Source organism: Gymnoscopelus braueri (genome assembly GCF_963280865.1).
Source record: "Gymnoscopelus braueri genome assembly, chromosome: 21".
Taxonomy (NCBI): domain Eukaryota; kingdom Metazoa; phylum Chordata; class Actinopteri; order Myctophiformes; family Myctophidae; genus Gymnoscopelus; species Gymnoscopelus braueri.
The window spans coordinates 43597357-43827308 of NC_137623.1; the positions used below are offsets into that span (position 1 = coordinate 43597357).

The window sequence follows — 229952 nt, forward strand, 5'->3', positions numbered from 1 at the left end:
CTGTAATGGGCTCTATTAGGTTGTACGGGGCAATACTGCACTATAGCCTAGAAATGTTCATGTAAAACTATTGCCGGTGGACACAAACTCATGTAAAACTATTGCCCGTGGACACATTGGTTAATCTCTAGTGCAAAGGGGCTACAGGGCTGACAAGAGCCTAGTACAGCCTAATAGAGCCTGTTAGAGTCTAGTAAGGCATAGAACACCCTAGTTTAGCCTATTCCAGCTGGACCCAGCCCTGTATAGCCTAGTACAGTCATCTAACTACCCCCATACCCTATGCTATTCTCCCACTGGGCTGAACTTGGGTGTGCTGGAATGTGTTGGGCTTTGCTGGGCTCTGGTGGGCTTTAATGGGCTCTGGTGGGCTGTGCTGGGCTCTGTTAGGTTGTACGGGGCAGTACTGCACTATAGCTTAAACATTTTCATGTAAAACTATTGCCGGTGGACACAAACTCATGTAAAACTATTGCCCGTGGACACATTGGTTAATCTCAAGTGCAAAGGGGCTACAGGGCTGACAAGAGCCTAGTACAGCCTAATAGAGCCTGTTAGAGTCTAGTAAGGCATAGAACACCCTAGTTTAGCCTATTCCAGCCGGACCCAGCCCTGTATACCCTAGTACAGTCATCTAACTACCCACATACCCTATAGGCTATTCTCCCACTGGGCTGGACTTGGGTGTTGTGGAATGTGCTGGGCTGTGCTGGGCTTTGGTGGAATTTAATGGGCTCTGGTGGGCTGTGCTGGGCTCTGTTAGGTTGTACGGGGCAGTACTGCACTATAGCCTAGAAATGTTATTGTAAAACTATTGCCGGTGGACACAAACTCATGTAAAACTATTGCCCGTGGACACAGTGGTTAATCTCAAGTGCAAAGGGGCTACAGCGCTGACATGAGCCTAGGACAGCCTAATAGAGCCTATTAGACTCTAGTATGGCATAGAACATTCTATTCTAGCCTATTCCAGCTGGACCCAGCCCTTTATAGCCTAGTACAGTCGTATAACTACCCCCATAACCTAGGCTATTCTCCCACTGGGCTGGTCTTGGGTGTGCTGGAATGTGCTGGGCTGTGCTGGGCGCTGATGGACTATAATGGGCTCTGGTGGGCTGTGCTGGGCTCTGTTAGGCTGTACGAGGCAGTACTGCACTATAGCCTAGACATGTTCATGTAAAAATATTGGCCGTGGACACAGACTCATGTAAAACTATTGCCCGTGTACACAGTGGTTAATCTCAAATGCAAAGGGGCTACAGGGCTGACAAGAGCCTAGTACAGCCTAATAGAGCCTATTAGAGTCTAGTAAGGCATAGAACACCCTAGTTTAGCCTATTCCAGCCGGACCCAGCCCTGTATAGCTTAGTACAGTCATCTAACTACCCACATACCCTATAGGCTATTCTCCCACTGGGCTGGACTTGGGTGTGCTGGGCTGTGCTGGGCTCTGGTGGGCTGTGCTGGGCTCTGGTGGGCTTTTACATGAACATTTCTACTCTATAGTGCAGCACTGCCCCGTACAGCCTAACAGAGCCCAGCACAGCCCACCAGGGCCCAATACAGCCCACCAGAGCACAGCATTCCCCAGCACACCCAAGTCCAGCCCAGTCTAGCCTTCCCAACTGGGAATAGAAAAGGAGAGGGGGTAGTTGGATGGCTGTACTAGGCTATACAAGGCTGGATCTGGCTGGAATAGGCTAGACAAGGGTGCACCAGGCTGCAATAGGCTCCACCAGAATCCAGGGTCTATTACTGCGCTCTTACACTATTACACATATTACACTATTACACTATTATACTATTACACTTAATGCAATATCACAATATGACACTATTACACATATTTCACTGTTACACTTTTACACCTATCACATTTATTGTGCTATTATACTATTACAATTTAAGTGCAAAGGGGCTACAGCGCTGACATGAGCCTAGGACAGCCTAATAGAGCCTATTAGACTCTAGTATGGCATAGAACATTCTATTCTAGCCTATTCCAGCTGGACCCAGCCCTTTATAGCCTAGTACAGTCGTATAACTACCCCCATAACCTAGGCTATTCTCCCACTGGGCTGGTCTTGGGTGTGCTGGAATGTGCTGGGCTGTGCTGGGCGCTGATGGACTATAATGGGCTCTGGTGGGCTGTGCTGGGCTCTGTTAGGCTGTACGAGGCAGTACTGCACTATAGCCTAGACATGTTCATGTAAAAATATTGGCCGTGGACACAGACTCATGTAAAACTATTGCCCGTGTACACAGTGGTTAATCTCAAATGCAAAGGGGCTACAGGGCTGACAAGAGCCTAGTACAGCCTAATAGAGCCTATTAGAGTCTAGTAAGGCATAGAACACCCTAGTTTAGCCTATTCCAGCCGGACCCAGCCCTGTATAGCTTAGTACAGTCATCTAACTACCCACATACCCTATAGGCTATTCTCCCACTGGGCTGGACTTGGGTGTGCTGGGCTGTGCTGGGCTCTGGTGGGCTGTGCTGGGCTCTGGTGGGCTGTGATGGGCTCTGTTAGGTTGTACGGGGCAATACTGCACTATAGCTTAGAAATGTTCATGTAAAACTATTGCCGGTGGACACAAACTCATGTAAAACTATTGCCCGTGGACACATTGGTTAATCTCAAGTGCAAAGGGTCTACAGGGCTGACAAGAGCCTAGTACAGCCTAATAGAGCCTGTTAGAGTCTAGTAAGGCATTTTCTGAATATTAGATCATTGTTCATTATTGAACATAAAATAAAAATAATTATTGTCCTGCCTCAAACAATGTTTTGTAGCCATTTACAAAATATAGCAGAGACTGTATTAGGAATTGAATTATTCTATTATCAAATGGTTTATTCTTATTGGCACTTCTTAAACAAATAGCTTCTCTCATACAAAATTTCTTGAAGGCTGCAATACCAATAATGAAAGTAGCTATTTTACATGATAGTACTAGTAATAAAGGATAAAGAAATACAATGTGTTTCATTTTCTACCTCACTCAAATCAAAGTATTCACATAATTATGTCTTCCTCTGCTAGCCCCCTGTATCTCTTTTTCATTAGTGGCAGAATGCCACATCATATTTGTGCACAACGTGACCTCTGACTTTTAGATAAATTATATATATATATATATATATATATATATATATATATATATATATATATATATATATATATATATATATATATATAATATATATATATAACCACTGTGTCCACGGGCAATAGTTTTACATGAGTTTGTGTCCACCGCCAATAATTTTACATGAACATTTCTAGGCTATAGTGCAGTACTGCCCCGTACAGCCTAACAGAGCCCAGCACAGCCCACCAGAGCCCAATACAGCCCACCAGAGCCCAGCAGTTCATTACATTCCAGTACACCCAAGTCCAGCCCAGTGGGAGAATAGCCTATAGGGCAGTGTTTCCTAACCTTTTTGGTGCCAAGGTACACCTGGCATAGCCAAAAGATCCCAGGGCACACCTACCGAGAGAGAGAGAGAGAGAGAGAGAGAGAGAGAGAGAGAGAGAGAGAGAGAGAGAGAGAGAGAGAGAGAGAGAGAGAGAGAGAGAGAGAGAGAGAGAGAGAGAGAGAGAGAGAGAGAGAGAGATCATAGGGCAGGTATAAAGAAACCTTGACCATTACAAAATGTCTTTGGCCTACAAATATATAAACTTGGGTCAGTGCAATGAATGGAGGAGTCTGATTTCACCTTCCCAGAGTAAAACTTCTTTGGAACTAAACCCAATATACTTATAATTATAAAATTACAAAATATAAACTCATATCTGATAATAATATCAAATTATCTGATCCTGATAGCATTATTGCGAACGCATGCGCAGTTGCCCACTACAGACGAAAACCAAAACTCTCGCCCCAAAACAGTCACCCCAGGAAATCCGATAAACGTAACCTCATTAAACTATGCCTAAAACCTAACCTTATTCCTAAACGTAACCTCAGTAAAACTAATAATATGGCTAACCCTAAACTTATTTCTAACCTTATCCTCAGTAAAAACAAATACAGTGTCAGGAATACAAGAACCGCTGGTCCGCTGCGGCAGCAACGTGGCTTGCGAGAGATTTTCTCTGTGGATTAATTAAACACCACAAACAACACGGTTGTTGTCGACACAAACAAACTGGAGCGACTTAGAAGCACTTTATAAGAAAACTAACACTTATGTTGATTTAAAGTTAGGCCTACATGTGTTTGAATGTTGACATGCGTTCATGGCAGATTATAATATGGGCATTTGACAGCCTCTCTGTTCCTGGTACAGTGGACTTGCCCTGACACTTTTAACAAGTTTAATGTAATCATCATGGTACAGTCTGGCTGTGGCTTTCTTTTTACATTAGGGTATGGGGGTAGTAAGATGACTGTACTAGGTTATACAGGGCTGGGTCTGGCTGGAATAGGCTAAACTAGGGTGTTCTAGGACTTACTAGACTCTAATAGGCTCTATTAGGCTGTACTAGGCTCTTTTCAGCCCTGTAGCCCCTTTGCACTTGAGATTAACCACTGTGTCCACGGGCAATAGTTTTACATGAGTTTGTGTCCACGGCCAATAGTTTTACATGAACATTTCTACTCTATAGTGCAGCACTGCCCCGTACAGCCTAACAGAGCCCAGCACAGCCCACCAGGGCCCAATACAGCCCACCAGAGCACAGCATTCCCCAGCACACCCAAGTCCAGCCCAGTCTAGCCTTCCCAACTGGGAATAGAAAAGGAGAGGGGGTAGTTGGATGGCTGTACTAGGCTATACAAGGCTGGATCTGGCTGGAATAGGCTAGACAAGGGTGCACCAGGCTGCAATAGGCTCCACCAGAATCCAGGGTCTATTACTGCGCTCTTACACTATTACACATATTACACTATTACACTATTATACTATTACACTTAATGCAATATCACAATATGACACTATTACACATATTTCACTGTTACACTTTTACACCTATCACATTTATTGTGCTATTATACTATTACACTTATTACACAATTACACTATCACACTATCACACCTATTACACTTATTGTGCTATGATACTATTACACTTATTACACTATTACACTATCACAACTATTACACTATTACACCTATTGCGCTATTAAACTATTACACCTCTTACAATATTACACTTATTACACTATTACACTTATGGTGAACCAGCCATGGACCCCCTAGAAGCCCCGGTGGTCCCCAAACCACACTTTCGGAGCCAGCCATGGACCCCCTTGGAAACCCCTCAGGGACCCCCAGAGGTCCCCGAACCACATTTTGGGAACCAGCCATGGCTGCTCTATGTTGTTGCGAACTAGTCATGGATCCCCTGGAAACCCCGGGGGTCCCCAAACCACACTTTGGGAACCAGCCATGGACCCCCTTGGAAACCCCTCAGGGACCCCCAGAGGTCCCTGAACCACACTTTGGGAACCAACCATGGCAGTACAAGGCTGTTTGAAGCTCAACCAGGCTGTAGTAGGCGAGACCATGGCTCTCTGCTGCCCCCCATTGAGAAAATGTAGTCGTTACAGAGACTTAGTGTCCACGCTCCATAGCCAATATGGGAAATGGACCGTGCCGAGTCCACCGGCAGTATGTTGTCCACGGGCCATAGGATTTTCTATTGGGACTCCCTGAAATGGACACCACTTTTATTAATACCCTTATCATTATTATTATTATTATTATTATTATATATTACAAATTGCATTGTTTGTTTTTAATGTCAATAATTAAAGTAGCTATTCTTCTTAATACATTTTTTAAAAAAGTGATATGCATAGTTAGTAGCAGTGTCTGAGTGCGTGTGAGCGCGCATGTGCGTCCGCAACTGGTTCCGGCCCCCATCAAGTCACCATTTGACCAATCTGGCCCTCACCCCAAAATGAGTTTGACACCCCTGGTGTAGTCCCTTTAAAAGTTATTAGTTTGCCCCTAACACATACATGCAGACTCACATTTGTTTGAAACTTTGCAGTAATGTAGAGGGTCATTCCAAGTATCACTGAAACCAATCTCACTCCAATTAGTCAAAGGGGGGCGCTATAGCAATTTTTTGAAAATGCAAACTTTAAACAGGCAAAAGTCATGCCTCGTTTGGCCGACAGCCGTGAAACTTGCTTACACATGTGCCTTGACTAATGAGGACCACATCTATCACTTTGACCAGTAAGCTCCGCCCTTAGATTTTCCGCCATATTGAGCAGTGATGGCTGATTGGTAAACCATATGCCTTGCAACCACAGGGTCGCCGGTTCGAGTCTCACCTCATGCAGACTTCATCTCAATTACATTGCACACAACATGACTGTATCAATGAATAAATGTGCAATTGTTAAATGTAACATGAAATTGTAAATTTGAGAGTAGTTATTTTCAATGTATGATGTACTTCATTCCCCCTTTTGTTTTGTTTTGTTGGATTCTCCTTTTTCACTGACTAAGGCTGTGGATTGAATAGCTCAATCAGTAAGTGTTAGCCTCTTGTTCCGAAGGTCCCTGGTTTAAACCCCACTCATTACAGTTTACATTCATATTGCATTGTACAAAACATGACCCTGTTAATTCAGACATGTGCAATTTTTAAAAAATTACATGAAATGCTTTTTTGAGAGTAGTTGTTTTTTATGTATGACATACTTTCTTGTGAAAATAGCCGATCTACAATCTCACAACTTTTCAGATAGCAACGCGTCGTGAGCTTGTAGATCGACTATTTTCACTAGATTCCATTCCGAGGAGACAAAAAAAAAACTTTATTGGTAAATGTTTTGTGAACCAGTGATCTAGAGTAGTTAGTGAAACAGAGGCTTGGTTCATAACGGACGGGAAAACCTATAGATATCAACAGACACCATCAGGGAGGCCATATCTCTAGCTCAATGAGAAGAGAGGCAGCCTGTGAATTCATAGGTCGCTGGTTCGATCCCTGTCCTCAACAATGTGTTGAGGTGATCATCATTTGAATAAATTAGGTTAAGTCGTTGTTTTACTGAGGTTAAGGTTAGTGAGGGTGGGTGTAGAAAAGAGTCATCTAGTCAGCAACCTTCCCCCTATTCCCATGGATTGGATCCACCCCTCTCACCTGCTCTCACTCACCACCAATCACAACTGTCACAACTCATTAGTGGCCTGGTGTCTTTTTCTTTGAAATAATGTGTTTTTTTTTATATTTAACTTTAAGCGCCCAATGCCACATTATTGTAGCCTGGTATCCAGCCTGCTTCGCTACGTTCGGCTGACTTTTTTTTCTCTCTTCGCTTCTCAGTCTGGAAAGCCTCCTATCTCCAAGGGAGGCGGGACATGCCAAAAGCTTCGAAACCTAACGTGGCTTCTGATTGGTCTGTGGTGCGGGGCGGGACCAAAAAAACAGTGTGATCGTTGTGATTCGTCATTCGTTTGAACAACATCCAATCAGCAACGACGTTGCCCAACATAACATACGACGTTGCCCAACGTAACATATGTAGTTCCAGTGTAGTTCTGCAAAACCTTCCAATGGGAGGCTTTCCAGACTGAGAAGCGAAGAGAGAAAAAAAAGTCAGCCGAACGTAGCGAAGCAGGCTGGATACCAGGCTAACATTATTGGCCATGGCCATTTTAAGGGTAGCAACATTAACAAACAAATGAGTCTATACCTGTAATGCTCTACACCAGGGAACGAGATTACTCATATACTGTGTTGCTTTTGCCAGGATTCGATCCCATGACCTTGCGGTTCAGAGTCAATAGCTCTTCCAACTGAGCTACCCAGACACAAGAAACAATATACATTGACATTTGATGAACTTGCAACTTTTACACTACAGATCACACTCCTATTTAATCAAAAAATCTAAGCTGTGTGATATATACATTTTGAGTTAAGACCATTAATATCAACCCATGTCCCTCTGCACTCTAGCAATCAGTGCACCTGGTGATACCTAGCCTGTCAGTGATTGGCTCCTCAATGGTGCTGAAAAGTAACTATGTACATTTACTCAAGTACCAATACAAGTGCTTACAATGCACAGTACAATTTTGAGGTACTTTTACTTTACTTTCCATTTTTGGGCGGTGAAACCGCCCCTATATGTGAGGTTTGGATATTTGCACCCCCCCAATCCTGCGCTGTGATTGGCCACCAGTGTACCCGCCTAACCCTGCACCGTGATTGGCCAATCACAGTCTATTCAGGACTGTGATTGGCTAGTGAAACATGACACATGTGCATAGCCCTATAAATAGGACTATGCACTTAAAAAAAACACATTTATGGTTTCTTTTAAGTTAGGGGTGTACAATGGTTGGTCCACAATATTACTTTTCTTTAAGTGAACTTCCATCACTGTGATGACCACTGTGACCACACCGCCCACTTCACACTGGGTGTGATTTCTGTTACTTATACTCTACTACAATTACAGCATATGACAGCTTCAGTTACTTGTTACTTTGCAGGTTTAATTATTAATACAACACCTACAGTAACCACATACAGCCGATCTACAATGTGACGCGTTATGAGCTTGTAGATATATAATAAGCAATCCATGCTGTATGATAACTTACCACACATGAAATCCAATTCTGTCTATCCAATGGCTCAGTCAGTATACCAGCAAGTCTGTAGGTCCCTGGTTAAAACCCTAATTTAACCAGTCCAAATATAATTTACTGAACAAAAATCATGACTTTGTTAATTAATGCATGGTTCACCTCTCTCTCCCTCCCCCCCTCTCTCTCTCTCTCTCTCTCTCTCTCTCTCTGCCTGCCTCTTCCTTCCTCTGCCTTATCCCTCGAACCCGCTTATTGCTGCTTGTAGCTATATTTTATCTTGTTTTGTTTTTTTACCTCAGCCTCATTCCCCTCTACCCAGCTGGCACGCGACGTCATTTGACGTTGGTATTTAGTTGAATTTAGGTTGCGACGTTGGTCAACCAAAATCCAACGTCGGAACGACGTACTGATATTGACGTCATATTAACGTATTTATTTGACGTCAACTGACGTTGATATCTGGTTGATTTTAGGTTGTGTTGGTAAGTAACCAATTCTCAACGTCTGTTCAACGTATCATGCTAACGTCACACTGACGTAGAATACTGACATGCTGTTGTCGGGTATATATAACCGATATATCGGTTTTGCTACAGGCCCGGTAACACTGGCATGAGCAATGGATCACTTCTAAACCATACATACAGGCAGTGGTGGAAAAAAAGTACTCAAATATAAAGTAAAACTATCAATACTGCAGTGCGGAATTCAAATTTTACTTGAGTCAAAGTACAAAAGTGTTGGTATCAAAATGTACCTAAAAATGACCAAAAGTAGAAAGTACTCATTATGCAGAATGTCCCGTTTCACAAGTTTTCAAATGTATAAAAATCTTTTGATAATAGCAGATCTACAAGTGTACCAGTGTTACACATCCTTCACAGATTGAAAATATAATAGATTAAATATATGAACCATCAACTGACGGTGAAAAAACGCTAATGTTACTTCCGACAAATTAGTTAAGACTGTTTCAAATATGAGTGACTGACTATCATAAACGATACAGAGCCTCCTCCCTGACAATATCACCGAGACAGTTTGTTTATTTTTGGACCACAATTCTTATATGAGACGATTCTAAGATGACCCAATGTTATTCTCCATAGCGAAATTACTTTACGAACCAGGGGATGGATGAGTGACGTCAGGACTTCAGTACTCTATAATGCAGTGGTAACCAACCTTTTCAAGCCCAAGAGCACATTTTATTTCCAATTGTAAGCCGTGATCTACCACAAAAATATGTTTAAAAAAAACACTTGTCACGATTGCAATTTCTGACAGGCTCAATGCATGTGCATACATCCACACAAAGACTAGTAGTTTAAATAAGAATAAAGATGATAGTTATATAATAAATGCCTAAATATTAAGAAAAACGTATTAGAAATATAAATATTAGGACAAAAATACAAATACACTTATTTGTTGAGTTATTTTTAAATAAAACAAAACACAAAGGACATGAAATAAATTGCTTTTACAGATTTCTTCTCTTCAATGCACAATATTTAGTTTCTCAGTTCTCAATTTCTCAGAATTTTCACATTTACAGATATTCTGTTCAAATGACAAAAATGCATCCATGACCATATATTTGCATGATATGGTGACAGATACAATACTCTCAGGATCAGCCCACCTTTAATGAGACTTCTGTGACTGCACATTATCTGCAAGCCTTTTGAAATCTGGTTGATACTTAGTGAATGCCAGTCTGAGGCAGTCATTAAGATGTGAGTCAGTCATACGAGTTCTAAACTTGGATTTTATTATTTTCAAGTAGGCATGCAGCTTAAGTGCACAAGACACAATCAGGGGATACTTCACAAGTGACCAGGTTTCTAGCTCTGCCCTCCAGTTGGTAGTCAGTTAGTAGTTCAAAAATCTCCATTTCAACACCTGTAGTTAATGCAAACACATCCTGCATTTTAACTGACAGCTGTTCAATGTCAATACTGAGGAAAGGGTTTGATACAAAAGCAGCTACTTAACTCATGCCTTGTACCTCAACAAATCTACGGCCAAATTCTGATTTCAGTTTGTTCAATTGGGCACAGAATTGTTCGGGATGAAAAGCAGTTGTCTGTGAGGTTGTCTGTGACACCTTCTCAAGATTTGCGAAGTGTGTCAGCCTTGCACATTTTATCTGAGAGCTCCACCAATCGAGCATCCTTTTGAATCCGTTGACTGAACTGATCATTTGACCAATGCCTCTGTCCTTCCCTTGCAATTCTCGGTTAATGTTGTTTAGTTTTGCTGTCAGGTCCGTAAGAAAACCTAAGTCCAATAACCAAGCATCGTCACACATCAATGATCTGCTCATACTCCTCGTCCCTCGACTTCAGAAAAATGATGATCTCTGGCAGTAAATCCAGAAAACGCTGCAGCACGTTGCCCCGACTGAGCCACCAAACGTCTGCATGAAGTACGCGGCGTGATGCGACGCGTTGTGAGCTTGTAGATCTGCTATATTCAAACATTTTAGTACTTTTGGTACTGTAAGTACATTTTCATACCAACACTTTTGTACTTTTGCTAAAGTCAATTTTGAATTCCGGACTTTAACTTGTAACAGAGTACTTCTACATTGCAGTATTGATACTTTTACTTAAGTAAAAAGCTCACTTTCCCATGCATGTGCAGTGTGCACCTAATAAACACAGAATATTTTACATACAGTTTCTTACTCAGTGGGGGCTTTGAGTTCATTTCCTTGTTAATGGCCTGGTAATATCACAACAGAAGAGCATGTAGGGCACTGAGTACAGAACATCCATATCTAATCTCTAGTCTCAAGTATTTTGAGGAAATCAGGGTGTCTGTCCTTCCTTGTTGGACGAAAACCAGAGAGAAACGTCAGCTAAAATTCTATAAGCAAAAGCCGCTCCCTTCTTCTTTTTGTCAAGTGTATTGACCCTGCACTTTCACAGATTCATTTATTCGGCTTAAATAGAAGTGGCAATTATACATTCAATAAATCATGGCCTGCAGCTCCTTGCTTCAGCGAATGAATAGAAAGAAGATTGCCTAACGTTCTTCTTATAGGAGGGTCAAGAGAAATGGCTTCACTTGCTCGTTTAGGACACAGTGCACACACGCACACGCGCACACACACACACACACACACACACACACACACACACACACACACACACACACACACACACACACACACAGCAAGCAGGAAAGGTTACTTAGCAACGGCAGTGGTTGAAAAAGTACTACATTGTTTTTACTTCAGTGAAAGTATCAATACTGCAATGTAGAAACACTCTGTTACAAGTAAAAGTCCGGTAATAAGAATTTACTTGAGTAAAAGTACAAAAGTATTTGCAGAAAAATATACTTAAAGTACCAAAAGTAAAAAGTACTCATTATTCAGAAGTTCACAAGTATAAAATGTATTAACATCTTTTGAAAATAGCAGATCTACAAGCTCGCATCGCGGCGCGTTGTGAGCTTGTGGATCGGCTATTTTCAAATAGCCAAATTTGAAATAAGGCTGAAGTGGTTAATGTATGTTTTTTAATAATAATTCAAATCTACAAAGTAACACGTAACAAAAGTTTTCAAATAATTGTAGTGGAGTAAAAAGTACAATATTTGCCTCTGAGATGTAGTGGAGTAGAAGTAAAAGTATTGAAATTTGCAAATACTCCAATAAAGTAAAAACAAATACCTCAACATTGAACTTAAGTACAGTACTTGAGTACATGTACTTAGTTACTTTCCACCACTGAGCAACGGTGTAACTTCAAAGGGTTTTGTGAAGAAACAGAAGCCCAATAGGAGTCAGTAGACATTGATAGGGGAGGCCTGCCTCGGTCTGTCTCTACATCTATGCCCAGGCAGCAATTACTGGAGTGTGAACACTGAGGTCAATTCATTACTACTGGTTTTAATGTCATGAGGAGAAACCCTCCATGTCGCTTCATCAACCCCTCAGCTATTCTCTGCTCTGCAGTAAAAACAAGGATTAGAGTCCAGAAGTAGAGACTGAGAGAACCGTTTATTTCCCTTTCTTTTGTTTTTAGTAGAAATTCCATTAGGCCTATACAAATTCTGATGTTTAACCCATTAAAACCAGGAAAGCATCTGTGTCATTTTAGAATTTTGCGTTGGCTATTCAAAAATATCAGATCTACAAGCAAGATCTCACAGTAGCTTGTACATCTGCTATTTTTGAACAAATTGAACTAATTAATTTGAATTAATTAATAAAATAATGTAGTTTTTTTCACACAAATCTTCTCTTCTGGGGGTCCCTGGCACAAAACATTTTCAGATGGGGGTGCGGGGGGGGCAATGTATATAATTTTGGGGGTCCTTGTGGCATGAAAAAGTTTGAAAACTACTGATTTAGAAGGCATTTGTAGAATCGGCCTCAGGTTTAGAAACTTTGATTGATTGATTGATTGATTGATTGATTGAATACTTTGGCAGTAGAAGATCAATGCAGAAATTCCTGTTGCTTGTCACAGGAAACATCTCTCACTCTCTCATAGTGTTGCATTTTTTTAAAGATGTCTCGTACTAAATATGTGGATATTAAAACAAATATAATATCTGAGCGCTTACTCACATGTCATGCTATGATGACACTGCTGTTGGTTATCTGCATTGGTCAGGAGGTACACAGCCCCATCTAGTGGACACACTGACATGTAAGTATTGCAATTTGAAGGAGACTTGGGGGATGAAATATATATATATACAGTATAACACTGGCAATAAAGTGTATTATTATGCTATACTTGTCATAGTTGGGTAGTTGTTGAAGTGCAGCAGTGGATAACATCAAAGAAGATATGATTAGTTGAGCTGCAATGTCATTGCAAAACTATTGTGGTGGAAAGTAACTAGGTAGGCCTACATGTACTCAAGTACTGTACTTTAGAACAATGTTGAGGTATTTTTTCTTTACTGGACAATTTTCTATACTTTTACTTCTACTCCACTACATTTCAGACGCAAATATTGTACTTTTTACTCTACTACAATTATTTGAAAACTTTAGTTACTTTGTAGATTATTACAAAACATAATTAATATTAAATTGGCATTTTTTTCCAAAATGTTAAAAAATGTTTTTAAGTAAAGTAAAGAAGCCTCCGCTAATACATGATTAGAATACGCTTACACATTCAACAATTAAGGTCTAATATTTATACACTTGCTACAAATCGCTACAAAACCTGTATATCCAGTCATTTTGGGCATAAACAAGAAGTCGAAGGATAAAATGAAGTCTGATAATGATGTACCATTAAATATTACAAGATTTTAATGAATTAAGTAAATTTAAGTACTACCAGGACTCTCTATCAGGTAAACGGAAATGTTCTCGAACTCAACTGATGGCCATGTCTGAGGGTTATTAGTTCAGACATTCTTTACATCCACAAAGTGTAAATCCTATAACGTGCTGGTGCACGTATTAGCTAACCCAAGTAGCCTATTACTTGGCTGAAGTCTGCAAATCTAGTTGGCTGACAAAAATAATTATCCACATAATAAACACAATGTCCAAGAAAGGAGCACAAGTTGACCCGGCATCATGGTGGATGAACGATAACGTAATAGAATATATCCAATTATTAGTACTTCTACTCCACTACATCTCACAGGCAAATATTGTATTTTTACTCCACAAAAAATAATTGAAAACTTTAGTTACTAGTTACTTTGTAGATTTTGATTATCATTACTAAACATACATTAATCACTTCAGCATACATACATTTCGGCCATTTGAAAATAGCAGATCTACAAGATTGTAGCTTGTAGATCTGCTATTTTCAAAAGATTTGTATACATTTTATACATTTGAAAACGTGAAATGATGCATAATGAGTGCTTTTACTTTTGGTACTTTAAGTACATTTTGATGCTTTGAGGATTCTTACAGGGGCCCTCATCCAAGGTCACTTCGACTATGCATGCTCCTCATGGTACCACAACACCACTAAGGCCTTAAAAACAAGGCTCCAGACATCCCAAAACAAACTGGTAAGGCTACTTCTTGGATTTAAACATACAACTCATCTAACCCCAGCTAATTTTGCTAGGGTCAGATGGCTCAGGGTTGAGGACAGAGTACAGCAACTTGCAATGGGCTTGAAGTCCACAATCACAACACCAGAGTTAGCTCCACTGATCACGTCCAACCCAGATTTGGCACAAACAAGGGGTTGAATTCGTTCTCCTGCTCTGCAACAAAAATGTGGAATGCCCTACCAAAAGTAGTGAAGGAGTGTAAAGCCCTACTCTCTTTCAAAACTGCCCTAAAGGAACACCTTCAGGAGGCTACAGTACTGTCCCCTGTAAAAGTCATTGCCTAGTGCCCCCCCCCCCCCCCTCGAACTGTTTACTGTACATAGTGTTTAGTTTTTCTTACTTTTAAACTGTTTATATGATGTTCTGCATAGTAGTGTTTATCTGTCTGTCATTTAATGTCTCCATGAATTGAGTACGTGATGACCCCATTTGAAACAAGCCATTGCGGCTTTTCTGGTTATTTTTTAATCCTATTTACAGTAGTTGACCTTGTATTGTGAACTGCACTTCCATCATGTGCTTTTTCTCTGCAAACTTCTAAATAAAGTATTAAATCAATAAAATAAAAAAACTTGTTCCCTGCGTTCCACGTTTTTTCCAAGACCCAGGGGATGAGCGAGTGACGTCAGGACATCTGTACTCTCAATTTTACAGTGAAAGGCATGACTAGTAGGTGAAAGGTCGTATCCTCAGTCCTCACTCAACCGCAACATTTATTTATTTATTTAAATCAGAGGCTCTCCGATGATGATATCAGGAAGTCAAGCGTCAAGTCATGTGTTTTCTCCAACTGTTGTTATCGAGGTAAGACGTGTATCAGATAGCTCCTCATTCTTTTAGGTGAGCATCATAACTTATTGTCGGCATGGCGAGAGAGTATGTTTTCGCCCCTGTCCGTCCGTCCGTCCGTGTGTCCGTCCGTCCGTCCGTGTGTCCTGTCTGTGTGTTAGCACCAAATCTCCGGCACCGTTGGCCCGGTCGCTGCGAAACTGTGCACACACACTCCCTGGATGCCAATTCAGAACCTCTGCCTCAAATTTTTCACATGGGCCTGTTATAGCGCCACCAGGAGGCCGATTTGTGCAAAACCCATTTTTTCCCATTACTCGTACAGTTTTTAACCAAACCTCATGCAAATCGGTACACAGTATCTCTATAGTCATGTGATCAACCCTGATCTGTCCGATTTCCCATATTCCATCCTCATTGGCTAAGGTTACCATCCAAAGTTTGCAGGATTGGTCCGTTTTGAACAAACTGCCTCAAATCATGAACGCAGCTTGCTATTTCCATAAAATTGCACACGCACATTCCCACTAGGCCGAGGAAGAAATGGCACTTAAAACTTTTCACATCAGCCTCATGGTGGCGCTATAACAGGCCGATTTGCATTTTTAACTATAACTGCACCGATCTGCGTGAAACTTTGCACGCCTACTCCCTAGAGGCCAAGGAAAAACATCTGCACTGCATTTTTCACATCTGCTTTTTACAGCGCCACCAGGAGGCCGACTTATGTCAAATACATTTTTGGATATTAATCCTTCAGATTTTATCCAAACATCACGCAAATCGGTACACAGTATCTCTATAGTCATGTGATCAAGACGCATCTGTCCGATATTTCATATTCCATCCTGATTGACTAAGGTTGACTTCCAAAGTTTGCAGGATTGGTCAGTTTTGAACAAAATGTCTGAAATCATGAACGCGCTGTGCGATTTCCGTGAAAATTTGCACGCACATTCCCACTAGGCCGAGGAAGAAATGCCACCCTTTTCACATTGGCCTATTATAGCGCCACCAGGAGGCCACAATAACTTACCTGACCTGGCGGAGACCTGTGCTCCGAGGAGCACTTTTTCTAGTTTAATCTCAGATACCTTGAACGTACGCTGTGTTGTAACCGGGTGTGTAGCAATGCATTAGTAAGCTCCTCTTGCTGTGTCAGAGTACAACCTTGTAAGGGGGGAGAAGACGACAGCCTCCACGCGGCCTCCCCTGCAAGTAACAAGAAATGGTGCAAGACCAGCTTGTGAAACGAATGTCGACAACCAATCACCCAGCTGGAAGACCGAGGCGTAAGAAGCCGGGGAGATGCAGGTCCACGCCAGGACGGGCGTCCATCCCGACTGTCGAGCACCAAGGTCTTTCAGTGCTCCAACTCAATATAGAGGGCCTTACCACCGCCAAATTGGAGGTCGTACACCAACTGGCCGAGTCCAATAAAATAGCCGCTGTCCTTCTTCAGGAGACCCACTGTATGGATGAGGAAAAGCTCAGGCTGCCCGGGTTCCATCTCGCTGGGTCCATCTACAGTAGACGGCATGGTCTGGCAACCTTTGTGAGGGCTGACATCAGCTGGACGGACGGTGGCCGGTCCTCGCCTGACTCCAGTGTCGAGTGGCTGGTTACCAAAATCCAGGAAACATCCGTGGTCAACGTTTACAAGCCTCCACCAACACCGTTGACCGCGTCGGCACTCCCGCTGGTCCTGGCACCCGCCATCTACGCCGGGGACTTCAACTGCCAGCATACTGACTGGGGATACAGCCACACATCGGCAGATGGGGAGGCGCTGAGTGAATGGGCCTCCAACGCAGATGCCCTGCTCCTGTACGACCCTAAAGAACACCCAAGCTTCCATTCTTCCAGATGGAACACCCACACCAACCCCGACTTGGCCTTCGCTATGTGTCGCAGTACTGACCCCACACCAGAGAGGCGCGTTATTGACCGGTTCCCCAGATCCCACCACCGACCGTCCATCATCCAGGTCCCTTCACTGGTGCAGCCAGTAGCGGGAAAACCGGTCAGGAGATGGAATTTTAGGAAGGCCAACTGGCGGTCATTCACAGCAGAGACCGAAAAAAGAACAGTCGGTCTCCTGGACCCGGATTTTCCTGATGTGGATGGTGCGTACACTGCCTACTGCAATGTCCTACTGAGGGCAGCAAAGAAAACCATCCCACGAGGATTCAACGAGAGCTATATCCCGGGTTGGGATGAAGAATGCTGCCACCTCCTGCTCGATCATCAGCAGGCTAGCTCGAGGGAAGAGGTGGATGTGACGGCATCGGCACTTCTCCAGAAGCTGGACGCCACCCGTAAGGCTAGATGGACTGAAACCATCGAGTCAGTCGATTTCACCCACTCCAGCCGCAAAGCGTGGCAGACCATCAACCAGCTGACCGGTAGAAAAACAACTCCCCCCACATGTCCGGTGACGGCAGATGCCATCGCGTCTCAGCTCCTCAAGAACGGCCAGTTCCCTGGAGCAGACAAGAACTTTGCCCGCCTGACATCACGAGAGGTTTCTTCCCTTTCCAGGGCGGCTAGTGCCAATGCGAACCTTTCAGGAGACTTCATAACAGCTGAGCTCAGAGAGGCCATTAGCAAACTGAAGCAAGGCAAGTCACCAGGACATGATAACATCCACCCAGAGTTTGTGATCCACCAGTGCAACTACATCTGCCTGGCTCTGTGCGTTCCTCTCGTCTTGCTTCCGGAGGTCCAAGCTCCCCAAGACCTGGCGTCGTGCGTCTGTCATAGCCCTGCTGAAGCCTAACAAACCTGCAGAAGACCCCAAGGCCTACAGACCCATCTCGCTGCTCTGCGTCCCATTTCAAATCCTGGAGAGGATGATCCACAGCCGCATTGAGTCAGTGGTGGACCCACAACTCCCGAGGGAACAGGCTGGTTTCCGTCGGGGCAGGTCGACAGTGGACCAGGTGACTCTGCTCACGCAGGACATTGAAGACAGCTTCCAGGCCAACGATAAAGCTGGGGTTGTGCTACTGGACCTGACAGCCGCGTATGACACCGTCTGGCACCGTGGACTCCACCTAAAGCTTCTGAGGACAATTCCAGATCGCCAAATGGTGAACTTCATTATGGAGATGCTGTCAAACCGCAGCTTCATCCTACGGACCAGCGATGGTCAGCGAAGCAGGCTCAGAAGGTTGAGAAATGGCGTCCCTCAGGGCTCTGTCCTTGCCCCGATGCTGTTTAACATATACATCTACGACCTACCGGAGACAACATCGGGGAAGTATGGGTATGCAGATGACCTGGCCATTATGCTACGACGACCAACCTGGAAGGCAATGGAAGATGGTCTCAACCAGGACATGGGCATCTTGGTTGCCTACCTCCGCAGGTGGCGCCTACAGCTCAGCACAGGCAAGACGGTGTCGGCGGCATACCACCTCAACAACAGGGAAGCCAAAAGGGAAATTAACGTGTTTGTCGACAACAAGCGCCTAGAGTGCCAACAAGCCCCAAAATACCTCGGGGTACGTCTGGATAGAACACTGTCCTTTAATCAACATCTAGAAGACGTGAGGGCCAAGGTAACATCAAGGGTCTCACTCATCCGACGTCTCGCTGGTACGACCTGGGGAGCTTCCGTCAATACGCTAAGAATTTCCACCCAAGCCCTGGTCTTCTCGGTAGCTGAATACTGTGCCCCAGCCTGGTGTAGGAGTCCACATGTCAAAAAGGTAGACACCATAATCAACACCTCCCTCCGAATCATAACAGGCTGCCTGAAGCCCACTCCTGTGTCCTATCTGCCAGTCCTTGCAGGAATTGCTCCGGCCGGCCTCCGACGAGAGGCTGCAACCATTAAGCTAGCAAGGAAAGCCCAAATACATGACTGGCACATCCTGCACAACACTACTGTGGAAATAGAGCCTCCAAACAGACTCAAGTCCCGCCACCCTTACAACAAGGCGGCACAAGAGATGCTCCGCTCCATCCCGGAGGACTTGTCCACAAATGCATGGATGGCAGCATCCTGGAGGCTGGAGTGGGAGTCTGCTGGGCCCTCCCGTATCCACAGTTACATCTGGGACCCGGGAGGTGGTGTTGAAGGAGCGGACCTACCACGCCGGCAATGGACCCTACTGAACCGCCTACGCACTGGAGTCGGCTGCTTCAAATCAGCTATGAAGAAGTGGGGCTTGACAGACAGTGCAGCATGCGAGTGTGGCGAGCCTGAGCAGTCTGCCGAACACATTATTAACACCTGCCCCCTGTATCGACCACCTTCGGAGGCTGGCCTCTTCCAACTGGGACCAGAGACAAGGGCGTGGCTACTCGTTACTGAGTTGGACATTTGAGGATGATACACGAAAGAAGAAGACAACCTTGTAAAAACGAAAACGTTACAGATAAATATGTTAGTGTCAACATTAATCGCATACTTTTACCAACTTCCAACACCTCTCATCATCTTTGATGTCTACAGATATTTATTAATTCTTAATTCTAGACTTTTACTTGTAACAGAGTATTTCTATATTGCAGTATTGGTACTTTTACTTAAAGGAGAATGTTGGACTAAGGTTTTCTTACCTTTTCTATGACGTTATATCTTAGGATGAATGTTACAGTAGAAAAATGTCATAACTCCATCCCGGGTCCGCCACAGCTTAAAACGTGCGCCAATAGGCGCTATAGATCGCGTATTTTAATAGCTTTTTTTTTTATGAGATCTGACGTTCATAGTGACAGAACATGGTAAAAAAAAATAAAAAAAACAGAAGTCTCGCTAGACGAGATCGAAATCTCGAGATTTCAATCTCGTCTAGCGAGACTTAGTTTTTGTTTGCATAGTGCTCTGTCACTATGAACGTCAGATCTCACAAAAAGAAAGCTATTAAAATACGCGATCTAGCGCAAGGCCTATTGGCGCACGTTTTAAGCTGTGGCGGACCCGGGATGGAGTTATGACATTTTTCTAGTGTACCATTCATCCTAAGATATCATAACGTCATACTGTAGAAAAGGTAAGAAAACCTTAGTCCAAAATTCTACTTTAAGTAAAGAATTTGAGTACTTTTTCCACCACTGGGCACTGGTTGGGTCCTATGTGCATGTCCCCAACTCTAGCCCCAGTCACACTGCCTCATCTACCATTGTAACTTGATGCAGTGGAGTGACGTTCAGTTAACTTCAGTTCAATTTGAGCTATCTAGTAATCATGTAGTTATTGTGATAGGTCTATTTGTAGTCAATAGCTACTTTACAAGCCTCTCATCCTTGATGTCTAAAGATATTTATGTCCTGCCAGACATGACAAATACGGTGGGACAGAGGAATGGAGACGGAGGACAGAGGGGGGACACCGAGGAGAGGGTGGTCATCCCTGTACTGTCTGTAGGAAAGACCAAGGGTGAGTTTGATAAGGTTGTCAAGGTGTTTTCTCTTTTTCAAAGTGGTACAAAAACAATGCATTGTCTTTCCTTCAGGAAAATATTTTGATTTCAAGTGTAACAAGTGTACAAAGAATTATTGCTTTGATGTGTTAAAGTATTGTTTTTGAGGGAATGTTCAAAGTAGGATATATTTTACATATTTTTTACAGCATATGTTTGCAAACACAGTTCAAAGCACTGTGGCCTGCAGGTGTAGCTAGCGGGGATTTTAGACTCCTCTTGTTTTTCTCTCAGTCACTACACACCTAGTAGCTGTACTTTACGTTACAGGACAGTGCTCTAAAATGCTAAAAAGAGTTGCTGCTGCTGCTGCTGTGTGTGCGGGATGTTTCTGCTGGTTGGGGTGGCTATCATCACAGCCATTAAAAGTGAGTATTCCATGGCACAGAAGAACTATCACATCGTGTAACAGTCTGCTCCTCTGACCACATTCCCCAGCCCTCGGACATTCATTCCTGGATATTTATTCCCCTGATCTCTTGCTTTGCTCTCTCTTTGCTTCTCTCTCAAGTCAATTTCATCTTCATATAATTGGTCCTCACTAATGCTCATTATAATATGGTACCATTGTTGGATACTTGGATACTAAGTTTTCCTCTATTTTCCATAATCTTCCATTATACAGTAGCATGCAAACTTTCCAGAAATAGAAAGCCTGCCGTTTCTATTAGCTTGGATTCCCCATCGACGATGTCACGAAAATGAGTTGTGATTATTTCACATCAAACTTCTATTTTGCTGATGCCTCCATTTAAGCAGGTTGATGATTTTACGTGTTACGTAAAAAAGATAAAAATAACGACTTCGCTTCATAGGCTTGTTATAATCCCGCTCAGTGTGCATGTACTCATAACACAAACAGCAGTTTAAATTAATCGAACAAAATAAAACGCTCCCCGTTTGTGAGCCTCCAACCCGCCAGGCCACTACCTACCCGTTGTGTTCCCTGAATCCTTCTGGTCTGACTATGCCTATTTGAAAGGTCTTGTTTTTGGTCTTGCTCGACATAGATGCTTGAGCTAACAATGGCGCTTATCATCAACATTATATGAGCATTTTTGCCTTTTGCAGATTCTCCAGATTCTCTAGTCAAGAACAACCTGACCTTGTCAGAGACCAACAACAACCTCACCCTGGAGAGAGAGAGTCAAGCAAACCAGCTTAAAAGTGAGAATTAATTTGTGTATTATTGATATTTTAATTATTGTAAGGGATATACAGTAGTGGTAAAAACTACATCATTGCTGGTTTATGATGTCATAGGACCATAATGTGAGAAGGACATATTTTTGTTTTGGCAGTAAAATGGCAGTTTTCTGTAATGTAGACATACATTAAATATACCTGCTATTACAACTCTCTCTCTCTCTCTCCCTCTCTCTCTCTTTCTCTATTTATCTAACATATAAAAGTTTAATGTTTTAAAGATGGAGTCTTTATCGTAGGGTTCTTAGACAAGTTTTATATTTTACTGCTATTATAACTATTTGTTGTGTTGAAATTTAATCAGTGCAATGAAAATCCATCACTGCAACTGTTTAGACAAATCGTGTCCCAGTGGATGGAAGCAGTTTGGAGACAGCTGTTATAACAAATCTACTGAACAAAACAGTTGGGAGAAGAGTAGAGAACGATGTCTGGAGACAGAAGCCGATCTGGTGGTTATCAGCAATAAAGAAGAACAGGTTAGTGGTGTGTGTGGGGGTGTGGGTGTGGGTGCGTGTGTAGGTGTCCATTAACCACTTAAACCCTCTATACCTTTTAAACTAATACTTAGTTGATCAGGGTCGGCTCTGTACTTGGTCAGCTCTTTTTCCCCCTTCACAAAAAATTGCCGATAATGCAAGCTTACAACGTATTCTAGCCGATCTACAAGCTCACAACGCGTTGCATCGCGTTGAGTTTGCAGATCTGCTATTTTCAGGTCATCTTCCCCCCAGGATAGGGATGCCAGGGTTCAAGTGGTTAATCACATGAGATGAAAGTCTATGATTATACACCAGACCGGCAACACGGTCACCGCCAATGACGTGACGTCGGAGAAGAGATACGCTGTAGTTTAAAGTAAGCTCTCGTTCTTAAATTATACTAATTGAAAAAGAATATAAACTTATAGTATGTACTTAAAGTATGGAAATGCTCTGAATATTGCCAGGTTGTTGGAAAGATAACCAAAATTGTTTTTGGATAGTACTGTTAAAACATATAAGCAAATTTATGTCTACTAGCATTGGGTTACAATGAGGAGGATGTATGGAGATAGATATGTTGCAAAATTCACGAGCAAATACATTTGATTTGAGCACTCGTAATATGCGATCTGAACAGTTGTAGGTTGATCTGAGTGCTTACTCACATGTCATGCTACGATGACACTGCTGTTGGCTATCTGCTTTGGTCAAGAGGTACACTGCTCCATCTAGTGGCTATTTTTTTTTTTTTTTTTTTATGTTTTTATTTCATTTTTAAAGACAATACAGTGTTAGACAAAACAAAAAACACCACGAAAAATAACAAAATAAAATATTACAATAAACGAAAAAAAACAAAAAACAAAACAAAACAAACAAAAACACATTGCTAGGTTTGCTGATGCAGCTGTCTTTCCAGACACCCTCCAGGGTCTAGTTCTTACATCAGCCCATCTGAGAATATGAATGGGGTCCATATTTTATCATATATGTCCAACTTTCCTTTAATTTTGTAGTGTAAGTAATCTAGCGGTATATAACTTGATATTTCTGTCTTCCATTGGGCTAGTGTTGGGGGGGAAGGGGCTTTCCAATTTACAGCAATACATTTTTTGGCAGCAATGAATGCCAGGTTGCTCAATTTTCTTTGGAAACTGTCACCCTGTTTGAAACTACCTATCAAGCAGAGGCGAGGGGAGGGCATCAGCCTAAGGTCAAGACAAGAGGACATAAAGGAACATATATCTTCCCAAAACGGGACAAGTTTTTGGCAGGACCATAACATATGTAGAAAATAACCTTTTTTTTTCTTACATCTCCAGCATAGAAAGGACATTTCTGGATGCATAGCGTTCAATTTCACTGGAGTATAATATGTTCTATGTGCGATCTTAAATTGTAAAAGTTTATGTCTCCAATTATATGATTCGGAATGTATGCTTGACCACATCTGTACCCACTCTTCCTCACTGATGCCCTCTCTCACATCTGTCTCCCATTTTGTTTTTGTAGCCAAAGTATTAGCTGGAAAAGCCTCTATCAGCCCATGGTATAATTTAGACAATAATTTTACTGGTTTTTCTGTTTGTCTCAGGATCCTCTCCATTGTAGAGGGTTCTGGTTCGTCAAGTGTATGTTGTGTGGACTGAATAAAACTTCTTATTTGTAAAAAACAAAAAAAATGTGAATTAGGTATACCAAATTTTTCTTGGATTTCTCTAAAAGAAAGCAAAATTCCATTTTTGTATACATTTATAAAAGTTGAAATACCTTTGTCCACCAGTTGCTTAAATATACTACCATTGAAGATAAAAGGTAATGTGGGGTTTTTCCAAATGGGAGCATAGGGTGATAGAGGTCTTCTCCAGTTCAAAAACTTATGGACAGAATCCCATATGTTCACAGAGTGGAGTATACACGGGTTATTTGTTATTTTCTTTAGATTTTTCATTCCACAATACAAAGCATAATTTAAATCCAGCGGTAACATATCATGATTTTCTATTCTGACCCATGCACATGGTTCACTAAACCATTGTTTTAATGGCTTTAGTTGTGCTGCCCAATAATACAATTTCATATTTGGAACCCCGAGTCCACCCAACTCCAAAGGGAGGTACAATACATTTAAACGAACTCTAGAAACTTTACCACTCCAAATAAAAGACGAAAATAAAGATTGAATTTTCTTAAACACATATTCTGGGACCATTATAGGGAGCATTTGAAATAAGTATAATAGTCTAGGTAAGACATTCATTTTTAGAACATTTACACGGCCTAAAATAGATATTGGAAGCGTCTGCCATCGTTTCAGGTCTGCCTCTATGGATTCAAGTATTGGGACATAATTTATTTTGAACAATTCTTCCAAGTTATCTATAATCTTTACCCCCAAATACTTTATATGGTTCTGAGTCCATTTCCACTGAAACCGGTTCTGTAAGGAGCTACTATCAAAATTGGAAATGGGCATTATTTCCGTCTTTTCCCAGTTGACTTTGAAGCCAGATACTATTCCATAATTTTCTAACAATTCTAATAAAGCTGGTAATGAGTGTTCTGGTTTCGATATATATAATAGGATATCATCTGCGTATGAAGACATGACGTGGTATTCTGCTCCAATACCTATTCCTACTATCCTGTTGTGAGACCTGATCTTAATTGCTAATGGTTCGACAGCGAGCGCATATAGGTAGCCCGAAATCGGACACCCTTGTCTTGTTCCTCTTCCTAGATAGAATGGTTCAGAAATCTGACTGTTGGTCTTTACAGATGCCTTCGGTGACTGATAAAGTAATTTAATCCAAGATATAAAAACTGGGCCAAAATTAAAATATTTTAATACCTCCACTAAGTACCTCCACTCTACTCTATCATACGCTTTTTCTGCGTCTATCGATACTACCACCATGGGGGATTTATCCTTACGAGTATGAGATATCACGTTACAAAATCTTCGAATATTATCTGATGAAAATCTACCTCTCATAAAACCTGTCTGATCCGGATGGATAAGACTTTGTATGACTGTCTCCAGACGTATAGCCAACATCATAGTGATTATCTTATAGTCAACATTTAGTAATGACACAGGTCTCATAGATGAACAAAGGAGTGGATCTTTATCCTTTTTCTTTAAAAGAGTAATAATAGCTAGCTTCAGAGACTCAGGTAATTCTTTTTTTTTTAACGCTGTTTCTATCATATTCAAGAGTGGATTCAAGATCTTTGTCTGAAAGCATCTGTAAAACTCAACAGGCAAACCGTCACTTCCGGGAGATTTTCCATTTTTCATTTTATCAATTGCTTTTGTAATCTCAACCTGAGAAATATTTTTATCTAATTCTGTCTTTTCTATTGTGGATATAGTAGGGGAAACCATTCCATCCAGGAAGCACTGTATGTCCTCCACAGAACCATTATTTTCAGACCTATAGAGTTCTTGATAGAAAGATCTAAATGTTCCATTTATAATCAAAGGATCTCTTGTAATGCTTCCATCGGGGCAGGTTATACTATAAATAGCTCTTTCCTCCTCTGCTTTTTTAATTTGCCATGCAAGTAATTTGCCTGCGCTTTCCCCATGTTCAACATGGTTCTGTTTGGCTTTTAAAATAGATATTTCAGCTGCTGTAGTGTCTAAAGTACAAAATTTTAATTTTGCTTGATTTAATTGTTGTAAGGTGGTTTCATTCTTATCATTACTATGTCTTATTTCCAATTCTTTAATTTCTTTTTCTAAGACAAGCGTCTCTTTTTTAATTTTCTTTTTTAAGGAGGAGGAGTAAGAAATGGTACAGCCCCGACAAAAAGCCTTAAAAGTTTCCCAGATTAATATGGGACAAGTGTCCTGTATCTGGTTAGCTTCCATAAAAATATCTATTTGATTATTCATGAATTCTATAAAATTTGTATCTGTTAGTAATGTAATATTGAAACGCCATGTTCTAGTTGGTTTTATTGCAGTATTGAGTTGAATATTAATCAGCAAGGGAGAATGGTCAGATATAATTAGATACTAGATAGATACTTACATTCTGAAGTACAATTTATAAGAGTGTTACTTATCATAAAAAAATCGATTCTTGAGTATGAATCATGTACTTGAGAATAATACGAATATTCTTTCTTGGTAGGATATAATGTTCTCCATATTTCGCATAAACCTATATCTTTTAAATTCTCACTTAGCACTTTGGACACGTTGGAGACAGGATGTCTCCGACAGGATGTAGTATCAAACTGATGAAAAATACAGTTAAAGTCCCCACCCCAAATAATAGGTTCTCGATAAGAAGACAATTTCAAGGTCAAATCATTTATAAATTTGGGGTCGTCATAATTAGGACAGTAACAATTTAGGAGAACAATTTCTACATAATCGAGAAAGCCTTTAACCAAAACATACCGACCACATGGGTCGATCACACTTTCTACTAATTGAAAGTTTACCCCTTTTTTCATTAAGATTGCTACCCCTCTGGATCTAGAATTGAAAGTAGAGGAAAAAAACATCCCTTCCCATTTGCGCTTGAATTTGTTGCTCTCGGTTATTGAAAGATGTGTCTCCTGCAAAAACAAAATATCTATTTTATGTTCGTTTGCATGTGATAAAACACGATTTCTTTTTACTTGCTGATTAATCCCTCGAACATTCCATGTTGCAAATTTAATATTCGTCATTAAATCGTTTTAATCCTGCCAGGATCGAATGGTGAACATAATGGCGCTTTACAAGGAATGGCCGAAAAAAAAGGGGGATTCTTAAATGTAACAAAAACTCTCTTAGAAACTACATATTTTAAGAGAGACAGGACTCTGGATGTGGTTAGTTTTAGCAAACTGCAGTTGGGCCTAGCAAAACACATAACACTTAACACATAACATATACCCACCCACCCCCATCCCTTTAACCCTTTTAATATTTCCCGCATGAAAAAGAAAACACCTGTACCTTTGTACAGGTGGGAGCTATCTACTGTGCCCGTGGCCTTTCATAATTAAGTCATTTTTTTACTTTTACCTTAAACTTGTAATCCTCAGGTAATAATAAGAATGATGATACAGATTCAATAATAGCTAACATAATAATGGCAACAAAAAAGAAAAAAGAAAAAGAAAAGAAAAGAAATACATATATGAACATAATGATAATAATAATAATAATAAAAAAACTAAATCATACATACATATGTATGCATATCTTCCGATTTTATCTATTTACATTTAAATCAGTTTGTTAGGCTTCTGTGAAAAACAAAACGAAAAGTCATGCCTTACTGTACAAAATAAATTACAGAGTGGTTGAGGGAGGGAGAGACATCTAGTGGCTATTAAGCTGTGTTGTAACCAGGGGTGTGTTTTAAAGGAACTATTAATTGAAAATGAAAAAATCCTAGATGACTGTCTCCCAGTCAAATTTGGTCACATTTATCAAATTTGCCATGTCCTTTCAACACCTAGCCATGGATCCAAAATGGTCATATGTCATGGATGAACTTCAACTGTGACAACTTGTCAAAATACTCCAGCTCCACGAATCATGTTCAACCCAGATTTGGCTCAACAAAGGAAGGAGTAAAGGAGTGTAAAACCCTACTCACTTTCAAAACTGCCCTTAAGATACACCTTCAGGAGGCTGCAATTCGAAAATGGCCCCTGTCAAAGTCTTAACCTACCCCCCCCCCCACCCCCACCCCCACCTCCCCGAATTTTTCTTCTCTTGAACATATTATTCATTTTTCATACCAGTAACCTGTAAGCTGATTGTATGACTCTCTGTATAGTAGTGTGTATATCTGTCTGTCTCTTATATGTCATCATGATTTGTGTGCGTGGGGATCTCATTTTAAACAAGCTCAGTGCTTAATGAGTCTTCCAGTTTAGTAGACCTTGTATTGTGAATTTGTACTTCCATGTACTGTTGTTCTCATGTCTTACTAAATAAAGTACATCAATCAATCAATCAAACAAGATGTGAGCTTATAGATCTGCTAGTATATTCTGCAATATTAGCTTACCTAATGTGGTATATAAGACTGTATCCCTTTAGAACTGTCTCAGCCCTGCAGAGGGCGAGAAGAGATATTTATTTGGCTGAAAGTTACACTGTAAACCAGTGGTTCTCAACCAGTGGTCCGGGGACCCCCTGGTACCACTGGTGGACCACTGGTGGACCACTGGTGGACCACTGGTGGATCAGCAAAATTAGTATAGCGTCACAATCATTTTAACCACTAGCTTTGGCTTTGGCTTTGGCTATTAAAAAATAGCAGATCTACAAGCTCATAGCGCGGCACCGAGTGCTGCGCTATGAGCTTGTAGATCTGCTTTTGAAAATTCTTGAATATGTGTGCATATCTTTGAATATATATATTTTTTTTTAAAGCAAAGTTTTTTAACTCAAATCTTTGCTTCTGGGGGTCCCTGGAACAACATATTTTCAGATGGGGGTCCGCGGCCAAATGTGATCAATTTAGGGGGCAAAAGGTTGAAAACCACTGCTGTAAACAATGGTTAACACAGTATCATGGTATATACTGACCCCTGCTGGTGCTGTGGGGTAAGAACAGGACTGAGAGCCTCCAGTAGCTTCTCCAGGTTGAACAGTCCAACGTTAGCCTGAGCCCCCATTCTGTACCTCCCCTCATCGTCAGATGTGTTCGGGACGAAATCTGCAAAGAATGTCACAAAGACACAGTGCCCTCAACACCCTCATACATGTCAAACTACTTCTCCAAAGTGAGTGAAGCCCACAACACCAGAGGGAGCGACTTATGATCTGGTATCACCAATATTTAGAACAAACATGGGAAAAATCTCATTCTACTGCTCTGCCACCAACATGTGGAATGCCATCCATTAAAGCATTGGTTGATTTGGTTCTCAAAGTGGGGTCCGGGGACCCCCAGGGGTCCTTGGGGTGGTACCACACGACCAAATCTCTGTTTCATGGTTGTTTGTGCAGTCTGTGTGTTGTTTATGTCTCAAGGTGGACCACAATGGAAACAAGTTTCGGCTTTTTTGTACAGTTCACGTTGGCGTTTTATTAATGAATGACACTGTTGTGACTTTTTTTTTAAACTGCCAATAAAGTATCCTACCAGGGGGTCCCCAGCTAAATGTGTTAATATAGCTTCACAATCATTTTAACCACTTTAACCATATTTTATACTTTGACTATTCAAAAATAGAGAACATTTGTGCAAATCTTTGAATATATATATTTTTCAAGCAAGCATTTGTAACTCAAACCTTTGCTTCTGGGGGGTCCCTGGAACAAAATGTTTTGAGATGGGGGTCCGCAGCCAAATATATATCATTTTGGGAGTCCTTGACACGATGAAAAGGTTTAGTTTGAGAACCACTTCATTAAAGGATGTGTAACACTGGTTTCAAAATTTGCCTGAAAAAACATCTATCAGGAAACCACAAGGTACATAATGGTGTTTGTATTTGCTGATGACATGAATTATTGTGTTAATTTTGTATGCTATGTTGATGAATTGAATACATAGGACCACAATGGAAACAAGTCCCCAGGACTTTTTTGGGTTATCCTTTTAGCCTAAACATCTGACTGTACCACACGCTGTTCACATTTCTGACTAATAAAGTATTCAATCAATCAATCAAAGCTTTGACAGCACCGTTGCTTAAATCTGCTAATATAATATCACAGGCAGGCTCTGGTTTAAATGCTCTTTACCACCCATGATGTACTGTACCAAAAAAATATGTATTAATATGCTTTTGCTTTTTTATGTTGCTTCACAACATTATTACATAAAGGTTGCCTTATAGTCACAAAATGTGACAATGTTATAAACTCACCTTAGAAAGTGCTACCAGTCTCAGCGGGCCTTTCAGAGAGGTTGGCATGGATCTGGAGAAAATGTAGCCCTAGAATGTTTGTGATCTTACATACATTTCATGTAATTCCAAATACACAGTCATAGATCACCCTAGTCGACGCGCTGTGCAGTGACGATCTGCGCGGCCGTAAAAGTGCTCTAAACTCCGTCTGTACTCACCCAATAATTAATTCCTAAGACTTGGAGTCATATTTTGTCCTCTATCCATTTGAAAGTTCTGCCAGAAAACGTGTGTTTAGTGAAATATCTCCACTTTTCCACGAGCTGCACACGGACGACTTTCTGTACGGGCGAGGAGCCCGGAATGAGTGCAGGACTGTATATATCTAAACTTCCTTTGGGAAGCACAAATGTTTGGGGCACACAATTGGCAGATGGAGTGACTCATTACCCTGCACCAATCACAAGCACCTGTCAATTGTGTACCCCATTCGTTTGTGCTTCCCTGTGTCAATTTGTTATGAAGTTTGTGATGACAAGAGGATGTTTGGGTAAATTCGGTCCTTCACTCAAGTCGTGCCCCTCGCGCATACAGAAAGTCGTCCGTGTGCAGCTTGTGGAAAAGTGGAGATATTTCACTAAACACACGTTTTCTGGCAGAACTTTCAAATGGATATGAAACTAGAGGACAAAATATGACTCCAAGTCTTAGGAATTAATTTCTTGGGTGAGTACAGACGGAGTTTAGAGCACTTTTACGGCCGCGCAGATCGTCACTACACAGCGCGTCGACGAGGGTGATCTATGACTGTGTATTTGGAATACATGAAATGTATGTAAGATCACAGACATTCTAGGGCTAGAGAAAATGCAGTTCTTCACAGAGCGAACAAAGTTACCGGGAACCTCATCAAGTTGGAAGGCTTCTGCAGAGGAATGAAAGTAGTCGACCTTATTATATACCACACCTTGTATATCAGAATGGTAACAGGAAAAGTGGGCACCTCGATGTAAAATTGGCTATTTGGTCGAAAATGTAAAAAGAAAAAAATATATATACATATATATTTTTTAATATATATATATATGTATTTTTTATTTTTGGAAAAGGGTCTTAAGCAATGTAAGCTATAAATGATTAGAGAATATGACTGAACATTTGACCATTAGATCCTGGCAACTATAGGCCTGTTTCCATCCTTTGTTCCATCTCAAAGGTTATAGAGCGATCAATCCAAGAACAAATCAACAGCTACCTCAGTGAGCGCAAACTGTTGTTTGAATTCCAATCGGGCTTCAGAACATCCCACTCCACTGACACATGCCTACTATATTTGACCGACTACATCAAACGTGAGGTAGACTCGGGCAAATACTGTGGCATGGTCATGCTGGACCTCCAAAAGGCGTTTGACACTGTAAACCACGCAATTCTACTTGATAAGCTGAGGGCGATTGGTTTTGATTGCACATCACTAAATTGGATGAGATCTTACTTGGAGGATAGAGAACAAGTGGTTGACATCAACGGAACCATGTCCTCATCCCTCCCGGTGAGCTGCGGGGTTCCTCAAGGCAGCATTCTAGGGCCGTTACTGTTCCTTCTATACATTAACGACATGAATGCTGCCTGTAACTGCAAACTGTTCCTGTTCGCTGATGACTCTGCACTCCTGATCTCGGGTGAGGACAAGTTGCAAGTTGAGGAAGCTCTCAGCTCTGAACTCTCAAAAATCCGTACCTGGCTTACCGATAACAAACTGTCACTACACCTTGGGAAAACTGAATCCATCCTATTTGGGACTAAACATTCCCTCAGTAAAATGAAGGTAGATGACTTCAAGGTCATAGTCGATGACACAATCATCACTAGCAAAGAAGAGATTACCTATTTGGGATGTATTCTTGACAAATACCTGTCAGGTGAAAGCATGGCAACAAAGGTGGTCAAAGGAGTAAACCAGAGAACCAGATTTATGGGCAGAGTTTCCTCTTTTGTCAACCCTCAGGCCCTCAGGACCCTCTCGGGGGCCCTGATTCAGCCCCTTTTTGACTATGCTAGCTCCTCTTGGTACTCTAACACCTCAGTGTCACTGCAGACTAAGCTTCAAACCTCCCAAAACAAACTGATCCGACTACTTCTCGGACTGGGGCCCATGACCCACCTCTCTCCCACTCACTTTGCCAGCCTAGGCTGGCTCAGGGTGGAAGACAGGGTTAAACAACTAAAAATGGGTCTGGTCTTCAAAATTGTAAATGCAGATTTGCCCGAAATGCCCCCTATACCCGCATATCTGTATAAATACCTCGAAAAAGTTAGTGACACCCACAGCCACGAAACTAGAGGGAGCGTAAACAACAATCTGGTACCACCCACCCATAAAACAAACATGGGCAAATTCTCCTTCTATAGCACAGCCACCAAGGAATGGAATAGTCTAACCCCATCCCTCAAAAAATGCAGTTCGCTGGGCTCATTCAAAACAGCCCTAAAAACTCATCTTTCTGGAGGCCGAAAGAGGAGATAGTACCAGTTTCCCTGTAGACAGACGACCCCCCCCCCTCCTCTTTTTTGTACATATTTTGTATTTCCTCATGCATTTTTTGTATATAATCGTTATTTTTCCATGCTTCACCCCCCCCCCTTTTTTTGTACATTTATTTTTTATTTTAATTTTTTTCATGCTTTTTTTTTTTTTTTTTTTTTTTTTTTTGGTACATAGTTGTATTTTTTTCTGTATTATCTGTATTTTCATGTTGATTTTTGAACTGTTTGGTTGCTACTATATATGTCTATGAAATTAATTCAAGGACCCCAACAGAAACAAGTCCGCAAGGACTTTTTTGGCCGGACCTTTTAGTCAAAAGCATTATAAATGTAACTGTGTTGTTTTACATTCTTTTGCCTAATACAAATTTCAATCAATCAATCAAACCATTAAGGTCTAATATTTCTACAATTGCTAAATTGCTACAAAACCTGTAATTCCAATCATTTTGGGCATAAACAAGAAGTTGAAGGGTACATTTAAGTGTGATTATGATGTACCGTGCATGTTCAAATATGTACACTTTACTTTTTTTTTTACATTTTGTACAAAATAGCAAATTTGACACCAAGGTGCCCACTCTTCCTTAGTGCCCACTCTTCCTTAGTGCCCACTCTTCCTTAGTGCCCACTCTTCCTTAGTGCACACTCTTCCTTAGTGCCCACTCTTCCTTAGTGCCCACTCTTCCTTAGTGCACACTCTTCCTTAGTGCCCACTCCTCCTTAGTGCCCACTCTTCCTTAGTGCACACTCTTCCTTAGTGCACACTCTTCCTTAGTGCACACTCTTCCTTAGTGCCCACTCTTCTTGTATCTATCAAAATAACATTAGCCTACTGTGCTCTAAATATTGTATTTTTTTTTAACTGTAAACCCATAACATTGAAACATATTTTACCTATGAGCTTCTTACATGACACTTCAAAGTCATGTATGTGTGTGTGTGTCTGAACTCCTGTTCACATAGAGAGAGTGTGGAGATGTCTGGATGTCTGGATGATCAGAGCTGTCATCATAGCTGAGACAACCGGGGTTCTTCACACTTTGACAGAAATTCTCCTCAAGGCAAACAGCAGGCTTCACCATGTTAATGCTAGTCAGTACAGCTCCCATGGCACAGATTATACCAAACATTGTCACAGTTCTTGATTCAAAAAGTATCTCTAGCTTGAAAACCTGTAATGATGTAATAATCACTTATCAAAGTGGTTTGATAACAGAACTATAACTGCCTCTGCTGTTCAAAACTAACTAAAACAAACTCGCCAGACTCCTAAAATATACTTTAACTTTCGAAGTTGTATAGTTAGAAGTTGTACTAAACAGACTGCTCCCGTATCCGCTCTAGACCGGATATGCAAAGTACAAAGTGAATTGAGCCCAGTGTGTAACAATGAATACATTTATATTATACTGTATACATATAACTGAGTATATAGATAAATACATCTATATGAATACATTTATATACATATATACATATAAATGACTATATAGATAAATACATCTATATGAATACATTTTATAAACGTGACATCATGTGTGCTGATGTGTTTTGTATCTGCTGAACATCCATTTATTTAAAGTTACTTTTCCATTTGGTACATTTGTGCACAGTCGTACGACGGTGTCGAGCGCCCAAAATAGCAGATCTACAAGCCCACAATGCTTTGCGGATGCGACTCGTTGTGGGCAGTGGTGGAAAGTAAATAAGTACATTTACTTAAGTACTGTACTTAAAGGGATACTTCACTTTCACATAAAATAAACATTTAAAAAATATATTAAAAATAAATGAAAAAAGTAATGGAAAATTCATGGCCCCCTCACGCATTAGAGTGTCCTACTAATGTGTGAGGGGGCCTTTATTTTGCCATAACTTCTTTCATTTTTTTTAAATATTTTTTTTTAATGTTTATTTTATGTGAAAGTGAAGTATCCCTTTTTGAGGTAAGTACAATTTTGAGGTATTTGTACTTTACTTGAGTATTTCCAATTTCCAATACTTTTACCTCTACTCCACTACATCTCAGAGGCAAATATTGTACTTTTACTCCACTACAATTATTTGAAAACTTTAGTTACTAGTTACTTTGCAGATATAAATTATTACATTATAAAACATACATTAACCACTTTAGCCCTATTTTATACATAGGCTGTTTGAAAATAGCAGATCTACAAGCTCACAAATGTAGCTTGTAGATCTGTATTTTCAAACATTTTAGTACTTTTACTTTTGGTACTTTAAGTACATTTTGATACCAATACTTTTGTACTTTTACTCAAGTAAATTCTGAATTCCGGACTTTAACTTGTAACGGAGTACTTCTACATTGCAGTATTGATACTTTTACTTAAGTAAAATATCTGAGTACTTCTTCCACCACTGGTTGTGGGCTTGTAGATCTGCTATTATTTTCATCAGAAAGCTCCATAGGAAAGCTCCTGCTGGTGTCTCCTTCTTCGACACTTAGAAAGAACAAACGGCTCAGTGTCGCCCTCCTGTGGTTCATCGTTGCCTCCACACTCTGTGCTTTGAGTCGCATTGTGACAAGTACTCTATGCAAGTACCCCTCAGTCAAGCTGGCCTCAGGGGCTTCTCAGTGCGACTGTCTCTCTCTGAAGTGCGGCTGGCGTGACCCCAGTCAACCGATAGGGTAGCGTGGTTGAAAGCATATGGTAAAAGTAGGGAGAAAATGGCCATCAATCGGATGAAAATTATTTTCATTGAACAATAAGGAAGATACAGGTACTTTTGAGGGCCCGTACATAATTTTAACATCCGTTGCCATGAAGTAAGCACTTTAAATTTAAAATTTGAACGTTTATGAAGATGTACGGCCGTAAATGGAGAAAGTGCAAACACCAGGTTGAAGTTCATCCATGACGGCATGATATGACAGACAGTCATGTATCAGGGCTTGTCTAATATACAACTTTTTGCATCATTCCGCTGTTTATTTATTTAGCCTACTGTTTTTTTCTCCTTCTTATTTTAAGCCACCACTGTTTCTATTTGTTCCACCATTGCAGTAAAGGGTCAGGTCACCATCGTTGTTGTCATGACTTGTGTCAACATAAGGATGGATCATCATGGGAGACATGGCTGCCAGGGTCAGGTGACTCAGTTCACCATGGTTGTCATGACAACATGTCAACATAAGGATGAATCATGGGAGACACCATGGCTGCCAGGTGTGATCTCTGAGCCAATCCGCTAATAAGCTGATAAATGAACTCACAATGGCATTTCTTCTGAAAGAGTACAACACAACAGTGCAGGTAATTAACAGCCCACGTTCAGTGGTGTAAAGTAACTAAGTACATTTACTCAAGTTCTGTACTTAAGTACAATTTTGAGGATGTTTTACTTTAGTGGAGTATTTCCAATTTTCAATACTTTACTTCTACTCCACTACATCTCAGACTCAGAGGCAAATAGGCCTATTGTACTTTTACTCCTCTACATTAATTTGAAAACTTTACTAGTTCCTTACAAAACATACATTAACCACTTCAGCCCTATTTTCAAGGGATTTTCGTACATTTAAAAAACGACAAACGTATGTTTTCTCATGCCAGTAAAGCGCCTTTGAATTGAATTGAAAAATGATTACAGTATTATGTTGCCTGTAATGTTTTTTGCAGAAAGAAGCGCTATGAAGGCTGGTGGGAACAGAGTGAGCGTCTTTGTGCGCACAAGACCAACCGCACATTTTGCCCAAGATCTCATTGAATACCTACCTGATGGACAGGTGAGATCAAATGGCTTACCCCTATTTGGTTTTATACGGATTCAGAAGATAACATGAAAAAAAAAAGTTTTGTCAGTCAGACAAAGCAATAATTGAAAACGTTAAAAATGATTGGATCTTTAATCACTCATGGCCTATTTTAACAAAACGTAATTTTTCCCATTTACCAATCCTGCCACTGACGTTTTTTTTGTTTTAGTTTTTGTTTCAAATTTGACCCAAAGACCAAGGAGATATGATTGTTTAAAGATCTAGACTCCCATCCACTTCCTTGTTAACTTAAAACTTAAAAATTCTGTATCTCGGCTCCTGAGTACTTTTTTTTTTTGATGAAAAATCTCTGGCAGTGGGCAAACGCGGCCAGCAATAATTGTGGCAGTGAATGAGTTAAAACCGGGAAAGCATCTGTGTCATTTTAGATTTTAGCTATATATATATAGCACATTGGTTGGCTATTAAAAAATAGCAGATATACAAGCTCACAGCGCGTTACTTCGTGCCGTGCTGCGAGCTTGCAGATCTGCTATTTTTGAAAAATCATGAACATTTGTACAAATCTTTGAATAAATATTTTTAAAGCGAACATTTTTAACTAAAATCTTTGCTTCTGGGGGTCCCTGGAACAAAAATATTTTGAGATGGGGGTCCGCGGCCAATTACATATAATTTTGGGGGTCCTTGACATGAAAATGTTTGAGAACCACTGTTATAGAAACAATAGTTTTTCAGAAAACTGTTGTTGTGAAAATCTTAGTTTGCATTATTGGAAAGACAGGAATGGACTGGACCCCTGTCAGCCAACTGCTCTTTGAAATGAGTGTTGCTATTCATTGTTTTCTTGTCATTTCTTCTGTCAGACATTACATGTCTATCAGAAGAAAGGCTCCAGCAGAACGATGGTGGTGAACAACCAGCTAAGTTCTCGGTCCTTCCGGTTGGACGGTGTCCTGCACGATGTGTCCCAGGAGGAGGTGTACGCCCGTGTGGGTCGAGGTGTCGTGCTGGGAGCACTAGATGGCTACAACGGTACTGTATGTCTGTCTGTGGTTTGAATACCTCCAATCAATAGTAGAGTAGCTACCTCAGGCAATGGTGTAAAGTAACTAAGTACATTTTACTTAAGTACTACTTAACTTAAGTACACTTTTCACATTGTCAATACTTTTACTTCTTCTCCACTACATCTCAGAGGCAAATATTGTACTTTTACTCCACTGCAATTATTTGACAGCTTTAGTTACTAGTTACTTTGTAGATTTAGATTATTATTACAAAACACACATTAACCACTTCAGTCCTATAACCACCTCAGTCCTATATATTTTTCAGCCATTTGAAAATAGCCGATCTACAAGCTCGTAGAGCTTGTAGATCTGCTATTTTCAAAGGATTTTTATGAATTTGAAAACTTGTGAAACGGGACATTCTGCGTAACGAGTATTTTTTCATGGTCCACCATGGGTCTATTAAAGTGAAATTGCGTTTGGCTCTGCTTTGCGATAAAAAATTGGGCTCGGTCATGATAGTTTGATATTTCATTTTTTTTTGTAACATAACCGCATATTTTTGGGCATTAATTATAGGCAATCGCTATGGGATATCAAAACTCTTCATCATGCATGTTAATCACATGACTCCAGAGATAATGTGCAGCGGTTTGTTTGAGTTTTGGACAAAATCTGTTGGAGCAGTATAGCAAAAAGTGTGGTTTGGGGAAAATGCTAAATTTGTCCTGTATCTCCGTAGGTACTGTGATGTGCTTTGGGCAGACAGGTTCCGGGAAGACCTACACCATGACAGGAGCCACAGAATCCTACAAGCACAGAGGCATCATTCCACGGGCCCTTCAGGAGGTATCTGAGGCCCTGTTCATCCTGGCAGCCTTAGTCTGAACAGGGCCTTAGACAATGAAATGTACACTATTCTGTCCTCTATTCTAGAGCCCAACTGAAATGTAGATCTGGCCAATATATCTGCCATTATTTTTACTTTTTTTTTTTTACAATATCGGTATCGGCTTTAACAACTTTCAACCTGGTGTTCCTATTTTGGCCATTTCATACTATCCTGTCCTCTATTCTGATGCCCTTGAGAAATGCTCTTCATTGTTTATTGTCACATTGAGACGAAACCCCACTGGTGATGACACTGTGGAGGTGCACATGTCCAGAGAGAGGGGTCTTAATCACGACTACACCATCAGAAGGCCACCCATTTCGGATGCTGTCAATACACTGAATGGGACATTATCACGTTTAATCAGACTATTGATTTAAGTAGGTGAGATACTGACCTACCCGCGTTTAATCAGACTATTGATTGGTCTAAGTATAGGTGAGATACTGACCTACCCACAGGGCTCAGTAGGTGTTTTGTATAAAGTATAGTTTTGGACCGCGACGGAGGTGCGCCGTCTCAACTGAACTTGAGCCACGAGAGGCACCACCTAGCGAGCTAAAGCGAGTAGCTTATTTGAGCCCACTCAGCTCCATCCGAGTTATGTACCGATAGGCACAGAATCGTAAATCATGTTTTGGGGTGAGCGTCTGCCCCAACTTTCATCAACCCACAGAATAAAGACAAAACACCTACTGAGCCCGTCGGTGGGTCAGTATCTCACCTACTTAGACCAATCAATAGTCTGATTAAACGTGATAATGTCCCATTCAGTGCATTGACAGCACCCGAAGCCGGTGGCGAGGCACACAATATGTTCTCTCATGTGATTTAATCCGTCCTCCATTTTATAATAAATGCTTCTATATCTCTTGACCTTCTGTCCCATGCTGCTGCGTTCAAGGTGTTCCAGGAGGTGCAGAGGCGGTCGGACCACGCCTTCTCTGTGCGTCTCTCCTTCCTGGAGATCTACAACGAGACCCTGGTGGACCTGCTGTCCTCCTCGGCGGTACGGGGTCGCCCAGGCCCGGCCGCAGGGGCACCAGCACCACTGGCGGTGGTGGAGGAACCGAGCGGGGGAGGAGGGGTCTCCATCAGAGGACTGTCTCTGCACCCTGTCCACTCTGAAGAGGAGGCCTTCAACCTGCTGTTTGAGGTCTTGTGTGTTGTGTGCTGTGTGTTGTACAGTGGTGTAAAAAGTACTCAGATATTTTACCTAAGTAAATGTAGCAATACCACAATGTAGAAATGCTCTGTTACGTTAAGTAAAATGCCTGTGTTCAAAATGTTACTTGAGTAAAGGTACAAAAGTGTTGCCGTCAAAATATACTTAAAGTACCCAAAAGTAAAAGTGCAAAAATGTTTGAAAATAGCCGATCTACAAGCTCACAACGCGTGAGTGTCAAAATGAGTAAATGACTGTTATTATGTTCTCACTCAGGGAGAGATGAACCGCATCATCGGAGCTCATGCCCTGAACAAGAATTCCTCCAGGTCTCACTGCATCTTCACTGTACATATTGAGGTAATTAATTTATTGGCACTGGTAATTAATTTATCAGCACTTGATTTATGAATATTGAATTATAATATTGAATTGAATATCGTTGCTGTCGGGCAGAAACCTCTTATCTCCATATGCTAACATTTCTGTTTTTGGACATATGATGTTTCCACCTAACAGAGACGATATAGTTAATGGAACTATATGTTTCCATGTTCCACAGTCTCGCTCCCACATTCTGTCCGATGCCAAGTACGTCTCCTCTAAGCTGAATCTGGTGGACTTGGCAGGTTCTGAAAGGCTGGGTAAGACTGGGGTAAGGTTATTTTTTATTGTTTTCTATATATTTGTATATATATATTTGTGTATATATATATATATATAGTGTTGAGTGTCTGTGCAAAACTTTTTTGCAAAAAAAGGTTTTTGTTAAAAATGTCACTTCAAATTAAAAGTTAGATTTACCAAATCAAAGTGATTTTGTTTGATTGATTGATAGATTGATTGATTGAATACTTTATTAACAGTTTGCAAAGACAAGCACAGGGAAGTACAGTTCAAGCAGTGTCCCTTCTCTTCTCTCTTTCCAGTCTGAGGGTCAGGTGGTCAGGGAGGCCATGTACATCAACAGGTCTCTGTCCTTCCTGGAGCAGACCATCCTGGCCCTGGCAGACCAGCACAGAGACCACGTTCCTTTCAGACAGAGCAAGCTCACACACGCCCTCAAAGACTCACTGGGTAAGACTGGCGGAAGCTTCACCACATTCTCCACTGACAATGAATGGGAGAATATTGTCCTTGGGCAGGGGTCTTCAACGTTTTCAGGCCAAGGACCCCCTAGCTGAGAGAGAGATGAAGCAGGGACCCCCTCTATATTGTATAAAATTGTGTTTCAGATTCAACTTTTTTTTATTTACTTTGTCTGCTCTTTTTTCCCCTCTACACCTACACCTCTTTGCCAAAAATAGCCGATCTACAAGCTCTCAACGCCTCGCGCTGCGAGGTGTTGAGAGCTTGTAGATCGGCTATTTTCGGCCAATGTTCCCCTCAGAAAAGGAATTCTAGGGTTCAAGTGTTAAATGTGAAAAAAAACTAAATCCTATCACACAGATTTGGTGGACCCCCTGTAGTAACTCTGAGGACCCCCTAGGGGTCCCGGACCCCCTGCTGAAGACCTGAGTCCTTGAGTCTTTATCACCAGCTTTTAATTCTACCATAGTGAGGCCGAAAGCAAACTTGGTTTTGCGTAAATAATCTTCTGTTGTGTTCTATTCAGACCCGAATTTACAACAACAATACTAGACACAATTCTAGTTAGCCGAGGTTAATTCTCATTAAAGCTGCACTATGTAACTTTCCTCTTCTACCCCGGATTCAAACCCGGTTTCCTGTGCAAGTCCTGACATTTTTACCAGCATTTAATAATTGACACTTTTTACACAAATTCGTGTCAGATCCTGTGTCTAGGTGAGACATGACCTTTGACACGATCTAAATGTCCCAATAGAAGAGCAGGGAGACAAAATACAACCACCCCAATTGTATAAGTTATATTGTATTAACATACTCTACCATACAGATTGGACAAAATTAAATTGTATTCATTAAATAAAAGTGACATAGTGCCGCTTTAACAGCTCTACAGTTTATTACATGCATGACACACTATTTATTGTGTCTTTCTCTGTAGGTGGGAACTGCAACACTGTACTTGTGGCCAATATCTACGGGGAAGCAGCACAGATTGAAGAGACAGTAAGTAACTGTAATGTAAGTTAAACAGATCAAGAAGATGCAAGTAGTCGGAGTAGTGGGATGTCGGAATTATGAGCGCAAACCAAACCCATGATTAGGAGGGATCAATCCATTCTGTATTTGTAGTCATCATCAGGTCACAGAGAAGCAGCATGCCTCCCACCCAGGTTCCACCATTCAAGTGTATCCTAGATCTTTTATACCCTCTCAAAAGTCAACACAACCAGCTGGTCAACCCTCCCAGCACACCCATAATCGGCACTTTAGAAATAGACTAGATTCATGTGAAATCAGCTGTTGATGGTCAGTCCCCACCAGTGTTGATTTCATCGACTAAAACGACGGAAAATGTTCGTCGACTATACCTTTTTTTCACTGACGAAAACAAAATAAAAACTAAGCTATGGCGATATGACTAAATATATGAACAATTTCGTCAACAAATAAAAACTAGACTAAAATGTCAGGGAGGGACTAGTGGAGAAGAGATCCAGTAGAACTAAAAGACAAGTCATTTTATGTTTGGTTGCGCTCGGGTGTTGCGCTCTGAAAATAGCCGATCTACAAGCTCACCGCGACGCGTTGTGAGCTTGTAGATCTGCTATTTTCAGCATGCAACCAAGTGTAAAATCAGCCATTACGACACCATCAAGGCACCGGCAAAATACATTTTAGTCGACTAAATTAACTGTAGATTTAGTCGACTAAAATCACATGATATGTAGTCGACTAAAACTAGACAAAAACTAAAAGATTTCAGATGACCAAAACTAAATGGAATTTTATTCAAAAGATATGACTAAAACTAAATCAAAAATTGCTGTCAAAATCAACACTGGTCCTCACATAGACCCATGAACAAAAGGGTTTACACTCAGCCTGGGATAGGCCTACATGTAAATAGGTTGGTGTGACAACAGCTGTTGTCAGGGAGCTAGGCTCTGCGGGAATCACCTGTCTGTCAGGGGCCCAAGACATCATCCCCCCAGCAGAGAGTATAGGCTGCTACTCAACTTGTACTTTGTACATTAAATTAATCCATACCATAATGATTGTTATATGAATTCTGTCCACCACAATACTAAATCATGATGGTGGTGGTCATGAATATGCTCTTTGCAGCTTTCCACTCTGCATTTCGCCAGCAGAATGAAGCGCGTCCAGAGTGACCCAGCTGTTAACGAACACACAGACCCAGCGGTGAGGACTATTTAACCTTCCCCCACATGTCATCAATTAATGAGTACTGTTTGTGCCAAGTGTTCAGTCGACATTTGTGTTGTACATCAGAGATCAAATGTGTGCCATGTACATAGGCTTAGGGGACATACAGTATCAACATGAAAACGTAAACGTTTTTTTGTGTGTGTGTTTAGCTTCAGATCAAGAAACTTCAGAAGGAGGTTGAAGTGCTGAAACAGAAGCTGTCTATACAGAATACCCTGGTGAGTATTGCTTATACGCTAAACGGATAGTTCACCCAAAAAACTATTTTTCTATTCTATATTAGACTTTTATTGGCTTAGGAATGCGACAAAAACAAAAAAATATGGGGTGACTAATCGATAGAAAGAAAATACATTTTGGGGGTGAACTATACCTTTAACTCAAACATTTTAGTTAATTGAATGATTTGAAATGCTGACATTCCGAGTGTGAACCCTTCTTCACCATGCAGGCCAACCAACCTGGCAACCCTTACGACACGCTGTCCGAGGCCCAGGTCGCCGAGATCCGCTGTCAGGTGCAGAGGTACCTGGAGGAGGGAAGCCTGGAGGAGATCAGTGTGAGAGAGAGAGCAGACATGACATCCACCCTCTGTCACATCATTGTCTCATATCTCTGTTGTCGGGCAGAAAACAACTACAGTATGTCCCAAAATATAAACTTTTCAGGAAATTGAAAAAAAAAAAGTTTTGAATCCATTAAGGGAAAGCACCGGGAAAGCATCATTTTTAGATTTATTTGTCTATTAAAAAAATAGCAGATATACAAGCTCATAGCGCGGCACCGAGTGCCGCGCTATGAGCTTGTATATCTGCTATTTTGGAAAAATCGTGAACATTTGTGCAAATCTTTGAATATATATTTTAAAGTTAATATTTGTAACTCAAGTTAAGAGATTGGAGTTAAGAGGTTTGAACGACAGTTTGAGGATCCAATGGAGTTGAGGTTTAGTCAGAAGCGCTTTTTAATACCTTTCATTGGTTAAATATTTGTAAAACCCACACACAGACGTAAAGAGTGTTCAATAGCACTGATTTATTAAAGAAAATAAAAAAGTAGAAAAACAGAGATGGTTGGTTTCTGCCCGACAGCGACGATATACTTAATAATATATGTCTGTGTCTTTACTGTCTTCACATCTTTTCAATGTCCATTTGTTTCTTTCTCTTTCCATGGAATTACAGATTATAAGTGTCAGACAGCTCCATGAAGTGTTTGCCCACTTCAGACTCGCTGTGCAGTGAGTGTTGTGCTCCCAACAAACAGTTCACACTTCACATTCATAAACTCACATTCAGAATTGTGGGCAAAAACTCTTTGGCCAATAGAGAAAGTGGCGTGTGTGCGTGCGTGCGTGCGTGTGCGCCAAAGGTTATTATAGTTAACGAAAACTAACAAAATAACGAAAACAACATTTTTAAAAACATTTTCGTTAACTGAACTGGATGGTTGGTGGTTCATCTATAACAATTTCTTTTATAAAAAAAAAATTTAAATGCCATCTTTTCTTAAGTTTTTATTACACAATACTTACCTTTTCAATCCTGCACCTGACAAATAACCCAAAGTATGAAAAAGAACTAAAACTAATAAAAAACTAACTAAAACTATAAGCATTTTCAAAAATCAAAACTAATAAAAACTAGCAAATCCGCTCTAAAAAACGAATTAAAAACAAAGAAAAACTAAACTAAAATGAAAAATCCCAAACTATTATAACCTTGGTGTGTGTGTGTGTGTGTGTGTGTGTGTGTGTGTGTGTGTGTGTGTGTGTGTGTGTGTGTGTGTGTGTGTGTGTGTGTGTGTGTGTGTGTGTGTGTGTGTGTGAGAACAGGGAACACGAGCAGAGAGCGAGAGATCTGCTGCATCAATCCCACAGCTTGGTGGACGATCGCGAGAGCGCAGTTGCTGCTGACAACAAGGTCAGTCAATGTTCAATTCAACGATAAGGATAATGGGTGGTTAACATCCCCATTGCATTGTTCTATTCATTGAGACAGAACAGAATAGAAGGAAAGGTGAGAGGGAGACAGCAATAGCCAGGAGAGGCCCATATACAGTATGTGAGCCCAGAGGGCCCCCCCTATTGAATTAGCATGAATGTGTCCCATTTTATTCTATTCAATGACAGGCTGACTATACTTTGTAGTGAAGCGTCACATTTGATAGACGTTTGACTGGATCAGTGTTCATTTTGACAGCACATTTGGATTTAGTTTAGTCATAGTTTTATGACTAACATATAATTTAGTTTTGGTCCTATTTTAGTCATCTGAAAAGTTTTAGTTTTAGTCTAGTTTTTGTCGACTAAATATAAGATTTTGATTTTGATTTCACAGTTAATTTTGTCGACAAAAAAATATTTTGCCGGTGCCTTGATGGCGTCGTAATAGTGGGGCAGTTAAGCAAACCAATTGTGCATTTTATGATAAAAGCATGAAACTTTCAGGATATCATCTACATACCCCAAGGTTTGATTTCAGACGTGGAAGCACTTTCAGATTGACCTCTGGTGACCTTGAGCGGTCATTGACCTCAGAATTGCATTTTTGCCCCATTATTCTCCATTATAATAAAATATATGCCTGTTAAAATGACGGTTTTGTTCTAATAAATGAAAAATGAAACCTAATAGTCACTCTACAGAAATGGTGATTATTACTATTATGATAGTTCTGTTATGACATTGTTATTATGACATTAAAAACATCTAGGAGAGAGAGAGAGCAGCTGTAAAATAAAGAAAAACAACATTGGTAAGAAAGTGCTAATGCATTCAAAGTGCAATATTGGTACAATACTATTCAAAGGTGCTATTCATCTCATGTTGGCTTTGGTTTTGGGGGCAGTATATGGTGAGCGTAGTGGGCAGATAAGCCCATATATGGAAGGTATTGTGCATTTTATGAAAGAAGCATGAAACTTCCTACAGTGTTTCTATATATCATGAAGTTTGTTTTCAGACGTGGAAGCATTTCTGAATTGACCTTTGAAACTTGTCAGAGGCTGTACACATTTTGGGCTGTCAAACCATGTTTGAAACACCCATAAGGCCCATGTTAAACCCAGAAATGTTGTTTCCTGTAAACCTTTATGATTAAAATGTCATCTATAGGCTTAGCAGATTTAGTTTAAGCTTGATTCCTAAAAGTTGCATATTGGGCAATTTCTGTAATAAGCAGAATCAGCAAATTAATCGCTTAATGAGCAAATTGCCTGGAAATGACTAACATTTTGCGTTCAGTTAACTTAGAAAGGTGACTTAAGAGTCAAAGTCCATGTTTGTGATGTCCAGAAATGCATCTATTATCATGGTGAAGTCATGCAACCTTACCTCATTTGCACAATTTGCATAAAGTATGCAATAATTAGGCCATGTTTTAGCTTGTAGCCAATTTAGAAAGAGACTAAGTCTATTTTTGAATGTCCAGAAATGAATCTCTTGCCAAAACATTTTTTTTTATCTTGATGCATGTCCATGTATTGATTCTCCACCTTCTCACCTTCTCACCTACCTACTCCCAATGAGCAGGTAGGGGTATTGTATGTTTCCTCTACCATCGGTGTGTGAATGTATGGGTGAATGTGAAGTACATTGTAAAGTGCTTTGAAGAGTCAGGAAGACTAGTAAGGTGCTATTTAAATGCAGTCCATATACCATCATCCATCCCAGCATGATGCCCACTGGCACTCTGATGACATTCCTTAGTTGCAGTGGAACATTGATGAACATTTCTGGGATAAAAGCATTTCTTGCGGTGGCATCGCCTTCATTCTCAATGGTAAATCCTGGACAAAATACACTGTGCTTATCGGATGCTTGTGGTTGTCCTCCTCCAAGAACCTGTTAGGATGTGATACTGTCTCCTACCCTGTGAGAAGGGCAAGGTATGTGCTTAAAGTACTCGTAGAAAGTACCATGACTAGTCTCAATACAGTGCTTGGGGAACTTGATGCCACGCACAGTGACCTAAAAGATACCGATGCAGAGTTCTTCTTCGCATTGTATTGACAGACAAATATGATTCTGCACACAGTATACTGCAAGTTCATCTGCAGGTCATGTTGTGGAAGGCTGCAGATCAGAGCGAGCCACCTGCAGAGGAAAGAGACGCTGTTTACTCCCAGGCAATGGCTCCATCTGCAGCTGCAGAGCATTGAAGGCATGCAGCGAAATTAACTGCAGACACCATTCTGTAAGACTATGTAAGTGTGAAGGAGGTGAGGTCCACTACAACCCATTCACAAGAAGGGGGGCCATAGCTGAATGAGTAGAGAGGCCACCTGGGAAACAGAAGGTCCCAGGTTCGATTCCCAGCCCTGACAATGTGTCGGGGTGTACATAAGCAAGACCCTTAATCCCTAACGTCTGATTTCATGTCTGACCACTTGAGCAGCAATAACCTTACTGAAGCAGAAGTCTGAGAGGAGGGCTGTGGACAGTTGCCTACCAGTGACATCATCAGTAGGCAGGTTTGGTCATTTCAAACAAGATTTAAGTGTTTTCATTTTATTTTTGGGCGCTGTAGCCGCCCCTATAAGTGGGGTTGGGACACCTCATTAGTACACCCTTCGCTGTACTGTGATTGGCTCATAATTAGTACACCCCTAGCATTAGTACACCCCTAGCTGTACTGTGATTGGCTGACTCTATTGGCTGACTCTATTCAGCACTGTGATTGGCTAGCGAGACACATGATGACATTAATAACCTAGAAATACGACTATGCACTTAAAAAAAAAAGTGAGCTTCCATAACTGTGATGACCACTATGATGACCACACCGCCCACTTCACGCTGGGTGGGATTTTTTTATTAATGCGAGAACAATGGCTTCTATTATAGCATGCAAACTTTCCAGGAATAGAAAGCCTGCAGTTTATATTAGCTTGGATTCCCCATTGATGTCATTGGTAGACAGGCTTCTGACAGAAATTGTACCATATTATCTCAAACCATATCCTTGAGCTCCTGCCATCTGGTAGGAGGTTTAAGAGCATCAGGAGTCGGGACAAGCACCAGCATGCGGTCCAACAGTTTCTTCCCCCAAACCATCAGAACCCTAGCCTCGGAAACCCATGCCTTTTTTTTTGTTTCAAAAGAAAAAAAGGCTGGGCGAACCATGCAGGAACGCTGGTCTTAGGACCTTGTTATCTCCTAACCAATCAGAGTGCAGAGGGGCGTCGCTCTACATTTTGTGACGTCAGCGTGCTCCGTGCACAGGCCGGGGGGGGGGGAGGGAAGGGGGGAGGGGAGGGGGGAGGGGAGGGGAGGTGGGGACATAGATTGGTGAAGCAATAGGAAGCGCCGCAGGAATCCCTGCGGCTGGGTTTGGATCCGCCCTTCAAGACCATCGATTGGGCTCGTTCTTTCAGTCTATCAGAACCCTGAACGCTCACTGCCCCCAAAACCAAAACCAACATCATGAGATGAATAGCACCTTTGAATAGCATTGTACCTATATTGCACTTTGAATGCATTAGCAATTTCTTACCAATGTTGTTTTTCTTTATTTTACTGCTGCTCTCTCTCTCCTAGATGTTTTTAATGTCATAACAATGTCATAACAGAACTATCATAATAGTAATAATCACCATTTCTGTAGAGTGATTATTAGGTTTCATTTTTCATTCATTAGAACAAGACAGTAATTTTAAAAAGCATATATATTATTATAATGGAGAATAATGGGGCAAAAAGTGGGAAAAATGCAATTCTGAGGTCAATGACCGCTCAAGGTCACCAGAGGTCAATCTGAAAGTGCTTCCACGTCTGAAATCAAACCTTGGGGTATGTAGATGATATCTTGAAAGTTTCATGCTTCTATCATAAAATGCACAATACCTTCCATATAATGAGCTTAACAGCTGTACTATAATGGCTGATTTTACACTTGGTTGCATGCTGAAAATAGCAGAGAGAGAGGCTATTTTCAGAGCGCAACACCCGAGCGCAACCAAGCACAACATGACTTGTCTTTTAGTTCTAGTGGATCTCTTCTCCACTCGTCCCTCACTAACATTTTAGTCTCGTTTTTATTTGTTGACGAAATTGTCAATATATTTAGTCTTAGTTTTAGTCATCATAGCTTAGTTTTTATTTAGTTTTTGTCAGTGAAAAAAGGTAGTCGACGAACATTTTTCGTCATAGTTTTAGTCGATGAAATTAACACTGGACTGGATGCCATCGCATAATAAACCTTTTCCAGCCACGGGAGTCCCAAGGCAGTGTGGGGAAGCTGGAGAGCAGTGGCTTTGGGGTCGGGGTGGCGGCTCCATCAGAGAGACACGTTCGCCCCCCGTCTGTGAGCAAGGTCAAAGCCAAGAAGACCAAAGATGCAACAGCAGCAACGACAAGGTGATTAACAGGTTGGAGAATCTAAGAGAGGAAAGAAATGTAGTGGCAACACTCTAGTAGTATAACGTAACACCTAATTCAGTGGTTCTCAAAGTGGGGGTCGTTGAGGGGGTTCCGGGGGTCCCCTGCCAAATGATCGATACTAGGAACCAAATGGTCAACTATGTGTCTGTAACTCTGAGAGTGTTAACTCTCAGAGTTACATTAACACTGATTACAGTGTTGATTTGGGGGGGTCCCAGAGATACAAATGTTATCAAATGAGGGTCATTTAACCTGTTAAGACCGGGAAAGCATCTGTCATTTTAGATTTGAACACATTGAGTGCCAGGTACTATGCATCCAAATCATCAGAGTGCCAGTGTTTTTAATCGTGTTTTGACGATCTTGTACCGCTTTGGAATGTACCCTAAAAACAACAGTGATCAGATGGAAGTGCACATCTTTAACACAGTGTCCTTACGCTGGATGAAGTTCCCCCAGTGACAACTGGGAGAGGACGACCTCTCCTCGAGGTTCCTTGCATGCACTCCGGCCACACAGCTGTGCTGATAGAAGATATCATCTACATCTGGGGAGATGATATCTATGCCTTCGATGTCGACACCCACCGATTCATGCCCACGGTTTCTGGGACTGTTCCAGAGGGGAGGCGGGCCCACTCAGCCTGTGTCTTGGGGAAGGTCATGTATATCCATGGAGGATTCAAACCACTGACTGGAAGCACTAATGACATCTACAAGTTGGACACCGCCACAATGGTCTGGTCTCTAATTAACTCCAGAGGCACTCCACCACCTGCTACATCATACCACTCCACCGCCATCATCGGGACAAAGATGTTTTTATTTGGGGGGCTATGGGCCCCAGCCGTGTGTCTACAACAACAACATCAGAGTGTTTGACACAGAGACCAACTGCTGGCTGAGCACACCCTCTGCACAGCTTCTTCCAAAAGCGCGTTTGGGTCATTCAGCCTTTGCCTACAATGGAGAGCTGTACATATTTGGTGGCCGCCACATTATACAGAGCTTCAATGATCTATGAAAATTCAATCCAGAGACCCTCTCCTGGAGGAAGGTTGAGCCCAAGGGGAAAGGCCCGTGTTCAGGGATGTCTTGGATGTGCTGTTGCATGGTGGGAGATCGTGTCATCCTCTTTGGAGGAGAGATGGAGGAGGATTCAGATGACCTCTATATCTTAGACTTGAGTCCTAGTCTGAACTAGCGGTTATTCAGTATGGTCTGGAGCAGTCTGAACTCCCACATAACATCAGGTGGGAACTGGCAGCCATAACTACCAACAGCCACTGATGATGATGATGGCAGAGAACATGTTCCAGACAGTAGAACATAAGAAAGAAAGGAAGATTACTGCAAAGACTGTGTGTGTGTGTGTGTGTGTGTGTGTGTGTGTGTGTGTGTGTGTGTGTGTGTGTGTGTGTGTGTGTGTGTGTGTGTGTGTGTGTGTGTGTGTGTGTGTGTGTGTGTGTGTGTGTGTGTGTACTTGTCTTGCTATACGTGCAAGTAGGGGTGGGACGATACGAGTAACTCACGATTCTTTACTCTGACGATATTTAGCCCTCGATAACGATGGTATGATTTCTTTGATAATTGATATGTTGTAAGAAATTTCACCTACGACACATAACTATATCTGTAAATGAAGAAGCGAAAATTACCATTAAAAAAGTCTAAAATCTGGAATTGTGCATTTATTACCAAAGCTTAGAAGATTCCCATCACTAAAATCTCTTGTGCAAATTACTTTTACACGACAAAATATATACCGTATATAAAGCTGGACACTGGACACTTCAAGTCTACTTCAATACAACAAAATGTAAATTTTTGGCATCAGGTCTAAATGTGTTTTTTTTTTAAAGGGTTATAAATCCTTCTTAGAATCTCCCTTCTTTTGTGACTGTTTTGATTGTCCTAGCCAAAGCAAGAAACAGGCAGCAGAGGGAGGAGGCCCTGTGTTGGAACAGCCAGTGGAGACCATGCAGAATCCTGCCCACTCACACACACATGAGAAGGAACAGCAGAGCCATGAAGCTGACACAGAGAGCCAGGACACACAGGAACCACAGACCACCAGGCCTGAGTATAGGAGCCATTGTTCATTTCATCGACTAAAACTATGACGAAAAATGTTGATCGACTACCTTTTTTTACTGACGAAAACTAAATAAAAATAAAAAGACTAAATATATTGACAATTTCGTCAACAACTAGACTAAAATGTAAAAAAGGACGGACTAGAGGAGAAGAGATCCAGTAGAACTCATTTTTTGTTTGGTTGCGCTCGGGTGTTGCGCTCTATAGCTGATCTACAAGCTCACAACGCGTCACAGTGCGACGCGTTGTGGGCTTGTAGATCTGCTATTTTCAGCATACAACCAAGTATAAAATCAGCCTTTACGACGCCATCACGGCACCGCCAAAATACATTTTAGTCGACTAAATCAACTGTAGATTTAGTCGACTAAAATCTTATGATATTTAGTCGACTAAAACTAGACTAAAACTAAAACTTTCAGATGAGTAAAATATGACTAAAACTAAACAAAATTTCTATGACTAAACTAAATCAACATTTGCTGTAAAAATGTACACTGATCCCAAGCCTGTATAATCTGCTGTCTCCTCCTCTCAGCTCCCCTCCACCCAAAGCGGAGGCCTTTGAGGACTTCAAGGTGGAGCAGGGCAGTGAGCTCAACCGACTCCTGAAGGAGAACAAGGCCAGGCTGGTGGAGCGGCGCGCCCGCCTGCGACAGCTCACTGACGAGGTCAACGCAGCCAAGAGAGAGATCGACCGCACGACGCTGTCCATTCGACAATACAACGACTGGAGAGCGTCTCAAAGTACTTTTCCGATTCTACAAATGCCTTCAATGTTTTCATGCCAAGGACCCCCAAAATGATATGTATTTGGCCGTGGACCCCCCATCTGAAAATGTTTTTCAAGATATTTGAAAAATGTTCAAATATTGCAGATGTACAAGCTCGAATTGACGCGCTGTGAGCTTGTAGATCTGCTATTTTTGAGAACCACTGTTCTAAATCATAAGAGTTTTCAGAAAAAAACGTATGTTGCTATATATATATATATACTGTACATATAGCTAAAATCTAAAATGACACAGATGCTCTCCCGGGTTTTAATGGGTTAACCACTGTTATTGTGATTAAGAGGAATTTGCAGGGAGGCAATCAAAAGTAATTTCCTATCTACAATGAGGATTTGTAATCATGCTTATTAGATTTACAGTACATCACTAGACGTTTCCCCATTACCCCCCGTTCCCTGTTACCCCTGTGTGTGTGTGTGTGTGTGTGTGTGTGTGTGTGTGTGTGTGTGTGTGTGTGTGTGTGTGTGTGTGTGTGTGTGCGTGTGCGTGTGCGTGCGTGCGTGCGCTGTAGGTCAGTTTGTGAGTGAGGAAGGGGACCTGGTGCTGGACGAGCCAGAGGTCACCCTGATGCTGCGTCTCAGAGAGCTGAAGGCTGAGTACCGTCAGAGGTTCGAGGAGCTGAGCTCCACCAGGACGGAGGTCAACTACTGCAAGCATCTGGTGGAGCAGTGCAGGGTGCGCCTCCTTGCCGGTCAGTTCTACTCAATGGAAACAAGGACCCCGTAGCTGAGAGAGAGATGAAGCAGGGACAGCCCCCCCCCCACTACATATGTATAACATTGTGTTGCAGATTAAACCTTTTCATAGAGTTCATAGAGAGCTTCATAGACTATCAGTGTTGTGTGACTGTGAATTAATTTTATTTCACTTACTGTAAACCCTCAATACTTACTTAGTAATCTTGACCGTTGACTCTGTACTTGGTCTGCTCTTTTTTCCCTCTGCAGTGCACCAAACCTCTTTGCCAAAAAAATAGCCGATCTACAAGCTCACAACGCCTCGCAGAGCGAGGTGTTGTGAGCTTGTAGATCTGCTATTTTTGGCGAATGTTCCCCTCAGAATAAGTGATTCTGGGGTTGAAGTGGTTGATGTAAAAAAGAAAATCACACAAAGATTTGGCGGCCCCCCTGTAGTAACTCTGACGACCCCCTAGGGGTCACGGACCCCCTGTTGAAGACCCCTGAGGGTTTACCCCCCCCAAAAGAAATGTGCCTATGATCCATATTTGCTCTTTTTGAGATGACATTCTATACTACCTTCTCCCACATGTGTTCCAGACTTTGAGAGTTGGTACAATGAATGTTTCCTGCTGTCTGAGGGGGTTCAGGCCGTGCTGAGGACAGGAGGAGGGCCCATCCAGCCTGGACTCATACCTGTGGACAGAGCCCTGGCCCTGGTGAGTCTGCTTCAGTGATGGAACTACTTTGGAACTCCTGGTATGAACAATAAATGAAACACACAGTGGTCATCAACAGCGCAGCAGCAGCAGCAGCATAGAGAAAATAATTCATATAAAACACAAAAAATATATTTATCCTTTACAAGGGAGCTCTCATACACCTACTGAATGCATTATACTAACTGTAAAGCAGTGGCGAGGGTGTCTTGAGTGACCTGGAAACTCAGGCGCCACTTGCAAAATGAATAATTCACTGAGGTAATCCTGTGTTCTCAGGAGGAGGACGACCACGATCATTTCGTGCGGCTGCAGTGTGAGGTGATGGCAGACAGTCCTAGCGCCGTGTCCTTCTATAACGCACACCACAAGACTGTGCAAAGGGTGGGTGGGTTGCCTCCTTCTCAGGTTATACTGTACCTGTAATATACTGAATGATTCATGTCATAGACCACAATAGTGGTCCAGTGGTGACTGAGAACTTTAATCCATGTTAATGTCTTATCTCTACAGCGATACAACAGAGCCTTATCTCAGTCTCCAGTACTAAGGAGCTCCTCCAGGGGTCCCGGACAGAAAAGACTGCCTCCGATTCTCCCTGTCACTTAAAGAGAGGTCTGTGTGTGTGTGTGTGTGTGTGTGTGTGCAGCAGGCAGACGGCAATAAAAGGTCCCTAAATGATGGACCCATTTTGTTTTCATACCTTTTCATCAGATTCTGGATTGACATTATGCAAATGTAATCATTATATGTGCATGTGTGTACTACTTATTCTCTATAAGAATTTCAAAATGATGGTTATTTGTTGACATTTTATTTTTAATAATCTGCATCCCCAAAAAAAAATTGAACTGAGAGATTTTTGTAAATGCAGATTTTTTTTAATGCTGTTAAATGCTGTTAAATCAGTACACAATATTGTGTACTGATCACAACATGTAAAGTGATCAAGTACAAAAGACAAAATGCATTATTTGAAAACTTTAGTTACTAGTTACTTTGTAGATTTAGATTATTATTACAAACCATACATTAACCACTTCAACCCTATATACATTGCGGCCATTTGAAAATAGCCGATCTACAAGCTCACAATTATTTTCCAAAGATCATATGAATGGGACATTCTGCATAATGAGTACTTTTACTTTCGGCACTTTAAGTACATTTTGATGCCAACGCTTTTGTTGTTTTACTCAAGTACATTTTTAATTCCGGAATTTTACTTGTAACAGAGTATTTCTACATTGCAGTATTGATACTTTTACTTAAGTACAAAATGTACTACTTTACTTTTTCCACCACTGGATGGGAACAAACCAGAGGAAGAAGCTACAGATGGAGATGCTGTCACTCCAACACATCACTGTACAACCAGCCAGCCAATCACAGCAGAGCCGGCTTTTACCGGCAGGAAAAGACACCATTTTTTACCGCAGTACCAGGAGGAAGGGCGGGGCCAGCTTTAGCGACCGCCCTTATTGACAGTGTTGCCATGTCCGCTTATTATAAGCGACTTTGGACTTATTTTTCTGTGAAGTTGCTTGTTTTTGATTGACTGATTGATTGAATACTTTATTAACAGCTTGCAGAAAAAGCACAGAAAGTACAGTTCAATGCAAAAGAATGCTAAAAGGATTAAAACCCAAGACAGTACTATGGTTAGTTTCCAGTTTCCATTGGGGTCCTGTGTATTCAATTCATCGAAACATTTAATGACAGACAATAATATGCAAAAACATCATATAAACGAGACGAGTAGCAATTAGAAATACAAATAAAGTACTGTAAATAGTTCAGGGGGGGGGGGGGTCATTTCCGGTGATAAGCTTGGACTTTTTACAGGGGCCAGTTACAAAAAGCAGTTGCTTTTTTAGAGTGGTTAAACCCTACTCACTTTCAAAACTGCCCTAAAGAATCACCTTCAGGCTGGAATTCCAAATTGGCCCCTGTCAAAGTCTTAAACTACCCCCCCCCCCCCTCCCCTCCTCCTAAAACTGTCTATTGTACCCCCCCCCCTCCTCCTAAAACTGTCTATTGCTATTAGTTCTTGTTTTTCATACCAGTAACCTGTAAACTGATTGCATGACGTTCTGCATAGTAGTGTATATTTGTATGTCTTCTTAAATGTCATCATGATTTGAGTGCACGGGATCTAATTTTAAATAAGCCAAGTGCTTTTATGAGCCTTCCAGTTTAGAGAACCTTGTATTGTGAATTGTACTTCCATGTACTTTTACCATGTCTTTCTAAATAAAGTATTCAATCAATAAAAGAAGTTTTGAAGGATTCACACTTTTTAATGACTGTTGGTAGGGCATTCCACATTTTGGTGGCATAGCAGTAAAACGAATTTAATCCATTGATTGTGGTATTTTAAGTTTTAAGCATAATGATTATCATGATAATTTCATATCGTCCCATTAAAGTGCTCATGTGGCCTAGTCGCTTCTATTGGTCTTGTTTTCCTAGACCCTTATTTATCTCACACGATCTGGCAACACCCCTTAATAACCATATATGGCCTGTCTGGCGCCCTGGAGAGAGACATGCGTCAAGCAGCCGGCGATTCATCGTTCCTAAGAACAGTACAGTAGTGTGGAGCAGACACGAGACACATCATCCCGGTACAAACTCTCTGATCCTCCAGGTAAGGACCACTAAGGTTAAATAACCTCCATAGTGTCATTATGAGTCACATTGATGTGTCTTTGAGTCGAGCTTTTGTTCACATCTCGGTCGGTAAAGAGATGAAAAGAGATCGACCAACCGGCTTCTTCTTCAAAGAGCCGGTTTGTCCGTTAGCCGGGCCCTAAGTCAAGCTAATGCTAGCATAATGCTAGCGTCAAGCTAATGCTAATGGTAGCATTGACTCATACTATACTAAAGGCCTGTTAGCTTGGATTGGACAACTCGGCCCGCCGGGGAGTAGATGGAAAACTGGCGAAATTAAGTATTTAACCAAAATATTTAACCGTACGTATCGATGTAGGTATAGATATATCGATCAGAACTGAAGTGGGGTTAGTTCTAGCTATTGTCATCCGCTCTTATGTTAAATTAAACATGGGGGGCTCAAATTAGGGCTAATGTTGGCTTAGCCGGGGATCCAATACCATTTTCGGGTTTCTGATCCGGTCCGGAGCGGAAATGACTTTACGTAATCGGGTGGCCGCGGGAACCCATGACCGGAACCTCCCGGCGCCGTGCACCTCCGAGTCCGTAATGATTCCTCTAGTTTAAAATGTATGGTTAAGTTGTGTGTAATCGTTTCGTTTGGTTTAATAATGGTTTGGTATGTCCATCTTTTATTCTAAATCGTAGTGCGAGTAGCGAGACTAAACTTATTGAATCGCATTATGTGTGGAACAAAAACAATGCGACGCTAACCGGAACCCACCATGTTCTAAACCGGATCCCACGGCTCAGTTTAGAACTAACACCAGTCTTTCCTCCTGGTGGAAAAGCCTGGTGACGCGAGGTTAGTGTTGGCCTACTATGGTGTTAGGTAGCTAAGCTAAGCTAGCCACTTAGAACACAACGTGTTGGTTAGCAGCAGGTGAAAGAAACCATCAGTGAACGTTATCTTCAACCATATGTTGTATAGTAGCTGTATTCTATTCGTATTCTAGTAATTCTAAGAAATAAATGGTCAAAGTGGTTTAGTAAAGCTGTTAATCAGGGGGGGGAACCAAATGCCGGTAAAAAATTGCGACACAATTTTTCCTGGTAATTGAATACACCGAAAAACGCCATTTTAAATATGAATATGCTTTTTGATTTAGTTATATCTGATCTTAAAATCGTATTGGCTGCTGTATTTTGTGATTGTACCGGCTCTATTGTCAGTGAGTTCAGCGGTGATGATGGAAAAACACATAATACTGGGTAATGTTAGTGGTCAGATGTCTCGTCATCATCCTGATTGGATGATCTTTAACCACTTAAACCCCATGTGGGTATCCTGGAGTCCCTCGGGGCTCAATACTAGTGTATTTTCTGTTCTGTTATTGTGGGTAAAGCTTTAGCTGTAGTAGATCGACTAGCTCACAATTGAGATTGTCGATCTGCTATTTTCAGCGAAAGCTTTCCCCACCATACCGATGCTGGGGGTTTAAGTGGTTTAAATGAATAACTCTGATGTACATTATGGTCCCACAGGTGTTAATATAATAACATTCTAAACAAACACAACCATGCCATCCGACCTGGCCAAGAAGAAGGCAGCGAAGAAGAAGGAGGCAGCCAAGGCCCGCCAGAGGACCAAGAAGACGGATGACAATGGAGAGGAAGAACAAGACACCCAGCAGGAGGAGATACAGGAGAACGGGGCACAGAGCAATGGTAATATATATATATATATATATATATATATATATATATATATATATATATATATATATATATATAAAAACCAAACAAACATTTATATGACTTGTTTTAATTCTGTAGCCCATTGTTTCCCAGTTGATTTAGCTTAATGTGCAACATTGTTTTCTCACTACAACGGTAAACAAACCGACATACCTAACATCATAATTTAAGGACTTTTAAGACCTTTTTAATATCCACATTGTCAAAGATTACGTAAGAATTGATTGATTCAATTCAACCATATTAACAGTTTGCAAAGACAAGCACAGGGAAGTACAGTTCAATACAAGGTCCGTTAAGAGGATTTTAAACCCAAGAAAGCACTATGATGGCTTCTTTTCATTGGGGTCCTTAGTACTCAATTTATCGAAGAAAGAGGGGGAAAAAAATGCCGATCTACAACCTCACAGCTTTTTTCAGTAGCTGACAATGTGTCACCAACTTCACAACATCTTATCTATATATATATATATATACAGCAGTTAAGGTAGGAACAGTTCAAGCATATTAAAGTGCAAGAAAAGGACAGTAGCCCCCCGCTCTGTTCTTTTCTTGCCCTTTAAGGTGGGGGGAAGGGAGGTTAGCACTTCCTTTTGTCCTGGTTAATTTTTGTTCTTGTCAGATCGTTACTGTCTGAGTACAATGGCCAGATTCACAGTGCCAAAATATCGACACATTAGGGTTGATGTACATAACGACACGTTGCATCTCGTCTCAAACAATGTCAGTATTATTCACTTTCTCATAAAAGTTTTTATTTCCAGCTGAAAAGACAAATGTTGGTTCTTTGTAAACAGGAATCGAAAGCTTGACCAAGGAGATTGATAAGTTTGAGCTGGAGAAGACAGAGGCCCGTGCGGTGACCGGTGTGCTGGCCTCCCACCCCAACAGCACCGACGTCCACATCGCCAGCCTCTCGCTCACCTTCCACGGCCAGGAGCTGCTGGCCGACACCAGCCTGGAGCTCAACTCGGGCCGACGCTACGGCCTCCTCGGCATTAATGGCTCAGGTAAGAGACTGCTAGCCCCCCTTACAACTTAGTTTTCTCACTCAACAGTAAACAAACCAACATGCTGTATAAGTGTATACAGCAGTGGTTCTCAAACCTTTTCATGTCGAGGACCCCCAAAATTATATGTATTTGGCCGTGGACCCCCATCTCAAAATATATTTGTTCCATGGACCCTAAGAAGCAAAGATTTGAGATGCAAATGTACGCTTTAAAAAATAATATATAACCAAAGATTGGCACAAATTATCAGTTTTTCAAAAATAGCAGATCTACAAGGTCATAGCGCGGCTTCGGTGCCACGCGATGAGCTTGTTGATCTGCTATTTTTTAATAGCCAAAATGATTGTAACGCTTTATTAACAAATTTTGCTGGGGTCCCCGGACCCCACTTTGAGAACCAATGGTATACAGGGTGTCATCACATTTCTAAAGTTACAATTTAAGGACTTTTTTAAGACCTTTTTAATGCCAAATTGTCAAATGTTACGCAAGAAGGAGGCAAACATTGTGAAAATAGCCGATCTACAAGCTCACAACGCCTCGCAGTTCCAAGTATGATTATTTCGGGTGTCACGGCCTGAAAGGTTTGGGAACCCTTGCCTTTTACACAAGACAGTGTATATAAAGCTTATATCGGCTTATCATGCGTGTGAAATCAATGAAACGTAATTCTGTATTAATGAATGTCATTGTTTTGGTAGGAAAGTCCATGCTGCTGTGTGCTATCGGCCACCGTGAGATCCCCATCCCCGACCACATAGACATCTACCACCTGACACGAGAGATGCCCCCCAGTGAGAAGACTGCTCTGGAGTGTGTGATGGAGGTGGACGAGCAGAGGATCATGCTGGAGAAGGAGGCGGAGAGACTCGGTGCCGAGGACTGTAAGTTCTGCTCATTTAATCCATGAAGACCTGAGACCGATTCTACAAAATGTCTTCTAAATCGTTGCTGTCAGTGGTTCTCAAAAGATTTCATGTCAAGGACCCCCAAAATTATATGTATTTGGCTGCGGACCCCCATCTCCAAGTTAAACTTTTTCGCTTACATTTTTTTTTGTTTATAGATTCTCAGGATTTTTCAAAAATGGCAGATATACAAGCTCAGCGTGGCACTCAACAATTTCGTCAACAAAAAAAAAATAGACTAAGATGTTAGGGAGGGACTAGTGGAGAAGAGATCCAGTGGAACTAAAAGACAAGTCATTTTATGCTTGGTTGCGCTCGGGTGTTGTGCTGCGACGCGTGGGCTTGTAGATTGGCTATATTCAGCATGGAACCAAGTGTAAAATCAGCCATTACGACGCCATCAAGGCACTGCCACAATCCATTTTAGTCGACTAAATCAACTGTAGATTTAGTCGACGATAATCTTATATTTAGTCGACTAAAACTAGACAAAAACTAAAACATTTCAGACGACTAAAATATGACTGAAACTAAATGGAATCTTATTTAAAAGACTAAAACGAATTCAAAAAGTTGCTCAAAATCAACACTGATGTATGCTCAACGTAATCCTTTTCCGTCTCCTCCTCCTGTCTTAACACAGCGGACTGTGCAAAGCTGATGGAGCTGTACGAGCGCCTGGAGGAGCTGGATGCCGACAAGGCGGAGGTTCGGGCCTCTCGCATCCTGCACGGCCTGGGGTTCGATGCCGCCATGCAGAGGAAGCAGCTCAAGGACTTCAGCGGAGGCTGGAGGATGCGTGTCGCTCTGGCCAGGTGAGGGAACATCCAATTAGAGGTTTTTCTGAATACCAGAATTGGAAAAGCTGTCGATACTGCCACCGTTTTATACTTACAAGTTACTTTACTATTTACATTATTATTTTACTAACTTGTAGCTGCACCCCATAACCCCATGTTGTTCTGTTTTTACCCAGAGCCCTGTTCATCAAGCCCTTCATGTTACTGCTGGATGAGCCCACCAACCACTTGGATCTGGATGCCTGTGTGTGGTTGGAGGAAGAGCTCAAACAGTAAGTCAGCCCCCCCCCACACACACACCCCTAGGGAGGGGTTCTATTTTATTATAATTAATCTCCAAGTCTAACAAATCCACTTTATTTTCTAATTTCTTTAATCCATTAAGACCGGGAACGCATCTGTCATTTTAAGATTTCTTTGGCTATTCAAAAATAGCAGATATACAATTACAAGCTCATAGAGTGCCGCGCTATGAGCTTGTAGAATTTGCTATGTTTTGAAAGTTTGTGCAAATCTTTGAATATATATATTATTTTCTAAAGCAAACATTTGTAAAATATGTTGTTCCAGGGACAACCCCAGAAGCAAAGATTTGAGTTACAAATGTTCACTTTAAAAAATATATATTCAAAGATTTGCACATTTTCACGATAAAAAAAAAATTGCAGATCTAAAAGCTCAGTGTGACACTCGGTGCCACACTATGAGCTTGTATATCTGCTGTTTTTGAATAGCCAAAGAAATCTAAAAATGTTAAGACCGCTCCCGGTCTGAATGTATTTAAACTCCTGTCTTTAAATGATGATCTAATGTGTGCGTACTTAACTAAATTCAGCTAAATGAATGATAAAATGCAGTATTTGCCAAGTATTGGGGTACAAGCCCCCATTTGCACTATGTTGACACGCAGCATCAAACAAACTTAGATCCCTCCTTTTAATCTGCAGATGATACAAAGATGTGTATTAGGATGTGATAAAATGCTTTTAAAAACTCAACCCCCCACCACCAATCACACTACAATAAAAAACCCAGAATGTTTTTATTGCACAAAAAAAAACCACTTTGTGCTTCTTTCTCGTCAGGTTCAAGCGAATCCTCGTGCTCATTTCACACTCGCAAGACTTCCTCAACGGAGTGTGCACGAACATCATCCACCTGCATCAGAGGGGCCTGAAGTACTATACGGTAAGAACACATCTCCCCTAATGCACTGGTTCCATAACTGGGGGTCCCCAAATTATTTTGTGGGGGGGTAGTTCTCAAATTATACCCGACCTGACGTTTTCGGGCCGGCCCAAAATCTATGCTAATTAGTCGGTCAAAAAAATAAATAATCTATTACCCCAAAAAAGAAATGTCAACTGCCCCTAACGGTAAGGCCGACTCAGGTATCTAGTTTGTCGCCGCCCGACCTTCCTAGCCCTTGTTATTAACCCATTAACTGATTCACTGCCAATCACGTAGATCTACGCGAACCTATTTAAAGCCGCCACGTGCCAATCAAGTAGATCTACGTGAAGTGAAGAAAAAAAAAAACAAGGAGATATGATTAGTCAAAGACCCTGGATGATTAGCTTAATGTGCAACATTGTTTTCTCACTCAACAGTAAACAAACCAACACACAGTATAAGTGTATACAGGGTATGTCTGCACTCTAAAGTGTTCAAATGTGATTATTTTGGGCGGTTGCGTCCTGAAAAGGTTGAGAACCACTGTCCTAATGCACCAGTGATCTCTATTGAAGCTAGATATGGAGTTTAATAAAGACAGGCAGGATATTGGCCTGCTTAAACAGCATCAGCAGCCCTGAGTCGGCAGAGCCTTTACAGTGCTTTTTATGGACTCTGCCACCAGCTGTGATCTCATAAAGCCCTATATGGAAGGTGGGGGGGTTGCAATGTGTTACCAAGAGTGTGTGTGTGTGTGTGTGTGAGCCTGTGCGGACGGATGGCACGGTGTGTCTCTAGTAGGTTTGTGCTGCCCAGTGTGGGATGACCATGCAACATCTATTTTTATTCCTGAAGGGCAACTACGACCAGTATATGAAGACGAGGGACGAGTTGGAGGAGAACCAGATGAAGCGCTTCAACTGGGAGCAAGATCAAATAGCACACATGAAGGTAAACGGGGACACCGTGTGGTGGATTGGGGGTACTACTCCACTGAAGGGGTGGTGGGAGACTGAACGCTGCATAACGTTGCTGTCGGGCAGAAATCTCTTATCTCCATTTTTCACTTTTTTTGTAAATGAATGCCCTACTTGATCATGCTACTGTCACTCAGAAGTAGCAGATATACAGACTCGAAACGTGTAGTTTTGGATATATATGAGGTTTCCACCCGACGGAGACGATATGTAAATGCTCACTCTTCTATACATGTATGCAGTGGTGGAAAGTAACTGAGTACATGTACTCAAGTACTGTACTTAAGTAAAAAAATTTGGTATTTGTACTTTACTTGAGTATTTCCAATTTTCAATACTTCTACTCCACTACATCTCAGATTCAAATATTGTACTTTTACTCCACTACAATTATTTGAAATGTTAAGTTACTAGTTACTTTGTAGATTTTGATTATTACAAAACATACATTAACCACTTCAGCCCTATATACATTTCAGCCATTTGAAAATAATGCTCACAATGCGTCGCGATGCAACGCATTGTGAGCTTGTAGATCGGCTATTTTCAACACATTCTGCATAATGAGTACTTTTACTTTTGGTACTTTAAGTACATTTTGATGCCAATACTTCTACATTTTGATTGCCAATACTTATATACTTTTACTCGAGTACATTTTTGAATTCCGAACTTTTACTTGTAACATTGCAGTATTGATTGAGTATTGGTAAAACATTTGAGTACTTTTTCCGCCACTGCATGTATGGCTTTCTTGCAAAGAAAACGTGTCTTTCTTGGGTTTAAAAAAAATCTAAAGCCTGACTTTTCCTCCTCCTCTCCTCCAGAATTACATAGCCCGGTTCGGTCACGGCTCTGCTAAGCTGGCACGACAGGCTCAGAGCAAAGAGAAGACTCTACAGAAGATGGTGGCCTCGGGCTTGACTGAAAAAGTTTCCAATGACAAGGTAAAGAGCGCGTGCTGTGCTCCCCAGGGTGGTGTAACGTGTAAACCGTTGACACGAGTGCTACAGTTAAATAGGCTTTTTACATTGACCGACATAAAACTCAGAACTCGGAAGAAAAAAAAAGTTACCACCGCTCGCTCTGGTGCGATATCCTCTTAGATCGACATTTATAAAAGTAATGGTTCACACTTAGAGTGGCAAGAGTGAGTTTAGTCTTTTATTTTTTCTGACATTCTACATAATGAGTACTTTATACTTTTAAGTACATTTTGATACCAGTACTTTTACTCAAGTACACTTTGAATTCTGGACTAAGGCCTGGCTCTCTCGTGTTCTCTCTCTCCACAGACCCTGACATTTTGTTTTCCTCCCTGTGGGAAGATCCCTCCCCCTGTTATCATGGTTCAGAATGTGAGCTTTAGATACAGCGACGACACAGTGAGTATTATAGCGTGTGTGTGTGTACAGCATAAGTACGTTATTTGTTCTATGTAGTTGATATTTTCCAATATAATTTTTCCAAACTATTATAAAAAAATAAATGAATAAAGTAATAGAAAAAAAGTGTCTCCTTTTCACGGTCTCCATTTATATAATATATATCCGGTTGGCAACCCCTCATTCTTCTGCTCTGGTTTGCATTTTAGCCCCACATATATAAAGACCTGGAGTTTGGAATTGACCTGGATACTCGAGTGGCTCTGGTCGGACCCAATGGAGCCGGAAAGTCCACGCTGCTAAAACTTCTGATGGGAGAGGTAGGTTGGGGTGATTTATGTACCGTATCATTTTTTCCCTTCCAGAATCGATCCAAACATAACAACATTTTCTTATTCATTTCCCCCCTGTAGCTGCTCCCTAGCGATGGCATGATCCGCAAGCATTCTCATGTCAAGATTGGCAGATATCACCAGGTAAGATGCTGAACCGGTCAGGAAGAATGTGGCTCTAATGACAATTCCAATTTTATAATTAATTGATAGGCTCTGCATGACTGTAGTCCCAGATTTCCAGAAGGTGGCACTAGCTCAGACAAATGAGTTGAACACAGATTCAGATCTTCAAATACTAGTATTTTATATATACATAACTAGTATTTTATATATATACACATAACAGTCAGAACTATGTCAGAAATGTGAAATTAATGCATAAATATGAAGTCAGGTTACTGTCTATTTCACAGGGATCACGTCAGCTGATCACATTATAGATTTTAGCGTTGGCTATGCAAAAATAGCAGATATACAAGCTCACAGTGAGTCACTTCGTGCAGCACTGCGAGCTTGTACATCTATTTTTTAACATTTCTGAAAAATCTTAACTCTTTGACTGCCAGAGTATTTTCATAAAGTACTCCCCCAGTGCCAGCAATGTTCGTGTTTTTTTATTTTTATATTTTGAATTTGTCATGAAAATAATTTAAGGACACATAATTTAAAGACCCAGCACAAATCCGCCACTAGAGAGCAGCACATGACAGCTTGATCATGTCGTTGGGTCTCTCTCACCCTTCTTGATAGATTAGACAAGGAAAAACATGAGAACGGATGTGACGTCGTCCCAGATTGTTTTGATCGGCGAAAATTACGATGTGATACACGACGGCGATGACTGATCGTCACCCAGACCATAGATTATAGAAGAGAACCTGTCCGTTATACCGTGTGAAAACCCGTTTATTTACCTATTTTGGACGAAAATGACTGGGGGAAAAAAATCAAAAACCGGAAACGGAATCCAGGTCATGGAACCGGATGCAGATGTCCGTGAAGTAAGTGGAACTCGAGAATAACATTGAATATTAAGCAGCATAGCGCAATCAGAGATTAAACAATGAACGCGCGGCAAGCGCGTCGAACGCGTCGACGGCCAACTGGACAAAGTAGCACTTGACGCGTTAACGCGTCGTCCGCAGTCAAAGAGTTAATAAGTATGAGAACTACCATTTTAGAAGGCATTTGTATTTATTGCAGGTCTTAATGGGTTAATTGTATGCACGCTCCAGTTAAACGTGGATATGAATTTGTTTTGTGTTCCAGCATCTGACGGAGCAGCTGGAGCTAGACCTGTCTCCTCTGGACTACATGATGAAGTGCTACCCTGCGATCAAAGAGAGGGAGGAGATGAGGAAGATCATTGGACGCTACGGCCTGACAGGCAAACAACAGGTGAGAAGAAGGAGACAACCTACTTGAACCCTCTATTCTCTATGCGCCGTCCCAGTTGGAGACAATCCTAAGTGGGCGCCGGCGTCTGACGACAGATCTCGCGAACGTCCTATGTTTACTGGTGCTAGATCCCGCGAGAGTGTGTTGCTGGGACAGAGAAAGGTTGATAATAAAGTAGATATTCTCCTGATTCGTGTCTCTGGAAAAAAGCCATTTTACTATGAAAATCTTGGGGAGATTCTGTGGCTGGTGATGATAAAGTCCAATATTTAGTTCAGTGACCATGAAGCTAAATGGTTCAGAAGCTGTGCTCATGTTCACTCCTCCATGGGAATTAATTGACTCCAACCTGCGTCCGGTCTCCTAAAAAGGTGGTCGCCTACTATTTTGTTTTTGTCTTGGGTAAAACAGACCTACAGTAAGTTTCAACTGTACTTGGTTCGCTATTTCTTTTCACTCTACACCAAATCTCTTCACCAAAAATAGCCGGGCGTTAGTGAGCTTGTAGATTGGCAATTTTTGGCCCCCCAGAATAGGGATGCTTGGTGTTCAGGTGGTTAGGGAGGCCTTAGCTGAGAAATCTTTTGTCTTTTCTAATATGATTGATCCTCCTTCAGGTCAGTCCAATCAGGAACCTGTCGGACGGTCAGAAGTGCAGGGTGTGCTTCGCCTGGCTGGCCTGGCAGAACCCGCACCTGCTGTTCCTTGACGAGCCCACCAATCACTTGGACATCGAGACCATCGACGCCCTGGCCGAGGCCATTAACGAGTTTGACGGTGGAGTGATGCTGGTTAGCCACGACTTCAGACTCATTCAGCAGGTACATATAAAATCACACTGTTAACGTCCCGTAAAGATCAGAGATGTAACCATGCCATTTCTTTTCTTATACCAATTCCGATACCATTGACTTGTGTATCAGTCGATACAGAGTACCAATCCGATATCAGTGTGTAATTTTAAAAGAACCTAGGACAGTGGCTCTCAAAGTTGGGTTCAGGGACTCCTTGAGGGGGTTCCAAATGGACCCTTACAGGTCTCTAACTCAGAGTTGTGAGTCTATGAAATCAAGTTTTGAGAACTACTCATCTAGGAGTAAATCAAAATTCCATACATTTTTGTTAAAGTGCAGCTACAAGTTGGTAAAATAATAATAATGTAAGAGTATAAAACAGTAGTGCAACATCAACGGAAGCATTGAGAATATGACATGTGATAAATGACGTATCGGAATGGCATAGACTGGCATACCAGCACTTTAACTTTGTCACATCACAAGAGTAGATTACCGTAAATATATATATTTTTGTACAAGCTACCCACGAATTCCAATAGGTAGTAAGAATAGAGGAAGAAAAATGTGAGTCCCTCGTCAAAATAAGATGATGTAGCAGCACATAATCAGATGTGTATCATCTGCTCTACACACCACCATTATTAAGCCTCCCTATCTCTTTTCATTTTAACCAGGTGGCACAGGAGATCTGGGTGTGCGAGAAGCAGACCATCACCAAGTGGAACCGCGGCATCCTGGCTTATAAGGAGCATTTGAAAAACAAGATCGACAGGGCAGCTGCACACGACCTCTAAAAACAACCACAACAACAACAGTACTGCTAACAACACAACCTTGAACCGCTCAATTTTATCATGCATCGTGGATTTGACCCTCGAGCTTCCCTGCAAGGGATGAGATTGGGTTTGCATTTCAGGAAACTAAAAACCTGAACAGAACTAGTCTCTTTATGCATCTTTGTATTTAGGGACCTGTCTGTTGTTACCTGATATTTCCATTTAAGTTTGACAACGATGTACCCTAACACCCCCCCCCCCCCCCCCCCTTACCCCCCCCCGCTCTCAACCTGACCCAATCCCCCTGCTCCCCTTCACCTCAGGCTGCACTCTGATTGGCTGATTTCAACAGAAGCATCTCAGTGCATTTTGGAATGCATTCCATTGTGCTGTCAACATAGAAAAGTTTATTATTTTGTTTTCCAAATGTGATGTTTTACCATGTATGCAGCAGCTTATAGGGTCATATTTTCAGATATTTAATCTGTTTCTTTTTTTTTCTTGTGTAAAAAAAAAACAGCGCAGCAATGCCTTATTTAACAAATGTAAATGCAATAATGTTTGTCGAAAAATAATTTACTTAAGTTACAAGCAGACATATTCATGGGCCCTTAAATAAATAAACGGCAGAAAAAAAATCAAGAACATTTTTATTATGCATATTGAATGCAGTGCACTTATCCAAAACCATTATTAGCATTTTGGGAAAATAAATGTTGTCTGTAAACAAAAACAGTATCTCTCCCCCCCCAAACCACTTTGGATTGTTGCTTTATGAGCGTCACTTCAATATACAACCTGGACCACGGTCGGCTGAAATAAATCTAACGGATTCATTACACAGCCACGAGCAGCTTCAAAGTTCACTGGAGGAAGTCACTAGAATCAACCCAAAAAATAAGCATGGAAATCAAACCATGATGCATTACTAAATCATACCGTCACCTTCTAAAAATGTCAAGTTTTTCAGAAAAGGGGAAAAAAACTAATTTCTTTGCACCTAAAAGGTTTAGAACAATATGACTACGCTGTCAATGATTTAGGCCAATTTATGGATTAACTGACTTACTCCAGAATTTGTTTGGCTTAAGTCACAAGACAATGTGACATAGGCCATTATACTGGGGCAGGAACATCAGATCTTTTCATTAAGGACATAAGCGATTTTACCAGAGGTGGCCAGTGTCGTGAAGAACTGATTTAGGCGAAAATATATAATTTTCCTCGAAAGATTACGTGGGCCATTTTAAGGTGACTATACTAAAAAAAACAATCAATTTAAAAGGAGCTCTATTTAGCTCACAACCATTTTACAAGAGTTTTACATAAAATGTACACCTGTTGCTCTATTTTTGGGTTGGTAGGGCATTTCTATTGCTTCACTACAGGGTAGATTGACAAGAAACAAAAGGAGGGGGAGACATGCAAAACTAGACGACACTGGGAGTCAAACTTGAATCCGGGTCCCCGAAACACAAAAGGGAGAACATCGCTGTTGTCGGGCAGAAACTTATCTCCATATCATGCCCTAATTGATCATACTACAGCATCACTCAAAAGTAGCAGATCCACAAGCTCGAAACGCGGATCTGCTACTTGAGCTATTTTTTTATTTGAATCCTGAAATCAACCGTTTTGGACTGAGGTTTGTTTCCACCCGACAGACGACATGGTCAGTGCACTAACAAGCTGAGCCACCAGGCACATTCTAGTTCAACTTAACTACAGCAATAAATGAATGCAGATGCTATTCCCATATGATGTGTTGCCTTCTAAGACAAGGGTTCCTAAACCATATGTGGTGCTCTCTAAGACCGGCTCTCTAAGACGGGTTCCTAAACCATATGATGTGGTGCCTTCTAAGACAAGGGATTCTAAACCATATGTGGTGCCCTCTAAGACAAGGGATTCTAAACCATATGATGTGGTGCCCTCTAAGACCGGGGTTCCTAAACCACATGTGGTGCCCTAAGACTGGAGGTTCCTAAACCTTTCCATGCCAAATACCCCTAAATAGCCATACCCTCAGGCTGCAGGCCTCTAATGTGAAATGGCTTAGAATTAGACAAGAAATGGCAGATCTACCAGCTCACAATGCGTTGTGAGTCATTTCTGCTATAAAAAAAAAGTATTGTGCCCAAAATAGGGTTGCCAGGTTGAAAGTTTTTAAACTGGTACCACTTTATTAATTGAAATAAAATAAAATAAATCAATTGACACTCCTGAGTGGCCCCCACTTTGAAAGCCTGTGTCCTAAAATACAAAACCAAATTGTTAACCAAATGGCATTTTGAAGTCCTACTTCTTATTCGGATGTTTTTCTTTTGACTTATTGATACATCAGGTTTGTTAGTCTAAAACACATGCTATATTATATTAGGTATTACATTTGCATTCGATTTATAGCATATTTATTTATGCATAAGGGCATGAGTTCCCACTAGTCTCCATCTGGGGCAGAATAGGAAAGCCACATCCACTTTCAAACCTGTGACACACTAAAGCTACAGTAGATGACCGTTAGCTGTTGTCTTGCCAGACAAAAGAGGGGGGGGGGACCTATATTGGACTAAACAGTTTTTCATATAAAGCTTGGCCATGGCAAGGCATGCAGCCTAGCCTACCTAGCACCACTGACATCCACCTCCACCTAGCTCTGGTCCATAGCGTCATATGACAATGCTAGGTGACTCTTTGAGCGTTTGATTCATATCGCCGATAGCGCTGTCTCTCGACTTAGTCAAATATAAATAATACACTTTTGCTACTCACCAAAACAAAGACGGGTTTAATGTGTTGAAGGCCTACTCTCCTCGGTGGAAAGACACTCAGCCCCCCACCTTCCGTGTAAAATACACTTTTTGAACGGAAAAGAGACTATTCCACCCGACAGAATTTGTTTTAGTTACTCCAGTGCGCCACCTACAGATCTTGTCAATGGAATGTTTCCAATAGAACAAATTTATTTTCTCTCCACAGGCACACTGTTGAATGCAATTTAGTTTCATTTCCAACTTAGATCTATACATTTGTAAATAGAAAATAAATAAATCACACATTGGGGTTCCCCCAGAACAGAACAATGGGGTGCTAGGGTTAAGGGGTGAAGAGCAGCGGTAGGGGGCGCTATGCCATGTCTGGCTCTGTCTAAGCCACCTACAAGATCTGTAGGTGGCGAGGAGAGTAGGCTTTCAACACATTAAAACAGTCTTTGTTTTGGTGAGTAGCAAAAGTGTAAGTGTATTTTGACTAAAGTCGAGAGACAAACAAATGCCCCGATGAGTCACATAGTGTTAAGGAAGAACTCCTAACGCTATATGGACCAGAGCTAACCTCCAACCTACAACATGGCATAAACATGTTACAGAATCATCAACAGCTCTGGGGATTGCGAGTAAATATGGGGTGGATCTACATTATCTTATATAGAGGGCCTGATTCAGAAAAACACAATGCTCCTTTCTAAATTAGATTTCAACTTCAGCAGTAGACATGTGATTGAGAGATTAGCGCCACTGGCTGCAGTCGAAGCAGTGCAATCATCGGGAGAATGCGTGTTTTGGGCGGCTGTGACGCTGTGCCGAGCCGACTATCCAGCCCGTCAGCAGGTACAGCTGTGCTTAGGCATGCGGGCACGGCACAGGTGGGCACGGCACTTCTTCAGTGGGCTCCTTCCCCGTCGTCATCGGACACGTCGTCGTGGGGGATGGAACGCGTGTGGCTGGCTCGGATGCTGCTGATGTTGGTGAAAGAGAGGAGGCTGGCGATGCCGGTGAGCGTCACGCCGGTTCCGTCCAGGTTCACCTGCGCCAGATACATGTGCTTCAGAAATTTTAGACCTATAGGGAAAAAAAGATATGAACGATTCATGAATCAGCACTTTGATTTCCCCAGTCATAATAAGCCCCTCCTCCTCCTGACTGGCCAGGGTGTTAACCCATTAATCTAAGTAACCACTTAAACCATTATTTTATACTTTGGCTATTCAAAAATAGTGAATTATCATTCTGAAAATATTTTATCATTTTTTGGTGAGCTACTCCTTTAAAATAACTAATAGCCGTAAATATCCGATCTACAAGCTCACAACACGCCACAGTGCTATTTTCGGTGCACGACATACTTTCAAAGAAGACATGCTGGCTTGTACGGAATCCAAATGACTGAAATCAGTCGTGACGACTGAGATCTTTTATCTATGCAGCTGTCATTTGGAGGACCTATTCTCAGCGCTTAATTTGTAAATGATTAGATGCCAGAGCTCATGAACCCGTCAGTCTTGCCACCCCCCCACGCATGCCTGATAAAATGGCTGCATTAGCACGTTGATCTCACCGTGATCTGTGATGCGTGTCCTGCTCAGGTTGAGCTTCAGCAGCTGAGGACAGTGGATCAGACCCCTCCTCACTACGTTGTCTCCCACCTGTGTGCTGGCCAAGCCCAACACCTGGGAAGCAGTGGATTAAAAAAGCACAATTTAATAATGATGATGCTTTTGTCTCAGATTTATTTCATAACTTTCCAATGTACTTTTATAACTTTTTCTATCTATATGTTGAAGCACTTTCTTATCTAACAAGGGAATAAGCCAGCGGCGCTCTAAACAACCTGGAGGTAGGGATGAGACGATATGAAAATTATTACGATAATCAAAATATTCTTATAACTTAAAATGCCACTTTTGTTAACCACTTGAACCCCCCAGCATCCCTATTCTGGGGGTATGCGTTAGCCAAAAATAGCCGATCTACAAGCTCACAACGCGTTGTGTTGCGTTGCAACGTGTTCCGAGCTTGTAGATCGGCTATTTTTGCCGAATCGATTTGTGTAGAGTGAAATAAGAACGTAACAAATGTGCTCTTTAGAGGTCAGTTTTGTGTGGTACTGAATTTGCAGCTCAACAAAAGCTAGTTCATCCTAGTGTATGACGGAGGACAATTTCACAATAAACTAAAATCTCCACGATACGATCATAGCGAGCGTTTTAATCATCATGATAAATGATGACGAAATGATGGTCTCGTCCGTACCTGGAGGTGTGGCAGACGGGTGATGAGCGCGGCCACGCCCCGGCTGGTGACGGCGGTGCGGTCCAGACAGAGGTCCTGCAGCTCCTGAAGGCTGCACAGTGCAGGGAGCCCAGTGTCAGTCACCTGGGTGTTACTGAGAGAGAGACGCACCAGCCTGCAACAAGACCACATTGGAAACAAGTGTTTCATTACGCTTTAATGTGTTATCCTGGGTTTAAGTTATATTGTGATTTTACTTGTATATCTTTTACCCAAATCAAATCAAATCAAACAGAGGACACCACAGTAATACTGTCACTGTACTTCTATAATAGAACGACGAAATATTGAATATCGTTACTGTCGGGTAGAAACCTCTCATCTCTAGATTTTATTTTGTGTTTTTTTGTAAATTAGTGCCCTACTTGATCATCCTACAGCGTCACACAAAAGCATCAAAAGTAGCAGATCTACCAGCTCGAAACACAGCGCAAAGCAATGCAAACAACTTGTGTACTAGTGTGAACGGGTGGGAAGAGAGGAGCTCCGAGGCGCCAGTGTTATATGGTTAAGTTATAGAATGAACTGAGTGTAAACTGCAGCCAAAAGTTACGCGCTGTCGAGCCCAGCGGAGGACGGATGGAACGGCCGTGTTGCGACGCTGTGGTGATGCCAGCCAGGATTTATGAATGAACCGCCGGTCGCCGAGAGGATTCCGACGGAGCCGCGGGTGAGATAAATCCATAGCTTCTTTTCCGGTGGATTACAAACTTAAGGGGTACCCCGAACATTGCTTTATTATTTGGAACGCGATTGCGGAAGACCATTTGCGGTTCGTTTTGGTTCAAAGGACTTAATAGACATTCTCAAGAAGCCGTTCGGGCCGTAACGTGGGACTGTTTATTGTTGTTATGTAAAGCGAGTAAACGTCTGACTGCGGTTGTGTATTCTACCTTGTTATGTGACCCTGTTTATGTTAATGTTTGAACGTGTGAATTCACTGAATTGAGGGTTGTAAAGGACTTGGGAATTGTTTGGGTTGGGAGGGACTTGTGAAGTTATTATTGATTATTGAATTGTTTGTTTATTTCTTTTGTTTGTTAGGGACAGAGGTAGGGACAGAAGTCATTTAGAACCGAGAAGTGTATTATTATTTACCATTTTGCCTTGTCAATTATTATTTGTGTGGCTTGAGTATTAAAGCAATCAGCTAAACACCTGCCGATCCCGTTGTTTTTCCTTTTAGTTAATAGTTAACCTTTCAGAGAAAAAAGCAGATTGTTACAAGGTTTCCACCCGACAGAGACGATACTGTATAACGTAAAGTAAATGTAAAGTAATATAACATATTGACAAATGTTAGCCGACACTCTGTGTCTCTTGTCCATAGAGGCTTTACAACTGCTTCAGTTTACTACATCATTGATGTTACAACAAGTGCAACCGACAGACAGTATTAATTATTATCTTGAACTATCCTGCAGGTTTCTACCTGGTCATGGATGAAAGCAGGCTGACTCCTTGGTCTGTGACTTGCGTGTAGTCAGTCAGGTCCAGCTCTGTGAGCTGACTAAGTCTGCAGAGGAAGGACAACCCAGTGTCCGTCACAGAGTGGCGTCCAGGGAGGGTCAGGTGGGTCAGCCTGAGACCTGGGAGGCAAACCAAGGAGACATTTAAGTATTGCTAGTAGTAGTAGTAGTAGTAGTAGTCATTGTAGATCTTAGCTGTAACCATTATTTTTATACTTTGGCTATTCAAAAATAGCAGATCTACAAGCTTGTAGATCTGCTATTTTTGAAAAATCTTGAACATTTGTGCAAATCTTTGAATACATATGTTTTTTTGAAACATTTGTAACTCAAATCTTTGCTTCTGGGGGTCCCTGGAACAACATATTTTGATGGGGGTCGGCGGCCAAAAACATATAATCTTGGGGGTCCTTGAGAAGAAAAGGTTTGAGCACGCAACGATAGCTTTTCAGAAAAATGTAGAAATTTGTTGAGACATTTGACAGTTACAAATGTTTGCTTTAAATATATATATATTCAAAGATTTGCAAGATTAAAAAAATATAGCAGATCTACAAACTCATAGCACGGCACTCGGTGCCGCGCTATGAGCTTGTATATCTGCTATTTTTGAATAGCCAAAGAAATCCAAAATAACACAGATGCGTTCCCGAATTGAATGGGTTCAAATGTTCACTCAGACTTATAGAATTAATGGGCTGTTATTTAATGGACTGTTATCCTCTTGCATATAATGCTGAAGTCACCGCCCTTAAACACACACCTGAGATGATCTGCAGGGCGTGGCTTCCGTCTGCTACGGGTATCCCTGCCAGGCTGAGGGCAGACAGGGTGGGGTGGTCAGCTAGTTGCTCCAGGGAGCCCTCGGTCACTCCTGTGCCATCCAGGTTCAGAGTCTGTAGGCTGGACAGCTCTGCCAAGGCCGACACGTCACTGACCTGAGGGAGGAACAACGACAAGAAGGTACGGCCATGTTTTGAGACCTAATAGAAATGAGAGCACTGGAGAAAATGCTACAGAAGAATTCTATTATTATTAGCCAGGAAGTGGTACTGTCTGTACAATCTACAGCAAAGATCACGTCTCATTATTATCAATGGATACTTGCTAATAATATGTACACTTTGTTGTCTTATAGTTAGTTAACTCTTTGTCTGCCAATGATAGATTTCTCGTCATATTTTGCCAAGGCTCACGCCGCCAATGACGAGAATGACACGATTTTGTGTTTTCAGTGGTTTATGATAAGAGTACACCCAGAAATCACGTGATCACAACAAAATGAAGCTGGTTTCGTTCAGTACTATAGGATTTATAAAAATCCATTTTACTCTGTTGCTTTTTGGCGAAAACAAACTACATTCAACTGCCCAACTGCGGATCCAGCTACCTGCCTCGCTGGATCCGTGGCAGTATGCATACCGCAAAAACAGATCCACCGACGACGCTATTGCCATGGCTCTCCACACCGTCCTATCGCACATGGACAACAAGCTGCTGAAGGACAAATATGTACGTATGCTGTTCGTGGACTACAGCTCAGCATTCAACACCATTGTCCCAGCAATACTTGACAAAAAGCTCAGACACCTAGGGCTACACCCAAGCATGTGCGACTGGATACAGGACTTCTTGTCCAACCGACATCAGGTGGTGAGAATGGGCAGCATCACATCCGACCCCCTGACCCTCAACACCGGAGCACCCCAGGGATGCGTGCTGAGCCCTCTCCTCTACTCCCTGTACACGTATGACTGCATAGCCACACATGTCTCCAACACCATCATAAAGTACGCGGACGACACGACAGTGATAGGCCGAATCGTCAACAACGACGAGTCTGACTACAGAGAGGAGATCAAATCACTGGCACACTGGTGCCGCGAGAACAACCTCTCTCTTAACGTCGACAAGACCAAAGAACTGATCGTGGACTTCAGGAGGCCGCGGAGAGACCATGCGCCCATCCTCATCGATGGTGCTGCAGTGGAAAGGGTCAGCGAGTTCAAGTTCCTCGGAGTACACATCGAGGAGGACCTCAAATGGGAGACGCACTCCACACACGTGAGGAAAAAGGCTCAGCAGCGACTGTACTGGCTCCGCCGCCTGAAGAAGCTCGGAGTAGGACGTCGCATCCTTAGGCTGTACTACAACAGTTCTGTTGAAGGCATCCTAACAGGCTGTGTCACGGCCTGGTACGGGAACTGCACTGCCCGAGAAAAGGTCAGCCTACAACGAGTAGTGCGATCGGCAGAGCGGATAATGGGAATCGAGCTCCCAGCGCTCCAGGAACTGTACAAAAAGCGGTGCGTGGTCAAAGCCAAGCGCATCATCAAGGACAAGCACCACCCAAGTCACAGACTGTTCAACCCCCTACAACGACCGCGACCGGGCAAGGGGCTCTACCGCAGTATCAAGAGTTCCACCACCAGGTTTTGGTGTAGTTTCAATCCAGCTGCTGTCAGAATGCTGAATGGGGCATAAGCCTGGATGAGTTCAGCAGCCTGACAGCAGGCGGCGCAGACTTTTCTGGCTCTTCCTGAACACACCTGTGGATTATACCAGGGACAATGACTTGGACTTTAGCCCCCCCTCGGACACACCTGTGGACTACACCAGGTACAAATGACTTTTGTTGCACTCCCTCATGGAGCTACATGCGGATTATACTAGGGTCAGTCCACTCTAGGTGGACACGCACTGACCTTTTGCACCTTAATCCCTTGTATAACGCACTGACTTTTTTGGGTCTTTTTTTATTGTGCTCCTTTTCCTCTAAGCACCTTAACGTCCATTGTCTATCATGCACAGTATAGTATAACATGCACAGTATACAATACATTGCTGCTATGCTCAGGCACCTTAGTTTAGTTTTTTTTTGGTTTTTTTTTATTATCTCAGGTAATTTGTAAATATGTAGATAACTTGTCTGGCCTTCTGTTGCTCTCTTGTTTTGATCTCCTTCCCACCTGCCCCCCACCCTCTTCTTCTCCCCCCCCCCCCCTCTTCTTTCTATGGAAACTAACGTTGCGATGGGAACGATGTACAAAAAAGAATTTCACCCACTTTTTTATCTTGTAAACCTGTGATGTGACAATAAAACTGATTCTGATTCTGATTCTGATTCTGATTCCATAACTATGGAACCGGACAATTTTCCCCCCCCGATTCTCCCATACGTGTAATGAGGCGATCGCCGTGTAGACGGCGATCACGGAAAACATTCCATGATTTTAGGTTAGCAAAAACGCTCGGAATAGCTGGCTGTGGCTTGAAACTATGGCAGAGTTAATGTACCGTACATGTTGGGACAGAAACACAGTACCTTGGTCTGCTTGATGCTGAGTAGTCGTAGCTGTGGCGTACAGCGGGACAGGGCGGTCAGGGTGGCCTCCGTCACGGCCGTCTGGTTGAGGCTGAGCTGGGTGAGGCAGGAGGGAGCAGACTGGAGGTACATCACCATCCCCGTATCACTGACCTTGGTGTGGTCCAGAGACAGGTAACACAAGCTCTTCAGCCCTTGGAAGAAAAAAAGGTAATAATATGGTTCAAATAAGAAGACCATCTTGTAAAGTAGCTCTCCACCAAACAGATTACTACAGACTGGCAGTCGAATGAAGTCAGGAGATCAGTCGGTTGGAAGGTGTGAAAAAAAGTTGCTGAATGCACCTGAGAACCGACAGACGGCTACTATGGTGCTCGAAATAGCCTGTGGCTTGATGTCTTTTTCAACAACAAGCCCGCTGCTATCCGGTTTTCGACGCTTCCCTACAACTTGCGACCCGACGCGACAGTGTACCCACCCCCCATTCAACAGCAGATTTTCAGCAACAGGCACTTTCCAACACTTAACCGCTGCCAACGTTGGTGCGGTGGAGAGCTACCGTTAGCCTTTATTTTACTCAGACAGTGGTTGATTCAGCGAGTGTGTTGTTTTTGGCAGCAACCTGCTTCAGACTCAGGGCTGCATTCATGCACACCTTTCGAACATGCTACTCTGCAAAGTAACCCGACATCAGTTCTCAAAGTAGATCGTTTATATTGATTATATTAGCGGGTCCGCAGCGCACCCAGCGGCCTGTATTTCCTTATGTTTCAGTCTAGAATACAATAACACCGTCTACGCGCAATGACTGAATTGACCGAAACACAACGGCAGTGGCCGGTAGAGCGGCCGGATGGAACCGCAAGGTTCCCAGTTCGATCCCGGGCTCCCCCAGAGTTAGTTTCGAAGTGTCCTTGAGCAAGACGCTGAACCCCTAATTGCTCCCGATGAGCAGGTTGGTGCCTTGCATGGTTTCCTCCGCCATCGGTGTATGAATGTGTGTGTGTGTGTGAATAGGTGAATGTAAAGCACTCATGTAAAGCAATCTATGTAAAGCACTTTGGATAAACGCGCTATATAAATGCACCATTTACCATTTTATAAAGTTGTCCTTGTGTAGACGATGGGCGGGTCATTTTATTGTATTCTAGACGTCTGATCCCTGCCTACGCACCCGTCTGTCTCTGAGCTGATCAGGTGTGCATAAGACTTTTCTTTTTTTCTTACGTTTCAGCCTGAAACCATGTTTCACAGAACAGCTTATGTTGGGGGTTGTGGTGTTCTTGCACGTAGCACTTGGGGAGAGAGGGGAGGAGGGAGTTCTTACATAATAGATACAATTTATTCATGAGCCCCTTATTATGCAGACTCTCTGGGCCTCACTCGCAAGACTGTGTAGACGTAGTAAAAAGGACATTTTACCTGTGATGTGCTGAAGACAGAGGTCAGTCAGTTTGCAGCAGGAGGCCAGGTTGAGATACTGGAGTTTGACCAGACTTGACAAGACTGACAGGCCAGAGTCTGGATGATATGAGAACAAAAAGAGGATTATGCAATATTATATAAACAGGGTTCCCTTCCACACATTTTTAACAATGAATTTTCAAAACCTTTCCATAACTTTCCAAAGTATTTTACCCCATTTCCAGGCCAATAGCAATCATACAGTGCAATAATGAGACTCTTAAACCAGTGTGCTATCAATAGACCAAGACAGACCCGAGCGAAGGTGTCATGTGACAAAAAGAACATATCTATAAGCTAACAACGTATCACGTAGCACTACATTTTACCATGTTTCACGTAATGTTGGACAAAAAAATATTTTTTGTTGCTGTCGGAAACCTCTTATCTCCATATTTGTTTTTTTGTAAATTAACGCCCTACTTGATCATACTACAGTGTCACACAAAAGTATCAAAAGTAGCAGATCTGCAAGCTCGAAACGTGGCGCGAAGCGACGCGTTTTGAGTTTGTTGATCTGCTACTTTAGACTTTGAATCCTGAAAAATAACAGTTTTGGACATACAGTATGAGGTTTCCACCTGACGATATTCAAACATTTTCCAAAACATTTGATTAATTCCAAACCTTTTCCAGGCCTGGAAAACTGTTTTTCTAATTTCAAAATATTTCCAGGAATTTAATGACAGTGAGAGCCCTGTATAAATATCATTTTGTTTAATAGAATATATGACATTGGAGAATTAAACAATGCCCGGCTCTACATCTAGGTCACTCAAAATTGTTAATAATTAGAATGTGAATTTGAATAGACTTAATGCGTGAATGTATATACATACCAGTGATGAGAGGCGAGTTGACCAGGCTCAGGTGCTTCAGAGCAGTGAAGGCCCGGAGCTGCCGCAGCAGTTCATTGGTGGAGTACGGGTAGCAGTTGAGGATGAACTTCTGCAGCGGGCAGCCGAAGAACAGCTCCAGGGTGCGCGGACGCAGCAGCCTCTCGCCAGACATGTGGTTGAGCAGGATGTCGGCCAGCTCTGGCGTCAGACACGACAGACTGCTGATGTACTGCATGCTGGGAGCTATGTGACAGTGGAGAGGAATGCTCATGATGAGTGGTTGAAGTGGAACACGATTTCATACACTTTGTCCCCCTTGATGATTTGTTCATTCTTGTTGGACCTCAAAATTATACAGGGGTGGAGCCTGGTGTCTCAGCATCAAATAGTTTTTTTTTTCTTTTCTGCCTATATTTGATAGAATACAGTAGACTGACAGGAAATGGGGAGAGAGAGAGAGATGGGGGAGTGAAACGCAGCAAAGGTCGTCGGGAACGGGATTCTAACCTGTGACACGCTGTCACGGTGCCCGGCCCGGACCGCTACGCCAGCCGTCCGAGCCTGTATCAAATACTTTATATATATATTTATTTTTTATTGAGGGGAACAGAAAATGCTGTTTTGATACTTTGGATATACGCACTTGTCTCTCACCCGTCTCCCCATTTTTCAGGAATATTTGTCATCGAAGAGCATTAAGTCTAACCTCTATATCCATAAATAAGAAATAAATGTCATAATCATTTTAGTGTTTTGTGTGTGGTCTGGTCTCTGACCTGTCATGAGCTGGACAGTGGCCCGGGTAGAGAGGACACACAGGGAGGGGATGCTGGGCGTTCTGAAGGGTCTCTTGGGAGGTGACGGGTGTCCCTGGGCGTTCTGAGGGTCGTCCTGGTGTTCTGCTGCTCTCTGAAGACGCTCCACCGCCGCCAGGCCCGCAGCCGCCCGACCGCCAGAGTTATCCCGCTCTGCAGGGTGGTCCTCCACCGGTGGTGCCTCCCCCCTGACACACAGAGAAGAGGAGGTGTAGGGTGATCTAATTGTTAGATTGACCATTTAGTGTCTAAAAGATAACAGGTTCAATCCCTTTTAAGTAATTTTTTGTGTTTTTTTGTTGTTGCTTGTAACTAATTTCAAAACAGTACATTATGGAAGAAAATCCTACAAATACATCTTTAATTGCCAAAAGACCCTTTTCTCCCCAGTTTAGTCGTTTTTTGCTAATTGATTCCTCCCCATTCAAATTTTGTGAGTGTTGTCACTGCTGTTGTATCCTATTGACACCTGCTAGTAGGAGGAGCCACCACCGGGAGGACGTAGAGCCTTCGTCCTACTCCTCCTGCCCAACACTCCCTGCTGACAGGTGCCGCCCCAGTCCGTAGGAATACATGCAGTGATATTACCTTTCCCGCCCAGCTTCCCTCCCCCGAACACGGGCCAATTGTGTTCACGTAGACGCTCGACAAAGCCGGATGCAACATGGTGGATTCGAACCCACAACCTCCGGACTTTAGCACTGTGCCACCCGAGTGCTTGATAACATTAATGCTATAAAGATCATTTACAGAATTATACTGCACAGTCAGAGTATAGCATTACTCTGTTGTTATATTTCTGTCAGCCGTGAATCCCGTGAAAACCCCTCGTCACCTACCGGAGGCGGTTTCCTTGCTCTGGCCAGTGGTGTCTTGGCTCAAATCCTCCTCGAACCCTGTTATCCGGGAAGAAGGGAAGCCTCGGCATTCCTGCAACAGTTTCCATATTAGTGATGACAATATGCGTGTACGTTAAAACATAAAAGACTCATTGTCAAAACTTTCAACCCACAACGTTTGTAGTCTCCAAGCATATAGTTGCTGTCGGACAGAAACCAGAAATCTCCATATTCTAATGTTTCGTGTTTTTTCGTGAATTAACGCCCTACTTGATCATACTACAGTGTCACACAAAAGCATCAAAAGTAGCAGATCCACAAGCTCGAAAGCTGTGACCGACTCGACGCCGGGATTGTAAACTCCCTCGGGTCATCTGTGACGCCCGCCGAGTCTGAAGTCGAACTACAGATGTACATACGTACATACATCATACATACATATATACATACAGAGATGTTGTGCATTTATTGTAAGATAATAAGGAATGGTTTTGAACATATGAGGTTCCCACCTGACAGTGACGATATGTAGGACAGACATAGTAATCCCAGTGTGAAGCTAGTTACTCACAGTAAGTTGACCATGTGACACACATTACTGGTACATTAAAAGGTTAGTGTTCTTTGTTCAGATGGTGGGAGTCAATCGCTTTCTGTACAGCAGCTGTCTGCTTAATATATAAGCCCATCATGGTTACTTATTAAGTACATTAGCATAGTATATATAAGCATAGTGGGTAAGAGAGGCTGCCTGGTAATCAGAAGGCCACCATTTCACCTCCTAGAGGTCCTGGTCTATTTACTCTGGGAAAGACATTTAATTTAACCCATTAAGGCCTGAGGTTCCGATTCTACAAAATGTCTTCTAAATCCTAGTTTTTTTTTGGAAAAACGTATGTTACTACTATATCAGTGGTTCTCAAACTTTTTCATGTCAAGGACCATCCAAATTATTTGAATTTTGGAGTGAATTTGGAGTGAATTTTTCCGACCCCATCTGAAAATATTTTGTTCCAGGGACCCCCCAGAAGAAAAGATTTGAGGTATAAATGTTTGCTTTAAAAATACGTAAATTGAAAGATTTGCACAAATGTTCATGAATTTTCAAAATTAGCAGATCTACAAGATAATTTACGGGGGGGAAAAGTAACACAAAAAGTTAAAATAGGGAGATAAGAGGTTTCTGTCCCGACAGCAAACGATTTCTTAAGTTACTCTCAAAGCAGTGAGTTACAGGTCAGGGTTTTCAGTTTCTCTCACCAGTGAGAACAGAAAGTTCTGCCAGGATACAAAAAGACAAAGAAAGAAAAAAACCTGACTCAGAGACACATGGAACCAAGAGTTGTGTGGAAGAGACAGAGACAGAGACAGAGAGACAGACAGACAGACAGACAGACAGAAGTGGAGCGAGTGAAGTGAGAAGGAGGGGAGGGAGCATGGGACAACTCGGCCTATCACAAATATTACATAATCGCCAAATCGCAATCACTTCATGACGCGTTGTAAGCTTGTAGATCAGCTATTTCCAACTCTTTTTTTTATTTTTTTTGGAAAGTATAAAATGATTAAATATGTCAGCAATTTCTTTGTATAATATGCAAGTTATTTGTCGTATCTTCCCTGTGCAATTTTTGATTATGAAAGCCTAAAAGGCCAAACAGAAATAAATGTTTCATTCATATTCATATGTTCCATTTTTGAATTTGTATGACAATTAATCGTCAATTTTCCCGCCCCTAAGGAGGGGAGGGATCAAGGTACAACTCCAATCACAAAGCACAGAGAGGCAGTACCGTACCTTCGAGCATGTGAGGCGGCTCGCCCTCTGCCTCCAGCCCCTCCTCCTCCTCGCGATCAGCGACATCCTCATCCTCCTCCTCGTCATCCTCGCTGGCCGCCTCCCCTGCGTCTGCGGGAGCCAGTTTATGACCCCGCCCTGCATAGCAGCAACAGCATGAGGAATGTGTTTTAGCAGACGGCCCAGCCAACCACTTAGCTCTATCTATCTGGAAATCTCAGCCTCTCACATTGCTGCTGAGTGATTGATTACAGTCAAACAGCCTCCTAGTAGCACAGCTAATATACTTAGTTTAGTCATGTTTATTTCGAATATGATAATAAAAACAGGGGGGGGGGGGGATTTGCACGTTCATCGAAATCACATAGAAAAACACTTAAAACTGAATATCAAGGGGGAAAAAAATAAACATACAGTATTTGAAAAGGAGTTAGATGAAGTAGAACTTATAAACTCCCACCCCTTTTATCCGTAATTAACTCATTCACTGCCACAATTATTGCTGGCCGCGTTTGCCCACTGCCAGAGATTTTTCATTTAAAAAAAAAAGTACTCAGGAGCCGAGATACAGAATTTTTAAGTTTTAAGTTAACAAGGAAGTGGATGGGAGTGTAGATCTTTAAACAATCATATCTCCTTGGTCTTTGGGTCAAATTTGAAAAAAAAAAAAAAAAAAAAAAAAAAAAAAAAAAAAAAAAATTACGTTTTTTACGTCAGTGGCAGGATTGGTAAACGGGACAAATTACGTTTTTTACGTCAGTGGCAGTGAATGAGTTAAATGAATGGAGTACATGGGGACCCCATTTGAAACAAGCATTAGGCTTTCATGGGCTTTTCAATCCTATTTAGTTGACCTTGTATTTAAACTGTACTTTCATGTGCTTTCTTTCTGCAAACTTCTAAATAAAGTATTCAATCAATCAAAAATAATTACCCGCTGACTTCCGTGCTTCAAACTATACTACTCTATGAAAATATACTCTTCAAATGTATATAACAAAATATCGGACTGTCTTTTGTGAGAGAAAACAAGAAAATACATTTATGACATTCAGTAAAAAAGACCTCCACTATCTCCACTGTAGTGGAGGTTGGCTTATTAAAGCCAGCCATCACACTGCTTGTTGTGATGGCGTCCTTCTGGACGTATTTATGTGAAATTATGTGTATAGTCTGTCTATTTATTGTATTGCAGAGAATTGTATGCCTGTACTGAATGTGAAGTCCTGTTGTCAGTATGCTACTGGTGTACCAATGTCATCAATACCAATTGCCTGTTCTACACCCTGTTCGTCAAAACAAATGATTTTTGTATAGATTTTCAACTATGATTGAACTTTCATGAGTTTCACTTCACCAGGCATTTCACTGTTGTTTAGGCATTTATCGCTGGTGGTTCCTTTTCATGATGTCATGCATGTAGCGGCAACAGCTGTGATTGGTCTAACGTTTGAGAGAACAGACGTACAGTACATACATACACACAGAAATACAGACAAACCCTGTCCTAGGAGACATGGCCTTTCAGCCACACCATTTAACCCATTAAGACCTGAGGCCGATTCTACAAAATGTCTCCTAAATCCTTTTTTTGGAAAAACGTATGTTACTATGGTGGCAGTGGTTCTTTTCATGTCAAGGACCCCCAAAATGATATGTATTTGGCCGCGGACCCCCATCTCAAAATATGTTGTTCCGGGGACCCCCCAGAAGCAAAGATTTGAGTTACAAATGTTCGCTTTAAAAATATATATATAAAGATTTGCACACATTTTCATGATTTAAAAAAAATAGCAGATCTACAAGCTCATAGCGCGGCACTCGGTGCCGCGCTATGAGCTTGTATATATGCTATTTTTGAATAGCCAAAGTGTAAAATAATGCTTTTTAGCTCAAATCAAAAAATGACACAGATGCGTTCCAGGTCTTAATGGGTTAAAGAAAAAGTTGAATTCTGATATGTTGCTGTAAATCTTACCCCAGAAGTGAGAGCGTCCAGCCACAGACAGCGGGGGAACCACACCGGGGATCCCTGCGTAGCCCACCGCCTCTTCCCACAGTTGCTGGGGTAGGGGCGGGGGCTGACCGCGCACATCCACCCCGGCCTCATCCTGAACGGGGACCTGTGGCTGTGGCTGTGGTGGTGGTGGAGTTGGAGGAACGGCACACAGCGTCTGGTCCTCCTGGGACTCAGCTGGGAGTTGTTGTGTTACCGCCGGGCTGGGTGGTGGTGGGGGGTGGTCCTGGGGCGTCTCTGGAGGGGTGGTCTGGATGCAGAGGGCGGCGCTGGGCGTGAGGCCCAGGGAGCGCAGGGAGCAGGCCAGCTCCGCCTCGCCGAAGCGCTTCCGCGGGAAGCCCTGCAGCAGGGAGAAGGAGTGCAGGGACGGGTGGCGCCCGGCGATGTGCTCCACCACGTTGCGCAGGGGGGCGTCGGCCGGGAAACGCTCGCGCATGGACTCTCCGGAGGGCAGACGAATCTGCAGGAATGCACCGACACAAAGTGAAATCCATTAAAAGATGTGAATCACTGAATCACTGGTTTCTTTCAAAACTGGCCTGAAAAATCATCTACCAGGAGACCACAAGGGGAGGTAAATGCTAATTCTCCACAGAAAGGAGGTGACATTCACTGCTGCCGTTTCTCCTTTTTCTCCTTTGTAACATAATGTGTTTTGTATTTGTTGATGACATGCATTATTGTGTTATTTTCTGTTAAGCTATGTTGATGAATTGAATACATAGGACCACAATGGAAAGAAGTACCCAGGACTTGTTTGTGTTATCCTTTTAGCCTTAATGTCTGACTGTACCACGTGCTGTTTACATTTCTGACTGATAAAGTATTCAATAAATCAATCAAAATCCAAACCCTCTGTTCCTGCTTAGAATTTGTCCCCACACACACACACACACACACACACACACACACACACACACACACACACACACACACACACACACACACACACACACACACACACACACACACACACACACACACACACACACACACACACACACACACACACACACACACAGAGCGAAGTTGAGATTGAATAGCCTCACCATGAGTATACAGTTGTTATCCTCGTTTGTCTGAACCTTCCCCCCTAGCCTCTGGCCTTGGTCACTGGAAGGAGAAGTCTCACTCTCAGCAGTCGCACTGGTCTGGGTCTTCCTCTGCAAGCTCTTTCGGTCCTCAGCAATCCGCTTCAGCACCAATTCACGCTCCTGGTTAAGACCAGAAGAAACACGGAAAGATGAGTTATTCAATGTTTGAATGGAGAGAGACACTACTACCATCTAAGAGCCTTGCAACTAAGACTTGAAGAATCTACTTTGCTTCTGTGTGTATGCTTAAAGATGGAAGTTTAAAGGGTTTTGTCAGAGTAAATGCAGAGAGTGCTTGTTGTTGATTATTTGAGCCTTTTCTTAACTGCACTTCAATTTACAATTTAGACATTTAGCAGACGCTCAGAGTGATTTACAGTAAGCAAGGTAAACACGAGATAATACATCAAATGCATTGAAATTGTAATCTAGGATCATAGGTAAACCAAGAACCTATCATCAGTATTAACAGTAGAATATCAAAATAATTATCTGTACATTGAAACTATACACACTATAGGATGCCAGGTCTACAAATGAACCTGGCATCTGTCTACATAACATGCTATCTAAATTACATTTTCGCCTTTGCATAATCCTGCAAGGTCGTCAAGGCTAGGGCAAGTGCTACGGCAAGTGCTACGGGCTCAAGTGGAGACGGGTGAGTCTTGAGATTATGGCGGAAGATTGGGAGTGAGTCTTCAGACCTGTTTCTTCTGTCTCCTCTCTGCCTTGGCCTCCTGAGCCACACGGTGTCTCTGCTGCTCCTGGAAGTCACTCTTGTCCTGTTTGATCCTGGACTCTACAGGCGGTGGCTCTGTGGACGTGGTGGACGACTGCTGCGGCAAGTTCAGGGCCAAAGACGGGCATGCTGTGGAAAAATGCAGAATCCAAACGACATTTAGTCAACACTGACATATTGATAAGCTTTAGAAAGATGAATTTCTTCATGTAAAGCACCCACATTGGTATGTACCGTATATGGCCGGCGGAAACCCATCTGAAGAGAAGATTTATGTAACTAAAAGTTTTCCAAACATTTTCGATAGAGCCCCCCCACCCCAAAGGAGCCCCACCCCAAAGGAGCCCCCCCCCCCCCAAAGGATGCCTGGGACCCCACTTTGAGATCCAATGTCCTAAAATATCCATTGCAAATAATTAAAGCTACAATCCGGGACTTAATAAAACCTTCTCTCTCTCCCGCCGGGAGAGGACATGATGAAACCTACGGATTGTAGCTTTAAGACCATGTTGCGATAATACTATTGTAATTACATAATTATGTAATTATATTTAATGGTTCTTAGAAAGTAGGAAATAGACATCAACTTCCACATGGCCTACAATTTTGCTTATCAGGAGCTACAATGAATACAAACTCGGCCACAGGCAAAGACCAAATTGCTCCATATTTAGCATAACCTATCCAAACAATGGTATAATAGCTCAGTTATCCCGTTAAAACCGGGAAAGCATCCGTGTCATTTTAGATTTTTGCGTTGGCTATTCAAAAATAGCAGATGCACAAGCTCTCAGCGTGGCACGAAGTGACGCGCTGTGAGCTTGTACATCTGTTATTTTTGAAAATTGTTTTTTTAATCTTGAAAGTGTGAGAACTACTGCGTTTTGTAGAATGGGCCTGAGGTCTGAATGGGTTATACCTTGATTATCAGAAGACCCTGCATGTGACTCTTTGGGAGGGTTGAACGCAGCGAACGCCGTCTCACTGGGCTGAGCGGGCTGCTTCATCAATCTGTGCCGCACATTCTGGTCTTGCAAGAGCCTGTGTGAATAGATAGATGAACGGGTGACATTATGAAAACAGTCTGATGACAGACAGATAACTGCCTTCTCTGAGCAAAGGATTTAGATAAATAAGACAACTAACTAACTCACCACTCTGCTGCAGCTGGGACAGAGAAATGGCCCGCCTGAACAGCTGCCTGGATCTGCTGCTCAGTGAAGCCCATCTCCGTCAGGGTGCGGAACAGCTCTCCAATCGTCTGCAACAACAACCCAATACCACATCATCCAGGTCAGTGGTTCACAAACGTTTTTATTTCAAGGACCCCCCCCCAATTTCATATATTTGGCCACGGAAGGGTCACCCCCATAACTCTTGCAAGGGTCCATGTTGCCCTAGGGTTGGGATCTGGAACCGGGGGAACCAGATCCAGCATTGATGGAACAGGAATCCGTTCCAAGGGGGACAACGACCATCACAAGTTGATGATGTCATTTGTCCATGTGTGGTCCAGCGGCGAGCCCTATGGAACGTTATTAGTATTAAGTTGTCCAAATAAAAACAACTTAATACTTCCTACGGTTGATATGAGCATAAAAACAATATTTTAAATATGTTTTATTAGCACATGCATCCTATATTACATTTGGGAGTGGCGCGCATGCGTGGCTGTTCCTTCGCCGGCCGGCCGTGTGTCTGCCTGCCTGTCGTTCAGCACAGTTGTTCATACGGGTCCTACCGAGCCGGGTGCAGCCGACCAGAGCCGAGCGAAAACGAAGCGGCGGACATTGAAATGTGTCCGTCTCTCAGTTTGCTTTCGCTTTCGGTTTGCGTCTCGACTCTCGAAACAAACACTGCTGTTGCTCTCGCTTTTGGTTTGCGTGTCGAAACGTCTACAGCCTACTACACGAGAGCCTCGCGCCAGCGACTAGACGGAAGGGTCGCGTAGCGACCCGCACCTATAGTTCCATACATTCCATAGGGCTGGACCACACATGGACAAATGACATCATCAACCTGAGACGGGTGTTGTCGTCCCCTTCAGTGAGACATGAACTATTTCTAAAATATTTAAGGTGTTTTTAATTTTAAATGTTAGTTATAGAGGGCAATTACGATGTATTAAGGCATATTTGGCTTAATAGCCAGGGATCTTTTTAAGGAACAGGAATCGTTAAAATCCTAAAGGATCCCAACCCTATGTAGCATGGCTGTGATATTACATACATTTCATGTATTCCAGATACATATGAAATGTATGTAATAATATATCACAGCCATTAGGGCTAGGGTCCATGTACACTCTCAGAGTCACAGACCTGTAAGGGCCCATTCATTGTTCCTAAACTATCAATAATTTAGCCCACACATTGAGAACCACTGATCCAGGTCATTTAACAATCTGCTTCCTTAGACAAAGTAGGTAAGTGTTTTCCAATTGTGCCATTTATTTTTGGATCAGTCAGTGAGTCAGCTGGCTTTCACTGCAAGTTAATCAATAAAAGGACGAGTTACAGAGGCGGCTACTGTAGGCTTTGAATACTTTATTAAGTATTCAAATAAATACTTAATAAAAACAGGCCTTTTTTATCTCAAAATGCAAATCATCATAAATATGAACAATGAAACTCATTATACACATGGTTTGTGATGATGACCCCTTTCTGCCTGCCAGAGGACAAACTGATCTCAGTTACTGAGTGAAATGCTCTCCATTTCAAACCATTTCTTACACTGTTGTTGCCTTAAAATATTATTAGTATGAAAATCAGTAGCGACTCTTTTGTCTTTCATTGTCAGCAGATGGTTAGCAGCCAGGGAGCTGTGTGTGTGTGTGTGTGTGTGTGTGGTTAGCATTAAAATTAGAACTAAAACAATGTCAATAACAGCAGATGTTATTGCAGCCAGAGAGCTGTGTGTGTGTGTGTGTGTGTGTGTGTGTGTGTGTGTGTGTGTGTGTGTGTGTGTGTGTGTGTGTGTGTGTGTGTGTGTGTGTGTGTGTTGTGTTGTTATGTGTTGTGTAGCATTAAAACTAGCCCAAGTTAACAAATACCTCCATGGGAAACCATGGAAAAACACTTTCATTCTTCTGTGAAAGTTATATGGCATCTAAAATAGTGTAAGCTAGCCTTAGATCAAGACTATCGTAGATTATTTTATCAATTTTGACATTTTTATATCTTCGAGAGTCTTAGCGACCAGTAAAGCCCGTATTTCTCGTACAATGTACAAATGCAAAATATAAAGTGCTTGCCCCAAATGTTAACTCGGTGTCCGGAGTATTTGTTCAATGTATTAGTCCATATTTTTCAATAAATAAGGGTTTTAATCCCGTCTGTGGCCGAACGCCATCCCCCCCTTCGTTTACTTCCCGTTTACATTGAGAGTAATTCCGGTTTTCACCGGATACGCTCCGTCACTACCGCACATTGGGAACTTCGGATAGAATCGGCTACAGACGGGATTAAAACACTTCTTTATTGAAAGATATGGACTAATACATTGCACAAATACTCCGGACACCTAGTTAACCTTTGGGGCAAGCGGGTAAGCACCTTATATTTGCATTTGTACATATTTGGAGATATACGGGCTTTACTGGTGAAATTTCAGGGCAAACTGGGGGGGGTGGTAGCTATGACTCGTAGATACGAAAGTAAAAGTCAAGACTCGATAAAAAAAATGTAATACATCTACGAGTCTTGATCTAAGGCTACTAAAATAATCTAAGCTGTTTCTCACTTAGCTTAGCGTCGGCTAACCAATTATGTCCAAATAATGTCTACGTCCAGTATGTAGACAGTGTTAGCATGACAACTAAAGTTGGCTAACTTAGCTAACAGTTAGCTAGTGGTGTGTGGAGGACAACAACAAACAGTAGCTACAGTGTAAGCTATCAGTATCAGTTTATAGATCGTTTTACCGGAGAGGCAGCAGAATCCATGTCTCAGCTGTTTTATGGTGTTTATATCTCCGCACTTCTCTTCTCTATCCTCTTCTCTTCTTGTGTTATTATTGTTGTTGTTCAATGTACGCCTGCTGTGTTGTTAGCACTAGCAGACTGACTGACCTCCCCCTCTGTAGACTTGTTGAGTGATTGGCCTATCCGTCCAAGACGGTCATCTCGTCATGAGAGTCATGGATGAACTTTAACCTGGTGTTTGCGTTGTCTCCCTTTTTGGCCCGTACATCTACATAAAAGTTCACATTTCAAATATAAAGAGCTGACCTTGTGGCCACGGATGTTACAATTATGTACGGGTTCTCAGAAGTACCCGTATTTTCCTTATCATTCGATACAAAGTATTTTAATCCGACTGGTGGCTATTTTTGTATAGAGTTATAATGTATCAGAGTGCAATACACCTCCCAACCGATAGGGTCGCGTAGTTGAAAGCCTATGGTGAAAGTACAAAAGAATGGCCACCAATCGGATTAAAATGTTTTTTTATTGAACAATACGGAAGATAAGGCTACTTTTGAGGACCCGAACATAATTGTAACATTTGTGGCCATAAGGTTAGCACTTTATATTTGAAATATGAACGTTTATGTAGATGTGCGGGTCAAACAAGGAGAAAGTGCAAACACTATGTTGAAGATCATCCATGACTGTCATATAATATATGGCAGTCATGTATCAGGGCTAGTGATTGGCCTATCCTATCCTGTGCCGTCATCATCTTATCGAGTACCACCTTAGTAAGCATGTAACTACCGGTCGGTGGACTTCAAATTAAGAGTAAGCAACATTGACTTATAATAATTACAGTTTTTATATTATAATGAAAAAGCAGTAGCACCAGTGGTGGAAGAAGTACTGAAAGTATTGCAAAGCGAAGCGCTGTGATCTTGTAGATCGGCTATTTTCAAGTAGTACTGTAGAACTCTTAATATGTGGTAATGTACACAATAACAATAATGAAAACAATACAGATTACTTTATTAGCTAACCCTCAAGTTCTAGCAAACTGGCTGACCTTGGTTTGAACCCTGCAATATTCAAGGTCACATTTTTTCTTGTGTAGCTACCAGTAGAACATAAGAGTAAAGGTTACTTTAGTTTTGCTCTTCTGACATTGTAGCAACATGGTGGCAAGGGGCAATTGTAACAAGGGGTAATTGCTTTTACCCCTTGTTACAATTCAGAAATGCTTTTTTTGGGGGCAAGACTACTTTTTGAGGCATTAAAGTAGAACATGTTTATCTGCAGTATTGTTCTCATAAAATGTCTATGAATTCAAGTTGGAAACAGTTAGTTTTGATGACCATTTTGATTGATTGATTGAATACTTTATTAGCAGTCTGCAAAAAAAAAGCACAGGAAAGTGCAGTTCAATACAAGGTCTGCTAAAAGGATTTTAAACCCAAGAAAGCCTATGACTTGTTTCCATTGGGGTCCTTTGTACTCAATTCATTGAAATATTAATTGAGTATAAAGGACCTATTGTCCAACATTTGATATAGGTCAGCAGGGTGGCTATGATGGTCTGTGGTCTAATACAGGGGTTGTCAAAGTGGGGTCCGGGGACTTGACATTCTTGGAAAAAGTATGAATATTTTTGACATTTTTAACACCACAAATCTTGTACGGGGGTCCTTGGCACAAAATCTTTTCGGGTAGGGGTCTGTTGCCAAAGAAATACACATCCATTTAGGGGTCCTTGACATGAAAAGGTTTGAGAACCACTGCTCTACGCGGTATCAAGAAGACTCACTCCAAAACCAACTCACCCCATTGCTAGGAAAACTCACTCCGGAAAACTCACCCCACAGGGTAGGAAAACTCACCCCCAAGATTTTCGGGGGTAGGAAAACTCACCCCAGGACCTGAGAAAACTCACTCCGGAAAACTCACCCCAATGGTTTTTAACTTTGTGGAAAACTCACCCCAATGGTTTTTAACTTTGTGAGCTTTCCATTTTCACAGAATGCTTTCATAATGTGATGGTGAAAAATGGTTTTAAAAAAAAAGAAAAAAGAAAAAATCTTTCTTTGAAGGTATAGAATTACCAAATTATGTTGTTCAATTATATTTAGCTAATTAAAGTGCTTTAAATACAAGGTAGATTTCATCAGAAAAGTGAACATTCCAATGTGTTTATAATCACACTGCAACTTTTTTACTATTTTTGACAAGCTTTTTTTCCTCTATTATTTTAACAGCTCAGATAGGCACTTTTGGCCATTTTCTTCTATGCAGTTATGTCGTAGTAACTGTGTTCTGACCTGTTGTTTTACACTGCCTCTTTTGTCAAATAAACTGATCTATTCCTACATTTGACCTCTTGTGTTGTGTTATGGTGAACAGCAACGTGTAGCTTATGTGTAAACCTGATATTTAGAGCAGTGTTTCTACAAGTTTTGGGCTTTTCTGCTGAAATCAATATAATCTTGCCTCCTGTCTACATGGACAATGATGACAATATTTTAAACACAAAAATATCATTGAACGACATAATTTGGTAATTCTATACCTTCAAAGAAAGTCTCATTATGAAAGCATTCTGTGAAAAAAGGAAAGCTCACAAGCCGGTAGATGTGCCTTTTTTAAACATACAGACTTGGTGTAGAGGGGAAAAGTTAAACCCACCCACAAAACAAAAACTCACTGTACTTTACACCATTGAGTTTTTCTGGGGTGAGTTTTCCTACCCCCGGGGTGAGTTTTCCTACCCCCGGGGTGAGTGTTCCGGAGTGAGTTTTCTCAGGTCCTGGGGTGAGTTTACCCACCCCCCGGGGTGAGTGTTCCTAGCTCCGGGGTGAGTTTTCCTTTTTGAGTTGGGGTGAGTTGGTTTTGGAGTGAGTCTTCTTGTATTCCTCTACGCTCCTCTTGAGGAATGGGTAAGGATAAGGATAAGGGTGAGAAGCTTCAAGTACATCAGTGTGCACATCACCAACAAGGGCCTGACCTGGACTTTTGGTTTGATTGATTGAATACTGGCTAAAAGGATAACACAAAACAAAAGCCCTGGGGAGTTTCCATTATGGCATATCAGCAACATATAGAATAATAGACCACACCTGTATCTCCTTAGCTAAGGAAATTCAAGGTCTCATGACTCATGCTGCGTTCACAGTCGGGCAGATACAAAGATACACAGATGCACAGCATATTTGTTGCTCTGTTGTTTTGTATCTGTGTTGCTCAACATGGTCATTGTATCTTTGTATCTTTCGTAGCAGCTACAATTAAACGTCGGCTGTTGCTTTGTATCTTCATGTCGCCACTGGCTTCCATTGAAAATGAATGGTAGCAAGTAGCATGTATCTTTGTATCTGGCCCGTGTGAACGCAGCATCCTTTTACTCTGCTCCCCCCAGTCCCCAGAGCATCCTGACAGGGACTATATATATCACTGTCTGGTATGGCAGTGGTTCTCAACCTGTGGGTCAAAATCATTTTTATACTTTCACGTGGAATTAAACGTACACAATTTTACTCTTTCTACTATAACATCAAAATGTATCTAATGTTTCAACTTAGTACTCCTATAAGCGTTTTGACTTTTGCCAATAACATGTATTGAATTAACTAGAAAAAAAGTACCCTTCCTCAGGCGTTTGGCCCCTTCCTACCTGTAAGCCCCCATAAGCCCCCCTACACTGTAGACGAAGACTCCTTGGTATAGCACAGTATAAGGACGGGTGTACCTTTGCTGTGTTGGCACCGAAGTTGTGGAACAAACTCCCTTTGAAGATCAAAGCTGCCCCCACCCTATAGGGACTTCTAAAAACATGCTTAGTGTGACCGAGTGCTTGTTGTCCTAGTCTTCTTTGTCTTGTCCTTTGTTTTTCCTCTTGTCTCTTTCTTTTCTCCTTCTGTGTGCCCCGGGCCAGTGTAATAACTGGAAGAGGGGCGCACTACAAATCCTGAACCTATGACCCTAACCCTAACCACATACCATCCTCTGCCTACCTAAGCCCCCCCCCATAACCCCCTCTGCACCCCTAACCCTACCGCATACCATCCTCTGCCTACCTAAGCCCCCCATAACCCCCTCTGCACCCCTAACCCTAACCACATACTGTCCCATCCTCTGCCTATACCTGTAACCCCCCCAGGGTATATCTGGGGGGATATAAGCAATATCTATACGCGAGGAGGATGCTGGGACAAATAATGCTATGGGCGGATTTCTTTTGTGCCCCGTTTTAATGCTCAGAAAGCTAATGCCCCCTTTATGCCTCAAATATATGTATGTCTGACAGCTTCTAAGCCATGATTTAAGTCCATTCATTCTTAGACTTGGAGCTCAGGCTTCAGTATTGTTTGCCAGCAGTGCCATCTAGTGTTCTATTATTTTTTCTCAATTTAACATTAATCTAACCCCCCCATGTAGAAACGCCTAATGGGAGGGGGAAATAAATACATGAATACATAAACAAACAAACAAACAAATAAATACATAATAATAATAACAAAAAGATTGTTAAAGCCCAAGTGTGAATGTGGAAATGCTCTGAAAACACGTTTGAAGGTTTTTTGTTTAGTTTTTGATAATAATTTGCAGTATAGGCCTAGGCCTAGCCCTGGTTCAGAGCGTAACGCTCTGAACCAGGGCTAGCCTAGGCCTATATAATAATTAAGGCATTTTGTTGCCTGTGTTTATTCCACGGTTTAAAAAAAAAAGGGGGAAAATGGAAATTGTATGGAAATTAATGATTCGTGTTTTGCCCGTAATCTTCTTTTTGTTTTACACAGGAAATAGTTATAATACTTACACACGCTCCCTCCATTCTTTAATGACAAACCCTGAATTTACAGTTATTATACCACGTGTTTACAGTCGATGTCTTTTGTGTTTATGTTTAGGAGGAGGATTATGGTCCTTATGGACATGCTTAGGGACCAGTCGAAATTTACATAAGGGGGGGCATGGAGGAAATGTATGTGCCCTGATCTAAAATGCCATGACCCTCCCTTTGACAAAAAAAAAAATCAATGACCCTCCCCAAGTGATTACAAAAAAAAGAGTAACCCTCCCCGCCTAGAAGTGTCACGATATATTGTGTCACGATATAGCCTATCGTGGTATTAAAATGTGATGATAGGTATTGTCATGATGTCATACTGTATCGTAATATTTTTTTAATTGTTTTTTTAATACAAAAAAAAACACTTTCTTTTTTTTTGCCGGTGAAAGTTAGGAGTTTTTACTGTATGATATGAAATGTAAAGCTTATCATAATCATAGTAATTATTAATCATGTCCTCCATCATATTCAAGGTATTTTGGAGAGAAATGAAACAGACTCCAGTCAGTCACTTTCAGTTTAAAGCACTGCAGAGGGGAGGTGTTGTGTGTCAGCTGATGCTCGTTGACGCTCGTTAATGTGACATGCATCTGCACTCTCAAATAGGCCTACATCTAATCTAAGATTGTATTATACTGTATCTGGTATTATAGATGTTTTTTAGCTGTTGGAAATAACTACGCTGCACTTGGTTGGTAAAGTCCAGATGACAAAAATATGAGGTTTGTGGAATTTATAGTTATGCAGTCTTATATTATATTATATTTGTTATATTAGTGTCTATCTGTCCTCTGAAACAATGGGTTTATAGTTAGTGAGAACTTCACTTCTCCATTAAGCTTGCACAAATGTATTTATTTGTGTGTACAAAGCACTTTGTAATTGTTTCTAACTTGCTTTATAACGTTATTTATAAGATGATGGCCAATGTTGATGATACATGAGAAAAGAACATTAATAATATATCATATCGATACCATGCCCAACATCATGTATCGTATTGTGAAATTCTTGACACCCCTAACCCTCCCCATCAAATACAACATGACATTTAAAACTGATATGTCCAATGTTTTGCTTTCCACATTGATTAGAACATTGCTGTAGTGTAGTCAGTCTTGTTAAATGCACAGTGTATCTGTAGTAGTGGTAGCAGAATGGATAGTGTTCTCATCTTACATGTGGGAAACCCATTGAATCCTGGTCAGATTGAAGAAAGTTGAATATTTGGTAACCAGTAGTTTAAAACTTTTGTCACTCTGCCCTTTTAATTATCAACTACAGTGACTACAACTACACTGTTGCCTACATAAAACAAATTAGGCTATCAATTATGGCCTGATGCTTCTGGTTTTACTTGTGGAGCTAGGCATCTATACACAACTGTCCATATAGATCCACATTAATCACATGCACAGAATTACTTCAAATGATTATGAATATCCAGTTATAGTAGGCCTATTTATAATGCATCTCTCCAATAACGCCTGTTGAAGTTTTGCTTAATTGTTCAACCACCATCGTTAAGACGCTGAATAGATTTGACTGGGTCGTTCACACTCGCTGTGCGTTGATGGCTTGTTAACGACCGTCATTGATTCTAAATAGACAAGGTGTTACTTGATTTGAATTCTTTGTATCCTTTGAAATGGAGAGGGGTCATTGACCACTGTTCTGCTGTACTAAAAAGGTATATAAAAAACGGACTATTTTATCAATTCAAAATTGCATGACCCTCCCTTGGATTCAAAGTAAAATTAGCTGACCCTCCCTTGGACCAAAATTAGAAAGGCATGACCCTCCCCTATTTTCCTCCATACCCCCCCTTATGTAAATTTCGACTGGTCCCTTAGAGAAACAAACAACATTTCATGGACTTGAACATTTTTCACAGGAATGAGGAGGAGGAGGTAGACCCTCTCCATCAGAAATATGAATCATCATCATCGCCATCATCATCATCACGAGCGACGCAGGCGCAACAACTGTAGGAAGCAGCCTTCAGCGGACATACAGCAGCGGTGTGGCAGAGCGAGCAGACCAGAGAGCAGAGAGAGAGAGAGAGCAGACAGTCATTCAGGGAGAAGACAGAGAAGCAGCAGGTCACTGCATGAGGCTCCGGGTAAGTGTCTATAAATGAATGCTATTAACTTTCCCCAGTGTTTTGCGTTTAAAAGAGTGTTTGGCGTTCCAGAAATGGCGTTTTGTTTCACTCACACTCCTGTCATTTTCCAAGCACGTTTTGTAGTCTTATTATTATTTGACTGGTTTATTCCCCCCCCCCCCTCAAGCAGCGGCACTCGAGTTGTCATTGCTATACAGTTACATTATGGCATGATGATGCATGGAATTTTAGCTCTGGTCCATAGCGTTAGAAGGAGTAATCCTTATAACGCTATGTTACTTTTTGAGCAGTTTGCCTGAACAGCCCCCAGTAGCGCAGCCTCTCGTCTCTAGTAAATAATTAAAAAAATACACTTTTTGGCCATAAAAAAAAAGAAAAGGAAGGAATGTTTTTTTTAAATACTCCACTGCGCCCCCTACAGATCTTCTCGATTGAAAAAATCCCATTGACCAGATCTGTAGGGAGCGCAGTGGAGCAAAAAAAACATATTTCCATCCGGTGAAATATTTCCTTTTCTGGCCTAAAAGTTTATTTTAGACGTGAGGTGGGGGGCTCCGAGTGTACCCACTAAGGAAAGTAGGCTTTCCACATCGTAAAACCGTATTTGTTTTGGTAAGTAGCGAAAGTGTAATGTGTATTTCTTACTACAGACGAAAGGCTGCGCAGCCTGCGCTACCGGCGGTGTGCGGGGCCTTCCGGAGCAAACGGCTCGAACGTAACATAGCGTTAAGGAGCGTTGACTCCTAACGCTGTGGACCTGAGCTAGCATGGAATTATACGTGTTGAATCAATGACATCGCTTTATTGTTGGCTTGCCTTGTTTGTTTCCCAGGTGACAGCAGAGAAAATAGGCTTATGATGATGACTGGAAAAACGACGTTGATAGCCTTGGATCAAGAAGACGTTTAGCAAAAGTCAAGACTCGATCAAATACATCTATGACAGTCTTCTTGATCCAAGGCTACGACGATGACCGTGAGACTGACAGACATGAATGACATTGGCAGCTCTCTCGCTCTCTCTCTAGCTGGGGGTTAAAAGTTTGCTGGAAAGGCTAAGTTGTCATTAGAGTTGATATGAACTGTATGATGAAATATTACTCCTCCACAGTCACACTATAGTGACAGTGTTGAGTTAGATTGAATAGAACAGCCACTGGTTCAGACTCTCAAGTGACGATCTGATTTAAGTAGCCACCGACACTGGTCCTTTCTCATGTAATCAGATAGAACAGCTACAGCTGGTTCAGTCTCATGCGTTTGTGAATGACTTTGTGAAGTGATGATGGTCAGATTGAACAAAACAGCCACTGGTTCAGTCTCAAGAATGTGATCTGAATGATGATCTGAATGTGATTTTAATAGCCACTGGTCCAATGATCTCATGTGATCAGATTGAACAGCTACAGCTGGTTCAGTCTCATGTGTTTGTGAAGTAATCAGATGATTGAACTGACACTGCAGATTCAGTCTAATATGGCTATAGTTGCCAACTTGCCATAGCTGTATGATGAAATATTACACCTTCACACTATACTATAGTGGCAGCGTTGAGTCTCTAATGTGATGGTCAGATTGAACAGAACACAGCCACTGGTTCAGTCTCTCAGGTGATGATCTGATTTAAATAGCCACACTGGTCCTTTCTCATGTAATCATATTGAACAGCTACAGCTGGTTCAGTCTCATGTGTTTGTGAAGTGATGATGGTCAGATTGAACAGACTCTGGTTCAGTCCAATATAAGGCTATAGTTGCCATAGAGTTGAGCTGTAGTATGATGAAACATTACTCCGACCTCCACAGTGACAGTGTTGAGTCTCATCATGTGATGATCAGATTGAACAACCTACAGCTGGTTGAGTCTCATGTAAAGTGATGGTGATCAGATTGAACTGCCACTGGTCCAGTCTCATGTGATGATCACATTGAATGGTAACCGGGACAGTGGGCCCCTGAGAACACTAGGCACAATTTAAAATATATATTTAGCATTTTATTTTATTTATACAAACGAGGGGCCATAATATTTCTACCATTGCTACAAAACCTGTGATGGCCAGTAATTTGGGGGATAAACAAGAAGTTGAAGGGTACATTTTGGTCTGATGATGATGTATTGTTATTGTATTGTGCATGTTAAAACCATTTACCAAGTATACATTTATTTTTTATTTATTTTACATTTTGGAGAAAATTATACCGTTTAAACATAAGACATAGATACATGGATATAGCAACAACTAATGTGACAAAGATGCTGTACCGGCTTGAAAGGTACAACAACGTATACCTATATAGGTGTAACAGGTGCGTGAGGTTCTCACAAGATCAGATCAGATTGAACAGCCACACTGGTACTGCATACAGGGAGGCTTGGCGCAAACAAGCTCAGTTCTGTGTAATTTGTATGTTGAATAAATGGCCATCTTGATGTCGGGGCGTCAGGCACTCATTGATTAATCTCTGGCATGACTACAGTGTTGTGTCAAATTTGTTTGAACACAACGAAGCAAAACAAGCTTTTGTATAACGACACACTCTGGAAAAACCCAGTTTGTTTAATCATCGCAGTGTGTGTGTTATACATAAGACATGTTTTGCTTTTGTTGCTTTCAAACAAATTAGACACCCTCAGGGAATTCTGTTTATTCCACTGTGCATTAACATGGATATAGTAGTCCTGTGCTGTTGATATCCGGGCGAATTCCCAGGATTACCATGCCTCTCCTGTGGATAATGGATCTCCGGAGACGGTTATGGTGGGAGGATGAATGTAGGATGTGCCTTCTACAGACAGACAGACAGACAGACAGACAAGCCCTGAGCTTTGTGGAGAAAAAAAAGTATGTGATGATCACTATAATAATGAAATCAAAATATTTCAGTATTGTCAGATTCCGTGATGAATTGTGGAAACACAATTATGTAATCCTTAAAAAACATCCAAACTGCAATTCCAAACTTGCCTGGCTGCAGGTGTCAGTAAAGTGAGATTATGTACACACACATCAGCATGGCTTAGGCCTTATCTCATCTTTATCATCTCAATCACCACTTGGTGTTTGTTTTCAGTCGCTTCACTGGAGGGCTTAATAACTATTGTGAACTGATCTCTATAAAGCAGGTGTCTTCAGCGTTTTTCAGGCCAAGGACCCCTTAGCTGAGAGAGAGATGAAGCAGGGACCCCCACTACATATTAATGGATTCATGTTAAATGTGTGTTTTCAGATATTTAACGACTTAAACCCTGAATACTTTGTAAACTTGACCTTTGGCTCTGTACTTGGTCTGCTCTTTATTTCCCTGTACACCAAACCTCTTCGCCGAAAATAGCCGACGTACAAGCTCACAACGCGGAGCAGACTCGTTGTAAGCTTGTCGATCTGCTATTTTCGGCTAATGTTCCCACGAGAATAGGGTTTCAAGTGATTATGTAAAAATAAAGTCCCTATCACACAAATATTTGGCGGCCTCCCTGCAGTATCTCTGAGGACCCCCCAGGGGTCCTGGACCCCCGTTGAAGACCCCTGCTATAAAGACATCTTGGTAAAAATGAATAAATAGATGTATCTCAATGCGCTATAAACAGCTGAATAGACTGGCTCAGGTTGTCATCCTGAAGTGCAGAACAAGGCAAAGGAAGGACAAGAGGAAGATAACGGCCCCCCGTTTAAGCTTTCTTATCTGGGCCTTTTGTAACTCTGTTTATTTTACCTTGCAGTTTCCCTCTGCAAATGCATAGAGTCAGCATTGTATCCATCATCATGACAAACCTTTTACTTTGCAAGAAAAAAGCAAAGGTTCAAGGTTTTTTTACGTGCATAGCATGCATGATATGTTGAAACAGAGTAAAAATTAATCAAAGTTGCACACTTCTTCTGTCAGGCATTTTGTCATGTAAGGACACCCTTTTCAATTAAGCTAAGGGTCTAATTTGTGTTAGACTTTAAGATTTATTGTGTGCAAGTGGAAATGTTGTTCATAGTAGTGGTGCTAGAAGAAAGGCTATGGTTGTCACCAAAATCAGTAGGGTTCATCCTCCAGGAAGCACAGCGAATTCTATGGCAATCCAGACAGTGGTAAATAAGTAAGCCTTGCTGAGCCATGTGGCCCATAGGGCCTATCTCCTGTTTCTGTAGCGTGAGGCAGCTTGATGTACTAGTACACCCCCTGGCCTGGACATGACACATGAGGTAGAAGTACACCCCCTGGCCTAGACATGAGGTAGAAGTACACCCCCTGGCCTAGACATGAGGTAGAAGTACACCCCCTGGCCTAGACATGATGTAGATAGAAGTACATCCCTGGACATGATGCTAGTATGTCACAGGGACTTTTCCCCCCAATCCAACCCTTGATGCCGAGTGCCAAGCAGGGAGGCATTGGCTCCCATTTTTATAGTCTTTGGTACGACTTGGCTGAAGCCAGTAGGTTTCAGGATATTTTCTTTGGAACCAAAATATTGGACGGACAAATCGTCTGAACCATAGACATATAAAGGTAGACGCCTCCTCTGGCTCTGAAGCGTCTGTATGGCGGGCGCGCTTCCGCTTCCCAAGCTTCCTTGGGGGGGCAGCTGGAAATTTCCGCGTGCGTCACAGAAGGGGGCGTTCAGTAGGCCAATGAGAGGCAGGTGGGGGCGGGACAACTAGATTAAGTCCTGGAAAAGACGCGCTGTGATTGGCCAGTGCCCGTTCCCCCCATTTCCGGGGGGAACGGGCACTGGCCAATCACAGCGCGTATGGCGGCCACCATACGATACAGGTCGCTCCAACGAACTGCAGAGGCCAATGAGGTATCTAGGTTTCTATATCTATGGTCTGAACAACATTGGCATTTGGCACCCTTAGAGCTACCCTGTTAAATGCTAACTGGTCAAATGTCGTATGTACCAGCAGCAACTGTTGTCAAAAGTGTTAAGTTTCCTCCCCCACTACTACTACGCCGCCTCAGCAAATGATTCCGTAGAGATGTATCTCATTGTCCCCCTTCTGCAGTGTTTGATGGGTTTGCTGTAACCTAGAAAGGCAGAGCCATTAGCCAGCTAAGTGGTGTTTAATTACCGTAAGCACTCTGTCAGAAGTAGAACACATTGCATGACCCACTGCTCAGGCTACGATTGTCACACACTAAAACCCCATTAAACTGCGTACATGCGTTCTGATTGGTACATCTAATTATACTGACCCACACAAGTGCATTGTTGGTTGTACCAGCTGACCTCTCTCTCCATCTCCCCCCCCCTCCTTGTTTTATAGCCCCCCCCCCCCCCCCCCCGAGGGCAACACTTCCCTCTTTTCCTTTTCACATTCTGTGAATGCTGATAAAACTGGACTGGGCTTATTTAGGCCTAAATCACGTTCCACAGTCCAAGGCCATCTCACTTCTCTCTGCACCCATTGTGTTTCTCATCTGTCTTGAAGATCAGTGTTACTTGGAACAAAATATGGAAGGTTCAGTGTTCAGTCACATTCATGTAAGAAAAGAAAAAATGCTACATTTCAACATTGCAAATCTAAGCTCTGGAAAAGAGACTGTGCATGCTTGGCCTGTCGACTGTTTTCCTGCAAATTTAATTTGAAATTCATGGGAGATTTAACCCATTCAATCCGGGAAAGCATCTGTCATTTTACGATTTCTTTGGCTGTTGAAAAACAGCAGATATACAAGCTCATAGCGCGGCTTGATCTATTGCGGCTTGATCTATTTTTGAAAAATGTGTTTAAATCTTTGAATATATATATATGTTTTAAAGCACATTTTTAACTTCCATCTGTGCTTTGGGGGGTCCCTGGAACAACATATTTTTAGATGGGTGTCCCTGGCACCACTGATATAGCAACATACTGTTAGGATTTAGAAAACATTTTTAGATATGTATTTGGCCCCCATCTCAAAACATTTAGTTTCAGTGCCCCCCCCCCCCCATGAAGCAAAGATTTGAGTTACAAATGTTCGCTTTAAATATATATTCAAAGATTTGCAAAAATGTTCATGATTTTTCAAAAATAGCAGATCTACAAGCTCATAGCGCCATGAGCTTGTAGATCTGCTATTTTTGGATAGTCAAAGAAATCTTAATATGACACGTGCGACCGGGAACGATGCGTACCCGGTCTTAATGGATCAATTCATACATTTTCCTCCTCATTGATGGAATGACATTGAGCTTTTTCCCTAAGGTAGGGCACAGTCAACCGCGCCGCACAATGACGGTGCATTATTTGCAAGGAAATGGATAAATGACCCGTTTGTATTTGAGGCCTGGTGTTGGATTTCAGGCCTATTGTGCATGTTCTGAGGGACCCAGGGTATAATTGGGATGTTTCTTTTTTTCCCACCCTCGTCTAGACTTCTTCTCACTGGACCAAACGCTTCGTATTTACCATATTTTTTGTGAGAGTTTGCTCGTACCCTTTGTGCTGCCGGTGCAACCTAAGATGCCTGGGCTGTAGTGTTGACCAAAAGTAACACGCCTTACTTGTTCTCACGCAGGATACAGGTAAATGGACCACACATTTTTGCCTCCAAGCTACAGTAGTCTTATTATCCTGTTTTTTAACAACTTTAAGCCTGTCATCCCTATTTTAGGCATGTCATTGTAGGCAAACGGTATTTTTTTTGAAAAATCTAAATCATAAAAAAAAACTACAAGCTTGTAGATAAGCTATATATATATATATTTGTTTGGGGCTTTATAGATCACAGTAGAGACACGCAGCAAAGATCGTCTGTATCGGGATTCGAACCTGCGGTCCGGGCCGATAAGCTATTTTTTATTGTATATATTTTTTTAATGGTGCCTAAGTGGTTAAAGAATCCATCGTCTCTGTCTGATGGAAACCTCTTATGTCCAAAACCGTTACTTTTCAGGATTCAAAAAAGGAAAAAAGCAGATCAACGAGCTCAAAACCTGCCGTGTTGTGGCGCATTTTGAGCTTGTAGATCTGCTATTTTGGATACTTTAGTGTTTAGTGTGACGCTGCTGTAGTATGATTAAGTATGGCATTAATTTATGAAATAACACGAAAAGTTTAAATATGGAGATGGGAGGTTTTTGCCTGACAACAACGATATATTTGAGAGGTGTGTTCATGCTGCCATACTGTAGTTGTAGTGAAGAGAGTTACAGTATGTGAACTGCACAGGCAAAATGTCTGTTAATTTTACATGATGACACAATAATCAGCTGAGGAGATTATGTAATGTGTGACGATGAGTAATCTGCTTGAAACGGGCCATGAAAGACCGATGTCGTTTCACTGCTACAGGTGGCCTGGACTTCTGTTTGATAGATGATTGTTCCAGACCATTTGGGTATTAACTGAAAAGCCTTTGGCCTGCACCAGAATTGAGTTAAAATGATTGTAATCTGTTATTCTTGTAAGGCCTGTGGATTGTGGTCTTATAAACAAACAAACAAACAAACCAATGGCAACTTAAGGCAGGCAAGCATTTACTTTTGTGTCCTAACCAGAGCCTCAGTGAATGCCAGGATTAAGACAGAACGCAGACAGTGAGCCAATGTTTTTTAAAGCTTATTAAATTGCCTACTGTAGACACTATACAAACATGTCTATGATGACTAAATATTTTATTTCTAGACTTATTTTCCTGAAGTAGTAGAAGGGTTGGAGGTAGTCATTATGAAAATATAGCCTATTTTGCGAATGATGTTTAACAGTTGTCCTTTCCTCGATACATGCAAAATTGCCAAGCACATGGTCTCTAGTCTAGACCATTTGAGAATGCTTTTCTCAAATATGCATTTTATATTCTGAAGCTTTAATTCAGCCTTGTAGTACATTTCTGTATTTAGAACATTTTATTCATTGTTTACATTGAATAAATAACTACCCCCCCCCCCCCCCCCCCACCAAAATAGCTTTTCCTTGTAAATCTACACAGCAGGAATCTACCATTCAATGCTGTCGGGCTGCGCAAACTTTTCAATAGTCTTTCTTCTTTGCCTCTGTGGTATAGAAGGCCAGAGTGGTGATTGCGTTTGCCTTTTCTGGATGAGAGGAACAATGGGCAAGCATTATTTAAGCTGCCAGGACTTCCATGGTCCTCGGTTGCCCTTTATATCCCTCTGTACCCCCAAAAAACAGGTGCTGCCCTAATAGCTAACACAACCAGAATGGAATAACCGCTGCTGTCCGACGCCTTCAAGGACGCAAGAGATGGATGAATACATGGAAAGAGAGCGAGAGAGGGAGGGAGGGATGTGCATATCTACATTGACTGCAGCTGTTGGCTTCTTTGTGATGCTGGAAGCGTTCCAGTAACTATGTGTACAAAACTTAACACAGTCATGCTGAAGTCCTGGTCCTAGGCCAACCGCCCCTTCCCCTAATAGTGAATAGCTGTGAAGAGACGAGGCCCCTCCTCGCCTCTTGCTGCACAGACGACGTCTCTGCACGCTGAATGGTTCAGGTCTGGACCTGGCAACCGAAACTGGCACCGGGCAAGTTCCAAAACTATAGGGCTACTTCTGACCAAAGAAAGAGCTGTCAGCAACGAGAGACAGAACTATCAACACACACCACAGCCAGATATCCATAGAGATCAGCTGCTCGTAGCTAGATCTACACACACGCTGATCAAGCCTCAGGAGACGCCGGTGGGGGCAAGTTCACTGATCAAGGCTGTGTGGTGAGTTTCTGACATCTGAGTGCTTGGCAGAGTGTGGAATGTTGGTATGCTAGCAATGCAGCAACAATTGTGGCTTAAATAATATTACAAATGTGATTTGATCTTTATTTATGAATGTATTCAGTTATTTATCTGAATAATGGAACAAAATATATTTTTTTATAGCACTGTCATCTTTTGTTACTGCTATATCAGCCGTAGTCATTTAATTGTTAGACATAAAAGAGATATGCGAGCGCTGCGTGGGTCCTTATTATAGCAGAGATCAGGTGCTCTTTTGGAGAGGTTTATCAAATGGCAAACAGATTTTAAGTTCCTTTCCTTGTGTAGGTAGGAAATTCGGGTGAGCTTAAAAAGAGTCCAAGGGTGCACAGTTAAGTTGAAGCAGTTTAATCCATTAAGACCGGAAACGCATCTGTGTCATTTTAGATGTCTTGGCTATTCAAAAAAAGCAGATATACAAGCTCTCCAAAATAATGGGCCGGGCCGAGCCTCAGGAAGAAAAGAAAATCTATTACCCCCTAAAAATAAATTTCATAAATTTCAACTGCCCCTAGCGGCCTAACGGTAAGGCCGACGGGAATGGCAGTGGATGTGGCTCAAAATGAACTTTACTCGGGTATCTAGTTTGTCGCGTCCGACCTTCCTAGCCCGTGTTATTAAAGAAAAATGGACAACAATGGCCAAAACTTCGATCGAAAGTGGCCATTTTCACGATGTTTTGGCCATCATCTCTGGAACGGAAGGTCCAATCTGCTCAGTTCAAAGCTTGTTGGATGCGTGACTTTGAGGACAGCACATACTGACACCTTTTTCGGGCCTAAAAGTATGGTAATTGTTCGGGCCGAGCCTCGGGCCGGCCCAGTAGGGCCCAGTTATGGCCGGGCCTTAATTCTCAGGCCCGTTGAGAACTCTAGCTCACAGAGCCTTCATCAGGGTCCACTGAAGATTGAAATGTATTAGATGCATTGATGCATTGTGGCAATATTAAAGTATTTTATCATTGCAGAACCGAAAAGCACTCTGTTTCTCTGTGTTTGTGTCAGGTGACTGTATTTTCCTTGCTGTTGACTAAATACATTTGTCCAAGAAGATCTAGAAGACTTGTTTTTAGAAGGATGAGCAAATAGGGCGTCAACAAAAGGATGAGCAAATGGGGTGTAAAAAAAAAAGGATGAGCAATTAGGGCGTAAAAAGAAGGATGGGTAAATAGGCTGTCAAAAAACACTTGACACTTAAAATAGAAGTGTGATTTCTAGACAGAAGGTGTTATTTTTTAAAACAAACCTACTGTTAAGTTTTAAATGATTTATTCACTTTCTTTTCCATCTATATATTGTGAAAATGAACAGTATTTTGAACTGTATGCTTATGTTAGTCTGGATTGAATGCAGAGGATACTTCAGTTACACCCCCCTACAGAAAAAGGAATTCCACATGCAAACACAGGCAAGTGCTGCTAGCCTGGAAGTGACCGGGCTCTGACTCTCTGACCTAATTTAATTAGAGACAGTGCACAATAGAGGAAAGATTTGCAGTGGTGGAAAAAGTACTACATTTTGTTACTGAGTAAAAGTATCAATACCACAATGTAGAAATACTTTGTCACAAGTGAAAGTCCGGTATCTTACTTGAGTTAAAGTACTTTACTTGAGTAAAAGTACAAACATATTGGCATTCAAATCTACTTAAAGTACTCATTATGCAGAATGTCCCATTTCACAAGTTTTCAAATGTATAAAATGTATACAAAGTAAATGCAGGTCTACAAGAACTTGTAGATCTGCTATTTTCAAATAGACAAAGTTTAAATGGGGCTGAAGTGGTTAATGTATGTTTTGTAACGATAATCAAAAGCGTTCAAATAATTGCAGTGGCGTAAAAGTACAATATTTGCCTCTGAGATGTAGTGGAGTAAAAGTATTAAAAATTGGAAAATACTCAAGTACAATTGTTTTTGGTACTTTACTTAAGTACAGTACTTGTCAGTACATATACTTAGTTACTTTCCACCACTGAAGATGAGCAAACGTTTCCATATTGTGCGGGTGAAGCTATAATATGCAATAGTCGTGCTGTCTGTTGGTCATAGTTAAAAAAAGGAAATAACTCTGAAGATCCCCCTCTGCCCTGTTAATTCTTTTTATAGTAGAGCACCCTGGGTGGGTGGGGTGCATGGGTATTTCTATTATCAGAGCATACTAGTTGTGTGTGTGCATGGATATTGATGTTATCAGAACAACATTGGCACGGAGGAAAACCCCCAAAGCTTTGTAGTGGGATACAGTTTTAGCTCCTTGTGGCTTTGGCCGTGTGTCTATTACCCCGCAAGACTTGCATGTGACTCTGTCGTGTGCACGCACACCCCCAGTGACAAACAACACACATGCACACACACACACCCCTCACCACAGTCATTTCTTTAGCTGTAAAGAATGCCATAAGCTGATTTGGAATGTTTGATTATTTGGCCAACTGGTAAGCAACACATTTTGGATCACGGGACTTGCTTTTTTGTTTGAGCGAAAACACAATTAATCCGAGGGCTTTGATGACTTTGTGTTGGTGCTGAACCATTCTGATCCCTGTGCATGACTGATAAGATTTCCAAGTGTTGACGTGATTCGGCATGGTCAAAGAGACAAGGACACCATGCCAGTTCATCTTTTTAAAGAAAATATGAAATAAAATAAATGTGTTTAAAGGGCAGTGGTTCTCAACCTTTTCAGGCCTCAGCCCCCCCCCCCAAATCATATTTGAACTGGGGACCCCTCAAAATAATCACTTTTGACTGGGGACCCCCCACCCTGACAAGCACTTGGATATGTCAGAGTTGATGCATTCAGTGACTCTAAATATTGCGAAAATAGCAGAATCTTATCCAAAGAATATCACTTAACCCTACCTTAAGTGTGACTTCAAGATGTATTGTCATGGTTCATTCGGAATGCAGTGATAAAATTAGGTTAAAGCAACCATGCAAGGTGGCACCGCACCTGCTAATCGGATGGGTTCTGTGTCTTGCTTAACACATTGAATGCCAAAAACGGTCCGGACCGTTTTTGAGGATCCAAACGAGAAGTGCCGAAAACGGTCCGGACCGTTTTTGACCCAATTCTATTTTTATACATGTGGGCCACGTGGGGCGCTAAAACGAAACTTTGACATCACCCAAGCAGTTTCTGAGAAGAAGAGGCTGGATCTGGCTCCATGTCAAAAATCCTTCCGGTCGGCGTTTTCAATGTTATCTCCTTGACTAAAAGCTTAATATCTCCATTTCTTTTTAATCTGGTGGAAACGAGCCGTTTTCGATCGGCGATCACGCTGCAATGGAGGATCGCGTTAGAAATATTATTGTTCCAGGCGTTAGTCGGGACCATCCGCCGTCTCGCACGCACGCTTTGTTTACATGCACTTCCGCGTCGGGGCTTCCACAGCACGAAACGTATAACGCAAGTGGATGGAAGAAATGCAGGCACTCAACGTATAATATTTTAATAAACCTCTGGCACCCAATGTGTTAAGGACACTTCGGACTCAGGAGGAGTCGGGGGGGATCAAACCAGCTGCTGTACTGTACCTCTGATGCACTGCCGTTACAGTTGAGGCCACATTTACTAATTTGTTTGCTGCTCATGTCATGCTGCTGTGATTACAGATTAGCAACAGTTCAGGTGCTGCACACACATCCAAGAATTGCGGCGATGGTTGCTGGATAAAAAGTAGCACATGTAGAGGAGAGAGAAGTCCGCAAACCATCTTAAATGCTCCCATATATTTATTCAAGGCAGACGCTACACAGATTTCACAGATTGTATTGAAGGGATAGCCCATTTGAGATGCAGCATCTAATTTTCGAGAGGGTTCATAAAAACATGAATAACTAGAAAAAGTGCTCCTCGGAGCACAGGTCTCCGCCAGGTCAGGTAGGTTATTGTGGGGCAGCAATGTTCGGAATTAGCCAATCAGGATGGAATATGAAAAATCGGACGGAACCATCTTGATCACTTGACTATATGTGTACCGATTTGCATGATGTTTGAATTTGTAGGAGTAATATAAAAGAGAAAAGTGTTGCAAAATTGGCCTCCTGGTGGCGCTATAATAGGGCAATGTTAAAAGGGTGGCATTTGTTCTTCAATGTAGTGCGAATCTGCGTGCAAAGTGTCACCGCAATCGGACGCTGCATTCATGATTTGTGGCATTTTGTTCAAAACGGGCCACTCCTGCAAACTTTAGATGTCAATGTTAGCCAATCAGGATGTAATATGAAAATTTTAAAAGATCCATCGTGATCACATGACTATAGAGATCATGTGTACCGATGTGCGTGAAATTTGGATAAATTCTGAAGGCTTAATATAAAAAAATGAGTTTTACATAAGTCGGCCTCCTGGTGGCGCTATGAAAGGCAAATGTGAAAAATGCAGGGCAGTTGTTTTTCCTTGACCTCTAGGGAGTGTGCGTGCAAAGTTTCATGCAGATCGGTGCAGTTATAGTTAAAAACACAAATCGTCCATTTATAGCGCCACCATGAGGCTGATTTGAACATTTTCAAGTGGCATTTCTTCCTCGGCCTAGTGGGAATGTGCGTGTGAAATCTCATGGAAATCGCAAGCTGCGTTCATGATTTGAGGCATTTTGTTGAAAACGGAGCAATCCTGCAAACTTTGGAAGCCAACCTTAGCCAATCAGGATGAAATATGGAAAATTGGACAGATCCGTGTTGATCACATGACTATAGAAATACTGTGTACTGATTTGCGTGATGTTTGGATAAAATCTGTAGGAGTACTGTCAAGAAATGTGTTTTGCAAAAAGCGGCCTCCTGGTGGCGCTATAAAAGGCTAATTTGAAAAATTTGGGGCAGAGGTTCTGCTTTGGCATCCAGGGAGTGTGTGTGCACAGTTTCACTGCGATCAAGCCAACGGTGCCAGAGATTAGCTGTACACAAAATGACAGAATGACGGACGGACGGACGGACGGACACACACACGGACAGGGGGAAAAACATACTCTCTCGCCATGCCTTTCGGCCTGGCGGAGACAATAATAAACATTATTTGTGTAGCACCTTTCATGACATCAAATGCAGGCCAAAGTGCTTTACATTTAAAAAAAAACATCACTACATCACTAGAAGGATTACAGACTCTAAACCTATCTCTCTGTCTTAGGCCTATCTACAGGGAACCACACAGAGTACCTCTCACCTACAGACTCTACCTATTGAAAGATATACTAAATCTACTTTTACAGGGAACCACAGACTGTTAAATCTATAGGGAGCCACAGAGGCTCGAACTTAAACCGGAGCCGCAAGGCTCAACCATAAACCTATAGACGAATCCACAGACGCGCTGCCTGTAGGCAGCCATAGTGCGGTGTCAACGCTCCACACCGCAGCAATGGCCACCTACAGGCAGCGCGTCTGTGGATTCGTCTATAGAGAGCCACAATGCTCAAACTTGACCTATAGGAGCCACCAAAAGGCTCAAACATAAACAACAGACATAGATACATACAATACAAGTATACAGATGCATTCATACACAGATAGCTGGCTCACCCACCCCACCAACCACCACACCATCTGCTGTTAAACAATAGAATAGAAAGAAGGGTACAGTAAATACATCAGTGTTTTTATCCCTTCAAGTCTGTTTAGAAGCATAAAACAAGATGTGAATATAGGGAAGTCCTGAAGCGACAGAAGGATGTAATGGATCTAAGAGAGGGAGGAAGGGAGGAAGATTATTCCAATCAATTGGAGCTTTGTAGCAGAATGTCCAATTTTTTTTTTTAATATTTGTGGGCCAACAAAGTAAGGGTATTGCAGGTGTCTAAGTGGATTTGATGATGTTGTAGATGGAACTAAATAAGAAGGGCAACTAAAGTAAACTAATTTAAAAATCAATTGAAACCAATTGCCTTGAGGCTGCAGCCAATTGAGCGAGTTGTACGTGAGTCAGTGATGAGTTCCATATGGACAGATGGACACCTCACCTTATATAATGAGTTGTATAAAACATTAAGAGGCTTAAGATGAGTGGTGTTCTGATACACGGTATCAGCATAATCTATAATGGGAAGTAGCACTTATGAGAGCTTATTCTTTTCCCATCTTGAAATGAAAAACAATTAATTGAACGGTAGAGTGAACTCGGGCAACCATGTTTTTTTAAATAATAAAGTTAGTTTTATCTCCTCCACACGTGATTACAGATTAGTTCATCCCCTGCAAAGGATTAACTATATGCTGTGAATGTCCTGTGCATATTTGTAAACTTAAACACACAAAAACAAATGGCATTTTTCACCGTCACACACTGTAGACCAAGTAACCGCCGGTGTAGAGGAGAGGTGACGCCGCCGGTCAAAGTTCTTTCCAGATAATATGCAATTATAATGTTATGTTAATTCTGTCCTGGAGTGCAGTTAATTTGAATTTAACCTGACTAAAGTGCCAAGGATCTGCAATGCTGCTGCAGAACGCTTCCCTGTTATTTTTGACGAACGTTCGCCTATTATGACATGCCCAGAATAGGAATGCCAGGGTTCATGTGGTTTAATTGCCCTGTTAAGAAATTGACCACTGTGGGGCAACAAACAATACACAACCTAAAGCCCTTTAAACTCTTCCCTGATACAACTTAGTGTGGTTTTCACAAGACATGGACTTAAGTCCTCCATTGGACAAAAGGAGGAAAGGTGACATGCGTCATTGCATGTACTGTCTAGTAGGTCGTCTTGTAACCATTGTTTACCATTTGAAATGAACGGTGTTATTAGGCTCAATGCGCCATTGTTTGAACATGGTGGTTAAACCATTCATTTGTGGCCTGTCTCTTTCATGTTCCCCTCCTCAGCCCCTTATGGCAAAACAATGTACCTTGACAGCTGGTCAACTATTGTCTGTGTGACAAACACGAGTGTCTCTGTCTGTCATTGTCAATGCGACTATATAAGAGTAACAGTGATTTCCTCCTGACATTGGACACATCTCCCACTCATGTTATTATTATTCAGACTGGATGGATATTGATCACTGGGGTAAACATTTTTTTGCTGCTCTTTTTTTTGCACTGTTGTTCAACTATGATGTATTTCTTGTTTCGTTAAAATGCTTAGTTCTGGTTTATGTTTTGTATTTAAACCTTTAAGAACGTGAACGCATCTGTGTCATTTTAGATTTTAGCTATATCCATTATTTTATACTTTGGCTATTAAAAAATAGCAGATCTACAAGCTCATGGCGTGGCACTCGGTGCCGCGCTATGAGCTTGTAGATCTGCTATTTTTTTTAAAGCATGAAAATGTGTGCAAATCTTTGTATGTATGTGTATATATATATATATATATATATATATATATATATAAAATTTCTTTTTAAAAGCGAACATATTTCTTTTTAAAAGCGAACATTTGTAACTCAAATCTTTGCTTCTGGGGGGGTCCCTGGAACATAATATTTTGAGATGTGGTCCAAGGCCAAATGCATATCATTTTGGGTGGTCCATGACATGAAAAAGTTGTGAGAACCACTGATATTAGAGCAACATACAGTACGTTTTTCAGGAAACTGTTAGGATTTTAGAAGACATTTGTAGACGTGTTCCCGGATTGAATGGGTTAACAAACGTTTCAGTAGCAACAGCTTTGTCAATTTGTAGAATTTCCTGACACAAAGTAAAGTGCACGTGTGAGTGAGTGTTGTGTGTGCATGTGCGTGTGAGCAGTACGCTGACTCAGTGACGACGAGGAGTGTGTGTCCATGGAGAGTCACATGGCTACTTGTCATCGGCCTCCGAGAGGAAACATAATCCTGAGAAGGAAGGCTGTGTTATCAGACTGACTGTGCATGTTGGCCTGAGAAGGAGAGTGAGAGCCAACCCTTATTGGCTCCAATAGAGACTCTACCACTACATGCGGCACTGCAGTACATAGTTATCTCTAACCCGTCTTCTTTTCTTCTCTTTTCTTTCCTTTTCTTTGTGTTGTTTGTGTTGTTGCACTCTGACCAGGTCCTGGTCTCTCCTTACACCAGCCTTCAGAATACCTCTGCCATGTCATCGGAGCTTCCTCGGCAGTGAGCACACAAAGGTACAGTAAAAAGTTTACATTATGTTTTTTTATCGACATTAATTGACACTGACCACTTTTTGGCATCTTAACCCCCTCACCGCCCTATAGCTGTTGAAATATTTGTCTTGTCAATTAAATAAACACTAGTGACACTAGTGTTTATTTAATTGATTCATTTGAATTTATTGTCTTAGCCCATTCAAACCGGATCTCAATCTGTCATTTTAGATTTCTTTGGCTATTCAAAAAAAGCAGATGTACAAGCTCATATATCTGCTATTTTTGAAAAATCGTGACATTTTTGAAGAATCTTTGAATATGCATTTTTTAAAGCGAACATTTGTAACTCAAATCTTTGCTTCTGGGGTCCCTAGAACAACATATTTTACAAATGTTCTCTTTAAAAAATATATCTTCCAAGATGAGCAAAAAGTTTCACGATTCTTAAAAAATAGCAGATCTACAAGCTCATAGCTTGTCAAGCTATGAGCTTGTAGAGCTGCTATTTTTGAATAGCCAAAGAAATCTGAAAATGACACACGCGTTCCCGGTCTTAATGGGTTAATGTGAAATGCCTACAAGTCGGGTGAAGGCTTATCAAACATCAGGGTGTTGTTAGGTCAGGTGTTTTTGCTATTGTAGTATCTTTGAAAAGGAAAACAATTGAGCTCAGGTGAGAAGAGGTGACCTGGGCATGAGCCTCAATGACCAGCAAATATTTAACTTCAGTATGAGCAATTCACACAAGTTACACCATAGAAAAGCATTCTTGTTGTTACTGTTTTATTTTATTTTATGTGTATTATCTTTGTACACATTAGTCTTGATTTACGTTTGGTTTGTATCATGTTTGCTTTGGCAATGTAAACGTACGTTTTCTCATGCCAGTAAAGCCCCTTTGAATTGAGTTTGGTTGGGTTTGCCCACTAGCATTTCAATGGTCCCGGCATCCTTCCTCAGTGTCGCATAAAATACCAATTTAGAGCCTTTACGATGGCTTTAGTGCTGTTTGCAATTCAAGATGAACTGTTTATAGTGACTGACTTTGTTTGATTTTTTTTTTTTTTTACTTAAACCACTCTCTGTCCAGCCAAATTCTTATACATGTTTTTTTCTTCCAGTCAAGTTTGTTATTCACATTGAACCTTGTAATTATATCACATTGCCGATAGTGGTATCCCTTCTTTGAATTGTAGACAGTGTGGAATGTTATATTGCATCATTTGAAGTAAATTAAAAAACACCAAGGCCACAAAATAAGGCTGCAACGCAAATAAAACTGCGAGTGTTTAAGAAAGAACAGAACAGAAAAACAAACAATCACCTTGGAAAATTCATTTGGTGACGTACAGTACAAACACGGCAGTGCTCGACACGAAAGATGAATCACTCATCTGTCTGCCTTTTTATAAACCTAACCAAGTTCTCTAATGAAGTTGAAAAACACTCCTTCCGTCCCTTTCGATGTCCTGCCGTTTGTAAAGTACGGGTCTGTCTGTGTGGCTGCTGTGGTTTTGAAATTATATTCCAATGTCTATTTCTGGAGAGGCATTTTCATTTGCCGACAGTTTTACGTTTTATCGGGTCTGTTCTTAAAGTTGGACTTTCTGATAGAAGTTGTAGAATATTGCATGCATTCCGTGGTCTCTGCTTCTCTGCCAAACGGGACGGTTGAAATCCAGCCCGGATGCGGTGGCTCAGCCGATCCCTAGGCTGACTCTGGCTGAGGACCATGCCATGTAAAAAAAAAAGAAAGACGAGTACTGTAAGTGCAGTTTACTTTTCCCTGTGTCATTCTTTTCCATCGTGTGGATCCAAAATGCCATCAATTGTTCATTAATTAACGGTTCCAAAATAAGGTAAGCAGCAGAGACCGAGACAGAGGCTGTGTGAGGATATGTAGGGTTTTGGTTCTCAGCCTGCAGGTGTACGTGTGGTTCTGGAGGTGACTGTCTTAACCGCTATGGCATCAATGAGGACACAGCTAGTCTATCTTAACCCATTAAGACCTGAAGCCAATTCTACAAATGTCTTCTAAATCCCAACAGTAATCTGTAAAACGTATGTTTCTATATGAGTGGTGCTCAAACTTTTTCATTTCAAGGACCCCCAAAATGATATGAATTTGGCCGCCGACCCCCAACTCAAAATATTTTGTTCCAGGGACCCCCAGAAGCAAATATTTGAGTTAAAAATGTTCGCTTTAAATATATATATATTCAAAGATATGCACACATTTTCAAGATTTTTCAAAAATAGCAGATCTACAAGCTGCTATGAGCTTGTATATCTGCTATTTTCTTAGGTCTTTCTTAGGTATACAGTACATTTGGATTGCAGTAAACTAATTCTAGCTTTTGATTTGTTGGACGTCACGTTAAAACAAAGTACATGTACTACATGCTCTTCACTGAAATAACACGTCAAGGATAAAAACACAATAAAGTCAAAGACTTAGTCCATTGTAGTCCTTATTCTTGCACAGACAAACATTCCAACAAAGAACAGATTACATAAGACACACTAAAAACTATACAGTATATATATTAGGGGTGTCACGATACTCGATACGTATCGAACCGAAAATGACGTACGATACAGTGTATCGAAATCAAAAGCCGTATCGCGATTCAAGGGTAAAAAAATAATAATACTCCGCATGCGCACATCCGATTGCACGTCCGGGTGAAGGCATGCTGGAGCTGCTGTTGTGTTTTTCCGTGCATCGCGCATGCGTGCTTACGACGGGGGAGGAAAAAAAAGACGACACGACAAACCCACACACAGTGCACACCGCAGAGGAGTTTGGAGGAGAGACAGAGAGAGAGACCGCTGTAACGTTGCGTCTGTACTACTACGTTACATTTCACCATGGCCACTGCTGAAGCCAGCGACGGTAATGATGATACACAAACGGAAGAATTGGAAAACCCTCCCGCTTCCTTAAGTCAAAAGTCTGGCAATATTTTGGCTTCCCAGTGAATTATAAGGGCACCCGACGCGTTAACAAAACGGCCACCGTTTGTCGATTATGCTCCACACACACCGTATCCCAGCTCAGGCAACACGTCAAATATGGGGACGCATATTCGCAGGCATCACAAAGACATTGATCTGGCCGGTAAAAGGATGACACAGCCAACAATTCCAGGCTCTTATAGAGCCAAACTCCCACATCTTTCGACCCGCGCTCGACAAATAACCAGCGCAGTTGGGATGTTAATAGCATTAGACATGCGACCCCTTTCAGTGGTGGAGAACACTGGGTTCAATCATTTGATCAGTGTCCTATAAACCACGTTACGAAATGCCAAGCAGATCGCATATGAGCACAAAAGTGTTGCCTGCCTTGTATGAGAAGGTGAAGGCACAAATGATAGAAAGGCTGAGCCATGCAGAATTAATTGCCTTAACTGGAAAGATAATGAGCAGTCTTACCCACATTTAGCAAAGCTCTCCAAACATTATCTTGCTGTTCAAGCAACAAGTGTTGCAAGTGAGAGTGTTCTCAACAGCAGGAGACATTGTGACAGCTCAAAGGAATGCCCTCACTCCAGAAAATGTGAACATGCTCATCTTCTTGAAGAAGAATTTGAAAATAAAAAGTGAATAGTATGGCTTGGCTTATTATTCACATTTCTTGTTTGTTAAAGCTCTTACCTGTTCAAACAATGAACATACTTTAAGAAGTTTAAGAACATGTAGCCAAATAACAGTTGTCTTTGGATCCTTTTTTCTTACATGTTCAACTTTGTATTTATTTAGATTTTATTTAGTTATAGAGCTTCACAAGAATGTTGTTGTTGTAAGGGCATAAAACCCTTTTTGTTATTCTCATTCGATATTATTCAAATAAAAGGGACTTATTGAGAAACATGTGTTTTTCTTTACAAATCAAGACAATAGCCTAAATTAATAATCATATAGCCCTCAAAGCTGAAAAAAAGGACGTTTTAAAAATATGTATCGAAAATCGAATCGAATAGTGGATTAGGCGTATCGTGACACCCCTAATATAATATACATATTAATAACCCATTAAGACCGGGAACGCGTCGGAGTCACTTTAGATTTCTTTGGCTATTCAAAAATAGCAGATATACAAGCTCATAGCGCGGCACCGAGTGCCGCACTATGAGCTTATAGATCTGCTATTTTTGAAAGATCTTAATATTTTTTTTTAATATTCTTTTCCAAAAACTGTTAGGATTTTGATTTTTTTTCAAGAATCGCCTCAGGTCTTAATGGGTTAAACAAATAACCGATTCACAGCATAAATAAATAAATTAAACAAACAAACAATCGTGCTATAAATGTAATGAATTACTGGGCAGTCTCAGCAATTGCTCAGGCCATTGTTTGGCATGTGGTTTTTCCATTATTGTGGTGGAACATCACTTTTAGCTGACTCAGCTCTGCTGCAGGTTTCCTGTGTAAAAGTTAACTGAAAATGTGCCGTAACATCTTAAACGCACAATGACACCGACTTGAACTTATTGTGTCGTGTTTGTTACATTGTCTGCAAGCGAGGTGCAGCAAAGTGACCTGTCAGCAGCATTTCATTTTCATCAAAAACCTTATGGTACACTGCTTTTTGGTGGCAGTGACTCGGTAGATGCAATCAGTTTGTCATATGTAATGGAAAGAAAAAAAAACATGCCATACAATAGTCAAGAGCAGGGGTCTTCGTTTTCAGGCCAAGGACCCCATAGCTGAGAGAGAGATGAAGCAGGGACCCCCTCTATATTGTATAAAATTGTGTTTCAGATTAAACTTTTTTTGTTTACTTGGTCTGCCCTTTTAATCCCTCTACACCTATACCTCTTTGCCAAAAATAGCTGATCTACAAGCTCACAACGCCTCGCAGCGAGGCGTTGTGAGCTTGTAGATCTGCTATTTCTTTTCTCCTCAGAAAAGGGATGCTAGGGTTCAAGTGGTTAGGTAAAAAAAAAAGATCATATCACACAAAGATTTGGCAGACCCCCTCCCCTGTAGTAACTCTGAGGACCCCCTAGAGGTCCCGGACCCCCTGTTGACGACCCCTGGTCAAGAGTATTACTCCGACAATCAGCTTATCTGTCCCCCTTACCTTATCTCACCAGCTCTTATCAATGTTAGAATAACACAGATACCAGATCTCCACCAGGCCGGGGACAGTTTGTTTTCATGCATGTCTGTCTGTCTGTCTGTCAATCCAGACCTAATCTTGCAAATTGCTAGATTGATCGGCACCAAACTTCTTGTGCACACTGCCAGTAGGCTAAGGACTCACTCATCCCCAGATTTTTTTCAAACTGGCCTCATGGTGGCGCTATATCAGTCCAATTTACATTTCGGCCTATAAACTGGCTATAAACTTGGCCTTGAACTGTAGGTTGTACAGTTAAAATTGTCCATTTTCTTATAAATACTTTTTGAATACTCTCCCACAAAGTTTGTCCAAAACTCACAAGTTGCTACACGTTATCTCTGGATCTCTGAAACATGTATCGTACACATTTTTATATTCCATATTGATTGGTGATAAGTGGCTTACAACGTTTGCAGGAGAGGCCAGTTTACAAAGAAAAGCCCCAAATCATGATTGCATTGACCCCAAATTAGAATCTCATAATGAGAGGCCTCCACACAAATGCAGAGCCAAAAGCACCACAAATGTGACAAATGTCAATGTGACCAATCTTCAGCAAATTATGTACACATGATCTTGAGTCATGTGACCAAACTTCGTGTCAAACAGCTTTTTTCCTATTCCGTACTGTTTGCCTGTAATTGGCTTCCAAAATAAGTGGTTATTTTTAACAGAAAATGTTGTATATCATGAACGCAACATCCAAATCAACCATAAATTGAAATAGCATGTTTAGGGGCCTCTCTATTAATAGTGCACTTCCAAAAGCGCTTTCACTTCTGCACTTCCAAAAGCGCTTTCACTTCTTCATCAGGTGCAACTTTTCACAGACGTGAAAAGTTGCACCTGATGATGACTGCAACCCACGACTTAACGCAGCCCACGATAGGCCACCTGGCCTGGTGGAGACATGCACTCCGTGGAGTGCCCCATTCTGTGTAAACCGGGAAAGCATCTGTGTCATTTTAGATGTTTGCGTTGGCTATTCAAAAATAGCAGATATACTAACTCTCAGCGCGTCACTTCGTGCCGTGCTCCTATTTTTGAACATTTTTGAAAAATCTTAAAAGTGTGAGAACTACTGGTTTAGAAGGCATTTGTAGAATCGGCCTCAGGTCTTTAATGGCTTAAAGCTATAAAGGGGAGCATCAGATACTACAGATAACCAGTAGAAGAAAATATTGTTATTTTGCTTCTATCGCTGCTGATCTTCCTGTGAGGCTGTAAAGTGGAGGTCATACACTGTGAGCCACAGCGGAGGCAGCTGGATTATGAAATGTAATCAATTCTGACTCAAGTTATTTGCGCTTTAAATAGAGGAGCTTGTTCCTGCGGGCGGCAGATATTACGCAGCAGCGATTCTGCTTAACTGTTCTGTAGTTTTAGGCATTCTGAGTCTCATATAAACAGAAATCTGCATAATTAAGGCCAAACATGAAATGCAGGAGTATAGGGTGTCTGCATGTCATGATTATCAATATTTGTGTCAAAGGCAGATTACATGTTTCTCTTTACAAGGAGGTAAACGGATGAACGCTTTGCATCGCGACACGAGAGCTTGTAGAGCTGCTATTTTCAAAGAAAACCTGTAGATCGTCTATTTTCAAATATCCGATGTGCTCATATGGCTTGGTCGCTTCTTTTGGGCTTGTTTTCATAGACCTGGTTGCTTATTTCTCTCGTTGGCAACACTGGTTCTGACATCTATGGTGAAGGAAGTGATAGATGGTGATAGATGTTGAGGTCTAGACCCAGTCCTGTACTGGGAACATGGCTTATTGATTCACATTATGGATATTAGGAATATCACATTGAACACACTGGTTCCATTTATGACTGATTGTGTTGACAGGCCGCCTTCCTGTTTTCGAGAGAGTTCCTCCCACATGAATACAGATGCAGCATTTGACTAATTCCTTTTGGTCATGCCAGATATTATATAAGCTATTACTTCCATCCTTTTCACAAACCATTAACCACTTATTATCTCTATTTGTGGGCAAACATTCAGCGAAATAGCATATCTACAAGCTCCCAACCAATAGTGTTAAGTAAGTACATTTACTCAAGTACTGTACTTAAGTACAATTTTGAGTTTTTTTTACTTTACTGGATTATTTTCAATACTTTTACTTCTACTCCACTACATCTCTGAGGCAAATATTGTACTTTTACTCCACTACAATTATTTGAAAACTTTAGTTACTAGTTAGTTTGCAGATATAAATTATTACATTATAAAACATACATTAACCACTTTAGCCCTATTTTATACACAGGCTATTTGAAATTAGCCGATCTGATGCGACGCGTTGTGAGCTTGTAGATCTGCCATTTTCAAACATTGTAGTACTTTTACTTTTAAATGGTAAATGTTGCCCTTTTTATATAGCGCTTTTATCCAAAGCTTTTGGTACTTTAAGTATATTTTGATGCCAATACTTTTGTACTTAACATTTTGAACACAGGCATTTTACTTATAACTGATATTTTTATATTGTGGTATTGGTACTTTTACTTAAGCATAAGTAAGTAAAATATCTGAGTACTTCTTCCACCACTGCTCACAACACGTTGCAATGTGACGCATTGTGAGCCTGTAGATCGGATATGTTCAGCAAAGACCTTTTAGTGTAGAGCGAAAACGAGAGGGGCCCCAAGTATAGAGACCTTGGGGACTCCGATCAACTAAGTATATACGGCTTAAGTGGTTAAAAGCCTCAGACCAATTGCACATGATTGGCATTAGATCTTTAGAATGCAGAGGTCTTTTTCCACGCTCCCTAGCCATCATATTTTGACCGATGCAAGATCGCCATTGGAAACGTTTTTTGTTCGGATCATTATTGTTATCCCCCATGCATATTATTATTATTATTATTACAAATGTACCCTGAGGTACCTGACCCTGGTTCCCATGGTTCTGCTCCCTGGATGCTAGTGTTCTGTAACCTTATCCCCCATCGCACCCTCCCTGCCCTCCCTCCCTCCCTCCCTCCCTCATCCACAGCGTTGGGGTCTAGATTTACTGAGAAAGTAATATGTAAACACACACCCAGGCCAGTTAAAAGCGCTCTTTTTCTTTTTTTTTGGGCAGCTTTATCAAGACTGGTGCGCTGGGCGGCAGATCAAAAGTAGTTAGTTAGCCTGAAGTTATTTTATTCGTTGTGGTTGATGCTTATACGTTGGTCACGAATAAGTACTCCTCTGAGAGTTGGTTCAGTATGAGGAAATGTCACATAAATCTAATCAAAAAGGCACCTAGGGGTGCAAACCCTGTCCACTGTCTCTTGTTCTACGTCTGTCCATTCCTGAGATATGGAATATTATTACTTTTTGACTTTGTCCTTGATGGCGGCCTTTGCCATTTTTGACCCAAATGCTTTTTTAAAGATATATATTTTTTCGCTTTTTCTGCCTTTTATTGATAGTAGATAGACAGAAAATGGGGAGAGAGAGATGGGGAGTGACACGCAGCAAAGGTAGTCGGGATCAGGATTCGAACCAGTGACATGCTGTCAAGCTGCATTGCAGCCTAGGTGCCCGGACTGCAAGGCCAGCGGTCCGGGCCGACCCAAATGTTAATAATCAGTCAGTCTAATGATCATTCTCACCAAGGTTCATAAAAGTAAGTCTGCCCATCCCTCCTTGAGTTTGAAGTTGAGCTAATTTAGAGTTATGATTTACCTAAGGTGTTGCAATAACACTTATGATTTAGTTAATGTGTTGCTATAACACTTATGATTTACTTAATGTGTTTGTGAGTTATGCAAGTTATTGGATGGTTCCTGTCAATCCTTGTCTATTCTTTCCAGATAGACTTGTGTGGGGTGGGGGAGTCGATTCTTTTTCATCTAAATCTATTTTCATCTCACTCACTCTCTCCCATTTATTTTGCATAGCAAAAACATATTGTTGTTCTCTTTAAAAAAAAAATCTCATTCAATTTCATTAATAAAGGAAAAAAATGCGTAATTTTAAGTAATCGAGAATGACACGATATACAGTGTGGCAAGTTTGGCATAGACTGTACAGTTCAGTTGACATCAAATATAATTCATATAAAACATAGAATTACCAAGTCAAAAAAACATGTTACATGTCTTTGGTCCCACACAATCAACTAATTCCCTACCATCTGGCCCTCAAAACCACTGCGTCGCTATAGCATGTAATCTCTTGGGGCAGTTGACAGACTGTACTTTTTAACTAAAAGCGGGGCCTATATCTTAGCCAAATCCTCTTGTAAACAAGGTCATTGATATGATTATGCTCTGGCATCAGTGAGGCTTGTCATGACTTTGATAGCCGCTGCCAAGAGTTCAGGGTGCCTTTGACTGCGCAGGATTTCTTGTGGTGTCACTGGAAAAGGCATTCAGAGTCTATAATTGGTGGAGGCAGGGAGTCCTTTAACTTTGCTTTGGCAAATGTTTGAATGAAAACCCACACTGCTTTCTTAACACATTCAATCCGGGAATGCGTCGGTGTCATTTTAGATGTCTTTGGCTATTCAAAAAAAGCTGATATACAAGCCGAGTGCCGCACTACGAGCTTGTAGATCTGCAGTTTATTTATTTATTGTGAAAATTCATTTTTGAATATATGTCTTTTTAAAGCCAACATTTGTGACTTAAATCTTTGCTTCTGGGGGATCCCTGGAACAAAAATCATATTTTGAGAGGTGGTTCGCGGCCAAATACATATCATTTTGGGTGGTCCTTGACATGAAAAGGTTTTAGAACCTCTGATATAGCAACATACTTTTTTTTTTTTTTAAACTGTTAGGATTTAGAAGACATTTGTAGAATCGGCCTCAGGTCTTACTGGGTTAAGACACTCGCCAGTGAAGAGACACTGGCAGGCTTTTGGTGAGTTGAAGCCAGGATGAGAAAAAAAATCCCACTTGGTACGACCCAGCATATCACTTTATACGACCCAGCATATCAAAGGGATGTGGAGGAAAGAGCTTATGTTTGTCGTTCCATGATTCAACATCGTCATATCAATATGTTGACCTCTATAACATTCTTCTTCAACTATACCATGTCTTATCTGTCGAGTGGATATCTTGTATGTCCAAAACTGTTAACTTTTCAGGATTCAAAAGTATCAAATGTAGCAGATCTAAAAGTTTCGAGCTTGTAGATCTGCTACATTTGATACTTTTGTGACGCTGTAGTATTATCAAGTAGGGCAGTAATTTACGTGTGCGTCACAACTTGGGTTGAATACTCCGTTCTGATTGGTCAACCAAAGCATTCTGCAGCGTGTCATTTCTCAGTCGCAACCACTGCTTTGCCTTTGTTTACATTGAAATGGAAAAACTTAAATGAGCTTGCTTAATGCAGGGGCAGCCATAGCTGAGTGGGTCGAGAGAAGCTGTCTGGGATTCAGAAGGCCTCTGGTTTGACCCAGTCTGTGTCCCTGACCGAAACTCCCCCCCTGTGCTCACAACTGAGCCAGCTGAGAAACCATCTGCTGGGTGCATGCAGAAAAGTAATATCACATCCCAGAGGACCAGTAAATACTCCCTTTCCCTAATCATAGCCGTGTAATAATTATACGAGATTCAGTGAATTACGACGCTAACTAGGCTAATCTTAAAAAGGCTGCAGAGTTGACATTGTTATGCATGAAGTTCCGATGCGATGTGCGAGTGTGGTCTAGCCGACACCAACTCGGGACTCTTGAATCGTTGCCCTCCACACTCTCCTATCTGGCATTGGGGTCTTCAACAGGTGGTCCGAGACCTCTTGGGGGTCCTCAGAGTTACTACCGGGGGGGGGGGGGGGCAGCCAAAATCTTTGCTTTTATACAATAGAGGGGGTCCCTGCTTAATTTCTCTCTCAGCTAGGGGGTCCTTGGCCTGAAAAACGTTGAAGACCCCTGATCTACAGTATTGTTAGCTAAGCTGTCGCACCGCAGTGCATCTACGTAGGTGGTGCAGCTTCTTGCCTTTCCTGGCTTTGCCCTGGGTTGGCTCCCATAGTGTCAGTTTCCTTGCCACTAGTTCTGGGTGCCTGACGCAGTTCCCTGCCAGCCTCATCCTTCTCTCTCTGACTTGTCTGTGACCCGTGGTACAGTAGGTCCCCGTAGACTAGAGGACCACACTTCTGATGTGGTCCTTCCATGTGACACCTAGTGCCATTCTTAGCATTCTTGTGTAGACTCCATCCCAGGCAGTTTCAACTGTAGAATGTTACGGATTTTTGCAAAATCCACCTTTTGATTGATTGATTACTTTATTAGTCAGCACGTGGTACATTAAGGCTAAAAGGATGACACAAGTCCTGGGAACTTGTTTCCACTGTGGTCCTATGTATTCAATTCATCAACACATGGTAGCATAGCATGATTCAGCATCTGACACCTTGTCAGGGTTTTATTTCAGGGTTTTTATGGCCTGCTCCTTAATGTATTTATTTACAGTTAAGCCCACAGCTGGGGCCAGATTGATTGTCCTCTCATGCTACTGTATCTACTGTATTATGATTACTTCTTGAACTCTTGTGGTTAAACTATTATGTTCTGTTCAGTGTCGCCAGATTGTGCGAGAGAAATGAGCAACCAGGTCCATGAAAACAAGCCCAAAAGAAGTGACTACTAGGCCACATGAGTACTTCAAAGATCTACAAGCTCACAACGCGTCGCATTGCGACGCGTTGTGAGCTTGTAGATCTGCTATTTTCAAAAAAATCTTGAGGGGAAAAAAAACATGTAAAATGTGTTGCATATTAACACCACAAATCTGGTACGAGGGTCCCTGACACAAATTATAATTTCAGATGGGGGTCCGTGGACAAATGCACATTCATTTGGGGGTCCTTGACATGAAAATGTTTGAGAACCACTGGTTTAAACTATCGTATATTAAAATTGGCTGAAGGGAGGACAGGGCGGGCGGACCTCTGACTGTTACCATGACTCAGCCTAACTATTTAAGGAGTTCCCAGTGCAGCTATACACCCAAATATGGAGTATGGCATCAGGCGCAAACAAATCACTCGGCTCCATTATGTGCACAAAAGTGTGCATGCCCATATATGGGCATATACTGATGACATCAGGGAACTCCATGAATGGGCATAAAAAGGACAGACTGATAAATACAGAGATCTCCATATATGGGCATATCAGTCAGATTGGCGGTGCGACGTAGATATGGTGGCCCGAAAAATTTGGAAGCAAGCCCAAATAAGCAACTATACTTTATAAACAAGCCCAAAAGCAACCCGCAACTACCAAAATATTTACAAGCAACTTTACAGAGAAACGAGCCTAAAGTCGCTTATAATAAGCAGACCTGGCAACACTGGTTCTGTTGTATTCGGATCGAGTGGGGGGGCAGGCACGTGCCGCCACTTGCTGCCACTTATCAAAGCGTCCGCCCCACAGCAGCACTCTGTTATCTAGCTCTTATCTGACTACAGTAGCTAATGACCTTGGATGGCGATGAGGAAGTGCTCCGGGACCATTATAGTCATTCTAATGAATGGAGACATGCTTTTCATTGTTTACAGTTGTTTGTCAGAGCTGTCATTGTAGCCGCTGCAATCATAATTCTTTAGTCTTCTTTATTCAAATCAATCTGTGATCTTCCATAGACACAATAATATGACTTGCATTTTTTAGACTAAACGACTTGCAAAGAATTCTTATTAAACTAGATTGGCGGGAGTCTCTCGGAATTCTGGGACCCATGTTGACCCCCAATATTCATTGGTAACGCTTAACTAAAAGTTTGGGTCTATGCATTATAATCGCATTGATAATGCATTATAATGAGCTTATAAGGCATTATAACACTCGTTATTGTTCGTAAACACTCGTAAATGTTTACAATCATGTATGACAATTTATAACAACCTGTCCTTTAAGTAAAGTGTTACCTGGTAGTTACAATGTGCTGTTCCACTGAGTTTATAATGCATTATGACCAGCACCATAAACCCGGTTATAAGTTATGCAAAAAAAATCAGACAGTTACCCTTTTTATAGATCATTAAATGCATATATATATATAAGTGTATTATAAATGTGGTTCTAACGCATCATAGACCTGACCTTTAATATATAGTCTTACCGTACTTGTCACCAACCTGTCACCTTATTTGAGCACACTAGTGTTCACGACCATAAACTTCTTGTCCCCAGGTTATGCTGTTCCCCAAAAGCTGCCTGAGTCCCAGTTGGAAGAGAAGGGCTAAAGTCACACCTCTTCCACACGTTCCAACATTTACCACCAACCTCTTCAGCAGCGTGAGCCATGAGCAAGCCCAACTCCCCCAACCTGGCATCCTCAGCTACCCACAGTGTAAGCGCACACACACACACACACACACACACACACACACACACACAGAGACACAGAGACACAGAGACACACAGAGACACACACCCCCCCACACACACGGCTGTCACGATTACAAATTTAAGTTGACAATTAATTGTCACTCAAAATCTATTTAATTGGGTTTTTGGCATTGAACACATTGGAATACATGAATTTAAAAAAATCTGTTTGCCTTTCATGCTTCGTAATCAAAAATTGCACAGGGCAGATGACAAATCACTTAAATATATAAAAATAAATGATTGACATTTTAATAATTTTATGCATGTAAAAATAGCAGAAATAGCTGATCTACAATCTTAAAACGAGTCACAAAGTGACGCGTTGTAAGCTCTGCTATTTCTTCTTCTTTTTAATTGAAAATGTGTCCATTTTTCAACATGGAAACTATTATGCAAAAATAATTGTGATTAGATGATTATGTAATAATTGTGACAGGCACACATACACACATACACACAGTTAACATATTGGGTGCTGTTGTTTAGTCTAATTCCACTGTTTCTCATACTGACGTATTGATGGATATATTTATCACATATGACGTGTGTGATCAGCTGCCATATCTTCCCTGGGGGGTTATATGGCATCTGACTAATCTGCACACAAGCTAAAATGGTAACGGCCATGAATGAACTGGCGTCGCAAGCAAGCAACCTCCCTCCTCAAGAACCAACCACGTCAAACGTGGACAAAACTTGGGTTGTTGCCCGACATGGTCGCTGCAAATGGTTGAGAAGAATTCACAGCTGACTGAGGAGACACATGGGAGTTTAAGCATGGATATCTTATGTTACTTTCTAAGCATTGATATCTAGTGTTACTTTCTAGTTTTTTAGTGTGTTTTTTCTATATTTTTGACTAATCTTATTTATTTTTTTATGTGCATCACTTTACACAGTGGTTTAACGTAACAAAGTACATTTACTCAAGTACTGTACTTAAGTACAATTTTGAGGTATTTTTACTTTACTGGAATATTTCCAATTTTCTGTACTTTTACTTCTACTCCACTACATCTCAGAGGCAAATATTGTATTTTTACTCCACTACAATTATTTAAAAACTTTAGTTACTTTGCAGATATAAATTATTATATTATAAAACATACATTAACCACTTTAGCCCTATTTTATACCGAGGCTTTTACTTGTAACAGAGTATTTTTATATTGTGTGGTATTGCTACTTTTACTTAAGTAAAACATTTGAGTACTTTTTCCACCACTGGTTCCAAACTGCAAATGGTTTAGAAGAATCCACAGCTGAGGAGACGCATGGAGTTTAAGCATTGATATCTCATGTTACTTTCTAGTTTTTTTTTTCTAAATATTTTTTACAGTAATCTCTTCATGTCCTTTTTTTGTTTTTTTGTGCATCACTTTACCTGATATCCTAATGGCCACATATTTGTCTCCTGTCGTCACATCACATTATCTCTGTATGCTGCTGGGTTTTACGCTGCATCAGCTCCTTGAGTCTTTCTTCCTGGCATTGGGAGTGTATGTTTTGGATTGTGCTGTTCTTTCTCTCAGTCAGAGGAGGAGGAGGAGGTGGGCACATACAGATCTAGTCACTGTCTAGCCATGCAGCACGATTACACGCACACAATGAAACGTTGAAATGTCTCTACATGTTACATAGGAAAAAAAGGAGCTGCGAACTGTGGACACGGTTGCTATACACTTTGAAACTGAGAAAACGGCCAGCACACGATAAATGTCTCTCTTTCACGTTGTGTTGACAATGCTGAGGGAAAACCTGTTGGATTGTAATGCGTCCTTTGCTGTGTCCTTGGAGAGGTGTAAATAAAACTATGTGAAAAGGACATTTATGGTGTGCTGGGCTGTTTTCTCAGTTTCATGATATTGTTGAGCCGTATAGCACCCGGAGACTTTTGTTTAACCCATTCAAACCCGGAACGGATCTGTGTAACCACTTTATCCTTATTTTATACTGTGGCTATTCAAAAATAGCAGATATACGAGTTCATAGCACAGAACCGAGTGCTGCGCTATGAGCTTGTTGATCTGCCATTTTTGAAAAATCGTGAAAATGTGTACAAATCTTTGAGAATATGTATATGTATGTGTATATATATATATATGTGTGTGTGTGTATATATATTAGAGATGCGCGGATGGCTTTTTTTGTCACCCAAATCCGCGTTAACAAGTTCATTATCCATCCGCCATCCACCCGCGGTACTTATATCATCCTATTTATAGATCCGCACCAACCGCACCAAATAATTGTTATTTTCCTGACGTTAGTTTTCTTATAAACAGTGTTACTCACCACTGTCGCGATGCAGTGACTGTATACAATCCACAACCATGGTAACAACAAGCGCACGTCTTCATTAAGTTACTTTCGCTTTCAACCACTTTGTTGCCATGTCAGCTTTTTATAAGCTTTTTATAAGCGACTTTTAAAATAATAAACTTTATTTATATAGCACCTTTCATGACATAAATGCAGCTCAAAGTGCTTTACAGAAAAAGAAAGAAAGTGAAAACAAAACACAGAGCAAAAACAATGCTCTGTGTTGCGACTTTTGGGCTTGTTTGGCACTTGTTTTGGGCTTGTTTTCATAGACCTGGCTACTTATTTCTCTCGCAACCTGGCAACACTGGCTGCCTGTAAAGCAACATGTCGTGAGCGGCTATTTTTTGCCTGGTGTAAAATGACGTAATATTAAAATACTACAAACGCACACACGGTGAAATTTAGTGCTTTTTAAAAGCTATTATAGGCCTATAGATTGATATCATTAATTTAATTCCCGCATTATTTCACCCGCGGTTTATCCAATATGAATTAATAATTATATTTGATTGACCCAAATCCACCCAAACTGCGGTTAACTGCGGCAACCGCGGCTAAAACCGCGATCCGCGCATCTCTAATATATATATATATTTTTTTCCCTTTTTTTTTTTTGCAAAATCTTTTTTACTCAAATCTTTGCTTCTGTGGGGTCCATATTTTGAGATGGGAATCCGCGGCCAAATGCATATCATTTTGGGGGTCCTTGACATGAAAAAGTTTGAGAACCAATGATATTATAGCAACAAAAGTTTTTTTCAAAAAAGTTTAGAAGACATTTGTAAAATATGTATTCAAAGATTTGCAAAACAAATCACGATTTTTAAAAAATAGCCCAAAAAAATCTAAAAATGACAGATGCGTTCCCGGATTGAAGGGGTTAATCTGGAGTGTTGCGGGCATTGCTTTCTCTCGGATATACATTTTGAAACCTTACTTGTTGCTATACTTGGAAGTGGAGGACGTCATACGTTGCACAACTGAAAAGGCATCCTTCTCCTTTTTCTTCAGTGTGGCAGTTTTGTATGCCAGTGTGCTGGACATACAAAAATAACATGCTTGAACATAGCATTCTGAAGAAGCATACTGTAATTTACATGGCTGCTGTAATACACTGGCCCAGTGGCCGGCCTGCCGGCCTGTGGTACGGTCAGTGTTACTGGCCAAAGAAAGCACTGTTTCTTCCCCCTCAAGGGGGCTCTCTCTCTCAAGAAGATCACATTAGAGGCGCCATTATGTTGCTGAGGCAAATGCAGACTGTTAACCTTTTTATATCCGTTAAATTAATACTAGTCTGGTTTTTGCACAGTCAAAACCGGAACGTCTTAACCCATTAAGACGTGAACGCATCTGTGTCATTTTAAGATTTCTTTGGATATTCAAAAAATAGCTCATAAATAGCTCATAGCGCGGCACTCAGAGCTTGTATATCTGCTATTTGTGAAGAAAAAAAAAGTGTGTGCAAACTTTGAATATATCTATCTATCTGTCTGTCTGTCTAATATAATTTTGGGGGTCCTTGACATGAAAGAAGTTTGAGAACCACTGATATATAGTAACTTAAGTGTTTTCAGAAAACTGTTAGGATTTAGAAGACATTTGTAGAATCCCCCAGAAGCAAAGATTTCAGTTACAAATCTTCGCTTTAAAATATATATATATATTCAAAGATTTGCACACATGTTCAAGATTTTTAAAAAAATAGCAGATCTACAAGCTCATAGCGAGGCACAGAGTGCCGCGCTATGATCTTGTAGATCTGCTACCCATTAAGATCTGTCTTAATGGGTTAAGACTAGACAGACCTCTCCAGAGAGACCGAGACACTTCTCCCTGTTCCCTTATTAAGCCCGGAGTTATACGCAGATCTACACAGTAACGGATCTAAAAGCTCAGTTTGTAGATCTGCTATTTTCGGTGTGCGGCACAGTGCTCAACAAGGTGCATCAAGCCCTAGACCTGAGGCTGATTCTACAAATCGTGTACAAATCGTGTAGATCGTCTAGCAAATCATGCTCGGGTTCTTCATCGTTTTTTCAGGCCAAGGACCCCTTAGCTGAGAGCGTGAGATGAAGCAGGGACCCCCACTACAAATTGTATAACATTTTGTTACAGATTCAACTGTTTGACAGCGCTATCATCAGTGTTGTGCCACAACACAACACGGAAATTATTAGTATTTTTATGTTAATTTCAGCCATTTAATCACTTAAACCCTCAATACTTAGTGATCTTTGGCTCTGTACGTTCTGCTCCTTTTTCCCTCTACACCAAACCTCTTTGCCGAAAATAGCTGATCTACAAGCTCACTTGTAGAGCTTGTAGATCTGCTATTTTCGGCTAATATTCCCCTCAGAATAGGGATGGTAGGGTTCAAGTTAGAGATGCACCGATTAATCGGCCGCCGATTTAAAAAAAGCAGGTTTTAGGTCAAACCGGCTGGATCGGTGCTCGGCCGGTCACTGTCATAAATTCCTATTTTATGCCGGTCAAATTGATACTGCATGGGCACTGCGCAGCAACAGCATGATGATCAAATCGTGCGAGTCGACTCTGTAAACATTAGCAAGAAGTGACAGCCTACAGATGGTGCTGATTACCTTTGAAATATAAGGATACATATATCGAATATATATATTATGGAATACATTATATATTCCATAATGCTGCGCGCAGTTATAGCCTAGTCAATGACAGTCGGTCGGTCAATCACTGAGTTTAAAGGCAGTAAGTGCGTAACTAGGCTTCTCAGACGGTCCATGCAGTTGAAGTTAGTTTCACTTTCAGTGGCAGATCTACAAGCTCATGAGCTTGTAGATCTGCTATTTTTGGCTTAAGTCCTCCTAAAAAATGGGATGCTAGTGGTTAATGTAAAAAATATCATATCACACAAAGATTTGGCGGCCCCCCTGTAGTAACTCTGAGGACCCCTAGGGGTCCCGGACCCCCTGTTGAAGACCCCATGACTATTGACATAAGGTACATTTCTCACCTTAAACAATTAAATGCAGACATACATGCTATGTGTCTGAATGGGAAAACCGTATTTATTTATTTTTGCTTTTAGTCAAAATACGTTTTTTTTTTTTGCATTAAGATATAGTTCGTGCAGAACGAGATGACGCTGGTTGCTTGTTTCTTCCACAGACGCCAGGTTCTGTGAGAAACAAGCAACCAGCGTCATCTCGTTCTGCACGAACGGTAGCTCGTTCGCGACATTCAGTGCATGTTTGAGTATCATGAGACTCCACGATGAGCAGTAGTAGAGAAAAAACTAACTTTCCATCGGTTGTAATAGACGATTTTCACTCTTACACGGGCTCCCATTATGCCAACGGAGGGGGTCGCCAGACTGGACGACAGGGGACTCAGTTGTTTAGTTCTTAGATAGAAAATCGGTATCGGTAAAACCGGTATCGGCAGGTCAGACTTAAAAAAAAAACGGTAATCGGTATCGGCCAAGGATTTTTCAATCAGTGCATCTCTAGTTCAAGTGGTTCAAGTTTAATAACTCCGACGAGGACCCCCCTAGGGGTCCCTGACCCCCTGTTTAAGACCCCTGCTTTTGCTACTATGTTCACTTCACTCCACTGCAGGAAATGCCTGCTTTCCCTGACGTCTGCGTTTTTTTTGCCCCAGCGTCCAGTCAGCTGCTTCCTCTCCTCTCCTCTCCTCTCTGTCGTTGCACAATCACTCGGCCGTCCAGACGACCCCCTGCGGGGGGCCGCCTGGCCTGGCCTGCCTGCCCGACTCCTCCTGGGAGGTGGACGCTATCTGGTCACAAACAACCGAGAGGGAAGGCACTGCGTGAGTCCCTGTCTGAAACCCTACCCCACCCACTCAATTCTGCAAAACACTGTGCAGGAAATGAAGTGGGAACGTTTTGACATTCTTAGAGCGCCTTCCCTAGAAACAGAAAAGATCAAAATGCTTGTTCTATGAAAGTCTGAAGTCGATGCAAATTGACGGCTACGGTAATGCAATACAAGAAGAGAAACCTGTGTGTAAGAGCTTTTTGTTTAGCTCAGGAAAACGGTGTCCTTTAAAGGGCAAGACCACTTTGGTAGAGGTTTGGGTTGTGTAGTTACCTTGCCATGATCTCCAAAGGTGGTCATGAAATCGAAAATAATTGCTCCATTGATTAGAAATGAATAATTCAAAAATAAGCTCCTCATTGACTTACATTGTACAGTGAACAGCTCTCAAAGTCACTCTTTTAGCACGTAAACTAACGTATTCAAAGTTGATTCAGACTATATAGAACATCACCAAACCCAGTAAATACTATTTGAAGTTCCGGATCCGCGGATCCATTCCGGGTTTTCTTCCTAATAAAAATGGAAAAATCAACACTAAGTTAACATTTTTATTAAAAAAAGCAAACCGTACTGGGTGGTACTATATAGTCTAAATCAACTTTGTATACGTTCGTTTACATGCTAAAAGAGTGACTGAGAGCTGTTTCACCGTACAATGTAGGTCGATGAGGAGCATATATAGAATTATCCATTTCTAATCAATGGAGCAATTATATTTTATATCTTGTCCACCTTTTTGGAGTTGTATTCAAGGGCAAGACTACTTTGGTAGAGGTTTGGGTTGTGTACTTTGCCTTGCCATGATGCAACAAAATATGATCATCTGCTGCAGATGCTGCACCTTTATTTGACCCTGGCAATTACGATCCCATAACGTTTGACATATCATGCTGCTTTTATTTCAGTTGCACAATCGGTATGTCATTTTTTAGTTTCAGTCTTTCTCAGCTGCCATAAAGATTTATCATTTATGGATTAAAGTTCTCAGTCGCCACGACTGGTTTCAGTCGTGGCGTGGATTCCATAGACGCCAGCATGTCTTCTATGGAAGCATGTTGCGCAGCAAAAATAGCCTGATCTACAAGCGAGAGCTTGTAGATCGGCTGTTTTTGGTTATTATTTTAAGATTATAGCATTTGTAGTGGTCAAACTCGCAATATGTTCAGAGGCATCTTCCATAAAATCTTAATGGTCTCGGCTATTTCATATAAAATGCAAAGGTTAAAGCTTCAATCTGTGATTTCTTCACCTGGTTACTTGGCAGTATGTAGAACAGTAGGAACAATATTACTAAAACATCATAATTGTACATATTGTGTTAATTGTTTAGGAATCAACGCATGCTAGTGCACATTAGGACTTGGTCATGCAAACATTTTCAGTTGTGAGATTTAATTTTGCTTTAATCCAGGTATCTGTTTTTATTGAGAGTTTATTACCAGTATCTTATTGAGATGGTCAGCCATATTTTGATTTCAACCAGAATATGAATTGGCTAGGATGAAATGCATGGTATATACTAACTAACGAACAGATAAAACTGTTTGCTGTATGACAGCGCCTTAGCAGTCATTGGCTGTTCTCTTTGCTTTTCCTCTCCCAAAGTTAATCATTATCTCCATAACTGTGTATGAGTGGGTCTTGTCTGTACATGTGTATATGTGAGGCGCAGGGAGAGTTCAGATAATGCCTCTGTTTGGTTTTTCGGATGGGCTGAAGTTGTGAAACCGTGTGATAGCCTCTTCCTGCCGTTGAGGAGATTCCCTAGTCATGTGACAAGGGAAGTGGAACGGGGAACGTACAGCGTTGAGGTCTAAAAAAAACAACTGCTCATCGTGTCTAGGTTGATATTTTTATCTTTTCACCCAGGAAAAGCTAAAGTCCTCGCCCTATATTTAGCCAGGGTCGACGTAACACAACCTATATGGAACTTGATGGAGTTCCTGTACACAGCAAAGGTGAGTTTGTACTGGTTGAACACAAAGAACTGACCATCATGGTTATAGGATTCACCATAATGGAAGAATCCCAAGTATGTCTTTTTTTTTGGTCATTGGACCTTCTCCTTTTGTGGCAACGGTATTGAATCTTTTGGTTGTCAGGCTTTCAAGCAATCTGCTGTATGTCACAATTTGTTGATTATTGACAGTTGTAGGTTTTACGTGATCGTTCTGAATGAATGTGGTCCCTTTGAGTAACATCAGGCGTAACATTAACTTAGCCGTTGTTGGTTAAGTTCCTGTCCAGTTCCTGTGCGTTTGGTGGATGCATGGCACGTGCTGTTGTGTGGTGCTTGTGACACACTAGTATTGGGTTCCCATAAACTGAGGTAATAATTACTTCTCAGTGTTGTCTTAACCCATTCAAACCGGGAAAGCGTCCGTATAATTTTAGATTTTAGCTATATTTTAACCACTTTAACCATGATTTTATACTTTGGCTATTCAAAAATAGCAGATCTACAAGCTCATAGTGCAGCACTAATCGTGAAAATTGGCGCAAATCTCAACCCCTTCACTTTAGATTTCTTTGGCTATTCAAAAATAGCAGATCTACAAGCTCATAGCGCGGCACTATGACGCGCTATGAGCTTGTAGATCTGCGGCGGCGGCCAAGTACATATAATTTTGGGGGTCCTTGACATGAAAAAGTTTGAGCACCACTGATATTATACCAACATACGTCTTTTTTCAGAAAATTCTTGGAAGACATTTGTAGGATGGGCCTCAGGTCTGAATGGGTTAAAGGTGTCCTGGATTACTTATGCCAGGAGCCTGGAGCCCACAGGGTGAGGTCTCTGAGCAGGAGAACACTGTGTGCCTCTCCTAAAACCCATTAAGACCCGAGGCAGATTCTAAAAATACCTTCTAAATGAGTCGTTCTCACACTTTCAAGATTAAAAAAAATGAAATCAAAAATGGCATATGTACAAGCTCACAGCGCTATTTTGAATAGCCAATAGCTATTTGATTTTTCGATTTTCTTACCTTTTTCAAGTAGTCACAGAATATTTATCTCCAGTATGATCGATCCCCTGATGGTTGCTAATCACAGCGGGTTTCACTGTGCTTCCGCAAAAAAATAAATGTCATCGCGACCTCCTGTTCAATTTTATACGCCTTTGAAAATAGCATGTCTCGGCCAAAAATACACAGTAAAAAAAAAAGTACACAGGAGCCGAGATACAGCCTTTTTAAGTAATAAGTTAAAGAAGTGACTGGAGCAGCAAATCTTCGGATCACGATATCTTAGGTTCTGAACGTTTAACTTTTTCTCTTTTTTTGATTAAACTAAAACGGTATTTTTAAAATAAAATGTTAACTGCAAGTATGAGAGAGTGAACTGCAAGTATGAGAGAGTGGGATTTCTTTTCAAGTTCCCAGCGCTGTTTAGGTTTAAATATCGACGCTTTAAAGCTGTAATTGCCAGGGTCAAGTAACTTCCCTCTTCTACCCCTGATTTGAACCCGCCGTTCCCTGCGCAAAAAAAATATACCACTGAGCTAATAGAGCCGGCCTGCTTGTTCAGAGGATATATTGAATCTTGCCCATCAGGTTAAAAATTTGTGTCAGATCCTGTGTCTAGGTCAGACGTGACCTTTGACACAATCTAAATGTCTCAATAGAAGAGCAGGCAGACAAAATGCAACCACCCCAATTGTATTAACATACTCTACCATACAGATTATATAAGTTATATTGTATTAACATTAAAAAATAAGGTTTCATTGTGCTGCTTTTAGTGTGTCTGACTAATATGGAGCATCCATGATCACCATCTCTGGAATTGAGAAAAGGTAGATAAGCTGAAAACAAGATGTCAAGGGTCTGTATTAATAACTACGCCAATACCACTTCCTTCAGCTCTGACATGACTCTGCCACCCTCATACTGTACAGTACTCCACGAGGGTACAGATGGAACCAAATGGACCCGTGCTCCATGTATTTGTACCCGTCCTTAAGCTTTTAGCCAAAATATGTTGCTAGAAGTTTAACATATTGCAACTCTGGTGGTTCTAGCCTAGAACCAGTGGTGTTTCTTGATCCAGCTCTCTGTTTTATCTTTGGCGTTTCTCTCTATCGCTGGTTGTCTGTCTGTGAGAATGATCTCCCCGCTCCGAGCGAGCAGCTCGGTAATGTTACATCGCAATCTAAATTTTAATTATACAGATGGAACCAAATGGACCCGTGGTCCATGTTTTTGTACCACCCGCTCATATTGAGCATAGGTCCTCAGTAAATCGTTTATGAACAGCTGAAATAAGTTTGTGTGGCTCAGCCTCTGCATGGGCTTATGTGTGTGTTGTCTTGTGCTGCTGCTTGTTGGAGGCGGAGCTGTCAGCTGTGTGTGTGGGTGTGTGTGTGTGTATATGAGTGTAGTGGCCGTCCTCTTCACGTTGGTCGCACTTATTTTTTTACCGTTTCTTGATAAAAAAACATATCTTATTTTTATGGGTTGCCAATGCGTGACCCCAACGGCACCTTCCCGCGACCCCACATTAGTTAGAGAACCGTTTGGTTAGACAGTTAAACTTGGACACAAGGGTTAGGGTAAATGCCTTTTTACAGTATGATAATGTTCAGACAAGCTGTGCATTACTAAAATAGGCCCCCGGCCGCTCACAACAGTTTGTGTGGACATCATGAAGCTGCAGCCCCAACAGCTCATATATTACTGTACATGAGCTCTGTAACATCCGCTGCTGCTGTCTCCCCTTCCCGTTCCAAGTGCTGACGGCGTGTGATTTGATCCCCACTGTATACGACACACCATACAGATGATCCATAACTCAGGCCTCTCTCTATATGTAGCCGTACTCAGTGGTGTGTTCTACTGCTACAGTATATACGTAGTATGTATGACGTGAAATTTTGTTTTGAAAAAAAGTGTAGCCCTCTACTAACCATCAGTGGTGTAAAGTAACTAAGTGCATTTACTAAAGTACTGTACTTGAGTACAATTTGGAGGTATTTTTTACATTACTGGAGTATTTTCTGTACTTTTATTTCTAGTCCACTACATCTCTGAGGCAAATATTGTACTTTTACTCCACTACAATTATTTGAAAACTTTAGTTACTAGTTACTTTGTAGATTTTGATTATTATTTTTTATTTATTTTGGCCATAGCCGATCTACAAGCTCACAATGACTGTTTATACATTTTGAACTTCTGAAATGGGACATTCTGCACAAGGAGTACTTTTACTTTTGGTACTTTAAGTACATTTTGATACCAACACTTTTGTACTTTTACTCAAGTAGGCTATTGAATTCCGGACTTTTACTTACGTAAAACATGCGAGTACTTTTACTACCCACTGCTAACCATTTAATCCATTGACCACACACATGTCATGCAGGGAATGATAATCGTCATGCCCGCCGAAAAAACCTAGAAAACACCACTGGCCGACGTGGCCGTCCAGTGCATGTCCTGCCGTGCCCTCAGCACTAATGTACATTTAATGTTCAATGTTGGTTGGCATGTTGGCTCACCCACAAAACACTCCTTGAAATAGTTCAGATGAAGTGGAAGGACATTTCTGTTTCCTTTTTCATAGAGCTCTTTAACGCATTCGATCCGGGATTGCATCTATGTCATTTTAAGATTTCTTTGGCTATTCAAAAATAGCAGATCTACAAGCTCATAGTGCGGCACGGAGTGCCGCGCTACGAGCTTGTAGATCTGCCATTTCTTTTTTTAATCGTGAAAATGTGTGCAAATCTTCACAAATGTCTTCTAAATCCTAACAGTTTTCTGAAAAACGTATGTTGCTATAATATCAGTGGTTATCAAACTTTCATGTCAAGGACCTCCCAAAATTATATGTATTTGGCCACCAACACATCAAAATTTGTTGTTTCAGGGGCCCTCCCCAGAAGCAAAGATTTTAGTTAAAAATGTTGTTTAAAAGAATTTTGGTATTCAAAGATTTGCACAAAAAGATTTTTAGTATAAAATAGTATAAAATAAATAAGTATAAAATAATCTAAAATCCCGGATTCAATGGGTTAAACTCCAAATGTGCCAGATTATGTTTTATATACAGTATATATATATATATATTTTTTTTTTCCTTCCCCTGGCTCTTCGGGGTTGATTTCCTGAATCCAATCGATATGATTCTAAATGGGGAAGCTGCAATTTGTACCCGACGTCCTCCCTCAAGGGCATGCAGTGGACAGACTGGGTAGCATACTAGCTTACCTTGAATCACCCGGTATGATTTATTATTAGAGCCTTATTCTTATAAGACTCCACGGTCCTGCACAGTAAGGACGGGTGACCGTGCCTTTGCTGTGTTGGCACCGACGTTGTGGAACAAACTCCCTTTGAGGATCAAAGCTGCCCCCACCCTAGGGACTTTTAAAACCATGCTTAGCCCATTCAAACCGGGAACGCATCTGTGTAACCACTTAAACCGTTATTTTATACTTTGGCTATTCAAAAATGACAGATCTACAAGCTCGTAGATCTGCTTTTAGATCTAGCAAATTTGTGCAAATCTTTGAATATATATGTTTTTAAAGTGAATATTTGTAACTCCAATCTTTGCTTCTTGTGGTCCCTGTAAAAATATTGAGATGGGGGTCCGCGGCCATCTAAAAATGTTTTCTAAATCCTATCAGTATGTTGCTATATCAGTGGTGCTCCAACTTTTTAATGTCAAGGACCCCCAAAATTATATGTATTTGGCCGCGGACCCCCATCTCAAAATATATTGTTACAGGGACCCCCCCCAGAAGCACAGATCAGAGTAAAAAAGGTTCGCTTTAAGCCATATATACATTCAAAGATTTGCCCGATTTTTCAAAAAATAGCAGATCTACAAGCTCATAGCACGGCACTCGGTGCTGCGCTTGTATATCTGCTATTTTTGAATAGCCAAAGAAATCTGAAATGACACGGATGCTTTCCTGGATTGAATGGGTTAAGTTAAGACCCACCGTTTCACTGTAGAGTACTCATATAGGTTCTTGTTGAGTTCTTCTTGTCCTAGTCTGGTTTTATTTGTCTTGTCCTATGTTTTCTTTCTTCTTCGGACTGCACCCCGGGCCAGTGTAATATCTGGATGGGGGGGCGCACTACAAATCCCCAACATGAACTTATTATTGATCGCCCATGTTACCCAGAGGCTGGGTCGGTGAATGCTGTCACAAGACGTACTCCCTGTCAATCGTCAAGAGTCAAACACCGAGCTTGTTGGCTGTAAGAAGCGAGAGAGGGTGAGGGTCCTAAACGCTCTCCGCACGAAACGTTCCGCATGAAAGGTCTAGACGGCATCGAGAAGGACGCTTTGATCAGATTGTACAGATTGTACAAAGTGGCTCCACATTGCTGCACTTTTGACATGCCACGGTAAGCTTTACTGTAATATGGACAGAGCAGACTGAATGCTGAGAATCTCTGGTCATTGCTTAACTGTCCACCCTAGTATCATAGTATCATCCACACACCCTTTCACTGCATTCCCACCCTGACCTGAAACCCAAAGCCGTTTGAAGACTTTCCAATTACACTGCTTTTAGGAATTTACTCAAGGTTATTGGTTAAAGGAATGGTTCATCAAAAGAAAAACGTATTTTCTATCAATTACACACCTCATGAAGCCTTGAATTCATGGAGATTGTTTAGTTTTGTTGCATTCCTAAGCCAATGATTTGATTGATTGAATATTGTATTAGGCAAAAAATTTAAACGGCACAATTACATTTATAATACTTTGTCTAAAAGGTCCATCCAAAAAATTCCTTGCGGTCTTGTTTCCATTGGGGTCCTTGGTATTCAATTCATTAGACTAGATTGATCATCAAAGGTAGGAGACTCCGCCGGTCATCAAATTATTGGCTCAGGATTTTTTTTTTTGGGTGTACTACTCCTTTAAGCAGGGAAGGGATCAGTGCCACATGCATTTCATTGGTCCAGAACTGACAGATGTGGTTTTAACGCCCTTTTTTTACGGAATACTTTTGAATGCAACCTCCACACATTGTACAGTCCCTGTTTCTTCACATCTGTCAATATTAACCTCTGGAAAATAATGTCTAGAACAGCACAGGGTGCGTTTAGTGCCAATTCAGCTGCATTGTGAATGTGCTCCAAGGTTGTTTGACTAACAGCAACTTGGTCAATATTTAGGCTTAACATGTGGCAAAAAATGTTGAGATTAATGTCAACGTTGCCGTCATTGTTCCCCGGCTGTTCAAACACGACACGTCCTTTCAGGCGGCCATTTGTCCTCAAAGGCCGAACGAGAGAGTGTTGTTTGCTCTGCCTCTTGCCCACAATGGGCAGATTGGCGAAGGTGGCAGGCGGCGAGATAGGGTTCTGATTAAACCATCACGAGGGGTTTGATAAGCGTTGCATGGAAGATATCTGCTCGCCGTTCTTAATCGAGGCGTGGAGATTCCACACACTCCAGTGTTGCCATGCTGGTGGAAGCCGGCTCGGATACCTTTTGCTGCCGACTACTGCGATTCCATTGATTCCGTTGCCGTCACTTTGAGCCATGAGCGAGGTAAGACCGCGTAAAAAAACGCTTGCTCAAGGAGGCGTAGAAATTGCTGCAGGAAATATGATACTTGACTGTTTGCCAAGAATTAGTTGGAAGTGTTATTCATTGTTTTTCATCTTTTTTTTGTAACTGCAGGGCTTCACCTTTGTCCGCTGTCGCAATGGCTCTCTGGCCAAACATTCTGCCCATGATCTTGTTGTTATTGCACATGCCGTTTCGGGTATAGTGGAAAATTCTTTCGCTTGTTTGAGAATCCCTCGCATGCCTCCTCCACCTGTGGAGATTTACTGTGAAACCTGCATATGAATGAGAGCCCTCTGTAAAAAAATAAACCACCAGAGAGAGAGAGTACAGCAGCTCTCCAGGGGAGATCTGTGCCCTTGAGATGACATGTGTTTTCAGGGATTCCTCTGTAAACCTCTAATTAAAATGTGGATATAGGTTTTTTTCAGGGTTTCCTTGGTAAACTTCTAATTAAAAGTTGGGACGTGTTAAGGGGAGAGGCATTGATTGATGATGCATAATTATAGCTTGGGTTGTCTGTGTTGAGGTCTTATTTTTTGTAAACGGGGCTCTATTTTTGAGACTTTGACAAACTGATCATTAGCTGTGTAATTGTAATGATTTTGGAATCGGAATAGCTGTTCCATTTCAGACCACTCTGGTTGTAATATGCAGTAATATGCACTCATCTGCATTATGTGAGCGATCCTCATGCTGTGCTCTCCATGTAGCTTCATCATATTGTTTGATTGCATGATCTTCTTTGATACATGGTGTGAGTCAGTGCAGTTGCCTTTTGCAGTCTCAAATGTTGAACTGTCAAATACTGCAATTGGCTAAGATTTAACCCATTCAATCCGGGAACGCATCTGTGTCATTTTAGATTTGAGCTATAACCATTATTTTATACTTTGGCTATTCAGTAGATAGCCAAAGTATAAAGGCAAATCTACAAGCTTGTAGATCTGCTATTTTTGACATTTTGTGCAAATCTTTGAATACATATTTTTTTGAAACAACATTTTTAACTCAAATCTTTGCTATTGGGGGGTCCCTGGAACAACATATTTTGATGGGGATCGGCAGCCAAAAACATCATTTTGGGGGTCCTTGACAAGAAAGAAGTTTGAGCACCACTGATATAGCAACAGTAGTTTTTCAGAAAACTGATTTAGAAGACATTTGTCAAATGTTTGACAAATGGCAAATGTTCGTTTAAAAAAATCTGCTAATCTGCTATTTTTGAATAGCCAAAGAAATCTAAAAATGACACGGATTTGTTCCCGGATTAACAGTGGGTTAACAGGGATTGGAAACTTGGGTCTATATTGAACGTGTGCCTGACAGGCAAAAAGCCTTGTCACAAAGACTCTGACTTTGAAAGAGAGGTACTGTTGCAGAGTGTTATAGAAGAGCAGAGGTTCTTTTCACACCCGTGTGTGGCATGTACAGTGTACAGTATATACACAGTTCACCGCTGAGATTCTTCATGCTCATGTGGGTTTCGTGAGCCAGAATTGGCAGCGTAGTGTGCAGGTCCTCAATCGTTGTTTCAACTGTGAATAAAAACAGTGCACCAGTGCACAGTGTGGCTGGCTGGAGATCTAGACAAGCTAATACAGTAATTAGAACAAATCCAGCTGTGAATCTCATCTCCGTCAATTTGTCAATGTGCAGATTAAGTGATTATTATCTTTGGTTAAAGTAAGCGTTAAAGGAGTCGTTCACACCCCATGAAGACTTTAATTCATGGATTTATTTTAGTTTTTGTGGCATTCCTAAGCTAATAATTTGATGACCGGGTGTATTTCCGGTAGGAGACACAAATAATCTACTTTGTGTCTCCTACCGGATACATTAGTCGGTAAGAGACAGGAATCAAATTATTAGCTTAGGAATGCGACAAAAACAAAAACAAATCCATGGATTCAAGGCTTCATGGGGTGTGCAATTGATAGAAAATAAGTCATTTTTTGGCTGAACTACTCCTTTGAATAGCTCTATATTCTGATAGTATTCATTGCTATAGAGTGTTTGTGTCTCTCCAGCTCTTTATTAAACAGAAAATGCATTTTCAGGTCAGGATTCCAATTTTGTCCAATCAGGATAGAGAACTCAGACAGGATGCAGATTAAACAAGTGAACTTGGAAGTGATTACTCAAAGAAATTAGACAAAATTGGAACCTAAACACTATCAAAATGAAGCTGATAAATGGGTACTCTCTCCTGATTGGCTGAAATTGTCACCTACCTAAAAAATTCTGTTTCTGTTTATTAAACAGCTGGAGAGACAGGGAGACTGTTACTAAAGAAACACTCTATAGAAATGTTTACTATCACAATATAGTGCTTTAAACTTTTAACAAAAACCTTTTTGTTTTAATAAAACCCTACCTTTTAGTGTATGGAATTATCTGATAAGAATGAATGATTGTGATTCTAATCTTTTTGAAAATCAACTTGAGTAGTTATACGACTTGCCGGTATTCCCATAAATCATACGGGTCCATATGGCACTGCATAAGTGTATAGGTTGGACCACGGTAGATTATACACTACTATAAGTGGCCTTAGTATACATTAAAGCCACACGTTATCTTTGAAACACAAGGGGTGTTTTCCACAGCAGGGGGAATTGGCAGGCAGCTCAGCTTGAGGTGGGAGAAGCCCTAATTGCATGTCATCGCGTGTCTTTCGGGTCGAGACGTCCCATGGAGATGGAGAGGGCTTCAATGTATGGATGACGGTATTGGACAGCATGAGAAGGATGTCGAAGGGGGGCGTCAAATTAACTGTGGCGCCATTCGCTCCCCACGGCGAGCCCCTTCCTATGGCGGAACCTCAGGGAGCCGAGGAAATGTGTGCGCGGTCAAGGTGACCGCCGGGTAATAATCGTGTTGGCGAGCGGTGTTGCCAGATTTTGCGAGAGAGCTGAGCAACCAGGTCTATGAAAACAAGCCACAAGAAGGCCACATGAGCACTTTAAATCTATATTTTTACATCTATATAATTTATAACCTATATAAGTCGGCTATTTGAAAATAGTTTCAAACGCGTTTGAAATATTTGGAACACAAATCTGGCACAAAATCCTTTCAGATGGTGGGTCTGTGGCCAGATACATATTAATTTGCCGGCCCTCAAATGTTCCACTGGAGTTAACCCATTCAATCCGGGAATGCATCTCTGTCATTTTAGATTTCTTTGGCTATTCAAAAATAGCAGATATACAAGCTCATAGCGCTGCACCGAGTGCACTATGAACTTGTAGATCTGCTATTTTTGAAAAATCCTGAAAATGTTTGCAAATATTATTATTATTTTTTATTTATATATTTTTTTGCGGACATTTGTAACTCAAATCTTTGCTTCTGGGGGTCCCTGGAACTAAATATTTTACAAATGTTTGCTTTAAAAAATGTAATTTCACGATTATTCAAAATAGCAGATCTACAAGCTCATAGCGTGGCACTCGGTGCCACGCTATGAGCTTGTATATCTGCTATTTTTGACTAGCTAAATAAATCTTAAATTGACACAAATGATGCTTTCCCGGTCTTAATGGGTTAAACAATCATTTTTATTTGCTTATTAGTGAGAGTGAGCCCACCTGCACCACGGCCCCCTTTAAAGTTACCCTTATCACAACATCACTCAAACAGAGCAGAGCACGACAGGGCGCTGGGTGTTCCTGCTGAAGGAAAACAGATCTCCTAACCAACGCTAACCACATGATCGGGTGTGATATCATTCATAACCACTGGAAAAAAATAGTAAACTGACCAAAAACACGTGGCTATTGTTTCCACTTAAAGGATGATTTTTCAAGAAGTCACGCCATGAGAAAAGACTTCTTGTAATGTCTTGTCCTTGGGACCAGGGAAAGCAAGGGCCAAGATTTCCCTCTAGTGGCCGTTTGGGTGAAAGGCATACTCATTAGATTTGCCCATAGACCAGGGGTCTTCAATGTTTTTCAGGCCAAGGACCCCTTAGCTGATTGAGATGAAGCAGGGACCCCCCCACCACTACATATTGTATAAAATTGTGTTGCAGCTTCACCATCAGTGTTGGATTCTTTTCAGACATAACTTGAACTTTGGCTCTGTAGTTGGTCCGCTTTCCCCCCCCCCTCTACACCAAACTTCTGTGCCGAAAATAGTAGATCTACAAGCTCAGTTGCGTTGTGAGCTTGTAGATCTGCTCTTTTCGTTAAATGGTACCCTCAGAATAGGGATGCTAGGGTTCAAGTGGCTAATACATTTTTATAATTTATTTCAAGTTCCTATCATACAAAAATGTGGTGTCCCCCCTGTAGTAACTCCTAGACCTAGTCCTAGACCCCTGCCAGACTGTTTTGAATCAGTGAGCATGCTGAGCGTCATGTAAAGTTATCATCTGCATCACAGACAAAAAAAGTATTTTCGCTTTGGAAGTCGTTTCTCTTGCTTGTTGCGAACGCGGAAGGAGCCCAAGTGGAGCCTACTATGAAACTCTGCTCGGCTTGTGTGTGTGTGTGTGTGTCTCTGTGTGCAGTGCACTGCCTGGGTGCGGCCGACAGAGTGCGCCAGAGTGCAGCTACAGTCAACACACACACACGCACACGCACACGCACACGCACACGTCCGTAAATACACAATATTTTCGAGCTGCGTTCGCTTCCAGCGTTCGCGCGTCTTACTTGTATAACTACTACAGTTAAAAAAAAGAAGGTTGAGAGGCACTCTGCAGTAGTTTTAATTCCTTTTAATTCATCTGGGCAATTAGTATAAACATTTAAAACTCTTTCCAGCACATTTCATTTCAACAGCGCCGTTCCTCCTAGTTTTGATCCATTTGTTGTTTCCTAATAAAGTTGTTTTATTCTGTTTCTGTAAAGCTACTTTGAGAACCTAGAAAAGCGCTGTATGAATGAAAGTATGTATCATTATTGTTGTTGCAGCCAGAGGTCTCTGCCTCGTCCTTGCGGGCGACACGGCGGCCGGACTCGGAGGACGATGGGGACCTCAACAAAGCCCTGGGGGTCCAGCGCTTCCAGCAGATCCTCAGCCCCGGCGCTGTGGTCCATGACGACCGCAACTACCACGAGGAGGACATTGAGTGTAAGACACACGCACACAGGCTTTGGTTTGAACCTATCTAGAGAGCCAATCAACCAATCAAAATGTATGGAAAATGCACAAACTTTTCAGGACGCAACCCCCTCCACCCTGACAAGCAGTCGAAATTGTATGCATTACATTTAGTTTGACTCGGTTCCACAGAAAATATTGACTCTGTTCCACAGAAATATATTGTGAAAATAGCCGATCTACAAGCTCACAACGCCTCGCACTGCGAGGCGTTGTGAGCTTGTAGATCGGCTATTTTCACAATGTTTGCCTCTTTCTTATGTAATATTTGACAACTTGGTCAATTTAGTATTAAAGTCTTAAAAGTCATTAAATTGTCACACTTTATAACTGTGCAGATGCTTGTATACACTTATACTGTATGTTGGTTTGTTTACTGTTGAGTGAGAAAACAATGTTGCACATTAAGTTACACCCCTAGGTTTCCCGGCCCCCAGTTTGCGAACCACTTAGCTAGAAGACGGATGCTTTGGTGCTGTACATTGTTTGGAGCACCGCCAAACTCTGACATCAATGTACATCATTATGGAAGTTATGTCATCTAGGGGTATTAAATGAAGGGATTGAGATGAGCTTTCAAATGCAATCAGTCCGATCCTTATACGATGAATAGTTTCGAAGTTATGTACAAGACATGAGTTAATAATTGACCTTCCTGACATTGACATGATATTAAACCACATGTCAGATAATTGAGTTAGAGATGTAATGCATGGAGTTTCAAGGCCGTGTGTTGTGATACTGTGTGATGCTGCTAATACAGTATATTGTGTCTTTGTGACGCATATACATACATACAGTACATACTGTAACAGCCATCGCTTTGCGACTTAACTAAATAAACAAGAAAAGTAGCCACCAGCACGGTGAAGTAATTGATTTTTTCTGCATACGTTGTCCGTTCCTCCAGACAATCGTCACTCCTCTCATCACATCCACCGGCCCCTGTCCAAGCTCCCCTCTGACGGACGAAGGAAAAAGGGCGGCAAGAAGAGAAAAAAGGACAAAGACCACAGGGGGGCCAGCCCGGGGCCCAGCGGGGCCCCCATAGAGGAGGGAGACGATGAAGAGGAGGAAGAGGAGGAGACAGAGAGCCAGGCTACTCACTCTGAGTCAGAGGGGGCCAAAGATGTGCAGGTATATAACCTGATTTGTCTGTCTGCTGTATCAGACCAGTCTGTTGGCATAGGATCAGTCTGAAAGAAATTGTGTTTTTGTTGAGTACAAATGTGATTTGGGGGCCTCTCTGTCTGTCCTGGGGGGAAAAAAACATTCTGTAGAAACTGCATTTGTTCTGTTGGCACAAAAAAACATAAAAACAAGCAGACAATAGAGTATATTACATTACATTGCACGGGGAAAACAAAGCATAAATACAAAAACAGAGTACAAACCATGTACAAAATTCTTGTGTCCTTGGTTCAAACCAATGAGATTATTGCTTCCTCTAAACGGGCTATTACTAAAAGTGAAGTTTGAATCATGTTTAGCGTTAGTGGGTAAGTGAGTGGTCAGAAATATACTGTTAACGTGGATGACATGGTGTCACCACTGTTACCTAAGCTACTGTAGTAGTATGTGCATTGGGCTAAAAAGCTGCTGGACATATTTTTCCTCTATGAATATTTCAGTGTGGCCTTAATGATTCATCAGTGGGTTTCACCTTACGCTGAGATTGTTGTACATCACAGAACATGGCCGTTTTTTTTTTTTACCTGACCAAAACTGTGTGGCCAATTGTGGTGAATCTACTTGGGGACCAGTAATGTGCTTTTGAAGATCACATTGTGGGTGTGAATACAGTATAAAAAATGTTATGTCATTAACGGTAGAGTAAGTGATATTGTTTGGTTTAAACAAAATAACCTTTTAACAAAAAACAAAGAACTATATTCTGATATATATCATAGCTAAAGGGTGTTTGTTTAATAACCGGGGTCTCCCCGTCTCTCCAGCTCTTTAGTAAACAGAAAATATATTTTCAGGTAGCTGACACATTTTCTGCCAATCAGGAGAGAGTACCATTTATCAGCTTAATTTTTATAGTGTTCCAGTTTTGTCTGCTCATTTCTGTGTCAGCACTTCCAATTTTACTACTTGTATCCTGACTGAGGTCTCTATCCTGATTGGATAAAATTGGTATCCTGACCTGAAAATGCATTTTCTGTTTAACAAAGAGCTGGAGAGACATGGAGACTCCTGTTACTGAACAAACACTCTATAGCAATGAGTAATGTCAGAATATAGAGATATTTAACACTTATTTTAACCCCCAAAAAAATCACTTACCCTACCTTTAAACACAGATTTTACCCTTTAAAAATGTATTCTCAAGATTTCGTTGAGACTCATCTGTCAACATATGACGCTTCACACAATGACTGAACAACTAACAGCTTACTTTGTCATACACAGGCTCTTCAATAGTACTTAACTGTACTCATGTGTGTTTTTTTTGGATCCTCCCACAGTTCTTTGTCTCTGATGAGGACAGCCATGTGGCCAAGTCCAGCTCGGAAAGCCCCCAGCCGGCCCGCGAGCTGGACATCGTACCGCTGTCTGGCGAGGGCGCCGATACCGATGACGCCACCTCTACAGAGTGAGTCACACTAATACTTGTCAAAAATTTCAAGGCACACCTGTGTATTCATAGCGGGAAAATGGCTGATCTACAAGCTCACAACACATCGTGAGCTTGTAGATTAGAAAATGTGTTAAAGCAGTCGTTCACCCAAAGAATTACTTATTTTCTATCAATTACACACCACATGAATTCATGGAGATTTTTTGTTTTTTGTCGCATTCCTAAGCCAATAATGTGATAATCAATGTCTCCGGTGTGAGATTTGTGGAGTCTCCTACTGGAGACGATCAAATCAATCAAATTATTGGCTCAGGAATGCGACAAAAACAAAAAATGGTGTGTGTAATTGATGGAAAATAAGTAATGGGTGAAATACTCCTTTAAAGAATTGTTTTTAGTGGGACGACTAGAAACGTGGAAAAAATCCAGAAGCCTCTCTCTGGCTTTGTAATGGTTCTAATACCACGCTGTGATGGTTGCATAATGCATGTTTTCAACACGTCCACCGAGAAATGTTCTCACGGTACCTCTTGTAACACGGTCCTGATTATTAGACTTTAGACGTCTTTAGATGCACAGGCAAGGTTTTCCTTTACTGGCCGCTGGGGCAACAACACACTGTACGTTACCATGTCCCAGGCATCTGGACCCCCCGCCGGGGCACCGACCTGATGGGCCCAAATAAACCGTCCCCTCACAGGGCCATACATCACCTGTCTCCTGGAAAACACGGTGCACCTCACCCACTTTAACCCATTTAGACCGGGAAAGGATCTTTGTCATTTTAAGATTTCTTTAGCTATTGAAAAATAGCAAATATACAAGCTCATAGCACGGCACCGATTTGAGTTAAAAAAAACTTAAAAACACAAATTTTCATGGTTTTTCAAAAATAGATCTTCAAGCTTGTAGTGCGGGAATCTGTGCCAGGCTACGAGCGTCTTATCCGCTATTTTTGAATAGCCCAAAGAAATTTAAAACGACACAGATGCATTCCCGGTTTTAATGGTTTAAGGCTCCGCCTATGACATTTACTCTTCCACCAAACATAAGTTGCTGTATCTTGTCTCGGGGGGGGGATAAACCTCTCATGTACCGCCCTTTCCTTATTTCCACTTTTTGGAGCTAATCTTTATCGCAGAGGGATTTGGCACAAGTTGTCCTGATATCAGGTTGGAGGAGAGTTGATTTAAAAAAAAAAACGTTGTTTTTGTCTGCGGTTTTCATCCAGCCCAGTTTTCTGTCTGTCAGCCGCTATATTGGACATCTGACTTTTTTGTCTCTCCACACTAAACAAGGTTCAGCTTTGGCCTCATTCTTACTTTTTGTTTTCTTGCTTCGAACAGAAAGGTGCTTTCCTCCGAATCTCCCAGCCCGGTCCTCCCCACCACCACCACAGCCCAGCCGGGCCACCCGCCTCTGGCCCGGGTGTCCTCTGCCACCCGGGGCTACGACCTGCAGGAGCGCCGACGCACGGGCAACATGACGGGCGCCGAGCAGGCCAAGTACCAGCGCATCCCCACCGATGAGACCGAGGCACAGACGCTGTTCTCGGCCGACTTGGACGGAATAAAGAGTGAGTAACTACGGAGAGACTTTCATATCATCCATCAGAGTTTTAGTGTGTCTCTAAACTCTGTTTTGACATGATGTATAATATCGCTGCTGTCGCTGTGTATTTTTTAGGGTTCTTTTCTATTGATTAGTCACCCCATGGAGACATGAATTCATGGATATTTTTTTTGTTTTTGTGGTATTCCTAAGCCAATAATTTGATGACCAGCAGGTAGGCAGCGGTTCCGGTAGGAGACACAAAGGAGACTCTTTGTGTCTCCTATCCATGAATTCAAGTCTCCATGGGGTGACTAATTGATAGAAACAAAAGTCATTTGGGGGTGAACTATCCCTTTAATGCCCTACTTGATCATACTACAGTGTCACACAAAAGCATAAAAAATGGCAATCATGGGGTTCATTAACAAGGGGGAACCATGAGTCCCTTCTGGGCTGCCCTCGGCTGGGGGGGGGGGGCCCGTGACGTTGCCGGTCCCTTTAACCCAGCATGTGGGTTGCGGTCCAGGCCAGGGTGATTTACGTCAGAGGGGCAGACTCCTCTGTGAGGAGAAGCAGCTTATCAGAGAGAGCGGCAGACAGGCCAGTGTAATTAAATTACCCATTTCGTTGTCTGCCGAGGCCCCCGGAACGGGGCCCGGGTCAATACCAGTGTCTCAAACTGAGAAACCTGGCCCCTGTTCACAACCCCTGAAGTCATTAGGACCAGTGAAACAAAAGGGAAGGGAGCTTAAGTGCGGTGGATGTGTAGCCATTATTGTCAAGCTAATGCCTGGATTGATACTTTCCCCTGCGACACATTTTCTTTTTTGGGCGGTGAAACCGCCCCTATATGTGAGGTTTGGACATCGACATTCGCTGCACTGTGATTGGCCACCATTGTACCCCCCCACCCATTGTACCCCCCCAACCCTGCGCTGTGATTGGCCACCATTGTACCCCCCTAACCCTGCACCGTGATTGGCCACCGTGATTGACCACTAGCTGTAATATGATTGGCTGACTTTATTGGCTGACTCTATTCAGGACTGTGATTGGCTAGTGAAGCACATGACACATGTGCATAGCCCTATAAATGGGACTATGCACTTAAAAAAAAACATTTTTTTTTTAAAGTTAGGGGTGTACAATGGTTGGTCCACAATATTACTTTTCTTTAAGTGAACTTCCATCACTGTGATGACCACTGTGACCACACCGCCCACTTCACACTGGGTGTGATTTTTTTTTAAAAATATTTATCTGTGGGCGCTACTCTCCCTCTGCCAGCCTGGGGAGAGCCTCGAACTGAGCTCATGCTTCCTTCAATGCATGAGGAGTGAGCAGGCCGCTTCTTATCACCTGACAGGGGAGAATTTCCCAGGTAGGACGTAGCGCGTGGAAGGAACACGTTATTCCAACCAGTTCCTTTCCCCTCCATCAGGCGCCCCGGCTGACCAGGGGGAGGCAGTGTAGACTATAGAGACCAGGATTACTGCATGTTTTTTTGTGAGGGTACCTTCCCTAGGGGACACGGGGAGAACATGCAAACTCCATGAGCGTGCGACACATTATGAGCTTGTAGATCAGCTATTTTTGGTGTGCGACGCCAGCTCGCTGTATATAAATCACCCTCTACCAAGCTGTGTGCTATGTAGTCATTCCTCTGTAGCTTCATTTTATTTCCTACTCCTAATAAATCAGCCTGGGAAACTGCAGCTCTGTAAGCTGGCCACTGCTCAACAATGGGAATTATCCCCCTCCCCTTTTGTTCGACCTGTGCTAGTTAACACCTCTCCTCCTTAATGACTTCTGATGGTTTTGAAGCCATGTGGGGGTCGAGCTTTTTTCCCCACTTTGTCAAAACTCGCCACTTGCACAGGAAAACTGGAATCCGGTTTGAGCAGTGTGGGGTCACGTGCCACCATGGCAGCTTTTTTAGCCCAATGCACACCTCTACATTTTCTTAACGTTCAAGAGTCCTGTGCCACAAGTCGTCCGACTCCAGGGCAAGGTCTGCCCCAGCCTATCTCACACATCACAGCAGACCACATCATGGAGCCACTTGACAATGGACTTTGGTTCTTACAGTTCTGTGAAGAAGAGTGAAGCAAATGTAAAAAAAATAAAAAAGCTGACATAAACCAAAAGAGCAAAATTCTCTGGTACACAGCCAAAACCTCTTGTTATTCCTTCTCGAGGACGGCATGCTGTTTTAGGTAATGAGCTTAAACATTGACGACAAAACCACAGAAGCTTCACTCTTTGTTACATAGGACACACAACCACTGGATGAAGGTAAGTTGTTGCACTGGATTTGATGACGCATATTACATATCACTATTATGCTTCACTGCTCGAACCATTGCGTAATGCTGTTATTTCACAGATATTTGAGTGTTCACTCAGGTTTGTAGTACCTCACATATAGTGTAATGCCGAAACTGATTGACTGCCTTTTTTGTTCTGAAGAGCAGAAGTTTAACCCACTTCCACCCTGGCGTGTCCCTATTTTGGACATGTTGCTATTAGGCTATCACCTCTTTTTGAAAGATTTGTGAATAGGGCTTAATGGAGTAGTTCACCCAAAAAACGACTTATTTTCTATCAATTACACACCCCATGAAGCCTTGAATTCATGGAGATTTATCAGTTTTTTTTCTCGCATTCCTGAGTCAATAATTTGATGACCAGAGGAGACTCCATTGAGTCTCTTACTGAGCAGCCACCCGGTCATCGAATTATTGGTTTAGGAATTGGCAAAAATCTCCATGAATTATAGGCTTCGTGGGGTAGCGTGGTGTGTAACTGATCAAAAAGAAGTAATTCTTTGGCTGAACTACTCCGTTAACCACTTTTCACCCTGGCGTCCCTATTTTGGGCATGTCATTCACCTATTTTTGAAAGATTTGGAATGGGGCTTAAAGGGATAGTTCACCCCCCAAATTACTTTTTTTCTATCGATTAGACTTGAATTTATGGAAATGTTTTTGTTATTGTCTCATTCCTAAGCCAATAATTTGATGACCGGCAGCGGTTCCGGTAGAAGACACAAAGAGTCTCCTTTGTGTATCCTACCGAAACCTCTGCCTACCGGGCCGCTGGGCATCAAATTATTGGCTTAGGAATGCGACAAAAACTCTCCATGGGGTGACTAATCGATAGAAAAAATGTTTTTGTTTTGGGTGAACTATCTCTTTATGTGGTTAAAGCAGCTTCAGACCGATGGAAGATCCCACAGTGCCGATGCTGTGTACTGTACTCTATGCTCCCTACCGTCCAGGTCTCTGTGTCTGTGACCCTCTCAGTGCTTTGTGTTGCTGCCAGCATACAGTAACCCTATACTCCCTACTGGGAGATATACAAGAACAAAAGCTTGGAGCCACCCGGCCTTCACCTGGCCTTTTGGAGGACTGAGATTTGATCCGCCAGGTCAAAGGTCGCTGTGAAGGCAGGCTGAGGGTCTGCAGGTGCTAAACTGTGCCACTGTGTAAAGTCCTGCTCATCTATAAGTATAATGTAATGCCCTTTTTCCCAAACAATGGGTCGGGACACACAAGTAAATATCACCCTTTTTTCGTTAAATAAAAAATAGAAGTACCGTAGTGACAATAGTAGATATACAAGCTCGCAACACGGCGCGAAGCGAACGCGCTGTGAGCTTGTAGATCTGCTATTTTAGAAAACTGTAAGAAAACAAACCTGTGGATTTGAAGACAAACAAATTCATTTGTGAACAAAATTCAAACGTCCATGACTCATGAAATGATGTTTAGCAACCAGTGACTCAATTATTCAGGTATGTTCAGTAATGTTAATGACCAAAAATAGAGCCATTAACTGCTTCTGTATGATGCATGATGAAGCTGGGAATGGATGATATCGTCTCTGTCGGGTGGAAACCTTGTATGTCCAAAACTGTTACTTTTCATGACTCAAATAAAGAAGTAGCAGATCTACAAGCTCAAAACACGCCGCTTCACACCACGTTTCAAGCATGTAGATCTGCTACTTTGGTGTGACGCTGTAGGATGATCAAGTAGGGCATTTTATTTACGAGGCGGCAGTGGCTCAGGGGTAGAGTGGCCGGTAGAGCGAACCGTAAGGTTCCCAGTTCGATCCCGGGCTCCCCCAGAGTTAGTGTTGAAGTGTCCTTGAGCAAGACGCTGAACCCCTAATTTCTCCTGATGAGCAGGTTGGTGCCTTGCATGGTTTCCTCCGCCAACGGTGTATGAATGTGTGTGTGAATATAATGCACAATCTATGTAATGCACTTTGGATAAAAGCGCTAAATAAATGCACCATTTACGAAAAAACACCAAAAAACGATATTGATTACTATGGACGCATTATGATCGTTTATGTGCCTGTCCTTCTACCAGTATTTAACCTATGTTGTGGTGTTTCTCTCTCCCAGGCCATCGTTTTGAAGATGTCCCTGGAGTGCGGAGACACCTGGTCAGGAAGAGCACCAAGGGCCAGGTGGTGCACACGGGCAAAGACCACAAGGAGCACAAAGAGCCGAGCACCCGCACCAGCAAGAAAGACCGCACCCCACATGAGGTGAGACCCCCCACCGGATAAAACATCTTGTATGACGCGATCTAAGATTTATTTGTGGGGAATATCAATAGAAAAAAATTACTCTGTGACCCAGGGGGATATCTCCCTCTAGTGGCAGTGATGTCAGACTTAGGTTCTCTATAACGAGGCTAATAAGTCACATTTTCGGTTTTACGGCTATTTCAGTTTTAATTTCTTCCACAGTGCAGATGTATGTATTTATTTAGATTCTTATGTTATCTTTTATTATCTGCTCCAGGCTGTGGTGTTTGTTTTAAATAATTTTCAGTGTAAAAAAATCCTGGGAAAAGTTTATTCCCTTCGTTACGTTTCTCAAATGCGGCTCAGCCGCTCCCACCCCCCATGTCTTTTGTGGATGAGACAGGGAGGCGGGGCACAATTAAAAATGAATGAATTGAGTTCTTTCCTTTCACATGTGGAAAAGAAAGGGGGAAGAGAGGCTCAGGTAATCAGACCCGGGGAGCTCCTGAGAGAGGGAGCCATGTTTTATTAAGACACACACGCACGTTTACACACACACACACACACACACACACACACACCAGTGTTGCCAGATTTTGTGAGAGAAACAAGCAACCGGGTCTAGGAGAACAAGCCCAAAAGAAGCAACTATAGGCCACATGAGCACTTTAAACCTATACTGTATACATCGCCTATTTGAAAATAGCCGATCTACAAGCTCAACGCGTTGCATCGTGAGCTTGTAGATCTGCTATTTTCAAATGTGGAATATTTTTAAATATTTTTGAAACATTCTAACAACACAAATCTGGTACGGGGCACAAACCATTTTTAGATGGGGGTTAGGGGGACAACTACATATTAATTTGGGGGTCCATGACATGAGAATATTTGAGAACTAAACTTTAAATAATAATTAAAACATTTGGAAACGAGCTCCGAACAAGCAACTACACTTTAGAAACGAGCCCAAAACAACTGCAACCAATATTTACAAGCAGCTTAACAGAAAATAGATGCCCAAAGTGGCTTATAATGAGCAGACATGGCAACACTGACACGGACACACACACACAGGCCCCCAGCAAGATAGGTAAACAACAGGTCCCTGTCAGGTGTGTGTGTGTGTGTGTGTGTGTATGTTTGTACTGTAGATGTGAGGGCCCAGTGTGTGTGTGTGTGTGTGTGTGTGTGGGGTGGTATAGTGTCTTGTGTTTGAGTCCATTCCTCTTCCGCTCCTCCTCTCACTCCGCTCCAGTCGATACCGGTGGTTTGGTACCGCTCAGCCTCGCGGCCAGAGGGCATAGACCTGGACTCCTGTAGTCATATGGCTCCCCGCCAGAAGGTGAGGGGGTGCAGCCACCCATAAAGCTCAGGTTTGAAGGTTTGAGGAGTGCCAGAGTGTGTTTTTTTGTTATTTTTTGCCCCCCCCCCCCCCCCCCCCCCCCTCCACAGCAGGCATGGGAGATGACGTGAGGCTGTTACGTTTTGCACATTTTAGGCTGATTACGAATTGATGCCGTTTGTGTTTCTTTGTAGGCCTTTTTGTCGTGGTGGCGTTGTTGTTGGTCTGGTGTGGCGTTTAACCCATTAAGACCGGGAACGCATCTGTGTGTCATTTTAAGATTTCTTTGGGCTATTCAAAAATAGCCGATATACAAGCTCATAGCGCGGCACCGAGTGCCGCGCTATGAGCTTGTAGATCTGCTATTTTTGAAAAATTGTGAAAATGTGTGCAAATCTTTGAATATATATTTTTAAAGCGAACATTTTTAACTCGAATCTTTGCTTCTGGCAGTCCCTGGAACAAAATGTTTGGAGATGGGGGGTCCGCGACCAAATACATATAATTATGGGGGTCCTTGACATGAAAAAAACACTTATTGCAACATGAGTTTTTTTCAAAAAAACTGTTAGGATTTAGAAGACATTTGTAGAATCCCCCCAGAAGCAAGGATTTGAGTTACAAATGTTTCCTTTCAAAAAATATGTATATTCAAAGATTTGCGCACATTTTCATGATTTTTCAAAAAACAGCAGATCTACAAGCTCATAGCGCGGCACCGGTGCCGCGCTATGAGCTTGTAGATCTGCTGTTTTTGAATAGCCCAAAGAAATCTTAAGATGACACCCAGATGAGTTCCCGGCCTTAATCGGTTAACGGCTGATTGAGCAGCATGCGGTTTCCACCGATCTGTTGCTTTACTCAGTAGAAGACTCACTGACAGCTGACACGGTCCTGGTGGATATGGCAATTTGTACGCTGGCTTGTGTTACGTTTCCCAAATTGTAACAATGACAGGGTGGTGTGACTCCAATGGCTTACTTAACTTAAAGGACGACTTCACCCATTTTCAACCTTCATCTTCATATAATTGGTCCTCACTAATGCTCATGATAAAAATGTTTTTCAAAAACTCTACTCGGTCTGTGTCTCATAGGAGGGCTGAGGACACTTCAGAAACCCGCCTACCAGTGACATCATCGTTAGGCAGTTTTTTTTTCTATTCAAACATGATTTCACATTTTTGATTTTTATTTTTATTCATGTGAGAACAATGGCTTCCATTATAGCATGCTAACTTTCCAGATATAAAAAGCCTGCAGTTTCTATTAGCTTGGATTCCCAATCGATGATGTCACTGGTAGGCGGGTTTCTGAACTGTCCACAGCCCTCCTCTGAGACAAAGTGTAAGACCGAGTAGACAAAAATGTTACCATATTATGAGCATTAGTGAGGACCAATTATATGAAAATGGGTGAAGTTGTCCTTTAACTCTACAGGTACAGAATGCTGGTACAGTGAGCATGTCAACTGTATTTTAACATCATAACGTGTGATTTGGTTTCACAGGTAAGATGTATAACACTATGGTGTGTGTCAAATCTTAAGCTTAACAACACAACTGACCCTGCTGTCTGCTGTTTTGGTTTGATGTCACAGTTCATGAATAACTAAATATTTAGCGGCGCCCGCCGGAGTGGACCTGCATGGCGTTTTCTCCCAAGATGCACTCCGTTAACCTCAAGATCTCTCCATTCACTGCATGTATGTGTGTTTCCACGTCAACGTTCTCTCCAGGCGGCAAGGGAGAGCTCTTGAAATTGAAGTTAATAACGGAAGTTCGTTGGGCCATTAGTGGCCCAGCATTTGTCGCTCTACTCTACCTCCTACTAAAGGCTGCAGAAGCATTTACACTCCATACAAGTGAATGAGGTTTTGGCCGGACTTTACAGGAAACATTTTCATAAATACTTTGAAAAAAAAGTGTTTATTTAAAATAATTACAAAATTCATAATATTTTTTTTTATTATCATGATATGCGATTAGTAAATTGTGGTCCCATTAACACATTCATCCTTGGCAGTTGGCAGTCAATGTGTTAATAAAAAAAATTATGATAAAGTAGGGTATGCTTTTAGGGCTTTTGGTTCTACCGAGTGAAGACTCGCTGTGGTTGCAGCCAATAGCAGTCATTTCCGGTTTCTTTACGTGAACCGGAAGTTCCAAGATGGAGGATTTGAAATCGTCAAAAAAGTGGCTTCAAAACGGGGTCTGTAGAAACCAATGGGTGACGTTGTCACCGTTCCCTTCGTCCACATTTTTTACAGCATATATGCTTCTTTCCCAGGTGTTCGTGGAGCTGAATGAGCTGATCATGGACAAGAACCAGGAGATGCAGTGGAAGGAGACGGCTCGCTGGATCAAGTTTGAGGAGGACGTGGAGGAGGAGACCGACCGCTGGGGGAAGCCCCACGTAGCCTCGCTGTCCTTCCGCAGCCTGCTGGAACTACGCAAGACCATCTCACACGGTGAGAGATCTGTGTGTGTGTGTGGGCGGGGGGGGGTCAAAAGTGAGACAGACCACTGGTGTGTTCAGAGCCAGTTTCTACAGATCATAGTCTCTGATTTATACCACACCACAGAGCAGCAGGAAGAATGCCAGACCAGTACCTGCACACGCACAGTGACTGGACCGACACTTACCTTCCATACACTATTACTATTTCTATACTATATCTGTTTTATTTCATGTTTTAGTTTTCTCATAAGTTTTACTCACAAAATATACCTTGTATCTGCAAAAAGTAAACATTTCAAGAAAGAAAAAAAAAACATCCCAGTGCTATGTATATTCAGTATATATTTCATAGTGTTTGTGCATCTCGTGATATCTCTTGTTATCCTTTAAAATGTTCACAGGCATTGTTCAACTTATTATTCGGCATTATTTATGATGGAGAAGAAGAAGAATTGTGTCTACACTAACACAATTGGCCCGTGTTCGGGGGAGGGAAGCTGGGCGGGGAGGAGGGTGATGATGTCACTGCGTAATCGTACAGGCTGGGGGGCGGCACCTGTCAGCAGGGAGTGTTGGGCGGGAGGAGTAGGACGAAGGCTCTATGTCCTTCCGGTGGGGGCTCCTCACTGGTAGTGGAGTCAGGAGGACACGACAGCAGTGACGACACAGAAATGTGTGTGGGGAGGAATTAATTGGCAGAACGACTAAATTGGGAAGAAAAAGTCAGATGCAGGAGTCACACTTGTACAATTTCATGTGCATAATATACAGTATTTAGGTATGCTATAGGAGATCATAGGCTACAGTATTTAGGTATGCTATAGGAGCTCATAGGCTAGCCCAGCCGTCCCACCCTGACCCCGGTGTGGTGATGATGATCTCTCCTACAGGTGCGGTGCTGTTGGACCTGGAGCAGAAGAGCCTGCCTGGCATCGCCCACCAGGTGGTGGAGCAGATGATCATCTCTGACCAGATCAAGGCTGAGGACCGGGCCAACGTCCTGAGGGCCCTGCTGCTCAAACACAGGTGACCACTTTTTCCTCACTTTTCATAGCTAAGACTAAGGACCCTATTTAACCCATTTAATCCGGGAACGCATCTGTGTCACCTTAGATTTCTTTGGCTATTCAAAAATAGCAGATATACAAGCTCATAGTGCGGCACCGAGTGCCGCACTATGAGCTTGTAGATCTGCTATTTTTGAAAAATCGTGGACATTTGTGCAAATCTTTGAATATTCTTCTAATGTCTTCTAAATCCTAAAAGTTTTTTGAAAAAACTTCAGTTTCTATTTTAGAGGTGCTCCAACTTTTCCATGTCAAGGACCCCCAAAATGATATGTATTTGGCTGTGGACCCCCATCTCAAAATATGTTGTTCCAGGGACCCCCCCAGAAGCACAGATCGTAGTTAAAAATGTTTGCTTTAAAACATTTTTTCAAGATTTTTCAAAAATAGTAGATCTACAAACTCGTAGCTCAAATAAATCTAAAATGACACAGATTCGTTCCCAGTCTTAAAGGGTTAAACAATCTATGGCGCATGGTCTAAAGTAGTAGTTCCCAAACTGGGGGTTGGGCTCCCCAGGGGGGTCCCCAAATTATTTTGGGGGGTCCCCAGATGATTAGCTTAATGTGCACTCAACAGTAAACAAACCAAGCTGGGAAGTGTTTCATCTGGAAAGAATTAGGTTTACCCTGTCAAATGGGGAGCCAGAAAAAAAGAAAATCTATATTCAATTCAATTCATCAAGCAAATCAATAATGAGTGACCAAAGGACCCCAAATGGAAACAAGCCATAGGCTTTCTTGGGTTTAAAATCCTCTTAGCAGACCTTGTATTGAACTGTACTTTCCTGTTCTTTTTTTTGCAAACTGCTAATAAAGTATTCAATCAAAGTGAGCACGGTGTTGTGCTGCCCCCTAGTGTCGTTTGTCTATACCTGTCCAATTTGTTTGTGACTTGATTGTTTGTGATATTGTTGGCGTAGCCCTCTGAATGTGGTACCACAATCAGTCTTGTGTTCTTGTCTATTGTTTGGTTATGTTCTGTGTCTTTTTTCACTTTTTCTCTTTCATGTAGGTTTTGTTTTGTGGTATATTTTGCATCTGATAAATCCTGTGTTTGTTTTTATTCCTTTGTATGAGGAAAACTTGCAAGAAACGGATGTAAAAATTCTAAACCGTAAACCAACATACAGTATAATTGTATATAGTATTTGCACATTTCTAAAGTTAAAATGTAATGAGCTTCGAGCTCACAACGCCTCAACATTTATCTGTGGAACCGAGTCAAACTAAATGTAATGCCTACAATTCCAAGTGCTTGTAAGGGTGGGGGGTCCCCAGTTCAAATATGAGACGTCCTCCTCACCTCCTTGCCTGTCTCTCTCCCTCCTCTCCTCCCCTCAGTCACCCGAGCGATGAGAAAGAACACACCAGCCCGTTCCCCAGGAACATCTCGGCGGCCAGTCTGGGCAGCCTGATGGCCCACCATCACAGCGCTAACCACATCCACCAGACGGAGCCCTCCGTCACGGACCCCCTGATGGGGACCACCACCATAACGGTGGAGTCGGACATCACACGCATGGACGTCGAGAAGCACGAGCTGCAGGTAAGGCCCCCCGCGGTCTGTGTGTCTGCCTGTGTGTCCAGAGCTTATCTCTCAAACCGCTGGAGTAATCGGTAGGCCACAAACGTACCGCCACTATTTTCTTTTCACATATGTTTTATACCTTTTTCAAATATTAAACTTTTTATAATGGAAGTCGACAGGAGTGTGATCGAGCCTTGCCAAATTTCTATTATATATATATTTTTACATTTTATTTGGAGGGAACAGCGAACATTGATGAACATTACATACAAAATGTAGTGTAAATACACAGATTTAGCAAGAATGTACATTTCCATCCGTAGTCCCCATACAGAAAACAAGCAACATTACAAAAGGACACATAAAGGGTACAAAAAATTACAGAAGGAAAAAACTATTGTCAGTAAAAATGGCCTAGTTTTGACCTAAAATACAATTTTATATATACACATTTGATACGCCATTCCCATGCGGATCCACATGATTCCATGGTTTTGTTTCCCTACATGTTCTTCTGCAGAAGGAGTCTGCTCCAGCAGCGGTTTCAGGCATGCATCGCTCCAAATCCAAACATGAGCTGAAACTCCTGGAGAAGATCCCAGAGAACGCTGAGGCCACGGTGGTCCTCGTAGGTGAGTTACGGTTGTCCCTGTACAACCGTGCTAATTTATTTTGCCCTACTAAAAAATATTGTAATTGGAGTAATCCTGTACACAGCTTAGTGTAACGTCACCAGTTAAAAATGCTGTCACCTGCTCTTAGAAAATAATTAGTTCCTCAAATTTAAAGCGCAAGCTTTGCTACCTTCCGAGTTATTGTGTTTTTCAAAGGACCTTCCATACCCTACTGTTCTATTAAAAGGACAGCATGTATGGTAAATCTTTTCATACAGTAGGTAGGTAGAGTTTCTTAGGAGTGCAAAGGCATTGATTTATTAATATCAGGAAAGGAAGGTTGTTGTTTATATATCGTCTCTGTCAGGTGGAATGTCCAAAACTGTTACTTTTCAGGATTCAAATTCTAAAAAAGTAGCAAATCTACAGAAGTAGTGAACGTAGCAGATCTACAAGCTCAAAACACGTTGCTTTGCGCCATGTTTCGAGCTTGTGGATCTGCTACTTTAGATGCTTTTGTGTGACGCTGTATTATCAAGTAAAAAAACCCTGAAAAGTTAGATTAGGGATAAGAGGTTTCTAACCGACAGCAACGATATACAGTATTTAGGTATGCTATACGAGCTCATAGACTACAGTATTTAGTAAGGATTTATCGTAAATCGATTCAAACTGGTGACAATTTAAATCGATTTAATAAGTGGCAGATCTACAAGCTCAAAATGTGTTGCTTCGCGCTGCGTTTCGAGCTTGTGGATCTGCTACTTTTGATACTTTTATGTGACGCTGTAGTATGATCAAGTAGTGCGTTAATTTACGAAAAAACACAAAGTTTGAATATGGAGACATTTTTTGTGTGTGTTTTGTAATGTAAAGCGTTGTATGTTAACTGGTGTCTCGGGTCTTTCCAGGCAGCGTTGACTTCCTGGAGCAGCCCACCATGGCGTTCGTCCGGCTGCAGGAGGCGGTGGAGCTGGACTCTGTCCTGGAGGTCCCTGTGCCCTGCAGGTTCATCTTCGTGCTGCTGGGACCCCCCAGCTCCAACATGGACTACCACCAGATCGGACGCTCCATCTCCACCCTCATGTCCGACAAGGTGGGTGTGTGTGTGAGGTGGTGCAGAACACAGTGGGGAACACGTACTGTATATCGTTGCTGTCAGGCAGAAACCTCTTATCTCCATATTTAATAAGAAGAGGACATTTAATAAGAGGAAAGTTACATAGTGCAGCTTTAATGTGTATTTCCAGACATTTAACCACTTTGAAATTCTCAATACTTAGTAAACTTAGTAGGCCTTTCACTCTGTACTTAGTTAGCAATTATTTCCCTCTACACCAAAACGCTTTGCTGGAAATAGCAGATCCACAAGCTCACAACACTTCGCGTTGCGAGGCGTTGTAGATCTGCTATTTTTGGCTAAAGTTATCCTCAGATATAGGGATGCTAGGGTTCAAGAGGTTAACCCATTAAAACCGGGAGAGCATCTGTGTAATCTTAGATTTGAACCACTTTAACCATTATTTGATACTTTGGCTATTCAAAAATAGCAGATATATAAGCTCATAGCGCTATACGCTTGTAGATCTGCTACTTTTGAAAAATCTCGAAAATGTGTTCAAATCTTTGAATATATATCATTTTTTATGCAAACATTTTGAACTCAAATCCTTTCTTCTGGTGGTCCCTGGAACACAATGTTTTTGAGATGGGGGTGCGCGGCCAAATACATATAATTTTGGGGGTGCTTGACATGAAAATCTTTGAGCACCACTGATAAAGCAACATGCGTAATATTTATTTATTTATTGTATACGTTTTTCAGAAAACTGTTGGCATTTAGAATACATTTTTAGAATCGGCCTCAGGACTCAATGGGTTAACTCTTTGACTGCGGACGACTCGATAACGCGTCAAGTGCTACTTTGTCCAGTTGGCCGTCGACGCGTTAGACGCGTTGGACGCGCGTTCATTGTTTAATCTCTGATCATGCTATTCTGCAATGTTTCACTCTAGGTTTCAGGTTCCACTTACTTCACCCACCACTGCATCCGGTTTTATGACGCAAATTCCGTTTCCGGTTTTCTTTTTTTTTCCACGGTCATTTTCGGCCAGAATAGGGAAACACACGGTTTTTCACACGGTATAAAAAACGAACTGAGACCTCCTCTTCTATAATCTATGGTCTGGGTGACGAACAGTCATCGCCGTCGTGTATCACATCGTAATTTTCGCCGATCAGAGAATCTGAGACCACGTCACATCCGGTTTGACATATTTGACTGGGTGTGGGGGGGGCGAGTGAGTCAGCGAGCTGATCAAGCTATTTGCTGCTCTCTAGTGGTGGAACGATCGTATGAGTTCAAAAGCCCAGCTAGACAATCTATATGAAAATTAAATAACAAAACAAAAAAACACGAAAATCGCTGGCAGTCAAAGAGTTGTTAATGTAAAAAAAAAAAACTCAAAGATTTGGCGGCCCCCCGTAGTAACTCTAAGGATCCCCTGGGTGTCCCGGACCCCCTGTTGAAGACCCCTGCATTAGCTTTTAAGGCAACTGGTTGCCTCACCAATGCTCTTGTTGAGACAATAATTCTCTTTTTGCTTTGTTGTGTTCTCATGCAGCACTTCCACGAGGCAGCCTACATGGCGGACGAGAGACAGGACCTGCTGAACGCCATCAACAGCTTCCTGGACTGCAGCATCGTGCTGCCGCCCTCCGAGATGGGCGGGGACGAGCTGCTCCGCTCCGTGGCTCGTTTCCAGAAGGAGATGCTCCGCAAGAGGGAGGAGCAAGGGGTCAAGCTGCTGAACGAACCCAAGAGCCTGGAGGACAAAGGTGAGGCACGTTCTACATCATATGAACATCATCCACCTCCTAGTTTAGTTAAAATGTGCATAGGCATTAGGGCTGACCTTCGATTATAATTTAGGAAATCGAAGTTTTAGGCCAAAAAACAATCAAACTTCGAATAATAGCCATTTAAAAAAAAAAAACGAAAAACGCCGAAATTTAGTAGCAGGGCTGCTAAAGGAGCGCTACGACATTGAAACGCGGAGCACCCCCCCCCCCCCCCCACGAACCGGGTCCGCGCTGAACCCATCCACCCCCCGTTGACAAAACGGTGCTGGGGGGCACCGAACCGGGTCCAAGCACCGGGCACCACGAAGGGTTAATCCGTTAGTGATCTATTAAGATCAGCTGTAGAATGCTGCTCCACGACCCACTGAATGTAACCCGACACCCAATGAGCTATACTAGTTGTGTGTCGGTGTCGTGCGCAGTAAATAGCAGATCTGAAAGCTCACAACGTGTCACAAATAGGACGCGTTGTGAGCTTGTAGATCTGCTATTTACGGCATGCAACACCGTGTGCAATTAAGTATGTTGTGCTCCGTTTCCCCTCTCATTAATTTATGACTTAAAGTAGCATGGATTTACCACTGTGAAGTTATGGAAGGTGGAACGTTTCCAAAAGATGAAATCCCAGGAATAATGGAAGACACTGGAGTTTTAAATCGAAAGTGGGTTAATTTACGCCTCATAATAGGTAGGATCTAGTTATTTGTTGACATGGAAGGACCAGCAGTAATTGACAATAAACTTATGCTCAGGTTCTTTTGCATTAAAATGAGCAGCGGAACACTTGCTATGTTTGTCAATTGGAGATTCGAGAGGATTTATTTGTCAGTCACAAAAGTCGTAGTAAATGTATTTTATCGAGTTGTCGTGACTTTTATTTTCGTATCTACGAGAGTCTTAGCGACCACCCCCCCAGTTCGCCCTGGAATGTCACCAGTAAAGCCTGTATTTCTCCAAACATGTACAAATGGAAAATATAAGGTGCTTACCCGCTTGCCTCAAATGTTAACTAGGTGTCCGGTGTATTTGTGCAATATATTAGTCTATATTTTTCAATTAAGAAGTGTTTAAATATCGTCTGTGACCGATTCTGTCGGAAGTTCCCAATGGGCGGTAGTGACGGGGCGCGTCCGGTGAAAGCCGGAATTACACTCAATGTAAACAGGAATTAAACGAGGGGGGAAATAGCGTTCGTCCACAGACGGGATTAAAACACTTCTTTATTCAAAAATATGGACTAATACATTGCACAAATACTCCGGACACCTAGTTAACATTTGGGGCAAGCGGGTAAGCACCTTATATTTTGCATTTGCACATGTTTGGAGAAAAAAATAATCAAATTAAAAAAACGGCCAATTACTCGATTAAAAAAAAAAAAAGTTCGAATCATGTGCCATCGAACGAAGCTTCGAATATTCGAGTTATTTGGGTCAGCCCTAATAGGCATATAAATCAGGGTTTTTTTAAGCCAAGGACCCCTTAGCTGAGAGAGGGATGAAGCAGGGATCCCCCACTACATATTGTATAGAATTGTGTTCTATACAATATCTACAGTATATCTAGATAGCTTCACAGACTTGTTTGACAGCACTATCATGTTGCATTCATGTTAGTGCGCATTTTCAGACATTTAACCACTTAAACCCTCAATACTTAGTAAACTTGACCGTTGGCTCTGTACTTAGTCTGCTCCTTTTTTACCTCTACGCCGAACCTCTTCTACAAGCCCACAACGCCTCGCAGAGCTTGTAGATTGGCTATTTTCGGCTAATTCTTTGCTAATTCTATGCTTTTCTCCTATGCGAGGGTTCAAGTGATTAATGTAAAAAAACGAGAAACGTGAGCAATTAGAAGTTTGTTCAGGTGAGAGGGACACAATCTCATCTCGGTCAGAAAGGTAGTAGCCTCGGAAACCCATGCCTTTTTTTTTTTGTTTCAAAAGAAAAAAGCCTGGGCGAACCATGCAGGAACGCTGGTCTTAGGACCTTGTTATCTCCTAACCAATCAGAGTGCAGAGGGGCGTCGCTCTAAATTTGGTGACGTCAGTGTGCTCCGTGCACAGGCTGGGGGGGGGGGGAGGGGAGGGGAGGGGAGGCGGGGACATAGATTGGTGGAGCAATAGGAAGCGCCGCAGGAATCCCTGCGGCTGGGTTTGGATCCGCCCTTCAAGACCATCGATTGGGCTCGTCCTTCAGTCTAGAAAGGTAGAAACTGGACTAATCCCATAATAAATGTTTCTTCCCGCCCACCAACCCACACACCCCTCTGCTGTCAGAAGCTCTTCTTGCCCCTTCCAAAGCATCAGACGACCCCCTGAAGAGGACCGGACGGCCGTTCGGAGGGCTGATCAGAGACGTGCGGCGCCGATACCCCCAGTATGTCAGTGACTTCAAGGACGCCATGAACGTACAGTGCATGGCCGCTGTCATCTTCATCTACTTCGCCGCCCTCTCCCCGGCCATCACATTCGGAGGCCTGCTTGGTAAGTAGTCCTACTGGTGGAAAGATAGTGGGTCTATTAGGGATAATATCGGAATATTATCGGCCGACATAAGCATACAAATGTAATATCGGAAAATATCGGTATTGAAAAACAAAAACAATTACCGGTAGTTGACTTTTGGTGAAAAAGCCTGCATGTATCGGAAATTAGAAGTTAGACAATATCGGATATCGGCAAAAAAGTCTATATCGAACATCCCTAGTGTCTATCACTGTGTTAACACATATTACACACGCACGCACGCACTGTCCACTCTTTTTCTCAAGTCTCTAATTCATTTTACTTTTTGGAAAATGGTTAAACTGTGACTGTTTGGAGGAACAAAACGCAATTATTTTATTGATCCAATTTTTTAAGAATAAGGTACCAAATGTTTAAAAAAGTTTTTTCCAAAATTTAAATAAGTAGAAAAAATGCTGTTTTGAGAAAGCGACTAACTTTGGTATCATCTGATGTCAGTTTGTACTGTTATAAAGTACAAACTGTACTGTATAAAATTTAAATTAAGTAGCAGGCAGGAGTGGTTTTCCTTCAACATGCTGTGTGTGTGTGTGTGTGTGTGTGTGTGTGTGGTGTTAGGTGAGAAGACGGACGGGCTCATCGGTGTGTCAGAGCTGATCGTGTCCACGGCCATACAGGGCATCATCTTCTGTCTGCTGGGAGCCCAGCCTCTGCTCATTGTGGGTTTCTCTGGGCCGCTGCTGGTGTTTGAAGAGGCCTTCTACTCAGTGAGTGGATGGATCTCTGCCCAAAAAAAAAATCCAAGAAGTCACTCTCCCTGGTATAATCCACAAGTAAATTGCCAATACAAGTATTCTATTCTATTCTGTCTCGACAGTTCTGCAAAGGGAACGAGATCGAGTACCTGACGGGCCGCGTGTGGATCGGCTTCTGGCTGGTCATCATCGTGGTGGTCATGGTGGCCTTCGAGGGCAGCTTCCTGGTGCGCTTCGTCTCCCGCTTCACCCAGGAGATCTTCTCCTTCCTCATCTCCCTCATCTTCATCTGCGAGACCTTCATCAAGCTGGCCAGGGTAGGAGGGCTGCTACAGACTTGACATAACACCTTTTGGTGGTGAGGGGGGGTGGTTACATACTTACTGCACAGATTCTTAAACGCTGTACCTCGAGTCCGGTTGTGCCTTGGGATTTTGTGATAACCACATAATTGTTATTGCCTTCGTGATTTAGTCTGCAGCCAATTGAGTGAGTTGTACATGAGGCAGTGATTAGTTCCATATGGACACCTCAAGACAATCTTAATTTTTATGTAACTCCTTGTGCAGGTTTAAGGAGTTATATAAAACATTAAGAGGCTTAAGATGAGTGTCTGTGGTGTTCTGATACACGACATCAGCGTAATCTATAATAGGAAGCAACACTTGAGAGATTATTCTTTTCCTATCTTCAAATAAAAAAATGCTTTTGAACGGTAGAGTGAACTCAGGCAACCATGTTTTTTGGACGACATTCGAATCCTGGGGTCAAAATAAGTATGTTTGTCTAACGAGCACGCATCTCCATGGTGATGAAATGGATTAAGAGTTGGATGTATCATCATCCAGGCTTATGTTTTTGAGAGGTTGCTATTTTTAGAGCTTCATTCATGGCGTAGAATTGGAAGGGATTTGGGTCATTAACTAATCTCCATTGATTATTTATATCTCCATTGTTATTGTAGTGGGCCATTTTATAAGTGTGTGTGCACTGTTATGTGTGCCATTTGGTAATGTGACTGTGTATTACTGTATGTACTGTGCATGCTATTTGTCTGTGTGTGCATATACTTTGTGTGTGCGTTTTGTTTGATCATGAAAAATGTGTGTTTTTTAATGGGAGCTCTCTGTTGTTGTTGTTGCCGGGCAGATCTTCAAAGAGTACCCGCTGAAGCGCTGTCCCGGTATAATCAACGGCACTGACGAAGACGCAGGGAACATCACAACGTTACTACTAGGTAACAGCAGCGGTGTCCCCATCATCCCTGAGAACACCGGGGAGCCCAACACCGCCCTGCTGTCTCTGGTGCTCATGGCCGGGACCTTCTTCATCGCCTTCTACCTACGCAAGTTCAAGAACAGCGCGTTCTTCCCCGGAAGGGTAAAGAAAGACATTGTTTTGTATACGTTTGCACGGGACAGCGCATATTAATTAACATCACATGCAAAATGTAGTCTAAATACACCGGATTTAGCAAGAATACAAATTTCCAATCGTGGTCCACAGAAAACAAGCAACATTACAAAAGCAGATATAAACATTACAAAAGGGTACAAAACGGAAGAGAAAAACAACGGCAAAAAAGTGCCGTGCTGCAGGCTTGTACAGTAAATCTGCTATCATTTGAAGAGAAAATGTTTGAATAACTTTCAAAAAAAATGTTAACACAAATCTTCCGTTCTGGGGGGTCCCTGTCGAAAAAGTGTTCAAATGTTTTCAAAATCTTTCAAAATATAGCAGATCTACAAACTTCACAATGCATTGCGATGTGTTGTGAGCTTATAAATGTGGTTTTAACTTTCTTTAAAGTGTATGTGTATTTAATATTTACTTGTTCATTTTATATTTAAAGTTATACGTTATTTTCTTATATTGATCATACAAGTGCCCATTGTTGCTAAACAGATGCTAAATTACCATGTTCAGTAGGGGTGTGCCGATATATCGTCCCGCGATATATTGCGATACGTTTTCCTTTTTTTTTTTTTTTTTACAATAAGAATAATCAGGCATGTAAACAGCCCCGAGGTGAAAAGGGTGACAACATGTTGTTTTTTTTCGTGTCAGGTGTCACACTATTGCCCTATTTGGATTCAAAACGGCTATTGTAGCTGAAAAGCTACAAGTTTGCATGTCTGAATAATGCAAAACAGAAATATTTGTTTGCATTTGCTTCCCCCCCCCCATATATTTTCATAATAAAAAAGTGCCATGTATCGATATCGTATCGATGTCATGAGCCCAGTATCATATCGTTTCATGAAATTAGTGTATCGGCACACCCCTAATGTTCAGCCAAATGACATATGTACTTAATAAATGCACCTTGGATGTGCATAAAATCCCCTGTATATTGGAATCTGTGGTTTAAATTCTTTAACAAATGATGATGGCAGTTGCACCAAGTACTGGGTGGAAGAAAATTAGCTTGTACTGCATTGTGAGTATATACATATACATGCAGTAGTCTGCAGTTGTGTTAAAACATATTGTGTTGTTCAGTTCCGTAGGATCATTGGTGATTTTGGAGTACCCATCGCCATCCTCATCATGGTGTTGGTGGACTACAGCCTAAAAGACACCTTCACGCAGGTGAGACTCGTATAGTACATCCATATACAGTACATACAGGTATATCGCTGCTGTCGGGCAGAAACCTCTTATCTCCATATTTTAACATTTTGTGTTTTTTCGTAAATTAACCCCCTACTAGATCATACTACAACGTCACACAAAAGCATCAAAAACAGCAGATCAAAAGTAGCAGATCTACAAGCTTTTGAGCTTGTAGGTCTGCTACTTTTGATCTGCCGTTTTTGAATTTGAATCCTGAAAACGAACAGTTTTGGACATGGTTTCCACCCGACAGACAATATACTGTATTCACTGTAACTACAGGTCAGTCACCACTGACCCACAGCTATTAACCAAGTATCAATCTGGGAACCCAGATCCTAATGAGAAGGAAAAACAGCGCCCTCTGCTGTTTGTACTATCTCACTTGGCTCTGGGACAATGACGACGTAGCACCCGTGCGCAAGGAAACCGGGGTTTTGGTCTGCCTTCAGCCTTTCACTTCCGGTGGTGTCACTATGTTTTCATTCCCACTAACAATATTTCTACACGGAACACTAACACCACTTCTCCCAGAGAACATGGATCGTTTTGGTTATAAGCCCACTTGTTTCTATGATGAAAGAGTAAGTTAAAATGTGAATACCTTTCCGTGGTTTTGTCTGCTCCGCGGACGCTATTGTTAAATTAGTTTGGGTTTGTTTCGAGGGGGAAGGATCGACGGACACGTGAATCCCGCCCACTACATTTTATTGGGTAAAGCGCGGCCTGCTTCCTGATCTGAAAGCACGCCCACTTGTAGCCCAGTGCGTACATGTTATGACGAACCTTCACGACAGATTCCAACGCAGAGCAGAATCTGTTCTTGAGAGATTAACCAAGTATTAACTCCTGGGTGTCTCCTCCTCCGGTCCGTCCAGAAACTGAGTGTTCCCAGTGGCTTCTCAGTGACCAGTCCAGAGAAGCGTGGCTGGGTGATCAGTCCTCTGGGGTCTGACGGAGCCTTCCCCATCTGGATGATGTTTGGCTGTGTGCTGCCCGCCCTGCTGGTGTTCATCCTCATCTTCATGGAGACACAGATCACCACGTGAGTTTCTACAACAAGGTTATTGTAGTTAACGAAATAACGGAAACTAAAATTGAAAAAATCATTTTCGTTAACTGAACTAAATAAAAACTAGAAAATCGATAACTAACTGATACTGTATTGTGTTTACAAAACTAACTAAAACAAACTGAAATTATAGACAAAATGCGTTTATTTTCGTTGAATATGGTGGATAGGCCCTGATATTTATCTAGCTATTATTACTATTATTGCTACTATTACTCTACAATTGCCGACGCCATCCCATCTGACAAGCGTGGTATTTATGGGTAGGATATGATGCCATGCGGTCGCAAGACGACGTCAGCTGGCGTTGTGTCCATATACGGGCGTAGTACCGGATATCGCTGTCCTTTGTAATAAGGTTTTTGGGATGATATGAATTTATTGATTTCGCTGTACCAAATGTATAAATAAATGCTATCTTTTGTTAAGTTTTTATTACGCAATACTTACCTTTTCAATCCTGCACCTGACAAAGTATTGAAAAAACTAATACTAAAACTAATACAAACTACCGGTAACAAACTATTAGAATAAAAACTAGTTAATACGCTAATACCAATGCGGACACTCCGCCAGTCATGAAAAATGATTGGCTCAGGAATGCAACAAAAACAAAAATCTCCATGAATTCAAGGCTTCATGGTGTGTGTAATTGATAGAAAATAGGTCATTTTCATGAGATGCTTTAAAACTTGAATGTACATTATGCACTGCATTTAGATTTTCCCTCATGTAAACACTGTCTGTGTGTCTCATGAAACCTCCATCCAGTCTCATAGTGAGTAAGAAGGAGAGGATGCTGGTGAAGGGCTCTGGGTTCCACCTGGACCTGATGCTCATCGTGGTGCTGGGGGGAATCTGTGCCCTGTTCGGCCTGCCCTGGATGGCGGCCGCCACCGTGCGCTCCGTCACCCACGCCAACGCCCTCACCGTCATGAGCAAGGCCGTCGCCCCCGGTGACAAGCCGCGCATCCAGGAAGTGAAAGAGCAGAGGGTGACCGGGCTGCTGGTCGCCATTATGGTCGGTGAGTGTCTGTCGGTGGCGTTATTATTATTCACCAACAACGGACGTTTGGGGGCGAGAATTTTACTTTGTGTCATTATATACAGTATTATGACATGAATATGCGTTCATATATATTCTACAGGAACAAGAAGATCTTAAACATACTGTTGGGACTGTGGTCTACAACACAGTAGACATAGGTTATAATACATATTCATCATGTACATCCAGTCTTAGAGGGTAATCAGGCAGCAGCTGTTGCTCCTCCTGGATATATACATTATGATTAGGAGGAACATGCATTATGATTAGGAGGAACATAAATATATACATTATGATTAGGAGGAACATAAATATATACATTATGATTAGGAGAACATGGATATATTATGGCCCAATTCCAATGCCCCCCCTAGTGACCTCAGCTGGTAAGTGCTTCAGTGTGAGATGCTGCTAGGGCCCCAAATGGTATAAAGGGAATGGGACAGCACTTTAGATGAGTCCTTCATTCATGACACTTTACATAACTTTGAAAACTCTTACTGTCCTTATTTACAGTCAGTGCTTTAAAGGTTGTGATTGTTGTTGATTATTATTATATTTACGTTATTCTGTTTTTAATTTGTGTTTAGATTAGGGTTTGTAATATTATTCATTTTAAATTTCCATTATTTACTCCCTTATTTTTACAAAATGTATAGGCCTACCTTCCCTTCCGTCTCCCTTTTTAAACGGTGAGAAAGCATTGACATGTTGACAGTCTAACCGCGATGCATGACTAATTTGCATACTTGAATAATTGACGTTTGGAGGATTCTCTTCATTCCCCTGGTAACGCTATGAACTATGGGTAAATTCCCTTAGCCAAAGTCTGCATCGATGCTGAGTTATGGACAGGGTGCATCACTGACTTACCGATGTCAAACGGGACAGCCCTCGAGCCCTCCCGGACTTCACGTGAACGCGCGCTTAAAGCTGAATTCCAATGCCCCAACTTTCACACTCGCTCCCTCCCCTCGCGTCCTCCACTCGCGCTTTTGCCCCGCCCCCAGTGAGCGAGGAGAGGATTAGATGCGAGGACGGAGCGATGGATCGGGGAACATTTATGAATGGAATCCTGACCGCATCCCTCTTTTTGCTCGTACAGTGTCCTAATCCTAATCCCCTAATTACTTCAAAAACTTATTTTTTAACTGCAAAAGTAGCACTTAAACTTACTTTTTTACTTTTTTCCTAATAAAGTGTATTTATTTTGTTTCCGTTTTGTAAAGTGACTTTGAGTACATCGGCTATGAGCCTGTACATCTGCTATTTTTGAATTACTTAAAAAAATATAGAACATTTATAATTATAATCTTTTAACCTGGTCCCTGGTACAAAACCCTGTCAGATGGGGGTCCTCGGCCAAATGCATATCATTTTCGGGGGGTCCTTGACATGGAAAAAGTTTGAGAACCACTGCTCTTCGGAAGTGCTTCTCAATTAGCGGTCCGGGGACCACCCGTGTTCCTTGAGGGAGGTTCCAGGTGGTCCCCAACTAAATGATGGAGAGTTGGAAACCAAATGGACCCTTATAGATCTTTAACCAATTTAGGGCTATACCTTTCAAGACAGGAACCCCTTTTGGGGTTGTTGTTGCTATGTACAGTATATAGCAAAAAAAAAATTATATAATAATTTATATTTTTTATATTACGTTTTTCAGAAAACTTAGGTCAGGATTTAGAAGGCATTTTTAGAATCGTCCTCAGGTCTAAATGGGTTAACTCTTGAGAGCGTAAAATGAAACCAAATGGAACCTTACGGGTCCATTTGGTTTCATTTTACGCTCTCAAGAGTTACATTATTCTGAGTTTTGGGTCTGAGAGGCTAAATCTCATCAAACGGTGGTACCGTGGCTCAAATGCCGAATAAATAATGGCCCTTGATATGAAGGAGTTTGAGAACCAGTGCTCTATAGTATGTATCTCTCTCTCCCAGGCATGTCCATTGTGATCGGTGACCTGCTGCGTAAGATCCCGCTGGCCGTGCTGTTTGGCATCTTCCTCTACATGGGCGTGATGTCACTGAACGGCATCCAGCTGACGGAGCGCATGATGCTGCTCCTCATGCCGCCCAAGTACCACCCCGACCACACCTACGTCCGCAAGGTGAGGAGGGCAGCGCAAAAATGTATAGCTATGAAAACTTTTGAACTTCTGGGGGGTCCCTGGAACAAAATGTTTTGAGATGGGGGGTCGGAGGCCAAATACATGGGTGGTCCTTGACATGAAAAAGCACTGATATTATAGCAACATAAGTTTATTTTTTTCAGAAAACTGCTTAGAAGCCATTTGTAGAATCCCCCAGAAGAGTTACAAATGTTTGCTCTAAAAAAAAATATATATATATATAGATTAAGATTTGCACACATTTTCAAGATTTAAAAAAAGGCAGATCTACAAGCTTGCCGCGCAACAAGCTTGTATATCTGCTATCTTTGAATAGCCAAAGAAATCTAAAAATGGGTTAATTGTAAGGTTTAACTAACGAAGTGTTCTTGTGCGTCCAGGTGCGTACGCTGCGCATGCACCTGTTCACCTGCATCCAGCTGGTGTGTCTGGCGTCTCTGTGGGCGGTCATGTCCACACAGGCGTCACTGGCCTTCCCCTTCGTCCTCATCCTCACCGTGCCCGTCAAGATGTTCCTCCTGCCTCGCATCTTCACCTCCAGAGAGATGGCGTGTGTAAGTCTCACCCGCCACAAGGGGCCGCACTAAGCTCTATTAAAATTCATGACCGGCTCAAATGAAGGAATGGAATCAGTTTATTGCTGAAAATACTCATTTACAATTTACCTTTCTGCTCCATATTGTGGCACAACCACTTGTCTGAAGCCCAGACAGAGTTCTGTCAAAGAAATGTCTTGTGTCATTTTTGCCTATAGGACTTGAAAATGAAACTGAGTTTGTATGATTGAATACTTTATTAACAGTTTGCAAGTACAGAGGTACAGTTGTACAATGATTCTAAAAGGATTACACAAAAAGCCCTGAGGGTTTGTTGCTCCCATGTATTCAATTCATCAAGACATATAAAGACATACTATAAGTACTACAAGAAATCATCAATACTAGGAGCAGTAAAAAATATATTTACAGAAAAACTGGGGGGGTAATTTCTTTTGGCAAGCTAGAAGACTTGTCTAGGTCCATTTGCAAATTGCAGACAGATGCTCTTTTATGGCGGTTTTGAAGGAGGATAGGGAGTCACACTTTTTGATGGCTGGTGGTAGGGCATTCCACATTTTGGTGACATAATAGTAAAATGAATTCATCCCCATGTTTGTGCCGAATCTGGGGGGAATGAGATCAGTAGAGCTCCCTCTGGTGTTATGTTGTGCCCATGCACTTATTTTAAGAGTTCTTTCTCTACTACCCTTTCATACATCATTGTAAAATAACATTAATAACGCATAATTAATACCATCGTAAACGTTAACATTGTTCTTTTCTCTTTTTTCATTCTTAGCTGGACGCAGACGACGCAGAGCCCAAGTTGTTCGACGAGAGGGAGGGACACGACGAGTATTCAGAGATGCACATGCCGGTGTAACGTACAATAAAGTCCCTCCTCCTCGCGCCACCACCCACGCTCTTATAGTGGACACGCACACAAAGCTGTCGATCACCCTCAACAACCAACCAACCAACCGATGACGGGGGCAGAACAGAGTCCCTGGGGAACCGTAGACGTTCCTCACTCCTCAGTGCAATTTTTTTAGCCGCATCACTGTCTGTGCCCTGTCAGTCCTCGTTCTCGTCCATCGACTGAAGAGGTAACATGGCGGACATTGGCACGAAAACCACAGCGATCTGGCACTTTTCAGTGGTCAATTATTAATTCATTTACGCCGATATAAACCTTTAGATCTTAGATCACAGCGGTGCTTTTCCGTCTCAGATGTGTTTCGTGACCTAGCTTACTGTACTGTAGCGTCAAACGGGACTTGTAGGCCCTATATATTAACCACTTAAAACTCAATATCTTTTCTGTTTTTCGCTCTATGGGAAATATCTAAGCTGAAAATAGCCGACCGACAAGCTCACACCGCGTTGTGAGCTTGTCGATCTGCTATTTTCCTGCGACGGTTTTCCACAGAATACGGATGCTGGCGGTTTAAGTGGTTAATGTTGCAGAGGCCCTGTTACCCACTTAAAGAGCACTTTGTGTTTGTGTGGCACAAAAAAACAAATATCAACCAAGGTGTTAAACGGTGATGATCAGCATCGTTTCATATTATACTTGTATTTTATTTTTTTGGGGGGGGGTTTGTTTTTTTAATAATATATTTCAGGGGAGGAGAAATTACAAAATCAACCGATGAGTTCGCAGCGCTCGACAAAGATTGAGAGCCGTTAGAGTTAGACGGATAGATAGATAGATGCGCGTTCATTTTCAACCCTGAAAGGTTGTGCTGATTCACATTGAATATGTGGAGGATTATATTTGGGATACATTCCTTCTTTTTAAACATGCAAAGAGTTCTATTATATTGCTGTGGACGTTTTGTCTGCTTTTTCCATGTCGTCGTGGCTCTTTTATGCTCACCAAGCGCCTTAATGAAGGAAGTGAAAGGTATATGCTGAGAAACGTTTTGTTTTGTTTTTTAAACAGCTCTTCACTTAGCAGCAGCAGCCACTCGTAGCTCCTAGCACTTTTTAACACAAACAAAATCTGTACTTTTTTTTCCCCTCACGCTCCTGTATTTTATGCAAATTGTTTTATATGTATATCTAGTGTTGTCGTATACTTGGCCATAAGAGTCGACGTTGCCTTAGTGTGCTTCTTGAATAATAACCCCTTAATCTCCTACTGATGACTAAGCTTGTGCCTCTTGCCTTTAAAAATGATACCGTGTCTGTATTGGACCTCAGCTGTTTTAGAGTAGTAGATCCTAATTAATATATCGATTTAACTGTCAGAGCTATAATGGGCTCGAGGTGAGACATTTAAGGTGTTACTCCTGTGCCTGCGTTGACTGAAGCTGACCAGTAAGGGGAGGTCATATTGTGCGGCGTTACCAAAACTAAGAAACACAATCCTGTATTTCTCATGTATCATCACTACATTACCATGACAGTGTCGTCTTTCAGTGCAAGTCAGTGCCCACTTATAATACTTTTCCTTCAATAGACATTATTAACACAGCGCATTGCAAAAAGTTAGGTTCAAAAGACTAGCTTTATCACTAATGTTGTTGACATTGCATTAACCCATTGAATCCGGGAACGCATGTCTGCCATTTTTAGATTTCTTTGGCTGTTCAAAAATAGCAGATATACAAGCTCATAGCACGGCACCGAGTGCCGCGCTATGAGCTTGTAAATCTGCTATTTTTGAAAAATCTGGAAAATTTGTGCAAATCTTTGAATATATATATATTTTAAAGCGAACATTTGTAAAGTATGGGATGCCCCAGAAGCAAAGATTTGAGTTAAACATTTTCTCTTAAAAATATATATACTCGATACCATTTGCACAACTTTTCACGATTTTAGCCAAAGAAATCTAAAAATGACAGATGTGTTCCCGGATTGAATGGGTTAACCTTTGTATTTAATGTTTGTATTTAATTAAGGTCGTGGCTTCAGTAGTAGCTTCTTTTTTTGGTCTATTGCTGAATCCCCACCAACCCTCCCACGTCTGCGGGCTAACCACAAGGTCGTATAATGGTGTATATTATATTATAGTATGAGTTTTTGGTCACCTGAGTTCTTATTTGTGTGTTAGTAGTGATGACAATCTAGTCAGCTTAATGGGTGAGAGCACTAATTTATTTTCGTTACTTTGTCCGGGTGCCAAATTGTGTGTCGTGTAAATAAATGAATCGTTTTGTTTCCAGAACAAACAACTACAGTTAAGTCATCTCTCCAATAACCATATTGTGTGAGATTGTTTTATTATTTACGTCGGGGGTGGTTCAGCGCATAGTTTGCTAACTTTTCTCACAACATTCCACAGCGTATTGCAAAAAGTTACCTTTAAAAGACTAGTTCACTATCACTAATGTTGTTGACAAAATAAAACGTCCATGATGAGTGGGCCCGCGTCCGACCGACCAAACTCTCCACTGAATCTGTGTCGACAATCTCGCTATACGTGTGTATCATCACAGACAGGAAAGGCTTCTTATTTTTTTTAAAGAAAAGAACATGCGTTTATGAATAGATTGAGGAGTTATGAATGTATCAGTTTATTATTAATTGATTATTGATTGAAGCTTTGACTGTGCTTTGAGATATATAAGTGTGTGCGTGTGTTAGTGTGTGTGTGTGTGTGTGTGTGTGTGTGTGTGTGTGTGTGTGTGTGTGTATACACATAAAATTGTCTGTTGTTCTCACATGTATGCATTGAAGACACTACTTTGAACCACAGGGCCCTATCTTGCATTAGGCCTTATGCCTCATCCCTAATCTTCTTAGACATTTTTTTAATAATTTAAAAACATTTTGAAATAGGGAAAAATAACCGAGCTACAAGCTCACACCGCGTAGATGTAGATAGGCTATTTTCACTATTTTAAAATGTTTTTTCAAAGTATTACAAATGCCTAAGAAGATGAGGGATAAAGGCATAAGGTGCCGTGCAAGATGGCGCCCTGTCAGTGTAAACTGCCTTTGCCCATATCTCATCACCACGATATTTGTCTGTAATTAATTTGTGCCTATTGTCACCTAAAGTCACTGAATATTAAGTGCCACTGGTGGTGTGTGTGTGTGTGTGTGTGTGTCACATGAACAATTGTATCACAAAAGGTGTTTATTAGACCTTTATAAGCCTGTGGGACCATCGTGGAATGGTTGCTGAATAAGTCTCAGATAAATGACACTTGGATTGCACTCCCCCCAGTTGCCACAGGGTGTCACTGTATCTCATTGCAGCAAGAGACATTATTGCTGAAGACAGAGTATATTTAATTAACCCATTAAGACCTGAGGCCGATTATACAAAAACTATTCAACATTTTTCACAACACTTTGCAGATTTTTCAAAATCTTCAAAAATAGCAGATCTACAAGCTCGCAGCGCGGCACGAACGCGCCGTGAGCTTGTATATCTGCTATTTTTGAATAGCCAACGCTAAAACAACACTTGCTTTCCCGGTTTTAATGGGTTAAAGAGTATTTAATTAAAGCACAGAGTTTGAGAAGGAATGTTAATGAAGGAAAAGGGTGGCTTCGTGGGGTGCGATGTCAGTTTTATGTTTGCTAACGTGCTAATGTGGATGAAGGTATTGTTTGTGTCACAGTTTTAACTCCTTGTGGAAAATACTGATACAGTGTAATGTTCCATTTCAAAAAGCAATACAAAAGTCTGAGCATATATATTATTGCTGGTGTGCCCTGTACATAAAATGGTTCAAATATTGATGACAAATAAAAATTAATTTTCTATTTATAAATGGTCATTGTTCTGTAATGTTTTCTGCTGTTGAGTGTTGGTGGGGATAACATGGTGGGGAAAAAAGGAAATTCTTGACATATAATTGGATTTAATGAATAATTTCAGACTGTATATGGAGTTTAATCGATAGAAAAAAATGTCATTTTGGGGGTGAACTATCCCTTTAGTCACCCCATGGAGACTTGAATTCATGGGTATTCTTTTGTTTTTGTCTCATTCCTAAGCCAATAATTTGATGAGCGGTTCCGGTAGGAGACACAAAGAGTCTCCTTTGTGTCTCCTACCGGAACCGCTGCCTACCAGTCCGCTGGTCATCAAATTAATGTCTTAGGAATGCGACAAAAACTAAAAAATATCCATGAATTCAAGTCTCCATGGGGTGACTAATCGATAGAAAAAAAGTGAACTATCCCTGGGGTGAACTATCCCTAACTGCACTATGTAACTTTCCTCTTCTACCCCGGATTTGAACCTGGTTTCCTGCGCAAGTGCTGACATTTTTATCATTGAGCTAATAGAGCATGTCTGCTTAACCAGGGGAGACATGACCTTTGACGCGATCTAAATGTCTTAATAGAAGAGCTGGGAGACAGAAACATGCAATTATATGGGCACATTTCCTAATAATGATGACTAGGCATAGGCAATCTGGTACACTTCCCCTTCTGGAGATTCCCTTTTCTGTGGAAGTTCTTGACTGCTGACTTCCCAGTAACTGACAACATTGACACATCAAAACAAAAGTAATTCCTTCATTACTAAATGCATGGTCAGGGACCACATGCAATACCAGATTGGACATTTTATTCATAAAAAAAGCTTAGAGTTAATGCTTTAAGAACTGGGTCAAGATATGCCCTAAAAAGGATGCTTAGTAGTACGCTCTATGTCGCAAGAGTGTTATCGCCCAAGGAAAGTGGGCTGGCTGGCTCTGCCCTATTGGTGGATGAGTTGTTTTTGTACTCTAGCATTAGGGTTTAAACCCCCCCAGGCCAGAGTGGGTGGTCCCATAGAACCCAAAAAATCCCTGCAAGCCTCGCCTCGCTGTTCCACAGGCACAATGAGAAAGATGTCGGCTTTGTTGCTGTTGGTGCTTAGTGCCGGAGCACTGCTGTGCTGTGCGGACGCCCAGGCCGCCTACAACAAACTCCCTGACAACTACAAGAAGGGAGTGGACCTGGCCCTGCAGCAGATCAACACCTATTCTACCATCCGGCACCATTTTCTCTACTTCAGAGAGCTGAAGAAGTCAGACATCCAGGTACTGTATACTGTGCATGTGCAGCAATGTCTGGGGTTTGTGTGTGAATCACTGTTTCAAGTTCCAAGTAGTTTTGTCCTTCAGCCATATGAATATGAGTGGTGGAAAGTAACTAAGTACATTTACTTGAGTACTGTACTTAAGTACAATTTTGAGGTATTTGTTCTTTACTTGAGTGTTTCCAATACTTTCACTTCTACTCCACTACATCTCAGCGGCAAATATTGTACTTTTAATCCACTACAAAACTTTAGTTACTTTGAATATTTTGATTATTTTTAGTCTTGTCTATGAATTGAATATCAAGGACCTCATTGGAAACAAGACCGCAAGGACTTTTATGAACGGACCTTTTAGACAAAGTATTTTAAATTACAAAACGTACATTAACCACTTCAGCCCCATATACATTTCGTCCATTTGAAAAAAGCCGATCTACAAGCATTGTGAGCTTGTAGATCTGCTATTTTCAAAAGATTTGTATACATTTGAGATTCTGCATAATGAGTACTTTTACGTGTGGTACTTTAAGTACATTTTGATGCCAATACTTTTGTACTTTTACTCAAGTACATTTTGAATTCTGGACTTTTACTTGTAACAGTAATGCTGTGGAAGTAATTGTATAGTTAATAAACGAGTCACTTGAGGTTATTAAAAGCCAATAATACTCCTTTTTTCTCCTCAGCCTGGGTTCAGTGTGACCTACATCTACCACCATTTTCACCTGAAAGCCTCAAAGTGCCCCAGGGGAACAGTTGACTCTGGAAAATGCCAGTTCAGGGAAGACCGGGTAAGTTGTGATTTTGAGTGTCTAGACCAGTGGTTCTCAAACTTTTTCATGTCAAGGACCCCCAAATTGACACTTATTAGACCGCTCACCCCCATTTGAAAAAATATGCCGCAGGGACCCCCATAAGAAGACGGCTCTAGCAGTGATTCTCAACCATTTTAATTTCAAGGACCCTCAAACTGGGGGTCGTTGTCACGGGTCCATTTGGTTCCATTTGTACACTCTCAGAGTTAAATTAACATTGATTTTACAATATAAATTGGGGTCCCAGAGATAGAAATGCCATTAAATCCCCATTTAATGGCTGTAAGGGGCCATTTGGTTCCATTTGTACACTCTCTGAGTTACAGACCCATAAGGGTCCATTTGGTTCCTAACTATCTATCATTTAGCTGGGGACCCCCTGGAACTCCCTCAAGGACCCCTGGGGGTCCCCGGACCCCACTTTGAGAACCACTGGTCTAGACTGTTTACTCAAAGAAAGAGAGCAGATTTTGAACGGTGTTGACAAAACACAATCACTGCACAAAGCTGTGTGCGTTGAGCTGTGAAAGCGGTATTGCTTGTTCTAACTTGCTTGTGGTATTTGCTGGGTTCTTCTTCCCCCCACAGCCTTTAATCGACTGCGCAGTTTGCTACAAAATGTTTGAGGGTGAAATCGAACAGGAACCCAAGCCCTACATCCACTGTGTGCACAGGCCGGCCCTCACAGAGGTCAGTTTATTAAAGGGATAGTTCACCCAAAAAAACACTTTTTTTCCTATCGATTAGTCACCCCATGGACACTTGAATTCATGGATATTTTTTTAGTTTTTTGTCGCATTCCTAAACCAATAATTTGATGACCGGGTGTATTTCTGGTAGGAGACTCAAAGAGTCTCCTTTGAGTCTCCTACCAGATACATTAGCATCTTTCGGCCGGTAATCAAATTATTGTCTTAGGAATGCGACAAAAACAAAAAAATCTCCATGAATTCAATGCTTCTTGGGGTGTCTAATTGATAGAAAATAAGTAAATTTTTGGGTGAATTACTCCTTTAAGCAATGAAAGCCACTGTTTAGTTGATCATCAGTAAAAAAAAATATGAATGAAGAATTGAAACATTGAATAAAAGAATGAATTTCTTCTCTTTATTTCTCCCTGCCAGGACATGAAGGTGGCCAGAATGACCCACTGTAACACATTGTCCTACGTCAACGGACAGCCTTCTATTTTGTTGGTACAGGGAATTGAGCAATGAATGAACGCCGGGTCCAAGAGCACAAGGTTCACCAGTGGCTTTGGAGGAGCGGTCAGACAGCACAACAGGGTCGTTGTCACTTCATACAGATCATAGAAAGCTTTTGAAATATTCTCTCTGAATATGCAAGATATTAAAGACAGATCATAGAAAGCTTTTGAAATATTCTCTCTGAATATGCAAGATATTAAAGACGGATCATAGAAAGCTTTTGAAATATTCTCTCTGAATGTTCAACATATTAAAGCTGCACTATGTAACTTTCCTCTTCTACCCCGGATTTGAACCCGGTTTCCTGCGCACGTCCTGAACTTTTACCATTGAGCCGGCCTGCTTGCTCAGGGGATAAATTGAATCTTGACTTACCCATCAGGTCAAAAAAAAAATCAGATGCTGCGTCTAGGTGAGACATGACCTTTGACACGATCTATAAATGTCTCAATAGAAGAGCAGCAGGGAGACAAAATACAACCACCCTACCATACAGATTGGACAATATTACATTTTATGCATTAACAAGTTACATAGTGCCGCTTTAAACACAACCAAGATGTTTGTTGTTCCTTGTCACTATGTGCTACACATTCACTATTTTCTTGATTCTTATTTTTCCTAATTCTTTGTGTGTTTGTGAGAAACATCCTTGATTAGTAATTATGTAATTTTGTGTTTGTTTCATATAGTATATTTTATTGAAGTTCAACTGATGATCAACTTCACACGGTTTGAACACTGAGCTGAATAAAGTTTTACACTGTACACCCAAAGTCTTTGTCTGATTAAAGTAAATCTAAATAACCTGCATATACCTACGGATTACAATCAACTTTGAATCTGTCCAGACAGGGCCCTATGACTGAATCATGATGAAGCGGGGTTTGTTTCCTGGTCCAAGGATCACATCCAATCCAAGTCTTCATTAAAACAATAACCCTGTGGGTTTTATTTAATTCAGTTTCTGGGAAACTCCAGCGTTTCCTGTGCAATTCCCAGTTGAGAATCTGTTTTGTTTTAAATGAGGGGTGGGTTGGTCTGTTTGGGGACATCGGGGCCCTGAAGGTATTTGTAAGAAAGCCAAGAGAAACGAGGTTACAGTAAACAGTGAGAGCCATTGGTGCAAAGTGCTTTTGCTTTTGGTTGTTGTGAAGTAGTTACTTTGATGTTTGTACATGTTTGCACATGTTTAATGTTTATCGCAGTGAGTCAGTGGGAGAGAGGAGAGGGTGGGTGTCCGTAGCACAAACCCCCTTCACCTTCATTTTGGCTGCTCTTTCAGACCAGGCACAAGTTCAAGGAAGATGGCTGCTGCTGTGCTGTTGTTGCTGCTCGGTGCCGGAGCTCTACTGTACTCTACAGAGGCACATCAGGAGGCGTATAATCAGCTCCCTGGTGACTACCGGAAAGGAGTGGATCTGGTCCTGAAAGAACTGGGCTCCTACGCTACGGTCCGGCTCCACTTCCTCTTCTTCAAGACTGTACAGAAGTTAGAGATTGAGGTAGAATTTATTTGTATGTATGTATGTATTCGAGGAAACGTTTTATTAGAATGCTGTATTATCCCATACTGTATTGACCTGTGGATAATATTGCAGGTATGGTAATGGCAGCGGTGGAAAGTAACTAAGTACATTTACTCCAGTACTGTACTTAAGTACAATTTTGATGTATTTTTGTTACTGTACTTCCAATTTTCAATACTTTTACTTCTACTCCGCTACATCTCAGAGCAAATATTTACTCCACTATAATTATTTGAAAACTTTATTTGCTAGTTACTTTGTAGATTTTGATTATTATTACAAAACCACTTCAGACCTATACTCACCTATTACTCACCTATTACTCCTATTCAAAACCACTTCAGACCTATACTCACCTATTATTACTCACCAACACGTCGTGATGCGACGCGTTGTGAGCTTGTAGATCTGCTATTTTCAAAGGATTTTTATACATTTGAAAACTTGACCTTCTGCATAATGAGTACTTTTACTTTTGGTTCTTTTAGTATATGTTGATACCAATACTTTTGTACTTTTACTTAAGTACATTTTTAAAACCAAACTTTTACGAGATTTTACATTGTAGTATTGATGCTTTTACTTAAGTAAAAAATTTGAGTATATCACATAACACTGCAACACATTGTGAGCTTGTAGATCGGCTATTTTATTTGGGCGGCTATATATATTTTATTCTCACTGTTAAAAGTAGACTGTTGAACAGAAATGTTAACATTTAATCTGATATACATGATGGCCCTCAAATAGGGAAGAATACGGCACACTCAATATAGCTCCATTTAGATAATTTTACTCACCAATGTTTTGACAACTTTAAGTCTGTCTTTCTCAGGATAGTTGCTGTGCAAACATCTGCACAGACTCTAAATTTCATTGCATGTTTGATCTACATGGGGGGGCGTGGCTCTACATGGGGGCGTGGCTCTTTAGGTCACATGTTTAGATTCCGAGTTCAGAGGGAAGCACACACATCCCCCAAAACATTCACAGGTGCTGAACTAAAATACGTACTGTACATTTAGAAGAGAGAGTGGAAGTCCGCACACTGTATATCAGCTCCCTGAAAATCTATTAAAGTAGGTACAACATTTTGACCCTATGGGTCTTCATCAGGTCTGACCTTGATGAAAAAGGCCTGATCTCTAGAGCCAATAGGAAAATGGTGCATGCATAGTGTGTGTGTGCAAATGTCCGGATACGGTTGGCGGGCTCTAGACCGAATCATACTGGTTCAGAATTAAAACCAGGCTTTCCAAAGGTCCAGCAGCAGTTCAGCCATGAGGTGACATGAGGTTACCATCAGCAATATGGGCAAAATGTAATCTAGATGATAATTCAAGGGTTAGGGTCATTAACCCATTAAGAGCGGGAACGCATCTGTGTCATCACCCAGATTTCTTTGGGTTATTCAAAAATCTTGAACATTTTGCAAATCTTTGAAAATATCTTTGTTTTAAAGCAAACATTTTTAACTCAGATGTGTGCATGCCATCTGGTAACCTGACTCTGCCAAATGGAAGAAGCTTGGATACATTTTGTTTCACAGCCAGTACCGCCCTCATCTGGCTGAGTCAGGTTATGCTTCTGGGGGTCCCTGGAACAACATATTTATACTTTCTAACATATAGATTAGAAAGTACTCATTGTGCAGAATGTCCCATTTCACAAGTTTTCAAATGTATAACATGTATAAAAATCTTTTGAAAATAGCAGATCTACAAGCTCACAATGCGTCGCATCGTGATGCATTGTGAGCTTGTAGATCGGCTATTTTCAAATGGACGAAATGTATATAGGTAATAGGGCTGAAGTGGTTAATGTATGTTTTGTAATAATAATCCAAATCTACAAAGTAACTAAAGTTTTCAAATAATTGTAGTGGAGTAAAAGTATAATATTTGCCTCTGAGATGTAATGGAGTAGAAGTAAAAGTACTTAGAACTGGAAATACCCCAGTAAAGTAAAAAATACCTCAAAATTGTACTTAAGTACAGTACTTGAGTAAATGTACTTAGTTACTTTACACCACTGCATTCTATACCACCATCATGTGGCGTAGAGGTGTAATGACTGTACATTATATTCTACCTACATCTTTCTCAACAAATCTACAGTATCTTTCCATCTTTTGTTCTTTGTATTTCTCTAAATAACTGAGTCTAATGAAGAGATGCATGATCTGATGAGTCATGATGACTCGGGATTAATCCATCCGTTTATGAAATGGTGCTCATCAGAGTGTCTCCAGTGGTTAGTCATTTATTTAACTTTTATATTCATACGGGAAAGGGTGTGCTGCTCGCTGCAATTATCCATGTCAGTCATGGGGTAACCGCTAAAATAATCCATCAAAAATAAATGGCTGAACAAGCAACAAACCAACAACATCTATCAAACTTAAATCCCACAACACGTTCCCCACAGTAAATAACGACTAAATAAGTGACGTGAAGAATTTCTGACATTTTTCACTGAAGTAAAAGTATCAATACCACAATCTAGAAATACTCTGTGAGTAAAAGTCTGGTATGTAAAATGTACTTGAGTAAACGTACAAAAGTGTTGGCATCAAAATTTGAAAACTTAAAGTGGCCTGGGCCGTAGCGTGACGGTCCAGGCACCCTGGCGGCGTGTCGCGGGTTCGACTCCCGATCCCCCCCATCTCTCTCCCCATTTCCTGTCGGCCTACTTTCCCTATCCCTCTGTAAAATAAAGCCATAAAGAGACCCCCAATAAATCTTTAAAAATATTTAAAGATAGGGTAAGTGATTTACTTTGGTTAAAAATAAGTGTTAAATAGCTCTATATTCTGATAGTACTCATTGCTATAGAGTGTTTGTTCAGTAAAAGGAATCTCCATGTCTCTCCAGTTCTTTATTAAACAGAAAATGCATTTTCAGTGCTCTCTCCTGATTGGCTTACATTTTGTCACCTACCTGAAAATGTACTATATTCTGTATATATATCACTTACCCTACTTTTAAAGTAGGCTACCAAAAGTCTTTTCCAAAAATTGCTTTATTTTTTAGATATCGTGCTTGTTTTGTCCATATTCAGTAAACATTAAAGAACGTCCCTATACAGTACATTGTTGTCAACATTCGAAATGTACTTTTCCAGTACAAATTCGTCTCAACTGCTATATCAGAGTAATGCAGTAATTGCAGACAAAACAAGCAGCATACAGTAGTAGTTTTCAAAATACTATAGCTGACCGGATTCCCAAGGGTTCTATACTAGGCCCCCTCCTGTTTTCGCTCTATTCTATATATCTTTGCCCCGAAAAGAGACGATCTACACACAACGCGCCACAGGCCAAAGTGAACCACGTGGAATCATCCAGAATAGCAGATGTACAGTCCGTCTGCTATTTTTGAGAATACATTTTCTAAATCCTAAGGGTTTTCTGGAAAACTTGATAACGTGATAAACTGCTGATAACAGGCAAAGGGAGGCACTGTAATGTCAAATATCTCAGAGAGGTTGGAAGCAAATTACACTCTGGCCACTGGAGAGCATTCCCTGAATAGTATCTAAATAAGTAGCAACAATCTTGACGCAAACGCGGTCAGCAATCATTTTCATTAAACAAAGCGTCCTGGGCGTGTTACTCTGCTCTATGCATGCTGGGAGACAAAACTATACAATCTGTAAACCACCAGGCCACTTGTGCATCTAGTGTCGTGCAAAACTTTATTAGAACATTTTGGCACGGAACTAGCCTGGTTCCAGACGAATCTGCCTTTGCAAAATTGCATCGCACTTTAGCCCTCGGCAGATTAGGTCTGGCCCCCCTCCATAGAGATTCCATTTCTCTCCCTCCGCAGTTGTGCGGAACCAACCAGGGCCCAGTATCCAAATGTGGGCGGGCTTATCACCTTATTTGGAGCAATGACGTACAAGGAAGCACTGCTCTGATTGGTTTGTGAACAAGGAAGCACCGCTCTGATTGGTTTAGGTCTAACCAATAGAGTCCGTTTGGATCTTTTTGTAACCGCCCCTTGGAAAAAAATCTATCGTTGATAGGGACCAGACTAATATCCACGCAGTGTGTCGTGTGATATTGTCTGGCCACGCGAGGCTAGCACGGAACTGCACTAGCCTTAAGAGCATGTACTGTAAGTACATGTACTCAAGTACAATTTTGAGGTACTTTTACTTTACTGGAGTATTTCCAATTTTCAATACTTTTACTTCTACTCCACTACATCTCAGAGGCAAATATTGTACTTTTACTGCACTACAATGATTTGAAAACAATAGGCTCTATGCAAAGCAGCCATATTGGAAAGAAATTGGGCCTCTTCTTACTTCCTTCACAGGTGTTACCAATGATACTAATGAAGGCCCTGTTCCATTCTGGTCAGGGTGCTGATATCGTGCATGTTGGCTCACTAGAAACACTCCATTTTGGTTCCCAAATGGCCCCTTATGGTGGGTGTGTAACTCTGAGAGTGTACAAATGGAACCAAATGGACCCGTAAGTGTCCATTTGGTTCCATTTGTACACTCTCAGAGTTATGGGTGTCCTTGAAAATAAGACAACCACTATGCCACACTAAATGGAACAGAGCCTTCATTAGTATCATTGGTGAACACCTGTGAAGGAAGTAAGGAAGGGGCCCAATTCATTCCCAATATGGCTGCTGTGCATAGAGCCTATTACTTTGTCGATTTTTGTCATTATTACAAAACATACATTAACCACTTCCCTATATATACATTTTGGCCATTTGAAAATATGGCCAAAATGTAAAACAAAGTTCACAAAAAAAGCAGTTCACAATGCGTCTCAATGCGACGTATTGTGAGCTTGTAGATCTGCTATTTTCAAAAGATTTTTTATACATTTGAAAAGCTGTGAAATGGGACATTCTGCATAGTGAGTACTTTCTACTTTTGGTACTTTAAGTACATTTTGATACCAATACTTTTGTATTTTTACTCAAGATTTTTTTTTTATTCCGGACTTTTACTTGTATCATAGTATTTCTACATTGCAGTATTGATACTTTTACTTAAGTAAAAAATGTGAGTACTTTTTCAACCACTGAACTGAATATCATGGCCACCAATCAACAGTCTTGATATCGGTTCGGACTGCATCATGGTGCAATCACACCAGGGGCCACTAGGGGGCCACAAGGGGTCATAGGTGTACTGAGGCTCTAATCCGCACCAAACTTGAGACAAACACTGTTCAGGGGTGTGGCATGAGAGTAGTCACAGCAGGGGCCACAAGCACACTGTTGCTCCAATCCGCACCAAACTTGGCACACTGTTCAGGGGCCTGCTGCCATGACAACAGTCACACGAGAGGGGCCACAGGTGCACCGTGCACCGATGATGCTCTAATCTGCACCAGACGTGACACAAACACTGTGCAGGAGTCTGACATGAGAATAGTGACACCAGGGGTCCCCCCAAAAGCCCAGCTAGGGGCCCCAAGGGGTTCTCTGTTTCTCCAGTCCGTTACAAACTTGCCACAAACACAGTTGAGGGGTCTGGAATGAGAGTAGTCACACCAAAAAATAAAAAAATAAATTGGACACATATAGGGCTACACTATAGCAGTGTTTCAGCAGTGTTTAACACTTCAAATGGCCATAGCTCCATGACCATTGCTCTGATCAGCACTATAAATGGTAAATGGTGCATTTATATAGCGCTTTTATCCAAAGTGCTTTACATTCACCCATTCACCCCCCCCCCCCCCCATTTGTACAATAGTTATTGTACAAATATTCTTGAAACAAATACAAAACGCTATGACCCACCCACATCCAATCTCTTGCTAAAAGGTAAAAAAAATGTGGGGAAAAAATAAACCCTCCCTTCAAATCTAGTAATTTATTGCCTTGGGAGCCAACAGTTCCCGAGCCAATGATAGATTAATTTCTCAGAATGTTTGCATCATAATAGGGATGCTAGGGTTTATGTGGTTATAAAGACAGTTGTCTTCTTGTTCAGAACTCTGATAGCTTGAGGGAAAAAACCTATATCCGAGTCTCTGTATGGCGTCTTTGTGGCAGCGTAGGAGTTTGCCTGACCACATGGCACACACTCAGTCCATTGCTGGGGGGGTCCTTGATAATGCACAAAGCGCTAAACAGCTGCTTTGATGTCTTCCGGTCAGGATTTCAACAACAGCAGCACACCACTGAGAGACTGCTCTTGTTAACGTCTTCAGTTATATCCACTCAAACACAGACAGTGGCAGAAGTCCAGTCTTACTGGAGCTACTGTAGTATTACCGGATCTCAGTGCTGCATTTGACAGGGTCCATCACAACATAGACTGTCTGGAACACTGGGTGTGGCTTTCTGGCACAGTAATACATTGATTTGAATGATACATAAAGGACAGAGACTACTTTGTGTCGTCTCTGGTAATAACTAGGGGTGCATCGATACACGTATATCGGTCACATATCGGCATATTTGCTGGTATCAAATAAAGTTGACTTTCACCGATGGCAGTCGCCGATATTTATCTGTTGTTGGGAAGCAACAGCAGAAATTGTTATTTTAAACATCGGTATTGGCCAAGAATTTCCATATCGGTGCATCCCTAGTAATAACGTATCTGAGCAGAGAAAAATTACATGCAGCGTTCCCCAAGGCTCCATTCTGGGGCCTCTATCCCTCTCTCTCTCTTTCAAAGCACATTGGACCAAAAGCTAATTCCTAGTAGCAGATACCCCTGATGAAGACAGCGTATCAAAACGTTTTTAATTAAAAGAATCATAAAGCTACTTTGAGGGAGCACAATACATTTCTTTGTGTGGCCAAATCCCTAAAGACATTTTCATTTTTCAATTCATTTTTACCGAATGGGTTCCCATGGGATTGGGTGTAGCCTAACTTGTTGGAACCTTTGTAAAAGCTGAATTGGAGCATCCTAAGGTCAGGTCACGTCAGTCTTCATTCTTCACTGTCATTGTGGTGCCAAACACTCATCCTTTGACGAGATTAAACAAGATTTTAGGTGGTGCTAAACAGAGGGTTCCTCATTTACCTCTGAAAAAAAGACTTAGTGATGATGCCTGTTGTGGAAATGTACTATTAACTAATGTGAGCTTGCTAGTGCCAGGCCCATTAAAAACTCTAATCTCTAGTCCAAGTTGTATATAATGCTTCAGGAGAGGTCAGACCACTAGTAGGTGTTTCTTAGAGCCTTCCTGCTGAATTGATATAGTTGATGTTTCTCTTATCTTTATAGGAAACCATGGCAACCTCTGCTGGCTGTCGGGCCATGTGTAACTGTATCTCTACTTTAGCTGTAACAATGTGACAACAATATGACTACTGTACTTACTTACATAAATGGTGCATTTATATAGCGCTTGCTTTACATAGATTGTGCATTCACCCATTCACACACACATTCATACACCGATGGCGGAGGAAACCATGTAAGGCACCAACCTGCTCATCGGGAGCAATTAGGGGTTCAGTGTCTTGCTCAAGGACACTTCAACACTAACTCTGGGGGAGCCCGGGATTGAACTGGGCTCTACCGGCCACTCTACCCCTGAGCCACAGCCGCCCTGTACATGCATACTGTACATGCATACATGCATACATGCATACATGCATACAAACAAACATGCACATGTTCTTTTACACTGTGACCTCATTTTATTATTTCTTCACCTACTGCACACTATAATGATTTTGATTATATAGATAAACGGTGTGTCATTTTAGCTGGTAAATGTTGTATCAACGAACGTGCACGTTCGTTGATACAATGAAACGTGCCAAAGCCTGCCACCTCATCCTTAATAGACGAAAAAGCTACAGTAAGTCTGAACTTCTGCCACTGTCTGTGTTTGAGTGGATATAATTGAATACCTTAACAAGAGCAGTCTCTCAATGGTGTGCTGTTGTCACGGACTTAGGGATCTGGAGGCCCTATGCGAACTGTAGTATGAGGCCCCTGGCTGCGGCTCAGGGTCATTGCCCCTGCCCTCAAGCGGGGGGATCTGGGGTCCCCCTCCCCAGATTATTTTTTAACAGAGTAGATTTCCAGTATTCTGGCGCATTTTGGGAGTTTGGTGTGTGGGACTGGAGTTTATCCAGACATAATATAGCCTACATAAAGGGAGTTAAGCGACAGTAAAAATGTACCCACTCTCACTGATGAGAGAGTTTTTTTGGGGGTGTGTGCTCCAGAAACAAAATGACTTGGCAGGGGCGGCAGTGGCTCGGGGGTAGAATGGCCGGTAAAGCGGCAGGGTGGCAACCGTGAGGTTCCCAGTTCAATCTCCCCCAGAGTTAGTGCCGAAGTGTCCTTGGGCAAGACGCTGAACCCCTAGTTACTCCCGAGGAGCAGGTTGCTGCCTTACATGGTTTCCTCCGCCATTGGTGTGTGAATGGGTGAATGTTATTCACAATCTATGTAAAGCGCTTTGGATAAAAGTGCTATAAAATTGCACCATTTACCATTTATGGCAAGAGAGAGAGAGACACACGCACACACAGACCATTCTCACCTTCCAACAAAAAATACTGCCATTAGTGCCATGGCGATTTGCATGTCAAACACTACGCAAATTAACATTTGATATGCAGCCCTGGCTGCATGTCAAATTCAGAGGAGCTTTATTGGCATGAGAAAACATACGTTTACATTGCCAAAGCAAGTGTCAAAATAATAAAACGGTTGAAAATGGGGAAAGTATATCAACACCACTGACCAGGAGGTATGACAAAGTTTCCCTTAATGCTGTACAACTCATAATGCTCACTCCCGGACCAGCTACAAGCTCCACAGTCTGTTGATGCTTTCAAGAGACAAGAAGACTTTCCTTTTTAATAAAGCATTCAGTTAGCTATTCTGGTTTTTACCCCCCTAGGTTCCCCCCCCCCGTGTTTTTAATTGATTTTAAAACCCTCCTTTTTTAGATGTGTTTTTTTTTATGATTTTTTTGTATCTGTAGCTGTAGCACTTTGAGATTTGTTGTAAAGCCAAATATAAAAATATAAAATGTATATTGCACTCTCTCTCTCTCTCTCTCTCTCTTATTTATTATTTATATTATAAATAAAATGCATTATTATTATTAACATCTTCTCTGTTGTCTTGCAGTCTGGGTTCCAGGTGAAGTACATCTACCACAACTTTCTCCTGAAACCCACCAAATGTGCCAAAGGAACATCTGTGTCCGGCCCTCAGAGATGTCCGTTCAGGGATGACAGAGTGAGTTGGTCTTTTATAGAAGTCACAGGTCGAAGCGGGAAAAGCACTCAGATTTTTGTACTTATTATAACGTTGCCATCGGGCAAACTTTTTGTGTTTTGTTCGTAAATTAACACCCAACTTGATCATACTACAGCGTCACACAAATGCATCAAAAGTAGCAGATCTATAAGCTCAAAAGCGAAGCGACGTGTTTCGAGCCTGTAGATCTGCTACTTTTGATTGAATTTGAATCCTGAACAGGGACAGATTTGGACATGGTTTCCACCTGACAGACGATAAGTGAAAGCAGTTCACAATGCAGAAATACTCTGTTACAAAGTAAAAGTCCTGTATTCAAAATGTTATTTGGGAAAAAGTGCTGGCATCAAAATATGCTTACAGTGCCAAAGTAAAAGTACTAATGTTTTTCGAAATAAAAAATATCCGATCTACAAGCTCACAACGCATCGCAATGAGCGTTGAGTGAGTTTGCATATTGGCTATTTTAGAGAGACTAGCCGGATTATGAAATAGGGTTTAATTGGTTAATGTGTGTTTTGTAATAATGATATAAATCTACAAAGTTGCTTTACTAGTAATTAATTGCAGTGGAGTAAAAAGTACAATATTTGCCTATTGGAATATTGATTGATTTCTATTATGTTTTCCATTCAATTCCATACAGCCTATGATGGACTGCACAGTTTGCTACAAGACCTTTGAAGCTGAGATAGAAACGACCCCGAAGCCCTACGTTCACTGCATCCAGAGACCCAAACTCACCAAGGTATTTGTCGTTCACTTGAAAGGGGGAAAGGGGAGTATTTTTGTCACATTTATACATTTTGCACATATATGTGACATTTGTCCTCTGCATTTAACCCATCCTAACTATTAGAAGCAGTGGGAAGCAATTAATACAGCCCTTGTTAAGCCATTCAATCCGGGAACACATCTGTGTCATTTGAGATTTCTTTGGCTTTTTGAAAAATCGTGAAAATGTGTGCAAATCTTTGTATATATATTTTTTTTTTAAAGTGAACATTTGTAACTTAAATCTTTGCTTCTGGGGGTACCTAACAGTATGTTGCTATATCAGTGGTGCTCCAACTTTTCAATGTCAAGGACCACCCAAAATGATATGTATTTGGCCCGCGGACCCCCATAAAACAGAATATGTTGTTCCAGGGACCCCCAGAAGCACAGATCGGAGATAAAACTGTTCGCTTTAAAACATATATATATATATATATATATATTATAGCCAAAGAAATCTTAAAATGACACACATGCGTTAGTTATTAGTTATTTTTTCCAAATATTAAGACATCATACTGTATAATTTTTTTATGTTGATACATCCCTAAAATTTACTATGACGGATTCCTTTGCTGTTGCAGGAGATGACGGCGGCTAGGACAGATCATTGCAGAAAAATGACCTACATCACTGGATCCCCTTCTCTTTTGGCTTCAGTGGCTTTAGAGGGTCTAGATCGTGCATGAAGAGGGCTTTTCTTACACAGTATCACAGTTTGTCTGAAAATACAGTGAGATTTATAAACCTCTGGAATGTTCATTTTAACAATTGTCAAATGTGATATATATGATGACACACCCACCAGTCCAATTTGTTTTGTGTGTGATTCACATCTGCTCCTAATTTACATTAACTGAATAAACTGAGTTGCTTCCATCATCAGCCTTTGTTTGTGGAACATATTCTGCTCTCCTGTGTAAACAATATAACAATATTCAATAATGTAGAAGTGCCTCACAGCTAGAAGGTCCTGGGTTCGATTCCCTCCGGGGACGCTGTGGGCGCTGGGGGCGTGTCCTCTCCTCCGTGTCATCAGTGCCCATACCCTAGGTGGGGTTGGTGAAAGGGCCTTTCTGTGTGGAGTTTGCATGTTCTCCCCGTGTCCCCTAGGGTAGGTACCCTCACAAACAACATGCAGTAATTCTGGTCTCTATACTGCCTCCCCCTGGTCAGCCGGGGCGCCTGATGGAGGGGAAAGGAACTGGTTGAATTAACGTTTCCTTTCACTCGCTATGTCTTACCGGGGAAACTCCCCCCTGTCAGGTGATAAGAAGGCTTGTTAGCTCTCCTGCATTGAAGCAGGCATGGCAGAGGGAGTGTAGCGGCCAGGATTACTTAGAAAATTGGCACTGGGTGAAAAAATGGGGTTGCAAAATCGTGGGAGAAAGAAAATAATGTAGAAGTCAGAACATAATGCAACCAGCGCAGCATTACTACATCATTGCTTTCTGTAATTGCTGCACCAGGACTGCATGCAACTTGAACCGTGAACAGTGAACACTCACAGGGCCTTGGCTTCGGTCCCAGGCCCCCCTTTATTGGCCGCATTCTTGGGTTACTCATCATAGCTACCCCTCATTTGGGTGCAGGGCAGGGCAAAGCTTGGGCTTTCTGCAATAGGAGTGAGTGAACGGCAGGACACTTGATATTCACATGGTCAACCCCTAATCCCTGATAGCACTCCTCTGTGGGAATGCATTTTCAATGGGATCGCGAAGGGGAGGAAGCTCGGTCAGGCTTGTTTGCGCGCTCAAGCCCAGCTGCCAGACCAGACCAGACCCATGGTCGGTCCCCAGTGGTGGAAAAAGTACCTAGGTAAAAGTATCAATACTGCAATGTAGAAATACTCTGTTACAAGAAAAAGTCCGGAATTCAAAATGTACTTGAGTAAAAGTATTGGTATCAAAATGTACTTAAAGTACCAAAAGTAGAAAGTACTCATTAAGCAGAATGTCCCATTTCACAAAGTTTTCAAATGTGTAAAATGCACAAAAGATCTTTTGAAAATAGCTGAACTACAGTACATGCATTGCATCGCAACGCATTGTGAGCTGTAGATCTGCTATTTTCAAATGGCCGAAATGTATATGGGCTGAAGTGGTTTTGTAATAATAATCTAAATCTACAAAGTAACTATAGTAACTAAAGTTTTCAAATAATTGTAGTGGATTAAAAGTACAACATTTGCCTCTGAGATGTAGTGGAGTAAAAGTAAAAGTACTGAAAATAATATTCAAGTAAAGTACAAATACCTCAAAATTGTACTTGAGTCAATGTACTTAGTTACTTTACACCACTGTCGGTCCCTGTGAGAGCCAGAGGTTATGTAACCAAGGCTTTGTGAAAGAAAAAAAAGTCTATAAACCAAAAAGCACTTGTTATGCTCGCAGCCCTAATTCGATACAATGAATACACTTCAGTGATGCTGAAAATATGTGACTGCATGTGTAGTGTCTAAAAAACACCTGCTCTCAGTTATGGACGTTACGTAACCACTCTGAGGCCGACATTGGCTGCTTTTGTCTTCAAGTTCCTGTGCAGCGCTCTGAGGGCCGTGCACTGTGACTCCATGGGAACTGAGGGACAGTCCAGAGAACCAGGAATCAGCATTAGCAATAATCCCCCACAGTAACACACACACACACACACACACACACACACACACACACACACACACACACACACACACACACACACACACACACACACACACACACACACACACACACACACACCTGCATGCACGCACATGCACACAGTGGTGTGAAGTACATTTACTTAAGTACAAATTTGAGGTATCTTTACTTTACTGGAGTATTTCTAGTTGGTCTACTCCACTGCATCTCAGAGGCAAATATTGTACTTTTACTCCACTGCAATTATTTGAAAACTTTAATTACTAGTTAATTTGCAGATATAAATGTATATATTATAAAACAAACATTAACCACTTTAGCCCTATTTTTTACCTAAGCTTTTTGAAAATAGCCGATCTACAAGCTCAATGCGACGTGTTGTGAGCTTGTAGATCGGCTATTTTCAAACATTTTAGTACTTTTACGTTAAGTATATTTTGATACCAATACTTTTGTACTTTTACTCAAGTACATTTTGAATACTGGGCCCCTCTACTTGTAACAGAGTGTTTCTGTAATGTGGTATTGGTACTTTTACTTAAGTAAAACATTTGAGTACTTTTTCCACCACTACTTGCACATGCACATGCACATGCACATGCACATGCACATGCACATGCACATGCACATGCACATGCAATGATGCACATGCATTCTCACAGACACACACAAATGCATGCACGCACGCACGCACGCATGCACGCCCAAGGCCAAATGAATGGTCAAAGCTTTACCACTCTAACACTCTAATCACTGTACACCTCCCAGCCAACTCCGTCCTGCCCCACTTCCATTCAAACAAGGTCCATTTATATTGTGTCCAAGTTGTCTGGAGTCTGGTCTGTGATGTGGTGGCAAGCACACAATGGCAGTGGCCTCAGTGGAGATGTAAAATAAGAATAACTGTGGGGGTGTTTGTGGGGGAGACGATGACTGGGGAACAAGGGTGTCTGTTTTCATTTGGGTTTCTCTCCAGAATGGCGGCCCCTTGTTTGTCAAATGCTGCACAAATTGAATTTAAAAAGTACCTAAAAAGGGAACTCTCCCAAATTGAGAACACGTTGAATGTTGAATGCGATACTTGGTTTGCTCGTCCTGTGAGAATCTGCAACTGATGTGCAGACTCTCTGCAATCTCTACACGCAAGGAAGAACATGCAAAGAGAGTACATTGTGTACTGAAAAACCGCCCCGTTTTATTCCTCCACCCCTCTCCATCCCAGATGATAAAAACAGGGGCCTGTGGGTCTGTATCTCACTTCTTTCAGCTCTGTTGCACTCTCTCTGCCTGCAGAAAGACTTCACAGCCTGTAAGTATTGCAAACATCTCTGTTTTAACTGGTGGTTGTGCATTTTACTGAGGAATTGAAGCTGCAAAAATCTATGTAATGATACTTTTGCAATATGTATAATAGCTAATTGAAGGATGAATTGTGATTGATAACTTATGAGTCACACATGATATGTGGTGAGAAAATTGTCTACAACCACAAAATGAAAAAGGGGCGTTGATTGAGTATCATAATTCATGGTGAGACACAGTTAAAATGCTAAAAAGTTCAGTTAATTTGTGATTTGATGTGGGTTTTTTTTTGTGTAAATTATGCATACAAATCATGATGCAAATGTTTGTCTTTTCATTCAGAATCATGAGCAGAAACTACCTGTCCAAGAATGATGAGCTCCGTAAGGGAGACTTCCTCATTTCCAACAACCGGGAATGGAAAGCAATCTTTCAGGTTAGTAACTTGATGTTGGAGCAGTTTTAATAAGAAATTGTGTGTGTATTGTTTTTGAATAATTACTAATGAAAAAGTACTGTATGTTTACTGGTATAGTGGTCACAATGTGTTCATGTTTGGACATGGTCAGATTGGGTGTGGCAATGAACAAGTTTGTTAATGGTTAAGTGTTTTTTTCAATGGAGTGATGTGATGATAAAGTGATTTAATGGTAAAGTGATTTAAAGGGATATTTCACTTTTTAATTTTAACGCCTACTTGTGCTTATGTGAACACCCCAGACAGTTTTTAAGTAGCTTGATTCAGTCATTAGATATTTGATATTCATTTGATCAGACACACCCCCTTCCTATACAAACAAACCCATTGTAACTTCAAACTCCATTGTGTCCCTATATATGCAGGATGATGGTAACTTTGTCATCTACGGCTGGAAGCCCATGTGGTCGACAGACACGGCCGGGTCTGACGTCCACCGCCTGTGCATGCAGGCGGACTGCAACCTGGTCATGTACAACAAGGACGACAAGCCCAGGTGGCACACCAACTCCTCCAAGGACGACAAATGCAACATGTGTCGCATGCATCTGACGGACGACGGCAATCTGCTGGTGCAGAGAGAAGGCGATGACATCTGGAACTCTGCCAAATCCCAGGGCATGAAATGAAGTCATAAAAAACAGGCATTCATTTAAAAAAAATCTGTGGTAATTTTGGTAATTTTTTAAAACATCTCAACCGTGTGTGTGTGTGTGTGTGTGTGTGTGTGTGTGTGTGTGTGTGTGTGTGTGTGTGTGTGTGTGTGTGTGTGTGTGTGTGTGTGTGTGTGTGTGTGTGTGTGTGTGTGTGTGTGTGTGTGTGTGTGTGCGTGCGTGCGTGCGTGCGTGCGTGCGTGCGTGCGTGCGTGCGTGCGTGCGCGCGCGCGCGCGTGTGTGCTTAAACCTGCCAGAAGGCACATAGAATGTCCAAATATGTTTCATCCCAAATTAAGTCAATCTTTGTCACATACTGTACTAAAGTGTGCTCCTTGAACATCTTCATTGAATTTAATAAAATATACAGTTGTGACCAAAATATGAATTAGTGTCATGTGTGTCTGTTTTTCTCTTTTGCTATAATAAATCAATAAATCAATAACCAATCAATAAATAGTCCATTCACTTGAGCAACAGTAAAACATTGTGAGATATGAGGTAGCATATTTCTGCTCTGGTCACTTGTAAAATAAATTCACTAACTTGCTAAGAGAAGCTTTAAAACATTAGCCTAGGACCCTGTCTGATGGGTGATGACTAAATAAATCACTGATGAACCCTCAGTATACAGTAGGCTCTAATGTAAAGCCTGATCTATACATTCCATTGTGATGAACAGTGTTGGGGAAGTTATATTTCAAAATGTCATTTATTACACATTACTTATTTACTTTCAAATAAAAGCAATAAGGTACATTACAATATTTCATTCTGTGCCAGATTTTTTGCATTGTGTTTCCTTTCACAAAATACCCTCAAATAAAGTGCAAAAGGACTAGACCTACTATTGAATGGAAGAGGGTGGGCTACATGGAATAGAGAAGTTATTGATATTAAATAAGAGCTGCAGCGCCCTCTGTTGTTACTCCTGAAAGTTAGTCCTGAACGTTGTAATATTATGTAATGTAATATGTATGTAAATGCAGAAGGCTACAGCACTGGTAATGAATGCTAAAGGCATATTTCTGCCATGATATGATATGATTTATGTGTCTGTCAGCCAGATGTCTTGCATTGCTCACTCTCAATAGAACACACGTTCTATTGAGATCCTCTTGTACTTTATGGGTCAGCTTCAGTGATGGAATGTTTTTATTTAAGTAAAAGTATCAATAATGCAGTGTAAAAAATACTTTGTTGCAAGAAAAGGTCCTGCAGTCAAGATTTACTTGAGTAAGAGTACAAAAGTATTGGCATCAAATTATACTTAGTACCAAAAAGTACCAAATTACCAAAAGTAAAAGTACTCCTTATGCAGAATGTCCCATTTCACACATTTTCAAATGTATAAAAATCCTTTGAAAATAGCAGATCTACAAGCTCAAAACTAGTAACGTTAAGTTTTCAAATAATTGTAGTAAAAGCACAATATCTGCCTCTGAGATGTAGTGGAGTAGAAGTAAAAGTATAGAATTGGAAATACTCCAGTAAAGTTAAAGTACCTCAAAATGTTACTTAAGTACAGTACTTGAGTACATTTACTTAGTTGGTCACTGGTCAGCTGGCACCATGTACTGAAACTATAAGTTACTGTAGCTGTATGTCTGTCGTGATGCAGCAAATGGACCCTCACATTCTAAGTACATAGAATGGACATTCTGGTCCATTTGACGCTTTCAAAGTTAAACTAATGTTCATCCCATCAGGTCCCTTGGCAATACGCCCAGCCAGACATCCTCCTCTACCGGATGACAGTCTCAGTCCGTGCCCCCCAACCAGATGCATGGATTTTGACAAAGTAACAAACTTTTTATAAGAGAGGAAAACATAAGATACGATCCATAAAATTACATGGAATACTGCTTCCCAAAAGATATGAATGATTTTGATTAAAGCCTACTTGAGGAACACTTTGAGCTTGTCTTGCAGACAATTTGAGCCGAAGATTTAAGAGAGCTGAAACGTACAATAAGCATGAGTATTATAATAAATAAATTAGTTATAATAAATAAATTAGTTACTAATTAGTTGCTGGCTAAAAGACCAGCACATAAGCAGTGATTAAATGAATCAACAACCATGGTTACAAAGAACGCTATGTTCAGAGCAAATTTGGCACAGCATCCTCAATGCCCCCCCAACCCCCCCTCCACTGTCTTTTCCCCACCCACCCTGTCCTAGCCTAGATGATAAAAACAGGTCCATGGGTCTTTGTCTCACTTCTTTCAGCTCTCTGCCTGGTGAAAGACTTCAAAGCCTGTAAGTACTGAGAAACGTTTCTGTTTAACTCGTTGATGTGGGTTTTTTGCTGAGGAATTGAAGATGAAAAATCTATAATGATGACACAACCCCCTTTTGCAATGTTTATAATTGAGGTATGAATTGTGATTGATTGATTGAATACTTTATTAGCAGTTTGCAAAAAAAAGCACAGGAAAGTACAGTTCAATACAAGGTCTGCTAAGAGAATTTTAAACCCAAGAAAGCCTTGTTTCCATTGGGGTCCGTTGTGATTGATAACTTATGAGTCATACATGATGATAAGATATACAGTATCATTTAATTTTGTGTCTGTTGACAATTTTCTCACCATAATATTATTATGGTGAGAAAATTGTCAACAGCCACAAAATGAGAAGGAATGTTGTTGATTGAGTATCATAATTCATGGTGAGACAACAGCTGAATTGCCATGGAATGTTCAGCTGATTTGTAAATGATGCATACAGTACAGGTCCTGATGCAAATGTTGGTCTTTTCATCCAGAATCATGAGCAGAAACTACCTATCCAAGAATGATGAGCTCCGTAAGGGAGACTACCTCGTTTCCAACAACCGGGAATGGAAAGCTGTCTTTCAGGCTAGTAACGTGAAATAAGATATTGATAAATGTATAGCTTTTTTTTTTAAAGTATACTGGTATGTAAAATTGTGGTCAAATTACGTGTGGCAGTGACCACTTTCAAAAATGTTTGGGGTCATTTCAACGTCTACTCAGGCTTTTGTGTTTCACCACAAACCGTTTTTAAGTTGCTTGATTCAGTATTTAGATATTTGATATAGATTTTATCTGACACACCCCCTTCCTATACAAACCCATTGTAACTTCAAACTCCATTTTAACCATTGATAGATTCATTGAAAACACATGTCCTTGGTTCCTGTGACATTGTGATATTGTCCTTCTAAATGCGTGAGGGGGCCGTGTTTTTTCACTTACTTTTATCATTCATTTTATTTTATTTTTTATTTTATAGTATTAATCTTTTTTCTTTTTTTCCAAGATTTTTTTTTTTTTTAAAGTAATTGACAAACCAAGGCCCCCTCATGCATTAGGAGGCCAATATCAGTCACCAGAACCAAGGACACGTGTTTTCAATTAATATAACATGGTTAGAGTTTGAAGTCGGTTAGAGTTTGATGGTCAAAGTTGCAATTGGTTTGTATAGGAAGGGGGCGTGTCAAATAAAATGAGCATCAAATATTTAAATACTGAACCAAGCAACTTGAAAACTGTCTGGGGTGCTCACAAAAGCCAGCGTAGATGTTAAAATGACACTTTGGGGTAATTTTAGTGAACTTTTAGGTTAAAAAAAAGTGAAATATCCCTTTATTCATGCAGTGATTTAATGGTAAAGTTATTTAATCATGCAGTGATCTAAAAATTAATTGATTGTGTCCCTATATGCAGGAGGACGGTAACTTTGTCATCTACGGCTGGAAGCCCATGTGGTCGACAGACACGGCCGGGTCTGACGTGCACCGCCTGTGCATGCAAGCAGACTGCAACCTGGTCATGTACAACAAGGATGGAGAACCCAGGTGGCACACCAACTCCACCAAGGACAGGCCCAACATGTGCCGCATGCACTTGACAGACGACGGTACGATGTTGGTGCAGAGAGAACAAAAGGACATCTGGAGTTCTGCCAAATCCCAGGGCATGAAATGAAGTCCTGAAAGAGTTAACCAACGGTCATTAAAACTTCTTATTTTTTGGGTTTTGTAATTTTGATACGTTAAAAAAAATTGCCAATGAAAAATATCAACAGTGTGTGTGTGTGTGTGTGTGTGTGTGTGTGTGTGTGTGTGTGTGTGTGTGTGTGTGTGTGTGTGTGTGTGTGTGTGTGTGTGTGTGTGTGTGTGTGTGTGTGTGTGTGTGTGTGTGTGTGCGTGCGTGCGTGTGTGTGTGTGCTTAATGCTTATTCTGCTTAAGCCTGTCAGAACATAGAATGTTCAAATATTGTTGAATTACAAATAAAGTGAATCTTTGTCCTATAAAGCCTCCTTGAATATCTTGATTCAAATGATTTAATATACAGTTTTGTCCAAATGTGAATTTGTGTCTCTGTGACCATTTTCTTTTCCAACAGTCATCGATTGTGAGAAATGATGAACGAATACTGTATGCCTATATTCAGTTCATACTACCATGTTTTTCAGGCCAAGGACCTCTTAGCTGAGAGAGAGATGAAGCAGGGACCCCCACTACATATTGGATTCATGTTAAATGTGTGTTTTCAGACATTTAACCTTAAACTGTCAGTAAACTTGACCTTTCACTCTGTACTTGGTCTGCTCTTTTCCCCCTCTACACCAAACCTCTTTGCCGAAAATAACAGATCTACAAGCTCACAACGCCTCACGTCTGCGAGGCGTTGTGAGCTTGTAGATCTGCTATTTTTGGCCAAAGTTCTCCTCAGAATAGGGATGCTAGGGTTGGTTAACATTGGTTAATGTAAAAAATAAATCCTATCACACAGATTTGGTGGACCCCCTGTAGTGTCCCTAGGGGTCCCGGACCCCCTGTTGAAGACCCCTGACTAATGATTAAGAAATTAAGAATGTTATGTCATTGAAACTAGTGGATCTTCCATCAACACAGAATGTGACTGAACTATAGCAAGAGACCACTGACTGATGAGTGAACTGAGTGAACACAAGGAGTATTAGCTCCACCCAGTGGTTTGTCTATATGTTGTTAGTTACAGGAAGCTGTGTCTTCTCCAGGGTCTTCTCTTGACTTTAGCAATGGTTTAATCCAGGGGTCTTCAACAGGGGATCCGGGACCCCTAGGAGGTCCTCAGAGTTACTACAGGGGGGCCGCCAAATCTTTGCGTGATATAGGAACTTGTTTTTTGTTTTTTTTACATTAACCACTTCAACCACTTGAATCCTAGACATTAGCCACAAATAGCAGATCTACAAGCTCACAACGCCTCCTATTTTTGGCGAAGAGGTTTGGTGTGAGGGAAAAAAGAGCAAAAGTACAGAGCCAAAGGTCAAGTTTATTTCATTGAGGGGTTAAGTGGTTAAATGTCTGAACATACACATTAACATGAATCCAACATATTAACAGAAAAGATCATGTATAAAATCAACAAAAACATTAATTTACACAACACTGATGACAGTACTGTCAAACAAGTCTATGAAGCCATCTACAAAATCTATGAAAGTTTAATCTGCAACACAATTCTATGTAGTGGTGGGGGTCCCTGCTTCATCTCTCTCAGCTAGGGGGTCCTTGGCCTGAAAAACGTTGAAGACCCCTTAATCACATAGAGAATATATAGTTTAATAATTGATGAACCCACACCAAGCAGCTGCAACCACGTTCTAAAACTATCTGAATGATCATAGTGATGGAACAGTTTGGAAGTTACTTTCCATAATTAAATATTACACATGTTAGATGTTACCAATAAGGTACTTTACAATACTATATTCTGTGCCAAGAAATGTGTTACAGTACAAATTTTGGTTACCGTTATGTTCACAGAACACCTTCAAAAGACAAGTATTAATTCCATCAATGTCATGATGAAACAAACAACTCAGGGGCTACAGCACCCTTTATTGTTACTCGTGAAAATTATAGCATATAATGTATTATTTAAGTAATGTAATATCCTAACATTGGTGTTGCATGCTAAAGGCATATTTGTGGCATGATGTGTCTATTGCAGCCTGCATGCAATGTTGATGAATTGAATACATAGGAACACAATGGAAACAAGTCCCCAGGACTTTTTTGTGTTCCTTTTAGCCTTAATGTCTGACTGTACCACGTGCTGTTTACATTTCTGACTAATACAAGTATTCAATCAATCAATCAATCAATCAATCAATCAATCAATCAATCAATACTGTATGCCTTGGATAATCCATATGTTACATTGAAGTCCTCTTGTACTTTATGGGTCAGCTGGTACTATGTAACTATAGGTTACTGATAACGGGCCCGGACGGCTAGGGTAGCGGTCCAGGCACCTAGGCTGCTATGGGGGGGTTTGGATGAACTCCAGATGTTTGTAAGTGAGCCTGAGTCAGTTATTAATTGTACCGGTCACAATGTTCTACTATGGCTGGAATGTACTTTCTGTACATCGTGAGGCCTTCTGCTAAAGAGCCCTCATTTATCAATGCAGCTTATAAACCGGCTTATATTTTTCCATATATTCGGCCATACACCAACGTCGAAGTCACATTTATCAACGAATCCTACACAGCTGATCCGAGCCTACATTTGGTCCCAGGCTTGATAAATGTCACGGCTGGAACCTAGCGTCATTTAAATAACACGCCCTTAAATATTCTCAAAACGCCCCGATTTTACGACATGAAGAAGGACCAGAATACGACCAAAGACATCAAAAGCCAATGAGAAAGAGTTTCCCCCGCCTGCCTCGCCACACACGCACACGCACACGCACACGCACACGCACACGCACACGCACACGCACACGCCCCCCCCCCCCCTCTCTCTCTCTCTCTCTCTCTCTCTCTCTCCCTCACACACACACACACACACACACACACACACGCCCGCCCAGCTGTGTTTTTCATGTATTGTAATCCGTACCGTAGCGGTACAATCTTTGTCACGTAGGCTTGTAGCCTACATGAATGACATATTATGATACCAATCACATCGCCATGAATGGAATACGTTTGTATATTAATTTATTTAACCCATACCGAGCAGTGCACAAGCAGTCATGTAGGATATTCCCCGTGAGACGGCAGTGGTTTCGGTCCGTCCCGTTAATAAGAGATTGGAGCGTCGGGTTTATATCCTTAACCCATCCAGGTTGTAGACTTCAAAACTCTCTATGACATAACTCCATAACATAGGACAAGCTACTGTAAGTTTGTACACCTCACTGTCCATGAAAAGATCGTCGGCAGTCCCGACCGCGGGACTCCCGAGTCCCGACGCAAAAGCGCTCGTATATTTTGAAAATAGCAGATCTACAAGCTCACAACGTCGCGATGCGACCCGTTTTTGAGCTTGCAGATCTGCTATTTTAAAATAGCCAATGCAACTGAATGACTGTTAAAGCAGTTTGTTTAAATTACTTTATAAAATGTTATATTTTCACAGGGATTAATTATTAGTGTGTAGATATACATTTAGGAGTGGATTATGTGTCCAGATGCCTGTCAGACAGTCAGACAATGCTGCTCCGCAGGTCTAGAATGGAATAAACGGGCGCAGCCAACGTCAACAACTGGTCTCGACCAGACGTGAGATCTCAGCGTATGGTAGGATGAAGCCCACGTCAGGATATATTGATAAATGCCGAAAGGTGCGGTGATCTCGCCCTACGCCCATTATTTGGGCTGCACCGCGTTGATAAATGAGGGTAAGTGTGTGTAACCAGTGTCCAGATACTACAATGGAAACCATGTCATCTATGGCTGTAAGCTGGTGTGGTGCTCAGACACTGCTGGTCACTGTGATAGTGATGCCTGGCGCCTGTGCATGCAGTGTTGACTGCAACCTGGTCATGTATGAGAGGAACAGCCAGCCAGGCCATATTGTTGTGCCGTGATCCTGTCACTCTATGGTTCAATACGGAACCCCAACGCCCACATGGCCATGGCCAGTGGTGGCCAGGCTGTGTGACGATGGTGTGAAGGTGATGGAGAGGGAAGGGGAGGAAGTGTGGTCATCTGTCCATGTCCCTCCCCCCTGGGACGGCAGTGGAAGCAGACAGCTGTGGTGGTCATTGTACTGAAGCCCACACACAGACACACTCCCCATTGTGCATTTATCTTGTTCCCTTCTTTAACCGAGTTAAATGAAATACAGTATAGTTTAAGTCAGACCACACTAACTCAAACTCTACAGAAGGCTGCCTTAATCACTTGAACCCATTGGTTCATTTGAGTACCTTCAGGAGGCTTACTCCTGTAAAAGTCATAACCTAACCACCCCCCCCTTTTTTTTCTCAAAAAATGTTCTGTATATATTTTAGTTGTTCTTATTTTTCAATTAGTAAACTGTTTATATGATGTTCATAGTAGTGTATATCTGTCTGTCATTTAACGTCACTATGAATTGAGTACATGGGGACCCCATTTGAAACAAGCCGGTAGGCTTTCATGGGCTTTTCAATCCTATTTAGTTGACCTTGCTTTAAATCATGTCCTGTTTGAATGAAATTGGCAATCCACCTGAAAATGTATTGTCTGTTAAAGAGCTGGTGAGATGGTGAGCTTGTAGATCTGCTATTTTCAAAAGATTTTAATACATTTTGAACTTGTGAAATGGGACATTCTGCATAACGAGAAGCTTTAGTTTTGGTATTTAAAGTAGAAATTTTGATTGGCAATACTTTTATACTTTTACTCAAGTGAATTTTGCACACCAGAGTTTTACCTGTATTCCTACATTGTGGTATTAATACTTTTATTTTAAAGTAAAAAGCGTGAGTACTTCTTTCATCACTGCTTACCATAAACTCATAATATAATCCCTTGTGCATTCACTCTGATGAATTTAACCGTGCATGCTTTGACAATCAGCCCAGAAAGGTGAGCTTGTCTTGATTCTCTGCCTCATTATAATTGAGTCCCGTAGTGTGTAAACTCAGTTGTTTTGGTCCAGGTGTGTGGTACAGTAGGTACTAGGCTACTACCACGCTTCACAAGGCAGAGTATACAGTACAGCAGAGCTAACTGAAGTGAAAAAAGAGCTCTGGACCTCCTTGTTGACATTGGATTGGACCAGCTATAATTAAAAGCACATATTTCACATCAGAAGATGAATCAGTGGACTTTTATAACTTTTTCCTAATTCCTGAGCAGTGCCTTCCTTTGATAGTCAAGCTTCTGTCAAAATCCCAAGACGTCACATTCTCCCACTCAACATTCCAAGGGAAAATTATAAGTCAGTTTGTCTGTGCTCTGAAGTGGCACCTCAGAAATTCTGAACAGATCCAGTATGCTTATCCCTGGTAGCAATTTACAACCTTACATTCTTATGCACAGATCTAAAATCAGACTTGGGACTGATCGATAAAATGGACATAATTAGAATGTTGAGAATGGACATTAGAAAATATATGGAATTATGGAACTGGGAATTATGACACCCATAGCAATGATGAAAGGCAAGCTTTTCAGTGGGAGGATATTTCCTTTTTACTTAAAGATCTAACCATTGCTGGGAAAGTTCTTATCATAAATTGCTGGAATCCTTGACTCCCTAACCTTTTCAACAGCCAACTGTCCCTGTGCCTCCATCCTTCATACAGTAGTATCCCTAAGAATAACCATCCAATTAAAGCGGCACTATTTAACTTTTTTTTAATGAATATAATGCGATGTTGTCCAATCCGTAATGGTAGAGTAGCCTATGTTAATACAATATAACTTAGACAATTGGGGTGGTTGTATTTGATGTCCCTGCTCTTCTATTGAGACATTTAGATCGTGTCAAAGGTCATGTCTCACCTAGAGACTGGACACACATTTTGACCTGATGGTCAAGATTCAATTTATCCCCTGGCCTGAGCAAGCAGGCAGGCTCTATTAGCTCGATGGTAAGAATTTCAGCACTTCAGGAAAGTTAAACATGCAAGCTTTAATATGGGGCAAACAGATATTATGGACACGCATTTAAATAAAGGCGGAATTTCTGTATCTCTTGGCTAATTTAGCCAAATTGATTGGGTCACAAGATTCTGAGAACAACAACAGGCCAAAGACCACATGCTGAAAGGCCTGCGCTGTATGAAAAGGTCATGGCCTTTTCATCCAAATCTTGTTGAAAAGGGCTTATCACTCGGGGTCCAGCACCAGCAGGAACCATAGCAGAAAGCAACTGTGTTATCAAGTTTGGAAAGAATGTTAATACCGCATTTCTTATTAACCCATTAAGATCTGAGGCCGATTCCACAAATACCTTCTAAACTTTTCCGTGCCAAGGACCGCCAACATTTTATGGATTTGGCCACGGACCCCCTTCTGAAAATGTTACAGGGACCCCCCAGAAGAGAAGCTTTGTGTAAAATAACTAATACAATTATTCAGACATTTTCAAAAACTTTCAAGATTTTTCAAAACATTTACAAAAAATAGCAGATGTACAAGCTCGCAGTGCGGCACAATGTGACGCCCTGTGAGCTTGTATATCTGCTATATTGTTTTTTAGAACCACTGCTCTAAACCACTGTTCTAAATCCTAAGAGTTTTCTGAAAAACGTATGATATAAATTATTATTATATAGCTAAAATCTAAAATGACACAGATGCTTTCTTGATTTTAATGGGTTCACGCACACAAGGATTTGGCCTGGAAAGTAGCCGTTTTGACGGAGGAGGATGAAGGAGATGTTCTTCTAAAAACCAAATGTCCTCTTAAATCAAATTGTGGTACAGATGATAATATAGCTAATTTATTTTGGTCATGCTGCTTCTCCCAAATTGTGGACCTTTATGACCGTGGCTAACTAACCATTACACCAGAGACCCCACAGAAAGGACATTTCCTGAGACTCAAATGATTATGAAAAATTGAGAAGATGGTGGACTGATGGTGGACTGCTATGAGCTGTAAAAATGAAGGAATTTGTACATTTGTACAGAAATGTTTTATGTACCACTGGAATCAGTAATTAATCATTTAGGATTGTATAATTGTGGATAAAAGGAACAATAAATGTGCATAAGTGAAGAAGTTGTGGAATGTTTTTTTTTTGTAACCAGAAGAACATTATAATAGATGTACTTTAAATGGAATAATCTGTTCAATAATATTGAGGAGCAAAATAAATGTTTTTAAGAGACGCTTTGATAAATCATGTTGAAATCAGTGCTAGATTGTTATGGAATATGTTTTGTAAATACTGCATGTCTGCATTCTTACTGCCTGAATTCACAAGATGCAGTACTGCTGTAAGTGAAGTGGAAAAAGAGATCTGGACCTCAATCTATTTAGGGACGTTTGACCGAGCAATTCTGACCATGGAACTGCTAGTCTTGCATGGCCAGACTGTATGGAACTGCAATCATTTTAACCACAGATTTCACTTCAGAAAATGAATCAGTGGACTTTTTTTATAACTTTTCTTCATTCCTGAGCAGCAGTGTCTTTGATCTCTAAAGCTCCTGTCGAAATCTAAGAAATCACATTCTTCAACACCCTGTTTCACTCCAAAAAAAGGAGAGAAATTAAAACAGTTTGCTGCTGACTGCTGTGTGAAATGAAATGGTATCTCAGAAATTCAGAACAGAACTGCCTTCCTTCTTCACCACATAACAACTCCCTGTCTCTGCTTGTAAACTCATCTTCCAACTTTCTGGTCCATCTATGAAAATGCCTCACCCTGTCTAATCTCAAGGAACGAAAAGTCGAGCCGCACACTGTTGCTGCTCCCTTAGTCAGTTGACAGTTCATTTTATTGTAGTAGATAGTGTAGTAATAGTGACCTTTTGATCTCCAGGAAATTCTTACAAGCACGTTAATAGAAATCTGTGTCTATGTGAGACATGACCTTTGACAATCTATATGTCTCAATAGAAGAGCAGGGAGACAAAATACAACCACCCCAATTGTATAAGTTATATTGTATTAACATACTCTACCATACAGATTGTATACGTTGTATTGTATTAACATACTCTACCATACAGATTGTATAAGTTATATTATATTAACATACTCTACCATACAGATTGTATACGTTGTATTGTATTAACATACTCTACTATACAGATTGTATACGTTGTATTGTATTAACATACTCTACCATACAGATTGTATACGTTATATTGTATTAACATACTCTACTATACAGATTGTATACGTTATATTGTATTAACATACTCTACCATACAGATTGTATAAGTTATATTGTATTAACATACTCTACCATACAGATTGTATAAGTTATATTGTATTAACATACTCTACCATACAGATTGTATAAGTTATATTGTATTAACATACTCTACCATACAGATTGTATACGTTGTATTGTATTAACATACTCTACTATACAGATTGTATACGTTATATTGTATTAACATACTCTACTATACAGATTGTATACGTTATATTGTATTAACATACTCTACTATACAGATTGTATACGTTATATTGTATTAACATACTCTACCATACAGATTGTATAAGTTATATTGTATTAACATACTCTACCATACAGATTGTATAAGTTATATTGTATTAACATACTCTACCATACAGATTGGACAAAATTACATTTTATTCATTACAAAAAAGTTACATAGTGAGGCTTTAATTGACAATTTAAGTTTAATCAACAGTCTTCTCCTTTCACTACGAACTTCACAGTCTGACCACCAGGGGGAACCTCAGACACTAATTTCTTTAAACGTCTCTCTCTGGGTTTGCTGTGAACTTCTGTTTGCATGTATCCCCATTGCTCTGAAATTTTAATAACTGTTCTTTGCTTGAAGATCCATTATTTGTACATCACTCAAGCCTTAAATAAAGTATTCACTCAATCAATCAAAAAATGTTTTATGAGTTCAAAACAGCCTGAACAACTTGAACCCCAGCATCCCTGACCCTATTCCGGGGCGAACATTTGCCAAAAACAGCAGATCTACAAGCTCACAACGTATCATACGGCGTTGTGAGCTTGTAGATCGGCTATTTTCGGCGAAGAGATTTTTTAGATCGAAAAAAAGAGTGTGCCAAGTACAGTGCAACTCAGGTACGTTTTACTAAGTATAGAGAGACTAATATTGTTAAAGGATAGTAATGCCGTTCTGTTGGTCCTTCAGTTCATCCATCCAACACTTTGGTCCCCAAACATACCTTGAAAACTGGTTGGTTTGTCTTGAAACTGGCTGTGCACCTTCATACTCATTCTGTTGACCCCATGACCTTTATTCTAGCACTTCAAAACGTACACATGCACAACAACATATCTCAAAATGGAATCTTGCTCAGCGCCCTGAGGAGGATCTCTAACCCTTTGAATGACCCTATGACCTTTCCTTTAGTGCCACCCTTAGGCCAAAACTCCCATTTATTTTCTGTTTTAAAAGGCACTTTGTAGCTTTTATGGTACTTTGTTGCATTTTTTTAGGCTACGTTAAGCTTTTGCTGCTGTTGGGGAAGAAGGGCTGCAGTAGCCTGGCATGGCCAGACAAATATCACTGAGTAGATACTAGATATTAGTCTGGAATCTCTGTGTGGAACCTGCATTTCCGAGGGGCAAATAAAAAAAAAAGCCTCTGGTGATAAACCCGCCCCCATTTTTACATACTGGGGCCTGATTGGTCCCTCACAACTTTGGAGAAATCCAATCTCTATTGAGAGGGGCCAGGCCTAATCTGGCGAGGGATTTTTTTTTTTGCAATGGCAGATTTGTCGGTTAATTTTAGTGAACGAGCGATTTCGTTCACGTTCACGACAATGATTCGTTCAAATGATTCGTTCACGTTCTCGTTCAGTAGCGCTATTTTCTAGTGTTCAAAATTTACTCGAGTAAAAGTACAAAAGTATTGACATCAAATTATACTAGTACTAACATAGTACTAACATATTTGAAAATAGCCTAGGTATAAAATAGGGCTAAAGTGTTTAATGTATGTTTTATAATGTGTGTAAAACACCATCGCGGGAGCGTTTTTTTTACGTCGCGCGTGAACGTAACAGTTTCAGAAAGTGAACGAGCTCGTTCACGTTCACGGCAAATGAACTAGTTATTTTGAACGAATCGATCATGAACGACACATCACTAGTCTGGAACCAGGCTAGTGCTGCAGTGGTTCAGGAAGTAGAGCAGCTGTGTGGGGGCCAGAATAATCATGGTTCGATCAATTCCTTGAGGTAGGGGGGGGCATTTCCGTAGATGCACTGGTGTGTTAACAGGGTGATTTTGAATTCTGTCCGGGAGGAGATGGGAAGCCAGTGCAGTGATTTGAGAATGGGGGTGATGTGCTCGTATTTGTGCACTCTCGCCAGGATCCTAGCAGCGCTGTTCTGTACGTATTGGAGCTTTTGAAGGCTCTTGCTAGGGATCCCGACGAGAAGTGCATTACAGTAGTCCAACCTGGAGGAGACAAAGGCGTGGACCAACTTTTCGGCGTCAGGAAGAGTGAGGGTGGGGCGGAGTTTAGCTATATTTCTAAGGTGGAAGAAGGATGTTTTGCAGAGGTGTTTGATGTGGGTCTCATAGTTGAGGCAGGGGTCCATTTTGACGCCCAGGTTGGTGACAACTGATGAGAGGGGAAGGACCTGGCCGGAGAAGGTGATGCTTGTTATGGGGGATGATTTAACTTGGTGTGGGGTGCTGATGAGAATGGCCTCGGTTTTGCAGATGGTGATTGTGGATGAAGGTGATGGTGACGGGTATGACAGTGGGACTGCAGAGCGGGGGGGACAGGGGGGGTCCATTTTTATGTAGAGCTGTGTGTCATCAGCATAGCAATGGAATGATAGTCCATGCCTGCTGATGACACGGCCGAGGGGGAGCATGTGGCCTATAGTTGCTTCTTTTGGGCTTGTTTTACTAGACCTGGTTGCTTATTTCTCTCACAAAACACTGGTCATGATGAGCAGTCAGATTGCCAAACCACACTGAGACACAGCCAGTCAGAACACTCTCAATGGTCCAGTGATAAAGGCTCACATGAGCACTCTTTGGTACTCTTGAGATTCCTGAGAAAGTACAGTCTTTGCTGTGCATTCTTGACATGGATTGGATAAGGCGGACAGACAGATGAAAATAAAATGGCTTTATAAATTGCAATGAAAGCTAGTGTTACTGCGGTGAGTTGCCCATTTTCATTAGGCCAACCACTTTCTAGTCCATCAGTGCCACTGCCAGCAACAGCTGCAATGGTTCCGCTGCTGTGTCAAACTTGCAAGTGCAACCCATCAATTACTCATCTTGTGCCATTTAGATGATTTCAACCATGACGTATAATGTGATAAAAATAAAATTTCTTCATGATCTGTGATTTTGTGTACTGATATTGTGAACTGCTAATATGATTGTGACTGTGATATGGTGTAACTGTTCAACTGATTGCCAAGCAAGGACCTCTCCCCTACACAGGTGGGGATGATGATGTGTATGCTTAAAATTGAGGGCCATCATCACTTTTTAAATATGCTCTGAGGAAGGCTGAGGCCGAAACGCGTAAGTGGTCCCAAATGAGAATGTGTATCTGAGCCAGTCTTGCATCCTTTATTTTGGAGTGCACCTTTTTCCACTTTGGTGGTATTTGACTATGATTCAAGCCTCTTAGTTTGAGGTTTAGCAGAGTAATTGATGGGTTTCACTTGCAAGTTTGACACAGCAGCGGAACCATTGCAGCTGTTGCTGGCACTAATGGACTAGAAAGTGGTTGGCCTAATGAAAATGGGCAAACTCACTGCAGTAACGCTAGCTTTCATTGCAATTTATAAAGCCATTTTATTTTCGTCTCAAGAGTACCAAAGAGTGCTCATGTGAGCCTTTATCACTGGACCATTGAGAGTGTTCTGACTGGCTGAGTCACAGCTGTGGTTTGGCAATCTGACTGCTCATCATGATCAGTGTTTTGTGAGAGAAATAAGCAACCACAGGTCTAGTAAAACAAGCCCAAAATAAGTGAATATAGGCCACATGAGCACTTTAAACCTATACTGTGTATACACTGGCTATTTGAAAATAGATGATCTACAAGCTCACAAACAAAACATTTTCAGATGGGGGGGGGGGGGGGGGTAGGGACAAATAAATTTTAATTTGGGGGTCCATGACATGAAAATATTCGAGAGCCACTGGTTTATAATAATTTAAAACATTTGAAGCGAGCCCAAATAAGCGACCACACTTTAGAAACAAGACCCCAAAAAAGACGCAACCCGCAACTACCAATATTTACAAGCAACTTTACAGAAAAAGAAGCCCAAAGTCGCTTATAATAAGGGGATATGGCAACCTGACTGCTGGCTGCTACAGAGGAAAACCACAACTTAATAATACAACTCATAATATTTACACCACTTTCCGCAAAGGAAAAGACCAAAACATCATTAAGAGGACACTGGCACACGCTCTGCCCTCGCTCCTTCTATCTATAAAAAAAAACACCACTCATCTCAGTAACAGCTTCTTTCCACAGGCAGTCAGGTTTTTGACAGTTTTTGTTTATTAATTATTTGTATGTTATTTTAAAATACAAGACATACATAACCACATGCAGAACAGAAGAAACAAAACAAAACCCTAACAATTACCCACCCTCCCACCCATGTCCAGAGGGGAGTAGAATAAATGAATGAACTCATGCAAATAAGAAAAGAAACAAATAATAGTAATAACAGAGTAGAATAAAAGTGGGCGGATTGCTAATCCTTAGTTGTATCGATTGTGGTTAAGGAGTTCATATACAAGAGAAATCAGGTTCTGTAGAAGTTTTTCAAGGAACCTCTAACTGTGAATTAACTCTTTTATAAGTGGAGAAACGTTGACAAATCTTTTAACCCATTCAGACCTGTGGTCGATTCTACAAATCTTCAAACACAAATCGTCTTCCTAGTCCTAACAGTTTTTTGAAAAAACGTATACTGCTATATCAATGGTTCTGAAATGTTTTCATGTCAAGGACCCCCAACATTATATGTATAGACCATACCCGTAGGGGGATATGCGCACATGATCTGGCAACCCGGGAGCCAGCAAACGCAAAAACGCTAATAAACAGCGGAGATTTTGTGTAATCGGAAAACGGGCTTCGCTGTTAGGTGCACATGGTAAGGGTGAATGGTTGTGTGCAAATTCAGATCAATTGCTCCAGCCACTGAGGAGAACCGGGCAGAACAATTTTGGCCTCACCACGACACCATGCACGCACTACAGAGGTTTGTCAAATTATAGGAGGATTTGGCCACCGACCCCCCATATTTTGTTCCAGGGACTCCAAGAAGCAAATATTTGAGTTAAAAAATGTTGCTTTAAAATGATATATATTCAAAAATGTGCAAACATTTTCACAACTTTTCAAAAAATAGCAGATCTACAAGCTCATAGTGCGGCACTCTGTGCTCTGACATTATATATCTGCTATTTTTGAATAGCCAAAGGAATGTGACTATTCAAACCAGGATGACACACTAGGAGGGTTAGGGCTCTTCCAGTGTACCACGTCTGGCTATGAGGGACACAAAGGTTGCTGAACAGCTGACACACCCATATTTACTCTGCACATTATTGCTTACTGTATATTGTGTGTGTGCATAATATATATGTGTTTTTTGTTGGTTTTAGATTATGTGTCCTTTGGCAGGAAGAGAGCCAGAGAACAAGTATTTCATTGTGTCATTAAAACACATGACAATGAGGTTGAAAATGAAGTTGAATGACAGCACACTGCTTCTGGTCTTCAGTAATTACATTTTAGAAATTAGATTAAGGACGCCGCAAATCTGTTGTCCTGAGAGAACATGTCAGAACATTTCTTGTCTATTGAGTTGAAAAACAGATCTGATCTTCTTGTGGCTCAAAGTGAAACGTCTACAGCTGTCTGCCTTTCTTCTGTCCTGCAATGTAATAATCTGTGTATAACACATAGGCAACTCCACACAGAGCTCTCAATATTAAATAAGTCAACCAGTCACATTTCACCACAGTTTAGAATCATGGCCCTGTACTCATGCCAGGTGCTGAATCTCAGCCTTTGATGACACCCAAAGGTGATTAACAGACACAGTAGTTCATCACAAACTGCTGGCACTTCTGTCTCTGGAGAGAGAGCAAAGAACCTGATATAGCCACTACATTCATGTGTGGATTAGCCTACTGAGCTGCATGCGCTCAAATCGTCAGGCGGTTTGGGCATGCTGGTGGTGTGGCTCAATCGGTTAATGTGTCAACCACATAACTGCAATGTCTTGGGTTCAATTCCAGATTGCCCGGTTAGTTACCTTCTATAAAAAGCCCCATAGGGAAGTTGTGATAACGGTGATACAATGATTGATGAAGGCAAGCGAAGCGTAATTTATGTTTCTGCAAAAGTGTTGTGCAACCAGTGTTGTGGTGCAAATTACTTACTGAAATTACTTACTAAAAAAACATATTATTTAGGTATATTTAGGTAAGGTATGCTACTAAGTAATGCAAGTGATGCATTATATTACTTTTGCATTACTTGTGCATTACTTTCATAAAGCACCCTCTCATGAAGTGCAAAAGGACTAGGCATACTAGAAAATGGAAGAGGGTGGGCAACATGGAATAGAGGAGAATGTCAGAATAATTGGTATTAAGATTATATTTTAAGAGCCTACATAGATGTCAGCAGCTAAATGCAAATAGCAGGGTATTTATGAAAAATAAATACATAAATAGCAAATAGCAGATAAACTGCATTGGCATTAGTCTGCAACAGTTTCTAGTACTGTTACTTGACATAGTAACTGTTACCAAATGACTCAATTTGTTCATCATGAAAGTAATATTATTATGTAATGCGTTACTTGTGTAACCCCAACACTACAACTCTGCAATGTGCCACTCATAAATAAATTGGTATTTTCAACGTGTCACATTTTGTATACCATGTTGACAACAACAGAATGCGGTCCCTGAATGTAACTGTAATCGGTATGCAACTTTCACGGTAGTCAACAGCATGGCCATCGACACCAGCCACTTTTTTGGGGCCTGCATGCCTTGATTTCAATGCCAACATTTTGATTCATGTTCCGCAGGTTGAGTCAACGTGGTGCAAAAGGCTGCCCCTATAGAGAGGCCTTCTTGGGCTTCTTTCTACCCAAGCATCAAAATTGAGAGATGATGATGGAAGAACCGGCTCTGATGCTCAGAGAGCATGATTCTGAGGGACCAAATTGGGATTGATTCCAAATCCATAGGTTCTGGGGGATACAGGGCTGACCCCGAAGGAAGTGTGGTCCAACAAGTGGTACTATCTCATCACAAATCTACAGCAGCTACCCAGCTGTTGCTTTTTATTTACATAAATACTATAATTTTCATTGGGTATGTATGAGTAAGGATGTGTGTGCTATGGGATTGTTGTTCTAAGAATAAAGATTAAATGAAAATAAAGATAAAAGTAGTGCCAGCAGCTATTAGACAACTGTTACTCCCTCATCCTGAAATAACAACACTGTCGTTTTGTAAACGCAGCAAAAAGCACAAGTGTTTGAACTGAACCCACTCATTCCTCTAATTTTCCATCTCACTACAACGGTTGATTCAGGGGAAACTGGGTCATGAATTGTATCATCAATTATACAGTAATGCAATTCCTCACGAATTCGGAATAACTGTCAGAGGGTTTCAGTTATCTCCCTTCTGTCTCCCTTCCTATAAAAGAGAGAGGTTTTCGGGAGAGGAGTACACTTTACCCAAAGATCCATCTTCAGCCTCTTCTCTCCGAGTCCACTCCAGCATCAGCCTGTGAGTATACAGAATCAGTATAATGCTTGTCTCTGTGTACTCTCCATATAGTGTGAGAAACGCATGATAGATCTTTAGTTTATATTCTGCCCAGTTGTGAGGAATCTTCTTTTTTTTTTAAGGCATATTACTTTACTCTGTGTTCATGCATAGGTCTATTTTGAGTTGTTCTGTGTTTTAGGCAGTGGCGGAAAAAGTACTCACATTTTGTACTACAAAATACTCTGTTACAAGTAAAAGTCCAGAATTCTAAATGTGCTTGAGTAAAAGTATAAAAGTATTGGCATCAAAATGTACTTAAAGTACCAAAAGTAAAAGTACTTATTAAGCAAAATGTCCCATTTCAAGTTTTCAAATGTATACAAATCTTTTGAAAATAGCAGATCTACAAGCTCACAATGCGATCTGCTATTTTCAAATGGCCAAAATGTATGGCCTACAAAGTAACAAATAACTAAAGTTTTCAAATAAAAGTAGTGGAGCAAAAGTACAACATTTGCCTCTGAGATGTAGTGGAGTAGAAGTAAAAGTATTGGAAATTGGAAATACTCAAGTAAAGTACAAATACCTCAAAATTGTACTTAAGTGCATGTACTTAGTAACTTTCCACCACTGGTTTTAGGGATGTGCTGCATCCTTTGTGAAACATTCCAGATATTTTTTGTTTATACGTAATAATAACCCTTTGCGCATATTTTGCACTTTTATATCTGTTTCAGAATCATGAGCAGGAACTACTTGTCCAAGTATGATGAGCTCCGCAGGGGGGACTACCTCATGTCCAACAACCACGAGTGGAAGGCTCTCTTCCAGGTCAGTATTGTGGGAACATAAATCATGACATTGCGGTCACTTTGACACGATCTAATGGCCAAGGGAGACCATTTTGTGGACTCAGTAGCATTATGGAATCATATCTTCCATATGCAGGCCTCTCGTGATTTACATAATAGTCTTATCAACTCATAAAACTTGATGTGTAGATTGCTTGTGCAAATTTACAACTGAGACAGAAACGTAGGCCTACAACCATGCAGTGATGGAAGATGTACTCACATTTTTTACTTACAGTAAGTAAAATTGTACGATAATACCCTATTGTGGAAATAATCTGTAAGTACAAGTTCGGTATTCAAAATGGACTTGGTACAAAAGTATTGGCATCGAAATGTACTTAAAGTACCAAAAGTAAAAGTACTCATTATGCAGAAGGTCCCATTTCACAGGTTTTCAAATGTATAAAACTAGAGGTTCGGGGCGCTGCGCGCCTCTCCCGTTTATCGGCTGCGCGGGGCTTTGTGTTTGTTGGTCCCTCCGTGTCCGTGTCGCTGCGTCAAGCTGGCTCTGTGTCGCCGCGTTGAGGCAGCTGCCAGATGTTCGACATATTTCAATGGCCTCTGCTTCGTTTTTGCTCGGCTGTAGTCGGCTGCACTCGGCTCGGTAGGACCATAGAGTTAAAGGACCCGTATGAGACCGACCATACACCGTACACCGACCGTCGTGCATGCGCGCCACTCTTAATTGTATATTAGGATGTATAAAAATCCTTTGAAAATAGCAGATCTATAGCGACGTGTTGTGAGCTTGTAGATCTTCTATTTTCAAATCGCCAAAGTACTGTATATAGGTCTGAAGTGGTTTTGTGATAATAATCAAAATCTACAAAGTAACTAGCAACTAAAGTTTTCAAATATAAGTATAGTGGAGTAAAAGTACAATATTTGCCTCTGAGATGTAGTGGATTAGAGGTAAAAGTATAGAACATTGGAAATACTCCAGTAAAGTAAGAAAATACCTCAAAATTGTAGAGATAGGCTCCTGCCCTATAGGCCTCATGGCTCGGAAAGGCTTACTTACTTACCTCAAGACTGTACTTCAAGCAGTACTTGAGTAAATGCACTTAGTAACTTTCCACCACTGTAACCATGTATTATCTTACAGGACGACGGCAACTTTGTGATCTACGGCTGGAAGCCCATGTGGTCCTCGGAGACGGGCGGCCAGCGAGACGCCTGGCGCATGTGCATGCAGGACGACTCCAACTTCGTCATGTACAAGAAGGACAACAAGATGATGTGGCAGACCAAGACCCAGGCCACCGGCGGCTTCAAGATGTGCCACATGTACCTGAGGAACGACGGCACCATGGTGATGGAGCGGGACGGGGAGGAGGTGTGGTCCTCTGCCCAGTCCAAGGGCTTCAAGTAAAAACCTGCCTGAGACCATAATGATGGAGGAGATCATTGTTGTTGTTCCTCCTCCTCCTGCATGGCTTGGATAAACAATGTGTGTGATTTGAATCTGTGTGATTTGAATCTCTCTGAATCTGAATCTAAAATCTTCAATAAACAGCATTGGTAAATGTCAACCTCATAGTCTTCTTTAGACAGTTTGTTCCAGGGACCCCCCAGAAGCAAAGATTTGAGTTACAAATGTTTGTTTTAAAAATATATATATTCAAAGATTTGCACACATTTTCACGATTTTTTAATAGCCAAAGAATAAAAGGTTAAAGTTGTTAAAATGATTGTTACGCCATATTAACAGATTTTGCTGGGGACCCCCTGGAACCCCCCCCCCCCCCCCAAACGAATGCTTTAGCAACATGAACCCTATAGCATCCATATTCTGCACATTCTGTCATAATAGTTCAATAACATTGAACATTCTGCAAAAAATATTTTTGGTGTAGAGGGGAAAAAAGGAGGGGGCCCCAATAAGTATAGGGTTTAAGTGATTAACTACTCCTCATCACTAAAAGAAAGCAAGTGCTCCCTCTAACTAGTTTTTTTGATGGCCTACTGGATAAGGCGCATACCACATATATAGAGTCACAGGTTCGATTCCCGAGCCTGATGACCTTTGCTGTGTGTCACTCCCCGTTCCTCTCTATCTGTTTCCTGTCTCTCTCCACTATACTAGAACAAAGACAGATAAGCCCAAAGAAATTCTTGAAATAAACATCATTGATCATCGTAGGGGGCTTCGGATAAAAACAAAATGAAAGTGGCGCGCCTGTTTTTCCACTGACAAGACAATTTGCAACACAGCGAGGTAAAGTCCCCAGAAAAAGCTCAATAGCTCTATTGATGAGCAGCACTTATACTGTACCTCCCTCTTGTTGGGGGACAGCCATTTCTGAAAGGCCATTCTTCAGTGTGACAAACACATAGCTTGTCTAGACAGCTCCATTGTGCTCACAGCAAATCTCATTAGCAATGAGAGGGATTGGTGGCAAAGCAGAGCCTCCACCAGTGGAGTGCTAAAAATAGAAGCAGGGCTCACACCACAGTTCTATAACCACAGATCCATAGTGATCAACCCTTGGGTTGATCACTATGGATCTGTGATTATAGAACTGAGTTTCCGGTGACTTCCACACAGATGCTGATGTTGCTTATGTAAATCAGTGCTTCTGATTGATTGATTGATTGATTGATTGATTGATTGATTGAATACTTGATTGTAACAGTTTGCAGATAGTACAGTGGTACGATTATACAATGATGCTGAAAGGACAACACGAAAAGCTCTGAGGTCTTCTTTCCATTGTGGTCCTATGTATTCAATTCATCGTGACATTTGAAGACATACGATAATGTACAAGAAATCATCAACACTAGTAGCAATACATGTATATGTTCAGGTGTCAAGCTTAGAACATTGGTTCTCAACCTTTTCAGGCCGCGACCCCCCAAAATAATCATATTTGAACAGGGCACCCCCCACCCTGACAAGCACTTGGAATTGTAGGAGTTGAGACATTACATTTAGTTTGACTCTATTCCACAGATAAATATTGTGAAAATAGCCGATCTACAAGCTCACAATGCCTCGCAACTGTGAGCTTGTAAATCGCCTATTTTCACAATTTCTGCCTCTTTATATTTGACAATTTGGCCAATATTTGACCAGTCTTTATAGTATCGTTTTGTTTAGGTACTAAAAAGGTCTTAAAAGTACTTAAATTGTCACTTTACTGTCATCTGGGGACCGCCCAAAATCATGTGTCCTGACCCACAGGTTGAGAACCACACACGCACGCACGCACGCACGCACGCACGCACGCACGCACACGCACACGCACACGCACACACACACACACACACACACACACACACACACACACACACACACACAAACACACAAAGACACAAACACACAAACACACACACACACACACACACACACACACACACACACACACACACACACACACACACACACACACACACAGCTATTTATAATGAACAAACAGGACAAGCCTTCCAGGACTGCAGGTCAAGTTCACACAATAACTGCAAACTGGCACTTTATTTTATTACAATCAGTTTTCCATGACTGCTGTTCTCTATTCTCTCTCAGCCTGAAGAGCAGTTTCATGATGCATTGTGGTGGTTGGTGGCAGAGAGAGGATGGAAAATCCATTCAGAAACACCCAACATTTTCATGGGATATTATTTTTAATGTCTAACTTAAATGTTTAAATGAGATCATATTACAAAACATACACGCACGCACACGCGTATGTTCTAAGCAGTGGTGGAAAGTAACTAAGGAAATATACTTAAGTACAATTTTGAGGTATTTGTACTTTACTTACATCCAATTTCCAATACTTTTACTTCTACTCCACTACATCTCAGAGGCAAATATTGTACTTTTACTCCACTACAATTATTTGAAAACTTTAGTTACTATTTACTTTTCAGATATAAATGATTATATTATGAAACACACATTAACCACTTTAGCCCTTTTTTATACATTTTTATACTATATTTTACTATATTTTCAAACATTTTAGTACTTTTACTTTTAGTACTTTAAGTACATTTTGATGCCAATACTTTTGTACCTTTACTCAAGTAAATTTTTAATTCCGGACTTTTACTTGTAACAGAGCATTTCTACATTGTATTGATACTTTTACTTGAGTAAAACATTCGAGTACTTTTCCCACCACTGGTTCTAAGCCTTAGAAGACTTGTCTAGGATCGTTTACAAATTGCAGACAGGTGCTTTTTTATGGTGGTTTTGAAGGAGGGTAGGGGGTCACACTTTTTGATGTCTGGTGGTAGAGCATTCTACATTCTGGTGGCATAGCAGTAGAGCTAATTTAACCCCATGTTTGTGCCGAATCTGGGTTGGTCGAGATCAGTGGAGCTCCCTCTGGTTCTCAACCTTTTCAGGCCGCGACCCCCAAAAGTAATCATATTTGAACTGGGGACCCCCCATCCTGACAAGCACTTGGAATTGTAGGAGTTGAGGCCTTACATTTAGTTTGACTCGGTTCCATTGTGAAAATAGCCGATCTACATGATCACAACGCCTCGCCTTTTCGGCCTGTAATATTTGACAATTAGCCCAATGTTAAATTCATTCATTTTAGAGGCATTACAAATGCCTTAAAAGTCATTAAAGTGTAACTTTATAAATGTGCAGATACCCTGTATACACTTATACTGTGTGTTGGTTTGTTTACTGTTGAGCGAGAAAACAGTGTTGCACATTAAGCTAATCCTCAGTTTGAGAACCACTGTTGTAAATGATAAAAGACTCAAAGCATATTACTGTGGCTCAGTATATACAAGTTATATTTAGATTATAAATGTATTGCACTAAATATCATAGGCCCATCTCTTATTGTTGCAAAATTGTAGTGGTGGACACTGAACAGTAGCTAAGTACATTTACTTTAGTCTACTGTTGCTTAAGTTGCCAAAACATTTTTAGTATCTGTAGGCCTACCTTACTTGAGTATTTGTATTTTTGGATTCCTTTCACTCCACTACATTTCAAAGACAAATATTTTCTACTTTTGACTCCACTACATTGATAGGAAGGGTATAGGCCTACATCATGAATGAATAGCAGTGTTACTTTCACTATTATTCATATTATTTGAAGATTTCTGGAAAATATAAGCCGATCAAGTAGAATGCAGCAATGCATTAAGAACATGTACTTTGCAATTTGTACGTTTGAATATTTAAGTATATTTAAAAGCATGTACTTTTGAATACTTAAGTATGTTTTGCAAGAAAGTGCTCCAGTACTATAGCTCAAGTACAGATTTGACTGAGAAACTTTCACTGAAAGTTGATGAGTAATATTTGACCAGGAGTATCTGTACTTTGACTCAAGCACTCTCAGGTTGAGTACTTTGTCCACTGCAAAACTGAATCCATGCAATATCATGACTTTTTGTCAGTGGTATAAAGTAACTAAGAACATTTACTCAATACTGTACTTACAATTTTGAGGTATTTTTTTTACTTTACTGGAGTATTTCGAGTTTTCAGTACTTTTACTTTTACTCCACTACATCTCAGGGACAAATATTGTACTTTTACTCCACTACAATTATTTGCAAACTTTAGTTACTAGTTACTTTGTAGATTTTGATTATTAATATACAAAACATACATTACCCACTTAATACCCTATACATTTCGGCCATTTGAAAATAGCTAATCTACAAATGTATTAAAACGATTTAGTACATTGTATATTGGAAAACTTGGGAAATGGGACATTCTGCATAATGAGTACTTTCTACTTTTGGTACTTTATTAAGTACATTTTGATACTTGAATTCCGGACTATTTCTACACTGCAGTATTGATACTTAACCTAAGTAAAATAAATATTATAATATAATACTTTTTCCACAACTGCTGTCTGTTGAACACACTGTAAGTACATGTCATGACCACTAGATGGCAGCCCAGCAAACGCATCTCTCTTTCTCATAAATCTCATGTTGATACCGAGCTCCCGGAACCGTTGGTGGGAACAGTGAAGCTGCCGTTACCTGGTGGTCAAATCTAAAATTACAGGACTTGCCCATGTAAAACGCAACTGTGCGTGCGTCTACCATCTGAAATGCTAGTGCGCTTGCTCCATTGGCTCCAATATTGGAGTAGAGGTACTTCCGAGTGCTTCATGCGCTTGTGAGCAACTTTCATTGAAATTAATAGGTGGGGGCGGGGCAGTTCGCTCTCTAGATATATTAATTTATAACTCTGCGGCTGATACTGAGAAAAAGAACAAGTACCGTATTGATACAGGGCTTGGCGCAAAATGGTGCAAAGACTGTTAGGCCACTGCGTTTTGGCCATTAAAACATGACTCATGAAACAGTTTGGATAAGCATGACTCATGATGATACAGTTTGGATAAGCAATCACCACAATCCGAGGCAAAACTGTTGGACATGATTTGCCATAGAATATTTTTTATATTATTATTATTATTATTATTATGATTATTATTGCAATATAGGCCAAATATCTTTTTAGGATTGGATAAGCATGCATGACTCAGGATTATAGCTTGGATAAGCAATCACCACGACATTATTGCCATAGAATATGACTTATATTATATTAAGTATTGCAATAGCCTAAAATATATTTGTAAAACTACATTTTGTATGTTAGGCTATATTATACGTTGCATTTCCCTGTGTATGATAAGTTGTACAATCATTTTGACTACACACGCGCACACACACACACACACACACACACACACACACACACACACACACACACACACACACACACACACACACACACACACACACACACACACACACACACAGCTATTTATAATGAACAGGACGAGCCTTCCAGGACTCAGTTTTCCATGACTGCATGCTGTTCTCTATTCTCTCTCAGCCTGAAGAGCAGTTTCATGATGCATTGTGGTGGTTGGTGGCAGAGAGAGGATGGAAAATCCATTCAAAAACACCCAGATTTTCATGGGAATATTAATTTTTTTTATTACTACTAACTTAAATGTTAGTCAATTTATTTATTTATTATAATTTTTTTATCCCACGATTCTTGTAACCCATTTTTTCACCCAGTGCCAATTGCCTAAGCTGTAATCCTGGATGCTACTCTCCCCTCTGCCAGCCTGGGGAGAGCCTCAAACTGAGCTGCCTGTTTCTTATCACCTGACAGGGGGGAGTTTCCCCCAGTAGGACGCAGCACGTGGAAGGAACACGTTATTCCAGCCAGTTTCCTTTCCCCTCCATCAGGCGCCCTGGCTGACCAGGGGGAGGCAGTATAGAGACCAGGATTTATGCTTTTTTTAGGGTACCTACCCTAGGGGACACGGGGAGAACATGCAAACTCCACACAGAAAGACCCTTTCACCAACCCCACCTAGGGTATGCGCGCGCGCACGCACACACACACACAACACACACACACACACACACTACACACATACACACACACACACACACACACCACACACACACACCACACACACCAACACAACACACACACACACACACACACACACACACACTTTTTTAAAAACAATTTATTCCTGTCCACATAAAGGAGATAAATCATAGTATATGTCTTCATAATACAACTCGAAAGTGCT

At 41.4% G+C, this 229952-nt stretch overlaps 9 protein-coding genes and 1 long non-coding RNA gene across 14 annotated transcripts; 9 read left to right on the top strand and 1 right to left on the bottom strand.

Moving 5' to 3' along the window:
* Positions 1–20705: 20705 nt before the first annotated feature.
* On the top strand, positions 20706–22532 carry LOC308076723. The gene is made up of 4 exons (XR_013932322.1): positions 20706–20809; positions 21123–21220; positions 21924–22019; positions 22395–22532. It is a non-coding gene; the product is annotated as an uncharacterized lncRNA (long non-coding RNA).
* A 14040-nt stretch (positions 22533–36572) lies between these two features.
* kif9 (kinesin family member 9) lies at positions 36573–54327 on the top strand (the record flags this gene model as incomplete). Its single annotated transcript, XM_080417544.1, has 18 exons — positions 36573–36668; positions 37526–37694; positions 38415–38521; positions 39469–39720; positions 40006–40089; positions 40292–40384; positions 40659–40806; positions 41759–41823; positions 42946–43023; positions 43200–43268; positions 43502–43609; positions 49260–49408; positions 51350–51514; positions 52067–52275; positions 52834–53013; positions 53600–53718; positions 53998–54102; positions 54232–54327. 18 exons carry the CDS (start codon positions 36573–36575, stop codon positions 54325–54327), a joined length of 2292 nt encoding a protein of 763 aa, XP_080273670.1.
* A 1946-nt stretch (positions 54328–56273) lies between these two features.
* abcf2b (ATP-binding cassette, sub-family F (GCN20), member 2b) lies at positions 56274–68273 on the top strand. Its single transcript, XM_080417146.1, has 15 exons — positions 56274–56368; positions 57880–58062; positions 58890–59102; positions 59807–59989; positions 60657–60828; positions 60990–61085; positions 61899–62001; positions 62842–62937; positions 63791–63910; positions 64259–64348; positions 64558–64668; positions 64762–64824; positions 65953–66081; positions 66699–66902; positions 67553–68273. The coding sequence occupies exons 2-15, from the start codon at positions 57915–57917 to the stop codon at positions 67670–67672; spliced, it is 1848 nt and encodes a 615-aa protein (XP_080273272.1). The 5' UTR covers positions 56274–56368; positions 57880–57914; the 3' UTR covers positions 67673–68273.
* A 14-nt stretch (positions 68274–68287) lies between these two features.
* LOC308076710 (uncharacterized protein) lies at positions 68288–91185 on the bottom strand. 2 transcript variants are annotated; one of them, XR_013932320.1, is made up of 18 exons: positions 91051–91185; positions 88280–88386; positions 88045–88166; positions 87091–87254; positions 86339–86503; positions 85251–85749; positions 83273–83410; positions 81475–81565; positions 80597–80823; positions 79821–80063; positions 78940–79038; positions 77518–77711; positions 74956–75130; positions 74156–74312; positions 72685–72838; positions 71990–72101; positions 69613–71493; positions 68288–69489 (listed from the first exon to the last, which is right to left on the bottom strand). XR_013932320.1 is itself a non-coding variant. In XM_080417145.1 (17 exons), exons 1-17 carry the CDS (start codon positions 91069–91071, stop codon positions 71315–71317), a joined length of 2847 nt encoding a protein of 948 aa, XP_080273271.1. In that variant the 5' UTR covers positions 91072–91185; the 3' UTR covers positions 68288–71314. The 2 variants fall into 2 exon arrangements, 1 of the variants encoding a protein (XP_080273271.1); XM_080417145.1 differs by having other exon boundaries at positions 68288–71493.
* A 6706-nt stretch (positions 91186–97891) lies between these two features.
* slc4a2b (solute carrier family 4 member 2b) lies at positions 97892–181943 on the top strand. 3 transcript variants are annotated; one of them, XM_080417141.1, is made up of 25 exons: positions 97892–98006; positions 114690–114768; positions 128036–128195; positions 147843–148002; positions 148943–149169; positions 150504–150631; positions 151963–152192; positions 156585–156730; positions 157971–158057; positions 160346–160526; positions 161407–161542; positions 162927–163131; positions 163634–163745; positions 164639–164823; positions 166353–166566; positions 168869–169075; positions 169676–169824; positions 169935–170129; positions 170962–171192; positions 172315–172404; positions 173307–173473; positions 174272–174525; positions 176487–176656; positions 177058–177231; positions 178016–181943. In XM_080417141.1, the coding sequence occupies exons 3-25, from the start codon at positions 128148–128150 to the stop codon at positions 178097–178099; spliced, it is 3780 nt and encodes a 1259-aa protein (XP_080273267.1). In that variant the 5' UTR covers positions 97892–98006; positions 114690–114768; positions 128036–128147; the 3' UTR covers positions 178100–181943. The 3 variants fall into 3 exon arrangements, with proteins under 3 accessions (XP_080273267.1, XP_080273268.1, XP_080273269.1); XM_080417142.1 differs by lacking the exon at positions 157971–158057; XM_080417143.1 differs by lacking the exon at positions 157971–158057 and having other exon boundaries at positions 168872–169075.
* Positions 114680–202236, top strand: LOC308076720 (B-type lectin plumieribetin-like). Of its 2 annotated transcripts, XM_080417158.1 has the most exons (4): positions 114680–114683; positions 200688–200719; positions 201055–201148; positions 201556–202236. In XM_080417158.1, exons 3-4 carry the CDS (start codon positions 201059–201061, stop codon positions 201817–201819), a joined length of 354 nt encoding a protein of 117 aa, XP_080273284.1. In that variant the 5' UTR covers positions 114680–114683; positions 200688–200719; positions 201055–201058; the 3' UTR covers positions 201820–202236. The 2 variants fall into 2 exon arrangements, with proteins under 2 accessions (XP_080273284.1, XP_080273283.1); XM_080417157.1 differs by lacking the exon at positions 114680–114683 and having other exon boundaries at positions 200578–200719.
* LOC308076715 (uncharacterized protein) lies at positions 182916–186005 on the top strand. Its single transcript, XM_080417150.1, has 4 exons — positions 182916–183212; positions 183901–184005; positions 184618–184719; positions 185154–186005. Exons 1-4 carry the CDS (start codon positions 183012–183014, stop codon positions 185244–185246), a joined length of 501 nt encoding a protein of 166 aa, XP_080273276.1. The 5' UTR covers positions 182916–183011; the 3' UTR covers positions 185247–186005.
* LOC308076716 (uncharacterized protein) lies at positions 186358–197656 on the top strand. The gene is made up of 4 exons (XM_080417151.1): positions 186358–186742; positions 195863–195973; positions 196641–196742; positions 197356–197656. Exons 1-4 carry the CDS (start codon positions 186545–186547, stop codon positions 197458–197460), a joined length of 516 nt encoding a protein of 171 aa, XP_080273277.1. The 5' UTR covers positions 186358–186544; the 3' UTR covers positions 197461–197656.
* A 1844-nt stretch (positions 202237–204080) lies between the features above and the next one.
* Positions 204081–205910, top strand: LOC308076721 (B-type lectin plumieribetin-like). The gene is made up of 3 exons (XM_080417159.1): positions 204081–204105; positions 204613–204706; positions 205538–205910. The coding sequence occupies exons 2-3, from the start codon at positions 204617–204619 to the stop codon at positions 205796–205798; spliced, it is 351 nt and encodes a 116-aa protein (XP_080273285.1). The 5' UTR covers positions 204081–204105; positions 204613–204616; the 3' UTR covers positions 205799–205910.
* Positions 205911–222269: 16359 nt separating this feature from the next.
* On the top strand, positions 222270–223754 carry LOC308076718 (B-type lectin plumieribetin-like; the record flags this gene model as incomplete). The annotated part of the gene is made up of 2 exons (XM_080417153.1): positions 222270–222359; positions 223488–223754. 2 exons carry the CDS (start codon positions 222270–222272, stop codon positions 223752–223754), a joined length of 357 nt encoding a protein of 118 aa, XP_080273279.1.
* Positions 223755–229952: the final 6198 nt, after the last annotated feature.

Excerpts from the sequence above, each read along its gene's own strand:
- abcf2b (XM_080417146.1), top strand. The coding sequence starts at position 57,915 with ATGCCATCCGACCTGGCCAAGAAGAAGGCAGCGAAGAAGAAGGAGGCA. Across the intron at positions 59,990-60,656 it reads GAGACTCGGTGCCGAGGACT|CGGACTGTGCAAAGCTGATG; the intron begins GTAAGTTCTGCT and ends GTCTTAACACAG. Across the intron at positions 66,082-66,698 it reads GCCTGACAGGCAAACAACAG|GTCAGTCCAATCAGGAACCT; the intron begins GTGAGAAGAAGG and ends ATCCTCCTTCAG.
- LOC308076710 (XM_080417145.1), bottom strand. The coding sequence starts at position 91,071 with ATGGATTCTGCTGCCTCTCCG. Across the intron at positions 80,064-80,596 it reads CACTGTCCAGCTCATGACAG|CTCCCAGCATGCAGTACATC; the intron begins GTCAGAGACCAG and ends ACTGTCACATAG. Across the intron at positions 74,313-74,955 it reads CGCCCTGCAGATCATCTCAG|GTCTCAGGCTGACCCACCTG; the intron begins GTGTGTGTTTAA and ends TTTGCCTCCCAG.
- slc4a2b (XM_080417141.1), top strand. The coding sequence starts at position 128,148 with ATGAGCAAGCCCAACTCCCCCAACCTGGCATCCTCAGCTACCCACAGT. Across the intron at positions 163,746-164,638 it reads GGCCACGGTGGTCCTCGTAG|GCAGCGTTGACTTCCTGGAG; the intron begins GTGAGTTACGGT and ends GGGTCTTTCCAG. Across the intron at positions 169,076-169,675 it reads CACATTCGGAGGCCTGCTTG|GTGAGAAGACGGACGGGCTC; the intron begins GTAAGTAGTCCT and ends GTGTGGTGTTAG.
- LOC308076715 (XM_080417150.1), top strand. The coding sequence starts at position 183,012 with ATGAGAAAGATGTCGGCTTTGTTGCTGTTGGTGCTTAGTGCCGGAGCA. Across the intron at positions 184,006-184,617 it reads GCCAGTTCAGGGAAGACCGG|CCTTTAATCGACTGCGCAGT; the intron begins GTAAGTTGTGAT and ends TTCCCCCCACAG. Across the intron at positions 184,720-185,153 it reads ACAGGCCGGCCCTCACAGAG|GACATGAAGGTGGCCAGAAT; the intron begins GTCAGTTTATTA and ends TCTCCCTGCCAG.
- LOC308076716 (XM_080417151.1), top strand. The coding sequence starts at position 186,545 with ATGGCTGCTGCTGTGCTGTTGTTGCTGCTCGGTGCCGGAGCTCTACTG. Across the intron at positions 186,743-195,862 it reads TACAGAAGTTAGAGATTGAG|TCTGGGTTCCAGGTGAAGTA; the intron begins GTAGAATTTATT and ends GTTGTCTTGCAG. Across the intron at positions 195,974-196,640 it reads GTCCGTTCAGGGATGACAGA|CCTATGATGGACTGCACAGT; the intron begins GTGAGTTGGTCT and ends AATTCCATACAG.
- LOC308076720 (XM_080417158.1), top strand. The coding sequence starts at position 201,059 with ATGAGCAGAAACTACCTGTCCAAGAATGATGAGCTCCGTAAGGGAGAC. Across the intron at positions 201,149-201,555 it reads AATGGAAAGCAATCTTTCAG|GATGATGGTAACTTTGTCAT; the intron begins GTTAGTAACTTG and ends CTATATATGCAG.
- LOC308076721 (XM_080417159.1), top strand. The coding sequence starts at position 204,617 with ATGAGCAGAAACTACCTATCCAAGAATGATGAGCTCCGTAAGGGAGAC. Across the intron at positions 204,707-205,537 it reads AATGGAAAGCTGTCTTTCAG|GAGGACGGTAACTTTGTCAT; the intron begins GCTAGTAACGTG and ends CCCTATATGCAG.